This window comes from Candoia aspera, chromosome 5 (assembly GCF_035149785.1).
Source record: "Candoia aspera isolate rCanAsp1 chromosome 5, rCanAsp1.hap2, whole genome shotgun sequence".
NCBI classification, from domain to species: domain Eukaryota; kingdom Metazoa; phylum Chordata; class Lepidosauria; order Squamata; family Boidae; genus Candoia; species Candoia aspera.
The window spans coordinates 26,488,299-26,763,273 of NC_086157.1; the positions used below are offsets into that span (position 1 = coordinate 26,488,299).

The 274,975-nt window shown below is 39.8% G+C and overlaps 2 protein-coding genes across 2 annotated transcripts; both read right to left on the reverse strand.

The window, feature by feature from the left end:
- Nucleotides 1-26,144: 26,144 nt before the first annotated feature.
- Nucleotides 26,145-233,428, reverse strand: CLYBL (citramalyl-CoA lyase). The gene is made up of 8 exons (XM_063304820.1): nucleotides 233,330-233,428; nucleotides 124,943-125,132; nucleotides 55,824-56,012; nucleotides 51,750-51,851; nucleotides 49,878-49,971; nucleotides 48,236-48,403; nucleotides 38,272-38,396; nucleotides 26,145-26,509 (listed from the first exon to the last, which is right to left on the reverse strand). Exons 1-8 carry the CDS (start codon nucleotides 233,398-233,400, stop codon nucleotides 26,414-26,416), a joined length of 1,035 nt encoding a protein of 344 aa, XP_063160890.1. The 5' UTR covers nucleotides 233,401-233,428; the 3' UTR covers nucleotides 26,145-26,413.
- Nucleotides 233,429-237,217: 3,789 nt separating this feature from the next.
- TM9SF2 (transmembrane 9 superfamily member 2) lies at nucleotides 237,218-271,480 on the reverse strand. Its single transcript, XM_063304806.1, has 17 exons — nucleotides 271,285-271,480; nucleotides 268,843-268,910; nucleotides 265,564-265,657; nucleotides 261,378-261,505; nucleotides 259,168-259,297; nucleotides 254,749-254,873; nucleotides 253,617-253,731; nucleotides 251,849-251,928; nucleotides 251,609-251,717; nucleotides 249,635-249,767; nucleotides 248,727-248,846; nucleotides 247,830-247,887; nucleotides 247,094-247,253; nucleotides 246,597-246,748; nucleotides 244,700-244,811; nucleotides 241,100-241,271; nucleotides 237,218-237,846 (listed from the first exon to the last, which is right to left on the reverse strand). Exons 1-17 carry the CDS (start codon nucleotides 271,414-271,416, stop codon nucleotides 237,779-237,781), a joined length of 1,956 nt encoding a protein of 651 aa, XP_063160876.1. The 5' UTR covers nucleotides 271,417-271,480; the 3' UTR covers nucleotides 237,218-237,778.
- Between the last annotated feature and the right edge of the window lie 3,495 nt (nucleotides 271,481-274,975).

Consider the following 274,975-nt stretch of genomic DNA (forward strand, 5'->3'; position numbering starts at 1 on the left):
ACCTTTACCTTTACCTTTACAGCCCCTGAAGACCACTAGAAAAATTCAACCAGTGCAGGCTGCTGCTGCTGCTGCTGCTAGAATTCTGTCTGGGACCAGAACTAGGATCATCTGGTTCCTATCTTGTCTCACTTGCCCGGTTCACTAACCTCTTCCATTCAAGGTGCTGACTTTGAGCTTTAAAGCCTTCAGCTGCTTCCAAGCTGGCTTCTTGAAGGAACATTTCCTTCCTCACACAACTGCCTGTGCCATCTTTTAAGATCAGCTGCTCCAGCTCTCTTGCAGGAGCTATGGACTTCAAAAGCCCAGCTATGGAAACATAGAAAGCTTTCTTAAGAGCAGCTGTGGCTTGGAAGTCACTGTCTGCAGAGGTTAAGCCAGCTTGCTCTTTAGGTGTAGTCTGTTTGCAAGTGAAGAGAACATGTCTTTCTAATTGAGCATTTAATTCTGCTGATACTTAATTCAATGCATTGGTCATTCACGTTGTGACTTCCTTCCTTTTCAAAATTTTGTTGCTGTTTTTAGTGTGTAAATGGGTTTCAGTGATTGGTTGTTGTCTTTATGATTTTCATATCTTACATTAAACACTTTGATAGAGTTCTCTTTTTGAAAAGGAAGGGAAAACAAGGTAAACATTCCTTAAACCAGTGTTTCTCAACCCTGGCAAATTTGAGATCTATGGACTTCAAAGCATGCTGGCTGGGGAATTCTGGGAACTGAAGTCCACAGATCTTAAAGTTGCCAAGGTTGAGAAACACTGCCTTTAACAAAGTTCCAAGAGATTAAGTTTACATTTAAATCTTGCCTATCTAATAATGTCAACTTCCGAGGCCCTTTGGTAAGTGCCCCATACATGTATACTATACCCTTGGAGGTTTGACAAATGGAGACTGGAGATAAGGCCTTTTCAAGCTAAACCTAAAATATATTCCCTGCTATGGCTCACTTGCCACACTCTGTGTTAGGAAGTTTATGGGTTCAAGGCTTTGGGGAACAATATTTTATATGTTTTAACATAAGGTTTTATTTTACATGCTGATTTTGAACTGGTTTTCTGCTGAACTTGTTTTTCAATGTGTGTGCTCTTTCTTTTAATTTGCTTGTTTTGTTTAACTTGAATGGTGGGATAAAAGTACATAAAATTCATGTATACTTAAAAGTGTAGTAATAGCTATTCTTGTCTTCTATTGAATTAATTCATGACTTGCACCTAGGCTCTGGTAGGATGTAGTGTGAAATGTTGGGCAGGGATTTTTCTCATTCTAGGAGCAAGTGAATAAATGTAACTAAATTAATGTCAGATAGGCAAAATTTAAATTTTGTAAATTGCACATGCTACTGTTTATTCACATGTCTTCTATTTGGAGTCTTGGGGAATCTTTATCTTTATGTAAATATTCCATTTACTTCAGGATATGCCAAGGATACCCCCCTCCCCCATCTATGAATGCAATCTTTTCAACAGTATGTTTGTGGATATGCATGTGTACATCAAGGTAGGAATTTTACCTCCATGCAGCAAATGCAATACATGCAAAAAAAAAAAGGAGGGGGCAGAACTTTCACTGCATGGTTATGGTTGCCCTCTTGATTTTTTTTTGACTCATTATATTGAATCCCATTTGCCATTGGTTGCCAATTGACCCAAATTTGGAGAATTTTTTGTGGAAGGTGTTACATTTTTTTCCCATCCAAATAATTGGTTACCTTCTGGTATCATGGACAGTTCATTGTATGTCGACCACTTAGGAACAACTTAAACAACACCAGATCCACTATAGATTTGAAAGCTCCATTTCTAATTCCTCTTTATTGTGAGAACATGCTGTTTACTCCGCCTTTATATAGGCTATTGTATAACAAGTTTCTAATCTGTAAGAAAAGTCTATCCACTTACCCATGATTGAAAGTTTACTCAGGAGCCTTTAGACAGGGGTTTTATTATAAGCTTTCTGAAGGTCCAAAATCTCATGTATACATAACAACCCCCTTTCACATATCTATGACACCCTCACTCATGACTTCCTTTTTCCCAATTCCCTGCTAATTCTTACCCTGTATATGCCTGATCATTTTTATCTCTGATTTCCAGGATGCTTTTCTTGTTTTTTAATTATTGCATTATATCGACTCCCTGTTCTCCCCAGGTCTTTGATGTGGAAGGTGGTTTTAGTGACCTATATGGTTGTAAAAAAGCAGTATCATATTACAGTTCTTTAAGGATCTGATGGTGGAAGCCCTCTGGATCTACTGACACATTAATTTTTAATTTTCAGGAAATCCTAGATGCTTGTATCTTGTCACTTCTCTTTTAATGTTGTTCTTCACAACCACTTCTCCTGAAACTCCTTTGCATCCTTCTTCAAGACTCAGAATTAGTCCAACTGCTGCTCTGTCTGGTTTCGTGACATATTTAAAGAAAACCTTACTCCTGGTCTTAATCTCATTACTGATCCAATCCTCAGGGTTTTTTTCTTTGCTTGCTTTGTTTCAGCATCTTTGTTCTGCTGAAGTTTATTCTTCTTTCTGTTTTCTTTTGGGTCAGACCTCTAAAAATGCCTCTTTGTGCTTTATAGCTTCTTTTACACTACTCATTAATCCAGTGTTTCTCAACCTCGACAACTTTTAGATGTGTGGACTTCTACTCCTAGAATTCCCCAGCCAGCCATGCTGGGGAATTCTAGAAGTCCACACATCTTGAAGTTGTCAAGGTTGAGAAACACTGCATTAATCCATCATCATTTTCTTGGATTGACTAATAACCCTCCCTGATTGATAATTTAGTTTCTGCCTGGAGTTCTATTAACTAGATTTTCAATAACTTCTGAGCATCTGGAATAGGGCTGATTCTTTATATATGTCTAAAGAGGACCATTTATCCCAAAACTGATTGAACAGGAGCACATTATGACTTTAATGTCATCTGAATCATTCATGTGATTGTGCCATTTATATGACAAGTTCAAGCTTGGCAAATTAACACAAATATCACAATAAAATATCACACAAAATTTTACAGTATTTTCATGTCTACTCAGAAGTAAACTCCATTTAATTAATGAGACTTACTTCCAGACAGGGATGTCTGCAGGATGTAGTCAAAACAGTCAAAGATAGTGGCCATGATGGTGTGATCCTTGATGCACATAAAAAACACTGATGGGGCAGGCGTACCCCACAACACACACCCACACGTCTTTCTGGGCAGGAGAAAGGAAAATGAACTATGTGCAAAGGGGTATCAGGACTTGCACATCTGAAAGGCAGTACACGCAGATCTGAATTCAGCAAAGGCATGTATGTGCCACAAAAATCCTCGCTAGATACATGGACCTGCCTTACTCTCCTTCAGAAAATTCAGGTTAAAAAAATGGATCCCCAAAACAATTAGCTTAGATGACTATTTATTTCAGTTCAAACTGGTGTACTTTGAGTTAGATAACAAATATCTCCCTACTGTATACTAGGTTGTACTTTCAGTTACAAAGCTGTATTACATTGATTTTTTAAAAATTGCTTTTATCTTGGCAAGACTTTTTCTTAATAATACCAAGAATGTTTTTTGGGTCTGCTAACTGGCTTTAGGTTCAAATAGAATACAATTTTGAAATATTTCTGTCTTTGGCTGAGAAAATTGGGGCTTAGCAGTTGGCAAATCCTGTCCTACTCCCACTGAATAAATTGGCGCTTGAGGCTGCAACCTGTTGCCTGAGCTATTGAAAAGTGCCTTGGGGTCTTTTGCTGTATACAGGTATTTGGAAGTCTCCCTTCAGTGCACCTGCTGAGTCCACTGCTATTCATTATGTCCAAGATCTAGTGCACTGAAGTATCAATGAATACCTCATACAAAAAACCAAAGGAAATATTAAAACTTCACCAGTGGGTTGCTAAAATACAAAAAGCATGTTTGCAAAAGGAAACAAAGCAGTACCAAGCAAGTTATTTTGCACTGTGGTCCTACAGTTATATTGATAGTTACCCTGTATTGGCCCTTGGCCTGGGTTGCACAAAAGCATTCAGTGGAGACACCGGCACAGACAATCAATCAATCAATAAGCAAGCAAGCTAGTTTGGTGTAGTGGTTTAAGACACTAGGCTAGAAACTGGGAGACTGGGAGTTCTAGTCCTGCCTTAGGCACAAAGCCAGCTGGGTGACCTTGGGCCAGCCAGTCACATTCTCTCTGCCCTAGGAAGGAGGCAAGGGCAAACCACTTCTGAAAAAACCTTGCCAAGAAAACTGCAGGGACTTGTCCAGGCAGCCTCCGAGAATCGGACACAATTGAACGGATTAAACACACACACATACACACACACACAAAGAGCTTGTAAGTACCAAGAATTCACATATTCTGCATAGTCCATATGATTTTATAGTTGGGTATTTAGGTGTCTCAACTGATAAGGGATACAGTTCCGCAGATCTTCTGCGTGAGAATACTGAATGTAAACTTCTCTTAATTAAAACCAGAAGCTAAAATGCATTGGAGAGGTCTTCCAGTTTACAGTCCAACAAACTGCAGAGAAATGCATGCTACTTCAGAGCACTTCATTAAGGTAGTGTTTCTGTTGCAAGAAGGCTGCATTCTCTAAGCACAATAGAAAGACCCTTGGCCAAATGTAGTCTTAATTCCAGGTAGAATTTCAGATGGTGGGAACGTTGTGTGTGGTACATTGCATTTATATCAAGCACCTAATTCCAGAGTCCCTTTAAAACATTATTATATAAAATCTTAGGAATGCATTTTTAAAAAGCAGTACCTATTGTAAGTCAGCATTTTACAGAGAGCACATGAATTATAACAGGGAAAGCCGATTTAAATGCAAAATGAATCTTTAAAAGAAGAGGATGGAAAAGTTAATTTGCTTGGTTGTAAGTTAACTGCAATAGATTTTCTTGGAAATGTTTCTTTATCAGCTTGTGGTTTCTCCTTGGGGTGATAGTAGTCTCTTAAACACCAGAGCCTCCATAATTTTGGTTCACCTTCCTTCACTTTTCCTCTGTTGCCTCAGTAAGGAGGTGAGAAGAATAAGTAGCTGCAGGTCTTGGACATTTCAGTATGGAATCTCACCAGTACTTCATGAAACGATGTGGCCAAACTCTTCCTTCCTCTTTAAGATATTCATAGCAAAGAGGGTTGTGCCCACTTAGAAAGTGATTCAGAGGAAATTCTTTGACCCACAAACCAATCATGGCCTTTGCTATTAAGTAAAATAGATAAACTGTTTTCAGGCTTCATTGAGCCTAGGAAAAAAAAAGATGTGGCTGCTTTAAAAGTCACATCCCTTTTAAAGCAGCAGTCACATCCTTTTTAAAGCAGCAGCAGCTTTTTTTCAGGTTTATGTGGAACCAGAAAAAATGTTGAGCTAGTTCAGTAAATAGAAGTGTAACAACTCTGAGGCACTTCTTCCATCTTGGAAGCATAACAAATCCAAGGAGTTACAGAACAAAATAACGTGGAGAATGTAATAAAAATAAATTGTGAATCTGTAGACTTCCTAAATAAATCAGAAAATACAAAATTTAAGATTTGGCAGTGGGCCAGTTTAGCCTGGGAAACTTACAGTGCAATTTTAGGATTATTTAGGCAATAGTATGTTCCACTGTGTTCAATAGAGCCTACATTTAGATAGGTGTGAATCATTGCTGCTCCATATGCTTTAGTACAAGAGTGGGCAATGCATCAACTTTCAGATATTGTTGAACTTCAACTTCCACCAGCTCCAGCCAGCATGGTGAATTGTTAGGGATCCTGGGAGCTGTAGTTCAACAACATCAAGAAAACCATATGTTGCCTATTCTTATACCACAACGTATGGGGCCAAAATCTGATTCATGCTTAAGTGGGGGTATAATTTGATGTACTCAGTAGGACATACAAATGAATAAATTCACAGAGAACTGCATGGTAAGTGACACTTTGACCAGCTCAGCTGTAGTGTTATGCAACCTAAGTAGATGTTGTCTGCTTGCTTTGAAAGAACACTGTTAATATGTTTTCTACTACAGATTAAGGTTACTATGGTAACTAATCATTTTGGCCTGGTGAAGAGGTTGAATTTAATTGTCCCCTTTTCATGTGTTAATGGTTGCATTGCCTAAGGGAGGAACTTGCCTGAACTTGTTTTAGTTTCAGTTTCCCTTCTGTGTAGGCCTGCAGAGAATATGCAACTGAGAGAAATCTCTCCTCTCAGCAAACAGCCTTTAATATGTTTGCTTTCTGTAAATAAAATTATTTTTATAGAAATGCCTGGTGTGTGACTTTTCTGATCTCTCCTGGGCCAAAGGCTTTCTAGCAATCTACTAACAGGTTATGGGCCCAGTAAGCAGCCCAGTAAGCCCAGTAAAACCCCAGAGAGAAAAGAGAGATCAGCTCCACACCTCATGCACAATTTAAAGGCAGGTAGCAAAGACCTGTGAAGATTTTCTTTGGAGCCACCTGCCGGTCTACAGGACAAAGAAGCCAGCTGAGGTGACTTGCAAAAGAAGGAAGAAGCCATGGCTACCTCCCAGCCCTCAGCGATGCCTCTGGAGCACCTATCAGAGACCAACTATTTGAATTGGGCCCTGAAGATGGAGATGTTTCTTCACAGAGAGAATCTTTGGCTGCCAATTGGTGAGCAAACCCCCCAAAATCCTAGTGCTGAATGGCTGAGACAGGATGAGCGGGCTAGAGCCACCATTATCCTGGGAGTTGAGGACAATCAGCTAGTCCACGTGCGAGGTATGCAGTCTGCAAAGCAACTTTGGGACGCTTTGAGAGACTTGTATGTGAAGGCAACAGCAGGGAGTAAAGTTACCCTGACAAGAAAGCTGTACAAAGCCTACCTTGCAGAAGGAGATAGCCTTCCTGAGCACCTGCATCATATTCAGCAGCTGTTTGTTCAGTTGCAGGAGAGAGGAATGGAATTTACACCTCTCACAAAATCCTATATCCTCCTGTCCTCACTGAATGAAATGTGGGACACGCTGATTTGTACCCTGGAGGCTATGCCTGAAGCAGACCTCACCCCATCATATCTTACACAGTGCTTACTCGCTGAATGGGAGAAGAGAGAGGAAAGATTCCCCCCCCCCATCTCTTCTGGAAAGCTGCAGTACCAGAAAACAAGGGAAAAGAAGGGAAAGGAAGCTGAGGCCACAGCACTAGCCAGCCAGTGATGCTTCACTTGTGGTTCAGCTGGACATTTGCAGAAAGACTGTGCCTTGAGACCCAAGAGTAGAAAGACAGAGAGGTTACCATAGTAACCTTAATCTGTAGTAGAAAACATATTAACACTCCCCTTTTTATACTACAGAATGAGATGCAAACCAATTTGGTTTGACAACTCCAGTCTTTCCATTCACATTATTTTAACATTATCTCCCCTTTGGTTTAACAGAAAGCTACCATCCTTGTTCCTGTGTATTTCCAAACCTAGGTAATTTGTTACAGTTCCAAGGCTTTTTAATGTGAAATGGCTTTTCATGAAGGTTTCAAAATCAAGCCTTTGTTTTTCTGTTGGTGTGAACAGCAGCAAATCATCAACATAAATGCACAGATACATACAGCCTTGTTTGTCTTTCTTCATATATACACATGGATCTGCTTTTCCTTTTTCAAAACCAAAATTCTGCAGTTTTTCATCTAATTTTTGGTTCCAGGATCTAGCAGCTTGTTTTAACCCATAGATTGACTTCTGCAGTTCACAGACTAGATTCTCCCCTTTTTCATAGCCAGGGGGTTGCTGCATGTATAATTTGTGTTCTAAATCACCATAGAGAAATGCAGTTTGAATGTCATAGTGGTGAACTGACATTCCTTTGAGTGCAGCATTTTTTAACAGTAATCTAATTGATTCACCTTTAGTAACTGGTGCAAAAGTCTTGTCAAAGTCTAAATCTTTCCTTTGAGTGAACCCTTTTGCAACTAACCTTGCTTTATATTTTTGGATTTTTCCATCAGCATCCCTTTTCAGTTTGAAAACCCACCTGCAACCCAGACAGCATTCATTGGGAGGTAGATTTACCAGTTTCCATGTTTTATTTTCTTTCAAGGATGCTAACTCCTGTTGCATGGCAGAATGCCAATTTTGTGCAACCTCAGGTGGTAAAGCATTCACTTGTTCTAAAGACTCAGGTTCTGTGAATATGTGAAAAGCCTTTACTGTTTCAGCCTGAAAACGTGATGGAGGAACACCTTTATTACTTCTCTGGGATCTGCGAGGTAATACAGGGCTTAAATTCTGACTCCTATCACTGTCCTGAGAAGCATCTGTCTCATCAGACAGATCTTCAGTTTGCTTTTCTGGTTTAATGTCCTCATCAGGCAAAAGATCACCATCAGCAAGTCCTTGCTGTTCTCTTGTGGTGGTCAGATCAACTGGAGAGCTGGAATTTAATCTCCCCCAGTTTTGTTCAGCAAAAGAAGCGCTTTTGCTAATTATTAATTTCTCTCCCACTATGAACCTGTAGCTCCTCTGGCTTTGTTCATAGCCAACAAAAATGGCTTTCTTTGTTGTGGGGCCTCCTTTCCTTCTCTGTTGTTTTGGAATATGAACCCATGCAGTGCTACCAAACACTCTAAGATGGTTTACCTTTGGTTTCACACCATAAAACAAATGGAATGGAGTGTCCTGAATCACAGAGTTATACAATCTGTTCGGTACATAACAGGCAGTAGATATTGCCTCTCCCCAATACTTAAAAGATAAATGTGAATCTTCAAGCATGCATTCCATCCCATTTTGCAAGGTTCTGCCCTTTCTTTCAGCAACACCATTTTGCTGAGGGGTGTAAGGGTTAGAAAGAATTCGTTCTATCCCCTTTTCTGCTAAGGACCTTTTGAATTTGTGAGAAAGGTACTCTCCTCCTCTATCACATTGGAGTGCAGATACAGGCCTAGGGAATTTTCCATTTGCCCATGTCACAAAACCTTTAAATTTCTCAAATGCCTCATCTTTGTGTTTTAAGATGTAGATAAATATGTATCTTGAGAAATCATCAATGATGGTCATTGCATACCTTGCTTGTCCAAGACTTGGAGCAAAAGGACCAATAATGTCAGAGTGTACAATTTCCAAAGGTCTAGTTGTAACTCTGTCACTGTGCTTACTCACAGGAGCTTTTAGTGTTTTGCATTCTTTGCAAACTACACAGTCTAAGTATTTATCACAGGGTTTTATCTTTAGGTCAGCACACAGCTGTGGCATTTGTGCTATATACTTGAAATTAGCATGACCAAATCTCCTGTGCATCAGGTGTACACATTGGTCATGATATGGCGTGTTGCCAACTGCAGCCTTGCAGCTTGGCTTCCTTGCATTTTGCACAATGTACAAGGAGTCTTTTAACATACCAGTAGCACACAATTTCCCATTTTTTCGTATCTCACAACCATTTTTCTTAAATGTTATGATATACCCTGTTGCAGCCAATTGTGCCACAGATAAAAGGTTTGATTGTAAATTTGGCACATACAACACACCTTTTACAGTTTCTCCCAAGCAGGATAAATACAAGTCACCTTGTCCCATAATTTTGGTCCCAGACCCATCAGCCAAAGATACACTTTGTCTTTCAGTTTTAGACAGTGACACAAAAGAGCTTTTACAATTACATAAATGACAATTGGCCCCAGAATCTAACACCCATACATCAGAATTACCCTTCTCGGCAACCTGTGCAATTTGGCTTGTCTGAAGAGCCTTCTTCTGTGTTGCCCTTGTGTTCTTCTTCTCTGTCTTTCTACTCTTGGGTCTCAAGGCACAGTCTTTCTGCAAATGTCCAGCTGAACCACAAGTGAAGCATCACTGGCTGGCTAGTGCTGTGGCCTCAGCTTCCTTTCCCTTCTTTTCCCTTGTTTTCTGGTACTGCAGCTTTCCAGAAGAGATGGGGGGGGGGGAATCTTTCCTCTCTCTTCTCCCATTCAGCGAGTAAGCGCTGTGTAAGATATGATGGGGTGAGGTCTGCTTCAGGCATAGCCTCCAGGGTACAAATCAGCGTGTCCCACATTTCATTCAGTGAGGACAGGAGGATATAGGATTTTGTGAGAGGTGTAAATTCCATTCCTCTCTCCTGCAACTCAACAAACAGCTGCTGAATATGATGCAGGTGCTCAGGAAGGCTATCTCCTTCTGCAAGGTAGGCTTTGTACAGCTTTCTTGTCAGGGTAACTTTACTCCCTGCTGTTGCCTTCACATACAAGTCTCTCAAAGCGTCCCAAAGTTGCTTTGCAGACTGCATACCTCGCACGTGGACTAGCTGATTGTCCTCAACTCCCAGGATAATGGTGGCTCTAGCCCGCTCATCCTGTCTCAGCCATTCAGCACTGGGATTTTGGGGGGTTTGCTCACCAATTGGCAGCCAAAGATTCTCCCTGTGAAGAAACATCTCCATCTTCAGGGCCCAATTCAAATAGTTGGTCTCTGATAGGTGCTCCAGAGGCATCGCTGAGGGCTGGGAGGTAGCCATGGCTTCTTCCTTCTTTTGCAAGTCACCTCAGCTGGCTTCTTTGTCCTGTAGACCAGCAGTTGCTGGAAAATCTCCAGGTGGCTCCAAAGAAAATCTTCACAGGTCTTTGCTACCTGCCTTTAAATTGTGCATGAGGTGTGGAGCTGATCTCTCTTTTCTCTCTGGGTTTTACTGGGCTGTTTACTGGGCCCATAACCTGTTAGTAGATTGCTAGAAAGCCTTTGGCCCAGGAGAGATCAGAAAAGTCACACACCAGGCATTTCTATAAAAATAATTTTATTTACAGAAAGCAAAACATATTTAAAAGGTTCTGCATTCTTGCAGGCCCTCAGAGCAGCTACATGCCTACACAGAAAGGAAACAGAAACTAGAAAAAGTCCAGGCACATTTTTCGCCCAGGTGCAAAAATCAACATCTGAAAAGGGGACAATTGAATTCAACCTCTGCACCCGGCCAAAATGATTAGTTACCATAGTAACCTTAATCTGTAGTAGAAAACAATATTTTAACAAAGATTGCTTGACTGCATAATAAGGCAATCAACCCTAGTTCTTCTGGATCTCCTAAGATCATGGTATTCTCAGCCATTGCATCCAAACTCCGAGTTCAACCTAGGAGGCTGGTTCCAGCCTTTCCCTCATGGTCTTTCATCCCAGTGGGAACAATTCTCTGTTTTATAAGACTTTTTATTGCTAATGACCATAATGATGCCCAGTTAGAGTTTTTTGCTCTGGTTCTATTTCTGATTATTTTTGTCAGCTTCTGCTCTTTGCTCATTTCTGGGATGATGCTTTCTAGCACCATGCTAGACTCCTTTTCTTAGAAGCAAGTCTCACTGTATCTAAAGGGACTTGTTGCCAAGTGTATGCCTGCAAGATTCCTTATATTTTGTCTTGTGTCTGTGTGGATTTTTATTACCATTCCTTTTTATTAGCTGCCCTGGACATTTTAAGGAAAGTGGAAGTAAATGTGTTTTCTGAGATAAAGAAAATGCAAAATTGGGAAAAATCCCCCTCCAAGGATAGTCATAACATAGATTTGCATTTGGTTATTTCTTGATGTGTTTCACTTAAATTCCTAATAATGAGTTTTGCATTTATTATTTGTATATACAAGTCAAATCTGCCTGTTTGATTAGCTGGGTCAGAAAATGAGCGCAGAAGGAATGGGGAGAGATGGAATGGAACTTCTCTGAGGTTAGCATAGATAGAAACTAAGAGGAAACACCAGGTACCTGCCTGTGGGTATGGCCAGATCTTGTGTGTTTTAGAGCTCAAAAGAAGGAACATTGACTTCGATCAGATGTAATTTGGAATACATATGCACAGGAGTATCCCTGTTTTTGGCCTAAAAATAATTATTTGGGCTACAATGCTCAGCAGTGATGTCTGTAGGGAGGGGATCAAAAAAGGGACCATGGCATTTGCCACCATGCAATTGAAGCCCTGCCCCTTTTAAATGTCATGATTGCCTTTTTTTGATCCCCTCCTTATAGACATCCCTGATTTTAAGCAAATCCTACCCCCCCCCTTTAAAAGTTGCTTAACTTTAAAAGAGACAACAATTTCTTGATATGCTGCATTTTCCTTTTGGTCTCCAAATATGTATGGAAGAAGAGAAGGGACACAGGGCAAAAATGGAAAAATGTACATTAATAAAAAGACTAATGGGAAAAAAACCCCAATCATACCCTTACTTTAAATAATTTTTGTCCTATTAATAGCATCTGGGGCTACCAGATCTGGGCTGCAAAAATCCAGAAGAACACTAGCTGATGGAACAGAATACTCAACAATAGTAATGTGGAGTTTTGCAGCTGAGATGTGATGTCCTTTTGGAATATATTTAATCATATCTGGGTCTTAGTTTTAATCTGGGAAATTGTCTCTTTGGAGTAATTCTTCTTTTAAAAATGGTTGGTAAAATATTTTTTTTCCTTTCTGGAAAGCATGAGCTCACAATGTAGATTTTACAAAACAAATAATGTAGTTTGTATGCTTTTGACAGTAAAGTAGCTTAAGTTTGAGTACTGGCCTTTTTACTAGGTATGTTATATTGTATTTTGTATTATATATTTTATTTCTCTTATGTAATCTGGATCTATGACACATCATAGTATTAAATAATATAATTTATCTAGAAAAGGTGAATGGCAATACATCCAGCAGAAACCCTTGTGATGTAAATTGTTTGGCCCTGATGCCCTTGTGGCCTCTAAAACTCCAGAGGTTTGAGTGTGTTGGAGAAGGTCTTCACTGAATCTAAATTTATTATTACAATAAATAAATTAACAAATAAATAATCAAGACTATATTTGGACAATATACAATACAGGGCCCAAGCAATTGCTTCAGGTTTTAAGGATTGTTAGATACTTTTCTTATGACTTACAAAACATGGTGTAAAAAAAAAAGGGTCTAACTGACCCTATAGAAAATGTTTTTAAAAGGTTGGTTCTCATCCTTTCTGTGCTGGAGATGTATTTAATTAGAAGGAATTATGGTGCATATATTATGTGTGTGTCCTGTTGAAATTCTTTATTGGTTAGACATTATTGCTGTGGTGAGACAGGTTCCAATTTGAGGCAGTCAAGAGTTAAAGATCTTCACAATTTACCCCCCAAATCTGGAATCTTTTCATTCAGCTTTGGATATATCAAGCTTCAGCTGTTGGAACAAAGTTTATAATGTGCTCATGGAAAAAATGCTTGCATTCCAAATTTAAAATGTTGCTTTAAAAAAATGGTCAGTTCTCAGCCTCTGAATCAGCTTTGGGAAACCAAGACCAGACACTATGATTCCGTAAAAACTCAAAATTATTAATTTATTAGGTCTTTAGTATAATAATTATTGAGTAAAGTTGTTAATTTTAGGAGTGGTTTACATATAGTATATGTATGCTGTGCCTGTATTAGAAGCAGCTATCTAAAATATGTATTTCAAATATTTAAATTTATTATAAATATAAATATAAATCTATCTATCTATATATGTATATATGTTGTATATATAATTAGTTTTGGATAGTTGCTTTTTTTAACACCTCCCCCCGTACAATATCCTGTTTTTTTTTCTGTTAACCATATAGCTTTTTTAAAACAATAAGTTAGGTTTTTTATAGTTTTTAAAAATATAACAGTAATATAATTATATAGTCAGACTGCTGTTTAGTAAATATATAATCTTACAAAGTAATTTTTAAAAGAAAAGCTAATTGTATTTTTTTAAAGTTTAATGAAAAAAGAAAAATGGATCATTAAAAAAATTAAATAACTGCTTATGATCATTTTTGCACCTATTCAATTTATGACCATAGACCTAAGTATTCCTTGCTGATGCCTTTCCATCCCTCCTGGAAACATCCATGCAATAAGGCTGCTAACCTGTAACGAAAGGGTGGTATTTCCTTTCTGTTGCATGTTTACAAATGGAATCTGTGTTCATGAATGAGCCGCAGCCAGGGCAGGTGAATAGTCCAAAGCAATGTGGCCGCATGATCTTGTACATGGAGACTGCCATATTGGGGGTAGGGAGGGAGGAAAAGGAAAAAGGGAGGGCTGCTGGACTGCCTGCGGTCTGGAGAACATCTCCTAACCAACCCAAGGGCCCATCACACCACTTTGGGATGGGGGTGGAGAGAGTCACGGGAGAGAGACATTATTGTTGTACTGTAACGAGTCTGATTAACGTGCTCCCAGCCTTCTTTTTAGTTTTCTGGGCTCCTAGCAACAGCATACAAAAGTGGTTGGATTGTTCTTGGGCTCTGCAGGGACAGGGACTGCCTTTGATCTACCACCATTACCCTCAAGACGGAGACAAGCAGATGGATGGAGGCCACTGGCACTTGTGCTATGAAGTCAGCATTGACTGCCCACTGGATGAGCCCTCAGAAGGCACAGCAGCATCATGGACTGGTGAGAAGAGGACAACCCTCTGATCCTTCCATCATGCTGTGTCAATAGGGACACTAACACTTCTCTGCACAATCTTCCTTTTTCTTTTTTGTCATGTCCTTGTGTGTTGCCCTCACCCACCCTTGGTCAAGTCCTTCTTGAAGTGGAAATGAAGTAACAATTATACTATTTATTTATTTAGAAAATGTACAGTACCCCACTTCCCTAATCATTCTGGGCAGCTGACAAGGTCCTGAAGCAAGGTCCTTACTGTACAGAAGTGGAGAGGAAAGAGCCATAAATACAAATTAAAGTACAGAGGTTCCATTTGTGCAAGAAGCAGAAAGGTTGTTCACGTAAGACCATATTTAAAGTAGATTGGCAGGGCTTCTGCCTGGTCTTAGGTGGAGGTTTTCCCCATCACCTGCTACTTGACCCTTTTACCTGGAGACACATAGTCCATCTGAAACCCTAGGACTTCTCTTTCAGCCTTGTGCATTGGGAAGGCTGCCATGACCCAGTTCTTTCCCTGTTGTGAAGCTTCCTTGCTCCTGCTTTTTCAGGTACCATTGTTTTCCACCCTGAAAGTTTCTCAGGTGGCAGAAGGTGTCAATGGGAAGCCATACTAGCAGCAGGCACTGGGCTACTTTTTGGGTTAGTTCTCTGGAGGTTGAAAGACGTAGCTTGGACTCCCTGCTTCATCCTGAATGTAGAAACTTTTTTGGGGAAAAGGGAGACAGAAAGGTATCATGCTGGATGGAGAAAATGGGTATGTCAAGAGGTGGAGCTTTTCTTCCCCTCCGTGATATCCTTCAGCCAAGCAGGGGTTGAATTTAGCTTTCAGACCACATTCAGTCCCTCACGCCTGCCAGACCAGCTATCTGAATGCACGTGAAGTCGACCTAAACTTTGTATTAAAACTAAGCAGATAGAACGTTACCTAGTGTATTTCTGTACCCAGGAAATTGTCTCTTTCAAGGTAAACTAGGATTCTCTTGAATAAAAACATTCACTTTTGAGGAAAGTCTAATAATATACCTAACTCCCAGATAATAACTGCAGAACAGGGAACTACAAGTAACAATCCTACAATTAATTTTGAGTCTAGACTTAAACACTTAGGAAAAGATTCTGAATGTGACTATACTAAATTGCATCCAACTCCAAAACTTGTACCAGGCTGATATTAGCCAAAATAGATTGAAATAATATTAGGAACAGGGTCTTGTGCCCTTCACAACAAGTGTTGGAATATCTTAAATCATACAGCACCTTCTTTTGGAGAGCACCTGAATTTGCATCAGCCCAAAACTTTTGTTACATTTAAAGTACCATCAAGTACAGTATGGTGCAGAATGTCTGAATATGTAGGCATGATAAAGAATTGAAGCTGTGCATTTTGCAATAAGCTTTGGACCACCTCAGATTACACACCCATACTCAGTATCCTTTAAATATGTATATTTCAAATTACTATTTTATAAAGCGCTCTCTACCTGGAAACACCTATAGTTTGCCATATAAACCATTATAACTTATTTTAATTTGCTAACTAAATACTACTCATGTTAGGGGAATTGCAGGTTATTTCCATCTCATTTTGATCAGTGTGATTTTAAATTACTTGGGGAAAAAAACACTGGCACAGTTAAATCCATGTTTAAAAAGCTAATGATCAGAAGGAATCTGATAGCACCTTTTCAATCACCTCTGTTAAGTTAGAAAGGGTGGTACCAAATGCTTTGATTTTCTGGCCACCATAGACTAACCTGGCTCTCCTCCAGCGATGTCTAGGAAAAATTGACATTCCTGTTGAAAAAAGAGGTTATATAAAGAAATACCATGACAAGAATGTTGTCTTCACTAGGACTGTATTTCATCTTTTAACTGCTTTATTGCGAAGTAAAGTCTGCCTTCTCCTTTGAAAAGAATAGGTTAATATTTGTGCTGGGTGTTTTTGTGGAAATCCTGAAACCCTTGAGAGCCAATGATGCTGAGCTTCAACAGTACTGAACTGGAGGCAAGATGGCCTGAGTTAATGCAAGGCAGCTTTTTATGTGCCTGTGACTGGAAAGAATATTAGTTGTATGCCTGAGAGGGCCTGAATTTGACTTTAAGTCAAGTGAACATGACATGTATTACTGGCTTGAGAAAAAGGCAGAGCTGTTCTATCATGATCACTCCTTCAGCTGGAGGTTCTTTCAGGCACCTGCTAGAGGGTCCTGGCACAAAAGGTTGGGTGACCATCCCCTGTCCAAGAGGAGAGGCAGGATCCTCTTCCTGTCTCCTCAAAAATAATCCCACTGGATTCTGTGGGATTCATTCCCTACAAAATTGTAGCCTTTCTGGTCTGAACTTAGTTCTCACTGAAACCGGTGGGGCAAGTGAGTCCTGACTTAAGTCCCACTGCTCTCAGCTCAGTCTGGATGTAACCTTTTCAATCCACCACCATCTAGGATACACCTAACCCAGTTTTACAGGGTTTTTTGGGGGGGAGGATCCAGGTATTAAATCCAAAGGCTAATCTGGTGGTTAATGGCCAGTATAAGTTGTCCCCATTTTTTCCCCTCGATCCGTGATGGCCGCGCAAACCCCCCTTTGCTTTCTTTTCACGGTCACGCGTGAGGTCTAAGGAGGGCTGGGGTGGAACTCAAAGCCTGAACGGAGGACTTCGCCTTGTTTCCACGGGCTCCTCTTTCGGCTTCGGTCCCGACCCCAAGCTCTTTCTTCGTCCTAGCCGCGGGGGCAGCTCAGTTCCCAGCGCAGCCAGCAGATTCGCCTTCCCCGCGCGGCGCGGGCTGGCGGCGCCCAGGCCGGAGAGGCGAGGCGGGCTCGCGAGCTTCGGGGGCTTCGCGAGAGCTTCGACGCCTTCCGCTGAAATCGGGGGACGGGGCTCGGCTTCGCTGGGCCGCGCCATTGCGGTCGAGCCAGAAAAAGAGGAAGGGCGAGCTGAAGGACCTTTCCCCGGGCAGAGACCTACCAATCTCTGGACGTCGCCGTTCAAACCCCGCTTCAGAATAAAGGCTAATTTCACACGTGGCCCCTCGTTCTCCCCGCTCCTCCTGTGGTGAAGGTGAGGCATTTTTCATCAATTTAGAAAACCCGGACCAGAAGGCGGCAATTATAATAAACCTGCCCTTCTGGGCACCCTAAAACTAACGCCGTTAAAACCAATAGGATTCGGTTGCGAAGGAGAAGATGCATTTGGTGTGTTTATTGCGTTTATTTCTTGGCGCCTTTTCTCTACGAAGCCCGAAGCAACATCCGCGGGGTCTCCTCTCCTTTTATCTCCACAGCATCCCTGCGGAGTAGATGGCTCTGAGAGAGGGGGACTCTCCAAGCCAGTGAGATCCGCCGTCGAGCGGAGACTCCAACCAGGGGTTTCCTGGTCCAAGTCAAACACTCAGGCCAGTTGCTCTTCTGGGTGGGAGCGCTGAAGTGACCTCCAGCCCGAGCTCAGGTCTCCGAAAGATGAAAGGGAGGTGGGCACCCCGCGGTACCTTCCTGTGCCCCCATCCCCCAGTTTGTGGGCTTGGTTGGGAACGATGGAAGTTGTAACCCCACCCCTCTGGAGAGCGTCTGCTGCGAGCGAGCTGGAGAACCCGGGGAGAAGGGAAGTGGGGAAACGGGTTGGCAAAATGCCGCCCCCGGAGAAAGCCTCCGTGCGCTCTAGTCAAGCCGGGCGAAGCTGAGGAGTTTCCGGGGTTTAGGGAGGCTGCCCTCCCGGCCTTTTTGTCCGGGAATGGGGGCAGATGGGATCGAGAGGCAGGGGAGGGAGAGGAACCCGCCGAAAGGCCTCGGAGCAGCAGCACCCACGGTCCAGCGGCCCCACCAAGGGCGTCCCGCTTCCGACTGCTTCGGCGCTTGCTTTCCCCCGGGCCGCGCCAGCTCCGGCCGCCCGTCGAGCGGCACCGGGGCCCCTTGCGGCGCCCAGATCCGGCGGTGGCGGGGATGGGAACTAGCAGTCGAGCTGCTGCCGAGCGAAGGGGGACTTTTTCCCCACTTCGGTGGGAGGCGCGGGAGAAGGCGGCGCCCCCTCCCCCCGCCTCTTTGCCGGAGCCTCTCGGGGGCTCCTCTGCGTAGGGAGAGAACCGGGTTTCCCGAAAGCCGAAAATGCTGCTGGCTGAACCCGTTGAAGGGACCTGGAATTGGGCTTACTGCATAATTCGGGTGGTTGAACGATACGAGCGTTTCCAGGGAAAATACAGGCCGTGCGTTGCTACTTTCCAAGCGGCGCCTTTAGGCCATTCCTCCTGCCTCCCGCGCCCTCCTCCCCTTTCATTACCTGCAAGAACTCGCCGCCTTAGCCAGCGAGGGCTAAAGCATTTCGGGAGTCTTCCCTTGAAAGAACTGCCAAGTCAGACCCGGGCGGAGTGCGGGGAGGCGGCCTCGCTGCCCGGTAGGCGAGCGAAAGGGTTCCCCTGTCCACCTCTCCAAGAGGCGGCGCGGAGGACCGAGTCCCTTCCTTCCTGCCTCCCTTCCTCCCAGCTCGGCAAGGGCGAAAGCGCCCTAGATGTTTTTTCCCCCCTCCTGAAGATTTCGGGAGCGGGGAGGGGAAACTTTAAGGGGAATTAAACCAGAGCGCCCGCTCCCCTTTAGGAAGAGATCAACCGCCCCAGGTCATCTTTTAATTTAGTTGACAAGCAACCTGCCCAACATCTTCGTGGAGAATATGTTTAATTTTCATGCGTTTAGAAAGATACGGCAGTCCCATCAGCACAGGTTCAGCGAGACTTGTGCCCGTCTTGCGTCCTCCGGACTTTGCGCCTCGCTAAATACACTCTGCAGTTTAATTCTGCAATCTGTTTCGTTTCATCAACTGGATTCCTTGCATCCTTTTAAAATAACGGGACACTATAAACATATAACCCCACTTGTCTACTCAGACACAAGTCCCATCAGGTTCAGAAGGGGTAACCCCTAGAGAAGAAAAAAATAATAATACTGCAGCCTGAACCCACTTACAGTAACATATGGAAAGGTCTTGTGGGAATGGAAAATATTGGTTAAGGGATAAATCCAAAGAAAGCAAAGAAAGCAGAACAAAATAAAACCTCTTCACTTTTCAACACTTTCTGTTGAAATTGGCTAGAATCGGTAAAGAATTTAGAATCGCAGTCCTATACGTTACTGTTTCAAATATAGTCCCTCTGAGTTCTGGGAATCTTATACCAAGTAAGCTTGTATAAAGTTTGGGACAGATTGGTTTTTTTCTTTTCCATTCCATGTTTCTTATATTTTTCCACTTGGAAATATATATATTCAACACCCCATTTAAAAAATGAGCTTGGTTTTTAAAAAAACTAAGGCCAGTTAGCATTTCAATTGTCACTGAGCCTTTACTTATATTTTAAACCTCCCCCACAAAAAAAGGGGGGGGGAGAAAACCACACCTAGGACTTCTGTCAGTGAAGGTACAGGTCATGGCTGTGGAGGTGAAGACAGAACTGGACAGCCCCAAACTAAGGCTCAAGTCCCCCCTTCCCCAAATTCCACCTGACCACGATTCCAGGGTTGCTCTTTCACCATTCTTTGCTTCAGCAATTAAACAGGGTTATCCTCGGTTGTCATTAAGTTTTCCATAAAACAATGAAGACATTATGCTTGAAAAACCCCTCCAGGCCAAGGATTAAGAGAATACAAGAATCCATGTCCCCAGGGTACAATTAAGGATAATGAAAATAAAAGGGGGGAGGGGAATCGAGAAATCCATTTTAATTTCCCATCCCTGGGGTCTCTTTTCAATAGGAAGGAGAAGAGTGGACTTCCTAGTGCCCTGTCAAACTGATCACTTCCACCTCCTTGGACTAGCCAAGGTTGGGAGCATTGCTTTCCCTTTGAATTTTTTCTCTCCGGGTGGACCTTGTCTGAGCTTGGAAGCTAAGTAGGATCAGGTCTAGATAGCACTTGGATGGGAGACCACTGAAAAATGCCAGAGGAATCAAAAGCTTCCTAGAAAGAGGCAGTGGCAAAGCAGTTCCCTCTCACTGTGAAGAAAACTACATGGGCTGTCTGGGAAGACAGCAGGAGAGAGCTGGAACTGAAGGAGAATTTCAATGCTGGCACCTTCCAAGGAGCCAACCCTGCTTAAGAGGGCACCTTTTACTGTCATGATTGAGGGGAGAAGGAGCAGCAGTGACAGACAATCTAACTAAAATGACCTCCTATCCATTTAAGGACATTCCTGTCCGCAGGCACCTTGATCCAACTTGTGGGTCAGATTGTGTCATCTCCAGGGGCAGTTCTATCAAAGTGGTGGTTTCAGATAGATGGAAAATGACTCCCAACACCACAAGTGAGGCACTGGCTGGAGTGATGGGGCTCCACACACCCTAATCTAAGATCTAATGTAGCAACAGACCTGAACTGTGGTTTGCAGAGGATGCTGAATTGACTGCTTTTTCCATGCAGTAGTTGGCATCTAGCCTAGCCTTTGCTTGGCCTGCTAGCTTCCCATGTGCAGGGCTTTCTTAATATGGAGGTATATTTAGTTATATAACATCCTTCCCCATGCACAGCTGCTCTGTTTGGACATCATGCTAAAACTAGTATTATGAAAACTACAGTATGGTCAGCCAAGATAAACCAATTGCATTATTGCTGGGGGGGCTGGCTTGATAAAGAGCTTATCTGGCTTGACTTCTTAGCCATGGTGATTTGTAAACCATGAATGATGGTTGTGGTAATGGTTAGAAGGTGTTGCTTGGCTCATGCTGTAGCCCAGGCTTTGGAGTCTGGGCTCGACTTTTATTCCTTTCTTCAGGAATAAAAGTATTTGCATAAGCAAACTGGTTTGCTTTTGTTGTCCGCACATAGAGCTGAACAGCTGCCATTTTTAAAAAAAATAGAAGTGAAAAAGAAAACTTTAAAGCAATGGATCAAACCCCTGGGAAAAGCCAAAATCTCTTCTATTTGAAAGTGGGATGCTTGTTTTGTGGATTTTCACATCACTCATGCCTCAATTTATACGCATTTATATAGAAAGAAGCTGAACAAAAATATTAGCTTCTGGCTGCAAAGCTATGTATATGTATATGTATATGTATATGTATATGTATATCTTCACAAGACCCATTGAACTCAGTGGGCTTTATTTCTGAGAAGATACTTCTAACCTTCAGTTTTGCACCTCTCCAAATGCACTGAATTACAGTGACCATCGTCTAGATAGAGTGTGGGCTGGAGATAATGGGAATTGAAGTCCAATACATCTGAAGAAGGGTACCAGTTTTGAGGAAAGTTGGTACGCAGGATTTTCATCTTGAGAAATGCAAAGATGGGTGGCTAAGTCAGCCTGATGAGGAGCTTGAGGGCCAGTTCACACATTTCAGTGCAACAGAAAACTGGATTCACACAGAATGCAACTGGCTACTTTGAGGTGCGGTGTGGGATGAGAACTGCCTTGCGAAGCTGCCCTAATCGAAGGAGACAGAGGGGATTGCAGGGACTTTGGGGTTCTTGTGTTTTCTTTCCCTTTGGTTTATAGAAAACGTCATCCAGAACCAAAAATTACATGAATCATCATCTTGTATGATTTACATCATCAGTCCCCCTCCCATTCTATATTCCTTATATGGCACTGAGTCCCAGTGAATTCAATCAGGTTTACTGTACTTCGTAGGGGGAAACAAAGGCTTGTGCTCTACATCTTCATGCCATCAACAGCTCCTTCTCTACTCCCCCCCCCCCACGCCTCTCTGTTTTGTCACTTTGCTTGCAAGCTCTTCCTGCTGTGTGCGGTCCCTTATTTTCATTGGGAAAGACAAGACTGTTTGAGGAGCTTCCCTCTGCCCAAACCTCAGACTTTAGGTCTGCCCAACTCTGTCCTCTACATTTTAGCCTTGTGTTTCTCTTTCCAAAAACACTAGCCCAAAGGAAGCACAGAATAGTTGTGCAACGCTTTTTGGCAGTGGGGGTGGGGTGGAGGCCATCTAAGACTGCATGCAAGTAACCTCCAGATTTTACAAGTCAGAGTTTATTATCTTGGGGCATTTTTAGGCTCCACCCTCCATCCTAAAAAGTCCCACCCCTTAATTTAAACATCTAGGTGTTGGTTACTCAAAAGATTTCTGCACGTGGCCTTAAATGTTTATTTGCATAGCTCAGGGTTGACCCTTGTCACTGAGATCCACTTCCAGTGCTCAAAAAGAGCTTTCATTTCCATACTACAAGGATCCAAACACTTTTTATTAAGAGGATGGCCTAAATGACTCTCTGTCTCCTCTCACCTCCCACAAGTGTTTTCTATTTACCCGTTTAAGTAAACAGTGCAGCTTTCCCGGGGTGCCCGTCTAAGAGCATCTTGTAGGTCATGAAAAGGTTGAGGCCCGGTTTGCAACTCTGCATTCTGTTAATTTCTTAAGAAACACAAGTTGCGGGGCCCCCGCACAAAAGGCGATGATTTAATGAGGAAGAGAAACAAACTGGCTGATTGTTGGCGCTCACAACTGCCTTGGGAGTCCCTCTGGCAGCCACAAGCTGATCTCTGTGCCTTCAATGCAGTGCGCCTTTGGGAGGAGGGGCCGGTCTGAATAGAGGACAAAGGCAGCTTGTTCTGTTTATTTACCCTGCCTACAAGTTGGGTTAACCTCTCCCAAACAGCCGGGCTAAGCCCGTTAGCTGCCCAGCCCAGATGACCGGCTGCAGCACAGCCGCTGTCATGCAAACGAGTCTCCTCAAGGCCCTGGCTCATGTGTTCCACCAAGGCCACCCTTTCCCATCCCACCAGCTCTGCAAAGGGCAATTCATGCCAAGGGACAGCCTGCGTGCAGCTGGAAGTCAATCTGGTCTCCATCCATTGGGGAAATAAATCCTGCTTTAATAATTTTACTAGACAAGAAATTTGACCAGGTGAGAGTCCCATCATTCAGGTGAAAAAGGAAAAAACAGTGTGCATTGGGACAATTTCAACAGGAACCAAGCCCACCCATTCCAAAAGAGTCCATCAAAAAGGAGGGAGGTTTGATCACCAGAAGCAGAAGAACAGGATTGGTGCTAATTCAGCTGGGCTGGAAAGACGGTGAATAGGAGCATTGAGTAGCATATTCTGGGAACCCATCCAACTGTGATTTCTTCAGTAAATTGTGGCTTAGTGTACGATGTGAACACAGACTATGTATGTAAAGGGAAAATCTGGGGTGCAAAAGTACATGATGCGTGACATGATGCAGCATGCTTTAATTTGAGTCAAGTGATGGGCTTTTCAGAGTCATATTGATCAGGAGATCATACAAAAGATGAGAGGGCATACATTTAATTTCAGTCCTAAGGCTTATCCTTCACGACTTTCTATGCCATGAGGGGCAACAGCAGGATGTGTGTGTGTGTTCAAAAACGTCAAAATGGCTGCGACTGTGTGACTGAAGCCCCACTCCTTTTTATGTGTGTTAGGTAGGACTCCAGTTGTGTGGTCAGAACCATCATATTTACTTTTCCCCCCCTGCCTGTGGATGTCCCTGTATCCTAATCTTATTAACACCTTAGCTGGGTTTGCATGATGCACAGAACCACAACCTGGCTGACCACATGTTAGTCTAGCATGTGGTGGGATCCATGGGTAGTATAAGATTCAGCTTGATACATGAACCACAAAATTATCCCAAGTGAATTAGGCTGGATAAACATGTGTGAAGATGGTTGCTATCTCCAAGACACCTGTCTGTGACTTGGAGATAGTGCAATAAAGGTAGACTCTTTTAGGGAATCATCATCATCATCACCACCACCACCACCACCACCACCATCATCATAGGCTGAAGCTGTAGAGAAGTAGCCACCCAACGTATCTTTTGCAGAATGGCTCCTGGGCGCTATAGGACTTCTTAAAAAAGTGGAATTAGTGGTCTCCACCCAGGGCTTTGTTTGAAAATGCACCTGGGAAATGCCTTGGGAAAAAAGATAAAAAATGGTAAACTATGATGTAGAGAGCCCCTGGTGGGGGCTGGAAAGAGAGATTGGTATGTTAAATCATAAGGCATGGCTGTAAGTGCAGCTTTACTGCAAATAGGTGAGCCAATTTATAAGAGTGCTCACAACATGACCTCACCATTATAAAGATGCCCTCCAGAAAACTGCCTCCCCTGGTTTTAGGGCACCACGGAGTAGATTAAGTAGATTAATGTAAGGGAAGTAGATGAATGAAGGACTTGGTCTCTTCTTTGATACAAATAGAAAGCAAACCCAGTCTCCAACCACCAGGCCATCTCAACAGTACCGTATCTCTGCATACTGGTGAGGCAGTAGCTTTTCCTTGGTTTCACAAGGGGAATTTTCCCAGCCTTGCCCAGGACTGGACCAAAGACTGTTCTTTGCCACTAAGCTAAATCTCTTTCTGTGTTCAGTTCTGTTAGAAGTATTGGTAGCTGATCTGGAATGATCTTTCCTCGAGGGGATGGAGATGGGTTACCAGTGCATGAGGACAATTTGAGGCTGGAAAAATCAGGATCTATTTGGTCTTTGGATTTATAATTCTACCATGGATGCTTCTAAGTACATACGCAAGCTGCTACTTTGGATTAATCACACTGAGGAATTACTATGCAGTTTTCTTCTCATATTAATTTAAAACCAGGGTATTAATGTGGTCATAGAAGACACAGGTAACTACCCATTTCCCTTAAGGTTACGCTGAAGACAGATTGCTGCAGGGCTGAAAATGTTGTAATATGGCTATCTGCAGGGATTCAAGTAGCACTATCATTGGGTGTTGAGAAAAAAAATCAAGCTTTCCAAAAGCAAGGACAAGAAATTTACAACCTCTAATTCCTCTGCTCTCACCCTTTGTGGTGATAGTAAAAGCAGTGCAGAGCACGCTGAAGAAAAACTAGTGGTCTGACTGAACAGTGAGATGCTTTTTAAAAGCAATTTTTATAAAACCCTTCTCCATGGGCACTTATTACAGGGACATACCAAAATGCACATGTTGGGTTTTTGCATTTGAAAAGAACAAGATGTGCCCATTTACATAGGTGGGAAGAGGTACCCATGATAGCTGGAACTGTCTCTGCAGCAGTGAAATGGGAAAAATCTAATTACTTTTCTAAACTTCTGAAAAAAAATACAGGAGAAGGTTTTAATTCTTCTCCTCACTGATGAGTACAAATGTTTAGCTACAAACTTCTTAAGATGTTAACTAATACATATTAAATGGTTTTGAACTTGCCCTTTCTACTGCATGCAGCAAATCCATTGGACCACAGTTTGTATTTTAGATTAATTGTTCTAAAAGCAACGCATTTCAGACTGAAAGAAGCTAAGCTGGAAATCTAGTCAGAGGGGAGGTTCTACCTTTAAAAGTCACACAGAATAATGACAGAAGGTGGCTTTTACCATCCTCAGCAGGAGAAGACACACCTGCTGGAATGTCTGCCTTCAGTATAACTCTTAAAACAGGAACAGAAGTTTTTAAAACTCTTAAAACAGGAACAGAAGTTGAGGAAGGAATGTCTATGGCGGGGTTTCTCAACCTGGGCCACTTTAAGATCTGTGGATGCAACTTCTAGAATTCCCCAGCCAGTGTTGAAGTCTACAGATCTTAAAGTGACCCAGGTTGAGAAACCTTGGCCTATGGATCCCATCATACAATCTCAAGTCTCTACAACTACTGAAAACCTCTCTAATACTTCTGGTTGTGTAGAAAAAGGAATTTTAAGCAAAGAGCAGCTCCTCTTTTGCACAACAAGATATACCTCCCAAGAGCTCCTTTTCTACATACCCATGAAAGATAAGGAACTCTTTCCTCCCTTGGTGACTCTGCTCTCCACAGAAAATTTTCTGAGCCAAACATTAAGTGAAGTCTGTCCGTCCACATCACTGATTGATTTTAATTGGCCAGTTTTCCAAATGAAACAGTTTTGCTTTCAGCTCTGTCACAACTCATTTGTCATAGGAAATAGGCTCCAATCTTACCATTCTGATTGGCATTCAGTAAGAAAAATAGACTGAAGTTGTCAGACATGTAGTCTGAATTCTACTGAAGTATGAAGTGTTACACTGTTCTTTCTCTGAGTATTATATAATCTTTCTTGAAGCGGCTCCTGGAATCACTCTTCGGGAAAAGTTCATTTAGCACATCATTTTTTCTTGATGGCAGTGGCAAGTGTAACAATGTTTTGGGCCTGTTTCAGTAATGGCATGTCTATCATGCTGCCATGGAAAGTGAAGGCGCCCTGCAAGAAAAAGGACAGTATTAACTTCTCAAAAGGGATCTTGGGAAAAGAAAATTTCAGGCTTTAGTTAGTTATAATACTTTGTTATAAGCCAAGAATCATTAGATCCCACATGAATCAAACAGAGAATCTTGTATTGGTGTTAGAAAGAACCCAGGGGCACAATGATAATTAAAAAAAAAAAGAAATGTGAAACACAGATGTAAGAAAAATGAACCAAAAGCTAAAATACATTAGTTGGGGAAGGAGGAGAGTTTTTATTTGTTTTGTCTGCTTCTTAACCCATACCAGAGGACAGTCCTCAGTTGGTAGCAGCATTGGCTACTCTTGGCTGCTCTCACAAAAGCTAAGCAGGATCAGACTGGGTTTGGACTTGAATGGGAACTCAGGAAATTCCAGGACTGTGAAGTAGGAGGTGAACTTGAAAAAAAGCCCTGAAGACAATGGCCAACCTCTTCTATGTGGCTGCCAAAAAAGAATGCCTACATCCTTGTCGAGAGCCAGTTTGGTGTAGTGGTTAAGGCACTGGGCTAGAAACCAGTGGACTGTGAGTTCTAGTCCCACCTTAGGCATGAAGCCAGCTGGGTGACCTTGGGCCAGTCACTTTCTCTCAGCCCTAGGAAGAAGGCAATGGCAAACCACTTCTGAAAAACCTTGCCAAGAAAACTGCAGGGACTTGTCCAGGCAGTCTCTGAGAATTGGACACCATTGAATGGATAAAAAAAAAGTCCTTGTAGTCATCAGGAATCAAGCTCAAACCAAGGGAAATGTTAACTTACCTTTCTCTTAAGGCAAAAAGTTCTTCCTCTCTACTCCTCAGGAAAGACATAGGAAAAAGTGATCTGAGATGAATGAATGTCAGTAGTGGTTTACTATTGAGGAGAATGGGTCCAGCAATTCATTTTGCGCCTATAACAAACTTGGCACTGTCCGGTTGGCAATATAATATTGATATCCACAAGGAATGTTTTCTTTTTGCTGATTAGGAACTCAACAAATCACAGCCTTGAGTAAGCAGTAGTACTATAAAACCTACTAAAATTCAGTCCCAATATTGATGTCAGAGAAATAAAAGGACTTTGTGTTCTGTTCTGGGGGCAGTGCAAAGCAGGATTTGAGGATGTAGGCAGGGCTGTGGGATGGTGGATGGAATTGCCTCTCTCTGGATTCCATTGATGGCCCATCTGCAGAAGAGGAAGAGCGCTGGATTCTGACCGTTGTAAAAATTAGAATATAATCTCATCAATGAGATCCACATATGCACTTTTAACTTTCTGTCACTGGAGAGAAAGACAGCAGTGGTAGATAAACTAGAGAAGTTTGTCACTTATTTCTAAGTTGCACTGGAGAACCTCTGAGGTGGTTTAGAAAACCCTGGGTTAGATTATACAAAGGTTTTAAAGAGTAAAAAAAAAAAGAGCAGTTGCTACTGCAGTAGCAAAATTGAGGCTACTTAGAAATAGAAGAAATAGAAGTAAAAAGTTTTACAAACATGATGAGAAATAGAACTAATGTTTGAATACAGAGAAGTAGTTTATATTATATTGAGCAGGAATAATACAGCAACAAAAATAGCCTAAATTAAAAGGATTATTAATACAAAGAAAACATGCAAAGTGCCTAATTCTCACTTATACAATACTGTCTGTAATGGGGTGAATTTTGCTGAAAAGTCTTACTTCAGTAGCAGAGATGGGGAGAGATTTTACAACCATTTGCTTGCACTAGAGCAATGAAAATTAGATGCACAGTAGTAACAAACTGCCATAAGTGAATTGTACTCTTGGAATTGTACTACTAAAACAATTAGTTGGAAACCTAACGGGGGAAACTGGTGTGTAAAATACCTATAAAATCACAAATAAGGATAAAATATGTAAAATGCTGTATATGTGCCATACCTTAGATTATCTGATAAGTTTAGATACTTTTTCTAAGAAGACTTGAAAATCCTAAGGAACAATATGATGTTCAAACCATTAATCTGTAGTATAATATTGACAAATGTCGATGAAGATTCTCAGTCATCCAGGTGGAATTGTCTGTAGGTTGAGTCATGGCAACTGGATTTCTTTCTTTTGGGCAGACTTTTATCTTTTTGGCAGACTTTTATCTGGGTGGCTATTGCAGCAAATAGCAGCAAATAGCTTTTGACAAATAGTTTCCACAGCTCATGTAAAAATATTTATGTTATTAATGAATTTTGTTTCCACTGCTACTTGAATTAACTTTATTTATAACACAGTCCCCTGCCTAGTTGTCTCAGGTGGCAGCTCCTGGCTGACCTTGATTAGACTTGGAAGCTAAGCAAGGTTGATCTTGATTAGTACTTGGATGGGAGACACCCAGCAATGCTAGGACTGGTGGCTAACATGAGAAACTCCACAAACATATCAAAACAGTTCTATATTGTTTCCATCCAGGAGAAGTACACAAATGTATCCACAAAATTCCCAGGAGTCACAGTCAACTTGTAAGAGGATGTTTCTTTATGCATATTTACTGAGAAATAATCCCATTGCCTCTAAGTGAATCTGTACAGGATTGTAGCTTAGATCTGACTTTTGTTAGTGATCTGAAGATAAATCAATTAGTTTTGTTACTATTGAATCTATATCTTATCCACTGGAGCAGAGGTCCCTAACATCTGGAATTCTGAGAACGTGTCATGAGGATTGTTCCATAATAGCTGCCATGTGAACAGTCACAATATACCCATTTCTTAGAGGGAAAACTGGTTAAGTTCCTCCTGGATACTCTTCTGGCATCCCTTCCCACAGATGCTTTCTGTCTTCCCAGCTTATCAACTTTTTTTAAAGGCAAGGGGTACATTTCCAGATAAAATACTGGACTGTAGCCACCTCCTTTTGATTTCTAAAAATGTATATGGATCCTGTATAAGACCTAGAAGTATTCCTTGAAATAGATATGATACCGAGGCTGGTACTTTGACCTGCAGAATGCTTAGTTTTCCCATTCATTTATTTATTTTTAATTAATCTAAACAATTTTTTTAAAAAAATCAGGTGTAGGCTCATTATGACCAAGAGAAGGTTGGTCATAATTGCTGGCACCATGTTATGGACCCAGGAACATTACTTTTTTTAGATGCTTGTAACATGTACAATCCATAATGGTATAGCCTGTGTGCTAGTTAGAAGCACTCCCACACCTGTATTTACTGTATTCTATCAGGTTTTCCTGATGGTGCTACCCATTCTTTAAAAATCTTGCAATTATTCCATATCTCTTATTTATTTGAAGTATTTTCTAAGAACACCCCTATTTGCATATTTAGAATCACAATTATTTGCTTAAAGTAGCCTAAAACAGAGCCTTGGAAATTCACTGTTTCTTACTCAATTACTCAGTGCATTTCCTCTTCAGCTATATATGTATCTTCTTTCACTGTTACATGATCAGGAACCTTTTTGGAATTGGCATCTTGATCCTACCCATTTATGCTGATGGTCAGTGTTCCATTACTACAGTCCTGTGATGAAAACCTTGATTCAATCATACATTAGACTGGGGCATAGAAGATATGAAAAGCCCACTTCCATATGATTACTTCACTGATTAACATAAATAAACTTCAAGAGTATGAGTCACTTTGGCCACACCTCTGTGGCACCATTGGTGATGTGAGATTTGAAGAAAGCAGTAGTATCTCTGATCCCAAGGTCAATCGTGTTAAATGACAAAATCCCATGGGTTTTACAATGTTGACACTTGTACAAGCAATGGCTTAAGCAGTGGTACATCTGAGGGACTCACATGTATGAAAACTTACATTTTGGATGAAAATCAGTGGGGCAAATGTTACTATTTAAAACATTTTAAATAGTCTTGCATTTATTCCACTGGCATAACAAGAACGGGATGAGAATTACAATGGAAAGATGCTTCCATGGACTCAATATGTGGCAGGTTCTTTCAAATCAAACCTCTAGAACAGGTAACATTTACTCTATGCTATGTATCCTCAAAAGCTGCAGATGGTTACATAGAAAATTAGCAGAATGTCCTGATTACAGCTTGGTATAATTGGGAATTGTATCATACCTAAATCCAGCTGCTATCAGGTAACCCATCTTGATTTTCCTAATTAATAGGAAAGCTTGAGAGTATGAAGATCCTACCAAAAAGATGGATCAGCTTTTCTCCAGTTGGTGCTCATCTGATGCACTGCAATGAGTGACAGAGATTGTAGTATAACACAACTGACAGCAATGGATTGGGGAAGCCGCTGATAGTGTCTCTCGTTTACAGAACTGTATGCATGAGTCATTAAGACTTAAAGTTGGTTATATTTGAAAATATGAGCTTGTTTACTCTTGATTGCCTCCCCAAAGTGGAATTATATGAAAGCTGGATTATTGCTGCCAGACTGTTGTTGTTCTTAGCCTGGAATCGTATGGAAGTTAGGAGCAGGTCTCTTCCATCTTTCATTTAGGTATAAACTACAAATACTGCAAGCAGAGGCAGTTCCTTTTTGAAGAACTGCCAACATAGGTTGTGTACAGAATTTGGCTGGCTAGTTATATTGGGTTCATTCACAAAATACTGTATGTAGAGTGGAGGCCTAAAAACAGGGAAAGCAAACTAACATTTTTATGGAGTTTTCAACTGACCTTCTCCTACTAGAGCAACTGTTGTCTCATATGAACCCCACTCCCTTTATTTTATTAATCTTAGCCAGGCCAGAAGCAAGAAGTTCTAGCTTTCTTCTCCTGTATGAACATCAATCCTTACTCAATTGTCTTGTGTGCAAGCCAAAATAAGGATAGTATCAGAGACAGGTAAATGCAGGAACTCTGTATATGAGGAGAAAGGCTTTAAATATTTTAGACCACAGCAATAATATGGATGGAAGGGATACTACGGACAAAATGAAATATTTCTAAATGAAATATTTAATTTAGCCCTTGCTAAATGAAAAACATTCTTTGTTCCAAGGAAGAAAGAGTCTATCAGTTCTGGGAAATTTAATGGCAGCTCTGTAATATGTGGAAGAATGACAAATCTTCTGATGCCAGTACATGCTGTGGTTAATGATCCAGACAGGTACTCAAAATGTTACATGCAAAATGAATGTGAATGCTAGGCCTCACCCTATGTAACCTGGAGATAAGCACAATTGAAAGAAATTGAAATTACTTCTGAATAAACAAGTTTAAGACTTTTTCAGTCATAGAGGCTTACTGTACTTTCTTAAAGACCATGGCCTTCAGAGTCAAGCCACAGGATAAGGAGGTTCATGGAGATACCCCTGGAGTTGTAAAAAAAGTGAAGCAGACCAGAGGTTGGCTGATCGGCATCAGGATGGGTGTGAAGGAAGTAATACTAAATTGGCAATAAGACAAATGTCTCCCTTGCTTCATGTCTCTTACCAACAGACTGAATAGGAGCAAAATGAATAATTTTCAGCCAATAAAGCTTTAGCGGTAACTGGTTTAATTCTAGCAAAATCCCTGCCAAATACAGTGAAACAAAAATGTGGGACTGCTGCCACTTCAGTGAGTTGAAATGGTATTTAGGCAGTATGGCTTTCCTTTGAATGTTCTCAGTATGCCCTGAGAAGGCCATCTGGCCAGAACATTAGCTCTTTTGCTGTGTCCTGCTTTGGAGAAGAAAGAAGGCAGCTGAGCCCCATTATACCTGGAGCCCCAAGGGGGGGAAAACACCAGGTATTTAAGATTTGGAAGGTATGCCTTTGTGGCTGTCTTGCTGCAAGCCAAATCCATATCCTATCATGCTCTATGGCTGAGTGTGATGCCATGAGTTGGATCTGAAAGACAGTTATTTTTCACCGTTCTGCCCATCCTTTCCTACTTGCAAAATTGGGGGGTGGGCAGGGAAGAGAAACAACATCAGATGTAAAAATATATTTATGTGTTTGTTTGTTTGTTTTCATATGCTTGAGCTGTATATAATCTGGGAAATACTTAATATACTTAAGTACCCAAGAGAAAGGCTTTGATGATTCAGTGGTAGAGCAGATGCTCAGTATGAAGGTGGCCCTAGTTTCAAAGCCAGCCATCTCCAGTGAAAAGATTCAAATGTCAAAGGCCTCTCCCTAGGAAGTTTTCTGCTAATGAGTATACAACTTACGGCCTTTGAGCTAGATGCAGTAGCCATTTCCATTATTCTTAGTGGTGGGAGTGATGGGAATTGTAGTCCACCATTCCTGGAGAGAACTTGAGTTGGGATTGTTGACATAGGTCATCTGGAGTGAGACGGAACCATTTGCCTGAGTCAATACGAGGCAGCTTCATGTTACTCTTTGTGACCAGAGGCTGAATGAACAATTAGGCTAAGTACTCTAGAGAAGAACACCCCAAGCCAATTAGAGGTCTCATTATGGTTTCAGCTCCCTGGTATTTTTTAGTGTGAAAAATGTTCACTTCTTGATCGGTGCTTACCAGATTTTAGTGACAGCTCCATTAGAGGAACCTCAGCAGGTGAAAGCACCTAGTCGACCTTGGCTGATCTCGGCTTCTAAGCGGCCTTGACTCTGGTTAGTACTTGGATGGGAGACCACCAGGGAATTTCAAGACTGTAGGGAAGTTTTTTAAAAGATCCTTTTTTTAAGCAAAGCATTGCAATGAAAATTGCATGGATGGTCACCAGGGATTAAATCCTATCCCTTGAAGGGATTTAAAGAAATGGTTTTTAAAATATGGACAATTTGATAATCTGCACAACACTCAAAGTTTGTATTTTCCAAAACAAGGCCCAAGGCCTAAATATAGTGAAAACTATTTGCACTGAAGTCATTAGTTCAGGCAGTTAGAGCTTACAGGCCAAAGTCTCATCTTGAGTTCTCAGTCCTAATGCCCTATCCTACCATTTTTTTCCTTCGCACTTTTGTTCCTGAAGCCTGTAGTATTTTCCCTTTCCAATGAAAAAAAATAGGCACCCCACTGAGGTTTATCATACCCCCAGCACATTCTTGCGCACACATACTTAAAGGAAGTTTCTTTCTAATTTCATTGGAGTAAATGTTTTAAAATATTCAGTTATTATACAAGAAGTATTTACTTTATTTTGACTATGTTTTCTTTTAATTATTCAAATTCCTATTAGAGCTACTTTGACTCTTCGATGATTCAGGAAACAATGTTGAAATACCTGCGTATAACATATGTTCAAAATGTCTGTTTCTTCTCAGAAAAGCAAAATACACATATGCACACACCCCTTTACATTTTTCCTTTCCCAGGGTTTCAAATAAACACCAGCTCAGCTGTAGAAACAAGAATGCATTTCTTATTTCAGACTGCACGGCAATCCTCTAGGGATATGCATGTGAAAATTTATGTTTTAATTATGCAGTTAAATGAATTTATTTCATTTTTAATAGCTCCAATTTGCTGTTGAAGTAAACAGTTGGGTAGCCTCTGACCCTTTGACAATATTGCAGCGAAATTTATATAGGACCTGCTATGATTATTTTGCATATTAGGTTACTGATCCTGTAGCACTGTGGTGTAGATTATTCCTTAGTATATATTCAGGCTTTAAGATTACAATCACTGGTGGAGATGGGAATGAAATCCATATCTTTCCAATCTTTGATCAACAGTTTATACCCAAAGATCTTTACACTTGCAAGCAAAATTTAAGGCTTATTGTAAGCAGGAAAAATGACTAATAAAAGTAATTTTGAATTATGTATTTTGATTTATTTTACTAATTTGCGGAATTTATTTTGGTCAGTTGCAATTTATTTCCCAGAACAATGAAGCATTACTTGAAACAGTTTGGCTTGGACAATTCTACTAGCCATTGTCCAGATTCAGTATTTTCAAGTAAATCACGAGGACTGGAAAGCTTAAATTTTCAGAAGTCTGACTTCTAAGCATATAGTAATGTGCCCATTATTAAATCAAATATTGTATAATAATAACAATAACAACAACACCCCTTCAGCTTTAAAGATCAGCACCTTCCTACTATTAACAGCAAGGTGAAAATGAGAGATCCAAAGCATGTTTAATCATCTAAACTTAGAAAATTTGTGATAACTGTAGCAAGTTAACAGTGTTCTATAATTTAACATGTGTCTATAAATAAGGTACTAACATACTGTGCAAGAACACCCTCAAACAGCTATCTTAAAAAATGGCCCATTTAGAGAAGTAAAATGATGACAGACTGAAAATTTTCATTTCGGCATTCAGCTGATTTATGCCTGTAGTGGTTCTATAGTGCTTCAAATCACAAAATGATTCTGTACAACACATGAAGGGTCTTACATATACTGTCTTCATCTTAGCCAGTTAACAGGCGATCTCTGTTTTCTGTTTAAATCACTAAAAAATTATACAAAATTAAATGCATTAAAATTTATTTCAAAAGTGGCGCTGACAGTCAATATTCTTCTAAAAGGCTATAAAATGATGGAATTTTACATGCATTAATTACATGCTAGTTTGGGGCAAATTAATCACATTATACTTGTATTTTACTGTGAATTATTCTGAGAATGTTTTAGATTGAAAAGTACGATAAAAACTGTACAAATTTAAGTTTTTAAAATGGTAGTAGATAGATTTGTTACTGTATTATTTTAATCCTGAAAAATTTAGAGTCTAATGAACGTATGCTTTAGAATATGACTTATAAGCATTCTACTTAAATGTTTATTTCTTATTAATGAAAACTTAGCAAAAAAACAAAGAACTGAAGACTATCAGTTAAATATTTATTAGTTCAGCTTTTGATAGGGAGTTGTTTGAAGGAAGGATATATAACATAATATTTAAGGTTTAAATAAAATATGCATTACTTTATAACTCTTTTTTGTATTACACAAAGCTAACAAGAACATTTTGATTTTAGTGGATATCTAAAGTTTCAAAATGATCGTAATGTTAGAATCAGAGTATATTAGTTAAAATATCCTATCATTATTCCAAGTCTTTCGTATGTGTAAAAGCGAGGACTATTGTTCAGATTCCCTCAAAGCAAACTTTTCTGTATTCTCCAGACTATGACAAATTGCAGGAACCATTTGCTCTGGGTAAATGTAAACTATTGTTCACTGATAGCATCAAACTTAGTTTGCTAAGAATTTCCAATTAACAACAAGCTGTAATTTTAGAGGTTGAAGATCAGCAGTATATCTGTGAGCAGACTGGTCACTCTAATTCTTTGTGCTTCATTTTTTTCCAGGCTTTCAGTTTTGATTAACACACACACACACGCACACACACAGACACACTCGCTTGCTCACCCTTCCCTCCTCATGCAAGGCTTAATAGTATCAAACTAAAGTTCTGTTTTTGCTTCACCGAAATTGAAAGCTTTAGCTTAATAAAAGAAATAGAAAGAAATGAAGAAAATGACACTTTAATACTAGTGAAAACAAGAGTAATATATTAATACAGTTGAGGACGGTGCCACAATTTTCATTTCAGTTTAAGATATCTAGTTTCTATGTAAAAATAGAACATTTCAAACTTAGATTCCTTAATTTGTGATGAAAATTGTGATGAAAACATTAGTGCCATCTCGTGAGTGAAAGGTGGTCCTTTTGGGAAATTAAGCAGTCAGATATGAACTGATTTTTCAAATGTCAGATTTTTCAGCCTTGTACTTTCCAATCTTGATAAAGATTTCCAGGAAGCACTGCTTAAACAGCATCTTATTATATCCCACTGAAAGAAGCTAGGCTGTTACTGAAGTCAGGGCTAACCCTCTCACTCACTTTGATGAGGTCAGCATTTAATCCTAGAATGAATATCCAGTGTCATATTTATAAATATTCAGAGTTAATAGCAGGTCACCCAGAAGCTTCAATTTCCATGGCCACATTTTATAGGCAGTTGCAAAACAGCTGAGAGGGACACGAATCTCTGTAAAAGAGTCCTTAATTGCAGGTCATTTATCTCAATTTATTCAAAAATCATCCTAAGTCAGTTGCAGTATCAAATATACCAACAGTCTGAAGGGACCTGTAGCTAAAACATCTTTGGAATTACTTATAATGTTTTATTTATGAGACTGCTAGTTATCCAGCTGCAAAGATAGTGGTTTAAGCCATAGCTCAGGAAGAGTTTGGTATTGAAAGTGTCCATGTTTTGACAATACAAAGCAGTAAATAGAAATATTCTGCCTGCCTCACAAGCCCCAGGCTATCTACCCATGGGGTCTTCAAAACTTCCCAGAATATATTAACTGCCATACATATATCCTACTGGCAGGATACCAAAGCTGATTAAGGTAAAACTAGCTTGCTAACAGGTGTAGAGAAACATGAAAAAAATGCTGTTAGAAGTAGAAAGAAGGATAAAGAAATGAAAACAGAAGAGATGCGTATTGGTAGTTCAGTTATAATAAATCGTAATCTGCAATCCAGTTTTGCTTTCTGCATTTTACCTATGTGGTGTAAGATCACAATAACAACATACTAAAGAAAAGTGGGGCAGAAAATTTATGAATAATAAAAAAAATGCATTGCAACAGTTTCATCAGAAAAGCCAGCTATCACGAAAATCTCATTAATAAAATTTCAATGGCTTGTGAGTTCTAAGCTTTTCTTTAAAACAGAGAACAGAAGACAGTATACGATTCCTATACTGTATATTTTCATAGCGCAGTTTAATGTTAATGGGCTTTATAAGAGACAGCCAGAAGTCCATATGCACTTCTGGGGTTTTCTGTCTGGGTATGTATGTGTGTACTTGGCTTTACTTAAGGGTATTTTATTTTGGCAATTAAATATTGTGTAAATTGCACCAAAAGAATCACACTTTTTCTGCTGCACTTCTGGACAACTTTGCTGGCTTGATAAGCATGACAGTTTTTGGCTCTTACTAGAAGAAGCGCATTTAATTCCAACTCCTCCCCGCAAACCCACCCCCCAAAGTGGTAAACTATATTCTAGCAAATAACCTTTAAGATAATTAGCTGACAATGCTGTAGCTAGAATAAAATTTTCCTTCAGGCGACCCCCAATTTAAGTGTTACTGGCACAAAGTGGAGACAGATTGTGCTTTAGCACCGCAATGTTTACATAGCAGAAGCCCACAGAGCAGGCAACACGAGATTCAGTGATGCACTAAATTAGGAACAATCATGTATGAGTGCTACTACGCTGTCTTTAATATTAATAAAACCTTCAGTCTAAAAATAAGTTTTCATGTATTCCAACTTCATGTTGCAATAAAAAGTGCCCCCACCTTGTTAGGAAGTACAGTATGTGGATTAGGCAAGTGTCTTCAGGTACAGAAAAATAACTGGTACCTGCTATTCGGGCAGAGCAGGCAATAAAAAGAAAACTAAAACAAGTGTGTATAATTAAATAATGTTCTTGAAGTTAGTTGGGTATTTTGTAAGCTGCCATATAAATTTGACTGAAAAGCTGCAGAGAATCCCTCACCATGAAGAAAGAAGCTTTGATTTTCAATTGCCACCTTAACAAATATCTTAGTAAGATAAAACTCACTATGGCTTGAGTGGAGTGAACTGACTGGAGGATAAATATCTAATCTACATTTATTTAAAATATTAGAAATGCAATGATGTCAGCAATAATGTTTTCATTTAAAGTGAAGAAGACATAAATGTTGACATAACAATGCTGTCTCCTAACATCTGAGTCCTGGATAAATATACCACTATCCAGTGTATTCTGTATACATGTAACTGTACCTTTAAACAGGTTAAGCTAAACCCCCCAATGAACACTTGACACTGATTTTCATCTGAATCCACATTCTTGTTCACCCTTAAAACATGAATGAAAGATTTACCTTTCCTACACGCTGATGTTCTTCAAAAGCTGCAATCAGTTCTTGAGCCCACTTTATTTTTTCAAGGCTTGGGGAGAATTGTTCCTGGACAATAGCAACTTGATTAGGGTGGATCACCTGCTTACCTAGAAACAAGATTAATAACCACCAAGACAAGCATTATTAAGCAGATGTTCTAGCAAAATGTAATTGCTACTTTGGCATGCATACTCATGTTTAACATTATTATTACCACCACTAGAACTATCATCATCATCATCATCATCTTAAAATTAGCTCCATTTTGAAACTTAAACTGTTTCAGAAATTCTTATTCAAACCAGAATTTAAATTAATTCTGAAATTCACTTCAACACCAAAATATAAAGCATAGGATAAGCACTTCTGATTCTAAATAAGTACATCGTAGATATTCTTTATGTAGTCAATATCAATACAGGCTTATTGTTACTTATTTTATTTATAGCTAGTTCCATATCAGAATGAAGACTGACTTTCAGAAATGTGAGACAGGATCCATGCAAAATGTTCTCTTTCTTAATGAAATGATACAACATGGCTTGTGTTTTTTCTAATGTGACCACCATTTTGCCCTTGCTTGCCCCGCCAAGAGAAGCTACATAAAATTTAATTGAAAGTCTTAAAAGAATTAACATTTTACATTTTTTTCTTCAATGAGAAGATAATGTTTGCTGATTACAATGTAGTGTGTTGAATTTTATTTTTTAAAAAATATCTTCAGTATACAGTATTTGGAAATACTGAAAAATGACTGAAATATTTTTCCTTGAAGAAGCAAACAATTAAAAATAAACTATTTGAAAATACCAAGTACTTTTAAGAAGTATTTTTTTCCCTATATAAGTGATTCAACTTAGAAGAAATTATACTTCAGGAAGAAATACTTCTTTCATCATTTTAAATTTCAATAGTATAGTGGTGAATTTTATATATGGTATATAGTCATAATTTTATACATAGTGAGAGAATTGTTATTTATTTTAGAAATTCTAAGGGGAAAGAAAAGTTTATTTTTAATGATATGCTTCTACATAAAAAAAGAGAATGTCCTCTTTTTTATATATAAGTAAAAAAGAAATAAATTCCTAAATCTGGAGATGCTTTTCTTCCAAAAATAAATACTTAAATATTCTAAAGATCCTAATTTAAATTGGGATAGTTTAGAATTAATTTCTACACCTTCTTGGTACTCTTTTGAGAGCTGAAATGGAAACCACTATCATGGATTTGTTGCAGTGAAAAATATAAAATGACAGGGTGGATTAAAGTCCTGCTTTTATATGGAAAGAATATTGCAGAAATTTCTTAAAGAAGATTTGTGCTATGGATAAGCATATTGTATGAAAATCATATATTGTTTAGGAAATACATTTTTCCAATATTCTAAAAATTGGAATAATAAAAATAATTTTAAAATGTTTATCTGATATCTTTGCAGAGTTAAGTGGCTTAGTTGCCAGTATGTACAATAATGTAAATAAAAAAACAAAAATAGGAAGTTATTATTATTATTAATAATAATAGTAAGTGAAAACATGTAATCCTAATTTCTATAATTTATTGGAATTAACTCTTCAATTTCTTTAAGAATTTATTAACAAAGAAATCTACTTTAGGCTTTTCAGATACCCTTTAAAAACCATAGTATGCTTCATTTTATCAGATTTTAATTACGTTATCACTTATCATAATTGAAGTATTGGTAATGTGAAATTCAGCTGCTGCTATAACTTTCAGGTAGAATGAATTATTTTCAGTTTTTCAAAGGCTACTTTGTAGAACAAACTATTGCTCTGAAAACATTAGTGTCCTGCTCAGTTTGATTATTCCAAATTATTTGGAGTTACATCACAAGAATGAACAATATACTTATATACTGGATTTGCATTCTATTAGACTTGTAAGCATTAAATTATAACTTCAGAATGATTTTGCACAAATATTTTATTATGAAAACCCCAATAAAATAATTTATTTCAAAAGAAGCATTGTGTTTCAAAACAGGGATCCCTAAATTATTGTTAAATTATTTTTTAAAGTGAGACATGTTTTGTTTTGATGAAAATGTGGATGGATTTTAAACATTATATACATGGCAAAAGGCCTTCAATCTTTTAAGATCAGCAAAAGTCTAAAAAGTCTCTTGACTTATGGCTGTAGTTGCATTTTGTTGGTCCCTATACACCCAAACACCTCTACAGTGGACTTAAATGTCATAGAGAAACAAGGGAAATATTCTGAACAAACAAGTTACAGAATGATTTCAGAACTGCAAGGTTCTTTTTCTAGGACCACTTGATATGATATTGCTTTCAACAATCTCATTTAATCTTCTGTGTGAAACTGTGAAGGGGTCATTTTGGTAGCATGTAAATACTGTTAAAAGAGAGGACTTCAGTACTTCATATTGATATCTACCTTCTCAATATGTTGCACCAGAGTAGCTATAATCAGCTGTTAAAAGTATCATTCCCAGAGCATATCTTTTTTTTGCACCTCAGCATTATTACACTATTTCAAGGACATGGGACTGAAGCTTAGCAGATCCAACAAAATTCATTGGAGGTCAGTCATGACTAACATAGACTTTGTTGATCTTAAACAGCTTCTTAGTATGACTAAGTCTAAATTCAAGCCAGGCTCCTATTATAAATCCCTGGGCTATAAATGATTAACAGTCACTAAGCATGGGCTTAAAAAACTACAATGTATTTTAGAATGTTGATTAAATGCATTGAAACTATGTGCATTGAGGTATTATATCTATGCTCACTGTTACGACAGTACAGGACAAAGAATAACATGGACTTATACTTGAATAAATATGCATATTGTTATACAGTAAAAGATTCAAGGTAAAAGAAGGAATTTAAGAACCATTGCTAGGAACTAGTCAATCATATTTTCTAAAACATTTTTTGGTGTCAAATAAATTAGGATGGGGCATACAAAATGACAAAACAGAGAGGTATCATGAGTCAGTGAGCTGTTGTAGCTTGTATATTTGTATGACATGTCTTTTATGTAATTCAAAATTTTGTTTATTACTGAATGTGAAAAGAAAATTGGAAGACATGTTACATTTCTTTCACCCTAATAGTTCTGAAAAGTCCATTATGAATGTTTTTCACAAAACTATTTTAACTGGAATTGAAGAAATCTAGCTTCTGGGTGAGGACCTATGACAGGTTAGATGTCCCTTCGAGCAGCTCTGTGAGCTGGGAGAGCCACTGCAGCGAAATTGGCAGCCAGGAGCCAGGTTCTGGCTGGCAAAAAATTTTCCAGAGAGAAGGAGAGATTATGGGATCGCCCACTTGCGCTCTGGAAGAGCTGCTCCTTGCGAAGAGACCACAGGAATTGAGTTTCTTGTGGTCGATTGTGAGTTGAGTGGCTTGGGAACCGAGGGATTATCAGTGAGCCCTTAACCACTGTGCAGCCCTTACGGACTATGACTGGCAAAAGTCACTTTCTTAAACACCTTTGGATTTTATTAATTTACAGCCTAAGAGAGAAATTCTGAATGGCAGGGAAAATCAAAGACTCCCAATGAGTTGCCTTCTTTTTGGAATTAATAAGAGGAAAAAAAATGCTATCTTAAAAGAGTTTAATTTAAAATGCAAAAAGCTTAACAAGATTGTGATTCCAGAAAGTTTTAAATGGATAAAGGGGACAGCAATTTTAGCTAAAAGAAGAATTTTTTTTCCTGACAAAAGTGCCTTTGAAAATTGCAAAATTAATTAGACAAACAGACTGGACCTTCATGGGAATGCTGATTGTTTATTATTAAGGGCAATAGATAATTGGTGGTCAGCACTACCCCTATGGAGGAATCGCTGGTGAAGTTGACAGATCTTGCTGATATGGATAAACTGACTTCTTTGATTAGAGAATATCTAAATGTAGACAATATCTACATTTATTGGTGACTGGAAACCCCTTAGACTTTTTGTGTAAAAAAAAAAAGAACTTGTGATTTATGGTTTTGATGATTAGACAGGATAGATTATAGAAAGAAAGTCATGATGTAATATTAGAGAGGGAGGGTAAAATATAATTGTACTTATAACTGCTGTGAAAAATATTGGAAGCCACTTCTTTATGTCTTCATATCTTTCTTTACATCTTGCTCTTCATTTTCTTCTATTTTTGTTTCTTATTGCACTTTTAGCTTTTTATGCTTTCTTTCTTTTTTTACTTTTTCTATTCTATTTTAGTTTGTTGTAGTTCTTATTACTGTTCTTAAAACTTTTAATAACAATTATATGAAAAAGAATTGAAGAAATGTATTAGAAAGTATGGGATCTGAAATTACATTAAATTTCAACTGATTTTTTTAAAAGTGTGTGCATGTGCATACTTTTTATTACATTTGGAACATGTACCCATAACAATTCAGAGCAAAAAAACTTGAGAGATATATTCATGTATTACTTCAATGATACAGATTGCTTTACAGTTTCTTCCAATATTGCTAAAGCAGCAAGGCTAATAATATGGATGCAAGCATCCATGGTGTGTGTGTGTGTGTGTGTGTTAAAAAAGTCAAGATGGTGGCTTCACCCACATGACTGCAACACAAATAAAGGAAGAAGACTTTGATCACACAGTTGCAACTGTCATCTTGACTTTTTTGACACTCCCTCCCCCAGACATGCCTGCATATGGGTCCATCCTATCAAAGTCATTCTTAGCTAACATTACTGATAGCCATGGTAAAAACCATCACGTTTTTCTGATAATATTGCTCCAAGGACAGCTTTAAACATTACAAGTCCTGTCAAATAGATGCTAATATGCAAGTGTGTTGCTTTCTGCTTTTTTGTGCTGTCAGTTTAAAGAGGAAGTTGCAAGAAACAATATTTTAAATTGTATGTTAGATGAGGAAGTCTCACAGAGTGCAAACCATCACACATCTGCTGTGATATTTTCCAGAAATTATCCTGGTGGGACAAAAAATTGAACCACAATATCCTCATGTATCTGCTTCTTAGCGCTTCTGAAAATATCCTGAAATGGTTTTATCAAACAAAGCAACAAATATCGAAAGCGAGGACTTTTTGAGTTTGAAGAAAAATCAGCAGGTCGTATAAGACATGCTTCACAGTGAATTTGGGTTCTATACATTTTACATAAGGGCTCATAACTCAGAGAAACCTCAAGCAGGAAATAGCATGGAGTTAAGAAGTTCTAGATCAGGCTCAATTTAAATCAGAAATCATCTACTGTCTGAGGATCTTATTCTCTGCAGTATACCTAGGGGAATACAAAACACGATTATCTCAAGGTTTCATATTTACCTTGAATGTGTAAAATGTTTAGAAGTCTGGTAAAGCCATTGCGAAAGTGACAAATCTATACCTGTATGTTAATACTTAGCCCAATCCTATTCAGAGCTAGATAAGACTGCTATTATATTTTAAGATATAACCTTTATTTGAGGATAAAATAGAAAACTGATACTCGTTAACAAATACATTTCTTGTGGGTAAGTTATCTGATTTTGATTCTGCAACAAATGGCTGGTTGGTTAATTATTTCTGAACTGACAGTAGTAAACTTGGGGTCCAGTGGCCATCATGAGAATGTATTATAAGGGACTTTTAATATCATCTGTATCTGCCTGCCATTGCTACTTAATTCCCCAGTTAGTTATGTGTCATCAAGTTGAGCTCAATTTCTGGTAACTGTATGGTTGATATCTTGATCTGTCTTTAGTCTCAACTTGTAGTTCTTCCATGGACAGTCTTGTAATTTCTTTGACTCATCCATCTGCATTAATGTTGTCTTCTTCAACTTGCCAGGCAGAGTTGATTTTTCTAGTCCCTCATCTATCAGGTTGAATCACGTGTCCACATTATGTGGATTTCTGCTTGCTGTTCTACTTCAAGGGAGCTGCCAGTCTTCATTTGGTGTGGAATTTTTCCTGCAGTCTATGGTATCCTCAGAAAATGTCTCCATATTCATAATTTGAAAGCATCTTCTTTCTCTCATTCTTTTTTAATGTGCAGCTTTCCTAACCACAGACCATTGGAAAGACCAGCTATGTTCTTTGTTGTCATAGAAATATCCTTATTCTTCATGATTTTCTTTTCCTCCATAAAATTAATTTCTTCTTTATTTTTCCAGCACACGCTCTATATTTACTGGTACCTAAGACAACAAAATTATGTATCTCCTTCACTTCTTTGCTGTTAAGTTCAAGTTAACTTATAGTTAGGTATGCTGGTTGACACTAACTTAGTATTTGCAATATTAAACCTTAAGCCTGATTTTTCACTTTCCCTTTTTACTTTCATAATGAGCTCCTCCAAGTCTTGCTTGCTTTTGGCTTACACAATGGTGTCATCCGCATATCTCTAAATGTTAGTGTTTGGGATTTTAATATGGATTCCATCTTTTCCAAGTGTGCAATTCATATTAGAGTCCCAAATACACATAATCATCACTGTAAATTATCACAATAATCACTGTAAATTAAACAGATTGGGTATAATATCCATTTTTTTTTCACTCTCCTTCAGACTAGGACCTGAAACCACTTTGTTTTTCCAAATTCAGTTCTCCCAGTAATTTCTTAATTCATTGTAAAGTTCCATGGAAGAATAATCTAATGCTCTGGCACACCCAATAGCCTTAATAAGTTCCACATACTGGCTTGATCTACACAATCTAGAACCTTGCATTGTTCAGTGAAGCAAAGGTCCACCTCCTTAGTATTCATTTGCTCTTTCTATCATGTACCTTCTATTCCCTTTCTGATCTTTTGTCTCTCTGCCTTTTCTGAAACTTGATTGTTCATTTGGATTTACTCTGCTTGCCTATTTGGTACTATTCTTTTTTCTAAGATCCTAAACTGGTGTGAAGAATCAGTGCATAAGTCAGTAATTTGTATATTCCTTTTTATTTCTCCCTTCTTCAGTTAGGTGTATCCTACAATTATTTCCAGTCTCTAGGCCAGTCTCTTTTACTATATTTGTTGACAGAGAGACTTTCCCAGCTGATCAATAAAAGTGCTATCTACCTTGAATTAGCATATTTTTGTCATTGTCATTTTGTAATTCCATTTATACAGGGTTTCAGTACAGACTTTCCATCTTTATTTGCCTCTAGTAGATCTCTACTGTAATTACTATTCCTTACCTCAGCTATACATTTTCTTGTGATTTCTCTGATTTTCTTAAAAAATACCTCTCATGTTGCTTTTTCCATCTGCTTGATGATATTCTTAATCAAAGTATCCTTTCTTCTCCTTTCTTACTTGACACTGAAAGCCAGAAGTTGAACATCCTTCTTGTTCTCCAGGTTTCTTCAGCTATAAGGATAGCTTGTTTTGACAGCTATTTGGCTATTTTTCTCTTTAAACTTTTAGGATTTTTTCCCACTTCACTTTTCCTTATCTCTTCCAATAGCTTGCAAAGGTAAATGTACTGAATCTGTTCCTTATGTTCTGGCTGTATGTTCTCCAAGTCAAAGCACCCTGGTACCCCTATTCACTTCAGGTTTCTAAGTTTGGCCATATATTTGACACCAACCATTCATGATTTGTTCCACAGTTTCCACTTGGAACTTGTTTGAACGTTTCAGCCATCTTATAGATAGGCAACATTACAGAAGTGGTTTGCTATTACCTTCTTCTGGGTTTGGAGATCCTTTTGATAGATGGGTTGCAGAACTTTCCTTCTGCCCTCATCTCCATGCTTAACTTCACACTTCCCCATTTGACCATATTGAGATCAACATTCTCTTGAGCTTTGCTGAAGTTTAAAGGTGATGAACTTCTTTCTTTATTGAGAAAATGCTCATGTGATTAAAAAAAAAACATGTTGATAACCTAAGCCACTGTGTCCTTAAATCCGTTATTCATGTACAGGTACCACTGAAATAGGAAGGGAGTGATTAAGTATAAGCAATACCCACTTCTTGTATTCTGCTCATTGTCTCTTGCCGTGGACCAGTCAACACTTACTTACTTATTCTTTAAAAATTCAATCCTGGCTATGTAGCAGAACACTTTGAAGTAGCTGCCAAACTTCAGGGAGTTGCATCTCAAATAAGGATGGGATCTGGGTCCAACCCCTCAGTAAATAATGATAGAGCTAATTTTAATAAAACTGTTTGTCTGGCAGAAGATTTTAATTTGGCCATATGCAAATATGATAAGGAAAGAAATTTGCAGGGTCAAGTTGAAATGCCCTAAACTGCATGGGGAAAGTTCTCTAGCTGCTATGTAATAACATAGCAACAAGCAAAGCAAGTGAGTAATGCTGCTGACCAAATTTAAACCTAATAATTTCAATAGGAAGTATGCATTATGTTTTAAAAATATATACATTTTAATTCAGTAACTGCAAATGCTAATGGTGATAAAAATACAAAATTGAAAAAACAATGTATCATTGTGATGGGCCCCTCCTACAACTCAGGTTAGTTACTTAACCAAGGTGAACAGGAGGGATTTGTTTCTTTTTCCATACAGTTTTTCAAAGAAGGAACAACTATTTGTTAGAGTAGTACATCCTTAGCCAACTGGGACCAATCTTGAAAGTTCAGCAGGACCAGGGCTGATTAGTACCTAGATGGGAGACCATCAGAGACCAGAAAGTTGGACCATATCCTGGAAGGAGGCAATGAGAAACACTTCTATATTGCCAAGAAAACTATATAGACATACAAGTCAAATTCAACTTGAAGGAGATTTTACCTTTTTGCTATTTAAATTATACCAGAAAAAAAATAGAGTCAAGTGAGTGGGCGGCATGCAAGTGTTTTTTTGCAATTAATCAATTCATTGGTTGATATTTTTTTTAGGAAATTCTCATTTAGGAGAATGGAAAACCAAGTTTTGCTTGTGAGTTTGTGTGTGTTTTTTTTAAGATAAGTATAATTCAGCAACTTAGCCATTCAGGCAGTTCTTCCAATTTAATTTCCCGAGAAGCCAGCAAGATATTGTATGTTTGGTATTCAGATTTGGATCCTTTCATTTAAAACTGGCATCTTATTAGGTTAAGAACTCCCTAGTATTAAAACTTGCATATCTTATATCTAAAGCAAATGAAATGCATTGCTGTAATGTTGGTGCTGTTGTTTTTGAAAGCACGTTAAAGGCTGCGTGTGTGAGCTAAGTAGTTGATTTTTATCACGAAGCTGCAATCTTTGTTACGTGTCGCATCTCACAGGGGTGCCTGTATGATCTAGTGTACCAATCATGGGTGAAATGCCTAGGTTGCAGCGGCTGGCTGTAAGAGGCCTGCTTGATCGCGCAGTCTTGCCAATACCCGTAGGTGTCCTCAGGTGAACAGGCAATTACTGGGAAACAAGTCAGAATTCAGGACAGCAACTCACAGGGAAGACTGACAAGAAAATAACTATCAAAGCCTAATTAACATATGGGGTAGGGGGCTGGTTTCTCCTATACTTCATACTAAAATGTAGGCTCTCAAGGTTTTTTTCCATTTATTCAAATGAATCCATAATAGCAATTCGTATATGGGGGAAAGTTTTATTCAAATCAGCTAAAGACTTTTAAAACATCTGACTCCTAAAGTGCAGTGGCAGTAATTTTGAGCATAAATGCGTGCCTGCAGGCTTGCTGAATAGGAAACTGAATGTGCCCAGGTTTTTGGCCAAGATTACGTCTCTGCTGAATGGTTAGGGCAGGAGAATCTTCATATTACTGTATTGTTTATGTTGTACTTACACTAATAAAAGAATAACACACTTGGGTATGATGCATTGAAAGAATTTTAAGGGCCTAATTCTTGCACTTGGAGGCTTTCACCCACTGTTTTACAGGCAAAAATTGTGAAACATTTTATAGTGTTTAGACTTTTTTGACCATCCACTGGTAGGCTTAAGCAAGTGAAGCAGACTCTACGGTATCAAGTATCTGGTCTAGGATTAAGGAGAAGATTAATGTATTTGAAATATTAACTAAAAGGTATACCAGTAAAACCCATTAAGACACCCTCTTTTGACTGCTGACGTAGCCCATCTTCATCCTGGAAGTCTATATAGACAAGGTCTATGGCCTGCAAGCCAAAAGCCTTTGCTGTGACGATAATTTTTTGCCGTGCATAAAGAATGTCATGAGTGTCTTTACTACTTGTTGAACCTGAAACGAAAGATCACATTGTGTATAAAAGTTTAATTCTGCGTTAAAAAAGTTTGCAACAGAGTTTTAGTTAAGAATACATTTGTTTTCAGTTTGCAAAAGAAAGACAGTAAGAGATTGTTATGTGATCGCAATTTTTGTGAAACAGTGGAAAGAATATTATTCAGCTAGCAGACAAAATATTCAGATTCTGCAAAAGTCCTTCCTTTCTTGCTTCCTTTATTTTTAATAATTTTCATTTAGTTTTGCTGACATCTATTTTTATTTGATCAAAAGGTCCATTACAAGGTTATCAATATAATAAAACATGCACACAAACATACACGAACATTAACAAAACATCCTCAAATGATGCTGAACTCATTTAATCCAGAGTATCACCACTAAATGCATCTAAAATTGCTTTTTTGGTAAGGTATATTTTGTTATATACCTTACACTTATGTAAATATACTAATTTCTCTTATAATTTATTTAAATTTAAAATTTTAACTTTGGAATAATGTTTATATTTAATATCTTGAGTGGAATATCTGAGAGATAACCTTTGAGATTTATTTTGAGGCATTCACAAGAAACCTGCTGAAGATCTTATTATTCAGCAATATATATTGAATTCATTTCTTTTGGAAGGGCTGGTTCTAAGCTGCATTGTGCCCAGAGGTTGGATCCACATGTTAGACTTGAATATGAGTGTCTAGTTTGTGGTTTAGTGTGTGTGGAACATACCCAATATGATAAGTTTATGACTCAATACGGGCCTAGGAAATTAAATAAGGAATCCTGTATCATGGGAACATAATCCACGCGTTCTGATTAGGCAACCCAGTTCACACTTATGTGCCTGCCATAAGTGAATAATAAAAAGAAGAGCTGCTGACCTTGTTTACTTTTTGAAAAATGATAAAAAGCTTCTGAAGACACGGAGGCAATAAAAATAAATTATTTGCCTAGGGCAGTTTTTTTTAATCTGGTACCGTCCATATGTCTTGGTCTACAACTCTTTTATCCCCAGGCAGCAAGCACATATGTTAAAACACATGCAGTAAAATAGACTTAGGCATGCAAATAAAGATAAGGTGTTAAAATATTGAGAATAGTTCATAGTTTGTACACCAAAATGCTGTAACACATACACGCTAATATTACTTCAAGGAATATTTATTTAAATATTTATGTACAAACAGAGAGATGGTCTCATATTATTAATTTCCACAATAAAATTTTATATTATTTTTATAAACCAGTAAATAGAATTTTCTATTTTCTTTTTTTTTTTACACAAATTACAGCTTCAACAGGTTTCTTGTACTCTTTAGCCAGATAAAGATAATACAGAGGTTTATAATAAGAATTACAATCAGATACAGTCAAATATACTTACTGTTGGTTTCAGTAGGTTTATGATAAAATTGAATGGAACACATCATCATAACTATTACCACATTAACATATTCTTTAAAAGAGGAAATACCTATACTGGCACGAAAATCCTCGCCTCCAAATACCACTGCATCTAAATGAAGGCCAACATGTGGTCCTGCTCTCAGAGTTTCTTCGCAAACAGCCTTTAAGTGCAACACAAATATTAATACAAGAAGCAGCATTTAAAAAATTATTTTTGTGGTAAAACAGATAATATTTTAATATATTCCTCATCCTAAAATAATAACAAATGATAGCCACACACAAATTTAAAAAAATTCATATTCTGCATGCAAAAATGCAGTATAATTAAAATTAAAATGCAAATATAAATCCTCCTTTCCCTATTGGTTTTTATGACAAAGATTTCTACTGCGGCAACTACTTTTGGACTTGTATAATAATAAAGCAATAAAAAATAAAAATCACTACAGAGTGCATAAAGTATGGGACTTTTTAAAAGATTCCAGAATATTTAGCACTGCAGAGAATCACAACTGACGCATATCTGGTTTAATACATTGCAGATGGAGATTGCAACTACTCACAATTTAATAGGCAGCATATGGTATGTTATCAACAAATGTAGCTTGGATATCTTCAAATTAATATAATTACAGGAGATATAAAATGCAACAAGTAGCCTAGAAAATCATTTGAAAAGCAAATGATACCTTGGGGTTTTCTAAATGCATTAATCCCAATATCGTTGCAAGCTTTCAATAATAAAATATTAATTTATTTATTTGTGTAATTTGATAAACAGCAATACTGCAGTGCTGGCAAGATTCTTCCTGTGAGCAACCAGTGCTACAGTAAGTTCAGTGGTTTGTATTTATTATTATAAGCAATACTGTAAGTAGATGTGTATCCAGGAATCAGTACCTATGATGCTACTGTAATCTCTACCGATCCTAAGCATAGGAATATCATAGTTGATATTTTCAGGGCCAGAATTTTTCAGGGCAGAATTTAATAGTTCTTCTTTGTTTATTTGAGGACAGGGATAATATTAATTAAAAGAGGGGGGGAAGTACATAAACTTTTTGCATTAAGGTGTATAATTAGTAAATCTTTAGCCTACAGTGAAAAAATGCTCTGAAAACCTGAAACTGGGATTTATATTAACACACTGGCCAAAAGGGTCTCCCAGCAGCTCCTTCTAATAACACCAAACTTTTACAAGAAATCTTGGCATGACTGTGGTACACTCCAGCTTCAGTTTCATCGGCATTAATATCTTTCTTCCTCAGAAACCTACAGGCTGGATGCCAAGAATGGGCTATCTGCATGCAGTTGATCGCCATTGAGATGGGGGAGGAGGTAGAAAAGCAGATTTCTGGGGCCAAGACAGAGAAAGTGATTGCACACATGGCCACGTCATGCGGATATTGGATCCTGGAAATTCTCATGTATGTTTTTTACTCTTAGGGCCAGTTGTACACGTACATTTTTTTTTAAATCTTGCAATTTGGAAAAATAACCCTAATCTCCAATATTCTTGTAATTCCATTTAAAAATGCTTTAAAGATATTTAATATGATGCCTAAAATTCAAAAGCAAATGATAGAAAATAATTCACGATAGTTGCTTGATTATTTAGAAACAATCTTAACTATTTGGGGCTATTTTTGAGAGTCATATCTTTTATATACAGTGTATTAACACTGACAAGTCTAAAGGAATTGCAGTAGTAAAGAAGAAAGCAGTTATGTGAGAGGCATCTACATCATGTAAAGCTGAATACTTTGGGCTGTTGAATGGATTTATATAAAATATGAAACCAATATAATTTTTAAAACATTGTAGTTAGCTTCTTCCCCATTCCCAGTTATGAAGGTGTTATTTATTTAATGGAACCTATAATCCCAAAAGCTAGGACTTTATGCAAGGCATGCTGAATTAGACAGATCTTTCTTACCTTAAAATTGAGCAAACCCATTGCAGTTTCCACGAAAGGAATGAAATTGATTGGCTCTATGAGCGTTCGGCCTTGTAAGTGGCTCGCACATTTCTCTATCAACTAAGAACATTACAGAGGGGACAGAGCGTTAGGGCTTGGGCTTCTTAAACCTTTATAAAAATGGTGTATCTTTGCACGAGAGTAAAGTAGAACCAAGCAGAGAACCCAGAGACCAGACTGCTAACCAAACTCTCTGCCCATACGTTTTGAAAGGAGTCTGTTCTTACAGGCCTATCTTGAAGAACGCTGGATTTACTGTATATTTTCAACAATAAAGGTTTAGCTGCAAACATATTTGCCTACCACCTACCACCCTGCCTTCGTTAAATGCAAATCAGCAGGATCTTTAAAACAAGGAAGGATTGATATACCTGATATTCTGTTTTCTTTCATGTCTGACACTGACATGGCTGTATATTTTTTCCAGCCTTCCAAAGTGGCACCCACATTATTCATCACGGCACCGTTACCCTTTGTCCTGGAGGCCTTTTCATAATTTTTAGCTTACCTAGGAAGGGCCTTAAAAAGGAAGTTTAATTCTTTGAAGACCAAAGCTTTCCAATTTTTTCCATGAGAGCAGTTCACAGCTAGCTCTGAGCTGCCGGTGGGGTACCCCTGATTCCCAAATCTATCATCTGGGAACATACAAAAGCTCTTGTACAGATTTCTTTTTTTCCCTTTTTCCCCTTTCAAAAGAGAAGGTGGGGGAGAAACTACCTCAATATATTGTAAATCTATTATGTCTGTCTCGATCTAGCAACGTGTGGGGAGATAAACATATCACAGGTACGCTAAGTAAATTTTAGTCAATAAAGACAGGAGGGAAAAAAAATCTTGCATAATTTTTATATTTAAGGAATATTTAACCATTAATGGATATCAAAGGAAAAGGGAATTTTAATCATCTCTCCATTCAGTCTCAGTTGGGTAAATCATATCTAAGAGATTTGCATAAATATAAACCATCAAAGACTTTTCATCTTCAAAGGGGGTTTCAAGTCCCCATAAGCTTTGTACTGTAATCATCACAGGTCACAACCCTGCAGGAATAAGGCTGCTATGGCAACATAAAAAACTAATGCTTAAGGCTTAGCATAATATTCTGACTAATATAAAAGAAACTCATTTTGAAACCTGGCAGCCTATTTACCAGAAACTGGATTAGAGGTGTTATTTCCCCTTTTAGCTCTTCTCCCCCCACCCAAATTTCACCCCTCCCCAAAAGAAAGGGAAATAGAACCGCAGCATCTTGAAAAGGGTTCCAACCAATTTGCAGTAACTTTACATTAGTTCAAAATAAATCGCCTCTCTCTGCATATTCTCCATCCTTCCCTCTTTTTCATGCACAGTCACTGTGGACACCACCGCCACTGCTTGCCTGACCTTTTCACAAGCTAGTAAACCTCAGAATGTAAGGAATTAAGGGGAGAAGGTCTGCAAATGTTTGGCACTCAAGAAAAGGAACAGGAAGAAAGAGCCTTAGGAAGCTCAACCCTCTCCCTGTCTACTCAGAAGTAAGGGCCAATGGCCGGAATTCCAATTAAATGGACATAGAACTGCAGCCTGACACTAGACTCAATAGGGTAATAATCAAACAAAGCTATTCACTAATAATTCTGCAGGCATGAATTGGTTAATACCCAAAATTTAAATGTTAAATTGGGCCTTCTTTGTAAGCTAAGAGGTTAAAAAAAATGGAACACTCCCCCCGCCTTTATATCTGTCTGCTGAAATCTTTATGTGTTGCATTTTGGAACCATCAGGGAACGTTTGGATCCAATATTGTTCCTTTTCCTACTTTAATTATTTTTCTCTCCCCCTCCCCCCCTTTTTTCTTTTAAGTGCTATTAGCACCAAATACAAAAGGCAACTAGTAGAGAAGTTTCAATTAATTTTTTTCAAAAGGAGACAATTAAATGTTTCCGGCTTGGTAAAGTGTTCATTTCAGTGAGAGGGGCTGGAAAAAAGGAAGGGGGGGGGGGGACAAAACAAAGATTGGGGAGGGGATGAAGGAGCAGGCTTTAGCCATTCTTTCAATTCCAGTGCACACCCGATAGTGTGTTGGGAAGAATGCCCACTGTTCAGGATTTGTGGGGGATTGTCCCGCAACAAAAGAGCGAGAGTTAGGCTTGTTATACTCCAATAAGCCATGCCAGTCAAACAAGTACCCATCTGAAGGACAAAGGGAGAGCAAGAGATTCTCACACAAAAGAGAACAAGTAAGCCCGTCTTTTAGTTGTGCATCAGTCTCCAGGTTTTAGGCTTCGCATAAATCAAAATGAAGGACAAAAATAAACAGCCAAAAGCTTTCCATTGCAATAGCCATCTTAAAAGCAAACCAACGGTAAGAGGAGCCCATCTAAGAAGGTGTTGGGGAAGGAAACATGGAGTCTGCTTCCAGGAAAAATAGAGGCTGAGGAAAACTAGAGCCCAATCCTCTCATACTGAGGGAACATTTATTTAATCGCTCTGAAACCTTGGCTGTAGTGGAAATATGAATATTCATAACCGCTCCCAGATGTGTTGGTCTGCTGCAGCTCTATCAACAAAAGGCCTGTAGATCTTGCTGTGTGTGTGTGTGTATGATTTTTAAAAAAGGAAAATGAAAACCAAACTAATATAAAGTAAGAAGAAAAGAAGAAAGAAATCAAACAGAAAGCTAAAAATGCAAGAAAGGGTAAAAAAGGAAAAGAAAAATAGAAAAGAAAGAAAAAAGATACAAAGAAGTAGCTTCCGATCTGCTCTACAGCAGTTATAAGTACAATTATAAATTTAGATTTTGCTGTCTGAAAGATCCAGTGATCTGATAAAATAATCAAATGATTCTTCGTGAGTATTCTTGAACATAGAGGATGTTTTCTGAACATTGGAAAAAGCATGTTTTCTTTCACTCTTATTTAATTAATGTAAGTGGACCTGATTATTGCCTAATACTTTCATGACTTGCTGATTGGGCAAGAATTATAAAGAACCCTATGGCCATTTAAAAACTAACAGACATAGATTAGGGTTAGATGAGGCTACATGATTGAACTTGAGCGTTTATTTATCCCCCTTTTTTCCTTTATGGATTTTATATTTAATGTGTGCTTTCCTCCCCACCAAAAACTCGGAAAATGAAGTAAAATGAAGCTTGATTAACTTCAGTAATATTTTCAAGAAATAATGTGGTAAAATGAAATGAAAATTCCTCTTCAAGAGTCAGGACAAGTATAATTAGGCCCATTTCAGCGTTTTCTTATGCAATTTGACAGACTAACCATTTACATCTCAGGTTTTTATTGGCTGAAAAGTCAGTCATGAAAAACAAACACACCTGTCAGCAATTTAAAAGGAAGACATAGAGGGCTGGACAGGAAATAATATCTTTCCTAATTAAAAACACTAGTTAAAAGCTTCCTGTTTGTTCTTCTGGCTGCCCTTAGGGGTGACCTTTCCTTCTATCTCTACCATAACTTTTTCATGTGTTGGTAAAATGCTTCCTCCGTCTACCAAGACGTTCTAACATGGAGAGTTAAGTTCTGTATCATGTGACTGTTGGGCTTCAGTATAATGAACAGAAACATCAACTCTGAACAGTTTTTGTTTAACTTTATGTCCAAAATGCAGCATAAGGTATCAATATTGTATTTCTAAAACCGCCTCTCTTTATACACTCATAATGCATCTGCAGTTACAAACTATTCTCCTTGTTGTGTAACTGTTGGACTTGGAAATAAGGTTTTAAACGTACCCATGTGATGTTGTGCTGCCTTATTAAGAAAGTCCACTATGTTCAGTGTCTCAGAACTGCACAGGACAACCAACTCAACTCCAAATCTGCTTTAGTTTTTGCCTAACAAAAGACAGGACGCTTTGAGGCCAAATCACTTTTTGGTATTCTAATTCAAAATGGGTACATTATAGATGAGCTGAACCAGTATTAACAATAGAGGTATTTCACATTTGCTTCATGATATCACTCCAATTCTTCCGTTCTGAAATTGGACGCAGGTCTTTATCTGAGATAATGGCAGCTGTATATTGACTCACCCATTTTATTTCTTCTACACTCTCAACTTTGGGGAGCATCAGGCTGGTAGGAAGAATCTTGGATTTCAAAATGACCTTCATATCTTCTTCTGCAAGACCACTGGACACTGAATTGATCCTAACACACTTCTCCGTCTGACCAAAGTCAAATTTATCAAGGGCTTCCACAGCTTTCATTCTAGCTTCTGCCTAAAGTTTTTTTGGGGAAAAAGAAAAAGAAAAACCAAATGCTTCCTTTTGTTGAGAACCAACATTTTAAAAATCAGTTACTATTTAAGTAAAGAATGGAGAAATTCTCCTGCTAACAAATTGTAATACAGTAAGATTGGGGTAGGTCACATAGCTGCAAGGGTATCCCTGGGGTGTGGCCGAAAAAGTCAAGATGGTGAAACTCTACCTGTTTTTTATGTGCATTGTGTGTGCTACCTTGACCTTTTTGACCATAAACTATAGACACTCCTGCACAGTTGCTATCTTCTTTAAATAAAAGCAATTAAGCCTTTTGTTGTTGTTTATTCATTCAGTCGCTTCCGACTCTTCGTGACTTCATGGACCAGCCCACGCCAGAGCTTCCTGTCGGTCGTCAACACCCCCAGCTCCCCCAGGGACGAGTCCGTCACCTCTAGAATATCATCCATCCACCTTGCCCTTGGTCGGCCCCTCTTCCTTTTGCCCTCCACTCTCCCTAGCATCAGCATCTTCTCCAGGGTGTCCTGTCTTCTCATTATGTGGCCAAAGTATTTCAGTTTTGCCTTTAATATCATTCCCTCCAGTGAGCAGTCTGGCTTTATTTCCTGGAGGATGAACTGGTTTGATCTTCTTGCAGTCCAAGGCACTCTCAGAATTTTCCTCCAACACCACAGTTCAAAAGCATCGATCTTCCTTCTCTCAGCCTTCCTTATGGTCCAGCTCTCGCAGCCATATGTTACTACGGGGAACACCATTGCTTTAACTATGCGGACCTTTGTTGTCAGTGTGATGTCTCTGCTCTTAACTATTTTGTCGAGATTGGTCATTGCTCTTCTCCCAAGGATTAAGCGTCTTCTGATTTCCTGACTGCAGTCAGCATCTGCAGTAATCTTCGCACCTAGAAATACAAAGTCTTTCACTGCTTCTACATTTTCCCCCTCTATTTGCTAGTTATCAATCAAGCTGGTTGCCATAATCTTGGTTTTTTTGAGGTTTAGCTGCAAGTCAGCTTTTGCACTTTCTTCTTTCACCTTCATCATAAGGCTCCTCAGTTCCTCTTCGCTTTCAGCCATCAAAGTGGTATCATCTGCATATCTGAGATTATTAATGTTTCTTCCACATAATGTTGCATGATGTGTTCTGCATACAAGTTGAATAGGTAGGGTGAGAGTATACAGCCCTGCTGTACTCCTTTCCCAATCTTAAACCAGTCCGTTGTTCCGTGGTCTGTTCTTACTGTTGCTGCTTGGTCGTTATACAGATTCTTCAGGAGGCAGACAAGATGACTTGGTATCCCCATACCACTAAGAACTTGCCACAATTTGTTATGGTCCACACAGTCAAAGGCTTTAGAATAGCCTAGCCACAATTTAATATTTAATATTTTTTTTATTTTATTTTTATCCCGCTTTTATTATTTTTATAAATAACTCAAGGTGGGGAACATACCTAATACTCCTTCCTCCTCCTATTTTCCCCACAACAACAACCCTGTGAGGTGAGTTGGGCTGAGAGAGAGTGACTGGCCCAAGGTCACCCAGATGGCTTTCACGCCTAAGGTGGGACTAGAACTCACAGACTCCTGGTTTTTAGCCAGCACCTTAACCACTAGACCAAACTGGTTCTATTTATAAGTCATAGCAGATGACAGAACTTAGAACAACTTATTTTGAAAAAGCTGAACAGGGTTGGATATGATTAGCACTTGGATGGGACAGTCCCATTGTAGAATCCTAAAGCTATACACTAAGGTGGAAAATAACTCCCCCCCTCCAAAAAAATCCTAGAAGGCTAACCATTTCCATAGTGTTGTCATGAAAGTAATACAGATGTGTAGTGACCAGAAGTCAAGCTCATCTTGAAAGAGGATTTCTTTTTTCTAAAGGGATCATGATAATTACTAATCTAATGAAAATTATGGTTGGATCCAGAAGTGGAAAAGCAGTTCTGCTCATACATGATTGATCTTCATTTCTCATTAGCCTTAGCCAAGCACTGTTAGTGCTGATGGCAAGTATAATTCAAAGACAGATGAAATCACTTGGTCCATCATTTAACATATAATCCCAAAAAACTTAATAATGTCAATCATGAAAAGATGAATGATGTTTACAATTATGAGAACATTTCCCACATTATACCATTATATATATATATATATTACATACATACATACGCATACATACATACACACACGAAGTGTGTGTGTGTGTGTGTATGTATGTAATATATTATTATCTGTATGACAGCCAGTTTGGTGTAGTGGTTAAGGCATCTGGCTAGAAACTGGGAGACCGTGAGTTCTAGTCCTGCATTAGCCACAAAGCCAGCTGGGTGACCTTGGGCCAGTTCCTCTCTCAGCCCTAGGAAGGAGGAGGCAAGGGCAAACCACGCATGAAAAACCTTGCCAAGAAAACTGCAGGGCCTTGTCCAGGCAGTCTCTGAGAATCAGACATGATTGAATGGATTAAAAAGAAAAAAGAAAAAAATATCTGTATACATCGTCATAAATTGTTCATTCATGGACTTTTCTGTTTATGTAAATGTTGTATGAAGAGAAGGAAAACTTGTAAGATTTTTGTCAAGAAGAGTATCCAGTAATTGTTTTCAAAATGACTATACTTTGTACCAATAAACAGTTATATTCTAATACAGTACTGAGAAAGCAGTACAGTATAATTATACAGTATATTAAATTCCTTTCAATATATCCATAACACATGTGAACAGTATTTTCCTTCTGAGTAGTTATGTGTTTACTGGGGGGAAAAAACCCCAACACTTTCATTGGGCAAGATATAGAAACATAGATAGACCAAAGAAATAGCATATGGAGTTTTTAGTTTCTGACAATTTCAATTCCAAACCATACATTCCTTCAACTTAGCAACAACCTGTAGCAAATTCTCATTGTTAAAATAAATACTTATCAATAGCACTTTCATTTGTGCAGTTTTTTTAATAGTACTAATAAAACTTTAAAGGTTCTGATTATGTTTTAAAATGGGGGCTAGTGCTTGTCTGGAATGGGTAAGGGGGCTAACAATATGCCCCCATTTGACCCAAGATATTTATTGAAGAAACAGGCTCAATAAATGGACACGTGGTTCATCAGAGTTAGTATCTAGGGCAAAACAAATTAGAAATACAGCACAAAATATTGAGGTTTAAACAAGACAGATTCAACCCAGCCTTGGAAATAGAGGCAGAAAAAGTTTTAAAATGCGTTCTGCATTAAAGAGTCTGAGGAAACAGTAGCTTACAGTTGTTAGGACTGATCAGAATAAAATTCCCAAGACAGGTTTAAAAGAGCTGCTATGATGCACTGATTTATGACTGCAATCATTAGAGTAAATTTAAGTTTAGATAGAAGAAAGCGACCGCCCCTCATCAGTAAGTGTGAAAAAGGAAGAAGGTATGAGTCTAAAAATGATAATCATATGGGACCTACCATCCCTTTGTCCGTGTAACTTTAATATGCCTCAGATGGGGAGATTTCTAGGCATTTTCCTAGTGAATTAGGAGCACTTTTTTGTGGTTTCCTGTGACTGGGAGAGGGTGTCCTTTTCTTTAAATCTTCAACTGGGGTCTCCTTTTAATAGTACCCCCTTCCTCCCAGCACCGTGGGATATGGTACACAATGAATTTTCAGAATGTTATTATGAGATTGTTTTTTTTCCCTTTCTTGCACTGAAAATTTTATTGTATTTTAAGGAACAGTACACTAGACTAGTGTTTCTTAAACTTTTTGCTCTCATGACCCCTTCCCACTTTTAAAAATTATGGAGGATATCCAAAAGAGCTTTTGTTTGTATGGGTTATATTTATCAAGATTTACAGTATTAATTAAAATTGATTCATTTGTAGAGTATTTATTTTTTGAATCATGTAAAAATAATATTAAATCCATTAGATATTAACATAAAATAAAATATTTTTCATGAAAAAAACTATTTTTTAGAAAATAAAAAATAATAATGAGAAGAGTAACATTGTTTTAAATTTTTGCAAATATCTTCAATATCTGGCAAATGATTCTGATTTTGTGCACCTGAGAAAGTCTAGGAGGACCCCAGGGGTCCTCGGACCACACTTTAAGAAACACTGCAAATGACAATTCTGCTGATGCCAGCTAGTGCTAGATTTCAACAGCTTCAAGCAGGCGCTATTCCACTTTGCAACACAAACACAATTGGCCCATGAATGAAATATGAGGTCCCCACGTGAATTCAAATTGCAGGGCTTAACAGACACAGGTAAAAGATTTGCTCCAGGGGCCTCTGCCATTATGAGATGATCTGTTCCCAGAGAAACAATGTACTGCATTCAGTGGACTTCTCCAATGCTCCTAAGCAGGGTTGTCCCCTGCAGGTGGGTCAGAAAAGTCAAGATAGCAAGGGCAATGCCCTAAAAAAAAATGGGGGGGGGAGCTTGACTTGCACATCACAGCTGCCATATTGTCTATTTACCTCACCCTCCCATTCCCACAAATGCCCCAGCTCTGAAAGGACTTTGGGGGAATGTAGAAAGAAGAAAAAGATGGAAGACAGCCTGGGTGAGTAGTTCTCCTTTTTGTATCTGTCTGTCTGTCTTCCTGTCTGCCTGCATCTTTAACCAAGGACAGGTTTTAAGCTTGGAAGTATTTGACTACACAAGCAATTAAATGCTGCTGAATTACCTGTCTTCAATGTAGAAATAATTACTTTTACAGAGAAACGTCAACTAGGCACGAACCCTGTCCAACCCAGTAATCACAAGTGATAAAGCTTGGACACAGATTGACCGCCTCACTGAGAACTTGTCCATCAGTCTGTTGCTGTTGGTAATCTTCAAATATGTCCCTTTTCTGTAACACAGCTCAAAATAACCAACCAGCAATGAAATTACTGTTCTTCTCTGTATTTCAACATAAAAATGTGTTACTGTGAGAGATTTTATGCTCTTGCCATCTGTTGGGTGCAGGATAGATATTTCATAGAACCATTGCATTCTAGCACTGTCCATTTTAAAAGAAATACAATTCTTTAGCAACTCCAAGTCACACTGTTGCTTTATTATATTCTATTATTAGGCTTCAATCAAAAATTGTGAAGGAATGCAAGTTCGGTACTTCTAGAAGCTCTAGTCATTCTCAGCATCCATTTATTCTATTTTATTATTTTTATATTTTCAATCCCAATTTTTCATCATTAAAAGCAATAAGGGCACTGAGTTTTAATAGTCTTCGTAACTTCCTACACAAAATCAGTCTGTACAGGTCATTCAGTGGAACATATATGAAATGAGCTGAAGAAAACCCATTAAACTATATCCTTGTCTTTATTTAACAAATTGTTAACTTCTTTTTAGCTCCAGCTAAAAAAGGAGGAGGAATAAAGAAGCATTCCTACCATTCCTACCAATTCATTATTGGAATGTTTTGGAGCCTTAATTTGAAAATAGGCAACTTCTGTCTTCACATAGCACCCTGTCACTATTTGCCATCCCCCAGAGGCATCACATTCCACCTTCCATCATGCCTAGAATGTATGACAGATGTTGGTCAATGGTGTGGTCCATCAAATACAGGTGGATACCAGCTTAGGAAATGTTGCCTGAGGTAATATAACTGCAGCTATCTATTGAATCAATAGCCTTAAATGTATGCAGAGAACATGACAATCTCCCAGCCTTCAAAAACCCAGAAATCTCTCTATTCTTGTCTCTGTCTCTATACACTTGCATATATACATATGCAGAGGTACAGATCACTGTAACCCCTTCTCAACAAGAATTCGATCCTTTTTGTTTGGAGAAAAGTACAATATACACTCCAAGGACAATCTGTACTCTGATTCAAACTCTTTTTGTAGCTGCATAAGACCAAAGAAGCTTCCTTTCCCATACTCCCAACTCATTTGCATTCAGTGCCATGCTCAAGTGTCTGAAGATGAGTCCCTCACCTTCTTCTAGCCCTGGACAGGAATCCCATTCTAATTCAGTTGTTAATGGCAGAGAAAAAAAAATCCCTTAAAGTGTGAACAAAAAGGATTCTCTGTGTATTTCTTTAGATTTCACAGTATGATTGAAAACAACTTTATTTGAGTCTGAGGAAAAAAATGTGGTACTAAGATGGGCCTTGGCCCAATCCAATAGGGTTATTCTTATGTGTTTCTGAACTCTGGAGAACACTAGTGTCTCCTCTGAGTGTCGCTTGACTCCTCACAACTTCAAGAACACAGCCTCTAGCTAATTTTCTGGCAACAATACCTTGCGTTCTTCTCTTTGGTATTACCTGGAGGAATCCCATCCAAATATTTAATCACGCTTAAACCTGCTTGGTTTCTAGACGACATAAGGCCAGCTGGGTGTTGCCATCTGTGGAGACCACAATGTATTATATCAAAACACACCGTTTTACTGAATCATTGTTTTCTCCTATTTTATTTTTTTTAATCGTATGGCATAGCAGTTCGGTGTTCATGCTGCTTTTTCTTGCTGGGAAATCCTTGTGAGGTCCAGCAGCCAGATGTGTAGACTATTTAGCCATGACAAGTCACGTTGCCCAGGGTGCACCACGAGGAGGCCAGTCTACATTGCACCGAGTTGGGCTGAGAGAGAGAGCGACTGGCCCAAGGTCACCCAGCCAGCTTTCATGCCTAAGGCAGGACTAGAACTCACAGACTCCTGGTTTCTAGCCCAGCACCTTAACCACTAGACCAAACTGGCTCTCGTTTTCTCCTATCATGCACACCAAGATTTATGTTATGTATTTGATTTCTGCCTTCCCTCCAAGAGCTCAGAGTGGCTCACATGAGGATCTATCTTCCTTGTATCCCCCCAGCAATAACCAGTGAGATAGGCAGGACTGAGGGAGTGTGACTGGCCCAAAGTCATCAAGTGAATTTTCTGTGAACTTGGCATCCCACTAGAGCGTATTAGTAAATGCTGAACTATTTACATCCATACAAAAGAACAATATAAATCAATGGACTGAAAATAATTTGGTTGACAATATTGTGTGATGCATTACATCAAAGCATTTCCTCTCATCTCGTCCTCATTCTCCAGTGTTAAGAGTTCAGTCTGTACAAGGTTTCTTAATCTTAGTCACCTCCACCTGTGCTAGGACCATTTTGGAAAGGTAGGTCTCTGTAAGTAAAAGATAGCAAGTCTAAAGAAGCTGTCCTGGCTATTCATGTCTCCCCAAACCCGACAGCAGTAGAACAGTTACCACAAGGGGTTTCTGTGAAAAACATTTCAGAGAGAAGCTGCATATGATGGCTATTAACTCCACATTAAGGCCAAGTGAATAGATCTTTTGCTCATGAAAACCTATTGAAAAACCTATATTCCACGACGAGTGTCTACCCTGAATATGTAATATACTGTAGCTCCTGTCTTTGAAACAAGACAGACCCTGCAGATATGAATGAGTTTTGCTTGCAAATTGATTGTCTGCCGATTTCTGGACTAGGTTGAGTCTAATACAGAAAGAAAGCAAGTCAACACATTTACTTGGAAATGTAAAATCTGTGCAACTTATTTCTTGATCTGGATGTTTAGGATTGGGAGTAATTCCTGGAAAAACTCTGGAGAAATATTTAATGTTCTCTTTCATTCCCAACCACAAGGAGTCCAAGTGACAAAACGTGTATTGCAATATCACAAGCCCTGCCCTTTTTTACTTGCACTGTGACATCACACTCAAGTGCATAAAAGATGGAGTTTGCATTGTAACATTGCAACTCATGTTTTGCTATTTGCTCGCCCCCCTGTGGATGCCTATGAATGCTCTTCAAATTTGCTCCAGAAGAACAGACTTTAGATCTAAGAGACATCCTGTCAGAATGCAAATTAGTTGAAGTCATTATACAGCATGTGAAATACCAATCTAAATAATAAATATAATTAATATAATATATTAATACCAATATAAATAATAGAGGCATTTTTTTCAACTTTACTTTTTTATACTTGGGTAGCTTCACACATGCCCTGGAGAAGATGCTAATGCTAGAGAAAGTGGAAGGCAAAAGGAAGAGGGGCCGACCAAGGACAAGGTGGAGGGATGATATCCTAGAGGTGACAGACTTGACTTTGGGGGAGCTGGGAGTGGCGACGACCGACAGGAAGCTCTGGCGTGGGCTGGTCCATGAAGTCACGAAGAGTCGGAAGCGACTGAACGAATAAACAACAACAAAGCTTCACATCAAGCCTCTTCAAGAAATGATAACTGCAGGATCCTGCACATTGCACTGTAAGCACCTCCCCTCTGGAGTGTGTGTGTGATGTCACAATGCATGTCCAAAAGGGGCAGGGCTTATGTTTCAATGCTGCAATGTTGCTTTTGTCAGTCAGACCCCCTGTTCCTCCGCAGATATCTTGTCTTTAAGATATCTTTTGATATAGTAACTCTTCTAGGGTTTTATTAAATCCATGTATTAGTATTCTTATTATTTCCCATTTACTTTACTTTTTATTCATTAGGTTCTATCCCACCCATTTTTCCTGTAGGCACTAAGGCCAGTATCATCCCAGCACTGGTTAGGCCCAGTCACATGCATGTTAAGCTCATGAGACCATGCTACTGCAATTTGGAATCAGTGATATGCAATGTCATGTAAAGTATATCTACATTTGATTTGGTTTATGTGTACTGTACAAATAATTACAGGTAGTCCTCACTTAACAACCATTCATTTAGTGATGGTTTGGACTTACAACGGTGCTGAAAAAACTGACTTACAACTGGTCCTCATGCTTATGACTGCCGCAGCGTCTCCACAGTCACATGATCATGATGTGGGTGTTTGGCAACCGGTTCTCATTTATGACTGTTGCAGCATCATATGGTCACGGGATTGCCATTTTCAACCTTGCCAGCTGGCTTCTGGCAAACAAATCATTGGGGAACTACATGATTTGCTTAACGACCATGTGGTTCACTTAACGCCTGGGCTGATTCGCTTAACAACCGCTGCAAAAAAGGTTGTAAAATTGGGTTGAATTCACTTAATGACCATTTCGCTTAGCAACCAAAATTCTGGTCCCCATTGTGGTTGTTATGTGAGGACTACCTGTATCCCTCTTTCTCTTTGCAGCTTATGTCAGGATATGGCACACGTAACAATATATTATACGCACTTAATTTTTAGTTCTGAATTAAACTACCCTTTCCCCCCTCTATGCCACAGGAATGTTTTTCTGCTTAGCATGTCTTCATTCTAAAGCTACTTCAATTCCTACTAGTATAATTCATTCTAAATCCAATTCAATTCCTACCACAGTAGTAGAATTCCAATATCTTTTAGAGTTTGAACTGTAACTTGTCTAAGCAATGAATAATCAAAATGCGAACATTAGCATCTAGATTCCATACTGACTGCACACTCAGTAGATGTGGAGATAGATGAAAAAATATGCTCTAAACTCTAATAAAAGTATGGTAAAATGTTGATGAATATAGTGTTTACATGTAATCTGTTGTAAGCATAAATATGTTCAAAGAGATTTTTAAAAATGCAAACTTATGCTAATAATCATATTAATAACTTCCTTTTAGTTTCTAACTCTGACCTAATGATTGCTGTGATGTTTGTCACTAAATGGGGGAAATGTAGCCGTTTTGCCTACGTATGCACTGCTGGTGAATCAAGCATCACCACAATGAACAGAGACTGAAATTAAAGAATAGAATATGCACGCATTTGGCTCAACTGGCATCCATTACTGCTAATAACTAATCATCTTCACAAGTTACTAGCTCCGAATTATCAAATCTGCAAAGAAAACAACATCCGTCCACTTTTACACTCCAGTGGACGAGGTGGGTCCTCGCAGCGGGGCTGCGCAGACTTTGCCATCTGGAGAATAAATCGAGTGTGAAGTACAGTATAGCTCGGGACCGAGCTCTGTGGCAGCAGCTCAGCAGTTAGTTCATTAGTTCCAAACTTTGAGGGATTAGTTGATCTCAGTTCTGCAGATAGGATAAGGCAGACAGAATGCAAGCTGGGGAATAAAAGGACATCAAAGATGAAGCCCCTTAGGCTTATTTGTAAAACTATCAAATATAAACACCCCAAAACAAATGCCTTCACTAATAGCATGACAACACAATGTCTGAATTAGCATCCTAAAAAAGAACTCACACTACTGTAGTTATGCCAGTGTAGACACATCCTCCCCCTTGAAAGCTGAGCAGAGGGCACAGAACTGGAAAATGAAAGCAGAACGCTTGTAAAGATGTCTTTATCGATCATTTTTTTCTAGACGTGGAAAAAAGAAGAGACTAATTTTTCAGCCTTGAGGTAGATTGGCCAAAGACACCAGGTTGCGAGGACAAAACTGCTTTGGTAAATATATTCTTTTCTATTGGACTGGCATTAATAGCGATAGCTCCTCTTTGTTAACTGTAGGACTGGGGGGTTGACCATCCATAGTCCAAGTGCAGGCAGAACCCCCCAAGTCCCTTTTTCTTTCTATTGCCATGGGGGGGCGGGTAGATGAGAAGCTGCCCCACAAAATGGGGGTAAAGGGAGAGGGGGAAAAAAATCATATGACATGCGGCTTTTGCAGAGGTAAATGCCAGTAAATGTCAGAAAGCAATGGACAAATTAATGGTGCTAAATATAACAAAGAGGCACAGATCAGAATCTAGCTTTGTTCGGGTATGTAAGCTTGAATGGCTGTGCAAAGCAGCACCCCAAGAAGACTGTTTAATTACAGTACCTTTCAGTGCATGAAATGTTAAAAAATCTGATCTGGTATACTGGCAAGCAGATTGTAGCTTCTGCCAGATAGTTAAGGGTAACTCCATATATTTCAGATGGCAGTAGAAAATTAATTACTGTAGTCGCAGCTAGAGTTAGCTGTTTTGTGACAGGACTGACATGATAAAACATGCAATTATGATTTAATGTTAGCCCCTGTAGTGGTTTGTTTATTCAGCCTGACACTGCTGAGGCTTTTGTCTCTTGTCTATACCGAGAGCCACCATACTCTAGATTTCAGCTTTTCTTTGTCAAAAGCAACCTACATATTTCTTAAGGAGGCCATTAGTCCTGCAGGATTACTTGGTGCCAAGAGCAGAACTTATTTCACAAGCTGATGCCCCTTCTCCAGAAATGCCAGGTCTAAACAGCCTGGTCATTTTCTTTCCCATTTCCCTGCTGAGAATGCTACTGGGACAAATAATCACATTACTGTTTAAAAAAAAAAAGCAAAGGGATGGGTGGGTGGAGGGAAATAATGAGAACAATTTATCTACCATTTTTGTTCTGAAAAAAAATATCTTGAAACATAGTTTGTAGTGGCTCTTTCCGGTTCTCCAAAGCTGAAAAACATATTAAGAAAACCATCAAAATTGAATCTGGAGACCCTGCCCCAAATAAAATAAATGTATTTATTGCATGAATAACCCCACTTTTCCAGCAAAGCATGGAAAGGCAGGGTTATTCATTCCTTTTGTTAGATTCATCCTCTTTTTTAACAAATGAAAAACATTCATTGACATAAACCCTGCATTTCATTCAGAACCATGTTTGCAACATTTGTAAACATAGAACAATTAAAGAAACCTTCCATATTTCAATTAAATCTCCCATCTTATTTCTCTCATGTTAAAATTATAGTTCTTCAATTATTTTTTTAAAAACTTTTCTGAAGATACATTTTTTTCTTTTAAAATAACCCAACTGGGATTAAGTACTGAGAATAAAAACTGAATGGAAAAGGAACCGTGTCCTTCTCTAAAGTAATGTCACCACAGGGGCATCTGCAGTGGGTTAAAAAGTCAAGATGACAGTCACAGCCATGCATTTGAAGCCCTGCCTCCTTTTTACATGCATTGTGGCCACCATCTTGATTTTTTAAATTCTCCCCCCCCACCCGCCATCCCGGCTTTACCAGGAATGGAAACATCCGGCGAAATAACATTAGGATTTCTTTTCAGAGGCAATTCTGTATTCTTTAAAAGGCAGTGTTTCATTTCAAGACTCTAATTTTGGAAACAGTTAAAGTCACCATCTTTGGACTTTCTAAAAAGAAGAAAAACTCTGGAGATGGGATTGTTCTACCCAATGCCCTGTCTGAAGCTCAGGTGGACACAATATTTATTTACCTATTCTGCCTGCCCACCCCCAGCCAGCACACATTATTTATTTCAAGCTCTAAAAGGATAGATACAGCAGAAAAAGACATTTAATAACCAGGGCTGAAGCATTGTTTGGCCCAGCCCAAGATATATGTCCAAATAATGAAAGGTATAAGACTTTTGCCACTGACATAAGCCTTTTTCTTTTAATATTGTTTGAATCTAGCAAGTTTGGTTGGTTTAATGTATTGTGTGAAACCAGAAAATGGGCTAATTAAGTAACCAGGTTAAACACTTCACATAAATAACTCCAGTTAATATGTTTATACTTTTTTTTTCTCCTGAAGATCCATCTCTGCAATTGGGAATAATTAACATGGCAAAGAAATGTTTGAAGGCCTCCTGAACCTAATTAATTACAGAATAAAGGCTGACTACGGCATCCTGTTGGCTTGTGCTTGTCTGGAGACCCAGAAGCAGGGCTAAAGCATCAACTAGATTCATTACATCTCCCTACTTTTTATTTCTCATCTCTCTCTCCGTGAATGGAAGAAGGCAAACATATAGATTAGGCACCAAATAATATGGCAGTCCCAGGATCACTTTTGCATAGAATTAACTAATCTATCAAAGATTAAAACAAATAGACCCCATACACTTTTTTTACTACTACCAGGCTAAGATACTTGGAAGAACAGGAAAAAAAGAAGGGGAGAGGAGAGAAAGAGGAAGCCAAGATCCTCCTAATTCACCATTTTTAAGCAGAATTCTGTTTTAGGGAGGAGGGAATTCCTTCAAGTTCTCCACTCCTGCAAGCAACTTTGCTTTCTTCCCCTTTCTCTCCATCCCCACTTGCTGATTTAACAAGGCCAGATATGTTCCTACCACCACAAGATACCCAAACATATTTGGTGATATGCCCATGGGTGATCCACTACCACTAGTCCAGTTTCTGGACTCTGCAGCATGCCCCTCCTCTTTCTGCATCTCCTTTGGGGGGATTCTTACAACACCCCTCCATACTCCAAATTTTTGCAATGCATTGATCAGTTTTGCTTTGTTAAGGTGACTCATCTTGTACTGCTGCCAGTGGTACTGGTGGTAGGGTTGGAGCACTTGTGGTGTTTCCAAATGGCAGCAGAACTACAGGGACCAGCTTCTGGACCATCAGGCTCTTCCGAAGAGTTTGATCTTGGTTTTTCCCTCCCATTATCTTCTGCTTGGCCACTGCCCTGAGACAGATTAGCTCCAGCCACTCTGATTAGCTCTGCTGGAGCTCAGCTAGAGAGCTTGCAAGGAGGGGCACATTCACAGCGTTGGTGTAGTGGCCAAAGACAGCAATTGCAGCGTGCCCAGCCCAGCTGGGAACACTTTCTCTGCAAATTGTCCCCTAAGCTTCTCCTGATCCTGCTATCTCACTGCCACAGCCACCACATCAGCCAGCTTGGATTGAGGCAACAACCCAACAGATTGGAACAGTTGGCAGGTTACTGCGGCATGCAGAATCATAGACATTTTAAGTTATGTGGAAAAAAAAATCCAGCTGGGCAGAGCTTTAAGCACTGAAATGGAGGCATCTCTAGGAAAAAGATGGACATATGGTAACCCTAGTAAGTACTTGCTCTCTCTTGACAGCATACAAGCTTATCCTTAAGTATACAAATACTGTTATATTTGGCATCTCCTACGGCCATTTGGATTCTCCTACAGAGATGTCTTTCACTTTCTGCCTATAGTGTATGCTTTTCTGTATACTTAGCTAATTTTGCATGCAAGCAAATCATTGACATAGGCAAAAAAAACCACACAAAATAATTTGAGTACTTCAAAAAGATGAATTTCTTATTTGGTGATTTCTTGATTGCTTCTTCAATGGCCTTAAGAGGCGCTGAGATCAATTTCTGTAGTATTTCAGTGCACTTAGTGGCATAAGTCTCCATCTGTCTCCAGTCTGAAATAGTTGCCGGAAAATGCAAGTAGCCCCAAAACTCCATTGTGGGATTGTAATTGTAGTTCAACTTGTGCGTCAGTGAGATTAAAGGGATTCTCAGATGCTTAGAGATGCTCTTAGTTTTAGCTTACAAAACCCAGGCTGAGACTTACAGAAACCCCAGTTCATACTGAAAAAAAATATTCCTGTAGTCTGCAAATGGGGGTGTTTCTGTGTTTGAATGCTGCTTCATCCAAAGAAAAATATTACCTTCCACAAAGTAAACTAATACAAGAAAAGGGGAAAGTAGGACAAAACTCTTCTGCCTGAAATTTAGTATAGATTGGGTTTTTTCCCCATGTGGAAATAGATATTAATATTTGATCCTTCACCTTCAGTTACAGCAGATGCAATACAGTCTTAAAAGCATTTTCCATAAACTCAGATCAACAGCAGATTGCGTGGATCTGTTGGAGAATATGATCCTGAACGTAAGCAGACAGCTGAAAGAATATTGAGCAAATAAGTAGCAGAATATCCCATTAAAAGTATAGTATAATTGAATGCTGAATATGGGCTTAACCAGCTATCAATGAATGCCAATTCATATTTTGGAGTAAAATAAAATTTTATTAAGAAATCATGGGGATAGAAAAGCCTCTGTTTTACTAAAACTAAGTCTTGAAGAGAAGGAAGCACTAGGGAGAGATCAAGAGAGACAGAGGGCACATCCCCACCTTTGGCTTGGCCTGTCACCAATTCCTGAGTGCAGGAATGGATTACATCATCTTCCTCCCACTCCCAGCCCATTGCAAATGTTTCCAGGGCCCAGATTTGCCAGCTTCAGTTCAGACTTGCTGTTTTTTGACCCGAGTTGTCTTTAGCCCTTCAGAACGGATAGTCTTCAGCACAGCTCCACTCCAGCAGCAGCCCCAGTTCTGGCTGGCTGGAGTGCCTGGAAGGCCCCTCCCCTCCAGCAGCCATTTCATCTTGGACTGCTGTGTTTTCTGCTGGTGTTTTTATCATCCTGCAGTTGATCCACTGATGGTCCATTAAGTCAAGGAACCAACCCCAACTCTAGGAGCGCAAGCTCCTTTTGACCCTTACTTCTCCCTTTTCGTTTCTGCCCAGGCTGGGTGAAGCTTGCTCCCCTTGCTTTCCCACCCCCTGCCTACAGCAGTGCAAACGTTTTCCTTTATTATTATTTTTTAAATGTATGTAAGTTGCCAGGTAGGAGGAACACTGCTACTTTGCTTCTGTAAAAATTAACACTCAGGTCTTCCTTCCTACAGATTGTCCATGGACCCACAGAAGAATGTAGAAACAAAACAGAACAACAAAACAAACCCCAGTTTATCCCCTATTGCTTTGACTGCTGTAAAATTGGGGCTGTAATGATACCATAAGGGAAATAAAATAAAAATAGAAAAGATCTGTGCAGTGTCAAAGGAAATAATGTGAGAAGGGGATGGGTGAGCTGAGGCATCCATGTATGCAAACATCTGCACAGACGGCAAGGGCAGGAAGCAGGCAAAGAACTGATCGGGCCTTGCAGTGGCCACTGTCCGGGCTGCCGGCCCCACTGCCAACCCACTGCAACCTGGACTGAAATTTCTGAAGGTGACTTAAAAACGAACAGGAGCAGCACAGAGACAATGTGGAATTGTTGGGAGAGAGACAGAGACAAATTTCTCCTGTGCCTTGTGTTTAACTAATAGGTGAGAAACAGGCCCAGAGACCGTGTGTGAAGACTTTCCCCGACTCGTGCCCTCATAGTCAAAGAGGTTCATCAATGCAAACAGGCAACCCAAGCTCTAACATTTGTATATGTGCAGAGTCTATGCATGAAAAACCACAGGCCAACCCTATACTTGATTGCCATCTTCAGAGATTCTGTTGAAGTCTGAAACATATTTAGCTTAATTTCATCGGGGTGTTTAGCAAAAGCATGTAGTCCAGTTGTAACCAGTCAGTATTGCTCAGACTGAGTTTATTTTTAAAATTAGTCTTTCTAGACTTACAACGCAATATTTAATTTGCACAGTTTGTAATCAGAAAAAAATATATAGCAATTGTGACTTCTATTCACAAGGCCTCTTCACACCATTAATTATGTCCTTTTTCAAACAAAATTAATCTGTCTCAGCAATGCTTTGTAGCCATTGCAACATGGAAGGAAAGTCTTCCAATATGTTGTATAATAATTGCCACCACTAAAAAAAATCCTTAAGAAAGGAACTTAATTTTTTGTGCTGGTAAGAGGAGAGATTCCAGAGCATTTGACACATAATTTCCTGATTGATTTCTAATAATTCAAAACAAAATTGGATTCCAATTAAATATTAATGAATAGCATTTAGTAGCTTGTACTTCCAACAATTTAAAACATTTATTCTTTAAACTTTAACTAGTGGTGACTGAAGGATAGTAATGATACATAAACTCACGCTCTGCTTGTCCTAAAGTTGCACAAGTATCATGCAGATTGATTCACTGTTTCATCACCATCTTTGAATCTTCCTTCCAGTATTTTGCTTGTGAGCTGCCCAGGGTTATGCTGCATGAGATGGGCAGCTATAGAAACCAAATCAATCAATCAAACACCCTTGTACAGGGCTGCAACTGGGGGGGGGGGGGCAAGCAGGGCATGTGCCCCGGGTGCTGCACTGGGGGGGGGGGCGTGGAATCCATGTTTGCCCCGGGTGACACAGACCCTAGTTGTAACCTCTAGAGACACATTCCACACAATTTAGGCTACGGTTTTGACTCTTACCTGGAAGAGACATGACGGAACAGCACTGCAAGTTTCCAGTGGAGCCTTATCAGGTAAAATTTGAAACTGAGCAAACTTTTCATCTATGTGTATTAATGCTTTTCATTTTCCAACTTTGCTATTCTCAGTCTCATAAAATGATGATTTTAACTTCTAAAAAGTCAGGGTGGCCTCTGACTGAGTTATCCAACTTGTGAGCTTCTCTCATATGGCCCTGCTTGAACTCCCTTTCAGAGGCCTTGATCTATCTATTTCCCACCAAACAGACTGAGATGGGTAGCTATTATTAAAAGGCCTTCTAGTGGCAGGACTCCACTATTATTATTATATTTTTAATTCATCTAATAACAAGAGTTCTCTGGGCAAATTACCTAAAAACTGGGAATATCTTGGATAGGTTCCCAATAAAAGTTTGCCTAATGCTTTTTTCATCTTTTTTTTTAACACTAGTTGACAGTCTTTATATTCACCAGTTGTGTATGTTACGATATGTCTTCTACACTAATCTCCAATGCTGTTTGCCTTTTCATTTTTAGGAAGGACTACATACATGTTCATGTATTTAGTGATGTAAAACTTCTTATACATAATTGCCTTGTAAATGGAAGTTTTCTGGCTGATATCATAAGGTGAGCCAACATGCACACAGTGGTCAAGCTTCTCCTTTAAATTTGCACTATTGATATTTTTTCCCCAGCTCTTCATACAGAAAAAAAAATACTTTGCTCTAAATTTATTTATTTATTTATCAAATTTATTCTCCACCCATCTCACTCAGAGAGCAATTCTGGAAAGTATGTATGTAACCTTTGTCTTCTTCATGACCACTATCCCTTTTCTACTAACTCTTAAAAATCTAGGCTATTTATCCTAAAAATGATCATGAAGTCTATAGAATTTAGTTTCTGTTCTGTAAAGAGTCATCAGCATATAAAAAACGTAATTAACACTCATTCACTGCTAATCTTCTATATTATCATAGTTGTTCATTTTGTAAGCAGTCATATGGACCAGGTTAAATAAGTTTTATTTCAAAAAGCAGCACTGGAACTCTTGACTGAGGGCAGTTTGATCTTCCTGGCTTTTAAGCCCTACTAAGTAATTATTGTTTAAACTGGACATATTGTGTAAACTGGAAAACTGATGTTGGCAAAACGCATCTTATTCGCTGTCTTTCCCAATTCCTTCCTCAAGTCATTAATTTGCAAAGTTATCTGCAAATCTTGGATAACATTGATAATCAGATGGAAAAAGCTGAAGTCTGCTAAAAAGCATTAAAGATTTTGTGTCATGACCCACCCAGGGACATCATTACAGCCACTCCTTATTTAGCAACTACCTCAGTTAGGGGCCATTCGCAAATATGACAGTAATAAAAGGTAATTAAAAAATAATTTTCCAACCAATGCGTGCATTTGCATTTACAACCAAATTTCGCTTGACAACAAAAGCCTTCAGTGTGAAACTGATTAAGGTCTGGTCAGTTTCGGGCAGCAGCATGAGCTGGTGGGAGGGTTCTAATCAACTAATTTATGTCATAGACCTGAGCTTGTTAACTTGTAGTTAGCTCCTTTTAGGGAAGTGCTGCACTGTGGAGAAAAGCAGCTCAGGAAGAGATAGCTTTATTTAAGAAATTTCTCTACCCTGCCAGGGGCAAAACAAGGGGAAAAAAGATGGGTCAGGCACAGGACACTGTACAAGAGAACTTCATCTGAATGAGATGGCAGCAACCAGTGATCTTTGCAGCATCTCTCTCTGTCTCTCTGTCATGTGTTCACTTAGTAACCATTCTGCTTAACAACCATTTGGAACAGAATGTGGTTGCTAAATGAGGAGAGGGTGCATAATTATAATCAGTGATAGCGATTGACCCATATCACACATTAGTTTCAAATTCTGAAGAAATCTGGCTTTCCATGGACAAGCAGATCAGAATCACTACTCAACATAGTTTGATGGTTGGACAACATACCAAGGATCCCAGTTCTGACACATTATTACACAAACCCTGGTAGTGGTTCCCTGGTTTAACTGTTCAAGTAATCAGGCAGCATGTTTTATGCATGTATTTATTTTGTTGTTGTTTATTCGTTTAGTCGCTTCCGACTCTTCGTGACTTCATGGACCAGCCCACGCCAGACCTTCCTGTCGGTTGTCAACACCCCCAGCTCCCCCAGGGATGAGTCCGTCACCTCTACAGTATCATCCATCCATTTTGCCCTTGATCGGCCCCTCTTCCTTTTGCCCTCCACTCTCCCTAGCATCAGCATCTTCTCCAGGGTGTCCTGTCTTCTCATTATGTGGCCAAAGTATTTCAGTTTTGCCTTTAATATCATTCCCTAACTGAGCAGTCTGGCTTTATTTCCTGGAGGATGAACTGGTTTGATCTTCTTGCAGTCCAAGGCACTCTCAGAATTTTCCTCCAGCACCACAGTTCAAAAGCATTGATCTTCCTTCTCTCAGCCTTCCTTATGGTCCAGCTCTCGCAGCCATATGTTACTACGGGGAACACCATTGCTTTAACTATGCGGACCTTTGTTGTCAGTGTGATGTCTCTGCTCTTAACTATTTTATCGAGATTGGTCATTGCTCTTCTCCCAAGGATTAAGCGTCTTCTGATTTCCTGACTGCAGTCAGCATCTGCAGTAATCTTTGCACCTAGAAATACAAAGTCTTTCACTGCTTCTACATTTTCTCCCTCTATTTGCCAGTTATCAATCAAGCTGGTTGCCATAATCTTGGTTTTTTTGAGGTTTAGCTGCAAGCCAGCTTTTGCACTTTCTTTGTTCACCTTCATCATAAGGCTCCTCAGTTCCTCTTCGCTTTCAGCCATCAAACTGGTATCATCTGCATATCTGAGACTGTTAATGTTTCTTCCAGCGATTTTAACTCCAGCCTTGGTTTCCTCAAGCCCAGCATGTTGCATGATGTGTTCTGCGTACAAGTTGAATAGGTAGGGTGAGAGTATACAGCCCTGCCATACTCCTTTCCCAATCTTAAACCAGTCCGTTGTTCCGTGGTCTGTTCTTACTGTTGCTACTTGGTCATTATACAGATTCTTCAAGAGGCACACAAGATGACTTGGTATCCCCCTACCACTAAGAACTTGCCACAATTTGTTATGGTCCACACAGTCAAAGGCTTTAGAATAGTCAATAAAACAGAAATAGATGTTTTTCTGAAACTCCCTGGCTTTTTCCATTATCTAGCAGATATTGGCAATTTGGTCCCTAGTTCCTCTGCCTTTTCTAAACCCAGCTTGTACATCTGGCAATTCTGGCTCCATGAATTGCTGAAGTCTACCTTGCAGGATCTTGAGCATTACCTTACTGGCATGTGAAATGAGTGCCACTGTTCGATAGTTTGAACATTCTTTAGTGTTTCTCTTTTTTGGTATGGGGATATAAGTTGATTTTTTCCAATCTGATGGCCGTTCTTGTGTTTTCCAAATTTGCTGGCATATAGCATGCATTACCTTGACAGCATCATCTTGCAAGATTTTGAACAGTTCAGCTGGGATGCTGTCGTCTCCTGCTGCCTTGTTGTTATTAATGCTTCTTAAGGCCCACTCAACCTCACTCTTCAGGATGTCTGGCTCTAGCTCACTGACCACACCATCAGAGCTATCCCCGATATTGTTATCTTTCCTATACAGGTCTTCCGTATATTCTTGCCACCTTTTCTTGATCTCTTCTTCTTCTGTTAGGTCCTTGCCATCTTTGTTTTTGATCATACCCATTTTGGCCTGGAATTTACCTCCGATGGTTCTAATTTTCTGGAAGAGGTCTCTTGTCCTTCCTATTCTATTGTCTTCTTCCACTTCTGCGCATTGCTTGTTTAAAAATAATTCCTTATCTCTTGTGGCTAACCTCTGGAATTTTGCATTTAATTGGGCATATCTCCCCCTATCACTGTTGCCTTTTGCTTTCCTTCTTTCTTGGGCTACTTCTAGTGTCTCAGCAGACAGCCATTTTACCTTCTTGGTTTTCTCTTTCTTTGGGATGTATTTTGTTGCCGCCTCTTGAACAATGTTGCGGACTTCTGTCCATAGTTCTTCCGGGATCCTATCTACTAAGTCCAGTCCCTTAAATGTATTCTTCACCTCCACTGCATATTCCTTAGGAATATTAGTGAGCTCATATCTAGCTGATCTGTGGGTCTTCCCTAATCTCTTTAGTCTGATCCTAAATTGTGCAATAAGAAGTTCGTGATCGGAACTACAGTCAGCTCCAGGTCTTGTTTTTACCGACTGTATAGATGTCCGCCACCTTTGGCTGCAAAGGATGTAGTCAATCTGATTTCAGTGTTGTCCATCTGGTGAAGTCCATGTATAAAGCCATCTCTTAGGTTGTTGGAAGAGAGTGTTTGTTATGCAGAGTGAATTGTCTTGGCAAAATTCTATCATCCTATGTCCTGCTTCGTTTTGTTCTCCCAGGCCATGCTTACCTGTAATTCGAGGTGTCATTTGACTGCCCACCTTAGCATTCCAGTCTCCCGTGATGAAAATAACATCTCTTTTAGACGTGTTGTCCAGTAGGTGCTGCAGATCCTCATAGAACTGCTCTACTTCAGCTTCTTCAGCATCTGTGGTTGGGGCGTATATTTGGATCACTGTGATGTTAGATGGCTTGCCCTGAATTCGAATTGAGATCATTCTATCGTTTTTTGGATTGTATCCAAGCACTGCTTTAGCCACTTCACTATTAATGAAGAAGGCTACTCCATTTCTTCTGTGGTCCTCTTGTCCACAGTAGTAGATCTGGTGGTCATTTGATGTGAAGTGGCCCATTCCAGTCCGTTTCAGTTCACTGACACCCAAAATGTCTATCTTTAATCTTGACATCTCACCAATAACCACATCCAATTTGCCCTGGCTCATAGATCTTACATTCCAGGTTCCAATGGTGTGTTGATCCTTAGAACATCGGATTCGCCGTTCACCACCAGCACCGTCGGCCGCTAGCCGTCCTTTCGGCTTTGAGCTAGCTGCGTCATCACGTCTGGGGCTAGTTGAACTCATCCTCTGTTCCTCCCCAGTAGCATTTTGACCATCTTCCGACCTGGGGGGTCTCATCTTCCGATGGTATACTGACATATCTCTGGTTGTACCGATCCATTGAGTTTTCACAGCAAGAATACTGGGGTGGGTTGCCACTACCTTCCCCAAGGATCGCATTTAGTCTGACCTCTCTGTCATGACCTTCCCGTCTTGGGTGGCCCTTCACGGTTTAGCTCATGGCATCATTGAGGTGCTCAAGCTCCAGCACCACGACAAGGTAACGATCCTTTGCTGAAGATGTATTTATTTACCACATTATTTATATCACTTTTTCTACCCATGGGGCTCTCACAACGGCTACTAGTATAAATTAAAATTAAAATAAAGCTACTAAAATATTGGCTAGTCCAATTGATGAGGCCAGACTGAAGATGACCTTGTTTACTTATTTCCTGAAAGAGAGGACTGGAGGCTTCAAGGCCACTTTGAGGGAGCTCAGGCCATAGCTCTTGAGCTCAACGAACGGCGTCTTTCAAGAGTCTTCACAGCTGAATTAAAGCCCAGGCAGGTTCAAATTGAGAGAGGCAATTTGTCAGCTAGTCAGCCTTTAAGATGTTTTAGGCTTTGAACATTAAAACCAACACCTTGAATTGTGCTCAGGCATTTATTTAGCGCTACTTTCTGCTTCCCGGAATTAATAATAATAATAATAATAATAATAATAATAATAATAATAATAATAATAATAATAGCCAATACCCATAGCATTTAAGACGTATATTAAATTGTAAGGTTGCAACTCTATCTGCTGTTGCTTAATTGGCTTTTTAGTTTTTATCCTATTGGCTTTTTGTTATTGTTATATTGGTGTATTTTTTCATGTGACTTGCTACTGCAGCAGGACTGGAGCAGCTAAGTCTAACATCTCCAACCACATTTGCTTTGTTAATTTGTGTGCTCCTCTTGCAAGCTGCAAACCAGGCTCAGAATAGTCAAGAGATTTCACTGGGTATTTCTCATTCCCTTTTCATATCCATATTTGCAAGGATAAAAGGCAGAATTTGAAAACCACCACCGCCTTAGATGTCTGGAACACGCATTCGGAACCTACGATAGGTACCTGTATTTGCCCAGTGATCTTAAGGACACAATGCTTATACTTCAGTATTTTAACTCTTTTTTTACGCTCTTTGCAGCATTTTTGTATCAATTTATAAGAGAAGATTGTTGGAAGAGAGAAAACACCATCTATCCCGCAGAGTTGCAATCTATTCTGACTGCGTTTTCCAGGTGACCTAAAAGCTCAGTTTGAGCTCCATCTATTTCATGCTTCCTGGGCTGCTGTTCTCACAGGTTTATAACATTTGCAAGAGCCCACTTTTAATTATGTTCTGGGGAACCAGTTATTACATCAATTTAATTTTCGGTTGCTCATTAAGGTTTGGGCTCCTTGTCAGAACATTTCCTGTTCCTTCTTCGGCAGAGTTGATTAAATGCAGCGCCAGCCCACTGAATGTCTTGCCTACTTCTGTGATCTGGGAAAGCAGGCAGAAGCCCAACACCGCCTCCTTTCAATCCTGCCCTTCTGTCTTTTGTATTCCCCACCAGCTCTCCATCCTATTTTAGCTTCTGCTATTTTGCTTTCGGCAAGGCCAGGCAAACAATTTGTTGAAGTGTTTTTGTTTGTTTTTGCCATTTTCCTCCTTGCCTGCAGTCGGTGTTTGCAAAGCATTTAACACGACACTAGGCGGGTTAATTTACTATACTGGTAAAAAAAAAACAGGCTATTTGGAGTGTCTCGCAACACTGACATGTTTTCAGCTTGAAAATCAGATGTCTCCATCCCAAAGGAAAGAGCCTTTGCCAAAGCTTTGTTTATACTGATGCCAGGTGCAAGCTGGCACAACCGTGATAGTGACACATGAACACTGAACAGTTTGCAAAAAAAAAAAAAAAAGCTTCCAAAATGAAATTCTGCCACTAGAGAACCAGGTTTTAAAATATCCCACTGCACAGAGTGCAGAAGGCCACCTTCCTTGGGACCATTCTTTCAGTGGTCTCCTTTGACTGGCTACCAAGCGCCAACTTCTTCCCTACACAGATATTTCAACAGTTCTTCCTGCTCTGATAAAATAAAGTGGCTTCATTTTGCTCTTCCAATAAGGGCCATACTTTTCTTCACTCAGGGGCTTTCTAAAATGACCTTTGCTGATCTTATGTCTATGGTATCCGCAGATGCAGACCAAGCTGTGACACAAAATGTTGGGTCTTCAGCTTCCTGTGATTCCTCTACCTTGCCCAGATAAGACCCCTTTGTCCTTTCTCCTTCTCTGTCCCCTTACTCCTCTTGCTGTCACACCCCTTGGGAGTTAATGCTGCCTTTCACCTTCCTTCATCAGTGTCAGCGGAGGAAATAAACCAAAAATGCTGGGCTTATTCTATAGTTACCACAAGGAAAATCAAAAAGAATTTTCTTTAAAGTAGCAGGTCAATCTACTTTTAGGTCAATCTTTCTTTTAAGATGTAAGTATGGAAATGGTTTGAAAAGGACTGTCCACTTTTGACTGAATCTCTAGTTCAGTATTTCCCAACCTTGGCAATGTTAAGAAGTGTGGACTTCAACTCCCAGAATTCCCCAGCCAGCATGGCTGGCTGCGGAATTCTGGGAGTTGAAGTCCACACATCCTAACGTTGCCAAGGTTGAGAAACACTGCTCGAGTTCATCTCCTACTGGTGGGACTGCTTCTGTCCCTAATTGCTCTTTGAGAAAAGATTTTGGGAGGGATGCTGGGGCTACAATGGAATTGTGACTTCCCCGTTTAGCCTCTTCAAACTCAAAATAACGTTCAGCATTATTTTTTTTGGACTTAGGAACAATATACATAATTACCTTTTCCTCATTTTTGATGGGAAGTCAACCTAACCACGCCAAATGTGCAGCCATCAGAAGTTAGATGATGGAGCTTTTGGAATTTGTTTGCTCCTTGTCATTTAGAACTCCCTTCTCTAAGAGGTCCACCAGCTTCCTTTATTTTTAGCATTCCCAAACATGTTTGCATATTTATCTAGCATGGCTTTAGTATACATTTGAATGCCGCTGGCATTTTAACAGCAACCTGATATTGGAGCTTGAACCGTGGCTGGGGTTTTTAATCATTTAATACAATCTGTACTTTGCTTTTATTTTATTATGAGCTGCAGGGAGGTATCCTGGCCCACATTCTGTGGAATTTTATCCTAGGATGTTAAACTTCATGGTACTGGCTAATGCCAAAATGATATCAAAACAGAATCACATAATGGAATACGGGTCTGATGGTCTAACCCCAAAAACCTAGTGCAAATTGCTAAAACAAGCAAATACGTCTCCATGTGGCAAAGCCATCTGGATGGTTCAAATGTATCGTCTTCAGTCGCTTCTTTAAATATCTTTCTTTTTCTTGCTTTTTTGTTATTCTCCACTTTTCCTTTTAGCCTTTTATAATTCTTTTTTTCTATTTCTTCTTCTATGTTTCTGTAGTTTTTCAAATCTTTGTAAAATCTTCTTTTAATAAAAATTTTTCATTAAAAATGCATCTTCTTCTCACATCTTCTGACAAAGTCAAATTTATAGACTTTGGACGTGATTGAGATACTTGGGTGATAATTATAAAATGTTTTACCACACTGAAGGCCAGCAAAAATGGCTGGGCAGTATTTATTTTCAGCCATGACACAGTATGACAGCTATACCCCTTCAAAGGTAAATGCCAGGAGAACACAGATCATAGGAAGCAACCCCTGTCAAAGCATGCTCTAAAGTAGGGATTCTCAAACCTTCCATTATCACTTGAGAAAGCTGAAAATCACCTTGCCCCAACATCCACAAAATGGTACCTAAGAAGAGACAATATTCAATGACATATTCTAAAACAGTCAGTGACATATGCTAAAACAGAGGTTACAGGGAATTATAGTTCAGCATAACTGGAGACATTTTCTGTGGCATCATGATCAAGTGCATGGCATATTATAGGGATTCAGACATTCATTCTCAACCTGCATCCAAGGACTGAATAGGCAACAAGGTATATAGTAATGAATATTAAGGCTGAGAGGGCAAAATGGAGATGAAAATTGCTCTGAGAGCCACCTGGAATAAGGCAAGAACCAGGGAGATATCCTGGCCCACATTCTGTGAAATTTTATCCTAGGATGTTAAACTTCATGGTACTGGCTAATGCTGAAATGGTATCAAAACAGAATCACATAATGGAATATGGTTCAAGAGCATCTTTACTTTTGCTCTGCGCTAAGGAATATGATTCTACAGGAGAACCTGTAACTATCCAGATGTTGTGGTATTACCACTCCTGCCCTAGCCAACATGGTAAGATGGTGAGAGCTGTAGCTCAACAGCATTGGGAGAAGGTGCAGATTCCCTCTCCCCCTTCCCTGTTCTATGCTGTGTTCCAGCTTTCAGTTAACAGTAGTTCAGCTTTGTTAGAACATTTTTCAAAATAAGCCTGCACAACAAATCATACACAGTTGTGTGTGCAATTCTCTAAGTTTAACATATTGTAACAATTTTAATTAATATATTTGCATTGCCTTTTGATGAATACACACATCCATAAAATAATCCTGCAAGTAAAGATGTTTGGGTTAGGAGATGGAAACTTACAGAGAAGGTTTTATAGCAAACAGGACTGGAATATCAATTTTCTTATGTAATGAAGCAATGTGACTTATGTAGGTTACATTTTAAAACTGAAAAAATTGAGTGTATTACTTTAAAGCTAACTGTATTGCTTTAACTTTAAAATTTAAAATTTAAAGTTAATGCCTTAACTTTAAAATACTGTATTTAATTGCTGCCACCTAATAAATACTCTTTTTCTAGAAGAAAAACAGTGTTAGTGCCCATGAGAGAGGCAGGGGAATACCGCTATTGCTTAAGTTTACATGATTTTCAAAAATAAGATGTTAATTAAAAGAGTTGTTTTACATAAAAAATTAATAAGGTTTATCTGGTGGAACACCAAGAAGGCTAAAATATATAGTTCTTGCCTTAAACATGGCTAGTTGTAAGAGCAATGAGTCAGTTCCTCATCAAGAGAAACAAAAATGAATAGCAGTTACCATCTCTATCTCAAGCTGTTGCTACTGCTTCTGGTTTTCAGAATTATTCAGATAGCTCAAGAGCTAAGATTGCCTATGGCCAGATCCTGCATAGCCTTTTGTTACCAAGCTCATTGTCTGTCTGAACTATCAAACAGCAAAGCTTTCTGGTCCTCTCACCACCAGTTTTGTTCTTCAGGTCTTCTGGAAACATTTTCTAAGAAGGGAAGACCTGTGCCTTCCTGAGTTTTGTTCCTTCAGTCCTCCTCCAACTGGCAATCAGGTGCCACTAACTGATCTCTCCCCAATAAATTGTTTCAAACTGTCAGCTTTAAGCCTCCCACAACAAGTATCATTAAAACAGCCCCAATTATCATATGCCCCATAGTAGGAACTCAGCTAGGTCTTTGACCCAACCTGTTGGTCTAGAACCTTGTACAGCGGTCACTCACAGCACACATGTACCATAAAATGCAAACAAACGGATAAAAATACAGCATTTCTTCATATTCTCCATCTAAACCCAACACTTGTGCCACAAAGCCATCAAGGCTGTAAACATTCAGCTGACTTACTTCATTATGCATGGACAAACACAAGTGAGGTTATCCTAACAAACTAACAAACAGAAGGTGTGAAATGCTAAGAATATTTAATCAAGCTGAGATAATGAACTAATAATATTTTGAACAATGCAAAATCATAAACTTTTGAAATAATCACAAGAAAATTGAATAAATAACAGTTCAGACTATGAGGTCCAGCATTTAAAAACTGTTGAAAGCACGTCCAAGTCACAGCAGATAAACGAATGAATGTCCTGTTGTGTTCTTGTTCTTTAGGTTTATTTAAAATCATATTATATATTTACATTGTTAAAAAACCATAATGCATTATACATGTTTTTACTTATTTATCTCGGCAGAGAGCAGCACACAGTCAACCTTATTTAGGTTCAGAAATGAAGCAGGTGGACTCCAGTTAGTACTTGGATGAAAATTTTCTTTGGAAAGTCCCAAAGAAACAGGCAGGGCATAATGACTGCCATATAGCTTTTAATAAAACTGAATGGATAAGCCCATATAGAGCCCAGGAGCTGAGCTAAACTTAAGGGCAAATTTACCTTTAGGAAGCCAACATAGTATAGTGGTTAGGATTAGACTTGGGAGACTTAGATTTAAGACCACCTTAAACTGAAGTCAGCAAACTTTCTGAGGCAGTATCTCTCTCTCAGTCTACCCTATCTCACAGGAGTGCTACGTTGGCCACCTTGATTTCCTGGAGGAGGGGAGAAATATAAAGCTAATGAATAAATACATAACGTTATCTGCCCTTTTGCTTCAAATGTCACGTATGCATACTGTAAGCTGCAAAAGGCAAGTGGCTTATGTCACAAGGAGCCCAGGTTCTAGTCCATTGTCCTATATGCTGAGTAATTCCCTTCTGAATTCTCCCTCCTTGTGAACATGCATCATCATTTGAGTGCATTTGAAACTTGAAAATGACAAAAGTGCTCTGGATGGAGATGCCAGATCCACAAAGACAATGAAAGATATAATGATCTAATCCCCATAAATAATGCCATGATAATCCAATTCCTGTAAATCATGCCATCATCCTAGTAGGAGAGGTGAAATTGTTTCAGTAGTCTGTTCCCCAAAGGGATGCACAGTTTGTCAATCCAGCTTTGGCCATAATTGAACATCCTCACTATTACAACCCTAATTTCAGAGTCAGTCAGTAGTGTTTAGCAAATGGACAGGCAGTTGAGAACTCACCACCAGAACATGTGAACAGGCGAATAAACAGGAAATTTTATTAATTTTATTTTTATTAAGAAAATAGCTAGCAAGCAAAGATGGAATTAGGCAGGCATGGACTGTTGAAAATATGTAGATTCCAGGGTGATACAGGATTACCTATAAGGAGTCACCTGTGCAAGGAACACAGTGAAGCAAAGGATCTGTCTACCTGACACACATATCCAGAGAAAGAAGTGGATCTGAAAACACCAGAAAGAAGACCCAAGTTTGGCTAACCATGAGAAGATGTCAGCTAAGTTTAGCAAAAGTCCTTGATTAACTCTTTGGAGAATTTAGTAGCAACTATATTTTAGGATAGGCACATGGTCATATTAGCAAAAACAATACAACTGCAGGCAAGGAGATAATTAATCTTTGAAGAGTAGCACAATTATGCCATAAAACAATTTACTGCATTCCTTCAATGGAAGAAGCCAGGGCTGAAGTTCTGTTTGTATGCACTAGCTGAATGCCACTTGCATAATTATCTGACTGTTGGAGTCAATCTCACAGAGGAACTAATGGCTTTCTATCCTACAAATAAGAGAAAAATGGACCTGGTTCACAAGAAAGTCTTTCCATGCTGTCTTTTGTCTGGTCGGTCTTAAGAACTCACAACACACCCCTTCATAAAGCATTATAATCCTAAACTATATGTAGATGATGTTACAACAAAATGAAAAATTCCTTACACTATTGTCTTGAATCATGCATGGTAAATAATTCTAATAATGTCACTTGCCACCATGATTCCAGTCTTCTAAACAAATTAAATACCTAATTTAATAAGGATAAAAATAAAAATGTGACACTGGCTACAATCCTAAACTAAAACAGAGCACAATAAGGCCTATTTCCAGAGGTGCACTGACTATACATAAACACTTATACCATTCGGTCAAATATATTGGCCTGCAGTTCCCAGAATTCCCAGCCACCCAAACCATCACTGGCTAGAATTCTGGAGTTGCAGCCCCAACTGGCAAATGGAATTACAAAAACTGCAAAGGCTAATGAGCTGCAACAATGATCTTGGCTCTCCTTCCTGTTACAATTTTGTGACTGGTAATGATTCTAGATATTTGCAGAAAGGACTCTGAAGATGGGGCTGGAAGAAAGATTCATTTGGCAGATTTTAGATTTATTTCTTTTTAATGATCAAGACAACAACAAGAATTTTTGGAAGATTATGAGTCTTGAATCAGTGCCTCAACAAAAATCGAAGGACTGCAATTTGCAGATGGCAAGTTGCTTGCTACAATCTGAAAGGGCCTGTGCTATAATGGCAGAAAATGAGAACGACATACACTTCTTCCTCTGTCCATCTGCCACAGTTATGGTCTTCTGTGGGGGTGATGTTATTCTAATTTAGACATTTTGCAGGCAAATTTTGCTGCTTCTCCCAGCATTTCATCACAGGAAAGACCAGAAATACATTTAGTACAAGCAAAGAAGAAATTACTGTTGTCTTGGTGCTACATAATTTTGACAGTAAAGTCAAGATGTAGGATTACTATCTTTCCTCAGAAAATGAACCCCTTCAGTTATGATTGTATGATTTCAGGGGCTGAATGTTTATAGGTGTTGCAGTTGAGATGGATTACTCTGTGGCTGCAGTGCAGTAGAACTACAACAAAGTCAAATCACAGCAAACATTTGTCACTACAAATGGAGTTGAAATGGCTAGGAAGAAACGGTCACGCCCCAAACCATAAACTTAAGTAGCATCTAACGGAGAGTTCACACATTCATCTGGTCAAAGGTCTCCCTGCACACAACAGAACCGAGGAACCAGAATACATTTTCTTCTCACTGACCTCTTTTATCTACGTCTGTCACTGTTCTCTCTATCTGCAAAGAGAAAATGCAATATACGGGGGGAAAGGGGGGTTCCCAAAAATATTGGTGATTAGACAATGCTAAAAAAGGAAAATGAGTATATATGTATGTAGATATACTCTGTGTGTGTGTCTGTGTGTGTATGCCATAAGCAAAGCTATTCCTCATTTCACATGTCAAAAGTGAAAAAACATCCAGATGTGTTGAGTTACTATTAAAACTGCCTTAAAACATACCAAGTATCACACACAAAAATTATGCACATACATGTTTGTGTGTGTGTGTGTTTCTTATAAAGACCACAGAAGAAAACATAGAAGAAAAATGTGATCACTCAAGATGGAATTTACTACATTTTTTCCTGTGCCGATGATCTGGTTCCTATATTCATTTTTCTAGTAGTCCTGTACTACAGTAATGGTTAATATTGCTATTCTAGAACTAGTTTACACATAGATTCATAATCTGAGCATCAGAACATAAAGCGAACCAAATCGGAACTATCGTCACTGTTAAATTGCTTGTCGAATGTCAAACTTAGCACATTTCCCCCCCCCCCACAGACGGAGTGCACGTGGATTCAGTCACTAATCTTCAAGCATCCAAAGCAGGGGATGTTAAACTCTCTTTCCACAAATGAAAGGGCTCCATTTGTGCATGGAACAGCCTTAAGGGGCTTTGATATAAAGAAGACATCTTGCTGGCAGAAGTGGGAAGGACAGTGAACTTCGCTGATTCTCCCTCTAATTTCCATTTCCATTTCCAAAATCATTCCAGAAAGTCCTCCAGCATTTCTACTTGCAAATAGGTAGTGAAGCAATGACTTTTTTTCCTGCAGCAACCCATCTCTTTTCAAAATCTACTTTGAAGATTTGGTGTTCTTCTTCTCAAGGATGCTCCAGATCCAGTCCAATGATGGATCACTACTGATTATGGAATTCACCTGCTCTTCCTACTCTCTTGATTAAATCTTATTGTTGTGGGTTAAATTTTAACATGGTCGCCTCAATATTAAAGACTTATTTAATATATTCTATTATGATGAAAAATCCATCAAGTTGTTTGTTGCTTAGCTTCTGCACTATACTTTCCAAATGGAGCTTGCTTGATTTCACCATATTGGCAAAAAGCATAGCAAGTCTGTTGCTCTCCAACAGTTTTTTTTAATTACACTATTTTATTATGCTGTTTTCTTCTCAGAAGTAACATTAACATTCTGTTGTTCACACCTAATGTCTAATTTCTGTAATTTAAGAAATTTTGAATGTTGTTTTCCTTTTATACATAGATTGTCACCCTTTCAGAAATTTCCAGAGCATACAGGTAATCCTCGACTTATGACAGCATTTGGGACTGGAATTTCTGTCACTAAGTGATGCAGTCGTGAAGTGCAGCCACATTGCTTAGTGATGGCAATCCCTGCAGTTGTTAACTCAATCCCACGGTCGTTAGGTGAGACAACTTCCTTCCAGCTTCCCACAACCAAAGTCAGTGGGGAAGCCGGCAGGAAGTTGCAAGTCCCAGGCTGGCAGGAAGGTATGTGGCTGCTGCCGGGTGGGGGAGGGTGTGCAGGGGTGCGTGAGAGGCATGGCAAGGGTCAGGGAGGGTGCACAAGTGGCCAGCATGATGTGAGCACAGAGGGGCTGGGGGAGAGTGCGTGGGTGGGGAACACTTACTCCAGCGACTTGCGACCTTCCCTGCCAGCTTCCCCATTGACTTTCTGGGGAAGCCAGCAGAGAAGGTTGCAAATGGCGATCATGTGATCGCTGGGTGCTGCAACTAGTTGCATCCAGATTGCGGTCACATGACCAGAACGGTGGGGTAGCCGGAACTCAGAGGGCCGGTCATAACCACCATTTGTTCAGCGCCATCGTAACTTTGAACAGTCACTGAATGAATGGTCATAAGTTGAGGACTACCTGTATCTTGTTTTATATACAGTATGTAAAAAGAATAATCTGGCTTTCTTGATTAAACAGAATACTATCTATGCGAACAAGTTTACACTACTAGATTGTACAGTAGAACTATATTAAGCTACTAAGAATCAGTTTACTAAGAACAAGTGGGAAGAATGCTTCTACCCCCTTCAAAACAAAACGAAAAGACCCGTTCTATACTTGGCTTGTGTCTGCAGCAGATAAAGCACTACTCTAAGCAGCATTGTTCTTAATAAACGTTATTTCTAATGTTGCCCTCACCAGGGTCACTGTAACTCCCTTGGGCTTTTTGCCCTTTGTGTTTCATGCCTTCTTTCTGTTCTGTTGAGAAGCCTGCCAATAAGGGACTTGTTTCCAACACAAGATTTGTGTAGGGCTTCCACCAACCACTAATTTTTGGACAAGATACCATAGCTCAGCCTTGCTACCAGCTTGAACAAGGTTATTGTGTTTGTGTTGCTGCCGAATTAGACAGATAAAAAGATTTGCAGAAGTACTATTCTTTTCCCTCAGGGTGGTGATCTTTCCTTCCCCATCTTAAAAACTTTTTCCTCTCTCTGCATTGTAGTTTAGCTATCAGATTTCCAGTCTGCATTGCCTGAAGAAGCCAACAGTGAACGGCTCCCAATTTTCTACCAGAATATATTGGAACTGAAATGTTACACCTGAAAGATGAAAATTTCCTTATGCTTTATTCAAATTAAAAGTTCAGGTAGCAAGCGATACATTTTTTTTTTTTGCAAACACAAACTTTCAAAAGAAAAAGGAAAGGGTGTTTATTTTTTCACGTAAAACACAGAGTTTCTTAATTTTGGATCCCTTTAAGCACAAATATTTTAGCTATAAAAAGAATGTCCTCAGGGGAATCCTCTAGGTCTAGAAGGTATTTACAGGCAATATTGTCCAATATTGTCTGTGTCTAAAACACACCCCTCAATGTCTTTCACTCTTACTGGCTTCAGGATGTTCAGAGGAAGTGGAAACACAGTCAAAGATGAATGCCTATGGATGGGGAGGGTATGCCATTTAAGACTAGAGAAGGCCTACCAGCCGGAATCGCCATCTCTGTTTCCAGCAGTGGTGTGCCTAGCATATTTGACAGCCTGAGCAGATCATTTTTGAAAACTCCCCTCTTCCACCGCTGCGGTGCCATGCTGCCAACAGCCAAACCTCCATCCTCCGGTCAGTGCATGGGCAGCAGTGACCCGACTCCAGACCTGCTGTCAAACCCTCTGGATAGCCACATCCCAGTTGTCCCCAAGACACCAGACAATGCCCCCCTTTATTGCCTGCACCTGGGGCAGACCACCCTCACTGCCCCACCCTTGGCTTCTAGGGTCTTCTGTGTGAACCACAGTCTATTATAGTAATTTATATATACCAACTGCATGGTTAGCTTATCACCAGAAAAAATGGAAGCATCACAGGTGTGCATGAAAAGCAGAGAGGCAAGTTTAGCCTGAACTAAGGAGATTTAAAGGAATTGGTATTTTGTGCTCAGACTCTACTTCTGCTGTATATTCAACAGCTTTGGCAAGTTGTCTTTTCATTCTACCAAACCAACTTTCTTGGAATGTTCAATCAACTCATTATATCAGCTTCTGCAAAAATCTCTCCAGATAATACATTTTATTTATTTTCTATCCCTTTATTATTTTTATAAATAACTCAAGGTGGGGAACATACCGAATACTCCTTCCTCTTCCTATTTTCCCCACAACAACCACCCTGTGAGGTGGGGTTGGGCTGAGAGAGAGGGACTGGCCCAGGGTCACCCAGCCGGCTTTCAAGCCTAAGGCGGGACTAGACCTCACAGTTTCAGTGTTATTACTGGTAACAGTCATAACAACAGTGAAGTTTGGTTCATTGAAATAACGTCCAGAGTTGAAACAAGTATTACTGTTAACTAATGGAGTGGGCCAGTCTCCCTCTCTCTGACTTTCTCATAGAAAAAAACAATTTAACGCAGAACTGTAATTAATTGTTTATTTAACAATGCTTGCCTCCTCTTGCAGCAGCCTAAATGTAATGAGCAAGGATCCTCAGTGGTAATGCTTTTGGAGGCGCGCGCTCTCTCTCTCCAGGCAGTGGGAGGAATGGTTCATCCACAAAATGATGCATTCATGGTAACGACATGGCCCAAACCTCAAAACCCACCTCCAGGTCTCCAGGGGGGTCAAAAAGAGCTCTCAGTGTACTCATGGCATTGGCAGAAAGAGGCAAGGGTAAGCAGCAGTAGCGGATAAAACAAACCTACCCAATGTTGGGAAAACCAACATATACAATATTTAGAACATCACCTGCTGTTCATATATACTGCCCAGTGATGCGGAAACCCCCCCCCCCACAGTTTGATTTCCATTCCTAGCATCTTGTCTCTGAGCTGGCAGGGCTTGTGAGAAATCTAGACATATCCTATTAAGCCAGTCTTTGGGGGGAGGATTCAAGGGCTTTGTGTCATTCAACAATTCATCCTCCAGCTGATTAGAGAATGGGACTGAAGAGGACTGACAGGCAAATTGTGTGTCCATGTCAAGTCGACTGGAAGGTAGATGGACTTGGCAAAGAGACTTGAGCCCCAGTTTCAAAAAGCCCATCTTTGATGTTCCATTGTCACTCTCGTATCGTTTCGCCACCAAGGGCCAATGGGAACTCCTGCAGGAATCTGAGATGGCAAGACCCATATGGAATTCTTCTCAGAGCCTCATTCACAGTTCTTCCTTACTTTAGACTTGCTTTACACTTTTAACAGGGTGTCAAAATGCAGAAGGGGTCTTAGTAAATGAGAATGCTTGGCACTATATACTAAATCTACTCAACCTCCCTTTCAGCTGAAATGGACTGACTTAGAGAATTGTAGGTACTTATTATTCCTGCAAGCCATAAGAGAAATTAGTGTATCTTTTATGATTCCATGATAGGCTGTGTGCTGGGTTAGTATAATTTTTGTGACCAAAGGCTGCACTGAGTGGAACAATGGTATGCCTCGAAGTACCCAGGGGTCATTCTAATTCAGCAGAAAACCAGGCCACCAGATTGGTTTCTTACATGGTTAGATGATCATCTGTATGACGACTTCCTGCTGGTAATGATGACTGGACAAGTTATTTCTCCAAGATAATCTCCCTTGTCTTTTCTTTATAGTAATCAAACCAAAGATTACTCATCGTGTTGATGCTGGCTGGGGGAATTCTGGGAGCTGAAGTCCACACATCTTAAACCTGCTGAGGTTGAGAAACACTGCTCTATTCTGTTTTCATTTATATTTTTTATTTATATTTTATATATTTTTACTCAGAATCAGTAAAGGTACTGATGTCTTGCTAGTTTGTATATAGCATAAGCAAGGTACTGGGCTGGAGATGGATAAAGTCATTATATAATTGAGTTACAAGGTAGTGCCAGACTTAGTTCTTTTTTTGGTAGAGTTAAAAGTTCCTTATTGCTGTATGACTTGTTTAAGGAAGATAAGTTCTTGTCTAGCATTTTGACCAGCAGGTCCTCTAGGTCTTCTGTGATGTGGTCTCAGAGATCATGAAAGCATGTATGAGTTGGCTATGATTAATCCTGATTTCAATGTTTATAAAGTAAACTTGTGTGGAATCCCACTGCACATTTTCTTTGATGAAAATGTGAAAGAATGAAAGAATATCTGTACGTAGAGCAAGATAAACCAACAAAGCTCAGTTGAGTGAATGACAAGTTCTTTTCAACAAATATCAGATATAAGTTTTGGTAGCTGCTGCAAACTCTCCCACCATTAGCATTAGTACGTTTTAAGCCACCCAGAACACAATAAGCTATGTACTTTTATAAGCTCAAACCAGAAAGCAGTAACACAGCACTACCATAATACATGGAAGGATGGATGAGCCTAAGAAATAGTAAAAAAATAGTGTCCCAATGCAGGAATAGCAAGTATGGGATAGTTTAATCCCATTCATGGTTGTCTGCATTGCTACCTTTAGGTGCATATTTAAGATATGGGCAAACTTTCCTACATTTCCCATGGGGTGGGTTGGCTGTCTGTATTCACTCCCAGTTGGATGCCTTTTAGTGCCCAGTTACAAAACACAGCTGAAACAGCAGATTGATGTTACTGCTTACAGAGCGAGCTTGCCTTGAAAGCTTGCTTCAGCCCAGAAGCCAAATTGTATTTTTAGCACACTGCGGAGTAGTTCATAGGTACACGCAGTGTAGAGTCCTTTTCAGCAGAGACCAAGTTGCTTGGTTTGTGCTGAAGACCTGTGTCCCAGAACATAGTATAAGTTCTTCCCTACAGCTCAAGTCTGCCAATGGACTGCAAAAGATGCTGAGCTAGCATGCAGCAATATTCAAACAACCACCCATCTTTTACTGTGCCCTTTGGGACCGACATGCACACAGAGTGACTTATTGATCGGAAACACCTCTGCCATCAATGGGGCCCGACATTGGCTAGAGTTATATAAATTTTATATTTTTATTAAATGTTTTTAACTTTTAAAATTTTAATTAATATTTCCCCCCTCTCTATTTCCTGTGCTTCTGACATGAAACGAGATGAGTCTCTGCTATAGGCCATCAGAGCTGTAAGTTCAGTCAGAAAGAGAAGGCAAAAAGACTTAAACCATTTCAGCTGGCTTGACTGTTCAACATGAGCAAAATCACCTAGGAACTGACTCAGCTACACTCCAGTTTTCAGCCCTGCTTAATCGCTGGCTAGTCTGCCTACTTCACTTTGCAACGTGAAGGGCAAAATTATGCAAACTGGGGAGGGGGAGACCTTTATCTCATCCTTGACTAATGCTAAAATTTGGGAAACAGTTACACAGGAGATTAAGGGCAGATGAAGAATTTCTTTGTGCCACATGGTTAAACCCTGGCATTCATTCCTACAAGATACAGTTAGTCACCAACTTGATCAGCTTTAAGAGGGTTAGACAAATTCCTGGAGGAATGGCTACTACATCTGCATATTACCTCAGCTATTACCTTAGGAGGAAGGGGATGGAAAACGTTTCAGAAGGGATCCTCCCTAGTTTTTCAGAGAGTAAAGGGAAAGGAGAGGAGAAATACTTCCAGTCTTGCACGATTCTGTTAGTGTAACCTTACAATAAAGATGGAGCCAGTGCTTCTTGTCTGGACTACCTCAGGAGTCCAGGGGGCTAACACACATGGCTCTTTTTATGCTCTTATGCTTTCTGTTCTTGCATGGATGTCACCTGTTTGTCATCAAGCCACCCAACTTGAGACTGTGCTAGTTTATTTTATACGACACAGCTTGCTTGCTTTCCAACTGCTAACACGCTTGATCATATGTGGTCAATACTTCATAAAGAGATTTAATTTTATATACATTTTTGTATACATTTTATATAGCTACAGTGGTCGCCATATTTGTCAGATTTAAAGTGTATTTTTAGCCTGCTACATTCCCTGTTTGTATGTGTGCATGAGGGGAAATGTTCAACACCGAAAAAGGAGGCAGCATTCATTTATAATACTATATTTAGAATCCTTGTAAGATGTTTGCTCCTGAACATTGTGTACGTATAGGAACTGTGTGTACCTTTCTCTCTCTCTCTTCTCTGAGATCTCTAAATGACTATGATTATGTGTCTGTAATGAATCTACTCCTGAAGAATCTCTGGGAATTTCAGGTCATCTGGAATAACCACAATAAGTGTCTTAACTGGATGTGAAAATACATTATAACCCATTTATTTCCAGTCCAAGTAATAAATCATTGTACTTATTTTGATGGATTGGTGCTTTGAGCTGCTCTGATGAGACAGCTTTGTGTTTGTATGTGTGTGTGCATGCACACACCCACTCACACAGTTTTAATTGTGAACAGCTAAAGGAAACAGAAAAATCATTATGCCATCTTGTTTGAAGAACTAAGTAAGGATTTGTACGATTGGAAAAACATGGATTTTATTCTACTTTTTTCACAGAGCTATCTTTGCTATGCTGGAACCAGCTCTTCCATGAGCAGAAGTAGCTTTCCACTCCCAGAAGGAGCAATCTGGGCTGAAAACATTGTTTTTAACTGCAGGCAATTCATATTTTCATCTGGGAGTCATTTGCTGGATACACGGAGGTATGGTAAGATTGGCTCTGATGAAATGTTTTGAGAATTGGAATCCCAAGTCTAGATTGCAGCGCTATTTTGAAAAAAGAAAATGTACCACAATTTATATCCAAGTCTCCAAACCTTCCAAAGTAATTTGGCATGGGGAGAACATATGTAATACGCTTTGCATATCAGACTGCCAGTAAGATCTTATGCTAATACAATCTGTATTTATCTTCCATGAATCCTCGGCTGGACCAATAAATGGTACAACCTGAAAAGCGAACTCTTGCTAAAAGTTTGGATGAGATGCATGGAACTGCCTGCCTTTCGTTATCCAGACCAGCTAACTTTGAATTCAGACTCACAGTGTTTCCAACAAGCTGAAGTCTCTTTTTGTTTCTTCATCTGTGAGAAACCCTAGGAGACTGGAAGTTGGCAGCCTCAAAACCCTAGTCAGAGAGAACAAGCCAAATCCTAACACCCTGACATTCACAAACATTCATCTGCTAACCAATTATATTCAGCAATAAGTAAGAAGCTTCCCCCCACCCCGCCCCGTTTCTTGCATACTCATAATAACCAGAATGGCATAATTCTTATATGCTTTTCTTTTGGGTTGTTCAACCGCTTACAATATGAGCCAAAAAAAATTGAAATAAATCTTCCTCTCCTAGTGAGTTTGATTATTTCAGTCAAGCGTATCTTAATGAAATTAGAGATGCAGAAAATATTTTTTGACAGAATCCCTGAACAAAACAGCCAGAAGTGACTCTAGTTCTGTGAGAAAAGCTCATGCCGAGGGAGTGCGAAGCAGGGGAGGAATGCTGATAATTGGATAGGATGGTTTTGGCAGGAAGAGGCGTGCTTTACTAACCATCTTCACTAAAAACACAACTTTCTAACTATTAACAGTTTTTACTTGCCAAAAGAAAATTATCAGTTCTGATCAAAGTAGAATTTTCCCTCCTGAAAATTAATAGATAAAGTCAAGTCTTACAAATAAATGAGTCTTCCTTTATATCACCACCTCAAAGCACACCACGAATAGCAAGGCCAGAAGAGAGGAAGGGGGGAAGACAAGGAAGATGTCTTCAAAAGAGTCATTGATGTAAACATCTTAGAGATAAAGAAGGGGAAATCTTGTTATCACTGAAGTGTTTTCATACAAGCTTAACATGGCTGTCCACATCATTCATTCAGCTTATAATAAGGCTCACATTTCTGGACCTATTTTTGCCTCTTTAGTCTTTAGTAGTAGATGAATTTCAAGTCCAAAAGTAAGTGGCCTGTTCCTAGCATTGGCCATGTTTCTGGGAAGTGAAAGAAGGGTCAATAGCTTTATTTTACCGTAAGTAACCCAGCAATTAGCATTTTGGGTCATACTACCTCTAATACTGCTGCTAAAGTATCATGACCAGAAGCCTTTTAAGTTGGAGGGTTTCATCCCACTTTCATGGAAGAAAATTCCATAGTTTAAGTACAGATTGTGTGAAGAAGCACTTTTCCTATTCTGAATTTCATATCATTCAGCTGCATCAAATAATTCTGGATTCTAATTGAGGGGGAAAATTTTCTGCATTTCTCCACACTACTCTATCTATCTATCTATCTATCTATCTATCTATCTATCTATCTATCTATCTATCTATCTATCTATCTATCTATTATTCGAATTTTGTTACTGCCCATCTCCCCCAAAAGAGGGACTCTGGGCGGACTATCATTTCCCTCACATCATTTTTCAAATAAAAAAGTTCTACATGTGACTATCTTATAGGAAAGTTGCTCCAATCTTTGCCTTTTTCCTTCTTTTGGTTTTCCTCTCTCTGTGTGTTTGTGTGTGCATGTTTTTAAGGTGCAGGAACCAGAACCTTGTATCATATTCTGGAAATAGTTGCTCCACAAGTAACATAAAGACATGAAGTTGGCAGTTTTATTTTTCAATCAATGACTCAACTGTTTACATGCAGCTTGACCATATTAATACAAACCCAAACCTCATCATGACATAGGTAAAATTAAGATATTTTATCCCCTATGGATTACTTCATGCTTATAGCCAACTGCATCTGCCCTTTTAATATCCATTCATGCAATCTTGTAAGATCTTTCTGGAACTGTGCTCAGACTATTTTGATTTTCCATCCCATCCTGGATAATCTGATTTTATCTATAACCATTGCCAACTTTCTGTTCTCCTTTAAATCCAGATGATTTATTTTAAAAATTGTTCCAATACAAAATATGGATTAATATTCTTTTATCGTGAAAAGCCATTTATTTCTACCGTTCTACCTTCTGTTCTTGAATGAATTGCTCATCCACAAGAGGGCCAATTCTGTTATTACATGACTGTTAAGTTTGTTTTGCAAACTTGGCTAAGACACTTCCAATTTTTGAGAGTATAAAGTACCTAGTGTTAAGTCTATGAATTTGTTAGTATTTTTTAAGAACTAGTTTAATGAAACAGCATGTTAACTTTGCAGAAGCTATTTTCTTTCTTGAAACAAGGAAGGCTTATTTAACATGTATATACATTTATCTTCAATAGTGCTTTCCATAAAATATACTATGTACATTAACTTATTTGGCCCATGATTTTTTAATAAAAACAATGTCACGATGACTATTATCCAAGCTTCAAGTACAGAGGCCAATCATAGGGCATATATCTATCTATGTGGTTGCTAAGTGTTGACACCAACTTGATGGCAGATGATCATCTCTCTCTCATTCTATTTCTGTATGAGAGTTTGAATGAAACAAAGATGAACACACACACACACATGACAGAACATAAGGAAATGTGTTTTTTGTTTTAACTCTTAAGTGGACAGCATCCACTTAATTTTTATTTTGTCATTTTGGTCTAGAATTTCATCTATTGTCAACATTCTTTGCCTCACCTCTGCAGTGAAACTCAAAACCTTCTTTCAGCTGCTCCTCCTGACTAGCTAAGGCTGCCCAGGAGGGGACATGTGATTGGGTTTGGGTGGTGGTTAATACCTCAAGGGGAGAGTCCCACCGGATCTTAAGGAGGTGGTAGTGCATCCCTTCCTCAAGGGGCCATCATGACAGGCCAACTAGTCCGGACAACTTTTATCCAGTTTCCAATCTTCCATTGTTAAGGAAGGTTGTAGAGAAGGTGGTTGCACTGCAGCTTCAGAGGACTCTGGAAGAAATGGTTTATCTGGACCCCTTTCAGCTGGGTTTCAGGCCAGGGTATGGGATTGAGATGGCACGGATTGCACTCTTGGATGACCTCTGGTGGGAGTGGGATGTGGGTAGTGCATCCATCCTGGGTCTTCTTGACCTCTCAGCAGCTTTTGATACCATTCATTCCATCAAAGGTACAGTGATTGATTTTTTTGGACTGGGAGTTGGGGGTGGGCAGCACTCTATTGTGCTGGTTCTCCTCCATTCTCCAGGGCTAGTTCCAGTAGGTGTTGATAGGGTGGAGAGGTCTGGCCCATCATCCCAATATGTGGGATGCTACAGGGCCCAGTTCTCTCTCCCCTTCTGTTTAACATCTACATGATGTCCTGGGTGAGGTCATCTGAAGGACTGGTGTGGGGTATCACCAATATGTTGATGATACTCAGCTTTATATCTCCACCCCATGCCATCTGAGGGATGCTGTGGATGTCCTGTCCCAGTGCCTGAAGGCTTTGGGGGCATGGATGGGGCGCAATAAGCTTCAGCTCAACCAAAGCAAGACTGAATGGCGTTGGGGGTTTGGACCTCCTGGTGCCAGGGACCTTCCATCTTTGGTTCTGGATGAGGTGACACTTTCTCAGACAGGCCTGTATGCAATCTGGGGGTCCTCCTGAACTTGCAGCTCCTGCCTGAAGAGCAGGTGGCAGCTGTGGCTAGGAGGGCCTTTGCACAGCTTTGTGTTAGTGTCAGTTGTGCTGGTTCCTGGACTGAGACCACCTGCTCATGGTCACTCATGCCCTCATGACTTCCTGTCTGGACTGCTGCAACACATTCTACATGGGTCTGCTCTTGAAGAGCATTTGGAAGCTTCAGTTGGTACAGAATGCAATGGCATGGGTAGTTAATGGTGCCAGTTATTCGGTGCATGTAACACCACTATTTTGTGAGCCGCATTGGTTGCCAGTGTGCTTCTGGATGCAATTCAAGGTGCTGGTTGTCACCTTTAAAGCCTTTCATGGCTTGGGGCCAGTTTACTTAAGAGACTGTCTCTTCCCAATTGTTTCAACCCATTCCATCTGGTCTGGTAGGATGGGCATGCTCCGGGTCCCGCCAGTTAAGGAATGCAGGCTGGTGGGGTTCAGAAGATGAGCCTTTTCTGCCATAGCGCCCACCCTTTGGAACATTGTCCCTCCAGAGATTAGGTTGGCCCCAACCCTGCTGGCCTTTCGTAAGGCCCTAAAGACCTGGCTCTGTGCTTGGGGCTTTGAGAATGTGGAGAGACCTGTCTCCGGCTCTGTGGATGATGATTTGTTTTCTTGGCTGCTGCGTATTTTAATTTTTGTATATGTATTTGTTTTATTCTTATTATTTTTTGCTGCCCAGAGTCATCGTCAAGATGTGTGGCTATATAAAGGGAATGAATGAATGAATGAATGAATGAATGAATAATAGCTGTTTGTCCTCCATTAGTGCTTCTATAGCTTCTTTCTGGTCCAACATTTCAACTGCTGCATGAACCAATTTCCTGCTTATACAGTTTGTTGTTTATTCCTTCAGTCGCTTCCAAGCCCACTAAGAAAAGATCCACTGGCACATTGTGCACCCCAGTTTAGAGTATGACTAATCATCTTATTAATGGAAGACATATTCTAACATTTTTTGAAGAAAGTTACTGTATATTATAATTGACTGGAATAGCTTCAGAACAGATAGGTAAACAATCAAAGCATATAACATAGCTTAGTCAGCCTTGAAAAAAATATTTTTTGTAGTGTATGGAGTATAGGTCTGCCAATGATAATTAGGTAAATGAAACTACCAATACTGAATAATAGCGATGGAACATACTGCACATGGTGGGAGAGGGTTGTTGCCCTGATGGCCTGTTTGGAAACTTGATGGCAGCTTTTCAGAAACTTCCTGTAAACTGCTATTTACTGAAGGCAGAATGCTGAATTCTTGGAACCATCAGTTCCATATACATATTTTCCTACACACTGCCTATATGTACTGCTGTACAATGATGCACACCTTTTACTATATAACCTAAGAACTTAGAAACAACCAACAGACTACCTTAGTTTCTCTAGTAAGGAAAAGCTAGGTTGCTTTACAGGGGCCTTCCTCCTCAGCAGGAGCACAAAGCACGTGAGAACCAGAGGTGGAGGGATTGTGGAGAGCTACAGAGCCTTAAAGAGGAATCAGAAGAGTGACCATGATAGGCCCCAGGAAACCTTTTGACATGCAGAGCCTCATAACTTGCCCAAAGAGATTTGCTGTGTGTGTTCTAAGCTAACATTTCACCATTATGGGAAAAAAATCCATTATTTCCAAATGACAGCAATAATAAACTCCACAAGGGACTTCAAGGGACTGCTTTTATTACAGAGTCCCTCAAGCTAAACCACAAGAGCAAGATTTGGGCACAGTCCTAAACAGTAACATGTTCTCTCTGTAGGAAGAATCGATCAGATGCTCAAGTATCTCATAATTTTATGCCTTAAATTATTACACCATTGTAACCTCAGGAAGTTACATACTAATTGCCAAATTAGAGTACAAGCGTACTCTAATTTTTACATACTAATTAGCAGCAGCAGCAGCAGATTTCTTTTGCTTGCATTTCATAAGTTGCGTCTTGCATTTATGAAAACACAGTATCTGCTTGCTGATATTTTTTCTCGGTGCTTAGTAGCTGGATATTTATTTATTTATCTATCATTTACTTGATGACATATCACTTCTGAATAACTTTTGGGAAAAGCAGTCTTATAACCATATTTTTACTGTTCATGTCTTTAAAAAAAGGTCTGTAAATCCATGAAGAATTCGTAATTACTGTTAATTTAGTTGCCAGTTTGATAGAAAGATGTTTTGCAAGAGTTAAAAATATCACTTGTTGGCCACAATACTACAGGCTTCTGCTGTCTGTTCCAAAATCTAAGTCTTGCTGACATTAACTAAATAGTTGAAACACAATTTCTGTCTTAATACAATTTATATCCTGCTACTGTTGTAAATGAATAAGATTCCCTTTGAAGTACAGTAATACATAAATTTCATCAGTAGGAGAAAGGGTATCTCCTGACTAATTTCACCATATCAGTGACTTTGCAAGCATCATTCATATATTGCATGGAGTATGCTTTTATTTTAAAAAAGCAGATTAACTCATGTTTAATTCTTTGCCTTACATCATAAAAGTATAGATCTAAAGAAGCTGCATCACCTGAATGTGACATACTCTACAGCCAAAGAGATGGGCCATGTATGTTTTCTAGTACAACAATCTGCATTCAGTGCAGGTTGAACAATCTGCATTCTACCGAACAAGGCAAACTGCCCTGGCCGTTTTTTAGCTCAGAAATTACATCTGGTTTCCTGAGGAACTGAGTCAGGTGTCTCAACCTACAACATTCTTGAACAAGCACTCCAGAGATTGTGAGCTGGAGAAAATGATGCCCAAGAGGGGGATTGATCTTGCCAGAAGGATTCTATATTAACTGATAAAGTAATCACCATTGCTACCCAAAAAAACTTGCTTCTTGTATAGATCTATCCATCCCATCAGGTCCAGGAGGGAGGATATGTGACAGGTCCCATCTATTAAGGAATGTCATCTGATGGGACCCAGGAGGAGAGCCTTTTGTGCTGCGGCCCCTGCCCTTCGGAACACTATCCCCCCGGAGATGAGGTCATCCCCAGTCCTGCTGGCCTTTTGGAAGACTCCAAAGACATGTTTTTGTCATTGTGCCTGGGGATCTGGTGGAAGTGTGGAGCCTGCGAGTTAGTTATACTGTTAGTAATATACGGATTGCACTCTCCTGCAGATTATGTGTTAAATTAATGTTTTAATTGTTTTTAATGTTTTTTATTCTACTTGTTTATTCGTTATTGTTTATTGTTTTATGTTATTTAATTGTGTAAGCTTCCCAGAGTCACATATATGAGATGGGTGGCTATATAAATGGAATAATATAAATAAATAAATAAATAAATAAATAAATAAATAAATAAATAAATCAAGCAAGCAAGCAAGCAAGCAAGCAAGCAAGCAAGCAAGCAAGCAAGCAGGCAATGTAGCTTAAGATGCCTTCTTATCCAAGGAAGCCATATGTAATTGTTGGCAGCTCTATATGCATAAATGTCTCTGAGTTTGGGGGACATGAGATAATAACCAACCTTCTTGATTATTTAAATATGCGTCATGTTTATTAAACAGAGATTGCAATACTTAAATTTGATCCCATGACAACCTTTGATATTCAAAGATCAGAATTTCAGAAGCCATGGTATTCCCTGTGACACTCTATGGAAGCAAAAGTTCGATTTTGAAGAAGCAGGATAAGAAGACTATTGAAGCTTTTAAACACTGGTGTTGAAGAAGTTTCCTGAGATTACCATGAACAGCCAGGAAAACAAACCAAACAACAAATCAACCCAGAGTCCTCACTCGAGGCACAAATGACCAGGCTCAAATTATCCTATTTTGGACACATTATGCAAAAACTTAGCTTTCTGGAGAAGGTTCTAATGCTGGGAAAGGTGGAAGGAAAGAGAAGAAGACAATAACCAGCAGCAAGGTGGATGGACTCAATTACAGTGGCTATGAGTTTACCGTTAGAAGACCTGAAAGATCACATTAGGGACCAATTGTCATAGAGAAAATCTATCTATGTGGTTGCTAAGAATTGACAATGACTTGATGGCACATAATCAGTCAATCAATCAATCAATCAATTCTGGAGAAACATTACAATGGATTTATTGTGGAATATTAAAGAAATATCCAGAACCAGCCACACCAGCACCAAAATATCTGTTAAAGCAGGAGCTGAGGCTCACAGCTGTTTGATCATCTAAACACTTAGTTGTCCAGAGTTATTCTTGAGTTACTAGGTAGGTAAATATGTATTGTTTTCTTAGATAAGGCCCACATTTGCATACAACAGGAACATTTTTGTTCATGTGAATGGTACTGTTCATGATCTAAAGCATTATATTTATTTGTTAGATTTATGTCTTGCCTTCCCTCCAGGAGTGGCATATGTAGCACTCTTTCCTCCCATTTATTTTCCTACAACAACCTTGTGCAGTAAATGGGATTGAAAGAGTATGACTGGCCTATAGGTACCTAGTGAGCTTCTATGGTTAAGAGTAGATTTGAACCTGGGTCTCCCTACTGTTAGTCCAACACCCTAACCACTGTACTGTACTGGCGTTAGTTCCTTATTTTTTTTCTGCAGGGATGCTGAAAATAAACAACATTAAAGGAATAGCTTGAGGATGATGGTAAGAAATTAAATCAGAACTGCAATGCATTTGTGTGTATCAGAACTTGTTACAGGAATAATAAGGAATAGTAATGATAATGACCATCTATGGAAGCAAATTTGAAGTATTGGTCACTTTTAAGTTTTGCTCCCAGAGAAAGGTGGGAAGAGCGATTTCACGTCTGCAAGATGAAGGTTTAGCAGTGAACCAAATATCCACTGGTTATCTTTCTCCCAAACACAGAGAGCACATTAAAAGCTTTCGAGGCCAAAGGCCACAGGCTAAAGCAGTGTTTCTCAACCTTGGCAACTTGAAGATGTGTGGACTTCAATTCCCAGAATTCCCCAGCCAGCATGGTTGGGAAATGGCTGGCTGGGGAATTCTGGGAATTGAAGTCCACACATCTTCAAGTTGCTAAGGTTGAGAAACACTGGGCTAAAGCTTGGAACAACCATGATGGTGCCTGAGAGTCGCTTCCCAAAGAAACCAACAATTCTAAGATGAAAGAATGGGCGAGAAAGAAAGGGTGCAAAACGAAACAACTGAAGGAAAAACAAAGATTCATAATGAGATCAGCTTGTGGAAAACTAAAGAGAACATGGTCCTCACAATATTGCTACTACTGAGATAGAAGAGGAACTAAGCAGGACAGCGTAAGCCACACCTGTGGTCATAACAGGAGAGAAAGTGGGGTGCCCTCTAACTACCAGTTTGGTGTAGTAGTTAAGGCACCAGGCTAGAAACCAGGAGACTGTGAGTTCTAGTCCTGCCTTAGGCACAAAGCCAGCTGGGTGACCTTCGGCCAGTCCCTCTCTTTCAGCCCTAGGAAGCCGGCAACGGCAAACCACTTCTGAAATCTTGCCAAGAAAACTGCAGGGACTTTTTCTGGCACCCCCCCCAAAAAGGAGAGCCCCCAAAGGAAGTCACTTTGGGTAACCAACATGCCCTGTTATTTCCTGGCACACATCTTCTCCATTCTGCCCTTGGGTCAATATAAGCCAAGTCAAACTGAGAAAGGGAAAACTTTCTTTCCTACAAACCTAACTTTCATGATAGGCTCAATTTACACTAAACAAGTTTGAATCCAAAGACTGTAGTCCTGGCATGTGGAAAATACAAATGTTCATGCTGTACATCCAAAACCATACTTAATCCATTTTACCTTTATTAGTGAAATAATGTAATTTAGGATCAAAATATAAATAAATATGTACTACATGGATATAGCTGCACATACAGTATTTCATTTTATGAGGCTTGCCAATGTTCCCGAAACTGATTCATGACTTTTACAGACGGTTTGCCTGGGATTTCAGAAAGAAGTACCCTTCCACCCACCCCACCCCACTCTCTTTTTAAAATGCTCTCTCCTGGCACAGATTTTTTTCCCCCAAAAAACAGAAACCTTCTTGGAGTAAGAAGGGATGGGTGGTCTATTCTTTTTCAAAATGGCATCACAAAAATAGCATGAATATGCGTTTGCATTAAAAGCAGTGTATTACAATGGGGATCTTGGTTAATTGTATGATGCATTGTACAAATTATGTCCAGCATTCAAAAAGTTGAAATCTGGATCCTAATGCAGTCAAGCCTCTTTAAAGATGCAAATTGGAGTCAAACACCGAAAACAGTAGGGTTCTCTTGATCCTTTCACAAAAGGTGCAAAGGACTAATCAGACTCCATTGCTAGGCTGGCCACGTTGTTTACAATAAACAGGAAGAGAGTTACGCTGTAATTTCCCCACTTAATTCTTGGAGACAAAAGCAATGGTTGGCAGCCTTCACATATTTAGAGTTGCAGCCCATCAAAACATTTCCTGCAAAAAAGTGAAAAAAGGTATTAGAAGATTCTAGGCGTGCTGAGGAACCTTATCTTTGGGCATTCTTATAAAAATAAATCCTGAGAGAAGTAACCTGTAGATCAGGGTTGGGCTACTGACAGATTTTGTATTTCTCCTAATGCTGCAACATACTTCTTAATGTTGTGCATATTTAAACATCCATGTTGAGAGAAATGTATGTTTTGATCTTTATTAAATTTGTATTTAATACATTAAAATACAAGCCCGCAAATGGAATAGAATGGGCTGATGTATAAAAAGATGAAAATCTGAGGGCTACAGTCTCAGATGTTCAGCCTGAACAGACAGTATCATGAAATAGGGAAAATGGGTTGTCTCCCCACATCCCTGACCCTGTCAAGTGGTCTGGCAGTGGGTCTGTGCATGTTGAACAGGATGGGGGTGCTACATATTTAACAGGGAGTAGGTTTGTGAACTCATGGAAATTATAAAAAAGCAAATAACATTCATGCTGTAATCAAATAAGAGGTGTTTGAGATCAGTTTACTGCATGCCCTGAATTCCAGATAGACTCTCTTTCTTGTATACCTTCACCTTATTCCAAAACCTGTTGGCCTGACACATCAAAGAAAGGATCACAGCACTACATACAATAACTATGTATTTCTATCTGCTCCGACAGTCTTATTGTTGTGAAGTAATAAATCACTGCAATGCCTAGGTACCCACTGCTAGACTATAACCAAGTAGACAGGAGTGGCTTTGTCTGATATAACACAAGGAAATGATAGGTGTGGAGCATTGCTATGTAAAATCTTTTTTAAAAAAAACAGCTTTTCTTGCTTTTCAGAGAGCAAATGCATTACTATTGCTCAAAATTGAGGCTTTGGAAATAGCGACTTATGTATTTGCCTCTGCTAATGTAAGTTACTTCACTTTAAAAGGGAGGACAAGATCATGAGGTCACAGAAACAGAAGACATTCCCTTTTTCCAGTCAGACACTTCATCTGCGTCCACGGCCCTGCTGTTAGTCAGTGTGGAGCAGCTGCTGCAAAAAATTAAACAAATAAATTCTTTATGAGACTTATAGGTGGATCGAATGTGTTAGGAGTCTGGGTGTATGATTTTACTTCCTAGAGATGGAGGTGGAGAGCTTAAAGAAAAAATGCTTCTTGATTTTCTGCTTCAGGTGCCAAAATTACTTGAGCAGCATACAATACTAAACAATTTGAGAAGAAGAAACCATAATTTAAACCAGTAACTTAATTAGTTTTGCAGAAAGTTCCACTTGGATGGTTGTGTGTATCATTTCAGGTATGACAAAACTAATATTTCTTCTTCCCCCACTGCTTTGTGACAGGCTTCCTAACTGCTTCTATAGTTCCATAGTTCTGATATGTTGGAGCAAAAAAAGAAAAGAATTGTTTGCCAGCTTTGCTGCTGTTGTTTTTAAAAAAATAAAAACTGTAACTGCAAGTTTTCATTTTAAATTCACAAATCATAGCAGCCTCACAATTACAAGAATAAAATGTTGCTTACCTCAGCTGCCCTAACACAAGACATATTTTCTTGGGAATAAGCATGAGTTTATGGCAGGAAAGAGCAGTAAGATTTTAGGAGTAAAGATAGTCAAAGGTGTATCTGCAAGTATGCAAAAGTTGATTGGCTAATTCCCTCCTCTCCTTGGTAAAATATAGTCTTTGGCTCCAAGACTCAGTTCTACCTGTCCCACAGGCTCTGCTACTCAGTCTCAGCCCAAAACGTCTGTGCTGCTGTCCAGGACCTTCAGACTTCTGCATCCTCTGCTACTCAGTCCTTTTAACTGGAGGGATCAGGAACTGAATTTGGGAGCCAATTTTACAAAGTGCATTCCTTACTACTGTAGTAAGCTGTGATCCCTCTTTTCCTTGCTGAGTCCTGCTGGAAAGCAGAACTTCTAGTCTGTGAAGACCTTCTTGCCCACTCCCTGAACTTCATGGGTGGTTAGTTAGGCTCCAATGAACCCAATGAATCTTACAAGGGGGCTATAACAAACCCTGGGATAGACTGGCCCAGCAACCAGCATTAAAAGTAATGTGAAGGTAGAAACCTCAAGGCCAAGAAACACTGTAATCAATTAATGCCCTGAGGTCTCAAAAGGAACAATTCCTGACCACAATAAGGGAAGCAGTGAAACCCAGGGCCATTGTCTGAAATATAAAATAAGGACAGAGGGGGGAAAACGTAACATCTTAACCCACCAATGTGTTTACTTGCTTGAAGGCTTGAGAAGCCCTCAAGTATCAACATCCAAACCTGGAGCCACTAAGGCTATAATCTTTGATGTACCCTAATAGGAAGGCCTACTGAATTCAATGAAGCTTGTACCTCTACTGGTGAGTTTACCACAGAGGCAGGATGAGAACTGGGAATGCTCTTGGCCATGTAGCTACCTGTGATCTTCTATTTAAATGAGAGCAAGGGCATTCCCCCTAGGCAATACAGACACCTCCGCTCCTTCGCATCAGACTGCAAGGACACACACACAGAGGGAAAGCAGGAGCCATTCCTTGTTATGGCGAACATTTCGTTCACAGCTGACAGGAAGGCAGGCTATCATTTGTCTGCATAGTATTGGGGGAAACTGGCAGCACAGCACAACCATAAAAAGACAAAAGAGCTCTGAAAAACAAACAGGCAAATATTTATAACAGCCAGACTTCCTCCCCAAACTGCTTCTGTGCTACTTGTCTTTACATACAGTAGAAACATTTTTTTTATCATAGTTGCCACCGAGGTGCTCCTCTGAAGCCTTTGAAAAGGACTCGAAGGTAGCAGACTACCCCCAAAATAATATTTTGGGAATGAGAGAACCAGAGTGTCATGCGCTGCCTACCTCTGAATAACGTTCAGACACTGGTTTGCAAAGCAGGCTCTGGTTTATTTCAGGATAGGTACAACGTTGTTAGAAAAAAGCTGAGAGTGACAGGAGCGCGCCGGTGCGGGGTTTAAATACCCCGCGCCGGTCAGCGCCCCCTCGCTCTCGGTCACGTCACCCCCCTTTGTCCCATGCGTTGCCCTGCCATTGGTTGAGGGTTTCCAGGATCGCCCATCCTCAGGTTTTCATTCTTCTGCTGATTGCTTTCAGCTGGGCGATCCCCGTGGTATTGCTGCTGATGGCTTGGGTGGCTCCGTGATCCGGTTATCTATTGTTTGTTAGCCGTTAGTCGTTGTGGGTTGATGGCTACTTAACTTGTACCCCTTCACCTATTTCCTTGTCATTGTCATGAGTGCCATTGCGCTGATTACTTTAGCTCAACGGCACTCATGACATACTGCCCCCTTTCCGAATAGTGTTCTCCCCCGGGTTTCTGGGTTTCCCCCATGGAGCTGTCAAAACGCCATTTTTTTTTTTTTTTTTTTTCAAAGTTCCCGCCGGAGTAGTTGTCGCCCCTCCCTTTGCTCCTCCCTCTACCACGTGCCTTCCCAGGGTGTGTCCATGGTGCGCATGCTCGGGTTCTGACCTGGCGTGCGCATGCTCCAACCACACCCTGTTTGTTTGGCTCAGTTCGGCGAGGCGAGAGGCGTGGCTGGTCGGGTGCTGCTCAGCTCCAGGTAGGGCCCTTTTTTGCTTATTTGGAGTGCGTCGCCTTTGTTGTGTCTCCTGGGCGTTGCCCCCAGGTTGCCCTGTTGACTTGCTTGCCACTCCCCCGCGGCCAGGGGGCGGGGGGAGGGTGCTGGCGATCGTTTGTCACCACCCCGTGGGCCCGGGGCGGGGGGAGTGAGTCCCGGGGGGGGGAAGGTCCACCCAAGTCGCGGGCTTGGGGGGGGCCCCTTCCCTTGGGGCACGGGAGGCGGGGGGAGGCCTGCGGGGGGGGGGGTTGGTTTTGCTGACCTTGATTGCGGTTTGTCGGGGTATGCCCGGTGGAATGCTCTGGTCAGGTCAGGCGCGTTAACGTTGTGCGCCGCCACCCATTCCGGGTGGGGGAAGTGTTTCCACCTGACCAGATAGTGTAGGGTTCCTCGTTGCTTGCGTGAGTCGAGGATGTCCCTTATCTCGAAGTGGTGTTGCCCGTCGATCATAAGCGGTGCGGGCTGAGGCGTGCTTGGGTGCCATCGGGAGGTGGTTGCCGGTTTTAGGAGGCTGGTGTGGAACACCGGGTGGAGCCTCCGGAGGTTGTGTGGCAGGTCCAGGCGTATTGCTACCGGGTTCACTATTTGCGTGACTCGGAACGGCCCGATGTACTTAGGCCCCAGTTTTTTCGAGGGTTGGGTTGACTTTAGGAACTTGGTGGAGAGATAGGCCATGTCCCCCGCCTGGAACGTCGGTTGTTGGCGCCGGTGCTTGTCGGCCTGCTCTTTGTAAGCAGCCTGTGCCTCCTTCAGCGCCGCCGTGATTACTGGCCATGCTTCCGCGATCTTCCGTCCCCAGTCGCTGGCGTCCACTTGGGGTTCCGGGGGTTGAGGTAGCTCCGGTATGGGGACGAAGTCGCGCCCCGAGACTACTTCGAACGGGGTTTTTCCCGTGCTCGTGTGGACGGCGTTGTTGTATGCGACTTCGGCGAACGGGAGCAGTTCAGCCCAGTCGTCCTGGTGGTAGTTCGTATAGGATCGTATAAATTGCTCTAAGGTGGCATTAAGAACCTCAGTGGCTCCGTCCGTCTGCGGATGCCAAGCCGTAGACAGGGCCTGTTGGGTCCCCGTCAGCTTCAAGAAGGCCCGCCAGAATTTGGAGGTGAACTGTGTGCCCCTGTCGGTCACCACGCGTGCGGGACATCCGTGTAGCCTGTACACGTGGATGAGGAAGAGTTTGGCTAGTTGTTGTGAGGATGGGACTGACGTGCAGGGGATGAAGTGGGCCTGCTTTGAGAAGTAGTCCTTCACCACCCAAATGGCCGTTTTCTTCTGGCTGGGTGGGAGGTCCACTATAAAATCCATAGAGATTTCCTCCCATGGGCGGGAGGGTTCTGCCACCCGTTGCAATAGCCCCGCGGGTTTGCCTGGTGCCCGTTTGGCCCTAGCGCACGTTGGGCAGGACGCCACGTAGGTTTTTACGTCTCGCCTGAGCGCGGGCCACCAGAATTGCCGCCGTGTTAGGTGTAGGGTCTTGAGGAACCCAAAGTGTCCCGCTTGCTTGGCGTCGTGTGACCTATGCAAGATCGCCTGGCGTTGCGAGTCCGGGACGTAGATTCTGCCTTCCCCCCATGCTAGGTCTTGCGCCATCGTTACCTTGTCGGGGTTTGCCAGGAACCAGGGGTCGGTTTTGAGGGCGGCGGCGAGGTCCGTGCGCATTCCCCCTGGTAGTTGCGGTCGCCTTCTTTCCGTCGCCGGTTGTCCCGCCGTCGGCTGCGCCGTAGCGTCGAGCTGCCTCCGTGCGCCGCTTCGGGTGGTCACGGCCATCCCCAGTTGCGAGGCGGATAGGACCGTCCCAATGGTGTCTGGGGCGGGCTCTTCGTCTTGGGGCAGCCGGGAGAGGGCGTCGGCCAGGAAGTTCTTCTTGCCCGGCATGAACTTCAACTGGAAATCAAAGCGGCTGAAGAATTGTGCCCATCGGACCTGTTTTGGGCTAAGGCGTCTAGGCGTTCGTAGGGCCTCGAGGTTCCGGTGGTCCGTCCAGACCTCGAATGGTTGGGTGGCTCCCTCGAGTAGGTGACGCCATGTTTCTAGTGCCGATTTCACCGCAAAGGCTTCTTTCTCCCAGACGTGCCATCGCCTCTCTGTCTCGGAGAACTTCCTTGACAGGTAGGCGCATGGTTTCAGGAGCCCCGTGGAGTCTTTTTGTAGGAGGATGGCTCCCAGGGAGAAGTCTGAGGCGTCGGCTTGGACCACGAACGGCCGTTCTGGGTCCGGGTGCGCGAGGATTGGCTCCGTCGTGAACAGCGCTTTCAGCTTGTCGAATGCGGTCTGGCACGCGGGAGTCCAATTCAGCACTGTGCCTGGGTTCTTGGCGCGTCTGGTGTCCCCCACCCCTTTGGTTTTGAGGAGGTCCGTTAAGGGGAGGGCTATCTCAGCGAACCCCCGGGCGAAGGACCTGTAGAAATTCGCGAATCCCAGGAAGCTCTGTAGTTGCCGTCTGTTGCGGGGCCGCTCCCAGTTTAGTACCGCTTCGACTTTTGCGGGGTCCATTTCGATGCCGTCCCCGGAGATTCGATACCCCAAATAGTCTAGGCGGTCTTTGTGAAACTCGCACTTTGTGGGCTTTGCATAGAGCTGCGCCCTTCTGAGCTTGTCGAGGACTTGCCTGACTAAGGTTACGTGTTCCTCGTATGTTTTTGTGTAAATAAGGACGTCGTCGATGTAGACCAGGACCCCTTTAAACAGATGTTCATGCAGTACCTCATTGATGAGCTGCATGAACACCCCAGGGGCCCCCGCGAGTCCGAAGGGCAGTACCTTGTACTGGAAAGCGCCTAGGGGGCAGTTGAACGCCGTCTTCCATTCGTCCCCCTCCCTGATTCGGATGCGATAGTACGCCTCGCGCAGGTCCAATTTGGAAAAGACTTTGCCCGTGGACAGGTGGGCGAGCATGTCCTTCACCAGGGGTAAGGGGTATTTGTTGGACAGGGAAGCCGCGTTTAGGCCCCGGTAGTCGGTACAGAGCCGTAGGGTCCCGTCTTTCTTCTCCCGGAATAGGACGGGGGCTCCGACCGGTGAGCATGCTGGCTCTATAAATCCCCTGTCTAGGTTTTTATCGATGAACTCCCGGAGGGTTGCCATCTCCTTCGGGGTCATCGAATAGATCTTTGGTCTAGGTAGGGGGACGTCGGGCAGTAGGTCGATTCGGCAATCCGTCTTGCGGTGGGGGGGTAGTTGGTCTGCCTCTGCTTCTCCGAAGACCTCGGAGAAGTCGGCGTATTGTTCCGGTAGGTCTGCAGTGGTAGCGGCGTTGTCTTGTGTGGTCGCCTCCGCTCGTCCTACCGTGGGGTTGCTTTTGCCAGCTGGTACTGGTGCTCGATACTCGCCGTCGCCGAATGTGAAGGTGCGGGTCGCCCAGTTGATCCGCGGGTTGTTTTTCGCGAGCCATGGCATCCCCAGGACTGCGATGGGCCGTCCGATGGGCGTGACTACGAACGATGTGCGCTCGGTGTGAGTGCCCATTTGCAGGGTGACCGGCTCGGTTTGTAGCGTGGCTGGTTTCCCCCCCGCTGTGGAGCCGTCCAGCTGGTGGAATGCCAGCGGCGTGGGGAGGGGGAAGCAGCGGAGTTCGAGTTTGGCGACTAGGTCGGGGTGGATAAGGTTTTTTGAGCACCCCGAGTCCACTAGTGCCGCGGCCGTGGTGGCTCCGTTGCCGGCAGAGAGTTGAATTGCTGCCAATATTACGGAGCTTTTGTCGTTTCGTTGAGGTGGTTCGCGTTGCTGTCCCGCCGCCTGCCTCGCCACGCGTTTCAGGGCAAGCGGGGAGCATTTCCCGCCGGCTGGTCGGGGTCGGTATTGTCCTCTTCTCCCCAGTAAGCGTCCCAGCCCTCTTCCGGTGTCGCTGTGGCCACGGTCATTCGGCGGTGAGGGGGCGGCCCCGGGTTGGGTGGTTTGGGGCTAATTTTCGGGGCGGGCTTGGGCGCGCTGGTCGGCGGTCGGTTGGCGAAGCAGTCCGCCGTCTTGTGCCCTAATTTGCCACACCTCCCGCAGGGCTCCCGGTTGAACTTCTTTTTTGGGTATATGGGGCCGGCCATCCCCCCGTGTGGTGCGGGTACCTTTTTCCCGACGTAGTTTGTGTCTTCCGTGGTTGTCATAAGGAAGGTGCGGTGCGCGTGTTCAGCTTTCCCCGCGAGGTGGATCCACCCGTGTAACGTTTCTGGGTCGTCGCGGTAGAGGGCCCATTGGAGAACGTCGCGGTTGAGCCCCTTTTTGAAGATTTCCAGCAGGGTGGTCTCAGACCAGTCGCAGACCTTTCCCGCGAGGGCTTTGAACTCCAGGGCGTAGTCAGGGACCGTGCGTGCGCCCTGTTTAAGTCTCTGGAGTGCGCTTTTCGCCCGTACTTTAGCTAGGGGGTCTTCGAAATAGTTTTTCATCTCGTTGATGAAAGCAGGGAAGGTGGCGAGGGCGGGGGAGCTGGACTCGTACAGTTGGACGTACCAGTCCGCCGCCCTGTCTTGGAGTTTGATCGCCACGGCGGCGATCTTGTCGGCCTCGGAGTCATAGGAGTGTCCGTGCCTCCCCATGAACTCCCTAGCGTTGGTGACGAAAAACGAGAGTTTTGAGGGGGTCCCATCGAAGAAGATGGGGAAGTCCTTTGGGGCCCGGGCGTTTTGCGCGGCCCCGCCTCTCGCTTCCCGGGATGTGGTGTCGGCCGCCTGTGCCGTCTGCTGGCTCTCCGCTGGCTCGTGTGGGTTCGGTGCTTCGCTCGGGGTGTGGGCTTGTGCGGGGACGTCATTGGGTGGCGCGGGGGGCATAAGCGCCTGGAGCATGGTCCGGAGTTCCGTCAGCTGAGCCCGCATGGCCGCGAGTTCAGCTCGTGCCTCCTCGTCCACAGCCCGCACCGCCGCTGGGGCCGGTTCCGTTGGCGCGTCCTCGGGGGTGGGGGGTTCATCGTCCCTCCGCCGCGGGTCCGCTTCCTCCTCCGTCTGATGGGTGTCTCCGTCGTCCTCCTCCGTGTCGAGCACCGTGGGGCTGTCGCTCCACGCCCGTTGCTGGGGTGCGATGTGGGGCGCGGGGTCCTCCGCTGGTTTCGGAAGTCGTGCTGCTCCCTCCCGCGGTCGGGTTGCCTCCGTCGCCATCTCCCCTTGGGGTTGGAGCTGAGGCTCGGGTCGGGTGGGGTGGGCGTCCATGGCTCCGGGAGTCCGCGGTGCCTCTGGCCTCGGTCGGTCCTCCTCTGTCTCTTGCCGCGCGGCTCGCCCTCCTTGCCCGCGCCGTTCCGGCCTCATCTTGCTGGTCTTCTCGCCGTCTACTCCTCCCGCGGCTCGTTGTCGTCCGGTGGGGCTCGGCGAGGCTGAGTTTATGACTCTCAGCTTTATGTCATGCGCTGCCTACCTCTGAATAACGTTCAGACACTGGTTTGCAAAGCAGGCTCTGGTTTATTTCAGGATAGGTACAACGTTGTTAGAAAAAAGCTGAGAGTGACAGGAGCGCGACGGTGCGGGGTTTAAATACCCCGCGCCGGTCAGCGCCCCCTCGCTCTCGGTCACGTCACCCCCCTTTGTCCCATGCGTTGCCCTGCCATTGGTTGAGGGTTTCCAGGATCGCCCATCCTCAGGTTTTCATTCTTCTGCTGATTGCTTTCAGCTGGGCGATCCCCGTGGTATTGCTGCTGATGGCTTGGGTGGCTCCGTGATCCGGTTATCTATTGTTTGTTAGCCGTTAGTCGTTGTGGGTTGATGGCTACTTAACTTGTACCCCTTCACCTATTTCCTTGTCATTGTCATGAGTGCCATTGCGCTGATTACTTTAGCTCAACGGCACTCATGACACAGAGGTTCTACCTTCAAGCCATCAGCATTCGCAGGGTGGGTCAAATCAGGCAAGATAGCAGTTGTGGCATCACAATACAATCCCTTTGCCTTTTGTGTGTCTGTGCATGCACATACAAAAAGGCAGAGATTGCATCACACTGCAATCTGCATTGATGTACTGTATACCCCTGAACACTGATGCTTCAGAGCCAATACAGGTAGTCCTTGACTTATGATATCGCTTAGTGATGGCAATCCCTGCAGTCCCAGTTGCTGTCATTAACTGAATCCCATGGTCATTAGGTGAGGCAACTTCCTGCCAGCTTCCCACAACCAAGGTCAGTGGGGAAGCTGGCAAGAAGTTGCAAGTTCCAGGCTGGAAGGCTGGTATGTGGCTGCTGCTGGGTAGGGGAGGGAATGTGACGCAGGTTGGGAAGGGTGTGCGGAGGTGCGCGACAGGCATCATGCAGATTGGGGAGGGCACGCGGGGCAGCGTGGGTTGGGGTGTGTGTGGGTGTGCAAGAGGTGCTGCGTGGGCCAGGGAGGGTGCATGGGGGGGTGCTGCATGGGTCTGGGAGGGCATGAGGGGTGTGGTGCAGGTCAGGAGGGGTGCAGAAGAGGTGCGTGTGTTGGGAAGGGTACGTGGGGCTGTGTGAATGGCTGGCATGGTGTGAGCCCAGAGGGGCTGGGGAGGGTCTGTGGGTGGGGGAGGCTTACCCCAGCGACTTGTGACCTTCCCTACTGGCTTCCCCATTGACTTTCTGGGGAAGCCGGCAGGGAAAGTTGCAAATGGTGATCACGTGATCAGGAGGTACTTGGCAACTGGTCTTAAGTGCGAATGGGTTGTCAAGTGCCCAGATCACAATCACATGACTGCAGGGGCACTGCAACAGCCGTAACTTTGGGGACCAGTTGTAAGTCCCTTTGTTCAGCACCGTCGTAACTTCAAATGGTCGCTGAACAAATGGTCATAAGTCAAGGACTACCTGTATTCTTCCTCCATCTCTCAGCTTCATGATCTTGTGCAAGATGCCCAGAGACATTTACTATATCGGCATTCATTAACTCATTAAAAGAAACTTACAGTTAAGGGTACACCTTAATCTTTTCTTCTGCTAATTTAATTTCAGTATGATCAGTAATGTAAGTCCCTTTCCATCCCTTTGGGGCTTAAAGAAGCTGGAACATGCTGGCTCAACAAAGTTGCTTTGCTTGGAACCCCCTAAGCCAACTGCTGCCCATCAATCATGTATTGGTGCTTGACAACCATTCTGTTCTGCAGTTCAGCCTGGGGAGGAGTACATAGCATCATATACCCCAGAACGATGAAAACAGGATGTGGTCATAGAGATACAGGAGACAGGCTTGCACTGAGTCAGGCCACACTGACTATACGGAGGTAGGAATCTGTGGCCTTCTGATGAACAATTCTCAGTAGCCACAGCCAACATGGCCAGCTGTGATGGGTGCTGAATGCTGTTGTTCAGCAAGAAGTATGGATACAGCTTCCCCAGCTTTAATCTGAACTGACTGGCAATCACTCTTCAGGGTTTCAGAAAGGTGTTTTTACCAGTTCTACAGTATGCAGGGAAGGCAGAGACTAAGCACAAAGGATGTGCTCTACTGCTAAACTTCACTGGTTCAGATATAATATGTGGCTGATGGCTTGTTTAAGCTTGTATCCTCATGAGTTTCCTATGCTTTTGTTTCAATAAAAAGGTCTAATGTGGCTCTAATACACAATATAACAGAAGAATGCCTTTAAAGAGCTAGTTGTCCTCAAGAACTGCTTGTTAATTTATACTTAAGCATTTCATTCATGATGTTCCAAGTACTCCTTTTGACTGAATCCCCACCAACAGATTTGCAATCACTCTAAGAAGGTCATATTAAACAAAATCTGAACCAATACTCATCCCCCTTAAAAAAAACCCACCCTAGAATTAAGTAGATTATTCTTGAGGTAATTAAGAGTAAAATTCTGACCTTCCCAGAAACTCCATGAATTGTCACATTTATTGTTAGCACTGCCACTCAGAGATGGCAGGACTTCTATAGCCACACATGGATTAATAATGCAAAGGAAACACCAGCCTTTATGAAAACCTGTATACTTCAGCTGTCTCCTGGGGTAAGAAATGCCCTGCAGGGTTGGTACAGATCACCTTGTTTCTACTGTAACAGATTGACGCTTGAATCTGTCAAATCTGACGGAAGACTTTTCCCCAGGCTACAGAATCTTTGAATAATGGTAAGATCCCTGGGAAAGTAGCATTTCCCTTTGCAATGTTCTGTATCATTTGAAGCGATGTGGTTCCACCATAAGTATACATATGATTAATCAGAAGTTATATTTTCCTCAGATAATAAAACAAAGAGAAAACAAATAAAACAAAGGTCTTGTAAAACACTCATCGTTTTGTCTCCTTGCTGAAATTCTCATGATAAGCCAAGAGAAATACCTGATACATTGACAAATCCCAACCATTTGGCTTTGTGATAAATCATCACATAACACAAGAAAATAATTGATTTTGATAGGTGTAGCCCAAGATTTGCAAAGCCCACCACAGCTTTAGCTACTGATCCTATAATCAATATATACATATGTCCCAACTGGCCCAGTTATAATTTCATCTCCTAGGCACAATACGATGGAGACACTGGGAACAGGGATTCTGTTTACCACATATTACTGGCTTTGACTGTAGGACTCAATCAAGACATTTAACAAGGTAAAGGCCTAACCTAAGCAGCCTGCACACCAAAGGTATGCACCCCAATACTTCATGAAATTACACAAATGTTTTATTTCATTCTTTCCAAAAAGCAGCCAATTTTATTCTGATGAAGGCCACGTCATTAAAACAGTTGGCAGATAATTTGTGGACAAATCTGCCATGTCTTGATAGCTCATGGCAATTTGCAACTGGAGAAGGACAATATGTAGTCCTATCTGTAATCATGATTTGCTTCCATCTCTTGACATGACATGTTTCAATTCCAGTGAAGAGCTCAAATGGGCAAGCTGGTACACAAGGACTGTGGAACAGATCCTGGACCTGAGAACACAATTTCTCTGGCATCATTTCGGGGTAAAGGCTGCCATTTTGGAATGACCTGCTGGAGACCATGCCTCCCCCAAAACTAAATTTGATTCTGTTTAATATACAGTTACTTGGCATTACATGTAATTGATTAAACACAGGTAATAGGCTTATCTTGCCTATATTTCATAATTTTTACCTATGCAATTAATAATTGCACTTCACTGGCAAGGACTTGAGAGATTTGGCAGGAACATAAGGCCCTGAGGTCTCAGGTTGCTCACCAAGGTGATTTGAAAGCCCCTAATTATCCTGGGAGACAAGAACTAACTGCAAGGCTTGAACCCAGAATGAACATTTCATGCCCCCATACTGTTCCCTCATAATGGAGGAATAAACCTGTTCACCTGCATGATACACAGGTGTCATGTTCAATCATGTGTTAGGTTTGAGTCTGAACCTGACTCCAAAAATGAAATTTATCAAGGTTTTCAAGGGGAAAACAAAACTTATCAGGAAGAAATTGGAAAAACGGAAACTGGGGATGATTCAGCAGAGCAGGAGAAATCGGAGGCGCTGATTGAACAAACTTTGGAGGGAGGTTTGAATCCTTCAGTCAGTGCTCAAGAGAGAAGAGGAGAGGAGTGCATGAATCAAAAAGCAGTCCGATTGGCTACAAAGGAAAGACAGCACGGAAAGGATCATTTAAAAAGGCAGGTGCACCAAGAGCAAGCTGCCAGGGACAACCGATCCTTCGAGCTCGCAGCAATTGCAGAAGAGTCCTTGACGAAGTCAGGAGCCTTGCCTGTAGCCAGCGTGGAATCAGACCCCGCTCCTCCTACTGTTGCGGACCTGCTTCCTGCACATGCCACTCCAGTTGAGCCTATTCTTGCCGTCCCAGCTGAGCACAGTCTTGTATCCAGTTCCAAGCCTCGTCTTGCTGTTCCAGCACATTTCAGTTTCGCTTCCAGCTTAAAGCCTCATCGTGGCATTCCAGCCAAGCCCAGCCTTGCTCCAGATCTGAGCCTTGCCTTGATGCTCCAGCCAAGCCCAGCCTTGTCTCCAGATCCAAGCCTTGCCTTGACACTCCAGCCAAGCCCAGCCTTGTCTCCAGATCCAAGCCTTGCCTTGACGCTCCAGCCAAGCCCAGCCTTGTCACCAGACCGGAGCCTTGTCTAGATGCTCCAGTCCAGCCTTGTCTAGCCTCTGTGGTCAAGCCTAGTCTAACCTTCGCGTCCGTTCAGAGACTTGTGCCTCAAGCCTCCTCTTTGTCACGCACTCTAGTTTCACTGAGTCTTGCAGCCCCAATAAGAGAATTAGTTGAGTTCTGCCTCACTGTTTTGCCACGATCTGAACCTGCAGCCTTGTCTGCCCATCCTCTACTTCCTGGGTGGGCTTGATTGAATTGCATTGCCTAATCTATTCTAAGGACTTTTACTGTTGTAAATAGTTATTGTAAATAAAGAATTTAATAGTAATTCTGCCTGGCCGTCTCATAGTCTGAACAGGACATCATGTAACAATTTAATTGATGTAATTCTTGTTTCTCTTAAAAAAAAGGGGGGGGGGAGGGAGCATCTGAAATGTGTCCATGAAATCATGGCCAAAAGAAACATCTGTAACTGCCATATATCAGATCAGACTGTCCTAACAGTCAGGAATCACGCTGAGATGAGGAGTAGGTCTCTAGTGTTTATTACTGCTACATAAGACCGAAAATCCTAACAAACTGAAGAAGCGTGGGAAAACCCAGACAGACAAACCCCAAAAGCTAAGGCGGGCCTGATCTGTGTCTCTTTGAATGGCTGCTTAATTCCTCAGTACTACGCATGCGTTTTCCCCCCTGGATAGAGGCCCCCTCCTGCTTGCCATCAGTACTCATGACACAGACAATTGATTCCTCTAGTTTAGTATTATCCAGTGTGGGAGCACAATCATTTTTTTGGCTGAAAGCCACATTTGGGCTTTGAGTCGTACGCTTGGGACTGCAGGAGTGGGACTAGGATACAAACTAGAATTAAATAAAGAACAACTAAAAGTTAGATCCGTTACACATTACCATTTGGGCAGTGCTTTTTGGAGAGGCTTTGAGGTTTATACTCAAAGTTTTAAATGGCTATAGGGCTGCAGGTTATACAATTTGGTCCTCCGGGTTTTAGAAAGGGCACTTCCCTCCCTTTCCTGATGATGCTAAAGATTGGGACCTTCTCCATGTAAAGTGCATGCTACATTACTGAGAGGATGGGTGGAAGAAATCTATCCAAAAGGAAAGGAACGGACAACTATTATTTTACAGTCCTCTGTTACTGATTTATCTTCCAGCCTACCTCTACATTTAACATCATCAGTCTGCAGGGTTTCAGGTCAACATAACAACCATTTCAAAGGCAATTGCTTTTATTAATTGTGAGAACAATTTGCTTGTGGCTTACTGGAGTAATCAGACTCAGGGCCATAATGTCACTGTGCCTATTTTAAACCTTCATGTCATGACCCTGTTGCAAGGCACAAAGAGCCTCACAATGTGGATCATGATCATTAAGAGAGAGAGGAAGGAGATAATTAAATCAGTGCTTAAACCAAGCACCCAAAGCACCCACACCCATGGAATCATATGCAGCTGAATAGAAGGACTTCAGATAAGCAGCGATAAGCCGCACCTGGTGCCCTGGAGGACACACCTGACCCAAGAGGACAAGGACAGCCACCGGGAAAACGCCCACACAGCCATCAAGAAACCCATCAAGGGGGATTGGGGACAATGAAGGGTGGAGGAGCACGGGACCCTGCAAGAGGGTATATACAGGGCACCTCACCACCGCACCCCCGTTCCCATTTTTCTTTCTGTCAGAACCGTTTCAATAAACCGGAAATCCTTAATCCCTATTAAGTGAGTCCATGTCTTATTCGGAGCGAGGCTGACCCTGACATAAAAACGGGAATGCACAAAAAATTTTTTACCTAGCACCCATCCAACCAGCTTGTGAGAGACCCAGCTAGGGATGAAGAGCCACAGAGCACGGCAGCGCAACCACTTGGCACCCGGCGGAGAAGCTCCCCTCCCCTTGGGAGGGATGTGCCTGAGGTCTCGGCGGCGCAACGCCCAGGTAAGTATGGGATCCAGCTCGGAGGGAGTGGGGGGGGGGACACCCAGGCGTCCCGTGGCCAGTGGGCTGCGGCGCGCGAGATGGGGGGATCACCTCTAGGTTCGCCCGAGACCCCGGCGGGACTGAAGGACAGACCATCATCCACGACGGCCGGAGGCGAGAGCGGGCGGAGAGCCGAGCGCACCGGCGGGAGTCTGCAGACGGCGGCGAGGCTGGACGCGCTGGAGGAGGGGGTGCAAGCGATACGGCTGCTGCTCCAGCAGCTGATGGCGGCGCAGGAACCCCGCAGCGGCAGCATTGTGGAGGCGCACCCGGACGAGAGACGGCGGGACGACCTCGCGGGTGGCGGCGGCTACGGCGGGGCCCGGTCCAAGGAGCCCACCCGACGACTGGAGGCGCACCTGGACGAGAGGCGGAGTGGCGACCCAGCGGGTGGCGGCAGCTACAGCGGAGCCCGGTTCAAGAAGCCCACCCGACTGGAGGTGCACCCGGACGAGAGGCGGAGCGGTGACCCAGCGGACGGCGGCGGCTATGGCGGAGACCGGTTCCAAGAGGCCACCAGATGGACAACATCCCACCCTCCCACCCTGTCGATGAGCAGACCTACTTGCGAGGAGACCCAGAGAGAGACAACACCGACACCACCAGACGCCTGGAGCCGATTCGACCCGCACCAGCCCCCACGCAGCACGCTGCACGGCCCAGATGTGACCTGGAGCCAGGCCAGAATGGCAGCCAAGGACTTTGGCATAAAGTTTGACAGGGACCCTCGAAACTCTCCTTTTTCTTAACAAATGCGAGGTACTACCTCGAAGAATGGGGTCCCTATTTCAGGACTGAATGGGGCAAAGTCAATGCCCTCGCCATAAAATTAAAAGGACGGGCCGCTGATTGGTATGTCCAATTGTGCCAATCAGGCGCCCAGGCGCTGCAGGACAGCACAGAATTCCTTCAAGCGCTGGAACTGCACTTCAGGGACCCCCTGGAGCAAGAAAGAGCAAAAAGACTCTGAAAACGCTACGGCAAGGACAGCGCTCCGTGGCAGAGTATGCCATGGAATTCCAAGCCCTAGCCGGAGAAGTGGAAGTATGGTTTCAATCAACCTTGATTGAGAAATTCAAGGAAGGACTTAACTTGAATGTGCTCCGGTGGGTACTCTGCCGCAAAACCCCCAACTCCCTGACCGAGTGGATCCGGCTGGCAGGGGAAGCAGAGGACGCCCACGACACGTTCCGCCAAGCCCAGAGGGAAGCACAGCAGGTGGAGGCAGCGAGACCACCACGGACAGCTGCAAGGCCGGGGAAGGCGAGATCCCAACCGTGGAAGGAGGAACGGGACCGGTGCTTCGCAAAAGGGCAGTGCTTCACGTGCGGCAGGGACAATCATAAGGCGGCAACCTGCCCCAGACAGACACCCAGAGAGAGCATGCGGAGGGCACTAGCCGCACCAACCCCAGCACCAAGAAAGCGACCAGCAGCGAGGGGGGAGTATTGAGGCAGACATTTCCCCTACAGCTCAGAGGAGGAGGGAAGCAATCCCGACGAGCCGACGGGAAACGCCAGCCACCTGGCCTAAGGGGCGCCAAAGGACAGGTGGAGAAGAGCAACAGGCGCACCAACGGAGGGGTGAGTGAAGAGTGCCCCACCCTCTATGTCTGTGTCACCCTCACCCATGGGGAAAAGACTGAAAAGGTCTGGGCACTGATTGACTCTGGCTGCTCAAAAAACCCAATGCACCCAGACCTGGTAGCCGCGCTTAACCTCCACTGCTATCCACTTCAGCACCATTTGGTGTTTACTCAGCTTGATGGAACAGCAGCGGGAGGGGGCCCGGTCACCCAATACACCGACGAAACCGCGCTATGGCTCGGCAGCCACAAGGAAAAATTGGCTTTCATCGTGGCACCGATGGGGCAACCCCTACTGATACTAGGAATCCCATGGCTCATGCAGCAAAACCCAGTCATCAACTGGAAAACCAGAGAGATCAAGTTTGCTGACGGGCGCTACCAAGCACCCACAGGGGACAGGGTCCCCTGGGCAGCAATGGGAAGGGCAACGACGACCTCAGAGCACAGAGCAACGACGTTGCCGGACGGCCTGCCACCAAACTACGCGGACTCTGCAGACGTCTTCTGAGAGAAGGAAGCGGACAGACTCCCCCCTCACAGAAAAACAGACTGCTCCATCGAACTGGTCCCGGGGGTACCTCTACCCAAACCCAAAATATACGCCATGACCCCGAGGGAGCTGGCAGCGTTAAGGGACTTTATAGATAAGAACTTGGCGAGGGGTTTTATCGAGCCTGCAAACTCCCCAGTAGGAGCGCCAGTCCTCTTTCACGAAAAAAAGGACGGGTCACTGCAACTCTGCACAGATTACTGGGGCCTGAACGCAGCATCTGTATCCAATAAAAGCCCCCTGCCCCTAATAAAGGACATATTGTCCCACCTGGCAAAGGGCAAGGTATTCTCTAAACTTGACCTAAGGGAAGCCTATTACCGCATAAGGATACGGGAGGGGGATAAGTGGAAAACGGCCTTCAACTGCCCATTGGGGTCGTTTCAATACAAGGTGCTACCTTTTGGACTGGCAGGGGCACCGGGTGTATTTATGCAATTAATCAACGAGGTGCGTGACCACCTTTTTAAGGGGGTGCTGGTTTACCTCGATGATGTGCTAATATACACTGAAACAGAGCGTGAGCACGAACAGCTGTTAAGGGAAGTGCTCAAGAAACTTCGCAAGGCAGAGCTGTTTGCCAAGCTCTCCAAGTGCGAGTTTCGCAAACAACAAATTGACTATTTAGGGTACAGGATTTTGGAAAAAGGGATTGAAATGGACCCGAGCAAGGTCCAAGCAATACTGGCGTGGGAGCGCCCATGCACGAGGAGGCAACTTCAAAGTTTCCTCGGATTCACGAATTTTTACAGGGGGTTCATCCCGGGGCTGGCAGAGATTGTACTACCCCTGACCAACCTCCTAAAGACCAAGGGTTTGGGGGACACTCACAAATCGAGAAACCCGGGGGCACTGCTAAACTGGACAGCTGACTGTCAAACGGCGTTCGAGAGACTAAAAAACCTGTTTACAGCTGAGCCAGTACTACAACATCCCAACCCCACCAAGCCCTTCATGGTGCAGGTAGATGCCTCTGACTACTCCATCGGAGCTCTCCTGCTACAAAGGGACGCTGACAACCAGCTGAAACCCTGCGCATACCTTTCCCGCAAATTCTCCGAAACGGAGCGGAGATGGCACGTATGGGAAAAGGAGGCGTTCGCATTGAAGGGGCAGCCTGCCCCTTCGAGGTCTGGACAGACCACAAGAACGTTGCAAGGCACAAAGAGCCTCACAACGTGGATCATGATCATTAAGAGAGAGAGGAAGGAGATAATTAAATCAGCGCTTAAACCAAGCACCCAAAGCACCCACACCCATGGAATCATATGCAGCTGAATAGAAGGACTTCAGATAAGCAGCGATAAGCTGCACCTGGTGCCCTGGAGGACACACCTGACCCAAGAGGACAAGGACAGCCACCGGGAAAACGCCCACACAGCCATCAAGAAACCCATCAAGGGGGATTGGGGACAATGAAGGGTGGAGGAGCACGGGACCCCGCAAGAGGGTATATACAGGGCACCTCACCACCGCACCCCCATTCCCGTTTTTCTTTCTGTCAGAACCGTTTCAATAAACCGGAAATCCTTAATCCCTATTAAGTGAGTCCGTGTCTTATTCAGAGCGAGGCTGACCCTGACACTTCATAGATTCACAGCAAGACAATGAGGAATTCACTGGATTCTATAGTAAGGACCCTGACGTAAATTTTTGCTATGTGACCTTATGTAGGATCTGTTAAGTATGATGTCCACTTTTTTAAAGGATCCAAGTATAACAAAAGATATTGTTTAAAAAAGCAAGCATTCTCATAAATGCAATGGTTTGGGTTCCTAAAGGCATGAACAATGAAGTATCTGTTCAGTCCATTCTGGAAGAAGAAAGCAAGTAGAAAGCATTGACAATGATGCACTTGGCAACTGGCAAAGGGTCTCTTTTCATTTAGTATGAGACAAAAGTTTTAAAAAGCCCCCACTGCCCTGCATCTGAATCACTGAGTATTCAAAATTACAATCATATTGGTATTGTGGCTATTTTAACACACACATACCCACACTACACTACATTATTGTAATGGGGAATAAGAACGGAACTTTAGTGCCCTCATGTCTTGCTTTGGAGTTCCCCACAGGCTACAAGCATCTGCTGCAACTGCAGATCACACTGAATGCACTGAGACAACAAACAGTGATACCTAGTAATTTGATTTTACATTTTTACTCATTCAGTAACTGAGTCCAAGTTGCAAGGAACACTAGAAAGAAGAGGAGGTTCTTGGAGAATAATTGTCATGAACTTCACATTTCTGCATGTGAGGGGAAAAAATGGGTACACGCACTATGTGCCTGATCTGTGAAATGTGCACTGATCTGCGCTGGTACTTTCATCCTTCTAGCCGAGCTTACAAAAGAGACTGGCAGAGTATGTACATAGCCTGGTGATCCCAGCGTTGCTTCAATGCATGGTTTTATTACAACAAATTATACTTCACGGTGACATATTCATTTCATCAAACTCAGCAGATAATGTGTTAATTACCTTCCTATTTAGAGCAACACCATCTTCACAATCTAGCACTGCACAATCGACATTGAGAGATGGAATCTTCTGTATCTTTCTTGCATCATCTGCAGGCACGTAGAGAACAGCTCTCCGGGGTACGTAGCTGCGAGGCGGTGTCACATGATAATGAAGCCTGGGAAAAGCTACAGGCAGAAGAGAGGTAGTCCTGTAAAAAAGTGAGTTTCCAGTTATTGATTTATGTGAAATATATCGCTTCTCACCCCACAGAATCCCAAAGCAGTTCAAAATAAGAAGAAATGCTAACAATTATTCAGAATAAAAATAGGGTTCAGAACAATCCTTTGGAAGACAAATGTTGCCAGGGTGGGAGGGACTTTAATGGCAGAGGAAAATCAAAGTTAAAAAAAATGGTGGGGGGGTTAAAGAATGTACCTTTTAAATGCCTCCTTTTCCCATACATGCCAACGTCGCTCAGTCTCGGAGAACTTGCGGGACAAGTAGGCACATGGCTTGAGGCATCCTGTCCCGTCTTGTTGCATCAACAATGCCCCAATGGAATAATCGGAGGCATCTGCCTGCACCACAAAAGGTTTTGAGGGATCAGGATGTTGCAAAATGGGCTCTTTGACAAAAGCTGCTTTAAGCCGCTCAAACGCCGTTTGACAAGCAGGCGTCCAGCGCAACAGCGCCCCTGGATTCTTTACTCTCCGAGTATCTCCCACACCCTTGGTTCGGAGCAGTTCGGTTAGTGGCAAGGCAATTTCAGCGAATCCCCTTATGAATAATCTGTAGTAGTTGCTGAACCCCAGGAAACTTTGAAGTTGCCTGCGGGTGCGGGGGCTTTCCCAGTCCATGATAGCCTGCACCTTGGCAGGGTCCATTTCTATGCCTTTATCTGAAATTCTATACCCCAAATAGTCAATTTGTGTCTGGTGAAATGCACATTTAGACAGTTTGGCATACAATTCTGCTGATCTGAGTTTACTCAGCACTCTTTTTACCAGAGACACATGCTCTTCCATGGTTTCAGTATAAATCAATACATCATCCAAATACACCAATACCCCTTTAAACAGATGTTCATGCAGTACTTCATTGATCAATTGCATAAATACCCCAGGGGCCCCAGCCAAACCAAAAGGTAACACCTTATACTGGAAGGCTCCCAACAGGCAATTGAAGGCAGTTTTCCACTCATCGCCCTCCTTGATTCGTACACGATAGTAGGCTTCTCTTAAATCAAGTTTAGAGAAGATCTTTCCCTTAGCCAGATGTGACAACATGTCCTTGATCAATGGCAAGGGATATTTATTGGAAATTGAGACGGCATTTAATCCGCGGAAATCGGTACAAAGTCTCAATGTCCCATCCTTTTTTGGGCGAAAGAGAACCGGCGCCCCCACCGGTGAATTCGCCGGCTCGATGAATCCGCGCGCCAAATTTTTGTCCACAAAGTCTCTCAACAGAGTCAGTTCCTTTTGTGTCATGGAATAAATCTTTGGCTTGGGCAATTGGGTGTTGGGCACCAGTTCAATGGCACAGTCCATCTTTCTATGGGGGGGCAATTGGTCGGCTTCCTTTTCGCCAAACACATCAGCAAACATCCTGTACTCTGCCGGCAAGCCTTCCAGAGGAGGGGCCGGGCAATGCGGAGTCGCAGCTGCCGCAACCCCCACCATCTCCTCTGGGGCACCCTTCCCCTCAGTCGCTTGGTAGAACCCATCCCTAAACGTGATAGTCCGGTAAACCCAGTTTATTTGGGGATTTTGCTGCACCAACCAGGGCACCCCCAACACCACCAAGGGACCCCCTACTGGAGCCACGACAAAAGACAAACCTTCCTGATGGCTGCCCAGCTGCAAGGCTACCCGCCCTGTGAAATGGGTGACCGGTTTGCCCCCTGCCATGGACCCATCCAGCTGTGTAAAGGCGATGGGTCGCTGTAAAGGGAAAGTAGGTAGCTCCAAAGCCGCTACCACATCGGGGTGCATTAGACACCGGGAACACCCCGAATCAATCATGGCCCATACTTCTACAGTCTTGGACTGGGAGCCCAACTTCAACTTCACCGTGAGAATGCGGTAACTGCCACTCACCGATGAAGGCTCGCGCCCTTCTTCCACCACCTGCCCTGCGGCGCCCTTTAAAGCAGGTGGCTGGCGTTTCCCGCCGGCTGCAGGATTTCGGGCTCACCCTCATCCTCGTAGAACATCGCATCGTCTCCCTCGGTTTCAGCCACCGCGGCTTTCTGCTTCCTCGGCAGGGCAGGGGACTTCGTCAGCGGCTTGCCGAGCCGTTCCTCTCCCTTTGCCTTCGGGCACGCCGCCACTCGATGCCCCTCTTTACCACATCTCAGGCACAGGCCTTTTGCATACCGCTTCTCTCGCTCCTCATCCCAGGGTCGTTGTCCTGGTCTCCCCCCGGTGCTCGATGGGCGGCTGGGCTTCACCTCCCGCCCCGATTTGGCGGTCTTTCGATGGGCGAAGATCTCATGGGCATGTTCAGCCCTCCCCGCCAGCTGGATCCATTCGTACAGCGTATATGGGTCGTCCCTCCCCAAGGACCAGCGCAGCACCTCTGTATTCAGGCCATCCTTGAATAGCTCGATAATGGTGGCTTGGGACCAGTCATCCACCTTCCCAGCAAGCGCTTTAAACTCCAGTGCATAATCAGCCACAGATCTTGACCCCTGCTTAAGTTCCTTCAGAGCTCGCTTTGCCCTCTCTTTCGCCAAGGGATCCTCGAAGTGTTGTCTCAATGCCCAGAGGAACTCATCGAATTTCTCCAGTTCAGGCGCTTCCGACTGGCACATCTGGACATACCAGTCTGCCGCCCTCCCTTTCAGTTTGGTGGCAATGGTGATGATCTTTGCCTTTTCCGATTGAAAAAGCGACCCCCATTCCTCCATGTAGGCTTTAGCATTCGTCAGGAAAAATGAGAGTTTGGTTGGGTCCCCATCAAACTTGACAGGGAAGTCTCTCATCCCGCCCCCCCCGGGCTGCGCCCCGCCACAGGGGCTGCAGGGGTTGGTACCTCCCGGGCTCGCGGCGGCGCGGGGCCCGGGGGCGGCCGCACCGGCGATGCTGCTGTTTCCACCTGGACCGACTGGTCCCCCTCGCGCCTCCGCGCCGGCCGTCGCTGCTCCGGGGACCGCCCATGGGACGAAGGGGTCGAATGCCGCTGGCTTGATCCTTCCCGGGTTTCTCTCAACGAGGTCACATCTAGGCTCAGCTGCTTCAGTATAGTTTCTAACGAGTCCATTTTTGACTCCAGTACTCGGATACGATCCGGGGTGGGGGAGCCCTCCGTTGGCTGCACCTGCACCACGGTGGGGGATAATGGGTATCTCTGCCTCCAGGATGGGCCCCCCGCCACCGTGACATCCCCTTGGGTCTCATCCCAGGTGACCAGCTCGCCCGGAGAATTTACGGTAGTCTCCGGGGCGGTTTTCAGACCCCCAGCTTCACCCTCCGACTCGGAGCTCGCCTCTTCTAGGATGGCTGACAGCTCCCCCCCCTGGGACGGTCGGTCGGGCTGCCTCACGGTCGAGTCCGGTTCCTCTTCCTCCATCATCACGATGTCAGGTTCGGTCATCGCTGGCGCTCTCCCTCACAGGGTTAGACAACTTGTCTTTTCCTGGACAGGGGCCAGCGGAGTTGGGATCTTAGATTCTCAGCTTTATGTAATGATTGCCCTAGCCCAAATACTCAGACTCACAAGAGGCTGCTATATGAAATCTGATTTATTAAGGAACTAAAGGCAAATACAGAGAAAGCTGAGAATGAGCAAAAGCGCGCCAAATACAAACTTAAACCCTTGGTGCAAACGTATCCCGCCTCCCTCGTTACAGCCCCGCCCGGCACAGGTGCTAGCAATCGTCAGAGTTGCTAGCCTGGGAAAGTAACCTTGAGCGCAGTAGATAATGCAAATACATTCCAGAGCAAAGCCAAAAGATAAGTACTCCCATCCTCCCGAGAAAGATGAAACACGCATCCTGCTAATGACATGCGAAACGTTACGATGTATCAAAGACATTGAAACGGTGAACATGACACCATCTAACATCACAGTGATCCAAATATACGCCCAAACCACAGATGCTGAAGAAGCTGAAGTAGAGCAGTTCTATGAGGATCTGCAGCACCTACTGGACAACACGCCTAAAAGAGATGTTATTTTCATCACAGGAGACTGGAATGCTAAGGTGGGCAGTCAAATGACACCTGGAATTACAGGTAAGCATGGCCTGGGAGAACAAAACGAAGCAGGACATAGGCTGATAGAATTTTGCCAAGACAATTCACTCTGCATAACAAACACTCTCTTCCAACAACCTAAGAGACGGCTTTATAAATGGACTTCCCCAGATGGACAACACCGAAATCAGATTGACTACATCCTTTGCAGCTAAAGGTGGCGGACATCTATACAGTCGGTAAAAACAAGACCTGGAGCTGACTGTAGTTCCGATCACGAACTTCTTATTGCACAATTTAGGATCAGACTAAAGAGATTAGGGAAGACCCACAGATCAGCTAGATATGAGCTCACTAATATTCCTAAGGAATATGCAGTGGAGGTGAAGAATAGATTTAAGAGACTGGACTTAGTAGATAGGGTCCTGGAAGAACTATGGACAGAAGTTCGCAACATTGTTCAGGAGGCGGCAACAAAATACATCCCAAAGAAAGAGAAAACCAAGAAGGCAAAATGGCTGTCTGCTAAGACACTAGAAGTAGCCCAAGAAAGAAGGAAAGCAAAAGGCAACAGTGATAGGGGGAGATATGCCCAATTAAATGCAAAATTCCAGAGGTTAGCCAGAAGAGATAAGGAATTATTTTTAAACAAGCAATGCGCAGAAGTGGAAGAAGACAATAGAATAGGAAGGACAAGAGACCTCTTCCAGAAAATTAGAACCATCGGAGGTAAATTCCAGGCCAAAATGGGTATGATCAAAAACAAAGATGGCAAGGACCTAACAGAAGAAGAAGAGATCAAGAAAAGGTGGCAAGAATATACGGAAGACCTGTATAGGAAAGATAACAATATTGGGGATAGCTCTGACAATGTGGTCAGTGAGCTAGAGCCAGACATCCTGAAGAGTGAGGTTCAGTGGGCCTTAAGAAGCATTGCTAATAACAAGGCAGCAGGAGACGACGGCATCCCAGCTGAACTGTTCAAAATCTTGCAAGATGATGCTGTCAAGGTAATGCATGCTATATGCCAGCAAATTTGGAAAACACAAGAATGGCCATCAGACTGGAAAAAATCAACTTATATCCCCATACCAAAAAAGGGAAACACTAAAGAATGTTCAAACTATCGAACAGTGGCACTCATTTCACATGTCAGTAAGGTCATGCTCAAGATCCTGCAAGGTAGACTTCAGCAATTCATGGAGCCAGAATTGCCAGATGTACAAGCTGGGTTTAGAAAAGGCAGAGGAACTAGGGACCAAATTGCCAATATCTGCTGGATAATGGAAAAGCCAGGGAGTTTCAGAAAAACATCTATTTCTGTTTTATTGACTATTCTAAAGCCTTTGACTGTGTAGACCATAACAAATTGTGGCAAGTTCTTAGTGGTAGGGGGATACCCAGTCATCTTGTATGCCTCCTGAAGAATCTGTATAACGACCAAGTAGCAACAGTAAGAACAGACCATGGAACAATGGACTGGTTTAAGATTGGGAAAGGAGTATGGCAGGGCTGTATACTCTCACCCTACCTATTCAACTTGTACGCAGAACACATCATGCAACATGCTGGGCTTGAGGAATCCAAGGCTGGAGTTAAAATCGCTGGAAGAAACATTAACGATCTCAGATATGCAGATGATACCACTTTGATGGCTGAAAGCGAAGAGGAACTGAGGAGCCTTATGATGAAGGTGAACGAAGAAAGTGCAAAAGCTGGTTTGCAGCTAAACCTCAAAAAAACCAAGATTATGGCAACCAGCTTGATTGATAACTGGCAAATAGAGGGAGAAAATGTAGAGGCAGTGAAAGACTTTGTATTTCTGGGTGCTAAGATTACTGCAGATGCTGACTGCAGTCAGGAAATCAGAAGACGCTTAATCCTTGGGAGAAGAGCAATGACCAATCTCGATAAAATAGTTAAGAGCAGAGTTGGAAGCAGCCAGAAGACCGCAAAACAGTGTTTCGCGATTGACTGTTAAGCTAGCAGCTGGGAGGCAGGGATTGCCAATATTTCCTTTTTTTTAAAAAGAATTTTACTGAATTTAAAGCAAAGATAAAAAACTACAAAAAAAAATCTACAAAAAGAAAAAGAAGAAAAACTAAAAAGGTGAGAAACACAAGAAAACAGATTTTTTGAAAATTACATAGAAAGGTGACTTCCGACTTTCAACAGGAAGAACATACAGCAATTTCCATAATCAATCCCTTACTCTATATCAAACCAAGATCACATTATTTCTATAAATCCTTCCATTAACACATATACAAATTACTAATGCAATTGCTCCTTCCCCTTATATAAAGAACATATATATTTATATAAATTTCTAAATCAACTTCCCTGCCCATAAAACATTAATTTAATTATTTCCTTCCCACCACTATTATACATATTTCTGTCCACTATAATAAAAATCAAATTATAAAAACATATAAATTGTCTACTTTTATAATTAGTAACACTATAGCAATCTTAATCCTATTAAACCTAAAAAACCAAGCAGTTATTATTATATGTTATGAATACCTTATAAGTCTTACAAATCAAACAAACCTTAAGAAAAATCGAATAAATCTTAATCCAAATCATTAAAAAGAAACGAAATCATAATAGCCTCATTATCAATCCAATACACATTCTTAATTTTACCCCACCTCAAAGTATACCAATGCATTTACATATCTTCCTATTACACCCAAGGCATTTTTCTTGCAAATACCAAACAGCACAACTGCTCCCCTTAAAAACTCAAACTTCTAAAAAAAAACCCCCTCTTCTCTCATAACAATCTCCCAGAAAGCCATAACAATCCCACATGTAATCTACAACTCTCCATGTAATCTGCAGCCCAGATTGTCGCTTTAACCCCTTCAGTACCAAAATGTAATATTTGCCTGGCATTACTTCAGTCTTACTGTCAGTAAAAAAATCTTCCTCCTTGTCAAAATCTTCATGTTCCTCCAAAACATATTCAGCCAGATGACACAGCTTGGAGACAATTTCTTCCCTGAAGTCCCGAATAGTCTGCAGAATAGGTTGACACCCCTAAAAAAGTCTCCTTGAAGGTCTGCTCAGGCTCATAACATCACTCTGAAAAAGCCTCCTTGAAATCCTTCATTTTCAGGCAGTAAATTATGGTGCCTGCTAGATACTTGACTCATGCAGATAGGAGTTAATGAGTTAATACAAAGCTCCGAATGAAACTGAAACAGGAAAATGTTCGGAATGAAACTGACACAGAGAAAAGTGTGTTAACAAGCAATCCCAGGGAAAGTGAACAGGAAACTGAAGATTCAAAACAACAAATCCAACGTGTAGGGAAATATTCAATCCTTCAAATTCAATACAAAAATAACAACAGGAAGGCAATTCTTTATTCTCAGTCCTCCTTAATCTTGAAATGGGAAAACAAGCCAAAACTTAAAAATTAAATCCAGAAATAATAAGCACCAAGAGAGTCAACTTCTTTCTGTAAAAAGCCTCTCTTGGGGCACAAAAACTTCCAAAAAAAAGCAATAAATTGGGTGTTTAAGAAATGGGGTGGCTGGACTTACTGTCCCTTTAAGGGCTGCAACGTGGCTCAGAAATGATAAAATCCCAGCCTCCTGGCAAAGTCTTACCGGTCGATCATGCACACTGTCCACAATCTCCTGGCTGCAACTTGCCATCTGGAGGACAAATGGGTCGATTTCAAGCATTTTCCTTAATCCAGAAAAATGCTCTGGGCTACAGGAGAAACCAGCCTATGCCCAGAAAAACTGCCATGATGCCAGTTCTGCCTGTGCTCACGGGCAAAGCTGCTCAGTCTGCCACCAGAAGTCCACAGGGATTGCCGTCATTTCCTAAGCCATGTTAAACAGACTCAAAAGCTGCCTATCCCATTTCTAAAACACAATTTTTTTCTTTTTTAATTATTATTAAGGAGAGGCTCTTTGCAATGAAGAAATGCAGAATCTCTTGGTGGTTTTCATTACTTTGGGAAGTCATTAATTCGTTAATTTGGCTTTTTTTCTAAATATATATATATTTCTTTTTTCTTTTTAAATTGTATCATTGGATTTAAAGACTTTCGCCTGTTTACTGTTACTTTTTTCAAAGTTTGAAGGATTACAAAAGAATTACCTACTTCATTGAATTTGCAGAGCCGAGCTTTGATCTATTGCTTTCCTGTGAGAACTGGCTTTGTTTACCTTTATTTTTCCACCCCCGCTGATTAACACTTTCTTTCTGAAAGACAGCCTTTTATCTAATATCCTGAGGCACTAGAGGGCGCCATAACATTCCGTGGAGGGATATGGAAGATTTTAAAGATATTTTTAAGGAGCTGTACCTCAAAGTTACTTATGCTTTGGACCATCTCTTAAAAAGTTATTTGGAGAACAAGGTCCCAGTCTCGAAGAAAAAAATGAGGAGTTACGTCCCAAAGTCAAAAAGTGAAGGGAAGAAGATTCACCTCTGGAATGTTACTTTTGAAGAAGGAAAAGCTTTGGGTGTAAAAGGATTGAAAATAGCTGCATTCTTGGAATATTGAGATCAAAGACAAGATTTAAGCCTCAAGGGATGGAAGGTCCTTGAAAATGAGTTGGACTTTACAAGGTAAGTCGAGGATTGCAAGGAGAAAGTCTTGTGGGTAACAGTGAGATATATAAATGCCTTAGTTTACTTTGAAGTGGGGTAACTGTTTAATTGTGTTTGTTAGGGTGGTCTTTTAAAGGTTTAGACAGATGTTTTTGCTTTTGGGATAATGAATTTATCTTGGGTTAAAGGATATTAATAAGGTTATTGTTTAAATATGTAATGGTGGAGATATGTTTAACTATATAAATGCTTTGGTTAGGAGTAAAATTGTAATGAGGAAGGATAATATTTGATTATCTATTAAGGGGGGAATTTTTTTGTTATTTTTTTAATATCCATTTCAAGGGAAAAATAGTGTTTTAGAGGAAATGTTATATTGAGAATAGAAATGTTTTATAGAAGTAATGCTCATTCCAGTTTGAACTAGAGTAAGAGACTGCTATTGACTTATTTATATCTTTGTTGTAGAAAGTCGGAAGTTAATATGTATGTATTATGTAGTATGAGCTGAGCTGTCGATCGGAAGGTCGGCGGTTCGAAACTGCGCGGCGGGGTGAGCTCCCATTGCTCGTCCCAGCTCCTGCTCACCTAGCAGTTCGAAAACATGCAAATGTGAGTAGATCAATAGGTACCGCTTCGGCGGGAAGGTAACGGCGTTCCGAGTCGTCATGCTGGCCACATGACCCGGAAGTGTCTATGACAACGCCGGCTCCAAGGCTTAGAAACGGAGATGAGCACCGCCCCCTAGAGTCGGATTCGACTGGACTTTACGTCAAGGGAAACCTTTACCTTTATGTAGTATGTAGTAGTCTTTTTTTTTGTATTTTCATGCTTTTTAGTTCCTTTTTTCTCTTGTAGTGTACTTTATTTCATTTCTTGTAGTTTTATGTATTTGTTGAAAAATTTAATAAAGCTTTATTTTTAAAAAGTGTCTTTTCCTCTGGAGAAGTTGGCCAACCTTACTTTACATTTCTTCAATATACAACCAAAATGTCTGATGTAATTGGAACAAATGTTTGAAAATAAAAGGATCTGTGGTAACACTGGCTCAGAGCATTATAATGTGCAATTTGAACAATAGGTTGATCAGAGCTAATTCCTGGTAGCCAAAGAGAAATTACATGGGGAGAGCTGCTATCACTCTCTAGGTCCCTAGTTTTTTTTAATATCAGTTTTATTAAGAATTTTAATTACAATAAAATTGTAATTAAACAAATTACAGTTGTAAAAACTCATAAAAACTAAACTTAGAGAAAGAGAATGAAAAGAATAAAAAGTACAGAAAAGAAAAAAGGAAAAAAGAAAAAAAGAAAGAAGAAAAAGAAGAGAATATAATAAAGAAAAGAAATATATAAAGAAGTGACTTCCAAGCTTCATCACAACAAATATATATATAAATTTAATAACACTTCACCACCTATAAGGTTAAACAGATATCTCTTCATCCCATATCCCATCCCTTATCTATAAGCAAATACATAAAACATCAACTTTTCAATTCTGGGGTCAGCAAGAAGTCCATAAAGGGTTGCCAGAACATTGCAAAATCATCATCATCATCATCATCATCATCATCATCATCATCATCATATTTTAACCTTGATCAAATAAACCAACTTTATATACCTTTCATTCCTAACAGTTTTAATCTTTACTTTAATCAAACATTGTCATAGGATTTGATTTCTCTTCAATTCTTTATTCCACTGCATAGATTTCTTCAAGGCTTTAACAAGCCTCTTTCGTAGATTCAGTAAGAAAACATCTTCCATTTTCCAAACATTCTCTTTGTTTATCACTTGTATTTCCCTTTTAATTTTTGAAATTTCACCCAGTTTCTTTTATATATCCAGTAAAGTGTCCTTTTCCAAATCATTCTCTTGGCCTGTCATTTGTAGTTCCATTTTCAATACTTTCTCTATCTTGTCAGATAAAATCTGTTCCACATCTGTCATTCCTTCATTGGCATCTTTTAGACATAGTCTATCCATAAAAACAGCCATTATTACTGACAGTGTTGATATTGTAGTTACTAACTTCTGGCTCCATTCTTCAAAGATCTCCATTAATATTTCCAATGTTAAAATGTTTTGTATCATTCTGTAAGTCCCAGTATTAACTGACCTCAAGAACAGGCTTGTATTTTTTTGTCTTCTACTTAAAATCTTTAGTCCCCTCCAGTGTCCTAAATCTTTCTAAAATCATCACTTATCTTTTGTTATGACTTGCAATTGCCAGGATAACCAAAAGTCTGTTTCCCACAAGAAGTTGTTAATTTCTTACGTTTAATTCCAAAATCTTACAGTAAAAGTCAATATTCCAGATTTATCTGGACTCTTAATCCATTTTATAACTTTCTTAGATCAAAATCTTATTTAGCTTTTTGCTGTTTATTTCAAATTCTTTACGTTCTTAAGCTTGTAATTAATTTTTCTTTTGTTCAGAGTTGAAGATAAACTCACCCAATGAAAACTTTTCAAACCTGTCATTCTGTAGGTGTCTAATAGGTTTAGAACAGTTAATTGGCAACTTCCAAAAGTGCTTAGAAAGTGAGGTTTGCAAACTTAGTATCCTTTAAAAGGCTCTGCTGTGTTGCAAGCAAGATGGCTGATCCCGTTGTCTCCTGGCACTCAAACCTGCAGAAAATCACTGTCCTGTGATCTCCTTGTGAGGAGCAGCCATCTGGACCACTTGTAGATAATCTCCCATCCTCTCCTTATTTGGAGAGGTTCCAAGGAACTGGTCCACTCACCAGTTCCTTGGTCTTTGCTACGGTTGTCGGCTCCGCTTTCGCAGAGCCGTCTTCAGTTCACCATACCTCCCCTGGAAGTCCCACTCCCTAGGTCCCTAATGGACCTTGGCTGATCTTGAAAGGCTAAATAGGGCTGGGTTAGTACATGGATGGGTGGCCTCGGGAAACAGAAGAGCTGTAGGCTAGATTCAGAAGCTGAAAACAATCCTAGAGGAAGACAATGGCAAACCATTTTTGTATTATGGTGAAGTCACCAGGAGTTGAGCTTGATTAGAAGGACATTATTAAAAAATTACATTTGTTTCTGCATACTGAAATGGATTCTTTTGGGGGCTATGGATTTGATTGTAGCATCAGTGGGGCATGAGACTGCTTAAACTTATCCCTGCAGGCCGTTTTTGCAATAAACTCTGCCCCCTCCCCCACTTCTTGCAGGATAAATATTCTCTCTATATTTTGGTCACCCAGCTGGGAGAGCAGTTGAAGTGGGACAGGATTTTGATAGCAAACATTTCCAGAACAGACATTAAGGCTGTGAAAATACTTCAAAAGAAGTTGCTCATGATTTACCTCTTTTTAATCATTAAAGCAGTCATGTTCTTTTTTCCAGGTTTCTACAGCTTCTTCACAAGCTGCTTCTGGCTAACCAGGCATGTCTTGAACAAAGCACCTGTCTTCAAATCATTAAAACAGCCCAGTCTTTTCCCAGGCTTATATAGCTTCTTTACCAGGTGATCCCACTTACACATGAAGAGACAGCCATACAAAGCAGTTGTGCTTGTCATGCAGTCAATTGAGTTGAAATATTTGATTTCAATTTGGATTGAAATAATTATTTAGTCCTGTTCCAGGTAACTTGGTCTCTAGTTCCAGTATACAGCAAAGGATTTTTTCTGTAAATGTGAGACTGACTCTAACCACAATCTGGTACAGTTTCTAAATTGTTCTGCCATCTTGAAGTCCTCAGGTAATGCAATGTGAAGTTAAAAGGACTATCACTGCATCTACAGTATTTCCCAAATCATTGGGAATAGTTCCTTTTCATGTTTATTCCACACCACCCAACTCTGTCATCTTGGAGGTCCTCAGGAAGACTTATACTTGGACTCTAAAACTCTGGCCTGAGCTGCCTCCTATCCTTCAGTTCTGTGATCAGAGTTGCATCAATGAGGACAACATTCTATACTCTGTGTCAACGAGGACAACATTCTAATATACCAAATACTCTCCAGAATGACTTCTGCAACCTGTAGGAATTGCTCAAATTAAGCATGTTTGCTGATTTTGAATAACGTGTTCTCTTTGTATTAATCATGGGTAAGGTAAGTGCATGGCAGCTGTAGGCTGGGACCATTTTTCCATGCTACCCCTCTCTCTTGCTTGACAGATTTTACCAATAATGATGGTGAAATTTTGAAATGACAAAATGCCATTATTTATCCTTTCTCATGAGAAGAATTACATTATTCTCTATAAACAACTAGAAGCTTGAACAGATACAACTGGCTCCACACACACACACACAAATTTCTCCCAAACTTACTTTTCCTCACTCATTGATACAGCTGCAAAACATGTTGATTGTTCTGCAATCCCAGTTATTGATGTAACATTTTACTTCATTTTGCTTGTTTTTCACAGCATTAGTAGTAATGAATGGCTAAAGTATCCTAGATCATATATGTCTAATTGCATATACATTTGTCTGCATGCACATTTCAATTTACTTCTGGGGATAATGTTTGTTAATTGTACTTCTTTTGTACCCTGGTGGAGGAAAAAAAGCTTCTTACTCATAAAGGGGCTAAGTGTTCTCTTCTTTCCCTTTGTTCACACAAGGAGCTGAAGTCACTTCAAGAGGCACTTAATCCCATCATCCATGGTTACAATTGCCTTATAGCTTTAGTCAAAAAGAACCTGAAGTAAATGCAGCTATATTGTGTAATTAAAAGAAATTCAGGTAGTTATTTGCCTGGGGCACGTTCTTGGTACTAATACATAAAATGGCACTCCAGGGATCCTAAATACTGTAGTGTTTTAAATCTGGTCAGCTACAATATCATATAGATCAAGAGGAGGAAAATGCAAAAAGAGAGAGAGAGAGAGGAAGAAGCGGGGGGGAGTGTCCAAAGGGCCCGTTCTCCTAGTGTGTATTGTAAAGCAAAAGAATAGAGGAGGGTGTTCTACTGTTTGAAGTGACAAGAACCTACAAACATCTATATGAAAGGGAAATAAAAATATCAAGAACAGCAAAGAAGCTGATCTTTTAAAGAAGACCTCAGTGGCTTCCAAACATCAAAAACTGTGTAACATAAAGATGAATAATCTCTAACACTTTTATTTAGAATATGTCTTTTTTATTTTTGGAATGAAGGAGCTATTTTCTTATGAATAACTTAGAAAAGCATCTCTTCTTGTCTGTGTAAATTTACTTAAAACACTAATCTGAAAGAGATTTCCTTGAATATTGTTCCTACTACTTTTAACAACTAATTTCAGGGCCATATATGGTTGGAGTTCAAATTAATGGATTTGACTCTGTATAAAGATTCATTCTAAAAAAGGTGGGGAGAAACCAGGTTGAGTCCACTGTAAGTCAAATCAGCACTAAGGACAGTGTCTCCATTTGAAGCTGTCTTGATTCAAATTACAGGGCTCTTGGAAAAATACTCAGTGTGAAGAGCTCACACTAAGATTGAAAAGAACTAGCAATGCTATTTAAATAATCAACTAAATGACATCAGAACTTGGCTCTTAAAGGAACAGGCATGAGTAGGTTACACAGCTGAGCAACTGCCTGTTAGAAAAGCCAAAAGAGTGGGGGGAGGGGGGAGAGATATCTAAGTGACGGTCTGCAGTCAATTGCTAAGGTGGATTGATGGTATCATACCTGAGAACAGCACTTGATATGTCTGCATTACATATTAATAGATATCTTGGTTTTTCATGGGTACATAACAAAGCAGGAGAATGCTAATACTGAAAAGTACTAGTATTAATTCATCAAAGACTATTTATCCTTCTTAATATTAGGGACTTTTCCATATTTAGTAAATGTAAGTTCTCCTGTTTACTTAAAATAAAAATAGAATATAAACAAACATATTTATCCTTACTAAAACCAGCAAGTTAATATATGGAATATCCTAGAGAGCAAGTTGAGTTAATTGTATTTCCAAGTATGTATAGACTTCTGTCTCATATTTATGAAAGACAACTTTATATAGATTGCTATGAATAAAAAGTTTTTTTTAAATTGATTCATGGCTGGCTAGGGAATTCTGGGAGTTAAAGTCCACACATCTTCAAGCTGCCAATGTTGAGAAACACAGTACTAACTGATTTCTGATAAACTGAAAGAGATGTATTTGTATGTCTGTTGAATTCCTCTTGTGAAAGGGAGGAAATACAGGAGACTTTCAAAAGTTACCCCTATTTCCTGAGACTGAACCAATGATGGCTCTTTATTTAGACCCCACTGGTAAACAGTGAAGACTTATTTAAATGTCATTTTAGCTCTGCTGTTTATAATTGCTTTAAATGGTACTTTAAATGTGTTTTTAAATTGTATTCCTTTAGCGCTGACTTAAGTGGCATTTTTAGTTCTACAATACTGTTTCAAATAATTTTTCTTCTGGTTTATCACTATTTCTATGGCCGGTTCATCACTATTTCTGGTTAACTTTCTATGATTTTATACTACAGTATATTTAGAGTAATTGCTGCTGCAGTGTAATTGTACCATGAATCTTGGAACCTCTCCTTATTATCCCACTAAAGATCCAGAATATAGACAACTGCTTTTTCAAAACAACCAAAAACTGGAATTTTCAGTTTGCTCAACACAAAATCAGCTAAATAGCTAAATCTATGCCCAGCATGGGAAGAAATACTTTATTTTTTAATATTAATTTAAGGTTGATGTACAAATGAAATTACAAAAAGAAAAACATCTTCAGACACTGAAGGTAGAGTAATAACAAAGCATCAAGTGTAAATAATCAGAAGAAATAGGCACTGGTGTGTGGATTAGATCCAAGCTACCTCATGCCTTAATGTGATGTGTGAATTTATGTTCTAAGTTTCACTAAGCCTGGCTCTAGATCAAACAAAAGTCAGCCTATGACTTTTTGTTCACCATCAGAATTGGAAGAAAGTTGATTTTTAGTCTAAAAACTGTTAGCTAAATACCACCAGATGTTGGAATTAATTAGATGCAGTAACCACCTCTGGGTCCTGCCTGTGAGCTTTCAGAAGCACCTGGCTAGTTGCAATGAAAAATACAATTCTGGGCTAGTCGGACCTCATTGGGATCCAGCTAGGCATATAGTTCACACAGTAGCAATAAAGTTGCTGTAATTTATAAAGAGTAATTAGAAAAGACATTTCCTTCAAAATACATATAGCAAAAAAAAAAAAAAGGCTCTGGAACACGTCCAATTTTGTCTAGTAAAACACCCTCCTCCAAACAAATGTGAATTTGTTAAATCAATTCAATAATAATTTTCCATACCCAAGAACTAAAATTATAAATTATAAATCAATATTTACACATACTTAGTGAACTATCATCTTTTTTTAGCATAATATATCTTAAGTACTTTACAACAGTAGCAGATCCCTGAGATTGCTAATTTAACAATTAACATTAATAATAACAAAATCTGGCCCCTTTCTTTCTATTGCAAGAATCGCTCTCTTACTACAATTGATTCCCAGGACTTTTAATTATACAAATGAAAAATCATATGCAAGTAATGTAAACTAGAAAAGGATACCAAAATATCCCATTAGTTTAGTACATATTTCACACTTTACTCTTTACAGAAATCTTTTAATAATAACTGCATATCTAATGATCAAGACAACTAAAGCTTTAGGTCAAAGGACTGAATTTCAGTGGAACTAGTAGAGTAAAAGAACACGGAATAATGGTCTTATATTCTTCTACACTGGATCTTTTCAATCACAGGCTGCATGGACATTTGTTAGGAATGCTTTATTTTGGATTCCTACATCAAACAGGTGTGTGTGTGTGTGTGTGTGTGTGTTTGATGACTTAAATGGATAATTCCAATCTCTTTAGGATTTCTATCCTAGAAAAAAATAACAAAACAAAAAGAATGAAACCCTGAAATATTTGTACTATAATTAACTGCTAAAGGAGAAAACTGTGCAGCATTAAGAACTCTCAATTCCAGTTAGTTTTTGTGGGATAGCAAGTCACAGGAGTAAGTAGTAAGGCCCTGAGAACCTAAGTGGTATCATCATCATCATCATCATCATCATCATCATCATCATCATCATCATCATCATTTTCACTCTGTTAGAAGAACCCTTTAGGTAGATCAACAGATCTTTCTCCACTCAGATGATGCATCTGAGAGAATAAGTTCTTGCAAGCTAAGATAAATTGAGAATGAAGCAGAGCATTCAACATTTACAATTCAGTTACTTAGTGAGTATACTATACTGGCTTAAGGAATGATAACCTTGTAACAGAGCCCAACAGTCTTTTAAAAAGTATTTTCCAAGCTTCCTAGCCTGTAGTTATGTCCTGATGTATGCTATCTGGAACATCAAACTCAAACATAGCTTTAGTCAGCCTAAGAGACAATCATAAAGATAAATGCTGCCTGATTTTTTTTAAAAAAAAATACTCAATCAGCAAATTAAAAATCCTCCCCCATTCTTTTAATCCAGAGTAGATGAATAAATATTGTTCTGTGCACGATTATTTTTAAAATAAGACTAAACAGCTATAAAGGCCAGTCTGCTCCCAGAAGCCATTTTGCGTGTCAACTTACAAAGTACATGTGCCCCTATTATGCACACAGTAGGACTTTCTTATCTATCTTTCACAGGTGCCATTAACTTATATGGCTGTGATTGCTGCAATCCACATCCATTTGGGTAACAGAGCAACACAATAAAACCAATTGAAACTTGCCTAAATATTAAGAAACCAAAGGTGTGCTGTTCTCAGCAGGTCTCGGTTTCCGGGATCTCTCTCTCTCTCTTTAAAAAATCTTTAATCTAGGGGCAGAATTTCAACATCAGCATCTTCCAGCACCATATCTGCACTTTTTATTTATTTTTTTCCTTCCTGACAAGAGAATCTACAAAGCCAACCTTCTCTTCTGCATGACGTTTAGAGGCTGGGAGTGAAGGAGATGGAGAAGAGGATATGACACTGAAGACATGACTAATTGGCCCATGAAAATTGTGAAAAAGGTCAGCTCTTCTCTCCCCAGAGCAGAGGCATTTCACTGTCACTCCCTGCATGGGTGAAGGGTGGCAATGGATAACAAATGGGTAAGAAAAAGGGCATGAAGAACGCAATGCAATTTGTAGCTTTTTAACTACAGTCTTGCTACCAACTTTCTTTCTGTATTTCTGAACTCCTTGGAAACAAAACCTATGACTTCAGCAGGAAGTCCAGCCAAGGAAAATCCAGCGCCACAAACAAACAGACTGGCTTCATGGTGCTTTGGGCTTCTGCTTTGAAACTAGTAGCTCAGGTTTTTGATATTGAAAAGAGCTGCCAAAGAAATTTCTCATAAGGGATGGAGAAGATGGAGCTGCAGGAAGACCAACATACCATTGGGGTTGCCAGACATTTTCACCAAAAATCGAAGAAGCTCCTTTATTCAGATCAATACTGTCTACTCTGATCTAAACTACAGCCTGATCCTTTAAACTAGAGATGACAGGGAAATTCACTGGAACTTCCATCATGGAAAGCATCTGTCCTTATTAGAACCATTTATTTATTTTTATGATATATATTCTTCCTTTTTGTCCTTACACTGTAGGCACTGAACACAGTCTTCCTAATACAATGCTCAATTCTTAGATTGCTGGCCATTGGGATCAGGATCCTAAATTCTTAATTATGTAAAAGCTTAATACTTGAACAACATCTTTCTCCTAGTACACACATTGACCAGTAACATTTCACCATCCTAAGGGATCATAAGACAAGATTGTAATAATAAGAAGTATTTTGGTGATTATATAATTATGACTGAAAGGAAGATAAGAGTCTGGATATTGTAAATGGTAAAAGTATAAACTTGAAGTAGTTACTAGTTAAATGAAAAGAGCAAAATTTTCCAATTGCAGTGTGTGTAGCTGGGATAAAGTGGGAAGATGGATCTCAAGTTAATAATGGATTGAGTTAGAAGAAGGTCATGTCACAACTTTTAGTTAAGATCTTTCAGATAATTTGGCATTACAAAGGCAGAAACTGTTATTGACCCTCCTACCATGCTGATACCTAAATTAGACCCCTATCTATAAGCCAAGCATAATCAGACAGAAGTTCCCACTCCAGTCTCTTCTTTAATTTCTACCTCCAGATTATCTTGAGTGAAGTTATTGTGCAGTGGTATAGCCAAGGAATTGATCAAACATCATGGTTGGTGCCACTAAACCATTCCTTACTTCTTCATTCCTATCTCAGGAACAAGGGTTGAATAAAAAGTAATGCCTCCAATGTGGTAAGTTGCCAACAGATAGCAGTACTGACACTTTAGAAGGTCTGATGTGTTTTTTAGCATTTGTCCTTTCACTTCAGTTGCTGGTGGAAAAGATTGCTATTGTTTGTGAAATGGAAGCCTGCAATGAGTACTTATTAGTACATTTTAAGCAACATGTGGTGATTGAATTTTTGAAGGAGTCCCTCCAATTGAAATTCACTGCTGAATGCAGGTTGTTTATGGTATCTGTGCTGATGTGAATATGTGCATCACTGGGCCAAAAATATAAAGATGGTGGACTGGGAACTGTGTGATCAAGAATAAAGTGTATGACCTGTGGCAGCAACCAACATATTTCACATGAGAAAGGTTGATAAACTGGCTGACAATCCATGGATCTCTCAAAGGGAAACTGCTGTCAAGCTTGGCTTTCACTGAAACATGTTAGTGACATTCCTGACGTTCTTCAATATTAGAAGACTTGTGCAAGATGGGTTCTTCACATTCAAAATGTGTTCTTCACAAGATGACAGATATGAAAGCTTCAACCTTCAATTCACCAGCAATTGTTGTCACACTATGAGAATGAAGTTGAAGAATTTCTTCACAGCATCATGACAGCCAATGAAACATGGGCTCATCTTTATGACCAAGATTGAAGTGTTGATCACTGGAATATCATCATAAAGAGTCACTTGTGGAAAAAATATTAAAAACCTAAGCTTTGGCAGGAAAACCCATGCTTACCATAACAGATAGTAATACTCACATGGATTTCCTTGAACCTGGGAACACCATCGGTTCAGAGTGGTACACTGCAACACTCAAAACTTTGAAACAATGATTAAGCAGAGTTCAAAGGAACTAGAAGGAAATTTTGTTGCAACCTGATAATGCTAGGCCTCATACCACTTGAGCCACTCAAGAGGCAATTGTGAAGTTGGATCTCACCATCTTAGAGTTCAGAGTTGGTGCTATGGGACTTCTAACTTTTCCCAAAATTGAAGGAACACCTTCATGGGCATCTGTTTGACTCAGATAAAGAGATGGAAAAGACTGCCAGAACCTTGTTGAAGAGATGAAGTGTGGAGTTCTTTCATGACAGCTTTATGAAGCTTGTCCATCATTGGCAGAAGTGTGCAGCAAATGGTGGTGATTGTGTAGAAAAGTAAATACAGGTTACAAAATAGCTCATTCAAGGATTATTTTCCTCTTTCATTTATTAAACTATATCCCAATTTGAACTACAGTTATGGAAGTGGAGGCATTACTTTTACGTAATTGAGGTCTCAACTACTTAACTTTAAAGTGAGGAACTAGCTTTGGGATGGACAGTGACCATTAATTATGAGGTATAAAGAAGAGGAAAAGAGGGCAGAGCAGGACAGCTTGCTCTAAACAATTCAATGTGAGAAAAATAAGTAATATGGTCATAAAAATGACAGTCCCCCTCTCTCAGTCCAACTCACTTCACGGAGTTGTTGCTGTGGGGAAAATAAGAGGGGAAAGCAGTATTAGGTATGTTTACCGCCTTGAGTTATTTATAAAAATAATAAAGGTGGGATAGAAAATAAATAAATAAAATAATAAAATAATAAATAAAAAGGAGATTTAGAAAAAAGAAGGAAATATTGATTCCAGGAATCTAACAAAACACAAAATGGTAAGGAATTTTCAATGCTGTGAAAGTACTGCATGGGAAAATATGAGAGATACTGTGAGTTAACTAAATAAATTATAGAGAAAAAAGCATTTCTGGGGAAAAAAGTGGAATAAGCCAGACTGAAGGGTTTCAGAAGAAAAATAAAGTCAAAATTACTCCACCTAGTTTTTCTTCATTGAATATAGCTCACAGAAGCAGGGATTTAACAGTAAATAGTTATAAGAAATTACGTTAATATAGCTAGCTTTTTGCAGGCTGATGTGTTATATGTTCAGTTCCAGGCATGCAACTATCTTGAACTATACTCAGTTCCCAATATCTAGTCATATACAAATGACAGCCAATCAACCAATCAAAATACTGAATTATATAAACTGATAGTGTCATGCACGTTCACTGCAGTTTCTTCATATCATGTACAAGTTGTTGCTCAGTAGAAAGTGTGTGCATGTGTGTGGGTGTGTGAATGTCTGTGTCTCTTGATATTCAATCCTGAATGTAGGAATTAACACTTGAAAACACATGAGGAGGTCCCAAGTAGACAAAGGAGATCCTCTATGTGTTTGGGATTTCTCATACAATTACTTTTTTCATAGTTCCAAATAATATTCATTCTTTTGCAAATACTGAAATAGTAGGGAAATATTTCAGAGTCAAATAGTACGGAAATATTTCAGAGTCATTAGAGATATTTTCACAAGATCTCATAGACATAAGGCTAGGAAATGTCAGAATAATAGTACTCAACTGGATTTCACAGAAAGTTAGACAACACTCCTATCTGAAGAATTGTTCAAAATTCTTATCATGATTCAGGGTTATCAATATTCTTCCAGGAAAGCCTTTTTATCATCAACTGCCCTGACTCATTCACAATATTTTATAGTTGGCCAAGACAACCACGACACACCTGTAACCATTCCAATTTTTCCCACTTTTTTTCTTATATTTTTTCCTACTACAGAACACCAGTGAAGAAAGAAATTGCTTTCTGACTGATAGCATGAACAGCTTGCTATCTACAAGTACTCATGAGTGGAACAGGAGTTATTAGATATTACAGTATGTGTGCTTCCAATCCAATTCAGGATTGACCTTGGGGCAATTGCAACAGAGAACATTCTAATGCTTGACTGAAGGAGAAATAAGTTTGAAAATATAAAATGCAATTGTTATCTAAATCTGCCTTCACTGTTTGGGAAGAGGGACAATTGCTACTGTCTCAGCTACTATTGCGAAAAGATTCAAACATGCATGCACACATGCAGATACATACTTACACACACATCTATAGGCTCTTATTTGTAAGTTGTTCTCCACAAAGGAAGAAACAATTCTCTCAGGAGTTACAATATTCACTTCTCCGTTTCCACTGATGCCACAGTCAGTAATTACACGGTTTTTTCTAGAATCCACAAAAGGATGATCAAACTTGATAAACCAATTTTTGGCACTTTTTGACATGAATGTAAATTGGAATAAGTCTTCCTTAATGATGAGAAACATCTTTTTTTTCTGTTAATGATTGAATGCTGTGTTCCAATTCCTCAGTTGGTATAGATTTTGAACACCAACCATCCAGCATCTCACTGCTGAGGGTTTCCACTAGAGCAACTGCTCCAACTTCATCTTTGATTATGACATTATTTTGCTCATGTGCTGGGACTCAACTTATTGTCAGGAACAGGCAATTATGAAAGCAAACAAACCAGTTGAATGTGGCATCAATAGCTAGCAATCTGGGATCTGCTTGTCCCAAGACCTTTAGATAAAACGGTAGTCAGCATGCACAGTGTTGATGATTAATGGGGGGAAAACATAATTGTACCCTTTACACTGTGAAGATAGTAGAGACTGCAATGACCTTCTCTACGAAAAAAGATGACAAGCAGTAAATACACTTCAAAGCTCAAACATGTAATCTACTATCTGAAAACAGAGGCTCAACTTGGATCCAAGGTGACATAAATCATTGTTATTTAGATTTTAATCTAAAACACACAATGTCCATTTTACCTTATTCTCACTTTTACCCATAGAGTGGATTTACTAACCAGGAACACTTTTTAATACTTCAGTGTTGTTTTGTTAGGCCAGTTAGAGGACTATAGGAATAAACAGGAGTATTACAGTATTTATTTATTTTGAGGCATTTCTATTCTGCTTTCCTAAAACAAAAAGTATAGTTATGTCTTGTCTTCCATGACAAAATAAGAGGAAATAAGAAAACATTATCTACTGTATTTATTACTAATTGTCTACTGTCCATTATTATTACTGTTAATAAAATATTAACTTTTAATCTTCACTACTAAAACAGGTTAATGTACATACATTGATTTTCAAAAATGCAGAAGTGGAATCAAATATCCCATATAATTGGTATATAGAAAGATGAATCCCATCCAAAATAATAACTATTTTTGTGTGGCTGCAATAAATATTAGTATTTGAACAGTCTCCAAGATAATTCAAGGCTGAAACTGACTGCAGCTCTTTTTGAGCCTTTTTTGAATGTGTGAGAGCTTCAGAGCCGGTGGAAGATGCAAGCAGCTTCATCATCCATCAATCTTTAAAACTTCCACACATTCAGCTAGGATGCCTGAAAGAGAGCTGGGCTTGTGCTTGCTTGAACAGGAGCATTATTTTCTGTGATCTGAGACTCTAAGAACACAGAATCCTTGCTGAAAGCATGAAAGTCACCAATGAGATGAGCTATAGTCAGTGTGCACCCCTCATCTTTTATGCATTTTCAAGGTCTCACAAGTTCAGGTGAATATCTGAAGGTTTATAAAACTTTACTTAAATGTCCTGCAAAAGTGGCTATTGTTATTTGCATTTTTGCCATCTTTGCTCAGGCCCAATCACACACACAACTCCCTGCCCAAACATATTTATATTTATATTTATATTTCGATTAAGGGCTCATTCCTTTGAGAGCAACCTGCAGGGGACTGCATGTTTCTGGTAGGCACAATGTAAGCAAGCAATGGGTAGGGTGGAACCAAAAGTAGACATGACCACTTTTTATCTCTTTCCAACACACCTTTTCTCTTCTGATATCTCCATTCCTGATAGCCTTTTTTCACTGCCTGTCCCCCAGAGTTTACACTGATGGCTTGCAGAAGGCTTTTGAAATTAAGTCAAAAGTTCTCAGAAGCAGGCCCAAGGCACTAGGTTGGCTGCTTCTTGCTTTTGCATCTCCAAAGATAGCTGAATATGCAGTGCAATGAAATAAATAAAAAGGCGTACAAATCAGAGAAGCATAGATGATTATATTTGGAAGACAAGAGGCAAAGAAAAGAAATTTTAAAGGGTAAGTCCAAAAAATAAAGGTTATACACAATTAGTCATTTTCAACTTTAGTACATGGATGCAAAATTCTCCATGTGTAGACATGTGTCACCTACCCTCAAGATTGAGGAAGCCTCACAATGTTATCTAAGTACTGTATACCCACTGCTTACATAGCTAATAAATGCAAAATATGAGAATAAACGAAATGCAAATACAAGGTCTATTAACTCCTAAAATGCCTATATTATTTTATGTAAATACAGGTGCAGAAGCTAGCGTCATTTTTCCCAGTGTTTCGTACATTCTTCTTATTTGTTGTATATTACCCTGTTTTGTATTTTTATATTCTGCATTTGGTTTCCACTCTTACATTATTTCAGTTGCTATCTATATCTCCAATGGATATTGTGGTTTCCTACACCCAGATAATTATTTTCAATTGATCCTTTAAAACCCTAGTTTCATTTCTTCAGCCACCCTAAGACTGCTAAGGTAAGGACACAGAACATTTTCAGTCACCATTATCTTGGCTCAGCTGACCCTTGATAGTTTAGCAGTACAGACTAGCAACTGCAGTATTATATACAACTTAACCCAAAGGACTTACTTCTAAATAGATATAGACAGGGTCAAGTGTTTTCTTCTTTAATTAATATTACCCCTGACACATACAATGACTTACTTCTAATAAGTTTTATTTGAGTAAGTTTTTTTTAAAACCAATGAATAATAGTATGTATGTATGTATGTATGTATGTATGTATGTATTTATTTATTTATTTATTTATTTATTTATCAATCAAATTTATCACCGCCCATCTCCCAAAAGGGACTCTGGGCAGTTAAAAGTTTTGTGTTTAGGGATGTCTGGCATAGTTGTATTCCAAATTCCAGATATGATTAAGCCTAAAGGACACACCTAATGAACAAACCACCTGCTTTTCTGAATTCTGATTTTATATACTGTATCATTTAAACCAATAACAGTCACTTTAAAACATAGAATGTTCCAGAGCGCAGGAAATATATAGGTATCTAGATAGGGATCATGCCATTCTGCTTTTGAACAGAAAGGTGGGATGTAAATGACAAATAAATTTTTAAAAAACCCTCTCATTCCAAGTATTTGTAAATATTAGCAATGCTATGGGATTGGTGTGCAAAAAAGTGATCACGGGAGCTGTATAAATTTAGAAATTAATCCTCAAATTCCAAGAATAGGTATGAATTCAATTATCTGGTACCAGCCTGCACCCACTGTGACAAAAAACAGGTCATGTGCATGATAAATAACAACAGTTTAGGAGAAAAGACCCTATTTCAAATGTTTTTGTCATTATTTGCCTGTAACTATAATTTAACTTAAATAGTGGTAGACATTATGGCTGCACATTCTTACTAGCTATAAGTATGGGTTTACTCCTGAGTAGTCATGTATACAATTGGTACTGTAAGGCTCCTATCCAGAGTTCCTATGAAAGAGAAGAGGTATATGAAAAATTTCTTTGAAACGATTGTCTTTCCTGATATGGAATTCCTTCTGTATTTTATAATTTCTTTCTTAAGGAGTCCCAGGAATTGATATACTTATTTGGCCATTGAATGGATTTGGTGATTTGGGACAAGTCACAATCTTTATTTCCCAATAGTAAAAAAAAAGGTAGTTGTCCTAACTCCCAGGAAACACTCTGAGACAAGGATCTGGTCTCTAATGTTTTATTGCTAATACATAACAGTAATCCTAACAAAGTGAACAAGCGTGGGAAAAACCCAGCCATATAAACCCCGCAGGTTAAGGCGGTCCCAATCTGTGCCTCTTGGAATGGCTCACCAATTCCTCAGTGCTACGCATGCGCTTAACAGTCTGGAAGGGAGCCCCCTGCTCGCCATCCTTACTCATGACAGTAGTCTCCCGTAAATCAGGATGATTGTACAGGACCAGGGACATATGCAACCATGTTAAATCTTTGTTTAAGCTGAAGTATTACAGAGCTTGAACTCAGTATACATCTATATTAGCCTACCATGTTGATTATAATTCTATTAATTCTATATTTACAAGGCAGATGTTCTGTTGTTTGAGACTGAACATGTGGGAGTGGAATGTAGAAGATTTTGCATTTTATTTAGAAAGTCTTTCAAACAGCCCCTCCACCATGAATAGAGAAAATAGGAAGTATAAAGATAATTCTGACAGAAAGGTTAACAATCTCTAGATTTTTAACAGTGGATTTCCATCATTCTTAGAGATAGCTTTCCTTTTCCATATAGATTTTTTAAAGAAAAATATTATGCTGATGGATAGGAAGGAAGGCATGAGAATTATTTCTATTCCTATGAGAACCAGTACATTTTTGACATATTCTTCTATGAAAACTATTTTCTGATAATCATATAAAAAAAAAGGTGAAAGGTCCCCTGTGCAAGCACCAAGTCATGTCTGACCCTCTGGGGGACACCACTTTCACGACATTTTCTTGGCAGACTATAGCAGGGTGGTTTGCCATTGCCTTCCCCAGTTGTCACTTTCCCCAGCAATTTTACCGACCTCGGAAGGATGGAAGGCTAAGTCGACCTGAGCCAGCTACCCGAGAATCCAACTTCGCTGGGATTGAACTCAGGTCATGGGGAGAGTTTTGTTAGGCAATTTAATAATAGTTTATTCTCAAGGTTTAACTCTTTAATCCAGCCTGGGTCAAAAATTTTTTAAAAAGACAATTCTGCTGAAAGAAGTCACATTTTACAGTTTATTACCACAGCTAAAGCTATTTATCAGGTTTAATATTTTTGTTTGATCATTTTTTCTCTTTTTATGATTAATATAAGCTGGCTTTGCCAGTTTGATTAAAAAAGTAATTAAAAAAGGACTTCTGTTACAGTTGCTGATAATTTTGGCTTATTTTTGTTTTTAGTTTATATAAAACGGCAGTTGCAGATCCTAATCTAGCAGAGAAAATTTATACTCATTTATCTATGTGAATTAAAAAACAAAATGGAAGAATGTCAGGCTGAGAACTTTACTATATTATTAGTCAGGCTCTATACAGAATTGGCAATAGATTGACACTCTTCGGAAACTCAACCTCGCATTCAGTAGAAGCTTCTCAAATTTGACATGGGTATATAAGTTGCTTTACTGCACACAAGAATACAGTCACCTCTGTGCAGAAAATCTACACACTTCAGAATAGAGAAATCAAACCTAGAGGCTCCACCCCTTTGAAGCATCTGTGTGACACTATAATGCACAGGGACAAGGGGCAGGGCTTGTATTGCAATGCTATGATGCTGCTTTCATCATTCAAATACACACACACCCCTTGCCCACCTTGCAGACACTATATTTAGCCCCAGGATTTAATTCTATTCACTCTTTGAGGTCAACAGAATTTTGGCAATTCTTTTCCCAGACTTGAGTTTCAGAGGCACTTACTAATGTTGACACAATGGTTCTGCCTTGCCTGAACACTGCTAGTTCTTGTGTTGACAGCTTACAGGAATTGCCGGTCATAGTTCTCAAAATATACAGGATAGGTTTAGCCCTACTTGCCTTGGAACTCACATCTTGAGCAAGCTTAACATTTAATCCTACTGTCTTCTTCCCTGAGCATTTGGCCGTGCTCATCTGATTCAAATCTCAGATACCACAATCCTAACCCATTTGAACTATATTTGATTTTGAATAAATCTTACCTAGGATAATCTTACCATGTGGATCATCTTTTAGGCCTCAGTAAATGGCAATAGCTGGCTGATCTTTTGGGGACCAGCAATGAAGTAAGATCGTATCAAGTTAGTAAGTGGATGGAAGATTATCAAGAACCTCAGGACAGAGAATTTTCTGCAAATCCCAAGTCATTTATTTACAGTGTATAAGGTTATTTCGTAAAAGAAAATGCTGCTCTTTTTCAATTGGGAAAGGAGAAGGAATTCTAAGAATGAATTGTTTTTGTGCAAACAAAATTCTTCTTAGTTTTTCCATCTCTTTTTTTCATTTTGGTACATGCAAGCACAGCATCTGGATTAACACAATGGTCCATTGCAGATCTAGGAGCCGTTACGGTATATCAAGTAAGTAAACTGAATACTAGACAGATTTATACAATGACCGTAGTGGTACCCTGGGAGCCGTTACGGTCTATAGGTCAAAAACCCACTTTTCAAAAAGCATCTAAATATGTGTATAGCCACTAGGACTCAGTCTCCAGAGTAACTAATACACTCAGTTTCAAAACAAAAATACGGACTTTGGGGGAAGGGAAGGAAAAAACAAAATCATTCTTAAACAGTTGAACAATGCATTTCTGATTTAAAACCTTGTCAAGTTAAAGAAGTTTTAAAACTCGTAAGAAAACTTTGGGTCCTGTTAAAGGTTTTAGGCATAATAAATCCTTTTTTAAAAAACTGCAATTTAAGTACAGGCATTTTAAAAATAAAAACAAAGTCGATATGTAGGATATATTAAACAACCATGACAGCAGAAATTCAGTATCAGTCTTGGAATCCATTTTAATCCAGATTTCATTTCTCCTTCTAATACTAAAGAAAGGAGTACAAGCATTTTTTTTTCCTTCACTGCTTTTGTTGAATTGCCTGACAAATCTGAGACCCATGCTCCTTGATTAGAAAACGTTTAACTAAAATGCCAGGTGCGACGTTCCAAATGAATGCCTCCCTTAATTATTTTCCTACTTACTGTTTCTTTTAGCTCCCCCTTTTAATGCAGCATTTTTCCCAATGGGCAACCTGTTGAAGAATCCCCTTCTCCCTCTGTATGTCCTGAGATAACTGTGCGGCTTGAAAGAATGGCTTCGCTGGTCCAAGATTACCAAAGGCTGCCTACATTTCACACTTCTCTTTCCTAGAGTTAAAAAGACCTAATAAATGTGAACAGCCAGCATGACACATCAAGAACTTTAAGCCCCCAACTTTCTTTTAAGAAGAAAGTCTCCCAAATTTACCAAAAATATCTGCAACACAATGGAGAAAAGAAGGAATTAATCAAAGTCTCTCTCTTAATGTAATGCTTGATTGAACTATTCCAATCCCTTTCAAATGGGATAACCAAGTGGCAAGTGACCTCAGTGTCACGTCTTAGAGAGGTACACAAGTACCACTTGTTCATTTTTTTCCCTTTTATGACATCATTAAGAAGGATTTTGAAGATCGTTCCTGAATATTAGAACAAAATCTCTGAGCACCACATCACTGGGATCATTACATTTCCTCTCCAGTGCTTGATTTTGAAGAGAGATTTGGAAAGCATGCACACTCCTGGAAAAATAACCTAGGATGAAAAAAATATCCGCTTAACGTTGTTTTCTTTCTCCTCTCTAAATGAAGAGCCTTGTAAAGTCTCCAAGCGGTTTGGTTTTTGCCAAAATCAACTCCTGAGTCCATCATTCTCTATGTTATCCTTCCTGTTAATAGTCCCCATTAATTAGAGCTGGCTGAGTTTTCACTTCCTTATCAGAGACTGCCAAATCAGCTAGTGTGAAAATATTCCACTGCCAGTAAGCTGGGTTGCTGGATTTTTTTCCTTCCCTAAGTGTTTGTTGACTCCATGCTTGGTTTTAATTTGGAAGATTGTATTTTATAACCAGAAACAAACAAACAGATTTATAACCAAAGATGGAAACACGTAACTGAAAAAATCAAGCCAAGCATTGCAACTAAAGGCACCATTTTTATTGACTTCTTAAAAACCAAATAACCCAGCATATTAGTGTGGGCATTCTGCAACAGACATTCAGCCCCATTGTACTACTTAGAAGGGAATAAAAGGAAACCCCACTGTTTGAAATCCAGCGGAACATCCCCACAACAGAGCAGAACTGTTCCCTCATGCATGAATGGGAAAGAGATGAAAGAAAAGATGAACTTCTGAGGTGCAGCAAAACACAAAGACAACAAAAGTGCTGATCATGAGGGAATGACACAACTCATTGCAGCCAAAGGGATGAGAGAAAAGAGCTCAAACAATGGTGTAGACAGCTAAGTGACATGTCGAAGAATGGAAAAATCTACAGAAGGGCCTTTGCTCTCCACACTTGATGGGAAACAATTAAATGTTGGTACATCTGTCATAAAAAGGATAATTGAAACCTGTTACCAGCATTACAGACAGCAATTTAACTACCAAAACTGTAGCTCTCCAATTAAATGTTGCCTCCTCTGTTATCTACACCGCTTGCTAAAAGAAAAAGCTTTTAACTCCTCTCATAATTTGCTATATTAGAATCAGCTGTCAACTATGTATTTCAACCAGCACACGTGAGAAGGTATGCATGTATACACAACCTGGACAGAAGAACAAATGTACGATTCAAGAGGCATGCTCCCAACACACAAGTGGCTTTCTGCAGCATAGCAAAAAATTTTGAGGAACAGGGTAATTGTTGGAAAGCTTAAGAGCTGTTGTTTACCCATCCAGATGTTCCCTTGCCTGCAAATACAATGGTGCTCTAAACTAAACTACTGACAGTTGCTAGTAGCCTGAGAACATGCAGCAGCCAACCGAACTGAAGAGCAGTTATTGACCCTGTCAGGATACCTGATTAATGGATAAACGCGGTAATTGATTAGCAGGGAAGTGTGAATTAAAACTGAGAGTACAGTGTCAATACTGAATTCCTGACAAAAGGTAGCTGACATAAAATGTAAAACCATTGCCTGCAGCTATATCTCATCTAAGAGTTGCTTTTCTTAAAAACAGAAAGAAAAAAAAATTCTAGCCCAGGGTCTTGTCCTCTGAGGACCTCAGTCCTTTCTCTTGGTAATGATGCCATGTATTAAACCACCAGCAAAAAAGTTATGGGAACAACTCATCAATCCACCTTCATCCTTCAAACTATGTGAGGCAGTTAAAGGACTCCATTATCTTTTCACTCCTTTATCCCTTCAAAGGTACCCTAGACTGCCTCCATTGGTTGACTACGAAGGCCCTGCCATTATGCTTGCCAAGAACCATAAATTTTGCTTGCCCCCAGTGCCCCTCTTGACAGGTTGTTTCACCCAATACTGTACAGACCAAGCCTGCACATCTCTAGGAACCCAGAGCTAAAAACAGGCAACAGCAACATAGAGATCAACAGCCTACTTAGATGTCAATAAAACTGCCTGGTTGTGCTACTTGCTGCTGCAGACTATAACAAGGGCAGTGGTTAAGAGGCACACTACCTCCTACAGGAGGTAGGTTCAAGTCACCCCACAGCCACAACAATGTTTCCTGTTATTGTAAACTACTAGTTTTCAGTATATTTTGGAGAGAGAGAGAAGAGACAAAGAAGCACTCTGACCTTCTTAAAAGAAGGGAAACGCACAGTTCCTGAACAAATACATTGGTTGGCAAGTAAACAGTATGCCCAATATCTGGCTGTTAGAAGATATACCAGCTTTATAATTGATATTAAGAAACAATTTTAATTAATAATTTATAGAAGTATAGTAAAACACTTTCCGTCTTCTAAGATAAGAATTAACATATAATCAAGCAAAGCACAAAATCTCTGCAAGTTGGTCTACTTCATTCATACAATAGTTACTTGTACAGATGAGAATTAGATCATATTCTGAAATTCAGTTCTATTGTTTTGATCATTGGCCATCCTAGGTAAGGCAGATGGGAATTACAGTCCAAAGCATCAGTTGTTCTTCAGATTACTCACCCTGGTATAGAAGTTCACCTTGAAATATGCCTAAATATTAGCAAATGCTCTCCTTCCTATCTGCATATAATAAATTAACATATTGAAAAGGTGTCTAGTCTACTCTCTTTGAAAACAATAGAGTCTAGGCAGATCATTCAGAGATGCAAACCCCCACTGGCACAGCACAATTTAACATTAGATGCACCAAAAGATTTTGCTGAACATGCTGCTTAACCCCTGGATATATGGTGCAACAATGATTTTCATGCACATTTATATTGATGCAAATCCCACTGGATTCAATAGAGATTCCCCTCTAAGTACATAGTCCTGGGTTATCAAGCGATTGTTTTTAGACAAAAAGACATGAATGGGATTAGACATTGTTGTTGCTTCCATAGCATGGCCATATAATAATTCTACTCTGCCCCAACGCCCCAAATTTACTTTACAATGGGTTTGTCTCACTTTTTAACCATTTAACAGTAGCAATGCATAAAACATAAAGAGAATGTAAGAAGAGCCCTGCTGGGTCAGGCCAAAGACAATTTTAGTTCAGAATTCTGTTTATCACTGTTTATCACAGTGGTCAACCAGTTTGTTCTTGGTGCTTGCAAGTAGGAGATCAAGACTTTGCCATTATTCTCCTGCACGTGGTATTTGTAGGCATGCTGCCTTGGAGAGCCTGTGTGTGTAGTAGTTACGATGCTGGACCAGTATCAGGAAGACCTAGTTCAAGTCCATCTATAGCCATGGAAACTCATTGGATGACTTTGAGCCATTCATATATGGGTGTCTGCAGGGGTGGGCAAAGGAAGCAAATGACATGTGGTCACCATGACATAGGTACTACAGTAGTGCCAATATTTCCATGGTCATGCCACTGCATGGATGTTGACATACTGGCTTTGCTGTGGTTCTGTAGATGCCAGTCCATTCTTTGGAATCTTCAGCTAGTATAGAAAATAGCTACCTGGTAGATTACAAATCCTGGGCAATCCTAGATTTAGTAGATGCTGGCACTGACTGTTTCTAGGCCAAATGTAAATTGTGGTTACTTTCAAAACCCTAAATGGTTTGGGATCAGTTTTTTTAGTATCTGTATGAACCTGCCTTGGCCATGATCAGGGTGAAGTGTTGCTCATGCCCATAAGTAGCACCTGTGAGGTTGGTGGACAGAAGAAGCACAGTTTTTTCAATGTTGGCTTATTCTCAATTAATGTCCTCTCTCAGAAAGTATCTCTGTTGTTGTTAGTTGCCATCGAGTCGTTTACGACTCAGGGTGACCCCATGTATAACAGAACGAAATGGTGTTTGGTCTTGTGCCATATGCCTGACTGTTCCAATGTTTGCACCCATTGTTGCGGTAATTGTATCAATCCATTGCATTGAAGGTCTTCCTCTTTTCCACTGGCCCTCGACTTTACCAAACATGATGTCCTTTTCAAGCGATCGGTCTTTCCTGATGATGTGCCCAAAGTATGAGAGTCTAAGCCTAGTTATCTTTGCCTCTAGGGAACATTCTGGTTGAATTTCTTCTAAAACTGATTTGTTTGTTCTTCTGGCAGTCCATGGTATTCTCAGTAATCTTCGCCAACACTACAATTCAAATGCATCAATTCTTCTATCTTCCTTTTTTAATGTCCAACTTTCACAGGCATATGTGGCAATTGAGAAGACCATGGCATGAGTCAGACACACCTTTGTTTTTAAACTGACATCTTTACTTCTGAAAACTTTAGATAGGTCTTTGATGGCAGATTTTCCCAGTGCGATACATGGTTTGATTTCTTGATTACTACTTCCCTTGGCATTGATCGTTGATCCGAGTAGACTGAACTTGTTGACAACTTCAATTTCTTCTCCATTTACCGTGACATCGTTTACTGGTCCATTTGTGAGAATCTTCGTCTTCTTCACATTCAGGTGTAGTCCATATTGCTGACTACAATCTTTGATCTTCATCAGCAAGTACTTCAAGTCTTCTTCATTTCCAGCAAGCATGGTTGTATCATCTGCATATCACAGGTTGTTAATGAGTCTTCCACCAATTCTGATACCCCGTTCTTCTTTGTACATTCCTGCTTCTTGACTTATTTGTTCAGCGTACACATTGAACAAGCAGGGTGAAAGTATACAACCTTGCCACACACCTTTTCCAATTTTGAACCACTCGGTATCACTGTTTTCTGTTCTAACGACTGCCTCTTGGTCCGTGTACAGGTTCCGCATGAGTACAATTAAGTGCTCTGGAATTCCCATACTTTGAAATATTAACCATAACTTGTTATGATCCACACAGTCAAACGCCTTTGCGTAATCAATGAAACAGAGGTAAACATCTTTCCAGTATTCTTTACATTCAGCCATGATCTATCTGACATCAGCAATGATATCTCTCGTACTGTGTCCTCTTCTAAATCCAGCATGGACTTCTGGTAGTTCTCTCTCGATGTAAGGCTGCAAACGTTGTTGAATAATTTTCAGCAAAATTTTGCTAGCATGTGAAATTAATGAAATTGTTTGATAATTTCCACATTTTGTTTGATCTCCTTTCTTTGGAATGGGTATGAATACAGATCTCTTCCAGTCAGTTGGCCAGGTCATTGTCATCCAAACTTCTTGACATAAAAGAGTAAGTACTTCCACTGCTGCATCTGATTCTTGAACTATCTCAATTGGTAATCCATCAATTCCTGGAGCCTTGTTTCCTGGAGCTTTTTCAATGTTGGCTTATTCTCAATTAATGTCCTCTCTCAGAAAGCATCTCTCGTTCCTTCCTTTTCAAAAGGCCTTATAGACTGGGGTGCTTCAGCCTAGCCTATGTTTCAGATTTTACATTTTAACTTGATTGCTACTGTTGTTTTCAATTTGCATTGCACTGATATTGTAAGGCTATTTTAATTAATTTTCTACTATATATACATTCTACTATTTTATGCTTTAATGCTTCTTTAAAGGCATCTTAAAATGTTTTAATTATACTAGAAGATCAGTAAAGCAAGTTAGATTTAGGTACACATTTACACCAGGTTGCATATGAATTTCTCCTGGTAGAATGACTTACTTTTCTCCCAACTAACTTTAATCAGTCATACCATATGACATTTATCAAAGATGGGACAATAGCCTGCTGAAACCAAGAGGCACCAATGAAAACCTTAGCCACTCAAGTATAACATTTCTGAATTTCCAGCATTTGTAGAAAGTCAGCTGTTTGACAACACAGCTCCATTCACCTTGACTGCATCATACTGGCATGAGAACTCCCTAACATCTTGCATTTCAGCTGCAAGAGAGAGAAACAGTCCAAAAGTACAACCTGTTAAGGAATATGATCAAGAAGGTGACATATCCTGTGGCTCTTCAAGCCATTCAGCTAAAGAATGAACTTTGCCTTCTGTGATAAGATTTCAAAGAATGGAAGTGGTTTATATGGGGATATTCGAGACTATTAACCAGCTATTCCCTGACATCACTTTCAAAAATACAACACCAGAATTAAAATATGAATGCAGAGAAGATATTAAACCTCATTTAAATGCTATTAAACATACATTAACCACTCAAATTAAAACTTCAATAATTTGCAATTCAATTCTAATTTTTAACACTCAGTATGATATATTGCCTTGCCATTATTACACACCTCTTAAAATTTCCAAAAGCACCATATCGACAAGTCCAATCAACAACATAGCAACAATAAAACCTTGCTTATTTTGAAGTAAAAGATAAGATAAACACACATAACATTATATTTTCAAATATCAGTGCTGCAATAATCTCAAATGATGCAAAAAACAAAAACATGTCTTGAAAAAGTTTGCAAAATGGTAATAAAGGAATACTGTAACATAAAAAGATTTTCTGTTATTAGTGTAAGTAGTGTTTTATAATTATTTCCTAAAACTGAATATGGTCATAGCCTTAGTGATAGTTTCTCCATCATTATATATTCTGTTTCTTGAGATAATGCACATTGCTTGTTGTCATGAACTTCCATCAAAAAAAAAAAGAATGCCTGCAGAATTATAGAGTTGTGGGCATGTGGTTTCTGCATCACTTAATCCAGATCATGGCAATTACCTGTTCTTCAAGCTTTAAGCCTCAAGAGAAAACAAATCAGCCTTCTTAAAAACAGTTTATTAATATATTTTAGAAATGAAACAGCCATTATTTTACAATATAAATTCAGAATCCAGGAACATGTATGGCTACGCTGGCAAGTGAACATTTTATTATTACTGTTTAATTTTGCTCTTTCTCAATAGGTACATGGTGTTTATCTTGCAGTGTTGCAAAAGTCCAGCCTCAAGTGATGAGGCCAGGACGCAAACTGAGATTAAATAATCCTATGCCTCATTGCTTGGTTGCTTCCATATAGACAGACTCCTAGAGCTAGCAAATTACCACCATTTTGCTGTAAACTACAAGCTGAATTTTGTCCAACTTTTCATACTGTTGGAGAATACCAAACATAATCTGTCTGCATGTGACATTCTATACCATCCATATCCTTTCCCTTATCCCTTCTATATTTTAAAGGGTCCTTTGACAACTACATAGCACAATTTTAATTGTCTATTTTTTCAGATGATCTTTTAAAAAGCTCTGAAACTCCAATCCAGCAAAATGCCACACATACTCAGTTATACCGATATAAAGTAAACATATTTCCATTTGCCATAATTTTAGGAAACATAATTATTGATGGTGACCAGAAAAATGGGCTTTTAAATTATTTTTTAAAACTAGCATTTATAGGGATATTGTGTTAAAGCTATGAGTGAGGCAAAGATCTTAACTGTATCCACCAAATCATCTCCAAGGCCAATTCAAGATTCTGGCTATTGTTGGATAACTTTGGTTAAATCAGGCTATAGCTGCTGTGACAAAGTAAAATTCCATGGTGAGGAACTGAAAATAAAATTGGCAGTATTGTAATACCTGTATACAAATCTTTGATGCAACCCCAAACTACTTTAAATCGTTCACCTTGTATTTCAAACACTTCTGCACACAGCAGAACAGCAGTGGGATATGATATCACTTGAAGTTCAGCAGGTCACATTGAACCTATGGCCCACATTACAGTAAACTTATTGCCATCCTATTGTAAAGGAAGGCATATGGATAGTCATCTTTTTGATTTAAAACAAAACCCCAAACAAGTATTTTACCACACTTCTGAAAGACTACTTGTCAGAAGACAGACAAGACCTACTGTGCTGAAGGAACCTGTTGCCTTCAAAAAAGAGGCAGAGCCTCAAGGAGCTCAAAATCCATTTATTCCAAAGGTGAGAGCTCCAGACAGAGGGGCCAAAGCACTCCTAGGGAACTGTTCAGTTACCAGGCACCCAAAAAGAAAATAAATAAAACTGTTCCAAAGTTTATGAGATCACCAAATATTGTGAGATTTTGGTGATCTCACCCTCATTTCACATGACTTCCTATGAAACACTGAAAACTGTTATCTGAAATTTCATGTAAGAACGTTGAAAGCTAATAACGTATTGCATTTTGCATGACTTCGGCCTTTTTTGGAGAGTCACTGATATCATCTGAAGGTGCTTATGATTTATTTGGTGGCCGTGTATACCATAATATTGACTCCATCATAGAAGTTCGTGGATGCAAGTTTAAAGATCCAATGCACATCAGAAAGCCAGGTCTCCTCAAGAGCATGGTCTTGGTCAGAAGTGGAACTCTACTGGTGAGAACTTTCTGAAGAGTTGTTTCCTATTTTTATTTATTTATTTTATTTCTATAGCCGCCCATCTCAGCAAGTGACTCTGGGCGGCTTACAACAATAATAACAACTATTCTGTGGGGCAATCGGGATTATGTATTGAGTGTAATCTATCAACAGTTACTAAATAACAGCAGAATCAGTTTGGCAGGATGCATCATAACAATGATCTTGTCTAATCAGGAGCATCTTGCTTCTCATTTCAATAGGCAAAACATTTGCAAATTGAAAAGAGATGTGGAAGAATCATTGTACATCATCTCTCTTAATCTGGCACTGCTCTTGCAATTTACAGTTTAAAATGTGTGATCAACAATACCTTTCTTCCTTCCCCCTTAGGAAGATTCTTGCAACTTCATGGGAGGGAAGAAAAATTGCACTGGGAATATCCTCACCCTTGCTTGCATTGCCCCTGAAAAAAATTGCTATCAGGGCAGATGCTTTGCATACCCAACAAAAGAATTTGTGAAAGCCACCGTTCGTTTTCCAGTCTTCTTATTCACACACAACAAGGTAGATATTATTTTTCTAAATGGAAGCATAAGCAATCTTAAGCATAAGCAATCTTAACCACATTAGCCATGAACTGTTGCTATACTGTAGAATGATTTAACAGAATTATTAATACATTCCATCAATATTATGCAATCAATTTTCTTCTGTTGTTAAACTACATGAATACTAAATCTTATTTTCTAATGCTGCTAACAACAACATCCACACATCCACCCACACACGTACCTATTGGAATGCAAACACATCTAGCAATAATGGAAAGGAACAGCCACTCATGCAGGGGTCATTCTTTTGTATGCATTCTCCAGACCGTTCTCAGGGTTCAACAACCTCTCAGGTCTAGTTTTCAGCGCTTGGCATATCATAGAAAGAGTGGGTGAGAAAATGCTGTTTTCTAATCATAACCTTGCTTGTAACTCTTAATGGATTAACTGATTGACTGAAGTAATTTTTCTTAATGCAAAGAATCCTTGCTTACAAATCCAACAAAAAGCAGAATTCTAAAAAAAAAATCAATTAAAAGGGAATTGTTAATGGGAGTCAATGATTGGGGAAGGCCAACTAAAAAGGTGAGGCTTTAAAAGATGCCTAAAATATATCACTCTTGAGGCATGGAGACTAAAGAGCACAGATTATTCATGATAGGTGCCACCATGAAGAACACTTTCCTCCCTGTCATCACCAAGTGACAGTCTTTAATGGTGCTATGTCTATGACCCAGGGACTGGTGAGAAGTGAAGCAATGGATCCACAGCTATACGGTATTTCAAGCCCTGACATGTCACAACATCTATACTTTGTTAATTTTGCCACATCAGCTCCAGATTAGTGAAGCTGATGGGTCCATTAGAACATTTTAGATGATCCAGCACTGCCTGCTTCCTGCCTACAAAATAATCCTTCAGTGACTATAAAACATTAGATCAATGCAACTCATTGGCCCCAGAATTCAAACTTAAAACATGCAAAGAAAGACACTGAAGAATATAGAATATAGAATAGAATATATAGAATACTTTATTGGCCAAGTATGATTAGACATGCAAGGAATTTGACTTCGGTGCTAGAGCTCTCAATATATTTACACTCCTTGAAGGGGCAAGGAGTGAGTACTTAGGATGGCTAGTTTTCAGGCAATGGTGGCAAAGTCATTCAAATAATGACAGTTACCATTGTCTTCTGAACAAGAGGGCCTCATTCCAAAGAAACACTGATATGAGGCCACCATCTATTTTTACTTCTAAGAATGTCTTCCTGGACATAAAGCCTGTGTTAGAGCCTAGTGAAACTGAGATGTACAAATCCATTTAAATGGATTTAGACAGTTTAACTGACTAGTAGATTATGATTTAAACTCTACTGAGCTGCACAAATACATAGTTCAAATACCAGGTTTGTCACTCTGATTTCAGCTTTAATGTAGGATTATTAAAATGATATTTAAAAATATCAATATCATAACTTTGCTTCTTAAAAAGCCCCCCAAAGGCATGGAAAACAGTATTGTGAGCTTTATATACAAATAGAATTTATTCTTTCCATGTCCCCAGTCAGAGTATCAGGAGCACTTTTCAGACGGAAACACTAAGTGGAACACCTTAGATTCTGTCCCTATCTAATGAATCCTATTGACTAAAGAATGAAAATGTCTACCTTTCTTCTCTTCTAGAGAAGCAAAAGAGTGTACAGTATCATCAAATATAATGAGTAAAGAGTAGTAAATTCATAGTGCATACTCCCTTGATGTGACTGTTATGCATTACAATATGTAATGACACATGAAAAACTAACTCCATTTTTATACCATATAGTTATAATCTTCATATCTTCTATATCAAACAAGTAATCTGATACACATTCCCCAAGAAAGGTAAATATTCCTTTTGTTATTATTTCTTTTTTTAATGTTGAGTAAAACTTTTTTCCAATTTCCTATTTTTTCCTTGTGTAAACATAATTTAACATTTTACAAGTTGGCATCAATCTCAATTTTTAGAGTATTTAGAAACTGCCAACCTATAGCCACATACTGTCCTCTTCCCAAGTGTTACCTGTACAGGCTACCCATTCAAGATGACCTGCTTTGCATCATAAATTATGTGGGCAAATGTGCAGTCCAGATAAAGCTCCCATTTGGCCCCTTAAACTCCTTTTTGCTATTACATTTGAACCATGTCTACTAGCTAATGTTGCTATGAATGTGGTCTAACCTGTTAAACTTATGAGCAAGGACATAAAATATGACAGCTTGATATAAACTGATTATGGCTGTGCAGTACTTTGGAATTGATCTCCAAAAGTTGTTCTGGAGTACACAGGAGTATGTTAAAACAGACATGCATGAACCTGGAAGAAGACATGCATGAGCCTTGTGCCTTAGATTTGACCTTTTGGAGGTCAAATCCAAAGTTCTGCACAGCTCTCATACTCAATAAGTCTTTCTCCCTTTCTGACATAAAGGTGAAGCTTACAGAACTGTGTGTCATCAAGACTATTTTTTATTTGCATCAGATCCAAGAGCAAGGGTAATTTTATTAGGTGCCTAATTAATGCTGTGAACAGATGAAGACCAGTTAGTTGAAACTAAAACCTAACAAGTTGGAGTTGTTGACAATTACGTAATACATAGGAGCAGCTACTGCTTGTTCTAAATGAGATTATACTCCATCCCGAAAGATCAAGAACAGTTTCTTAATTCACCAAGACAAGTTGGGAATCCTAGAATGCTAGATATAACTGAAGACCAGTAATTCCTCAGCCTTATAATAGGGAATGCTCCATTTTTTTTCATTAATGTATTTGTGCAGCATCCAACCTAGAACAACTTAATTACTTCATATGACACTGAAGAGCCTTACCCATTAGCCACTGCAAAAGATGGATACCTTTCATTTCTCATACCTATTACTCAGAATTTCTTGGCATATAACATTCATTCATTTTATTCTTAAATATTTGAAAGTGTCTGCCATCATAATACTGCATGCATGCATAAGAGTGAATATTTTTTATAAATCCAGATCAGGCTGCAGTAATTAAGTATCATATATGCTTTGCCTCTACAACTTACAGTTGTGAAACACGAAGTCCTGGTGCAGAGGTCAATAATAATCCATCATATCTCAGCCTTTCCTAAATTAACCTGCAATGGATAATAATGGCCTGCCAATGAAAGTGACATAACAATTTATTGACACAACATATCTGAAATACTTTGAGTACCTGGAAGCATAGAATATTTTAAAGTACCTAAGGAGTATATGTATACTCACACACAGACACATGCAGAGATACACAAATGGTGTGCAAAATAACATTTGATGCATAATTCATGTCCTTGATAGCACAACATGCATCTGTGCTGCTTTAATTAAAGGCATATCCTACTCCTACAGAATGCCTGAGTCAGAAGGATTCAGGTTTTCCAAACCATAGCTTCCAAGACCATCAGGGTTATTTTCTGAGTGACACATTTCTAAACATTAAAGCACTGATTTGAATACACATCAACACATTCTGTGGTATACTATAAAATGTGAACCTTGTAGATGGTGAAAAAATAAAGTGCCACACTTGGGGCATAGAGCTTTTAAGAGGATGACACACTGAATATATATAACATATTAAAACATTTATCTTCTGTACAGCAAAGAGTAATTAATCTTTTCAGCCACCCATGCAGTGTTTTAAATGACACTTGCAGAAGGAAACAACAGCTCAAATGCCATTGTATTTGTGGCTTAAGACAATCATTTTCAAATTCTTAAAGTGCAGCACATAATAAATTTTGTAATTAAGATGGAAATGTGAACAAACAATATTTATTTCCTCTTTCCACAGCTAATAAAATTAGTTAACTTTAAACCTGCAACTGAGAAGAAACTAAGAGTTTCTGCAAACCTCAGGGGATTAATTTCTCTTCTGGGAAATGACATTTCATTCCCCAATCATTTAACCTCTGACTTGTCATAACTAGACCACAGCCTGTTGAACTGCAATTTAGCGACATCATTCCAAGATGACAGAGCAGCCTATAATGAATGAGATATCAGCAGCTGATGAACAACTAAAATATCTTGAAAGAAAAATCCTGATATCTATGAAGAGGTTACACTGTAACACTGTAGCATCAGTCTGACTATATAAAAATGATCCAGGATAATCCAAATTCATTATTCAGCACTGCCAACATATTTGCCCAAAACGTGAAAGATAAATCCATCCAATCTGAATAATCCACCTTTTGTTAGTGTTTTTTTCTTGAGCCAAATTAGATACACAATGAGTAAAAGAACCACAATTAAGTAAATAATGTTACCATATGTTCTGCCATCTATGATGACAGCAAAGTCACTGAAGAGCTAGCCAATCATTCTGAGGCTGCCAAAGAATAATAATGACTACCCATGTTAACTAATGGCAAAGAAATGTCCATATTCTATTTTATTTATATGGAAAAAATATATTAACATAAAATTATGAAAACTCAATTCTGAAATATAAAGTAACTATCTACAAAGCATCTGTTGTTACATAAATATGTGTAATAGATGTGCAGTTTTATTGCAAACCCATTTCTAGATGGATGCTAAGCTAAGGAAACATTTTGAAGCATTTGAGCCCTCCGCTGAGATGCTTCCAGCTAAAATGGCATGTTTGTGTATGAGGGTGTGTGCATAATTACCTGCCTCATATGTGGAATTTTAAGAGGAGGCCAGACATCTTTGTTTTCCATTTGTAATCCTGGTGTTTTTTCCTACTATGCCTTTCAGCTTTTTTCCCTGTCAGAATCAATCTGTGAGGAGGAAAGACGGAACGTACAGTGCTTTTTGACTGGTATAGTAGGAGGGATCCATCTGGAAGTATCCGTTATCACTTGGCTGGTTCCAGGGAGAGATTATTACTCTACTCCGGTGTTTCTCAACCCTGGCCATTTTAAGGTGTGTGGACTTCAACTCTCAGAATTCTCCAGCCACCGTGGCTGGCTGAGGAATTCTGGGAGTTGAAGTCCACACATCTTAAAACGGTCAAGGTTGAGAAACACTGCTCTACTCTTTCCAGCATAAATCAATGTGGCTTCCTGCCACCACTTTTCAAAACAGGTCATTACAACAAAAGAAATGGCTTTATTGGCCAAGGCTACAATACATACACTAGTCACCTTTCAAACCGGAATCCTCAAGCTGCATAATTGACATTACACTGAGTGTTGGCTTCTTGGCCAAATAAATGCGTATTTTTTAAAAGAAAGCCAAGGAAGGGAGAGAGAGGTCCAAGGAAATAGCCAACTGATTAGCTTACAGTCTAACCCATATAAAGAAGAGATTTATATGAAAGAGATTTGTTACAGATGCCAAGCATATAGAAGGCGGAGTCTTGCTGAAGTGAAATCAACGCGTTTTCTGTAAAAGTAATTTCTGTCTCACTACATTTGTACAGTTCCTTAAGAGTTTAGCAAGCAAAAGATAGGGATAATTTGATATTCCTGGTTAACTTGTAGCCCCTAATGGCTTTTTACAAATTGCCTCCCCAAAGACTCTTGAGCAAATTCAGCAATTGTGGGAAGAAGGAAATTCTTCTATGAATCAGCATCTGGTTAAAGAAAACAAAATGAAAGACTGGATCATCAGTTCTCATAATGGAAGACCACACACAAAGCAGTCCACCAAATGTTTGTAACATATAGGCTGATGGGGACTGGCTGAGCAGTGGCGGATCAGAAAACCAACCTTGGAGCTCTGGTGGGTAGGCCAGGGAGACTGTTCCAATGTGTGAATAATGATAAATTCCATTTGGATGTCATTAGGAAAAGATCTGAAGATAAAATGGCCAATATTGTATTGCCCTCATAGAAATCTAAAATGCAACCTTATTTGATGGCTGCGTACAGTTCTTTTTGAAGCACCTTAAAAATAGTATTTTAGAGTTGAAAGAGGTAGAGAAACAGGTTTCTTTTTCCTGGCTTTTTGTTCAGAAAAAGGCAAGTAAGGGAGAATACGATGGAGCTGGTACAGCACAGGAGATAAAGGAGACGGACCAGGAACTCCCAGATTTAAATCTCCATTCAATCATGAAGCTTCCTGGGTGACCTTCAGCCAGTCATTCTCTCTCAGCCAGCAGCATCTGCAGGGAAGGGGGTCCAAATGTGCAAGATGGCAGGCCTGGCATCACAACCAAAGCCCCACCCCTTTTGCACATGTAGTGAAGTACAAAAAAAAAAGGGGGGGGGAGATAATCACAATGCTGCCCCTGCTATCTTGAACATTTTGACCTCCTGCCCCACAGATGCCCATGCTTTCAGCCCAACCTACTTCACAGTTGTTATGCGTAAAAATATAGAAGACCGCCCCCCCCCCAAATAAGTTGCCTTGAATCTGAGAGGAAAAGTGGCTTATAAATGTGACAGACAAACAATAATACAAGCACTCGTAACCAGTTATGGGTCTATTTCTTTCTCTTGAAATACATCCATTTTCTTCCTGTGTGCCATTAATTCCTCAGTGTCTGACTTCCTGGCCCATAGCAAGTCCTTCCTTTCCATTTCTATTATGCTTGCTTCATCTTCTTATTTGGCAAACTTCACTCATTTCCTTCTTGTTGTTGTTGTTGTTTCTATTATAGGACTATTAAAAACAGTAAGTGAATCATATTAGTTTATTTCTTTCAAGATTTATAAGGCCGCCCAACTCAGACAGTGTGACTCTGGGCGGCGTCCAACAAAACTACACAATAAATCAAAAAGGAAAAAAGGGAGAAAAAAAGAAACATATGCAGAAGCTATTTTTCTCTTTTGTAACCTGTGCTCCTGTTAACTTAAAGCCTGCATTTGGGGATGGTTGCCGCGTCTCAGAAGTAGTTATTCCTCGCTTCACTGAAGAACAATGCATAAATCAGCTGCTATGCATTTCACATCCTCCATTTCTGCATTCAGCATACCTGAGTTCACTTAATCATGTAAACAAACAGTAACAAATAATGCTTTGCTGGGCTACATCTGCCAAAAAGACATATTTAACTATTAGGCTCTATGTTCTTTCTCATGAACCTGCTCAGTCCCAGAAATAACTTTAATCAGACACACCCATTTCTGATTTGGATCCAGATAAAAATGTAGCCGTTTTATGGAATGCACCCACACACCCTGAACATAAACATAAAATCAAAGAACTCTGCGCAAACCAGTTTAAACAGCCGAAACAGCAATTCCCAGTTGCACCGATTATCATAAAATGTAATAATATTTAGTATGTATGGAGGAGATTAAAAAAAACAACACTTAAAATGTGTTTAATTAAAGGGAGATCCTCACAGCTTGAAATGGGTTGTTCACATGTTTCCTGAAAAGCAATTTTAATTTTATAGCATGCTTTAACTAATTACAACATCAAGCTTGGGAGTTGCAGTTATAAAAGGAATACAGGAGAGATGATTGTGCACAGAAGAGAAATTATGTCTGTACATGGTACTGGAAGAAAAAAAAATTGAGCAAACATAAAAGTGATAAGTGCACACTTCCACGCTGATGCAGTTGGATAGATGGCTGTATGGAGCTCATTGGATGACACCCAGCCCCCTGCTTCATGGCTGAACCATGAAAAAACGATGGCCATCTGTTATATTTGCAGATATTCTCATCTCTATCCGTAGGAAAATAACAACAATGCTCCTATAAAAGCCGCAAGAAACTTGTACAAGAAATTGATTGTTGCATCAGGCGTTTTTCAAGGAAGCTGAACCAAAACAATGGGCACCATGTGCGCCCTCTGCACTTCCCTACCCTTTCTGATTTTAATTCAAAAGTACTGTAGGACAAGAAGGGTGGTGACTAATTCGAGGAGGGAAAAAAGAAAAGAGAAAAGAGAAAAAAACCTGGCATGACAAATGAAGTATCCACAATGTGCAGGAAGGAGTTTAAAATAACTCAATGTAGGGTTTAAATTGTCCCTAAGTTGGGTTTAGCTTCCTTCCATTTTACCTTTTTACTGCATTAACATTTCTTTTGTGACAGCTGCTGCTGGGAACCTATTGTAAATTTGGGCAATTAGGACTTTTGTTCCATCTGTCCCTCCCCTCAGTCAATACTATAGCATCAAAGGAAGCTAATTCACTGTAGGTTGGCTCCAACTTTAAAATCCAAAGGAGAAAGGATGTTAGAACTCACTGCTGTGGCTGAGTAAAATATATTTTAACTGGCTTTAAAAGTGCTGTTTCAAGCTTGTACAGTTCTTAAACTAATAAGTTTTAACACTTCTTCTCAATGTTCACAAGTGAGACCACAGTAATAGATGCCAATGTTAAGTTGGCATGCTCTCCCCGGCCCTAAATCCAAACTAGATATTAAAAACCATTATCTCATTGTGTCAAAGGGCAAGTAGAGCTATAATCAGAAATACGCTGCTTTGGGATTTCTGGAGTTCTGAAAATAATCTTCTTTAACACTGCTGCATTAGTCACGGTATGATCATTCATAATATGTCATAAAAATGTGATAAAAGCAGGAAAGTTGCAAACTTCAGAGCCAGCTACTGTAATACTGAGAAAATTCTCTTAGTATTGTTCCAGGCTGCAAAGAGTTGAATTACTTCCCTGTTGGGAGGGGAGACCCTAGATGTAATTGTGGCATGTTAAAGGAAAAAAAAGAGGCTGAATTGTCATCCCTTCCATGCCATTTGCAATAGGCAGTGTGGAAATTTCAGCTTTAGTTGGCATTTATCAAGTTAATATTAGTATTAGAATTAGGATCTTCTTTTCTCCTCTTGCTTCTCTGAGAGACAGTGCCAGCTGGGCAAGGGTGCTTGGTACTGTACTAGTGCTAATTATGAGAGAGACTGGGCTGAGGGCAGACTGTGCTTGCTAAGCAGTCTTGACCCCATTTTTATATATAAATTTTGAGAATAAAAAAATCCTGCCCATTTTACATAATGGGAACATGTAGAATTGTGTGGAAATTGTTCTTTGGGGAGTCTTAGGAGCCAGTGAATTGGCCAAACTAACTGAAAGAGCCAGTTAAAGTACAGCCCAAAATTTGTGCCACCTATCAATGGGGACTTGATTGAGAGGGAAAATGAAATGTAAGGGGGAAAGAGCAGAGAGAGGAAGCAGACCATCACCAGATGACTTGGAAGGAAGTCAAGAGGAATTAGGGATGATATTGCAGGATCTGGGGATCAGAGGAAGAAGGTGAAGCCATTGTTGGTATCAGGAGAATGCCTTGGTTTTGGAGAGAGATGGACATGCCACAGGGAGCTGGGCTACATAAGACTCCTGAGCAGTCAGCACATTAGAACATCTGTTGGGGCAATCAAGATGTGAGGTTAAATCCCAGGAACTTGCACTTGTATGGCTGTTTTATCAAGAATTCAATATGAATCTGAATTTACTCAGCGGAAGAATATAATCTGAGGAGGGCATTACATGCCAAATGCATATTGAAGGTGCCACCACTCATTTGAGGGAAGGGTGCAATTTTGGAAGAAAACTCCATAAAGCATAGAGGATCTATAGGTAAATAAATACATCTAAAAAAAAAAAAGATTAATATTAAAATATTTTTTCATGATGTAGCTGAGCCCATAAAGAAAAGGGATGGAGATCTTAAATCTCCTCTCCAAAAAGCCTTTATTTATTTATTTTAAAAATAATGACAGAAAAAGGAAAAAAATACACAAAAATACACAAAAAGCCTTCTTAGCTCCACTTAGCTTGGTGTAGCAGCTTCACCATTACTACTGCCACAACTATTTTAGAGGGAGGTATTTCACTGGGCATCCTACCTCTAACCTCATTGTGTAAAAGTGACAGAGATCTCATAGTCTGTGATGCCTTTCTGGCAAATTAAAAGAGAAAAAACAAAGAGAAAAAGGGAAATAAATTCTATGGTGTCACCTTCTGGTCCAACAGTACTGAGGTATGCAGCTAAGGGAATCACCCCTCCCCCTCTTTTGGAGACCAATCAATTTCACATCAGATAAATAATATCAAACTTTATTTAAAAGGGAAAAAGAGAATTTTAAAAATTAACTTTTTAGCTTTAAGTAGTTACATGAAAAACATTCAGTGGCAACGGAGATAAAAATACAGAACTGCTTAAATCCCAGACTGCAACTTAAAAGGATCTCCCATAGAAAATTATAAAGGAAAATGTAAGACTCTGGACAGACAACAGGATAATGCTGGTATGCTCTCAATTTAGATGCAATTCTGCATGAACTGCATGTTTCAGGACCTGCCTCAATATTCTTATGGCTTTTACACCTAGACTTTGACAAAGAAAATTTGTTCTTCACTTGAGCCTTGTTTGGGATCACTATTTTGTTGCATAACCCACTCGTGCTTCAGTTTCAAGGGATGGATGAATGACCTAATGTTCTCATCTAGGCTTCTCTGATATAAGGGAGGATGCCTCCATTAATTATGCCATGTCATCTAGGTCCTGGGGTAGCAAAGCATCCCCAAACCATGACACTACCACCTCCATTCAGTGGAATATGTGCAGCCAAAAAGTCTACTTTTTACTTATCTCATCACAGAATATCCCTCCATGGGTCTGGGTGCTCATCCAGATGATTTTTGACAAAGTTGAGATGAGCATCAGTATCCTTCTCAGTGAGGATTTGCTAATTTCCTATAAATCCAATTTTCAGTCAGTGGGTTTGTTTTTTTTGGTAAAGTCATTACTTTAGCCAATGAAAGAAGGGCCTGCAGAACCCTGGATGCTGTTTCTGGGTTTCTTTAAGTCCTGAACGATTTTATGCTAAGCTCTTGGAGTGATTTTGACAGGATGGCTATCCTTGGGAAATTTGCCATTGCTCCAAATCTCCTCTATACCAAAACTATATCCATGACTATGGATCAGAGCTTTAGAAATAGTTTTGTGACTGTTTCCAGACTGATAGGCATCCCTGATTTTTTTGTGGAATTCTTTTGCAGAGTCACTTTTGATTTATTTTAACACTAGTTTTTTATTTCTTTTGCTATGCCTTATAGAATGCATGTTTTATGGTTGTAAGTTGTCTTCAGGATCAGAATAAACAGAAAGGCAGGATATAAATTATTAAATAAAATTCAATTTATTAAAAGGAATAAATTTATTTGAAGTAACCTTCTATTAATAAACAAAAGTCCTAGACCCTTCCTATATCATGAGCTTTAGCATATCAGAAGGATATCTGAGAGTCAGTTTGGTGCAGTGCTTAAGGTGCTGGGCTAGCAACCATGAGACCATGAGTTCTAGTCCTCTGTTAAGTATGAAAGCCAGCTGGGTGACCTCGGGCCAGTTATTCTCTCAACCCAGCCCAGCTCACAGGGATGGATGTTGTGGAGAAAATAGGTGGTGAGAGCGTTAGGTATGCCACCTGAGGCTGTACAGAAATAAAGGTGGGACATAAATCAAGTAAGTAAATAAATCTGTCAATGCTGAATTTGTGTATTAAAGTAGCCACATACTGGCTTAGTCCACTGCAATTGGGCTATGCCGATGGAAGCTAAGAAGAGATTCAGGAGGATAATAAAACCTGAAGCAATAAATTATTTCCAAATGTTTGGCTTTATTCCCATCATTCTATCCTACTCCTGACACAGAAGGAAACAATCAGAAGCATATGATTTTGTTTTATCAATCCTATTGAAACAAAAAGGAACAACTGCATTCAAGAAATTGAGCTTGGAATTTTACAAGCAAAGTTGATATTGATTCTTTGGAAGCCCTTTGGGCTTATAGTTTCAAAGTTTAAAATACATCCAAGTACGCCCAATAATATCAGCACAAAATTATGAGTTGCTGTTACATAATTTGAACTTCCCAAACCTTTACTGTAAAGGTGCAGCAATAACCCTCCTAGTCTAGAAGGAAATCACTGCCCAATTTTGTCTTGTCCTATAAATTCTGCAAAATTAAATTGAGACTCATTCCCTTTTTTTGGAATTATGAGCTAGCACCAGTACCTTTAAATTTGCCATTTTAATAACATACATGTAACACTTTGAGAAGTACTCACATAGAAAAAATAGGTTTTAAAAAACTACACAGAACAGGAAATGAATTCAAATACTGTAGCAAACAACAGAAAAGATAAAAAAAGATAGAATTGAAATGTTAAGCTTTTTCTTAGAACATGTTTGCTTATTTAACACAAAATATATCTAGAAGCAGACTAAGATTCTTTTAAAAAATAATTATCTACTGAAGGTTTAATGTTCTTAAACTAGACACAGCGATTCCAATAGGATTTTATGGGGAATGTCGTTTTTTAAATTATCCAATTGCTCGAGTTTTATTCTCTTTTATTTTAATGTCTTACAGTTTATGTAATAAATTAGCATTATGCATTATGATTTCAAATATTAGAAATCTGTCATGAGTCATCAGTTTGTTTTCAGGCTAAATACGTTCATCTCATTTAGATTGTTTTACTGAATTCTAATTCTATTCTTTTTTTTAAACAACTTCCAGTACTCTCTTTTCTCCTTAAAATTACCCTAGAGCTGCTTGTATAGAAGACCATAAAGAATTTTTTTCAAGTCAACATTTTCTGCCTTGCATTTCATGCCAGAAGGGGGAAAGTGCAGTGGTCCTAACTGGTGCATTGCAAGGAGAGGACAAGAGAATAGAAAATCCAATTACCTAGCATTTTTTTCTCTGCACTATTCTGCGTGTCTGCTCATAAGTTACTTGGCTTAAGGATTAAGCCTGAAAAGGTTACAGTTTGTTTGGAAAGGCAAGTTACTAGACCAGCAAATAAAGACAGAAAGTACTTGAAACCTTCTTATTGAACCCTCCCCATGACCAATGAAATGGGCAAGGAAATGTTCATATGCTAGAGGGAGGCCTTCAGAAATCATTAGACCTGGAGGACAATTGAGCATTAATCTAATTAAAAGAACTATTGCTTGATTATGGAGACTGTCAAGATTAAAGGAAGGAAAGGTAAAGACTCTTGTGTTTGGCTTCTGCTGACTATGTTGACATACCCTTGAAGTTTTATTGGCAGCACTCTAGAAGTAGTTTACTAACTCTAATTTTTTCAATTTCCCATTCTCTACAGCCCTAGAATTTCATGGTGGTTTCCCATCCAAGGAATAGCCAGATCCACACTGCTTAGCTTCGGGATGGGGGGAGGCATCTGGCCAAGCAACCTAGGTTCTGCTATCTGCTGCAGGTAAGACTGAAAAAGGACACCTACATCCCAACATTTCTCCTTGTAAGCAAAAAAAAAAAAAAAAGAGGTGAGAAAAAGAAAAAGGTTTTCTTGAACACTTACAAATCATTGAATCAGAGTGGAAAGAGATCACAGGGATCATCTACTCCAACTCTCTGCAATTGCCCTCCCTGCTCTACAATTTTGGCAGTCACTGCAATCAAATAGAAGGGGTAATTCTTCCTGTTTTAAGACTGGTGAATGATGGACATGAACGATGGTTCAGGTCCACAACCATCCTCCCCTTTCTTGCCCAGCCTCACCTGCTGCAGTCACACTTTTTAAAATAGTTTTTATTAAAAGGTTTTACATATATAATAAAAATTTCATTTAAAATATAGTAAATGTGAAAAAAGAAAAGAAAGGAAGAGACAAAGGAGACAGAAAAAAGAAAAAGAAAAGATGAAAATAAATAAACATATAAATATATAAAGAAATGGCTTCCAATCTTCCTCTTGGCAGTGTAACATACAATTCTAATCAAACTCTCTAAGATTACATCATAATTCCCTTCTTTCTATAACCTATTCATTCTAATTATCAAAACTCTAAGTCACAACATTATTTTCAGTAACACTGAAGTTACAGTGTTTGTACCCACAAAACCGGCTTTGGGGTCTGCCAGGTTCCTGCCCTGGCATTATCATCTTTGCGACAAGCCTGAGAGCCTCAAAGGAGCCTCAAAAGCCTTCTTAAAGGCTAAAAATGATGCAGGGCTCAGCTTGGAAGTGTGCCTACCTGCCCAGAAAAGAAAGGAAGGAAGGAAGGAAGGAAGGAAGGAAGGAAAGAAGGAAAGAAGGAAAGAAGGAAAGAAGGAAAGAAGGAAAGAAGGAAAGAAGGAAGGAAGGAAAACAAGGGCAGGAGGAGGCCACAAGGGAGCCAAAAAGCATTCCGATAAACTGGTGCTTTGATCTCCCATGGCTGTCATTTTGTGAATGGGAAAGCCTTCTGCAGCAGCCATTTTGTGTGAGTGCCCACATACATTTTCAAAATTCCAAATGTGTCTAAAAAGCTTCATAATCCCTGGTATCAGGGAGGGGAAGCATTATTTCAGACTGGATTTTGCAGCCTATTCAGTCAATGGACAAACTCCTAACAGTCTCTTTGTAAGTTCCACAGCACAATCTTATGCGCATCAATTCAGAAGTAAATTGCATTGTCAATGCCAGTAAATTGAACTGCAATGCTCTACCTACATACCCAGGACATCTATAGCCCTTTCTTTGGGTCAAGTATACCAGTATGGAATTGCAGTCCACTGCCATGTTCCTAATTATTTTAGGATCCATTTTAGGGCACCTTTACATCTTTATAAGCCCTGAAATCTCTTTGTGTTTGCATATTTTAAATCCAAACAGGATAGCAGTACTTGGAAAATATACAATAATGTTTCACAGGATAAGGATGACTTACATTTATCTGCAGTTTAAGAGAATTCCCTCCATAGAAGAATGAGGCAGCCAGGTGAGGCAGCTGATATTGGGCAACATAAACAGAAACGGCATTGTCTGTTATTCATTTCATTTGATCACCATGCATGGGAAATGGCCCTTGGACCTTAATTTCATACATTTTGCCATGGAGTGATCATTGGCTCCTGAGTCTCAGGCAGCCAAATGTCTTAGGCAAGCCGGTCCCTGCTCTCCTGAAATTTACAGTGCATCCCTTGAGTTTTCCACAAACATTTCAAGCTCCTGTGTAGCTTTGTTGGCAGGCCCTCTAGCAGATTACGTGCCTCCTACTCTGTTTCCAAGCCCTAAACTCCAGAGAATTCTGGAAAATAGTTCTGATGTGGTAAATATAGCTTGGCTTACCCTGGAACCAGGTCTTCGAGGGCTCTTCTTCGATCCTCCCATTTGCAGGGGACAATCCCTGAGGATATTTGCTACAACTGACAAATATCCAGTAGAGTTATTCTTCTTCCTCTAATTGAATTGCACATCAGACACTTCTTTTTTGAGGAAAGGGAACACAGTAGCTTAGTAAAATGGGAGGACTCAAAAAATGCTAAAGAAATGTTATTGACTTTTCAACAATTGCATACTTTTCAACCATCTAATAAAGAAGTGCTTGCATAGTAAAAATAAGATGGGGCATATACTCTTTCCATTTGTATACTACAACAACTTTCACACTTGACATTTAGGTCAAAAACAAGTTTAACAATTCCTGAAATTTAGCCTGAGTTGATAGTTATGAAACTCAACTGATTTTCATTCAAATATTCTAGTCTTAATAACATTTTGGCATTGAGTACAAATGAATAAATATGGCTCAGCAGATTATCTCAAATCTATATACTTATTATACCAGCACACATTCAGGAGACAAGATACCAAGAACGAAATTAAAACAAATATAAATCAGAACAGAGAAATCAGCAGGTTTAATTTTAATATTAAAAATATATGACTCTTGCATTCAAAACAAATTAAGGCTCATACAAACAATTAAGAAAATATGACTGCTTTAGACAGATTGACTGCCTTTAACAAATTTCTCTTCTAACTATTCAAATATGCTGTATTTCCTAATTATCACCTTTAAAGGGCCATCTGGGCTCCATTCCTCACCATTAGGGGGCAATTCCAACCGCATTGTTCACAGGCTTAGTAGCCTGGCGGAAAAGTTCATTAGAATTTTGAGGTGATCCATTAAACCGAACATATCTAATACCAAAATGCCCAACAGAGTAATAAGCACTGAATACATATTTTAAAATCAAGTTCTATATTCCCATGAACTGATTCAAGCAGCACTTAGTCAAGGCTCAAGCAAGCGAAATGGGGAAATCTGACTTTACAGTATAGAGCTCTTTCCCGCCTGCCAGTTACAAGGCGTATATTCATCCTCTGTTATCTCTTTAAGTCTCCCTGGAACTAATTTAATCCTTCTCTTTTGCAGTATAGATGTGAATTTTTCTAATGGTCTCTCTAAGTAGCTCTAAAGATGGCAAAGTCACAAAATAGGCATTTTCTATCCATTATTATGATGTTGCATTTAAGATTACGATGGATACTCTGCCTGGGGCAATCAAAATAAGTCTCTGGAATGTGAGAATCTCTGGAGTTCCAAGAGAAGCTTGACACTACACAACGTGTAAGATTTATATTTCATAATTCACTTTCATTTGCATGACAATCAGTGGCAGTTGTGCATGCCAAGTGAATAGCAGCTTATAATATTCAACATTTGTCAGGTTAGTCAAGAAAAGTCCAAGTTTACTCAGCAGAATAGGAAGTAATCCTTATATATATTACATAGCAGGGGATTAACAGTGGATATAAAGAAAGAGAAGGGGAAAAAAAGAGAGATCATCAAGCTTGTAAGCCCGTGTAGGTATCATAGGCGGTTTTTATTAGACCTGATGACTTCTAAATGCAACTGCGTTGGCATAACATTTTGTGGCTTTTTTCTTTTTTTCTTCATTTTTCCCCCTTTTCCCTTTACATGATTCTGTACGTTTATCCTTGGAACAATAACAAATAGTGGTGATATAAATATTAATATCATGTTTAGAGTTTTATAGAGATTTCTAGTTATTTCTTAAGATGACCTAATGAACTTAGTTCTATACATTTAATGAATGAATGAATTTTAAATTTTGTGATAATTGTAAACTCCTAATTTACTGATATTTTATTCTTTACCCACTATGTTCCCTTCTATTTTCTTTTCACCCCCCTCTCATGTAACTATTCTGTTCCATTAAATGTTTTAATAAATTATAACCAAAAAATGTGACTTCCATGGAAATGTTGTTGGATTCATCTCTTAAGCAGGAAAAGCACAATTTCTGATTGGGAGGTTAGGTCTACATGTCAGGTACGCTATGGGCGGGGTGTTGGTGGCAGAGGGAGAGCTTGTAAAGGTAAGGAGCGCAAGCACCAGCAATGTAAGAACAATGTGATGTTTCAGCTCTATCATTCTGTAGGTATGTACAGATGATGTCCTAACAGCCAGGAACCACGCTGAGACAAGGAATAGGTCTCTAGTGTTTTATTACTGCTACATAACAGAGAATCCTAACAAACTGAAGAAGCATTGGAAAAACCCAGACATAGAAACCCCAAAGACTAAGGCGGGCCCGATCTGTGTCTCTTTGAATGGCCACCTAATTCCTCAGTACTACGCATGCGCTTTACAGCCTGGATGGGAGCCCCCTGCTCGCCATCCTCACTCATGACAGATAGTCCTCAATTTATGACCACAATTGGGACTGGAACTTCTGTTGCTAAGCGAGGTGGTCGTTAAGCGAGTCATGCCTGATTTTATGACCGTTTTGCTGCAGTTGTTAAGCGAATCACTGCAGTTAAGTGAATCATGTGGCCGTTAAGTGAATCTGGCTTCCCCCATTGACTTTGTCAGAAGTCAGTTGGGATTATCCTTTAATTATATAAAAGCTGAAAGCTATTATCATACTGAGAAATTTGAAAAATAGCTCATAAACAATACTCAAAACTAGTTCCATAAAGCACCATATATTTAGGATTTACGCACACAGACAAACACACACACACTATATGCAAGTTTACTCAGGAGTTGGTTTCACTATATTTAATGATATGCAAAGGCATGAGATTTAACAGGAAGCCCTCTTTCTATTTTAAAATAAAACTTTATTTAAATAAAGTTTTGGAAATTCTTGTTGTATACACACAGAGAATGATGGACACTGAAGGGGAGCAGGGAAGAAGACTATGTTCCTAAATGTCAGAAAAATGTTGACTATTTCCTGGGAATAGATTTTAATTCACTATTTTTATTTCAATAAAAGGGAAATATTCAAAATCTTTTAATAATATTCATAACTTATTAATATATAATATTAATATCTTAGTAAGTTATCTAATGAAAACAAGAAAGCGTCTGGAACAATTAGAAACTCTAGGAAATACATTGGTTTACAATGGTTTTAAACTGGAAGTTTAAAGAATAACCTATCAAATATGGTCTGCATCCTCTTTTTTGCCCCAGAAAAGAGCCAGTCATTCTAGTTGCTTGTCACCTCCTCCTGATCTTCATTCAGAGGACCACTTGTGGCCCAGTTGTGAGCATGTTCAGTTGTTGCTTATTCCTGTGCGAGTCCTGTTATGGGGTTTCCATATGTGGTTCTAATTGGTTCCCTCAGAACCAATCAGGACCCAGACATTTGTCTGTCATAGGGCAGCCCTTCAAATGTCCACAGCCAATGTATGAGGTTGCTTCTTTTTATTTCAACCACATATGGATTTTTGGAGGCACTAGAAGGAAGCTAGAAGGAGCAGCCATCCCCAAAAAGCAGATTATTTCCTTAACAAATTTATTCCTCAGTTTGTCTTTCCAAAATGGATTAGGGGGGCTTAGAGGAGAACATGAAGGCAGAAATGATCCATTATCCCTTCCTATTTTGTATGCATTAGTCTATTTATTGGTCTTGCTTTGCCTCTTTATGCAGTGGGAAGTAGCTGAAGCTGTAAAATATATGTTCACATGACCACCTTTGTTTCTGTATGTTGGAGATACGCCATCAACAGAAGGATGTTTTTTATAGTCTTGTACAGATTAGATCCTTCCCCTGTTTTCTAATTGGCATCCATTATTTTGAATGTACTTGCCTCTTGAAATTCCTCCCTGTGAACCCTGGTTCCACATATAGTCAGGAAGGAGTACCTGGATGGGGCAGTGGTGTGTATCAAAAAAGAAGGTGGCTTCAACTGCATGGTCTGGGTTTGGACTCCCACCTATCCCATGTATGTACTGTAGATTTCCCTGCACTCAGGTATCTTCACCTCTGCTTCACCAGCTGCCAATTATAAAGAAGATGCTCTATGAGAAGGATGTCACCACATTACGTTTTCTTTGCAGAAACATAATGGACCAATAGTACCTGGAGAAATGTAGGCACTGATGATCTTCAGAAGCAGACAGGTTGCAACTGGGAGAGGCCCTCTTTCAGATATTTCAGTTGCAACAGTGTTCATATCCCCACAATTTCTTTTCTCTGCTATCCTTACTACCTTGCCTTAATCTGATCCTGAAGGTATACCTGACAGAGTTTAAAGTCATCCTTAGCCATTAAAGCATTAATGTAGAATTTTAACTTTAAGCAGGTGACAAGCATAGCAGACTTATCATGGGTGCAACCTGACATGCTTCATCAACCATTCAGTGACCCAATCAGGTGCCCCATTGGGACAGGACTGGCCTGGCATCCACTGACCACTCTGGATGGATGGGCACAACCCTTGCCTCTAGCCTCTATGCAATTGTCTTCTGGGGCTATTCTGTCTTGGGCAGTAGGAGCATCTGGTTCTTCAGACTAGTTTCTCCTCTTGTTCCCACCAAATAATGCTAAGCTGTTGAAATCAAAAGCAGTTTTAACAGCAACTGATCCACAACCCTGGAGGGCTGCACAGTAAAACAGGAAAAAGAGCAGAGTCTCTCTCCTTCTGCTACTTCATAGCACAATCTCCCCACACATTTCCACATTGGTTTTAAAAACAGCTACATTTCTGGAACGGCATTGGACCTGTGTCCAAAGGAGCCCAACAATTCGGTTTTGTTTGGGACAATGTTTTTCTGCCCCCTCATGGACTGACAGTTAGCACTTCAGCTCAGTTGTGAGGAACAGCCCCTGGCAGCAGCACCTTCTGGCATTTCAAAAAGGGATTTTTCCAGCTCTACCTGGAAATGTAGGGACTGGACCTGGGAACTTTGGTAGGCAAAGCTGGGATTCGGCCATGGAACTGATGAATGAACTACACAGATTACTTGGGAATGACTCAGCCTACTTCAATCATAACACAATGAATGGAAAAATAGACTGAAACAAAAGCCTTAGAAGAGACAAGGAACATAGGGGCAAAGCAGAGAACAGCCCTCGATCGTTCCCTATACAGTGTTTTCCGGGCAATGCCATATCTGTTTCAAACTGGCATACTGAGCACAATGCTATCTTCCACTGAAGTTGTGAAGCAGGTTAGGCACAAATACTGAGATGTAAATTAAACTTATCTTTAACATGCTGGCTGAAAAGAATATGTCCCCAATGAAATTCAAGGTTAAAATGCTTCTTGAGTCGGCTTAATAAACCTATCACAGTGTTTCCATTCAACTACAAAAAGTATTTTGGCTGGCTCTGCAATTTAACAGGTACTGGAAATGCAGTACTTGCGCAAATAATAAAAGTCTGTTTGCAGAAAATTATATAAGTTACACATCATGGTCAAACATTACAACACTGTCATTTGAGAAGTTATGGAATGCTTTCAAGTATGTGTGATGCCCGTTGTTGTGCATGGATAACGGACTTTCTTCTTTAAGTGTGAATTTGAGGAAAAATAAGGTATTTGTTAGCAGATGCACTTGGCAAAAATCTTAATTTCAAAAGCTAAATCATCCCTCCTTCCCCACTGCTAACTTTGCCAAATACATAAAGAATTTCATACATTCTGGAGCAATAAATCCTGGGTCTATAATACAATTGGTGGCCCTCAACTGAGTGCGGGAGCCCATTCCTTATGTACAATAAATGGACTTATCTGATACATTTCCTACATTTACTCTATACCTTTTAATGCACCTAAGTTCATCCTAAAATAATTAAAAGTAGAAAGTATAATATGAAGTAATTTCAAAGTAGCAAAAATTCATCTGAAAAATCAGAGAGACATCCAGAATCCAAGTATATAATTTACCCAAGTGTATACTGTATAATTTACCCAAAAAGCAAATAAGTAGACAATAAATGGTGTATGAAATCAAATTACCAAAAAAGGAGTATTGCTATGTTTAAGCATCTTTATCCTATAAGCACTCCACCATATTTATCTTTGTAGCTTTTAAAGGGTTTCTTTTAACAGACTATGTACTATGACAGACCAATCCCATAAACATTTGTCGTTTTTGAGCAGGTTGAAGAAATAACTTCTCCGTTAGACTCTGTTAGTCATAGTCTGTGACTGTGAGCACAGTTGGGGTTTAGCAGGGGGGTAAAGTGTAGCAATGTGAACTATGTTCCTCCCCTCCCTGAAATCCCTTTCCAAATAGAAAGTGGCTCAAACAGAGGAGGAAGGGAGCTCATTCAAGAGAGTTATTGGGATAAAGGCTGAAATCACAATTATTTGTTTACACTTTAATGACTTGGAAGGGTCTCTCACTCTTCACTGCACTATCGAAGTATGAAAGAGTGCTTCAAGGAGTAAAAAGCAACAGAGCAAACTTTGGAGATTATCTTTAGATCAGGAATGGAGAACACATGGCCCTCCAGAGGTTGCTGTGTCACAACTTCCAGCAGCCCTAGCCAATCTGGGAGATGAGGGATGCTGCATGGATTGTAGGTCAGCAACATCTGCAGGGCCACAAGTTCCCCAGAGTTACAAGTTTAAGTGACTTTCTGAAAAGTAGTTTGTAGATCAGGGATGGAAAGGAATATATTTTCATGATAAATTTAGGATGATACAAGAATCAAAACCTACTTAAAATTGTACATCTGCAGCATTCTTCATATATATTACATATAAAACCAACTTGATAACTGGATTTGTGCTCCCAAATTAAAAGGTAATTCCTCCTTGCAAGTCTGACTCTTGAAGTAGGTTTGACATGTCCATGTAATTTTTAAAATAATAATACAGAACTAGTTTGCTACTACCTTCTCCTGGGATGCTTTTTCAACTTCCAGACTAGCCTACAACTCTGGGATCGTCTAGTGGTTTCCCATCCAACCCATTCAAAGTTTTCAAGATCAGCCAAGCTTCCATGGGAACTATTATGATGGCTGAATGAAAAGTAATGCCTCCACCACTATAACTTTAGTTTAAATATGGATATTTTAATATGTAAAAGAAACAAAAATGATCCTTGAAATGAGATTTTTTGTTACCTGCATTTAGTTCTCCACATAGTCATCATCACAAAAGATCTCAACATCTTGTCTCTTCAACTAGGTCCTGACAGTCCTTTCCACCTCTTCATTTGAATCAAACAGATGCCCATGAAGGTATTCCTTCAATTTTGGAAAAAGATAAGTCACATGGCACCAAGTCTAAGCTGTAAGCGAGTAAGATCCAAGTTCACAACTGCCTCTTGAGTGGCTCATGAAGTGTGAGACCTAGCTGTTGTCATGTTGCAGCAAAATTTTCTTTTTGTGCTCCTGCACTCTACTTAATCACTGTTTCAAAGTTTTCAGTGTGGTGCTGAGCTGATAGTGGTGCCAGGGCCATATGAATAGCTGTGTTCCCCAAGAGATTTCCTGCCAAAGATTTTCATTTTTTTTTCCCTGCAAGTGAAGCTTTGTGATAATATTCCATAGACAGATGGTTCCTTTCTGGGTCATAATGATGAGCCCATGTTTCATCAGTTGTTCTAATGATGTGAAGAAATTCTTCACTTTCATTCTGGTAGTGTAACAATTGCTGGCAAATTTTAACCCTTGAAGCTTTCACCTATGCCATCTAATGTGACCCACATATTCCTGTGAAATGCCAACCTTGACAGCAGTTTCCCTTTGAGTGATCTGACTGTCCTTAATTAATTCACCAACATTTCTCATGTGAAACTCATTGGTTGTTGTCACAGATGATCCACTTTGATTTTGATCACACCATCCTGGTTCACCATCTTTACATTTTTTGGCCCAGTAATGCACAGTACTCACATCAACACAGTTCTCTCATAAACAATCTACATTCAGCAGTGGATTTCAACTGGAGGGACTCTCCTGGCAGTCAAAAATTCAATCATGGCATGTTGGTAAAAGTGCACTGATGAGTACTCACTGCAGACTATTTGGAAAGGGGTAGCAGGGAGGGGAGGAGCGTATTCATATTAAGTTACACTTTAGCCCCCTTCTAGACCCCAGCTCACAGTCACAAACAATAGCAATCCAACCTTTTCTCACAGCAACTTCTTTCCAACTGAAGTGAACAAAGAGATGCTAAAGAACATGTTAGAACTTCTAGCATATCAGTATTGCCTTCTGTTGGTGACCTAAAACATTTAGGCATTACTTTTCATTCAGCTTTGACACCTTTTCTATATAGGGATTCCAAAGCAGCAAAAGCTCCCTGTTCTTCCTTTCTCGGTTGCAAAATTGGGTTGTTCCTTTTCTACCATTTTAATAATGGAGAAGTGGGAAGAACCTCAGACAAAAGATAGAGCAGGTCATAAGCCAAGTTGCAGGGTACAAACTCACTGGTGTCCCCAAGGGAATTCCATATGGACAATACTCCTGATTCTAACTATCTACAGCAGTGTTTCTCAACTTTGGCCACTTTAAGACGTGTGGACCTCAACTCCCAGAATTCCCCAGCCAGCAAAGTCCACACGTCTTAAAGTAGCCAAGGTTGAGAAACACTGATCTACAGATTATGTACACAGCATCCCAAGGTTCTTCTCAGACTGTAAAGGAGAAAAATCCGTCCAGAAGCTAGAAAAAACAAACACCTGATTTAGCTGAGAAAGTTAAGCATATGCCAGCACTGTCCCTCTACAGAAAATAATAAAACCAAAGGCTTTTAACTCTTATGTTTCTTCTTTTTCTGGTTATGTATTTTTATCTGATGTACAATATAATATAAATATGGAAGTCTTAAAAATGTACAGATCTTTTTTCCCTCGCTTCTTAGAATTAGCATAAACTCTTTGTTTATTTTACACCTTCTGGTACCTTTGTTCACTGTTTATCGTTAACATCCACACTTTTTACAAATCAGAAAAATATACCAGTCATCTTAATTCACAGCCTTTGTAACTAATTTTCTTTTCACTCATCTTTCATACAGTCTAGACGCTCCTGTCTATAAATCTAATTTTTGGTCTTCTGAAGAGTGTTTTCTTTAAACAAAAGTGTTATTCAATGTCCATAATTAGCAATTCTCAATTATACTTATGTATATGAAATACACGTTATTGATTCTTGCTTCTAATGTTTCTGCACCTTGTGGCATATTGGGTACTTGGTAAATTGAATTCTTTGGCTCCAAGTTACACTTCTGACACATACACCCATCCATACACCCCAAGATTTAAAAATGATCCTTTCTGCAGTGATAAAGCTAGGCTTTCTTGTTGGAAAAAAGGTTGAAGGAGAATGCCGAGGAAGAGATGCACTCTATAGCAAATACCTCTTGAACCTAATTCCTCCATCTGGGATATTTATAGTAGCAGGAAGGGGAGGTGCTGCCCCAATAATTATTAGTATGTAATTACTTGTTTACATCCTAAACAAAATGGAACAAAAGTTGCTTATTTTTTTTCTCACAGGGAAAGTAAAGTGATGCATAATTAACAACTGATTGGTACAACATTCTTTTGCATCTTTTAATTGGTGTGAATTAGTTTAAAATTAAAATGTCTTTTATCTCACCTTTGGGGATGCAATCTAATCTTCTCAGCAATATGTCAAAGTTTCCCCCATAATTAAACTTTTCAAATAAGAATTTCTGACTTTAGAAACCAAAAATATATTACTTCTATGGTGGGTATATCAGGAGAGAAGTGTTTTGTAGATGGCACAATGCCTCGTTAAAATGCAGAGACCAGCATCTTTGCAAAAATCTGGTGACAGAGGAAAAAGGTAAAAGTGCATTAGAAATCTGTATGTAAAGATTTCCTGAAAGTAAACTTTGTAGAGCAGTTTGTACAGGTCCACATTTCTTGTTCAAGTGAGGAAAAAAAACCAAGCTTGGTAATCATTGCTAGCTGTTACCATCCTAATTCCTAGGCACATTTGAAGGATACAATAACCAAAGATGTGACAAATCAACTTGTTTCTATGTCAGACTATAAAGAGTATGAGAAAAATACACCTGCAGTTTAAGACCAACATTAAGGCTATTGTGTTGTCTTAATATCCACAAAGACAAGAAATGGGAAGTTAAGGCTTAGTAGACAGGCTACATTATCAGGGATGTCACACAAAAGGCTCAGCTTTCTAACAGCAAATACAAAAACAAGAACAGACAGTTCTATCTTTTCCATCTTCAAGAAGAAGGCAAAGAATTATTCTTATTAGGTTTCTGGAATGACGGCTTAAGTTTTAGGAGCATTGGGGAGGTTGGGCAAAATAGGGGTCCTAAACTTTGCAGAAGTTTCAGGCATTCATTCAGACCCAATTTGGAGTTTTATTTTTAAGGAGTGCTATAAATGCCCAATATCTTCCCTTTCTTATCTTCTTAGAAATGCTTTGATGCCACTTCAATCATTTTGACAGGCTACAATAGAACAATAACAGCACTTCATATAGTATTAATAAACACAATAATCTTTATATAATAATAGATAATATACAGTAATATAATACATAATCTTTATATCATAATAATCAACATCCAGCTCAGGTACACCACTATTCAGTTCTCAGTCTCCAAATGCTCTTTTAAAAAGCCCCATTTTTAACAGCTTCCCAAATGCCAACTTGGGTGGGTGCAGATCTTTTTTCTGGTGCCAAGGCATTCCATAGGAGAACTCCTGCAGATAATGCCCACTTCTTGAGTACTCCCAGCATATACTTCTACCAGAGTGCCTTGGATGGGCAGATTTGTACAGCATAATTTTGGAGATAACCAGGTCCAAAGTCACACAGGGTTTTCTAAGTTTCCCCCAGTACCTTGCACTGGCCTGTGAAACCAACCAAGTCAACTCTTGCACTACCAGTGTTACATGACAGTAATGAGTTGTTCCTATTACTATGTGAGTCACTGCATTTTGCACTAGCTACAGGTTCCATATGGTCCTCAAAAAGTTTGTATATGAGGTGACCAACATCGGTGTCTCTCATTCTTCTGGTGTACCAGCCAAAGTTGCACAAAAGCTTTCTCTTTAAGATCCCCAAGCCCATAAAATAAGAAATAAACTGAAGATTTCAGCCTTCTGGAAACCACAAATGACCTGAGGTTCCCACTCCAACTTTAACACAACATATAAACTCAGTGTCCTTCCAGATTTATTTTATATGGACATTATGCCATGTATGTCATTCCTTTTCAGAGTATACAACGTTATGTAAAGTGCAGCAGAATTGTAAGAAATAATATGGCAGTGAAATTACAGGTTTGAGATAAGAAAAAGAAACATAGCTAAAAACTAGTATAGACAATCTATTTCTTATCTTAAGCATTCCTGATTTCTCCATCATAAAACAACACCCCACCCCATCCCAGCATCTACTGTAGCAACTTCCCAGGTCTGCACGAAACATCCTGGAGCCTTTTCTTCCAATTTGGGCAGCAATGTGCAGGTTAGCCCTCTTTCACAAAAGAAGTAGGATGCATACTTACAGAATCTCCTACATGGCTACTACAAGACCGAATTCCTCTGAAAACTGGCAGCATTCTGGCTCCAGAATTAAACTGCACACACCTTACATTTGCCAGTAGATGCTGCTGTGGATTGTAACTGGACAGGAAAACTGATAGAAATTTCACCAAACCAATGAAGGATTTCCTTCCTTGATGTATCTGAATAAAAAGACTCTAGTCCAAGAGTTGGGCTGAATCAAGGACCTGGGCTCACATTACCCAATTAGGTTTTTTACTTGCACCCATGGCAATTATTACTGGATTTGTGGGAGGAGGAATACTCTGAATAAAACAGGATGTGCTCAAGGCCAGAACAACCCCTCTTGCACTGAATGCAAGTACACAGAATGCCTTAGTCCTGGCTTGTTCAGTTCAAAGCTTTATAGCAGTCTTCCCTAATTTACTTATTCATTAGATTTATATCCTCTCTCTTATTTCCTCCAGGAAATCAAGGTGGTGTACCTGATACACCTTCCTCTGATTCCCCCCACCTAATAACAGCCCCCTGTAAGGTAGGTTAGTCACATAGCGAACTTCCATGGCACTGAATGTGAGGCTAGACTTGAAAAAGGGATTTGGTTGAAAGCACATGTTCAGTCTCCTTTTTCATAGTGAGTAGACTCTTGTGACCTAATTCCTTCCTTTGTTGATCCTAGCCCAACAACTTAGTCACTACATTACATTCTCCAGATGTGAGTAATAGTAACTAGAATTCCTCAGTTGCTATAGAAGGCACAAAGAATGGCCTTGAGGAGGAAGAGCTGCCACCAAGGCAATGGTCAGATAAGTGGGGCTTGAGCCCATTCCAAGAAAGGAATTTGAGAAAATGTCTCGGGCCCCTCCCTAGTTCACATGAAGATGAAGGGATGAGGGAGGCACATTCAAACTTGCAAGATTCTGTTATCATAGCTGTTACAATAAAAGTAGTCCTGGCCTGTATGGCATTGGTTTCTTAGTCTGGTCTTCCTCGTAGAGCTGACAGTCATCATAGCCATCAGAGAATTCTGAGAGCATTAAGTCCACATGTTTGGAAGACACCCAGGTTAATGGACACTGCCTTATAATCTATACTGAATGACTAAATGTTATAATGTCACTCAGACCACTATATTTTGGTGTATTCTAGTTGGCAGAATTTGTAGCCGCGTGGCCTTGATCAGTGGATACTTTAGGGGTTGTTCTTCATTTTCCAAAGAGTCAGTACCATAGTTCATTGGTCAAAGCTCATAATCAAAGGAACATTCTTGTGTAATGTTGTCTAATGCTAGGCCCATCAGTCTAGGGATTTGGAGTACAAAGCTATAGGTGAGTGTATACAGAATCTATATACTACTAAAAGTCTTGTGTCTGTTTGATACTTTGTAACCTTTAACTAGGCAAACCAGGGCATAATAGGGCAACAATTTTTGAACCAAGGTATCTCAAATGGGCTAACTTAACAGAATGGGTCAAAAATCCAGGACCCATGACTCCTGTGGAATAGAAATTCGGCAAATTTTATAAAATATTTTGTGACATAAAAATTATCATAAAACATTTTATGACATCATAATATAAAATGTCATAAAACATTTCCTGTGGTCAACTCCTGATGTTTGACTGTGCTCTACAGTTCAACATTGGCTACTTTCAAGGCAGATACATCTCTGAATATCTCCCTGAATTTTAAGAACTTTTCCAGTGAAGGCAGTACATTAGAAGCTCTGCCATTGTTGAAAGCATTGAGGAATCTAGTAAGGAAATATCTCTGAAACGATGACCTAATGGGTCACAGGTTGTCTAGTGACAAATAAATCCTGAAATCATGGGGTAGTTAAGGTATTGGATGAGCACTAGGGAGACACAGGTTCAAGTCCACCCTCAAGCACGGAAGCCCACTGGTAACTGCACTGGACACATTCTCTCTTAGCCTACCCTGAGCACCTGCAGGAAAGTCAGGATATCAATCTAGCAAATAAATAAATACATAAATAAAATCAGATGACAGGAATCATGTTTTTTATGATATGGGTGCAGGTTAATTGTCTTTCAACCATGCTGTAAGAAAAAAAAATCCAGGGAGCAATCTCATCCAGCAGTTCTTATACACTGTAATCCATTCCCCGGGGGGCATTTTGTTTTTGTTTTAAAAGGCAGAACATAAATCCAAATAAAGCAAAAACATTGTTAAAAAGTAGCCAGCATAGCATGCCAGATGCTATCAATCTATTTAAATTTATAATAGACAAATAGTGTGAAGTGTAAAACATCTTATGTGAATTAAACCCTCAGTTTCATACCACTTCTCAGAAAGATTATAAACCTTCTAAAGTTACTACTGTGTAGAATAAAACTGAAGATACCTTAAATATTTTTATGGGATGTTGCAGAGATATAAAAAGTTACATAGTTGATAGCCCTTCATCCGTTTTTCTCTCACCCAACTCCCCGGTGGGGGAGCAGTGATTATTGAAACCTGATGGCTATAATAGTAAACAATCATAAGACATTTTATGTAGAAATGAAATAGTGGCCATTAAAATTATGCTCTGATGTTGAAGAAGATATTAGCATGAAAAAGTGATAAACCACTATAAAAGAGATTGTGAATCAATGCCATTACAACAACTAGTCTCCAACAAATGACACGTACTAAAATACAGTCAGTCTTTTTGCAAAATTACATTGGGCAATGTTCCAAGAAAACCCTATATCCTCTCTCCTCAAGGCAGTTTGCCAAAGAAATTGCAAAAACACAAGCTTTAATATCTATAGCCAAAAAACTCTTGGAAACACATTATGGAAAGGTTTAAAGACCAGCTCAGGATAAAATTGTTTTCTTTCAGTGATTATCACAGCATCCTGAAGAGTGAAACATCAGGGAAGGAGATGTGGGTGGCATTAAAGAAAGGAAAAGACAACCACCGCTGGAAAGAAAATAAGAGGAGGTTCCATTTTCTTTATCAAACTTTAGTATAATAACAAAACTATTTCCAGGCTTTCGTAAGAAAATGTAAATTGAAACTGGGAATCTATCTGGCATAGGCACATCGATAAGAAACTCACTGGTATGCAACAATTATCTCTTCCTCCATATTCTTTTCTCTCCTCCATGTTAAAGTTAAGGGTGTTTTTCAGAACAGACTAGTTTTGATTCTTGGCCCACCAGTTGCTAATCATAATTTATGGTATGCATGAAGAACAACACAAATTCCATCAACCCAAGTAGCTTCTTCACTGAAGCAACCATAACATACAGTGCTACTTTCTTCGTGGATCTGTAAAGTCTCCAGTGAAACCTCACACATTACTGCTGAGTTTCCCCGTGCAATACAAAGAGTTCCACAGGATGTCATAAATAGTGCTGGCATCACAAACCATAACATTTATTATAACTTTGGTTGCCACAATACCAACAGTACACATAGTACTTTAAGGCTTTTCCTTCCAGGAACTTGCAATTTAAATTTGAATATTTGGAGAAAACAAAACCATGGATAACATATGGAAGCACAAATAGTGTCAAGCCAGAATATAGTTGATTTTGGTTTGACAAGCCATAACCTGCAACTTGCTATGGTCTCCCATAAGAATCATGCACCACTTTTATTCTTTGCTCTGTCGGGTTGATCTTCTAAGACAGAGGTCAATTTAGCAAGCATTGACTTCACAAGCCACAATGACACTGATTAGAACTCAGTCTGGCACAGAAAACAGCAGATTAAAACGACTGAAATATTTTAGCGGCAACGTAAGTCCAGTCTGCTTCCTCCATTACCTGCTGCTCTCTCTTGTTCCCACAGATGAGACTCTCATTCTACAAAGTCCTTATGACATGCGCTATACTTTCTGGTTCAGCTGAGACCACTATTGTTCTAGTACAGTCTGCAAAGTTGAAACAGCTCTTAAAAAGTGTTATTAGGTGAAGAAGCATTTTTTCCACTGGCTTTGATTCATTTTCCCAACCTTTCTCACATAGCTTCCTTTCTTTGGGGTGCATTTTGGTAAATCATAGTACCAACAGACAGAACTGGATCAGTAATTAATGACTAAGAATTGCTAAACGTGTTTGGGTATACAATCAAAGAAGTAAGGTTGTTAAAAAACAACAGATTTAAGCACCATCTGGGCTTTCTGGTCACAGTGGCACCAATTCCAAAGAAAGGCTTAACAGTGCATGATCTGAGAGTCCCATCTGTTTTATCTAAAAATGAATCAATCAGACACTTTAGCCATTTTATATAACACAGAAGGGGAAAAGTCCATCTCCTCATTGACAAGTTTCCATAAATCCAGTCTGAATTTTTACAAACCATTTTTTATTTTTCTTTCTTTCCACTTTCTTTTGTTTTAACATGATCATCATAATTATTTTAACACTGGGAAAGAAACTAGATGTTATTAGATACCCTAAGCTGCTGCTTATTCAGGTATACTACCTTCCTTCATTCTGGAAAATGCATATTCCTGATCCTTAAAGCATTGTACTTGTTGCCAGTGAACTCCAAAGACCAGTTCAGTGTGCTGACACTAGTCGGTAAAGACCTAAGCACTTAGCATAAGAACATAAGCAGTGCCTTGCCGGATTGGACCCTCAGCCCATCTAATCTAGCAGCCTCTTCTCAAAATGGCCAACCAACAGCACAAGGAAGCCTACTAGTCTCCCAGGCAACAATGTTAATGCCATTAATATTTAAAAAAAAAAACTTCCCCTGGTGGGAGAAGATGGGTGGTGACAAATTTGATAGATAGATAGATAGATAGATAGATAGATAGATAGATAGATAGATAGATAGATAGATAGATAGATAGATAAAACCTGACCACATAGTAACATCTGGCCCATAGCATGATAGCAATTCTATTCTATTCATGATTAGATTATTAGATTAGATTAGATTAGATTAGAACTTTCTTTATGAAGATTCCCAATTATAGAATATACTTCTCATAGCAGTATGGCTAGGCCCCATGTTGTAGATGTAGATTCAAACGATAACTTAAAACAGGCTTGCTCACCCAGGCATTTGCAGACTAACAACAGCCTTAGGGTGATACTTGCTTCAGATGTACTACCCTGTTGACATGTTTTGTTTTAATGAGATGCACATCTATCTCCTATACTTTTTGGTAACAATACAGACTTCGCTGATTTTTTTTTAAGTCAGACCTGGTTAGTATTTGGAGTGGAGACTACTAGGATCACCCAAGGCTTTGCAGCCTGAGATAGATGGGGAAAAAATGGAGTACTAGATGTGTGAAAAATTTGGCATAGGCTCTAGAAAAACAGATCTAAGAGGAGTAAAGAAGATTCATAATGTTGTGTTTTCAGACTGAAGCCAGAACAACAGCTGCCTCAGTTTATGTCCAAATTATAATACAGTTCTACAAAATATTTTTTTTCCAATTATTTCTTGAATTACAGAGGGCGATATGAATACCCCCACCCCCCACAATACGTGGATAAAACTATGTCACCTAAAAGGAATACTGGCAAACTTGCTAAAAATGTCTCAGCTTACAGTACATGTCATTCTTATCTCTCTTGGATGCGGGGAGATATAAATATCCCACAGATAGGGAGAACACTTATAGTTCAGTTCATATTTTAAGGAGAGGCATGTGCCGAGTTTCTAAATCACTGTTAACCAATCTTACAGATGTAGAAGTTGCAGCTCCTACTTATGCAGAACATCATCCAATAACTGTAAGACTGAATAGAGGAGCTTCTAGATCAAAAAGGTGGAGACTTAATGAACTTTTAGTATTACAAGGGAACATTAAACTGACGTGTTATTAGGAACTAAAAAGCTTCTTCCAAATCAGTTTAGCTTCTGATGTTTCTTTATCTACAGTATGGGATGCTAGCAAAACATTTATGAGAGGTTTATTTATTTTTCTGCCATCAAACAGAAAGAAATCCATGCAGAAACAAGAAGATATATTGCTGTCTGATCTGAAACAATTAGAATCAAGGCATAAATTTAAATCCCGTTTCAGATACAGAATAAAAGGTTAGAGTAATATGGAATCAACTAGCTTTATTGGTAGTAAATCAGAGCTACAAGAAACTGAAATTTATTTAACAGAATTGTTGGTTTATCAATTCCATAAGGAACAGGATAAAAGAATTTATACTTCTATTTGGGACACAACAAAATAAGTTTTTACAATGAAAGAGATAATGGAGCCATTTGTAAACTATTATTCTGAATTAAAATAATAATTTAGAGTAATTCTAAATAGCCATCTGTTCCGGAAAAGATTGAAAACTATTTGAAAAATATATTACTCAATTACTAAATTCACAGATCAATAAAAAGAAGTTGTTACCAACCCATAACCAAAGATGAAACTAAAGAGGCAATAAAAAAACTAAAATTAAATAAAGCTCTGAAATTTGACACCATTTCTGTAACATTCCATAAGACTTTCCAAGAAATGCTATTCAAACCTTTAATTCAAGTACTGAATAAGATTTAGGAACACAAATAGAAAGCAGCCTTTCTCATAGAATGCAGCCTTTTTCTCTTTAATTAATAAAGAAGGAATAAATCCAACTCACCCAGAGTCATAAAGGCCATTTTTTAAAACTAAATATAGATTATAAGCTTTTCACAGAAATACACAGAGAAATATTTTTTTTTAATTGAAATGATACATTCTGATTAGATTGGATTTGCTCTGAGGAGATATTTGAGAGACATTAGACATATACTGAATATTGTTCAGGGGAGGTGTGGCAAACTGAAGATGGCTCTACAAAAGCGGAGCCGACGACCATGGCAAAGACCAAGGAAGCAGTGAGTAGACCGGTCCCTTGGAACCTCTCCGGATACAGAGAGGATGGGAGATTGTCCATATGTCCTCCAGATGGCTGCTCCTTGCATGGAGATCACAGGACAGTGGTTTTCCATGGGTTTGAGCTTTTTAAAAGACACTAAGTTTGCAAATCTCACTTTCTAATCACTTTCAGAAATTGCCTATTAACTATCTTAAAGCTATTAGAGACCTTCAGAATGACAAGTTTGAAAAGACTTCATCGGGTGAGTTTACCTTCAACTCTGAACAAAAGAAAAATTAATTACAAGCTTAAGAACTTAAAGAATTTGAAACAAACAGCAAAAAGCTAAATAAGATTTCAATCTAAGAAAGTTATAAATGAATTAAGGGTCCAGATAAATTTGGAATATTGATTTTTTAGTATAAGATTAATATATTAATATATTAATAAAAAGTAAACAACACTGTGGGAAACAGACTTATTTTGGCTATCCTGGTTATTGCAAGTCATAACAAAAGACAAGTTATGATTTTAGAAACTGAACACTAGAGGGGACTAAAGATTTTAAGCAGAAGAAAAAAAATACAAGTCTGCTTTTGATGTCAGTTAATACCGGGATTTACAAAATGACATAAGACATTATAACATTGGGAATATTAAAGGAGATCTTTGAAGAATGGAGCCAGAAATTATCAACACTGTCAGTAATGACAGTAATGCTTCTATGGATAGAGTATGTCTACCTTTATCTATCTTTATGTTAAGGACGGGATGACAGATGTGGAACAAATTTTATCTGATGAGACAGAGAAAGTACAGAATGTGGAACTAGAAATGACAGGCCAAGAGAATGATTTGGAAAAGGACGCTTTACTGGATATACAAAATAAACTGAAGTTTCAAAAATTAAAAGGGAAATACAAATGATACATCAAGAGAATGACCTGGAAAATGTTTTCTTATTGGATCTACAAAAAAGGCCTGTTAAAGCCTTGAAGAAATCTGTGTGATGGCATAAAGAAGAATTGAAGAGAATTCAAATCCTACGACAATATTTGATTGAATTAAAGATTAAGACTGTTAGGAATACAAGGAAGGAATATAAAGTTGGTTTATTTGATCAAGGTTAAAATAAGTTTTTCTTTTTTTCCCCAATGTTCTGGCAACCTTTTATGGACTTCTTGCTGACAAGGGAGGATTGAAAAGTTGATGTTTCATCGATTTGCTTATAGGTAAGGGATGGGACATGGGATGAAAAGATATCTGTTTAACCTTATGGGGGTGAAGAGTTATTGAATTTGTTTATACTTGTGATAAGATTGGAAGTCACTTCTTTATATATTTTGTTTTTTATTATATTCTTCCTTTTCTTTTTCTTCTTTCTCTCTTTTATTGCACTTTTCCCATTCTCTTCTCTTTAAGTTTAGTTTGTATTAGTTTTTACTACTGTAATTAAAATTCTTATTAAAAATTATATTAAAAAAGACATATACTGAACATTATCGATAAGAGAAATCAAAACAACAAAAATGCGGCTAGGATCTTTTTTGATGCAGAAAAAGCCTTTGACAATCTAAAATGTCCTTTCATGCTTGCAGTTTTAAAAAAGATGAATTCTGGCTCAGTTTTTTCCGTAAGCATATAGAGTATTTATAAAGAACAAAAAGCCAAAATAATAGTAAATGCTTTTTATCACAACTATACTGACGGGACAAGACAAGGTTTTCCCCTTTCCCTTTTATTTTTATTTTATTTTTACTGGCATTAGAAACATTGTTAATGAAATTATATCAAGAAAATAAAATTCCAGGAGGTAAACTGGCAACTCAGGGACATAAACTGACATTATATGTTGACGATGTTGTACTCACAGTCAGTCAACCTTAAAGACTCCTTGGTATTGTTAATGGAATGTACACAACAATATGTTTTTCTCCCCAGGTTATTCAAGCAGATGTGTTCACAGTCGGGTAACCTAGGCAGAGGTCACGAAGGACTCTAAAAATGGAGTGCCTTCACTTTTTTTTTTTTACTGAGATCAGAAAGGAAAGAAGATGAAAGGCTGCCTTTTTCAGATGAGTGGTGGTTCAAGAAAAACTTCCAAGTGAATTCTAGCTGGAAGAGGTGGATTAGTTACTCTGCCTGGATTTCAGTCCCTGCTCTGCCCTCTCATTCCATGTGCTGTGGGGGCTTTTGTCTTCTCCTCTGACACTGCCCCTCCTGGCTGGCTGTGGATTCCTGCTGGGCATTGCTCATGGCTCCCAGGTCCAGGCTCCTGATTTCCTCCAGAATACTGCCCACCGTCTAGCCATGATTTGGGTAGTTTTGACTCTGTCTTAAATGGTGATGGCCCAGTTCTTCCAGTGCCTCCAGTATTCTACTGGCCTTAGATAGCAATCGGAGGTACACGCACAGATGAGAACAAGGAGCAGGTCCTAGGAGGCCTGGTTTCTAATTTACATGGTACCATGCTGAGCTGCTTTATTTATTTTGTTATGTGCTAAGATTGGTATCCATGCCATAATCAATTTATCGGGTTTTTGAGCACTAAGAAAAATACAGAGAAACATACAACTCATCGCCATTCTATTATGGTTTGCTGCATACAAATTTCAACATTTTGCCAAAAGAAGTTGCAATTCCCACCAAACAGGCTGTCTGCAATTAATGTCAAGGGCCACCCACAGTCAGTGATCCCAAAATACAGGTTTCATGTTGAAAGCGGCAACCAAAGATTTAAATTATGAAAATCTCCAAGGAAAATCTTCAGAACGAACCTCAGGGTTAATGAACATTTAAAAGCCACCAGCAATATAGCAACTGCATCAACATGCCTGACTAAAGATGGTCCTGGTGCATCATCCTGGGATGCTACACAACTGTCATACAACTGAAAATGTGATCTGCTATGAATAAAGACAGTTTCATTAATCAAGCATTAAAAGAGAAATAGATTTACTTGGTAGGTACAGTGCATAGCAGAAAATGTGAAAACTAAGCCATGCTGCCTACTCGAAGATTAAGCTGGCTAGCAAACCCACATCTTAGGAACTAGGCAATATATAAATATATAACAACAACAAATAAATAAATAAATAGTGTGTGGACTGCTGCGACTCAGAAATAAACTGTTTTATAGCCACGGAGTTATTTTGTGGTGGAATACTTATTTATTTATTAGATTTTATGCAGTCACAAAAAAAAAAAAACTCTCAGAGGTGTACCTATAAAACACCTGCATGATCATATGGACTTCACAACATATGCATTGCTATTCTATATGGCAAATACCTCCAGAAAGGCAGGCAAAAATATTTCTTCGAAAAAATATAAACAGAGCAATGAGTTCATCTACAATAAAACCCGTGTTTTGTGTAGAAATGTCTTTATATTTTAATTCATGGGCTATGCATTTTTAGAGCACATCAGAGCATAAATGTAATGCAAATCTCATCCCTGTGCTCTGGCTTTTAAAAGTTGTTCCTTTTTTTTGCTATGTTTAACTGCATACAAATGTCTCCATTATAAACCAGTCTGAATTTACATGTTAAAAAAACTGAAAAAATTACACTGGGTTGGATCCAGCAGAAGTCACTTACACTTTAGCCTCTTTAAAACATGGGGCAAGTTACTCAATCCCAATTTAATTCCCACTGATTTTAATATGGCTAACTTCTCAGTGCAATGCCTTTATAAGGTATCAATATACACTTGATGCCTTCTACAAATGCATACTGTTAACAAACACTCTGTTTTTAAGGACTTTGTTGAGGGGGGGACTCTTAGTTTACCTTTCTATTCAAAACCACTTAGACATCTAATAAGAAATCACAAAATTATGTTTATAGTCCTCCCTGTGCTTTTAAGCACAAAAAGTCTCGTTGGCCTCTGAGGGCACAACTTTGAAATTAGACATTTCTAGAGCAAAACTTCAAAAGTTGCCGAATAACAAATTGTGTACTAAAAATCACAAAAGTTTCAGCAGCCTCCCAGATAGAAAATGATGATGAAATCCTCTTCTTTGGAGAAGAATTTCCTGACTGCAGGGCCACCCTTCTGAAGAAAAGTCTCTGTAGAAAAGCTTCCGCTGTTGCAAACTTAACCTTTCCACAGAGAGAACAAAGACAATGTCCTCCAACTAAAAATTAAAAAAACTAGGGGGTGAAAGTGGGCTCGTGTGAAAGAAAAGATCCTTAAGAATTTGTGCTCTCAGCCCATTCAGGGCAAACACATACAAGTTTAATTTAGCAAGTTTTATTAACTGCAGTTGCTTCAGAACGAGCCAGATTCCCAGGAGACAATAAAGGTGTAATCATATAAAAGTCTGCAGTATTTCAGAATCACTTCAAATAAAACGCAGAAAAAGAAAACGCAGACCGCATAAAGGTGGCAATGCCGTGTTCAGTTTGTCTCTTTCCTTCTAGCATATCTGTTGTCCAAGGTGTCTAATTAATGTTTCTTTGCATTTTAGAGCTTGATAAGCTGTATTATGGTAACACTATTTTCCTCAGTGCTGTACAACTTTATTGACAACTGAAAAACTGCACAGAATCTTGAATTGAAACTGCTCCAAATTCATTAAAATACATAATTTCACAAGGAATGTTAATTTTTAAGATCAATATAAGGATCTTCAACTCTATGTACAGTGTTTTACAAAATTTAGTGCCTTGATCCAATGATTAATCTGTTTTTGCTAACAAAAACAGAGTAAGATTTTAAACTCTTTCATGTGGATGTGTGGCATTTCCCTGCAATCTCAACAATAAAAGTGGGAAAAAAATTAAAACATACCTAGAGATGCGCGTGCGCACACACACACACATCTTTCCCTTTATTTTGGATTCCAATACAGCTTGAAATGCTGAAACACAAGACAACTTTGGCATAATCTACTGGATGCAGGAAGTTTTTCCCTCTGAAATAAGTGGGGTAGTGCAAAACCAATTCAAAATCAGTGTGTGTTTTAACAACTTGTTAAAGTTGCAGCAAATGGAAAAACCCTTCTTCCAAAACACTTTCTTTCTTTAACCAGTGCTGTTTTTTCCAGCTGAGTTATCAAGATCATATCAGGAGAGCAGACTTTCTAAAATCATGAAGATTAATAGAAATTTAAATTAAAATGCATCTTGAAATAAAGAAAACCTTTTTGTTCCTTCACTGAAAGGACTACAAAAGTAAACTACAACAGAGGAAAAAGCCTTTTAAAACTGACCAAGTGGCAAGGCAGAGGTCAGACAGCCAAGCAGGACAAGAGAGCTGTTCTTCAGAAGGTGGAGGTCATCCTTTTAACTTGGGTGTTGGGATGGGCTCCGTGATCAATTCCACATTAGCTCCGCCCCTCACATGGAGCAAAACACACTTGAATTGCTGGCAGCTTCAACAGGAGTTGAGTTTGCTGATTGGACAAGAAACCAAAGGAGAAACAGCAGGACACAATTTATAAAGGGGCAGCGAAGGCTGACAGTCTATTGTACTCTAGGGGTATCCACAAGCTGTTAATTCCATTTTAACATTGTTAATAAGACTGTTAACACATATGACTTTGTTTAGAGACCTTGAAAACATCAACAATCTACCACAAGACCCTGCAAAAATAAAAATTGTACATGCATTAGCACAAAAGAATCGCCTTTCTGCATTTTTACATCGTAAGCTCGTGAACTCTGTTGTACCTACAAGGTGGGCAGGAGGCATCCCTCCTCTGCCTTTGACCCCCTCAGCCATCTATTTCTGAACTCCTATATCACTTTACAATGCCCAAATAAATGTAAATATGATTGAGGCTGTCTATGCTCCCATACCTCTCTCCTTCCCTTTCACAACTTCTTTCAGACATAGACAAATGTGCAGATTTAATCAGAGGGGAATGCTTTCCATGAATAAATTGGGTCTGACAGATTTATTGCAGTTAATTTTGCAACAGAAAGGGAAAATATTTGGATCTCAGCCTTTTAAGTATTAGGAAAACAATTAATCCATCAAAAAGCGGAAATTCCTGCAATACACTCTCATGTCCAATTAAATAATATCAAGTAATTTCATGCAATAGAAATAAGTTCACTGTGAGGAAAAAAAACCTTACTGTTCCTAAACACAATGTTTTAGTAGTAAATGTTTTAAAAGCTGTGTTAGGATAAAATACAGTCTGTGTGTGTGTGTGTGTGTGTGTCACACTCACACTCACATACACTCAGAGGTTATACTACTAAGTATCAAGTATTTGTTCAGGGTGACTACTCACTCTCAATCATTTAGCCCAAATGAGTAATAACATAGGATCAGTCCCACCAAACTTTAGGCAATCTTTTACTTTATAGCAATGCTACAGTATTTCATTTGGGTTTTTAAAAATGTCAATGTTATAGATGTTGCATGTGCACGGAAGCCTCATTTACATACATACCAACCAAATATAAGTTGAATGACATCTGGAAATTCAAACAGTTGCAAATACATTTCTTATAGATTTGGGCAGTGAATTATTTTTGTCAGAGAACTCTGCTGTTTTCTAAATTTTGAATTAGTATTTTTTAATAAATAATGATGTGAGTGAAAAAGTGCCCCTCAGTCACATGGATTTCAGTGATATTGCCTTTCACATGGCTGAATGTTTAGTAGTAAAATGCAAGCGGTCCTCATAAATCAGATTACATGGAAGAACCATTAAGTAAAGGAACTTACTCTCAAATCATGGTATAAAACATTGGGTAGTAAAAGTTGTGTGGATTTAATTTTATAAAATTATAACCTGAATTTGCTAAGCAAAATCAAGAGGTATCATTCAAACATTGTTGGTACTTTTGACAGTCTAATCTATCTTAATATTTCCATAGTAAACAAAAAGCAGGAATAATAATCCAAGTTACAAGCCTCTGGGATTATACTATCATGCAGACAGCAGGGGGAAAATGCACACGGCCCTGCTTCTGTGAAGTTGGTTTTGTTTTAAGAAAGTTGCTACCGAGCAAACATAGATTATTTTTTTTATTACATGCCATCAAGTCATTGTCAACTCTTAGCGACCACATAGATATATTTTTTCCATGAAAACACAGATTAATGATGCAGTAATTGTAAATGCAAAGACCAAAAGGGGCAGGTTTCCACATTCTAATTTATTTCTTTCACACTAGAATACAGTGACTTTGTACTGGTTTGCTATATTAAAGATGCACACATCCCAGCCTAAGGAGTTCAGTTGCCATAACAACCTTCATAAGTTTTGTTCTCCATTCTTCGTTCATAAAATCATTTTGTACAGCTAGTACACTTTCATAAATAATTTAGTTTTCAGAAGCCTTGTATTCTCAGAATAGAGGAATCACCTCCCACTTCTCATGGAAAACAAGCATATTACATTCAACAGTCTCTTTGCGTTAATTTCAGAGCAGGTTTATAAAGAAGTACATGATTTATGGGAACTTGCTATTCCTCTGTTACTTTTTTTCCCCTACAAAAGATAGAGGGCAGAGGAATAAAACGCTGTTGCATATAAGCTCCCAATTATACTCTCTAGATTTCAACTACTATACATTTGAAGGAGTTGATAGTTCAGTTGTCACGCGATAATAACTGTTTGCTAAGCATTTGTATTCATGCAGGTTGTTGCAATAAAGATTCATAGGCAGACTAGGTATGCTTAAAAAGGGGCCATGTTTCATTCTAAAAAGTGGAAACATCAGCACTCTTCACTTCAAATAAATTAACATTCCTCACCACCAAACAACAAAACAGTGGAGAACAGGATGTGATTAACAAATGCTGGGGAAAGTCAAGCTGTGCTTTTAACATATCCAGTGAAATTGAAGAGTCCTCTTACTTCTTAACATGCCTGTGCATCTCAATGGGTTTTTTTGGGGTGGGGGTGGAGAAGGGGACAGTGGGTTTATTTGAAACATTGCAAAATTCCCACTTCATGGGAAAAGCGAACAGTGATAAACATTTAGTGTGGGATGAGAAAGAAAAGCGACACATATTTTATGAACATTTACTTGGTACTCAGTGCCACTGAACACAGTGGGACTTCTTTCTGAGAAAAAAGGTACAGGATTGGGCTGTAATTCTTGGCAGCTAATTATCCCAGAATGACAACGGGCACAATCCAGTCAAAGCATAACACTGCGAAGTCCCATTGATTTAGCTGCCAGGACTCAACACATACATCATTCCACCCATTGCAGTACGCAGGGCTTTTAAAAGCTTCCGAACTATGGTATGGTCATGCAAAAGTCTGGGTCAATTGTTACAGAAAAATAGATCAAAAGAGTATTGTGAGGAGACAGTATCTATTGTTAAAGGCAAGCAAGATTAGGGGAGAATGTCATTCTCTGGAAAAAAGTAACTGTGCACAAATATTTTCTTTAAAGAAGAAAATGAGGGTGTGTAATCACACACCGCAAAAATATATAAACTTTTTTAAAAATCCACTAAAAATACAGCGAGTAACGTAAATGAAAACAGGCTATCTTTCCCTAAGAACTTTCTTTTGAATTATTTTTTTTTTAACTCTCTTTATCTGCCTCAAAAAATCTTGATGCGAAAAATATGAATCTATGTTTTTCTTCTTAAATATGAATGTTTTTTCCACAGGTGTCCACAGGGCAGAGTCGGAAAAGTCAAGATGGCGGCCATGATGGTGCAATCAAAGCTCTCCCTGTTTTATGTGCAACGCACATTAAAATGGGTGGAACTTTGATCACACCGCCATGGTCACCATCTTGACTTTTTTGACCACACCTTGTAGACACCCCTAATTTTTCCCATTCTTAAATGGAAGCTTCATTTAAGGGTCACTCAGTTACCTGACCCAAAAGAGACCCCCTGCTCTGAAATCCTTGCCTGGTACCACCAAGAGAGGCGGATGCTCGCTGTTCCCAGTAGGGAATGCAAGAGGGCCTGGCTCTGAGCCAGGCTCTGAGTCTTTGGCGACTGACTTTTTTCTCTCTGGCTCATTCATAAACCGCTCCTTGGTCAGTTTCTGTGTCAATACTGCCACCTTCTGGCCCTAATGAGAGATTGCAGCCCACAGGCACTCTTGCTCCAAAAAGACCCTTAAGACTCCTCATCTCGAGGCTTGGGGGGCGGGGAGGCGGTGTCACTTCAGCATTCCTCGGGTTGCCTTAGATCTTTAGGGTTGTTGTTTTTCCCCCTTCCATCGCAGAGGGGTGAGGAGAGAAATAAGCCACTTCAAAGGAGAAACTTTCTGCTTGATGCAAAGACAAACTTGTTGTCCTGCTGCCTCACTTTCTTTATTTACTTATTTGGATTATTATGAATAAAGTCCCCTCTCCCTCTTTTCAGCAGCTTGCTAATGAAGCTGCTGCCATTATTGCTGGAGAAAACTTGGAGGCAGTAGGTGGTGGGAGGAGGGATTCGCATGCTAGCAGCCCCTCTCCCAATTTGTTTTCTTCTGAGAAAATGAAAAATATCTATTGCGCAGAAGATTACCAGCCTTCTGCTGTCTCCCTTTTCATTTCCTACCCTGTGGTTTGTGCACATTATAAAATTCTGGCTGGATTTATTCAATATCAGAATGTTTTCTACGAAGCCAACTCCCATCTGTAGGTCTCTGCATAACATACAAATACACAAACCCACACGCACACACACACATATGCCTGGTGTGAGGAAATATAGGAAGTCTGCAACTCAGTGAGGCCAGTAAAACACAGTCCGCTCTATTTTAAAGATTAATAATTGCGGGAGAATAATAGGGATGACTTCCCAAGGACCACACAAAATATCAAAAGAAAATTAAAAATTAATCCCTTTGAGCACCAGTGGTCTGAAGTAGCTCCAATGAACAAACTGATTTTAGAAATCTATGCTTGTCTTTTTAAAAAGCACAGCTTTAATGTTAGATACAAGAATATGCCTCCTCTCCAGCATGATCATATCTTTTGGTCTTACTTGTTATCTGTAAAAGCAATAGCATACAAATGCAAATTAAAACAGAAAATCAGTAAATCAAACAACTGAACACCTGATTAAAAGGGACCTTCTTTGTACAAAGTGGATCAAGTAATGGGCGTGACAAGTTATGATAGGCCAAAAAAGATAGAATAAAATATTGATTTTCACATAATAAGGATAATTTCTATATCTAAGAAATACAAAAGTATCCTACGTTGTTGGCTCTTTACTGCCTTGTGTCTGAGACTGAATAATGTGTATTGGAAAACTGTCTTACCAGAATGCAGGAGGAAACAGCCCAAGCCATCCAGAGAATCATGCTGCTCGGCCTCAAAGGCAGAAGCAGCAACTATAACCAAAGATGAAATGTGGACATTCATGAAATGCCAACCTTTTTTAAAATAAAAAGTGGTGGTGCCTTCCAGAAACAACATAAATAATGGCATACCAATCCTGTACAAGTGAACAAGCTGTTTGCCCTGAAATACACATACGGCAGATCATACAAAGCTGCTCTGAACCGAGTTTGAGTCATCGATCCATTGAGACCTGACTTATAACTGAATGCACAAGGAACCGCTCCCAGGCTCTACAGCGTGCGAAAAATGTGCTCTGCCACTGAGCTACACCCTGGCCAGATTCCGTCTAAAGCCATACAGGAAAGTACAACTGTCCCCAAAGGGGCAACTGAGAAATAAACCAAAAGCAAACCAAGGAAGATGGAGATGTCTCAAAAGCAGAGACAAGAATTGTATGCATAAGAAAGCACTGCGCCCAGTATACAGGCCTAATGAGATTACAAGGATCTTATGGGGAGATCCTGAAAATCCTCTGAGGATAAAAAAAAACAGTGCTCGATTAGACTCCTCTGCCACAGCTTTCTAATCATGCTTCCATGGCTTCACTCTAATCATTTAGGTAGAGTTAGTTCTACCTACCCACCTAGTTACGAAGTCCCGAAACATCAGCTGAACCCCATGTCAACCAATTCTATGAATTTTAAAATCTACTTTGGGGTGTGGTAGCAAATCCTGGTGTAAATCCAAAGGACCAACACCCCTATTTATAAAGAGTTCTAATATGAGTAGCTTCAAGTGGCACAGCAAAACTTTTGTCTTTTCTTTTAAAAGCTAGGCTTGTTGTTTTGCTACACACAGCTGTGTTTTTACAGATGTATGGTCATGTGTCTCCTGTGAAAAGGACTCTTCCCCTTAGATGTGAAAGAAGATCAAAGGTTTAAACACAGAAATACAAGATCCTTTTTCCCTTTGGAATGAGTGGGTATGTGTGTGTGTGTGACAGAGTGGGAGAGAGAGAACATACACACAATGGCAGAACACCAACATTTCCATCTGTTATCCTTATGCAGTGCACAGGTTAACCTTTGCAGTTGGGCATGGAAGGCTGTTATCACAGCTAAGAAACACAGTGCTGAATTGGGTTCACGTATCTGCCCTGAGTATTTCACAAAAGGAGGAGAGGGAGAGGGAGGGGAAGAAGACCATGCATTATTAATCCGGTTTATTCTCAAAGAACTAGAGGCCAAAATCCCATTCTCAAGCTTCCTTAGTAAAATATGAAACAAAATTACATTTAATTTCCTTATTGGATTTTTCTTACAGCAGGAACTCCAGGAGAAAGTCAGTTCTATTATAGGGTTATGAATATGTTAGTGGGCAGTGGAGAAGTTCAACTCATTTGATACGAATAGAAATGAATTAATTGCAACAGTAGGAAAATTTGCCCCATTGCTTGCAACCTGTACAGAGACAATCTTATTTTAGCATTCGTAAGAGCCAATATGCTATGAAGAATATGGATATCATAAACAGCATCTCCTTTTATGACAAATTAAAGCATGTTTTATTTTGGCACTGCTTTCTCAAATAAACATGATGAAGTAACATGCTGTGAAATCCTATCTGATGTCTGGGTGGTGCTGGTCTAGGAAGAAGCAAATATCTCTAAAATCCTTTGCAGAAACACAATATTCAACAATCACAGAGGGGTTTCCAATTCTTTACATATCTGGACTATCCTTAACCATACAAATACCAGAGAATCTACATAAAAATCCTGTTAGTCAGGAGTCAGTATTAATATTCGTAAGTGTTAACGCCATTTCAGCAGTTAATCAAATATGTACCTGATTGTTAGATTCAGGCATAATAATATCCATTTTACGTTTCATTGCAAAATGCATAAGCATATGTCAAATAATGGAAAGCAAATTTAATCTTCACCGACACCTCTTTATTTGCTTACTTCTAATTTACTGATATCAAAAAAGAGGCAAATGATCCTTTGCCACTATCAATGACTCTATAAATGCATCAACTTCTCTCAAAATATTTACTTTTACTCAAAATAAGTAAAACTAACAATGTGAGAGAATGATGCAAATATGTTTTGTTATTTTTGCATTCAGTTTATTCAAAGGGAAAAAAATAGTTTTTAAAAAAATCAATGTGTAGTTATCATTAAAGATCAAAAGCATCAAAGCTTTCCCAAAGAATTTTTCAGTCTCCAATCCAGCTTTTATGAAAAGGTGTGACTGCCATCTAGTGGATGCCAACAGAATCAGCCATTGATGTCTGTCAATGTTTTAAACCTATTTCTCTCAATAGGCTTCATAAGAGGCTAAGGAAGCAGAATTTTGTTTGTGACACACATTAAAGAGGGAGCAGAATTTGGTCATACGGCTGTGGCCTCCATCTTGATTTTTTCCTCCCCTTCTGTCAGCAGACACCCCTATCTGCCTGCGTTCTCCTACCCTTGTCCCAAACCTGGTCGAGATCATCAACAAACCCTTTGGAACAGATTAGCAAAGAAAAATATATTTCACAGAAATAGATGCTGCCTTGCCAAACAAACGACACCATTCTAACATATCTCTAATTTGCTGCCACCATTTCACAAATGCTTTATTCGTATTTTAAAACAAAACAAAACACTTTTTAAAATTTGCTAGCCAGTTTGGTCTAGTGTTTAAGACAACAAGATAGAAACCAGGAGACTGTGAATTCTAGTCCTGCCTTAGGCATGAAAGCTGGCTGGGTGACTTGGGCCAGTCACTCTCTCTCAGCCCAACTCAACTCACAGGGTTGTTGTTGTAGGGAAAATAGGAGGAGGAAAATGTATTAGGTATTTTCGCCGCCTTGAATTATTTGTAAAAATAATAAAGGTGAGATATAAAATAAAATAAAATAATTTCTGTTCCAATTGATTTGGGTTGTTTTGTTCATTATTTCTAATATTATATGAATCTGTTTGGAAGGCTTCCACCCTTAATGGCAACATAAACATAACTGTAAAAGAAAAAAGAAAAGCTGGAACTTCTTTCAGGTTGAACACGATCATAGTATTAGCTACTTGTTATACAATTCATCTTTACATTAGCCAGTTGTTACATGTTTAAACATTATAATATAATCCCCTTTCATCAAGTCAACAATATTGCATCCTGGCCTCGCATAGCAGCCCTAGTTATTTTTGAAGGATCTACAGAAGTTTATCTTACAGTTTACTCAAAAGACACATTTGTAGAAGTATTAAAGTGAGTCTTCTTCTAGGAGGGGAAAATGACTGTTGCCATCAGAATAGAAGGGTGATACGTTATCTGGCTATGACTGGGGAAACGGGACTAACTCACTGTCTCCCTGTGGATGCAGAACCAATGCCTGGCTGGTGCTCACATCCTTTAGAGTCATCCTCAGCACATGGCTTGGGTAGGCTGATGATACCTCTTCTACTAAGTTTCCTTAAAAGACACTTTGCTGTTTCTCATTTGTCTTCTTTGAATCATAGAAATAACTGAACATTATTTGGCATGCCTGAATGTTGTTTTCTTGAACTAAGGTTGACAAAATCAAATACTCCTGTGTTAGGTTGAGCTTGTGCTGGCTTGGAATTAATTGTGCATTAGACCTAGGCGTTGCATGTGATGAGCCAAAAGCATTTCACCACATATTTGGGGGTTCTTCTTCAGATGTATGAACACTGATCAACTTCTTTCTCTCTTGTAACAAACAGTAATGAAGCTCATTACTATCCATGTGTGATATAGGTCATCAATGTATCTAAAAAGAGCCTGGTAACAGAAGTAACTCATGCTTATCTGACTCATTAGTGATGGGAGTTCCATAACTCAAATGAATTCTGCCTACTGAGGGTTAAACCTGAACCTTTTCCTTACTGACTCCCAAGATTTCAGCATAGCAGTATGTGGAAATCACAGTCTCTGCCTTCCTATATCAGATAAATAAGTGAAAGACCAAGTCAGTTGGAAAATGCTACTTTATTTCTCCCTTACAGTTAAAGCTGAGTATTAATTTAAATTTTTCCTATGACCAATCCCAAAGTTTCAGAACAAGGTAATTCCTTGCTATTCAACCTTTAGGTGACTGAGGAGGTGCAGACAAAGTAGACAGATGCAGGGTGCAGATTTTGCCTTCAAACTGAAAGCCCTCCACAGCCTTATAAACAAATATCACATGGACATGAATATAATATGGGAAAAAGCAAATGCATTAATGGTTTTGTGCATATGTTCTTCTATATTTGGTGAGAGATCGTCAGAGACAGACAATCTAAATGCCGCACCGATGTGAGTCGTAGCATTGCTCCAGAATAAAAATTTACAGGCTTATGAAGGAATGGGAGTGACTTATGGGAATCAAATGTGCACATTTTTGTAAAAACAAAACAGCAAAGGCAACATCACATTCTTGAAAAATGTCCTTTCCCTGATATTTATGCAGATAACATGGAATAGATTCATTTTTCTGAGTACTTCCAACAGTAGAAATTGAAACTGATGCTCTCACTTGGTAAGACAAACCTCTTTATGTTGAAGAGCAACTTACATGTGATCTGTGATCAAATCATCCAGTGAATGTTCTTGCACCTAAAAACAACCACAGGACTGGACCAGCTTAATGCCTGAAACAGCCTCACCGAATGCAATGAAACATATCTTTGAACAGGCAGGTACAGTCTAAGCAACACACAAAAGGCATGACCAATGACTGTATATTCCTAGGTTTCTTGTCAGCATCCCTTTCTGTAGACACACAATGGACTACGTAGTGCATATGGGCAAGTGTTGAAAAATAAATGTTTTTTGCTTATAAGTGACTTTCTTGCACATACAGGTATACTGATGAAAATGTGTATTTTGCAGAAAATGAAAAAACACTAACCATCTAAAACTATGGATATTTTGCTATTTCTGAGCAAATATGTATATGACTGGCTTCCAGCTCATTAAAAGCAGTAGAGTTGGATTTAAGTGCAGCAAGTCCCATTAATACCAATAAACAGGGTCAATTTACACATGCATTTAATTACTCTGGTTTCTGTAGTTTTATGATCTTACTCAGTTGTAGAAACCAGTGCTTTCAAAAAGCATTAGGTTATATGAAAAAGAGTTTGGTTTGCAATGTTCAATCACACATTTAAGTTATATATGTTGTAATGTTACAAATACCAATTAAAGACTATACATCTTTATTTACAACTAATTTGTGCCAGTTTTAAAAAATACAAAAGCCAAATGATTACATACTACATTCATTTTCAAATGCAAAACAGAGTTTAGCTTTATGTCCACCATTAAACAATGCAAACTGTAGGTTGGATTCACTTGTAAGGGATTTACATTTGTCATGATTAACCTGTTCCATTAAGGGAAGACATAATAGCAGCATTACAATCCTTGAAGGGCTGCCACAGAGAAGAGTGTGTGGATTATTCTCCCTAGTGCCCAGTTGTAGGACAAAAACCAATGGGTGGAAGCTTTACATAGAGATCCAAGCTCAAAATGATGAGGCATTTCCTGACCATGAATGGTATTAAGCAGTGGAATAGCCTAGAGTTGTGGCTGATCCATCACCAGAGATTTTCAAGCAAAATTTGGACAGCCATTTATCTGGATTGATCTGAGGTTCATGCTCTGGTCATAGGGTTGGGCTAGAAGACCTCCAAGGTCCCTTCCAACCCTATGATTCTATGATAAAACATGGAACAAAAGGGTCAATAATGTTCATACAATATAGTAAGCCATTATGTGGTTTGCTTACATTTTACTTACCATACTGTACTTGGAACAGGTTGGAACTTTCAGAAATCAAATTACAGTTTAGGATTCTCCCTGTCCTAAGTTTTTCAGTGGAGATGTAATAGAGGAGCATTAACTGAAGACTGCCTGGCTTGCAGAATACAGTACACAGAAAAAGGAATAATGACAAGGTAACACAAGGATGGTGTATGCAAGAAATAGGTTCGGCCACAGATTGACAGTCTGAACCAATTAGTCAGTATGCCTTATGACTCCATTTTCTTCTGTTTTCTGAGGTTTGGAGAATTATCTACACATTCCACCTATAGTTCATTTTTTCCAAAGATTTTTGCTTGCATTTTATGCACATCTTTTTACATTTTACTAGTTTGCCTTCTCCCCAGCTTCCAAGAGGGCACAGAGAGCACAGATTTCCAATTAAATCTGATTTCTATCATAATTTAATTACATACATACCTACTTTGGGGGGGGGCACTGTAACAGTAAATCCAGAGTAGCTTCATATTAAAAAAAAAAAGCACAAAAATGTTTTTTGTTCAGTGTCTTGTAAAAGTTGTTAAATAACATTTTCACAGTCTTGGTTACTTCCAAGCACACCATTGTCTTGTGCTGGTAGTGAACCATCATGAGTGTCTAAATTATGCTTTTAATAGTACAACACACACATCAAAAAATTGAGTTGTATTTTGAAAAAATCCGTATGCTGTGCCCAGAAGGAAGGAGGACAGACTGTGAAGCATCTGTGATATTGGGAGGGGGAATGGAAGGGGGGAAACAGGGAAAGAGTGAGAGAATATGGAACCATTAAATAATTGCATTTTTTAAAATAAATGAAGTATAGTTTAGATGGAAAGAACCAGAAATACTGCTCTCTGACCTGGATACTACATTATATTCTCTGTTGATCTGAAGGCTTCAGTTCAGACCAAAACATTTTTATTTTATAATACATAGTACTACGGCAAAAAATTAAAAATGAAATAAGTTTTGATATATCAATACAGGAAACCTTTAGGAAGTAAAAATACAAAAATGAGGATCAAAAGTTAAACACGAGTCAGCTACCAATTTACAAATCCCTTCTCTCCCCCCTGCCCCCGCCATTCTATGATTTCCTTAAAAACAATTATTAGGGCAGATCTTGAAAGGTATCAGGCTATATCCACCAAAAATATTATGACTTAGGATTGTTGCAAATAATTTCAATAGGTCTGTTCTAAGAAAATTTATGAATGCTTTGCTAATTAATATTTTCTTCCATGTAAGAGAAATAATTTCCCTAGTATTTCTGTTACTTGTTATTTTTCACATACATTTATTTGGCAATTAAGACCAATACATTTCTAGAATGGCACAGAATAGCAAATAAAACATTTTATTATTTAATTTTATTGCAAAAGTATTTCTGCACAGCCTAATTTTGATTAAAAATTCAAATTTCAACAACAATATTAAACATCATGACTATAAACAAATCTTATTAACACCTAGCTCACAAGCCAAATCCTGTTCTGTTTCATGATTGAAAAGGTTAAGCTAGCTTTCTCCAACTAGGGCAATAAAGACATTTTCAGACCATGGGCCAAAGATTGCAAATTCTGGGAGTCATTGGTCCAACACCTCTGGAGAGCACCAGATTTGGAAAGCCCAAGTTTATAAGGGGCCTTCAGCCAAAAACGTCAACAATGTAGGGATATACTGTACACATATTGTGCCTTAGCAGATGGCAGCGCCTACATGACCTTCATTTCTGTATCTCGGAAGCTAAGCAGGGTTGCACCCAGATTAGTACTTAGATGGAAATTACCTGGAAATTCCAGAGCTATGGACTAGTCTGGGAAGTAAAAAAGAAAAAAAATCACCCAGGAAGAAGGCAATGCCAAGAAACCATGGATTCGATCATCAGGAGTTGAGCTCAGCCCAAGGATATCGTACACCTGTTATACTAAACAAACATCACAAATGTTTGAGAAATGCTACCTCCCTTTTGTTTTTTGTTTATCTTTTCAATTAAGTCTGACACAAATTACAATATCAAGCAGATCCAGCAATGGGGAAGAATGCTGGGAGTTGTAGTTTAGGAATATCTAGAGGACCATTGATTCTCCAGCCCTAGGACAATGTATAATCAATGCAATCCAGGATGGCAGCACTAATTTACAGGACAAGTCAGTGGGATGAAGAATTTCCCCTTAGTGCAGTCATCCTCTGTCAGACAGATGTTGTGGATTACAAAGTTTATAATCCCCAGACCTTATGGGAGCTGTATAGTAGTTTAATACATGTAGAGGGTATAAAGTTAGGGAACATTACTTCACTGGTTATTATTATTCTTGACTCAGAACTACTTTAATATTGCTGATTTCTTCATACTTCCCCACCATGATATGATGAAATGTAGGAGAAACTAGTTATCTTTAGTCCTGGATGCAGTTAGAATGAGACAACTGTTGACAATTTTTAAGCTATCTCACCTTCCAAATACAGTCTTACAGTACAAATAACTGGAATTTCCACTTGGAGGAGATGAGGCAGAAGACACTTCAAATATATTTAAGATCAATGGCTCTTCACTTGAGTAGCCACTTCTTAATGGGAAAAAAGGCAATATTTATTACACATGTATAAAGCCCATATAGAGAGAAGCTTTTCATTAAATAAGCACAGCATTAAATATCAGTTTGTAAAACCCACCAAAATCCCAAAATTTAGTCTCAATTTTCATTAACACAGGTCTGTTTCCATAATTTTTGCAATTATTTGCATATATTGAATATATCTATTGAAATATTGTTTCATTCCTCATAAGAATGAAAGGCTAGTTATGTCCTCTGAAATCCTGATCTCATTTGTGTTTGAGAAAGGTCCTTCACTTTATTTTAAAGTTTGCAAAATGCAACCTAGAGTGGAAGTTTGTAAAGCCGCTCCAAAGAAGTCTAAGATGCATGCCTGGGCAGCCTTATAAAGCCTTGAATCTCAAAGACTTGAGCAAAACTGCTTCCGAATCTCTCCCAAGAAATAAAAGCCAGGTGTGAATGAAAGAAGCAAAAGTCAGTGGGCTCATATGAGAAATGACAAGAACTCCCCCAACCTTCAAATATAAAAAGACTGAAATGTATCCAGAAAAGGAGTGTTTTCAACAGTCAATTACTTTTCCATTTTGTCCCAGGACTTTAAAAGTTAAAGGCATACTTCTGCCAATTGTGAGATGCCCCATCCAGCACAGACCACCCACAAGTACTGATTTTCCATCTGGTGAACAAAACAGACATCTCCCTAATTATTTTTTAAAAAGGGGATTTTCCCCCCTCCCTTAACATGCTTCCTTTATTTGTCTGTGACCTGGAACTTAATGGAAAACCTGGTAGATGCCAACCATATTTCTTACGATGTAGCATCCTATTTTTCTCCTCTTAAAATGCTTATTTGAAGCTATTACATATGCTGCTTTCTAACAATCTGAATCATTACACAACTGAAGCCTGAGATTAGCACAGTTTTGCACTTAACACTGAATATTTTAATCGGTACATTAAAGCAGAACAGTACTCGGCTTACAGTCTCTTATGCTGAGCTCCCATATTGCCAGTGTCAAAATTTATGCCTTTTTTCAGTAAGACTGCTTCCATTGCCAGCAATACACACAGAAATGCCAACAGTAATTAAAATCTGGCACCCGGTGCAATTACTAGCAGACTTTCTAAAGGCTTCTTTGAAAAAGTACTTTATTAGTAGTATTTTATTAGTCAAAACTACAAGATCAATTATATATAGATCCAAGAATTGACATAATGGGCAACCTGATCACAATTGCCCAGGAAATCAGCATGGAAAAGTGTCATAAACTATGTTAATTGTGGAGTCTATGTATATGTAAAGAAATCAGACCACATATAGTATCAATAGGCTATTAAGTCTGGATAAAATTTATATGTGCCAATATGAGAACTAGAACAATATAAGCATCTTAGGTAGCCGCTAATCAAGAAGTGACCTTCAAATACGTGGTCTTTTGCTCATGCTGTCTAGGAATTATGGGAACTGAAGTCTACACATCCAAAACGCATCAGGTTGGAAATCTTACTCAAGGATGCTTAAGGGTAGGCATGAAAAAGCAACTTGCCGTTTCTTCGCTCAATCTTGCAAAATCACAACTAGGGCATAGTCATTTGCTATAATCTGGTAGACTTCCACTATTTCATCCTTATTTTTTAAAAACTATATATAGAATTAAAAAATATATTCTTCATTTACTAAATCCCAAACTGATTCTTTTCAAGCTGCTAAAGAACAAAGTGAGGCTTGGAATATAAAAGTAGCTTTTGGAATGCAAAGACTGCGTAGGCACCATGGATACTGATAGGCACACACTACTGGATTTCCATTTCTACCTAACCTCCAAGGAGTGTAATTCTGATATCCTTTTTTTTTTCCATAAATGGATCACATCACCAATATCACCTCCCCCTTCTTTAGCTTAATGCCAAATTAAGTCCTACAGAATTATTTCTTTGTGGTAATCAGTCTCTGGCAACACTCCTTGTATTGCTGTTTTTCTTAGCAGAATATTTCTCAGACACATTTCCTCAGAACTTCAAAAGACAAAATATTCTCAGAGAGCTCAACAACCAGCGTATGCAAGGGTTGGGGGAAGCTTACTGTTCTGTAAGAAAATCAAATAGTGGTTTATGCCTCTCAATATTATGCCTATGTTTTTCCAAAAACAAATAGGAAAAACAAAAGCCACTTAAACATATTGGACTTCTTGCCAATTAGGGGCTGGCATCACATTTTAGACTTCCATGTTTGTTGTGAATGGGGTGGAAGTTGGTATTTCAATTGACTATTAAAATGCACTCCGTATAGCCAAGCTTTGCAATACCAACACTCCATCTAACAGCAAGACTCCCACTGAATTTAAATGGTGCTGGGTTTCAGATGACACAAAGGGTGCGATCAGCGTCCAACTGTCTCAAGCTTTCAGCTTTCGGTGACTGACAGAAAAGGTTGTGCTGTGGATACAACTGCTCCCAACATCACAGTGTAGGCTTGTTTTATTCATACCTGTGGAAAATGACTCTGGCTAGCCAGGGTTCAGATGTTTTGTGCCCATTCTAATGCCACCAACTCTATATCAAAGCCTATTAATGACAGTTGGTAATTGGGCAGCCTTTCCTGCTCCAAAGGGTGATAGTCTCAATCCTATATGGAAAGTTCAGGCCTGTTAGCTTATCATGAAAGAACAGCATCCAGAGACCTCACCAAAGGTAGCAAGTCTATGAAACCTTTACTGTGAGGTAATGGATAATTGGGCGACAGTGCAGCACGCAAACAAGAGAATCGGCAGCTCTTACTTGCTACCTTTAAAAAGTAAGAAAAAAAAATAGAGAAATACTCCTGTGCACTTTAATCTTAAATACCATTATTCAGAAATCCTTTGATTTTGCTACCAGAAACTACATGCATAATACTATGCCAGTCTTCAAATTTGCTGTTCTGAATATAGAAAAGAGCTCAGACAGACTTTGCTTCTTCAGGCTGAACCAAACAGGCACTTGTCTGAAAACGCACTTATGAGCATGCGTGTGTACTCACACACAGAGTGCATCAAAAGACCTCTGATAATTTTCATCATAAAAAAGAGGCTTCTGCCTTGCACCAAAGGCTTACAGAGAGGGGAATATTTTGATCTGCTAGTGTTTTACGTTCCAGATGGAACTGAACTAGAAACAGTACCTTTCAAATGTCTCCCAAGATTAATTTTACTTCTTGCTTTCCTTGTCTGGATGCCTAGGGAATACTACCACTAAACCTCCAATTCAATATAAGAGGACCTGCTGTATAAAATTCAACATCTATGCTGTTGTGCTATTGAGAAATATTAAAACATCTGAAATACAAGCCAAATTCTATGAGCAGGCTTTCTTCATACTTCATAAGAGATTCATGTATTCGGTGCTCTTACACACTTACCAAGAATAAAATATAAAATCAGCTACCTTAATGATGTTTAGAGAATGAGAATAATAAAAACAGCAAAAACAACTGAAGCTGACAGTATGGATGCTACATGCCAAAGCATAAACCATGATTGACACAAGTGGGTCTACAAAACTTTCTAGGCCAGAATCAAACAAATCACATTTTGGCTTACTGCAAAGTGAGAACTTCCTCAAACTTTCCAGGATGTAGAAGGTCAAGTACTTGGGTGAAAGTTGTTGGGGGTTTTTTTTGAAGCATTCTGAAAAATGGCAAAGGAAAAGGAAAAGCCCTCTGCTTTGCTGCCAATAAATTGCCCACCATGTCCCCAGGAGTCAAGTTCAACCTGAAAAGTTCATATTTATTTGAGAGACCAAAGGACAGCTATGGGAAGAAGCTCAGGCCGAAAAGCCTCTATGCATATCCTACTAGAAGAAAAACTTTTCTGTGCTACAACTCCAAGCATCACTTTGCCTCTAAAAGCAAACACAGCCAAACATTTGGAATGATTCAAAGGCTTCGCATGCAGAGCTGGGTGTGGGTGGTGATAGGAGAGTAGAACAAAACTGGAAGTGGGAGGGAATGAGTAATTGATAAACTAATTATAGGTACAGGAAACATGCTTTCCAGTTTGCATTATATTCACCTAAATGACTTCTCACTACAAGTGCTGAACACCAGAAGACACAAAGCTTTTGTAAAACTATCTTTTTGCTGAAGAATGCATATTGATTTTTTAAAGTGCAATACAAATTATTATTATTATTATTATTATTATTATTATTCAGAAAACCAAGCTGTTTTAAGATTTGTTTCTGGATACCTAATAATCATGTTGCTATCCCAACAATGCAGAGGAATATACATATAAATGTACACTGATCAAATTCATATATAATTGCACATGTAAACATTAAGGTGATGGGACGCGGTGGCGCTGCGGGTTAAACCGCTGAGCTGTCGATCGGAAGGTCGGCGGTTCGAAACCGCGCGGCGGGGTGAGCTCCCGTTGTTAATCCCAGCTCCTGCCAACCTAGCAGTTCGAAAACATGCAAATGTGAGTAGATCAATAGGTACCGCTTCGGCGGGAAGGTAACGGTGTTCCGTGAGTCATGCTGGCCACATGACCCGGAAGTGTCTATGACAACGCCGGCTCCAAGGCTTAGAAACGGAGATGAGCACCGCCCCCTAGAGTCGGACTTGACTGGACTTTACGTCAAGGGAAACCTTTACCTTTACCTTAAACATTAAGGAGTTATCAGAGACATTTATAAAAACGTTACAAATTTATTGGGAGAGAGATTTTGGGTGCAGGAAGCCAAAGGAAAGGGAAAGGGAATGAAGCAAATACAGTCTGGAGGATACATTTTGGAAAACACATCAAAATGATGTTTTAAAAATATACCCTGAGCAATAAAGATCTTATGAGGACTTTTAAAATAAGAGGGCAGGGAAGGGAACTGATTTGTAACTTATCAATCATCAATTTATCAATACTAGGCCTCCACTTCTTAAATGACACCCTCAGGCCTACTTTCATCATGAGTCGACCCAACCCACACTCAACTTTTCCTTACAGATGACAATACAGTAGCTCAGCGGTGTTTCTGGATGTTACTTGCAGCATTTACATTGTGGGAGGAAGAGAGTCATAAAGAGCTCAGATTGCCCAAAAGAGTGCTGGAGGTTGAAAACTATTCTTAAACTGCAGGCAAGATTCTGCATCGAGCCTCAAATTATTTGAAACTATCAATAGACCACACTTTGAACTTGTGAAGGAATGCCTGAATGTACTGCTTGTATTCAAAACTGTACCTGATATAGAATAAACGGTATAGCCCTGAAGTCTTTTTAAGGAAAAAGGAAAAAGAGCTAATTAATGTATAATGCAAATGTGAAAGATCAAGATTGGCAGGGGCCTTGAAATTAAGCTGCAACATGCGATTTCTTTCTTATAATTTGCTAAAATAGGTCCATTAGCCACTGCTCACAAGTAAATGCATGGAAATTAATCTTGCATTATTGGCAATTTAAATGGCACATTAGCCATAGGAAGAGCACCAATGTAAGCCTTTTTAAGTGCAGCCATTTGGTTCAAATGCTCTTATTGCAAGTGCTGGAACATATATATGGTGCCCACTCAGGCTGCAGTCTTGAGCAGTGTTGGCATTCTTTTGATCCGAATGCTTCACACATACAGGTTTAGCACATGCAACAGAGTATTTCAGTGAGACAGAACATACCCAGCCTACTCAGATATGTGCAACCCTATGGCCAATGTCACTTTAATTTGTGCCCTGGTCTTGCTTTAGCATCAGTTTTCAAACTACAATCTAGCATTCCTCAGGTAGGAATCCACACACTCTGCCACAAAAGAGAAAATGGGTCTAACAACCTTAAGACTATTGTTGCATGCCGTTCCCTTCTTCCCAGTGGACAGCATGGTCCTTTAGCCAAACTTCTACTTTTTCTGCCAATGAATGGGTAGTAGCTCTTCCCACAAGAGGGAGATGAAGTATATACAGGCTTTACTACACCTTCATGCAACTGTGCTACTGCTGACAGACAAATGGGAATAACTGAATTATCAGTGATTGCCTAGAAAGGCCAGGACTAAACTCAAACTGAACATCTAAGACTGCATCCTGGCTATCTTTCTAATAGTCTTTCAGGACTCTGGAAGTATCTGTCAAGGGACTGAACTACATTTTTTAAAAATTATGGTCATTCACTAGTGATCAATACAGCTTCTGGGTCCAATTCAAGGTGCTGGTTATGACCTTTAAAGCCCTTCATGGCATGGGCCCAGGTTATGTCTCGTCCCAGTCACATTGACCCGTCCCACCCAGCCCAGCAGGAGGGGCATGTTATGGACCACATCGACTAAAGAATTCTGGCTGGCGGGGTCAAGGAGGAGATCCTTTTCTGTCATTGCCCCTGTCCTGTGGCACTTCTTGCCCCCTGAGGTGAGGTTGGCCCCCACTCTTCTGGCCTTCTGGAAGAGCATCAAGACCTGGGTCTGCCACTCTTCTGGCCTTCAGGAAGTATCAGGACCTGGCTCTACCAACTAGCTTGGGGGTCCAAGAGTGGTAGGCGGTCCTGAGGGTGGTTGGAGGTTTGAAGATGCTCTCTCTGCCTTTTAGTTTCTTTCTTTTATCTTCTATTTTTTATATTTTGCATTTTTATAACTTTTATTTGTAAGCTGCCCAGAGTCACTTTTATAGTGAGATGGGCAGTATATAAATTTAATAAACAAACTTCATAAGGTGACAGAAACATACAAGCCATCATTTAGTCAATAAGCTATTTAGTTTACTTGTTGTACATTATTTGGATCCACCCTACTGTGCAAGACTCTGGGGGCTCAAAGTAGTAACAGCATCCTCAAAAAGTAATTATACGATCACACAACCCTCATCTAAATAAAGTCATCGAAGCAGAGCAACCACTTCTGGGCATAAAAACCATAACCATCAGTGGCAGTAGAGAGGCTGGCATTGCTATCACCTGTCCTCTGGAGGCTTGAAAGAGAATGGTCCTTCCCATATTTCCAGAACACAAGTAAGGAGGAAAACTTCTAACTTCAGGAGGAGATGATTCCAAAAGGGCCGAGCAGCCCACAGACCGTTTGCCTCCGGGCTGTCTTTCCCCTGAACCACCGCTCATAAACCCTCTGGATTTGAACGTCCAGGCCAAGAAGATTCTGCTCAGAGCAGTGGTACTATAGAAGCAAAGGGCATAAAGAGCATGAGTCATGGCCACAACTTAAGGAGACCTGGAAACTTACTGGTGGCCAATGCAATTTGCACAAGGGGGGCATAATTCTGTTAAACTGGGACAGGCCAAGCAGGCAGGCAGGCAGCTATTTTTGGAACCAGCTGCAGTTTCTGGGTAATAGTACTATAAAGCACATTACAATAATCCACTGCTATGAATAGCTTTTAAAAAATGCATAAATATCATAAAAAGACCTACTCTGTAGATGGTATGCTAGCATGAAAGCTAAGAAGGTTGTAAATATGCTTCCTATTTAGGTGGTTTGGGGGGGTGTCTGCAAATAGAAGCTTTTATAAACAGTAAGTACAGAAGAAGGACATAATTGGGGCTCTACCCATAGCAGGGCGACAGAGGTTAAAGTCCCTTCTTGCAACATAAGGGTCTCAGTCTCAGCTGAATGAGACTGGGCCTGCAATGTCTTCTCTTCCTTAAACCATTTTGTGTTCATCTTATCTCATGTAGTTTGGTCCCTAAGCCTTACAATGACACTGCAAATCAGAGTAAAGCAGGCTTTCCCAGCTCAGTTCCTTATGACTCCCACCTTCCTTGGGCAGTAGGGATACAGGCTGCAATTCCTGAGGAAGCAATCAGAGTGGTTATTAAGGAGCTGGTGGCATCCAGTCACCATTTCCTTAATGTCAGCTTAACTCAAACACATCTTCTCCTGAGCCCGCTCAGCTATTCTTTTGAGCACAGGAAAAGGTGTGGCTTCATTAAGTCACACCAGCAGGTATAAAAAGGTACCCATTTTGGATTCAAAGTACCCGTTCCCACTTTGGATCCAGATACTGCACATTGCTGCTTAAAAATACACACTTTTATCCAAGAACTGTGAAATGACAATTAGAGTAATGGGATCGAGACTCCTAAACCCACAGGACCCCAGCTCACTGGGCCCTATTTGTGCAACATGTTGAACCCAGGCACCCTAAGCCAATCATTCCTTCCTCTATCATAGTGCCCGCCTTAGGGAACAGCCTCCCCTCAGAGATATGGATGGCCCCAGTCCAGTTGGCCTTCAAGAAAGTGATGAAGACCTGACTTTTCCCCCAGGCACTGGGGACAGGGTGTGGATAGAGCTGGCATGGGGTGGTTGATAGACAAATGCAAGTTTTATTGGGGCTTCAATACTGTTTATTGTTTTAAATTGTCTTGTTAGTGTATTGTGTTTTTATTGTATTCACTGCCTAGAGTTCCTTTTGGTAGATGGCAGCTATATTATTTGGTAGATGGGCGGCTATATAAATTTAATAAATAAAAGGATTCTGCAGCTCACAATCATACCAACAGGGTCAAGAGACACCATGTTGGGGGCAAAGAATACCTTCCACTTCCTCTGGTCCTGCCCAATATTGCATGAGACCTGGAGTACTAACAAGCCTTCATGGCCCCACTAGGCCCTTTCCTACTGGTAAGCAAGCAGCAGTAGATCTGCTGTGAGAACTGGCACCAAGCAAGGCATGGGAGAAAAGTTCTTGCTGCCAGTCCTTGTTAATGCCAGGACTGCAAAAGCTTCCTTTTTCTTGGAGGATTTGTAACCCCTCCCCCCGCCCCCCAGTTGGCTGGCTTTTGGCATTCAGATGACAAGGCTGACCCCAGACTGTTTCAGGTTAAAATTAATCTTCTGCTCCTTTGGTTTTGAGTTCATGCAACACACCAACTTGCATGGTCTTGATTCCATTGTGAACATTCAGCTACTCTTTAAATATTGATTGACTGATGTTCCAACTAGCACCCTCCAGAGATGTTAGGTTACAAATGCCATCATCCCCAATCTCCAGCCATTATGGTCATTTGTGGGGCATTAGATGGAAAATTCTGGATCGGAGAGTTAGACTAAAAAACAAAACAAAAACAAAACCAGAGGAAATTAAGGCTCATTCCCCTCTCATCCATTCATCTAGGTCAGCCTTTCTCAACCTCGGCAACTTTAAGATGGGTGAACTTCAACTCCCAGAATTCCCCAGCCAGCATGATTGATATAAGCTACATAAGTTGGGACCCCTGCAGGGATAGAATTGAAACTTACAAACCTGTTTTGCTTTCTGGTAGGTACTCTCAGGTTGTAAATACCACCTTTTAGCAAAGAATGGAGGATGCCTAGACCCAAATTCTCAGGGTGTCTAAAGGGCTTGTGTAAAAAGAAGTCCACCGTATTTTTAATATCATCCTGGAACAAGCTCCCAGAAGAAGCAATAGGGAACTTCAACTTTGCTCCTTTGAGCTTTCCGGGGATGGGGAATTTTCTTTATTTTATTTTCTATCCCGCCTTTATTATTTTTATACAAAACGCGAGGCAGCGAACATACCTAATACTCCTTCCTCCTCCTATTTTCCCCACAACAACAACCCTGTGAGGTGAGTTGGGCTGAGAAAGAGAGTGACTGACCCAAAGTCACCTGGCTGGCTTTCATGCCTAAGGCGGGACTAGACCTCACCATCTCCTGGTTTCTAGCCCGTTGCCTTAACCATTAGACCAAACTGGCTCTAATTTTCCTATCCATTTCTTGAATTCTCTCAAAATAAAGTCTTGAGCTCCAAAATTGCAGTAGTGGGAACTACACTGGACAACAAAATTATCCAGAAGTGAAAAGAGATAAGGACATGCTATAACTTTCAAGGAGAGAAACCATTAAACTATTCAGCATTAAAAAAAAAGGGGGGGGGTTTCCTTTTCAGGTCTACTTGCCTAAAACTCTGGGGAAACTAACATTTCAACACAAGAGGTACATGCCTTCTCATATGTGCATGATACTCAGAACTTAAAGAACAAATGCATCCATTTTAGGTGTTCTGTACAAGCAGTCCTCAAAACCTTTCTTGTAAGTGAAGAGCTCTTCAGAATAATGTTTTTGTGGACAAAAATCTTTGAGAGCTATAAATATTTCAAATTTAATGACTCATGACATGCCCATGATATTGCTAATGAGCCTTTGTTCTTACTTAAAAACCATCAACTAGAGACCCTCAATTAAAAAGAGAAGCTTGTAAAATGTTTAATATGATTGCTAATTTCATTCATGTATGGCTTCAGCTTGGTTTTGAGTACATACGGGCATCCTTCTCCATCAGGAAATGGGATTAAATGTTTTAAAAATATTTTACTACAAAGCCAGAGTTTTCTTCAATTAGAGAGGAAAGCAAAATCTGGGTGATCTGGGCGCTTCAAATAAATGAGTGCCATGCCTGATCAACACATTTAGACGATGCAATAGAATTAACAGGAAATGTGTGTTCCCCAGTCAGTCTCATTAACTGATTGTACCACACACATCCTAACCAATATGTTTTTAATTTTTTGTATTAAATAAATTACACCCACCAGCAATCAAAACGCATCCACATGAACAGCACAGTAGAGTGCTGGTGCCATAGCATTCTGCCCTAAACAACTCAACACAAAAGTAATGCTAGTAAAGCTGGTGCGCCAGAAATTTGTCACTTGTTTGAACCATTATCCTTACAGAACTATTGCTCATCCAGTTTGAAAACCTTTCTTCATGTAAGCATATGTAATCTTTTAAGGTATATCACAGCTGAATTTACAGGTATGTATCAAAAATACATTTATGTTCTACCTCTCTGTAGGATAGAGCGATCCAAATTATGTTTGTATTGATGGCAGACGCTATTTAAAATGTTTTGAGAGTGAATTCTGAAAGTAATAGAAAGACCACACATCCTACTGCTAATTAAGTCCCATGCAGGGGCATCAAGAGAAATGGACCACACCGTTGAAGCCCCCCTGTTTTTTTTTTTACATGTGCTGCATGCATATTACCCCTGGCCCCAAGTATGTGCAATGTGGTTAATAAAAATGAGCAAGGTTGCCTGCCATGGCCATTTGTATAGCAAAAAGGCAAAAATAAGCAGATGCACTGAAGAGCATCTGGCAAGGAGCAACCTCAACAGTTCGTCATCTGGTAAATGGATGTTTTGTGATTGGCCTTTTCCACAATACAGTAGTATCTGTTTTTTTAAAGAGCATTTGCATCATACTCTCAACGTTCCAGATATGCCCACCAACTCCCAAAGTTACTCATGGTTAGTAACTTGCGTTTTAAATAGTGTCTGCCATCAATACAGAAATAATTTGGATTGCTCTATCCTAGAGAAAGGTAGAAGATAAATGTATTTTTGATACATACCTGTAAATTCAGCTGTCACATTCCTTAAAAGGGTACATATACTTACATTTATGGTTAACTGTGAGGGTTTTTTTAATACTCTTAATCTTACAATAACTACTGTATGAAACTTAAAAACCACCATGTAACATGCTAAGTCATTAACCAAACCATGGTTTACTTACCAATAAACCATTGGCCAGATTTTACACACCCAGATATGGTGGCTTACAGCAAGCTATGTATAGTTTGTAAGCAAGGTGTTGTCAGGGTCAGTCTCGCTTCGCAATAAGACACAGACTCACTTAATGGGTATTAAGGATTTCTGGTTTATTGGAATGATGGCTGACAGAACGAAAAACGGGAACGGGGTGTGTGGTGTGGAGGTGCCCATTTTATACCCTCTTGTATGACCCCGGGCTCCTCCACCCTCTATTGTCCCAATCCCTCTTGATGGGACCCTTGATTGCTGCCTGGGCATTTTCCCGGTGTCTTCTCTTGTCTTCTCGATTCTGGTGTGTCCTCCAGGGCACCAGGTGCGGCTTATCTCTGTTCATCCGATGTCCTTCTTTTCAGCTGCAGATGGGTCCATGGGTGTGGGTGCTTTGGGTGCTTGTTTTAATCCCTGTTCTGATTATCTTCTTCCTCTATTCCTTGATGATCATGATCTACGTTGTGAGGCTCTTTGTGCCTTGCAACGAGGTCATGACAGGTGTTTTGCCTTAATATCTAGGTCTCCAATGTGCACTCAGGAGCACCAATGTACCTGGCAACATCTCCCTGACAGCCCATGAATCCCATGCTCTACCTGATTTTTTAATGATTCTGTTAATACTTATCAAAGAGGAAGCTAGCTTGCTTCAAAGCAAAACTCCAGCAACAACATCATCTTTAATTTCAGTAATGCCTCTGAATCCCAGAGAACTCAGATGCACTTTTTCCAGTATATTTATCTTTTACCTTCATTCTAATAAAAAATATTAAAGCTTTAGGGATTTTTGTTCTCTGAATTAACTGCTTCCACCCCAGATTGCAAGGAGGAAAGTCTAATAATTTGCTATTGACATTAGTTATTGTTGCTAGTTGCAGAAATTTAGTTTATTTATGGTCAATTACCATGTATCATACATAATCTAAATTCTACATCATAGAAGAGATAAATTTAAAATTCAGTCAATACATTCTTCATACATACATACATGCCATGGTTAAGGCAATGGGCTAGAAACCAGAAAACTGAGAGTTCTAGTCCTGCCTTAGGCATGAAAGCCAGTTGGGTGACCTTGGGCCAGTCATTCTCTTTCAGCCCAACTCACCTCACAGGGTTGTGGTTGTGGGAAAAATAGGAGGAAGAAGGAATATTAGGTATATTTGCTGCCTTGACCTAGTTATAAAATAATAAAGGTGGGATAGGAAGGAAGGAAGGAAGGAAGGAAGGAAGGAAGGAAGGAAGGAAGGAAGGAAGGAAGGAAGGAAGGAAGGAAAGAAAGATACACAATGCAATAGCCATATAATTGTGCACCAAATTGCAATGGTAATTGAACAGAATTTTGTAACAAATCTAGACATTCAGAAGATGAATGTCTTGTCAGCTAAAAGAAGAAGAACGAGGACTCCATCTTCTGAATTTCTACAATAGTTGGGGGGGGAGCATGATTCAGTCTTTATACCCAAATGAACAGAAATGACAATGAAGAAGAATATGATAAATGAATTCAACTTTCCCCAATCATCAGAGGTAAAGACATTTCTGTAGAGGAATTCCATTGCACCTCCCTTCTAATAATGTTAGTAACAACATATCATACTTAGCAAGCATAGGATGTTGTGAGATAGGGAGCTGCCAAGCAAGGTCTAGTAAATAATGCAGAGGTAAGATTTGGACCTGGAACTTACAAAGGTTGAATGAAAAGTAATGCCCCCTCTCCATAACTTTAGTTTACACAGGGATATTTTAATAATGAAACAGGAAAATAATCCTTGAAATGAGTTCTTTTGTTATCTGCATTTACTTCTCCACATAATCATCACAATTCATTGTCCCAAAAGAGACATCTTTTCTCTTCAGCCAGGTTCTGACAGTTCTTTCTCCATCTTCACTGGAGTCAAAAAGATGCCTGTGAAGGCATTCCTTCAATTTTGGGAAAAGGTAGAAGTTGTATGGTGCCAAGTATAGTAGATAGAATAAGACAGTGAGATCCAACTTTAGAATGGACTCTTGGGTAGCTCATGAAGAGTGAGGCCTTGTCATATTTCAGGAAAAATTCCTTATTGTCCTTCCAAACTCTGCTTAATCAATGTTTCAAATTTGAGTGTTGCAATCTAGTGCACTAAGCTGATAGTGTGCAATACTAGGCTGTACTAGTACAATTGTCTCAGATAATTCTAATTAATGAATAACAGGGAACATCCCAACTTCTACTTAATCAGTTACACTCAATAAGATGTCCTTTTGAAACAAATGAAGATAATAATAATAATAATAATGATTCACCTATAAAGAGGTGAATCAACAGCTCTGAATTAAACAGGCAGCCAAAGATTGAAAATACTGAACCATGCATACAATTAGCTTCATAGAGAATTTGTATAAAAAGCCAACATTGGAAAGAAATGGATCTGTATCCATAGGGCCCTTCTTCCCTCTATTTTCAGCAAGCTTCACTTAATAGAATTAAGTGTTTTCAACACATCTTTAAACCATGGCCTGTTTTAAACCTAGGAACTACAGTTTCCTATTTGATTTGTAACTGGAAATAAAAGTTAACCAGAAGATTTCTCTGACTGACTGGGGTTAACTGTAAGGAGCAGAATAAGGACAGTATGGGGAAGGAGTACACAGGCAAAAACATTGTGTATATCTCACTTTATTAACCAAAGTAACTGTCCTAACTGCCAGGAAACACGCTGAGACAAGGAACTGGTCTCTAATGTTTTATTGCTTGTACATAACAGGAATCCTAACAAACTGAAGAAGCGTGGGAAAAACCCAGACATATAAACCCCAAAGGTTAAGGCGGTCCCGATCTGTGTCTCTTTGAATGGCTACCTAATTCCTCAGTGCTACGCATGCGCTTAACAGTCCGGATGGGAGCCCCCTGCTCACCATCCTTACTCATGACAGTAACTCTCGGTTTAAGGATGATGAAGCATTTCCCCCTGTAACATTTTGCAAAAGGTCAAAACAGAATGCAATATTCAGGAAACGTTAAGAGTAGCAGATTTAAATATTAGCAGCTGCTCCAAAAGAAGAAACACATATTGGTTATAAATGTACATATAAGAAGATTCACTAGCCACTGAAGCATTCTCTTTCCAGCACTCTGGGTAACAACTGAGTAACCTGAAGAATGTCAGTTTATATTAACATCTTGTTGTGACCTGTGACCATGTGTACTGCAATTTATGCAGCTTTGTAAAATCATATGGAAAGATAGTAAGATTTTCTGTCATAGTAGTATTGGCTCACACTAAGATTTAAGTTCACACATTGCATTTGGTTTATCTGGATTGGCTTAGTGCAATGAGTGAACCCATCTCTGTATTTTACTTGTATGACATCCTGGATATGCTCATCAGCTTAGAGCAGCATTCTTTTCAGTTCCTGTAACTTTATTCAATGCTCTAATAATCCATAAAATCATCTTTTTACATTCACTGTGAATAATGGGAATTAATAACAATACTAATCATGTTATATGCCATTCCTAGGACATGCACTTCCCACCACTCTTTTAAAACTAAATCCATATTAAATGAAATTATTGTACTCTTGAGCAGCAAACCAAGGATAACAACTAGCTCAGCAGCTTGTTAGCATCAACTGTAAAGCCCTCATTTTCAAGTCTTGGAATGACATCTGTCTTGAATTATATCCAGCTGCGATCATGTTTCAGTGACCAACATGGACAGATTACTGGAACTTTAAAACCTTGCCATCATTGTAATTGATGTTTAAACTGTTTGAAGTTTCTCATTAAGTCTGTTTTACAAATTAGGTGCAGATGTATAAAACTAAATGTACAGTACCAGGGGAAATTAGGTCACCTGAAAGCTCAGTATAAAATGTCTCTGTTAAATTTTTAACTACAATTGTTACCCTACATTCTATAAAGCTGGCTTGGCATGTCCCAGGTTCTTCAGAGTCTCTTCACTTCCTTTTTATTGCGTAAGAAACTTCAGACAGACTAGCTACTTTGCCAGGAACCAAAAGACACTTATTTGTATAACAACCAGTTCATATAAAAATGGAAGCAGAAATAAAGACCTCAAAAGTCTTCCCAGGACCATGATAGTAAGATACACAGACTTAAATCAGACCATATGGTATCCTATTTTTATCCAACAAAAACTTCCCTCCCTAGATTCCATTCTCCTACTTCTCAGGGAGAAAGAGACAGCAATCTCAATAGATTCAACAATAAAACTTGCCAAAGAACAGTTTTTCCAGTGCTGAAGATGATGAAAACTGTAATGTACTCTCAACTGAAGAGCACCAGGTTGGAAAAAGTTAATGGGGGGGCGGGGGAGATCCATAGTCAGATTTACTTCCCACCCATGTCAAACTATCTGCTGCAAACTTTGATTATGTCAAAACAATGACCCAGGGACATAGATGTCATATCTGCTCATGTACTTGCATCCCAGTATCTGACACGAGTCACAGTTTTTACTCTCCATGATGTCATGCCTGCATCTCATCACTTGCCTCCAACTACCCCCTCCTTCAACCAACCACTATAGGAATCATTCAAAGAACAAACTCCATAATCAGACTTCATCAGAATCACTTAAAAAGTAGATTATCTGCTTATCAGAATAACTGACAAAAATTCAATTTGCAACAGAAGAACTGTCACTGTCTTGAATCTCACGAAAAGCTTTTCACAACCTAGGAGAAATACCCAACTGATTTTTCTAGTGTTAAAAACATATTGGTTTTCTATCAACCTTCAAATTATCCACCATAAAAATCCTCAGAACTTTATGACGGGGCTAAGAATTCTCTGTTTGTAACTCTTAAATTAGCACATCCAACATTGCAAGCAACAGGAGAATGTGCTTATCCTTGGCCAGGCAAACCAGGAACTAGAGCACCACCCCAAGAATAACTTGTAGCAAGTGTAAGTAAGGATTCCATTTTTCCAATTAAAAGAAAGTTAATTCACAAAAAACAAGAGATTACTCAGTTTTACTTATTAAAAATGTAATTAGCAACATTTTTAAAGATATAATATCATTGGCTGTTTATATTTTACATTTGTTCAAGTTTGTGTTTGCTAAAATGTTGCAAGACAGGAAGATTTTTTTACCCTGATTAACAAGGACATGATATATTTCAGCTTTCATTACATTAGCTCTCTCTAGTGTTCAGTGTATGAAAAAACAGCCCATAGACAGGGAAAGAGTAACAGGTGATCAAAGTAAAAGCTTTTTCTGGGCCAATCCATTGATTAGGGTAAAGAGAGATTCGGCTAAAGTTGAAATCCATGTTTCTTTGCCCCTACCAGTTACTTTTGCTCACAGCACAAATTACAAAAGAGCAGAATGAGGTCTGTCAACTTTCCAACTGCAAAGTAGAGCCTGACGGACACTGTGGGCAGAATGCCTCCTCTGCAAAAAGGCTAATGCCAAGGTATCACACCAGCAAATCTGGGCAAAACAGCTCTGCACCAGCAGATTCCAGATTCCAGATTCCAGCTCTGCTGGCTGGGGAATTCTGGGAGTTGAAGTCCACTCATCTTAAAGTGGCCAACGTTGAGAAACACTGCTCTACTGTAACTCATGCCATACACATCTAAAAACTCATGATATAGAAGATCAACAGCCTCAGTTTAAATGAAGGGCTTCATGGAAGAAAAATTTAATTCTCTCTTCCTCACACAAATGCTAACACCCTGGGAAGGACAGAGGGGTGCAGATGCTGCTGCTTGGTTTGCAGAAACTCCTACCTCCCTATGGAAGCCACTTTGATTTTGCCAGGATCTGCCCTGTCAACAATGCAGTTCTCTGTGCTTCTGATCACTAGACCAAATGCCCTGGCATTTATGCCCAGCTACTTTTTGCTTTTAAATGTTTTTAGCAATTGTACCAATTGATGATTATTCCTCTGAGCTGCATCACAATGTGGAGTTCTGAATTCATGACCTAACTTCTGAGTAAGTAAGCCTGGACAGATTCCAGCTCTTGTCATTCTTGATCCCACCCTACTCAAGCCAAGACCATGCTATCTGGGGATCATGGGGTCTACAATCCCAAGAATGCAGTTTGGTATAGTGGTTAAGGCACCAGGCTAGAAACTGGGAGACTGTGAGCTCTAGTCCTGCCTTACGGGAGACCCAGCCAACTCGGTGACTTTGGGCCAATCTCTCTTTCCCAGGGCTAGGAAGCAGGCAAGGGCAAACCACTTCTGAAATTTTGCCAAGAAAACAGTCACCAGGAGTCAACACTGACTTGAAGGCACAATAAAAAAATTGTTGTTGTTTATTCGTTCAGTCGCTTCCGACTCTTCGTGACTTCATGGACCAGCCCACACCAGAGCTTCCTGTCGGTCGTCAACACCCCCAGCTCCCCCAGGGACGAGTCCGTCACCTCTAGAATACCATCCATCCACCTTGCCCTTGGTCGGCCCCTCTTCCTTTTGCCCTTCACTCTCCCTAGCATCAGCATCTTCTCCAGGGTGTCCTGTCTTCTCATTATGCGGCCAAAGTATTTCAGTTTTGCCTTTAATATTATTCCCTCAAGTGAGCAGTATATTTTTTAAAAATCCCAAGAAAACTAGAGGAACCAATTGACAGTCTTTTAAATAAGAAACCAATATCCACACAATGATGTTAAGATAAAGTCTCCTTCTGGTTTGCTCAGCTCCTGGTGATTTGAGGATATACAACATGAAAAGACTGTCCATCTTGTTTTCCTGGCATCAGCATGGAAGTAGTCCACCACTGTCTTCTTCAGGATGATTTTATTCTACTTCTGAATCTAGTCTACAAGGCCAGACTTCCTGCTAGTCCCCCACACAGGGACAAACCTGGCTCGATCCTGCTTAGCTATTCCAAAATCAGTCAAGGTCGGCTCAGTGCTGGGAGATTACGGTAGTTCAGTTTTTCAACCTCAGCAACTTTAAGCTGGGTGGACTTCGACTCCCAGCATGCCTGCTGGGGAATTCTGGGAGTCGAAGTTCACCCAGTTTAAAGTTCCTGAGGTTGAGAAACACTGCTATAGTTTAAAGGAGTAGCGAAACTACCCCGAGCAGCTCCGCGCTCCACAACACCAGATGCCCTGGAGGCGGCTTTAAGAAGCGACCCCAGAAAGGTGAACTGGTGGGAGGAAGCCCCACATCTCCCGAGCCATTCACGGAACAGCGCACGCGCAATCCCCCCCTCGCGACACTCACACTCGCCGCCTGCTCGCTTTCGAACCGGCCACCAGGAGCCGCCTTAGCCCCATTCCCGCAGACGCCATCATTCCTGTCCTTCGCCTCGCCCTGGTCCCAACCTCGCCATCTCCTATTGGCGGAGAAGTTCTGCCGCCTCCTGTGAGACGCGCACGCGCAGGAGGTCCCGCCCCTTTTGGTTGCCTCCCTCCCCTTCGAGGAGGGAGCGAAGTAGGCGTGGCGCAGAAGCCCAAGCGTGAATTCGTTCAAGTCTGCGCGGGAATCCTGCAAGCCAGAAATCAGAGCAGCAGCCGCAGCTCAGATCCTGAGGCTTGCTGGTGAAGCAGCCATGCTAAACGAAAGGGAATTCGTTTCCTCTGGATAAACTTGTACCAGAGTCCACTGCAGAAGATTCAGAGTTGCGGGCAAGTTTCACTTAATACAAACCCTGGCGTTTAACGAGGCTTATTCCGTGAATGCACGGCAACGCACATTATCTCCCAAGTACTTAAACAAGAAATTGCAAAAAGTGCATTAACGAAAGGCGTAAAAAGTGAGAACTGTGCAACGGGTATTTGCCCGAAGCACTGTCTTTATTCGAAGACTTTCCGTGCATGAAAAGAATGAGAGAAAAACACTTGAGACCTCCGCGCGCGGAGCTCAATTTCTGATAATTACGGTCAATTTAGTTTTCTTTGCAAGGTTACAAAGGGACTGGCCTTCGTCTTCTTCCAGGACGTTGTATTTTTAGCTTCTCCTTTTGGGAGGGTTGTTTTAGCTGAGGCAGTGAGATCAAGAATGATCAGGAAAAACGTTTTTTCTTTCTAATCTCCCTTTTTTGGTTGCATAGTTTGTCCTTTCCTTGATAAGTCCTTAAATCCCACAGGTTGTGTTTGCACAAACCTGGTAATCTATGTTAAGTGAAATATGGTTGACTGAATTAATTCAAGTGCCTGGGTTAACATGCACAGCTGTTGACTGACCACACTGCCATATTCGTCCAATACATTTAGCCCCAATGTAACAGTGTGCAACCCAACAATTAAGGGCAGCAGGCTTATTCCATAGTCATTATTGCAACATTATAGGACCAAATAGTGTGATTACAAAGTCTGCCATTAAATCTTAAATACCTGAGGCAGTGAAAGTAGGACATTCTTGAAAGGCTAACAGATGTTTAAGGACTCTAGTACTAAACTTGATGGTTCAGAAACAGGTATCACTAAATCATGTGGAAAGTTTATGTTGGCTTTTCAGGCCAAACCAGATAGGAAACATGACCAGATGAGCTAATTCTACTTTATTGTAAAGCTACACTGACAAAATCTTGCAAGTCTCAAAGGAAAATTCTCCCACCGTCTCTTTTACAGCCTGAGAAACTAGGATGGGTCTCTTCTGAGCCTCTTGCCCCACCCTCTATCCAGCTGCAGGCTGTGCTGTCTTTTACCATTCCCTTGGCAGTGTGTCTTTGCCCAGTTTCCCAAGGTCACTCCCACATACCTTTATCTATCTAATTTGTCCCCACCCATCTCCTTCATCCCAAACTCCCATTAGTTTATGGCTAAATAAATGTGCATCATTTGCAGTATCTGCACCATTTTAAATTGAATTTTGGCTGGTTCCAGTTGGTGTTCATTGGGAGCAAGAGGTCTCATCCTTGGCCCCACCTAGTGTGTAGGGTGCCACAAGGTTCAGTACACTCTCTGCTCCTGTTTAACATCTACCTGAAGCCTTTTCTGCTGCAGCACCTGCCTTTTGGAACAGCCTCCTGCCCATCCCAGGTTAGATTGGCCCCAACATCGTTGGCTTTCTGGAAGGGCCTGAAGACATGGCTTTGCCATCTGGCCTGGGGATCTGGTGACGGTGCACAGCCTGAAAAGTGGTTGTATTGTTAGGAATGAGGCTGTCCTGCAGATTTTGGTTTTTTATGGTTTTTAATAGTTTTTGTTTTAATGACTCTTAACATCTTTTCTAATATTTTGGGGGTGGTTAACTCTGTATGCTGCCCAGAGTCACAGAAGTGAGATGGGCAGTTATATACATTTAATAAATAAATTTCTAACATGCCTGTCAAAGGTGACAAATGGAAAGGAGAATTTTTTCTTCAGATCTTAAAAATGTACCCTTTTTCATTAAATATTTTTGTTTTCTTCTCTTGAACAGTACAAATTCTTTAAAATGAAATAACTTCCCTTAGAATAAGGTTTTCAGGTATCATTTCCATCTCCCTTGCCAAATAACATAATATTTTAAAGCAGTGTTTCTCAAGGTTTTTTTGCCCATGCCACCCTTCCTTGTTTTTCTCCCGTGGCCCCTCGTCCAGGTCCCATTACCAGATATGGACACAGAACAGTAACTGGTATGTTTTCTGGCATCAACAAGACAGTATTTGCAATATAATATACTTTGCTTTTCTGTGGCCCTCTCGGCCTATGCCGTGGCCCCCGTTACATGTCTTTCACCTGAGGCCCTCTTGAAATATCCTGGGGCACCCAGGGCACCCTATGTTCCCAGTTGAGAACTGCTGCTTTAAAGGATATCCCAACAGCCTTGTTTCAACTTTGGCACACTTTCAGCAGGGCTGGAACAACCTACGTCAAATTCAAGCTGAGGCATTTCATGCTCAATACATATGCTTTGCACATCCCTATTTTTTCCCTATATAGAGTTTTTAATGGAAGCCTCCTTGACGTTTGAATCCAGAAATGTCTTAATGTCCTGCACAAGTAGAAAAGCATCGTCCTTGTTCAAGGCCCTCCAACCATTCTTGCTTCCTGCATCCCCCTTTGCTCCACCCACCGATCCATAGAAAGAAATAGTTTGGGGGTGGGTAAGCCAAATTTGGTGGGGAGCAAAAAACCAAAAAAACAAACAAACCTAAGTTCTGTTCTTCCAGAGGAGGCTTCCATTTATCATTCCCTGACTCCAACCTGAGATATACAAATTTGAATATATAAAAGGAAATGATCCTCTAAGCCAGACACTTTATGCTAGCATTCTCTATCAAGGATGTTGCCTCACTTTTATAGCAGCTAAAACCAACATCCAGCCCTGGTATAACTAGACAAATAATTTCACTAAAAGAGGACACAAAGCTCCAATCATAGTTATTTAGCAAAGAATTGACTGGCTGTCAAAAAAGCTGGCTGGGGAATTCTGGGAGTTGAAGTCCACACATCTTAAAGTTGCCAAAGTTGAGAAACACTGGTCTAAGGAATATTGGCATGATTTTTTATCTTTTGTAAGGTTTTCAGGATTAAATTTTATTGTATAAATGGATATCTACAAGACCAAATTAAAAAATTCAGGTTATTAACAAAAGATACTTTATTGGATTTTAATATTCACACATCCTCAGTTTATACTCTTTAGAAATACTAGAAAAAACGTTTGATCTGTTGAAACATGCAGTTACATGGCAACAGGTGTGCTCTTCCAGAAAACATGAAGAGGTTATTAACAGGTGAACTGCTCAACTCCGACAACACAGTAAACATGTTTCCACTGCAATTTTCAGAGATGAAAGTGGATTGATTTTAATTCATCTAATAAATTTCCTCTTTTAATTGAAGCAAATAGTTCTGTCTGTGTATATCAAAAGAACAAACCCATAGTCCATTCTGCATAATATGTATCATTAAAATCTGCAGTGTACACACTTGGTAACGCAGATTTTTTCCATCAATAATCCAGTCACTTAATTTAATTATGTAGTGGATTAAGACAGACACTACAGTATAGGTATGAAATTTCATTCTTAATAGTTAACAAATATTACATTTATGTAGCATGATTTACTCAAAAAAGAAAAACCAACTAAGAATGCATAACGCAATCTACATATTTAGAACTTATCAATATATTTCTATTTACAACATTTTATGCATTTATTTATAATGTGTAATGATCAACTGAAAATAGCTGATTTATTATGAATTGTATAGGTTGCAGAACTTAGGAGGCGCATAGTCTCAAAGGCCACTACCACTAGAACCAAATGGAATCACAGGACAGAAAAGACAGGGATTTATGGCCCTGGCTTTGTATAAAACAGAAACATTCAAACTAATCGCAATACATGGAGTCAACCTTCAAAAGCATGATAGAAATAAGTTCTTTCCTTTGAAAAAATAATTAACCCCACCCAGCAAACCTAGAAAACCTTATTTACAACTATTCTTTCAGAAGAATTATTAAATCCTGCAAGGCAGCACTTATATAAGCATTCATTAGAATTTAAAAGTTCCAATATAACAATATTTACAAATGCATACAACATTTATATTCAGTCTTCATTAAGAACACCAAGTGAAAACAGATTGCAAAATTACAATACAAACGTTTGAATGAGAAAAAGTGTATATTCTGTATCATTCAGAAAGTACATAAGTCAATACTTTCGATAAAGCTTACATTCTTTTCCAAAAACATGTATTTAAATTAGGTTGATAGTTTCTGCATCGAGTATCTTCAATCAACTTTTACCACACTGTATATCTTGGTCACAAACCAAAAGCAAGCAAAAAATCCAATTGTTCCTACAAATAAAGAAGCACAAGACTGCATCAATATCCATACCTGGACTTCTTACACTAACAGAAAAGTTCTCAAAATATATAGCTTTGCACATTAATATGTCTATGTTAATGCTTTCTGTCTTATAGTATACCATGATTGCTTTTTCAGGAATCTTTTATATTTAGGGTCACAGCACTAAATCAGCACAGTGCCAAAAGGCAGCAGTGGGATAGGGAAGTGCACCCTACTTGCCATACAGGTGCTCTGCTCTATCTGCATTCCCCAGAGAAATTCAAGGAGGAAGCTCTGGCAGACGTCTGTGGACCAAGGCTGGTCTGAAGTGGACCATCTCTCAATGTTAAACCTCTCCCAAAATCTAGAGGAAGTCCACGCAAAGATAGCACAGGGATTTTTGCTCCGTACAAATTAACCATCTGGCTAGGAATCTGCATTAAAGACTTCTTTTCTGTGTGACGCTGATCAACGCTTTCATTTTTCTATACAAATTAGAAAACTGAGTGTGTAACCTCAGCCTTCCATGCATTCTTCAGCTTGGGCATGAACATAATCCTTTTTTCCCCCCCTTTTAAATTTTTTAGCTTTTATTTATTTAACAGAACAGAGGGGGGGGGAAGAAAAATAGTAAAAAGAAAAAAGCTATCTATAGGCAGGTTTTCATATTAATTTTATTTATAGTCTGTAATATTAAATTGCATCTTGAGTTCTGTCAGGAGCACATTTCCTTTTGTAAATATTCTTGTAAGTTGGCAGCTGTATCATCAAGATCTCATTTACCTTTACTAAAGTGGCCTATCTCCATTTTAGTTTTTAAAGTTGAAAAGGGCATGGCTAGTCTCTGGACCGCAGGACAGGTATACGGGTTTTGTGTCTTATTTTGGGCTGGAAGATGCAAATGGCTGAGCAACACTTTTGCTCCTTTTAAAAGCGCTCCTGATATGGTAACCTTTTAAAGGGAAGGTAGTGAAGGTCTGGCGTGGGCTGGTCCATAAAGTCATGAAGAGTCGGAAGCAACTGAATGAATAAACAACAAAGTGAAGGTCTGGGATCTTTTTCTGCAGTTGTTCTGATAACCACACCCCAGAGTGTTTCAGCCTACTTATATTTCTTCAGAATTAAGTTCTCCTAACTTTACAGATGCTTATATCCAAAGTGTGCTTGATTATTTTCTTAAAGTGTCTGCATCCACTGAACTTGGGGAGAAACTGTTTTGCAGTCACATGTTCACAGAATGAAAGAAAATGTATGTTGTTGCAAGATTCAGGAAGATTGGTACTGTAGCACAGAAGAACTAGCCCAAATACTCAAAAGGAGGAACAGCCTGCTTAGAGTCAGCTTGCCTGCAAAAATCTGTTTTATATGGGCTAGGATACAAACATAGTACTACATCATTTCTGGAAGCAGAAACCTGAGTGAATACTAATGAAAACCCTAATGAAGTAAGATCAGCTCTGCAGGGAGAATGAGATGTGGAAAAGATTAGAGGCAAACAGATGCTCTTGGTCTTGGCTTGTACTGATAAATATATGGCTTCTTCTGATATATGCATGGTTTGGTTGCTGACTTCACAATTTTTGGCTGATTTTATGTCTAATATAACGCATATCGCTGACCAGGTTTCCAAAATAGAAAGCTACTGTATTAAAGAGTGAAACGACGTCTGATAGCTGTTCGTGGTTGAAAAAAATAACTAGGTGCTCCTGTAAACTATAAAGGATACACACAACCCTTTGAAAATACAAGCTGCTAAATAGTTAAAAGCTGCCGCTACGTTTCAGACCTTTACAGAATATGTAGAAATCTGAAGTTCCTGCCTGATGTAATGGAGAATGTTTAATGAGTAAATTACTAATTTCAGAATAATATATTAAGGATAAGCACCATTCCCCTTTGTTACTGAAAGACCTCATAAGACGTGCACATTTAATGGGTAGTTTGGGGAAACTAAATTTTCACAATAGTTTATGCATTATAAATATTTCAGCAAAAACTGAATGATATCACGTTGATTTTTTTCATATCAGCTCAACCACTGATGTTTAACAGATTCATTTACTGTGTCAAAGACACAGTTGTGGGCCTGCAGTGAGTTGGATTTGTTGCGTAGCTTCCAGCAACTGGCTCACTGTGTCAGATCAATGACCCAGAATGCCATGTGAGAAGCAAATGCCCCAAGCATGTGTTATACTGCCGTGACAGCAGGGCACCATCAAAATCCTTCTTGAGGCTGACCATTTTAAACAGATGAGTAAGCAGCAATATAATCATTTGGATTCAGCAATTATGAGGTCCTCTGTTTAGCTTTATATCAACTTGACAGGAAGTTAAATGCCTCTAGGACCTAACATCCTAGGATGATTTCATTTTAGCCTAATGAAATGTATGATGTGCCTTTTGATATACAGCCTTTTTTTCCCTTATTAAAAATGCATGTGGGTTGGGGGGGGCAGCAATAATTCCAATATAGTGAATTAGCATGAGAAGATTCAACTTTGCCAAATGTCTTACGGTACAAATACAAAGGGGTGTCCACAGGATGTGATCAAAAAAGGCAAAATGGCTGCCCCATAATGCAATCGAAGCTCTGCCCATTTTTATGTGCATCACCCATAAAAAACAGGCAGAGCTTCAATCACACCATGGCTGCCACCTTTCCAGTTCAAAGTTAAACCTGAAATGGCATTAACTTACCTTCAAGAATTGTCCAGCTAGCTGCCTGCACATAGCAGCTAACAGAGCAGATAAAATACAGAAGCAGTAGAGGTATGAACACAAAAGCATATTGACTAGAATGACAGATCCTAGCACTGTTGCAGGAGCTTTGAGGAACCATTCCCACATAGAAATTATAAAGCTGTTGTGTTTTGGGGTTTTTTTGTGAAATAAAAGTTATATACTTCAAACATTTCATAAGTTTAGACATGACTGCAATTACATACACTGTGCAATGCATCCCAGATTGCAAAATAACAACAAAAATGAAAGGTGGCTATTTGACAGTCAAACTAAAAGGCTTGAGAGCTGAAACTTAGAGCATAAAACTAATTTATCCCTGGCCTAATTTTAAGAAGACTCTTGATCCACAGCACAAGTATGCAGAATTTCTAGACCACACACAGAGCTTTAAACTGAAATAAAAATGTATGACATAAAGTGCATGACTTCATCACAACCTCAACTTTAAAGCAGTTTTCAGTTCAGTGTTTCTGCAGGCAGTTTGCACATAAAACAAGAGTTAATCTCAAACAATATTACCTGTAAAAAGGAAGAAGATCAAGACCATTATCATGGTGTAGCCAAAGTACAAAATGGTGCTTGCTGTACCCGTAATTTGAAGCTTAGAAAAGAAGTAGTGCACTGCATATATTAGGAAATAAACAGCAGTAAAACCACTCGTAAGAAATGAGCGCCACTGCCAGTGGTAATCCTACAGCAAAGAGGGAAACAGATGTAGAAGTTAGAAATGCTTCAAAACATACGGGCTCTCAGCTACAGCTGAATCTATTTCGCACATCATGCTCCAAATCAAGTTATCCTGAACACTCTTTTTAGAACTTTTAAAGAGGATGCCACTTGTAAATATTGTGTTAAATGACACACACTCAGACAAAGCCATTGTCAGGATCTCCATACAAGGAAGACAGCTATTTCTCCACTACTAAGACCAGCAGGGAAGTGGCAGCATTGAGAAAGCTTTCTGGACAGAATGAGGTTCAAGCCTCACCCTGCCCTAGAGTTCCTTAGCAAGATGGTGCTTTCCCGATAATTAATGACAGGAAAATAGGGTCGTTCCACACCACCTCAACAATCAGCTGGAAAGCAGGGAAAAATGGAAGAGGCAAGGATCCACTTGAGGTCTCAACACTGGTTCAGGACAGTGGACACACTAAAGTCTTTTCTTTCAATTGAAATATGGGTTCTATTTCATTTTCCTGAAAAGAAGACCTTGCATTTAATATGAATCTCCCAAACTGAAAGAGTAGGAAAGAGTATTTACTATACAATAAATATAGTAACCAGCCATCACACACCCTTGTTGCACAATTTTCCCCAAAACCTTTATCCATCGTCATCATCCACTATCACCAATCCATGAATTCCCATGTTCGTATGCACCCATAACCACTGATCAATATTTTATGGCAGATATTTCAACCCCTTAAATTGATAATGAAACCTTTGCTTTCACCTCTCTGCATGCATTCATCAACTGCACTACACAAAATCAGACCATCTTCATTAAAATCTATTACATCCTTTCCCTTCATTAGTTTCACAAATAACATACATTATTTTTCTTCCATTTCATTCATTAATCCATGCTGTCTATAATGTTCCAAGTCAGAACTTTCTATATACCATGATTGTCAACAAATGGGTTCACAGATGCTGGTCTCCACTGCCCATCACGGCTTTGATCAACTGAGCCTTTCACATAATGCATTTTAGTAATCTAGAAAGGGTACCAGCCTTAGTCATACCTGTACCTGTACCATGTGTAGCTCTTTCTCCTAATGGTAACAGGGACTAGACAGTTTTGGCACATCTTAGCCACCATACCACAAGTTCAGTCACAGCTCAGTTTAACTATAAGGATGTTTATGCTATTCAGTGCAAGCTAGAATCTCTAATTTAAAAACTACCTTGCAAGTGTGGTATTTGAAGTTTGGAAAGTTATTTGTAAAGGCAGATTTTAGTTTTCTTAGTTAACAATTGATTTTTCTGTTTAAAATCATCTTCCTGTGCTAGCAGTAGAAATGTAACTATGTAAAAGAAAATGAAGAAGCTCTAAGGACCCCAGGTATCTTTTGACATTTTAATTTAGTGTGACCTTGAAGGGACCATAAGCCAAATAATAAAAAAAAAGTAAAAAAAGTCAGGCAAAGGGTACTATAAAGGGGGTCATTTTATAATAGTAAAGGAATGTAAATCGGGTGAAAGCAAGAATGAGCAATTATTGCTGACATATACTTATTCATTTGTCACATTTCTTCACCGCCCATCTTGACAAACGATTCTGGACTTTTCCTACCTATGCATATGTAATTAATTACTCATGATTGAGAATATATCTTCTTCTACATAATCCTTTGCAAATCTGTGTTGGGGGTTCTTGGTCTAATTGTCTGGGAGCCTAGTGATTGTTTTAGGGTACTTCAATAAAGAAACTTTGTTTTGGTTCTCCATTGTTTTGGTTCGTATTATAGTGGATCATTTTTTTCCCATGGCACAAATCAACATATTGTTGCCTGGATTTCACCAACTAGGAACTATATGTAGAGTGGTCATGCACTTCCCCTTCAGTTGGCAGATTTTTGCTGAGGGAGAAAGAGGAAAACAGAAGTTCTCTCCTATGCCATCATTCCATTCCCCAAAAGATTTCCTTTCCTTATGAAGCTTGCAAATATTCTGCCCAGAATCATTGGGAGCTGGGCAACATATAAATTTAATAAATAAATAAATTATTATTATTATTATTACTATTATTTTCATCTCAGCTCCACTTGTAACATTCAATAGCTATTTAATAGTAAATAACATTGTAAAAATAACACTGGCAAGCATTATCATCATTACAATAACAGAAATAGCTACAGTACAGATAATTGTTTATTCTCAAGTTATTAGCCCTGAGTGGCCAGACGTTACTGAATGATAGCAGCTTTCAAAAAATGAGTTAAACTCCTAGCTGCATCTGATGTAATAATATACTACACAGTTAAATCTCATATACACTGAAAACTATTGTTCCTCTAGTGATCTCTATTTATGGGATCTTTGCAGAACTTCAGCAACATGCTCTTTATCTGCATCCTATATATTTTCTATCAGTTTAATAACTATTTGCATAATATTTTGATCTGAAGAAAAAATCACTTTGCTGTCAACAGAAGGGTGCAATATCTATGACTTCCCCCTAAAGGAAGTAGGAATAAAGGAGAGTGGGCACTGGTTCTCAGCCAAAAGATAAGGATTTATCATCAAAGTGCCTTGTTTTTTTTTAAATATCCAATACAAGATTTGACAATTAAAAATATATGGACAAAAGTACTAAAATCATTTTTAAAAATTCTTACAAAAACTTGGTATTCAAAACTAAAGGTTAAAATAGCTAAGATTTGCTATACTACCAAGAAACATCATGGAATTTAAAAAATAAAATATATGGCATTTCACACAGTGAGACTGAATAGCTCTTGTTGTAAAGCAAGGTATCTTCTTTTTTTTCAGTTCAGAATGAAGGAATGTTACCCATACCATTATTCTTTAAACAAAATGCTCCAAAACGTATCTTGGATATTATTTACCAAACAGTTTCCACTTTGACAATTCCTGATTCTCAGTTCTTCTGTTCTTATAAGATCATAAGAGGTCTGGTTCACACACAAATCTAAATCATAATTGTTTCTGATTTGGTGACATGTGAATCCAGTTATGTTCAAACCGGATCGCTATTATTATCTCAACAAACCATGGTGAAAGTCTGGTTTAGGATGTTTGAACACAACCAATGTGGTCCTTAAAACTATTCTTTCATAACTGGAATATAGGATTCAAGTTCAGTGATTAAGCATTTGCTCTGCAGATAGTTTTCCCAGCTGCTAAGAACAAACTTCTTGGTACTTGGGAAGTATTTTTTTCTTCCCCCAAACTCATTAACACTGCTCAACAGAATGCAATATCTTGTTGATTATTTTTTTCTTAGCCCTCCAACATTGCCCCTATGGCAAGACTTTAAATTCTCCCTCTAGAAGACAGTCAGTAGAAAATGCTTCCTCTTTTCTTATCTTGTTACTTTAATTAAACACCAGGAAAACATGGATTACCTTGTGAAAACTTATTTGGGAGGCTTACCTCTGCACATAAATGGAAATAGCAAAGTAGGATAGTAGCCTCAGAACATGTGATAACCAAAATAATGAATACCAGAAACAAGAAGCCGAACATGTAATACATCTGATGAGACCTGGAAAATAGAAATTTAAATTAAATAGAATTCCTACTGTTCCAAGCTCTTGGCCTTCAAGATCTGTTATGAAGTATTTCCTGATGGAAGTGACTGACTACTTTCTGGCCTCTCCTGAGACAATAGGTGTTTTATCCAGGTGATCTGGTATTGTTTAATCTGATACAGCTCTGACTTGGCTTTGTATTTTGCTCCTTAGCTGACTTTGACCTTACAGAATGTCACATCTCTTGTTCCTCAGGGTTTGACTTATGTCTGCTTTCTCTGCTCCTTTGAGGCTATTCTGATTAAGTGTTGTTTCCCTTTATCCCTTGTGGTTAGCAACCCACAAGCCTAACCATTAAGGTATACAGGCCTTATGAACAACACCCAGATGTTCTTTTGGTGAAGGCAGATACCCTGCTTCTGCTTGGGAGCGATGTCACTTTTTCCAGTTTCCATTTGTATGTTCAGCTTGGACTTCTAGCCTTGTCTCATTTTATCAGATCTGCATGCTAAACGATATTCTATCTAGCTAACAGTAATTTTTATGTTTTTCATTTTCATTAATCTTTCCTATACCTTACCACTTTGGAATATACCTGTGCTTCTATGTTTTCTCTTCCTTATGGGTGTGAAAAATTCCAGTATCTACTTTGAGTCAACAAGTTCTGTTTATCAAACTGGAATCCCTATTTCCCTGTATGTTCAAGGTTAATCACATCCATTATTAGCTTTAAACCGACTAGAACATTGTCACATCATGATACTGTGCAACAGAGGGGTGGGGACTGTTATCAGTTATGGCCTTGTAAGTATATATTTTATGGACATGGGCTGTTGGGTGGAAGCGCAGGTTGTTGCTGGATATGTAAGCACTCTTTTGAAACTCACTTGCAGTTTATCTCCCCTGGTTTAGGGATTCTGACTGGAAGAATCTTCCCCATGTTCACTGTCTGTAACTATTTTGTGGTTAAAATGTTGGATTAGAGGCTGGGAGACCATGAGTTTTAGTCCCACCCTAGGCACAAAGCCAGCTAGGTGACTGTGAGCCAGACACTCTCATTCAGCCCTAGGAAGAAGCAGGCAAGGGCAACCCATTTCCAAAAAACATGTCCAGGCAGGTATTAGGATTCAAGAGTGACTCAAAGACACTCTTCAATAAAGCTTTAATAAAGTAACCTGTATTGTTCATTTGTACGTCTGTAGTTGAATATATCAACGTTCAGCAAATGTTGATAGCACTTGGTCCTAAGATTGGGGTTTTGACTAAGACCACCACTGATGGGCAATTAGTAAGAAAAGAAGTTTATAGTAATTCCTATAATGCGGCTATGCTTAAGGTGCTGCAAATGCATTTGTATCACTAGAAACAAGCATCATTTATCGGATTCCAGGAAGATCATCTGCAGCTGCTCTAATTATCTGCCCCCATTAAAATGACACCGAGTAGTAAATTAACTCAGTTATCCATTAATTCTAAAATGCACAAATATAAAAACACTCACATAAGCTAAGGTTTGTATTACATCAGAACATTAGAACCACTGGGAACCAGATGTATTGTAACACTCAGGGTATGCCACAGATAATTTTATATGAATCAGTCCTACAAGCCTATCACTATATAGCTAACAAATCTGTATGAATAACATGTTCACAAAAGTTTTCTGTACCCATCAGACCAGTCAGCCTGTTCTAATGGCATGACAAAAGGACAGAAAAATGCAAGAGAGCAGTGCAAACTTAAAAAAACCAAAGAAAAATTAGCTATACATTACAAAGAATTAAGTATTCAAAACTCACCATATGCTGTTAAGAATGAAAAAAAGCTGTATGAAGATGCATCCAAAGGGCAGAATGCCTCCCATAACAATCCCAGGGAGTGGTTTTGTATAAAATGACTGTTCTGGAATCTGACGAGGAATCTGATTCGTACGGACTGGATGTTCTATGGCCTTTACAGATGTTAAAAAAAGGTGGGGAAGGAAGGGGTCTCAGTAATTTCAGTTTATTTCACACAATCTAAAGCAACAATCTGTTCAAAACTATTTACAATCGTATACATTCAAAGTACAAAAGAAAGTAAATTCAGAACAAGAAATTCCAATGCACTGGAGAAATTTGTGTCATGTTATGTTCAAAATAGGTTTGTCAGCTGAAATTTAGGTATCTGTCACAGAAAGCTGCAATCTGATCATGCTTTATATATTCAATTAAAGCATTTCGTTTAGACACAACACCACTTATTTTGCAGACAAGTCAAAGATACAAAATGTACTCAGGTAAAGCCAATCACTTACATTCTTTGTAAAACCAAAGTAGGCCCCAATGAAAGTCAGTGGTACTGATATACAAAACCAAAGTGCCAGAACAACAAGCAAAGTGCCAAATGGAATGGCTGCTGACGACCCTTCTCCCCAAAGAATGAGATTCATGATGAAGAAATCTGCAAACACAATGCTAAAAGAGAGAAGATTTTAAAGCTGATGAAGTTCTATGTTACTGAAATCATATTACAGTTTGTCTAATGTAATGTTAAGCAATGTTAACAGGCAGAAAAGATCAGGCAAAGAGGTCAAGAAAGTTACTTCTCTTAATAGAATAGGACTGAACTCCAGCAGGAATTGACATTTCAGCTAAATAGCTTCAAATGTCTGTCTGTCATCTCTCACTTCAGGGGACAACTGCTTGCTGTGATTAAGCCAAAAGACTGAATACAGAAGCTGTATAGTATATGACACCCCATAAGTCCAACTATCCTGAGATCTGAAAAGTAGCCTAAGGAGTAAAAGCAAGGGTCAAACAAGAGCAAGACTGGCTCACAAAGTATTTCTCCAGGTTGATATTGTTAATCAACTTTTCCCTGGTATAAGTAAACAAGACTTTTTTTGTAAAAAAAAAAAAAAAAAGCAAAATTATACACAACTTTGATGTATTATGATATGGAAATATATTGTTTATGCTACTGAAGACTTACACATTTAAGCTAAGCTTATTTTGTGTATAATTTGACATTAATCATAGGAATTAGCTTACCCGGGGCAAAGGAAAGCTGTCAGGAGAACATTTGTCTTCCATTTCTCTCCCCCAAATGCTGTACAAAAATTAAACCAACAAAGAGAATACTAATTAAATACAGAGAAGTGGGTTATACTCAAATATATCTGAATATGTTAGCCAGACAGGTAAATTATTATGACTCTAAGGAAAGAATAAGTTTGTTATTCTGTTCTCTAGCTTTAGCAATTCAAAAGACTAACATTTACTTGCCAGAGAAAATTATTGACAATATATTTTAAAGGCCAGCTTATAGCATAGCAAGAAACAGGAAGAAGAAAATCTCCACATTATTTAATATTCCTACTTAAAATGACTCTTGATTTTTCATTTATGGATAGTGAAGTTCAGTCTCAACTGTTTTCAGTGAAATGGCTTACACAAACATACGGACACAATGTACTCTCTCCACAGCAGTGCATACATACTAAAATAAAAATAATCACTGATCAAGAACCTCAACAAAGTGTAATAAAGAATAAAGTGAATGTGATACTCCTCTTCCTTTCAAGTGCCACCATACTAAAGAAAACAGCATAACAATGCAAACTTCACATGTCAAGCATAGTGCAGCTTCATAAGCCACCAACAACCTGATTTTCATACCTGTATGTTGTCATTTTCCACAGCTTTCCCTTCCTTTCAAATAAATCCAAATGAGAACAACTGACATGAGAATTTCTACAGAAGAAAATAGCCAATCTGAAAGTTTGCTAGCACAAGAACAATCTAAACTGGCATGTGGTCTCCAGTTCTAAACATTTCTCCATCTTGCCAGAAGGCAAACAATATTAGAGGAGAAAACATTGCTGCTGTGATGATAATTTACACTAATGAATTTAAATGCTGTCAGATTAAATAAAGTTTTAAACTTACATTTGTAGAACCTGGCAGCAACATAACCTGCTGGGGTTCCAAGAAGCACCCACAAGACCACGGCACAAGTCATTAACGCTCCTCGATTTGCAGGCGATAAAAATCCCAGGCAAGCAAAGACTGTAAAAAGTAGACAGAAGAGTGATTAAAGATGGGAATACTCAGCCCAGTTTCCTGAATCACATCTACTGGGCAGAATGGCTACGAAGAATGGAACCATTCCCAAAGCAGAATTTTTCCAGCTCTATAGATAAAAACCTCCTAGAAAGACCATCAGTCCATAAAACAATGTTTCTTAATCTGGGCAATTCCCAGATATGTGGACTTCAACTCACAGAATACCCCACCCAGCATAGCCATTGCTGAGAATTCTGGGAGTTGAAGTCCACACATCTGGGAGATGCCCAGGTTAAGAAATATTGCCTCATATGACTATATCTTAGAATACGTATCAAAAAGAAAAGATGGAAAGGAAAAGTAAAAAAGTCATAGCATTTGAAGTTAATAAATCCTCATAATGACTACCTGGGTTGAACACAGTTCAGGAATAGGAGACAAAAGAAGCTGGTTTCTAGATATTAGCAAATGCATGGGAACTCCCACAATTCTACCCCTTCTGTTCCAACATCAGCTCTTTCAGGACACAGGGAGTGTTGCTAATAATTATTAGCACCAGAAGAGTTTGCTAGCTTTGCAAACTGGTTGGCAGCAAGTACTTGGAAAAAAATGGTGTGAATGCAATTCTAAGTGTAGTTATTTCTAAAATTGGTGGGGAGGGGGAAAGTGGAAAAAGTCTACTTTCAAGAGGATGGAAGAGCATAAGAACACAGCGTTCTTGAAATCCTGATTAGAGAATTCAGACTTCAAAAATAAATCTGCATTTTTAATTGTATTTATGCTGTACTTACATAATGTAACAAATGTCATAATTAAAATTTGAGTTCCAGAACCTAGAAACACAGAAAGCAGCATTCCTTTTCGTGGGGGTCTAAATATGTCACCATGAACCAATTTCCAGCCAAATTCCTCCTGAGCATCTTCCTGAAAATGAAATAATCAGTTTAGCATATTACACTGATACAGCTGATTCACAGAGTATACTCTTTCTATTAATTTGTCATTTTCAGGTATGCAATACTGTATGAGTGCTATAAATAAAATTGTCCTCATCATTTCACTACATCTTCAGCAATGATGGGAAATACAAGCTTCTCCAAGCATTCAAAAGCATGTATCAGAAACCAGTCATGTATGAATGAGATCTCGGAATGTGAAGATAAAAGTTTTCTACTTGTCGTACAAGCAAGGATGTGAGTTTCTGTAGTAAATCATTAAATCTGGGACAGAAATCACTGTATTTGCCTTGCAAGTAGGAATCTGGGGAAAGTTTTAGCTTCATTTGTCTTCTGTCACTTTCTCCATGGTAGCTGAACCTCAAAATTTCAAAAGGGTCCACCAGCTCCCCCAAATTGTGGATATAACATAACCATAAACTAACTCCCAGATATCATTTAATAACCATAGCAAAAAGGAGGCTGTTCTTGAATTGATTAATTTCATTTTTAAAAATTATGTCTAAGCCAAAAAGTAACCAAAGGGTAGGGGAAAGAAGAGGAGAAAGATGTTGCCTGGTGACACATCCTGCAGTGCTTTTTTCACAGCTGAAGGGGATTTTGGCAATAAATAATATTCTATTCTCTATTAATATCTGCTATTAATAATTATTTCCATGGAAACTGAATCACACCTACAGAAGAGTCTGTATTACTATTTTCCTTTAGAAATTATATGGTATTACACAAAATTCTGTCAGTAAAGTTTACTACTAAACAAGTATATTTATATACAATTTGAGAAGAGCTAATTTACAATCAATGTATTTGCCCCTCTACAACTGAGCCAAAATAAAGTTATTTGGACATAGTACAAATAACAGTTTGGTTGCAAATTTATTTATACAGAACAGGGTATCACTGAGGAAAAAGCACTCATATTATGTTAACACTATTAATTAGGAAGTATTAAATGTGTAACATGAAATTGTATGTCATCTAGTCTATCAGGGCGAGCAACCCTAAAACCCCTTTTTTGCAGCTTTCAGAAAGCAGATCAGTAAATTTCAACAACAAATAACTGAGAGACCATACTGCAATTTCCTGGTGTTTGGGGCAGAAAAAACAAAAACATAATGTGCAAGCATTTGTTTAAGCCTTATACAACAAACCAGAAACCCATCTCTGAATAAACCCAACTTGATTTAATATTAAACTTCATAAACCCTGTAAGAAAACTGGTTGCATCCACTTGGATTACATCATAGGTAAAGGTAAAGGTTTCCCTTGACATTAAGTCCAGTTGTGTCCGACTCTAGGGGGCGGTGCTCATCTCCGTTTCAAGCTGAAGAGCCGGCGTTTGTCCGTAGACCCTTCCATGGTCATGTGGCCGGCATGACTAAACGGAACGCCGTTACCTGCCCGCCAAAGCGGTACCTATTAATCTACTCACATTTGCATGTTTTCGAACTGCTAGGTTGGCAGGAGCTGGGACTAGCAACGGGAGCTCACCCCGTCACGCAGATTCGAACCACCAACCTTCCGATTAGCAAGCTCAGCAGTTTAACCCACAGCGCCACTGTGTCCCATGACATAACGTCCCAATTAACTTTGCCCTTCAGCTGTCAAAATAAATTAAGTATCTAAATATAAAATGTGAGTCCTCGCTGGTTAGATTTCCCATCTATGGATGGATGGATGGATGGATGGATGGATGGATGGATGGATGGAAGGAAGGAAGGAAGGAAGGAAGGAAGGAAGGAAGGAAGGAAGGAAGGAAGGAAGGAAGGAAGGAAGGAAGGAATTCTTCCAGAACAATTGTATACTCACTGTAGAATCCATCTGGTTATATCTTGCAATGTCCTTATGCAGCGTTCTTAGCATGATCATAGCTACCATTCCAGAGAGGAAAAGGACAATCACCAGAGAATTCATTATACTACAAAACAAGGCAATCTGCTATTAGAATTGTTTATTTTTATATCTATCTATCTATCTATCTATCTATCTATCTATCTATCTATCTATAAAATTAATTGTTTTGAATTATAAAATTAAAGTTGGCCTTACCTAAACCATTGTATGTGCGAGTGGGACATCGATTCTAAAATGTAATCCCATCTGGATGCCCACCTGATTTCTTTATTTTCCTGAAAAAGTAAGTTATCACATCTTAAAATATTAAGCATGGTTTTTCCAGCTTTTGTGGGAATAGAAAACACTGGACATGGCAAAAGAGCAAATGAAAATATTTGATTATTTTTTTCAGGATTTCAGAAACTTCACCTCCTAATAGGTTTTATCCTTTGTCACTCTAAAAATTCTGTCTGAATTCATACTGGCCCAAACCATTACGGACACATTTGCATAGCACTGTCTAAACAGACCAGCCCCGTGCCATGAAGGGCTTTATAGATAACATCCAGCATCTTGAATTGTCCCCACAAGTATATTGGAAGCAGCAGAGTTTGCAGAGCAAAGGTGTAACATGGATATACCAAGGTGCACTAACTGAGAACACAATAAAGACAGAAAAATGTTGATGTTGTATTGCCCTTATTATCACAAAGTAGGGCTATGATTCTAATTTATGTTTTATTAGTTTTGCCACTCCCTGCCCTCCAGGTGTCTCTTTTCCCATTTCATCTCCCTCACTTGCACAAATCCATCTTCTGCACTAATCCGGGATCCGGCAGTCCTACGCACAGTCACTCATACCTCGGTCACCCCCCAGCTGGATTACTGTAAAATGCTCTACGTAGGGTAACTCCTGAAGATTATCTGGAAGCTGCAAATGGTCAAGAATGCAGCAGTGCAGCTAGTTAATGGGCACACCAATACTTTGTGAGCTGCACGAGCTCCCAGTAAGCTTCCCATTGTAATTCAAGATGCTGGTTACCACATATAAAGCCCTTCATGGCACAGGGCTGGGCTACTTGTGGAACCACTTATCACCTACCATTTTGCCCATCCCGTGAGATTTGACAGGATGGGCATGCTGTGGGCCCCTTCTATAAAACCATTCATTTGGAGGGACCCAGTTAAGTGTCACAGTGCAGAATAACTCCAGAGATTTGGATGGTCCCAATCATGCTGGCCTTTTATACAGCCTTAAATTCTGGCTTTTCCTCCAACTATTGAGCCAGTGCACTGGGTGAGCCTGTTTGCAATGGTTGAAATGTTCGTGCCTCATTTTCTTCTCTACTGATTTTACGTTGCTGGTTTGTTTTGGTTTTAATCTGACGTTAGCCATCCAGAGTCGAACCTGTGAGTTTGGTGACCACCTAAATCAACTGTATAAATTAGCCAGACAGAAACAGGGTTTGTACAATATTCAAGGATAACATGTAATATAGTGTCTCATAAGTCATAATGAGGCTAGGCTAGTGTACTATCTGAACTAAAACCATAGTTAAATTATGGCTGAGCACTATAACTACAATTTCTTTTCATGAGCCGTTCTAGGGGGTAACTTATATGGACCATGACGTGTAATGTCTAAGAATGAATGGGAGCTAACCTGTACTTCTCTCCTTTTCAGCATCTGAGGCTGTTCCAGCCACAGCAACTCCACTGCCCCAATTTGGGGAAAGTGAAAAGGGGACCCAATTATGACAGGGGAAGGTTCAACTCTACTCTATCGTTATAATTATTAGCATATTGGCTAAATAGAGGATGACCATCAAATAACAGCTGATCAGTTTGCCATGCTGTTTGGTGCCATGGATGATTAAGTGGCTTATCCAGAGTTAACATCTTATTTGGCTTAAATGTGTCGTGAGAACATACTCATAATTTTATTTCCCTGCCAAAAGAGGAAAGCTATACCTATACCAACCTCAAAACTAACTGAATATGTATAAGCAATTTTGATAATTCCATTATCAAATGAGTTGCTTAAATCCATAGGTGGTCCTGAGCAGTCTGGATTGTCAACATTCGTGTGCCTGAAACTAGGAAAAAAAAGAAGAAAATTATAAGTATAATCACAGTATGCACATTTGATCTTAACCATGTTTTTCAATAGCAAAGCTGAAAGGAAAATATTTTGTAGTTCATAACATTAGAAGGCTAACTTAAAAAGAGGCAAGTTTAATTATATCTAAAAAAAAATGGTAAACACAGCAAAAGACAGAAAGCATGACCACATATAAAGTAAGATACCCAGACGATGGGCTTGGTCATGGATTTATTTTCACTTGCACAGGGAAAATGAAACTCCAAGCAGCACGAAATGTTCTCGTTAAATAAAAATAAGAACGGACACACTGGAAACAAAGTCAAACTAACGTCATTCAAGCGAATCACTGTTGTAATGTAAGACTCTACTCAACCCACTATGGCTACTAACACCTAAGAACATTTCTTTAAAAGGCATCATACAATAGCTTAGGGATTTAGGTGAATAAAGACAGTCACAGTGTTCACCTATACATACTATATTTCATCTCCAGTGTAACGCAGTAATCAAGGTGTTAATTTGAAGGGTGGAGACCCAGGTTCAAGTCCCCTGTGGCTAAAGAGCTTTATATTATATTGTTCCTGCTTCTATTCATTTTACTGTGAGTTGCCTAAAGCCGCTCTAGAGTCAGGCAGCACCAAATCTAAACCAACCAACCAACCAACCAACCAACAACTCCCCAAGAGATTCCAGGCCAGTCACTCTCTCACAATCATACCTGTACGTCACAGAGCTGTTGTGATGGGGATCGTATTAGTGGAGGGAGACCCATTAAGCCACTAAGAACTTTCTGAGAAAAGGTTGGGTATAAATGAAAGCAATAAATATTAATCTGAGATTTTTTGTTTATGCACATGCTGTAATACTGTATCTTTGACTTCAGATATCTGGCAAAATTATAAGAAGCTGGCACCTGAAGTTTCCTTAGATTTTCCTGATTGTCAAAAGTCTCATTTGCTTCAAATGTCCCACAAAATCTTGTGTTCTGAACATAAAACCTTATATTCACCTTCTTGGTTCAAGTTTAGCAGCGACAAGTCTCGCCCTTGGTGCTTCATTTTCCACAACATGATAGACTATTTTAATATCCACATGGTTGAATATATAGAACGTATCTGATTCGTGGAATTCTGACTAAAGACAAAAATGAAAAAAGTAAATTAGAACACGAATATTATTTTCAAATTGAACAAACTGGGCCTGTGCCTGACTTTCCATTTAGGGGCGATGGTGGTATCCTGCATGCAAAAAGCTCCATAATGAGCTTCACATCCATTTCCAGTTAAAACATTACCAAGAGCAGGACCTGAAGATCTCTTAAGATGAAAAAGTGATTTACCACCAAATCAGTCTGGGCCTAATTTAGATGTTGGGATTTCTTGCTGAGAATCATTCCTAAGCACTTTTGGCATCTTCCCAATAACCCAATCAGGGGTCATTCCTGAGGACTGCTCAATGGAAAGGAAAGCTGAGAAACTGTCTACCTTCAGAGGAAGAGAAAACACAAGCCCAGTGCTTATCACAACTCATAACACTAAGCTGTAAGTGCTATAAACAGGCTCACTCATAAATTTTCTCTGTTAATAGAGAGACAGGATGCGGGCTTTGTTCACTTCAGTCCCACACGTTAAGTTTGCTAACCAAGCTGCAGATGACTAGTTAGCTATACCTACTCACAGATGGAACAAACAAGTGCACAAAGTCATGATCAGTACTAAGCCTGTGCCTGATGTGTGAACCAACCGTATTGTTTACCATTATAACTGAATAAAGTCAAGTAGTAAGTTGCTCTCAGCTCAAAAGCCATTCAGGTACTGTTTGTCAGCGCTTCTTTTTATGCATAAAATAAACTAGAGCACAAAATATGTAATATATCAATAGGAGAGTCTAGAGCTACATTTTTTTTGCTGTTTTATAAAGAACACAAAAATCAACCCAAATTACATGCAAATTTATTATTATCTGGATCCTTTCCAGCCCAGTCAGGATTCAGACTCGGGTATGGGACGGAAACAGCACTGGTCGCATGTTTGGATGATCTCTGGTGTGGGCAGGATGCGGGTTGTGCATCCATCCTTGCCCTAGTTGACTTCTTGGTAGCTTTCAATACCATCGAGCATGGTATCCTTCTGGATTGGCTCAGAGGATTTGGGGTGGGCAGCAAGGAGTGCTGGTTCACTTCCTTTCTCCAGGGTTGATTCCAGTTGGTGGTGTCCAGCCCTTGGCCCCTACTGTGTGGGGTGCCACAGGGGTCAGTTCTCTCTCCTCTCCTATTCAACATCTACACAAGGCAACTGGATGAGCTCATCCATTGCCATGGGATGCTGATGATACCCAATATACATCTCTGCCTCTGGAGAATTAAGCAATGCTGTGGATGACTTCTTCCAATGCCTGGAGGCTGTGAGGGTCTGGATGGCGAACAGCACGCTTCAGCTGCACCTTGGCAAGACTGAGTGGCTTTAGGTTTTGGGGCCTACTAGTTCTAGGACTATATCATCCTTGGTGTTGGATGGGGTGGCACTGCCCCAGACAGACCCACTGAGCAACCTGGGGGTCCTCCTAGACTCATGACTTCTGCTCAAAGAGCAGGTTGCAGTCGTGGCTAGGAGGGCCTTTGCGCCACTTCATGTTGTGCACCAGTTGCGCCCGTTCCTAGATCAGGAGGCTCTATTCTCAGTCACTCACGCCTTAGTCACCTCCAGATTGGACTACTGTAATGTGCTGTATATGGGGTGCCCTTGAAGAGTATCTGGAAGCTTCAGCTGGTGCAGAATGCAGCAGCACGTGCAGTTGTGTGTGCCTCTAGGATGGCACATGTTGCACCTCTGCTCCGCAAGCTGCATTGGCTGCCGATTTGTTTCCAGGTACAATCCAAAGTGCTGGTTTTGACCGATAAAGCCGTTCATGGCATGGGGCTGGGTTATCTGAGGGACCACCTCTCTCTGATTACATCAGCCCATCCCATTAGACCTGGCACAGAGGGCACACTACAGGTTCCACCTGCAAGGAACCTACATTTGATGGGTCCCAGGAGGCAGGCCTTCTCTGCCTTATGGAGCATTCTCCCCGCCCCCACACCCAAAGTCAGGTTAGCTCCATCCCTGTTGATGTTCAGGAAGTCCCTCAAGAGCTGGTTATGTCACCAGTCTTGGGGTTCCCAGGGAACTGGCAACTTTTTAAGGTGGCTCCCCTATTGTGGTTGATGTGGTTAATATACTTACTCTCTCTGTTTGTGGTTTGTATACTATACTTTCTAAAAATATTTTAATGTTTAATAATGATTGTTCCTATTTTTATAATGATTGTTTTTATAATGACTGTTTTTATATTGTTTTGTTTTATTGCCATACACCGCCCAGAGTCCCTTCTGGTGAGATGGGCAGCCATATAAATTTGATGAATGAATGAATGAAAATAAATTTAGGATACATTTTAAACAAAGTACCCTTACCAAATAAAACCAATTTTAAACATTCAAATTACAGGTAGTCCTCACTTACCGATAGTAATTTGGACTGGGAACTCCATCACTAGGTGGAGTGCAGTTGTAAGGCATCACACTGTGACCACAACAACTTACAACAGCAGAACCAGTAGTCCCAGCTGCCACTGCTAGATGAATCCCACATAGTCGCGTCCCCCGGTCACATGCTTGCCATTTGTGACCTCCTGCCGGCTTCCCCATTGACTTTGTCGGAAGCCAGAAGTGAAGGTCACAAATGGCAAGCACATGACCGGGGACACTGTGACGTTGTAATTGTGAGTCAGTTGTCAAGTGCCCGAATCACAATCATGTGTCTGCAGAGGTACTGCGACGGCCGCAACTATAAGGACTCATCACAAGTTCCCATTATTCAGCACCATTGTAACTTTGAATGGTTGCTGAATGAGTGGACATTACGCGAGGACTACCTGTACAATTAACTTCCAGTATCTAACTGCATTTGTTTTGATATACAATATAACAATTTCTGGGAACGTTTGAGAGGCTAGGTTCTGTAGAACAAGTAAATAATTATGATGCAAAACAAGATTAGCATTTGAAGATGTAAAGATATGTGGAAATGACCTTGGGAGACTGAGCCCAGAGAAGCTGCCTAGGGAACAGTCAGATAAGAGACAGCATAAACCGCAGCTGGATAGCGGGCAGGGCAAGAGGCTCAGAAGAGACTCTCCCTAATTTCTCAGGGGTAAGGGAGATGGCGGGAGAATTGTACTTTCAGTTTTGCAAGATTCTGTTAATGTTGCCTTATAATAAAGTAGAATTAGTTCATCTGGTTGTGTTTCCTGTCTGGTCCACCTGGTAAGGCTGACGAAAAATGAATTCTATGTCATGTTTTAAAAGTAAGTTTTCTTCCTCTGAAAACCTGAATTCTCCAAATCGCTATGCTTATAGATATGCTGTGGATAGGTATAAAGTATGAAAATTAATTCAACAATGTTTAGTTACAATGAGCAATCTTAGTACGCCATAGATAATTATCAGGCTGATTGACATAATACTAAGCAGATTGGCTGGTCTGTTATTAAAACTAGCTTTTGTATACCCACCTCTTTTACTCATCTTTAAGGACTCAGAATTAAAACAAAGTATGCAAGATGCCTTCTTACATAACAAAAACCAAACACTTGAAAGAAAAACCTATATGGCTATCTTACAAGCTGTAACACAAATATTTAAACTTATATCTTTAAAAGATACGCAAACTCCATTTTAGGGTAAATCTTACATTGATAAATCCAATGTCAACAATTTAAACCAAAGAGTAACATATATATAAAGGCCCTGATAAAGTCTTCACTTCATTAGAGACAAAAATAAGCAAGTTAGCCCACAGTCCAAAGATCTGTAATGCTGGAGTTGGCCATCTACTGGAGCACAACTGCACAAGGTGGGAGACAGGGAGCACTACATAGTCTATGGGGGGCTGTCCTTGAAGACCACTCAAAAGATAAAACGCAGTGGCCTGGGTAGTTATGGGCCCACCTAGGTACACTCATGTAACACCACTACTGTGTGAGCTTCTGTAGGCTTCTTATAGGCTTCCAGGTGCAATTCAAGGTTGTCCCCAACCCTGTTAGCCTTCAGAAAGGGAGTAAAAACTTTGCTTTTTCCCAGAATTCTGGGGCTTCCCATCTGGAGAAGGACATGAATGTGATTTTCTGGTTGCCTATTAACATTTTGCACTTTAACTGAGATCATTCATTGTGTTTTGTTCTTATTTATTGTATGCCATCTAGAGTCACAATGTTGGAGATGGGCAGCCATATACATTCTTTAAATACAAATTAATTAAAAGTTCACAGCCTTCCTGCCTGACAACTTAATTGTTCTTTCAAACAGGCACACCAATAAGTTTGCAGATTCTGATATCAAAATGTAGACTGATTGGCTTGGCTAAAGGTGGACTTTCAAGGAACTTACACTTATAACACAGGCACCTCTGGGATGTCTATCTTTTGTAATATAACAACCAATGGGAAATCCAGGATTGCAAAATTTCTGGTTATCTTCAACCTCATAACACCATGTTACAGGCATATTATCTACAATCCTATAAAAGAATAAAATTAATATTTAGTATGGTAAATGCCTCAGGAAACACATTACCTAGCCACTGTTAGATTAAAGCTAAATATCAATATTTAAGGGACGTGGTGGCACTGTAGGTTAAACTGCTGAGCTGCTGAGCTTGCCGATTGGAAGGTCGGCGGTTCGAATCCACGTGACGGGGTGAGCTCCCGTTGCTAGTCCCAGCTCCTGCCAACCTAGCAGTTCGAAAACATGCAAATGTGAGTAGATTAATAGGTACTGCTTCGGCGGGCAGGTAACAGCGTTCCGTTTAGTCATGCCGGCCACATGACCACGGAAGTGTCTACGGACAAACGCCGGCTCTTTGGCTTTGAAACGGAGATGAGCACCGCCCCCTAGAGTTGGACACGACTGGACTTAATGTCAAGGGAAACCTTTACCTTTACCTATCAATATTTAAATATTTAACGGCCCAAGACAAAAGGCTCACACTGAAAATATTACAAAGCAGGCTCCAGACCAATTTCTATAGAGAACCTTCCTAACTAGGAAAGACCAAGCCGGGGGGGAGGGGAGGGGAGGCCTCTCAAAGCACAGCAGTTTGCAGCCTGAGGTGAACAAATAATATAACTATTATTTATTTTTTTACTTGTATTTTGATTGCCAATATATTAAATAGCACATTTCAGATAACTTTTGTGGGATTAACCAGTTTAGTATTTTGCAGCCAAAAAAACAATGAATAGTCTTCTGGCTGTTTAACAAAGAAAAAAATTATGCATGAGTTTCTGATACATTATTATTTAGAGTTCCACAAGATTTGTTTATACAGGTAGTCCTCATCTTACAACAGTAATTGGGACTGGAATTTCCGCTGCTAAGCAATACAGCTGTAAAGGGCAATGTCACATGACTACATTGTTTAGCGATGGCAATCCCAGCAGTCCCCGTTGCTGTTGTGAACTGACTCCCACCTGGTCATTAGGCAAGGACCCACCCTGATCCAAGCCATCTCCGGCTTGGTCCCTCCAGCCCTGAGCCTCAGTAAGGTAAAAGACTGCTTCCTCTTTAACTCCCCCCCTCCACCTATCCCCCCCGCATCTCTGCCCTTTTGGCCACCCTGCACTCTGCTGCCCCATGGTCCGGTGGCCCTGCCAGCAGAGCCCACGGCGGCAGGGTCGGCAGAGGCAGTGGAGTGCAGGGTGGCCAAAAGGGCAGAGATGGTGGGGGGGGATAGGTGGGGGGGAGTTGAAGTGCCCCTGTGATCATAAGTGCAGGCAGGCCACCAAGCACCCAAATTTTGATCACATGACTATGGGGGCATTGCAACAGCCATATCTTCGGGGACAGGAAATAACTGCCATTTGTTCAGCCCCGCTATATGGTAACTTCAAACAGTCGCTGAACGAATGATCGTTAAGTGAGGACTACCTGTACTAAATAATGTTGTAGTAAAAGAACAGAAGGCAACAGGTTCATTAGCAATACTATTAATAATACTAATGGTTTTCATCATGTTTCAAAAAGGGAAAAAAGCATACAGATTAAATTGGACTTGAAAAAAATGACTAAGTAGAATGCATAAAAGTTTTAATTTTTATGCATATGGCTGAACTTGAGAGATATAAGGGCTTTGACTGGCAGATCCCAGGGCTCTCTATTATTATAAAAAATTAGATGACACAGATCTGATACCCTTAGTCTGCTAACCAACAAATGAAGTGTGGGCAGCAAAATTATCCTTTTTAAAAAATTAAATCTACATTCTTGTCATATATACACAAATGACAAAGGAATTGTTACTAACTAATCCAAGACATTTTGCCATTTATATCAGAGTTTGCCAAGAACATCCTGCAGAAAGGTATCTGTCCAGTTTTCAACAATTGTTAGAATACAAACAACTATCCTCCTGTTGACATTACTAGATTTTAAAGGATTTACTTTAGCTAAATAAGGTTTTAACTGTGGATTGACACAATTCTGTGTTTCAGCACTTAACATCAAAAGGCAACTGCTTCTATTTTAACTTCCATTTACCATAAAATGATAATTTTATTTCTGCTAAAATTAAACCACATACATTAAAATTGTACACTTACCAATGATGCTGATAGTTTAACAGCATATTCTTTTTCAGAAAATGCAATTTTTGCCTATATTCTGATTTATTAAGATCATATTCTTTTGTACAAACATGTCTGCATGCTTCTTTTTGGTTAAATATAAACTGTGAAAAATTAAAAAAAAAAATTAAGTTACATGGAATTCCATCTTAAAATCTATAGCAAAGTTAAGATAGAAACTTTAAACAAAGAGATGCTAGATGACAGCTGTGCATTCATACTACTGTATGTAATCAATGCATGTAATCAAGACATCACTTGCTCAAAGCTGCATGCTACCTCTTCTGTATAAACTCATATTTCTAATTAAATTTTTAGTTTAACCAAGTGCTATAAAGCTTTAGTCCAGCTAATTCTATATCAGTTTGTTTCTCTTGAAACAAGTTAAGAATATGAACCAAGGCTTTCTTGAACCTATATGGAAAAAGAAATCAGATTACCAGTTCAGAAGGACTCAGCTTACAGGTTAACAGCTAAATTACACTTTTCTATAGGGCAGATTCTTCCAAGCACATGGAGGTAGAATTGCAAACACGTGACAATAATGAAACTTGAGTGGCATTTTTATAAGTAGGCGTCTCTGTCTTTGAAGGGCCCCAATAAGCACCAAATAGAATAGCTGATATTTAATGAAAGGTGCTGTCCCGTCAAGGCCAAAGTAGAAATCAGTTTAATAAATCAGTGTAAAAAACAGAAGGTAAGTATTAGGAAGGCTGTACAGAGCAATTCTAGCACATCCTTTCCCAACCTTTCAGATGCATTGCATTATGATTCCCATCAGCAGGGCTACCTGAGATGATGGGAATTGTAATTCACTACCTCTAGAGAGCATCAGGTAGGAAAAAATGTACTCAGTGATACACGGTCCGCAAAATAATGGTCTTAGTGGATCACATGAATGTTGTATGATCACCTTTAATGCAATAACACATCTGCCATATTTGCCAATAGCATTTTAATGAGAAAGCTTTGCAAATAGAAACACCATGCCTCAATGGAAAGAAACAGCCATAATATTTTAAGTTATGCTGAAAACTTAATTCCACACTAAGAGAGTTTCTGCAAATGTAAGAGTAGACCCTGGAGTTTCTTACACAGCACCCTCAATTTAAACCTTGGTGGTACTTCATGCTGCAGTCATGGCCTAAGGTTGCACAGGTAATCTAACTTAACCACAATTAATATGACAAATCTGAGGTTTCAAATCCAGCTGTTGGCCCCAGGAAAACAAAATACCAAAATCCACTTTATTGCATGAAACCACCTTAAGCTCTATTCAGATCTGCTTGTGCTGCATGGTCACCTTCTGGCTAATCACAGAAAGCAGTCTGCCCAGATGAATGGTATGTCTTGAAAAACAAAAAACAGACTGTCGATGAAGGTTCTCAGTCATCCAGGTGGAATCGTCTGTAGGTTGAGTCATGGCAACTGGACTTCTTTCTTTTTGGTTGAAATGTTTCGCTGCTTGTCCAAGCAGCTTCTTCAGTCTGGGCAAAGGTTGGTGAGGGGACCCCATATACATCTTCCAGGATGGGTGCATTGTTCCTACACCTGAATGGCTTGTTAATTGTGCCACGGAGGTGTGGATTGTCTTTGGGATGTCTTACTCCTAAATCCCTCGCTCATTCCCAAGTGGATAAAAGTGGCCTTCCTGGTGTAGGGACAATGCAGCCACCCTGGAAGACATATACGGGGTCCCCTTACCAACCTTTGCCCAGACTGAAGAAGCTGTTTGGACAAGCAGCGAAATGTTTCAACCAAAAAGAAAAAGATCCAGTTGCCATGACTCAACCTACAGACAAAAAACAGACTGTCAGGCAACAGACAGTACCAGGGCTTACCAGAGTACATACAGCAGCTCAATATGCTGATAAGACAAGTGATGGCTGTATGAAAACAGACCCACCAGCACAGCTACAGTCATGGGGAAAAGTACACCCCATTGAAATTTTTGAAGTTTCCAACATGTTTCAACATACAGATATTTGATCTTCAATTCAACAATATTGATCGATAAAAGAGATATAACAAATATCATGCACCACTTAAATTTTGTATCATCTACAAGTGGAGAAGATTTCAGACTGCCAACTTGCCTAGGCCAGGCCTTCTCAGCAACTTCAGCCTGAGAGCAGATGCTGAAAGATGTCTCTAAGAACCCCAGAATTTCATGACGTAACCTACAGGTAACTCTCGCCACTGTTGATGTCACACTGCATGAGTCTGCCTTTAGAAAGGAGCTGTACAGATTAGATCTACATGAGAGATGTGTCAGGAGGACACCTCTGCTGTCCAGAAAGAACATCAAGGCAAGACTAAAGTTTGCTCATGAACATCTAGGCAAAATCAGGACTTCTGGAACAATGTGCTCTGGATAAACGAAGTAAAGATAGGGTTATTTGGCCACAGTACCAGAAAACATGTTTGGTGAAATGTTTCACCAGAAAAGCCTGATACCAACTGCAAAGCATGGTGGTGGAAATGTTATGGTTTGGGGCTGCTTTGCTGCATCAGGGACTGGCAGCTCACCATCACAGAATCCACTATGAATTCTTTATTGTACCAGAGGGTGCTCGAGGATAACATGAGACCATCTGTCAGAAGATTGAAGCTCAACTAAAAGTGGACCTTGCAACATGACATGACCCTAAATATACCAGTAAATCCACCAACGAATGACTGGGGAAAAAAAGGAATTGGAAGGTTCTGGAATGGCCAAGTCAAAGCTCAGATCTAAATCCCTGTCATGAGTGCCGTTGAGCTGAAGACATCAGCGCAATGGCACACATGACAATAACAAGGAAACAGGGGAAGGGGCTCAAGATAAGTAGCCATCAACTGAAAAAGACGGAAGGACAAGAAACAATGGCTAAACGGATCGCGAGGCACACCCAAGCTGTTAGCGCTAACGCAACGGAGATCGCCCAGCTGACAGCAATCACCGGAGGAATAGAGAAACCGATGATGGGCGATCCCGGAACGCCAGCGGGGCCTCGCAACCCCTCACCTACCAGCAGGACAACGTGTTGGACAAAGGGGGGTGACGTAACCACGAGTGAGGGGGCGCTGACCGGCGCGGGGTATTTAAACCCCGCACCGGCGCGCTCCTGTCACTCTCAGCTTTTTTCCTATACTGTACCTACACTGCGAATAAATCAGAGCCTGTTCCACAGAATCAGCGTCTGAGTATTATTCAGAGGTAGGCAGCGCATGACAATCCCATTGAGATGCTGTGGGGTGATTTGCAATGGGCTGTTTATGCAAAAAACTTCTCCAGTATCACACAGCTGAAAAAAATCTGCATGGAGGAGGAGGAAAAGATTCCTTCCAGTCAATGTCGGAGACTGGTAGAAAGTTGTAAGAAATGCTTACTTGAGGTTGTTTCTGCCAAAGGGAGGAATACCAGGTAAGTGCACCAAGGGTGTACTTACTTTTTCCATGGAAGGAAATCATGTATCTGTTAATTTTGTGTTGAATAAATCATAGCAAAGAAAATTTTTCATAGTTTTTTTGGTTAAATTATATCACTTTCATCTCTATATACTGTTTGAATGAAGACAAAATATTGATTTCTCCACACATGGACAACATATGTTAAACAACATATTTGTCCATATATGTTAAAAAATAAAAATTTACATGGGGTGTACTTACTTTTTCATATGACTGTACTTTTTTCACTTCTCCACAATGCCATGCCTGATATTCATACATTCAGTATTGGCACTGCAGTCTGAGAAAATCCAATGGCATCAGCAAGTCTGAGTAAATGTCCAGTGAAAGCTGCAGCCAGATTGTCTGCCTACTGTTAGCCAGACAACCAAGCAAATAGATATAAGCAACTATATTCACCAATGCCATTTTAGTTTCCACATAAGTATCTCCACCAGGGAATTGCACTGTGAGAAATGCAAAATGAGGCCATATCAGCAAATTGAATTAGACTGCTGTTATTAATGCTAGCAGCAGCAAGCAAAAAAAATCAGAGCAGGTCCTATCATTTGTGGGCCCCTCCCAAGTTTCTAACATTGGCTCAAGAATGCTACATACTGGCACTTCCCATGCAACAAATCTGCCCAAGTTTAGCTTTCATCATGGTGGGATTCATGCTTTCTATTTTACAAATTCTACATTTGTTCAATTGTTCAAACGAGGATTATACCTTGTAGGGGGATGCCTCAATCCTTTCACCAAACAATACTTGACCAAGATTTTCAGAAGGTCGTTTTCCTCCATCTGCTTGACAAAAATCGAATCTACAGAAGAATACAGATTTATAAAATTCCAACATCCCAATATGAGTTAAAATATTTCATTTGAACATCCATCTGCACATCACTTTTTACCAAAGGTCTAGTTATTTCTTAATTAATTTTAAGTAGCTTATGAGTTTTCAAAAATTAACACTTTCAATCGTATTTTAGAACAGTTTCATTTCAATATATCTCACCAACAAGAACTAGTCAGTAAGTCAAACCTTTATTTTGGTCAGTGGCCCAAATAAAACAGAGGCAGTCATGCAAACAACAAATAACAGAAAATAATACATCAGAGAATATCTCCTTAGGTGACATTCTACACGTCAATATATGATTACTAGAATATATGGCATGGGTCCAGGCTACCTGAGGGACCACCTCGTCCCATTACGTCGACCTGTCCCACCCGATCATGCAGAGAGGGCATGTTGCAGGCCCCGCCTGTAAGAGAATTTCATCTGGCAGGGTCCAGGAAGTGGGCCTTTTCTGCAGCAGCTCCCACCCTCTGGAATATCCTCCCCCCAGAGGTATGGCAGGCCCCATCTCTTGTGGCCTTCCAAAAACAACTGAAGACCTGGTTTTGCCAGCTTGCTTAAGGCAGGAGGGGAAGTAGTCACTCCTGGGGATGGCTGGTGCCCGAAGATGGCATTAGATATACATGAGCAGCATTAAACCCGTCATCGCTATCTGGATTTTATTTTACCTTTTTTACTCTATATTTATATTTATATTTGTATTTGATATTTATTTATGTATGTATTATATTTTAGTGTTTTATTTTTATTGTAAACTGCCCAGAGTCCTCCCTTGGGGGGAGATGGGCAGTGGCAAAATTTGACAAATAAACAAACAAATATTCTAACAAAATAATATTAACACTAAAGCTGTAATCCTAAAGCCAAAATCACATTGTTTAAAACTAAAACTATAACAAAAGCTAAAAATTGGAATCTGGGAAAATATATTAATGTCACTAAACTTCTGAATTTAAAACTATTGCTTATGGTGAAGAGGAAGCATAAATCCCCTTGTTACTATGCATACAGCAATAGAGTCCTTTGCCATCCATTTCTTGACATCTTTCAGTTAATGAGTGACAGCAGTCAAGGGGTGTCAGCTCCTGCTTAATTTTGGAGGGAGTATGACAAAACCTGGCAACATCCAAAGAAACAGAGTGCAACTAGTCAGATGGAAGAAACTGCATGCAGAAGAAATCAGATATTTTTCTATGTGAGGATAGATAAAGCAAATTCCAGACTTTCTATAAATTCCATAATATAATAAGACATGGAAAGTGGATTCTACAGTGCCTGTGCTGCACAGGCACAATTAGGAAATAATAAGGTATTTTCTTACATCTGCCTTCTAATACAGTCAATGGCAGGGCAGTAGACAAAGCTAATGTTAGAGAACTTCTCAGTTTAAAAATTGGGACAAAATTTAAATATCCTCAGGCCCAAACAAGTGGGATCAACTACTTAAAATATCATCATCATCATGTGTATTACAGCCCTAAGGCCAGCCACAATAAAACTATACAATAGTAACAATCTTACATTAATACATATATATAAAAACAAAAGCAATTAATATACTACAATCCAAAATTAAGAATGAAAATACTAAAATGAATTGAAATAAAATACTATGTTAAGAAATTCAAAATCTAAGTGATGGTGCAGCATATTGTGCAGATAGTGGCACAAAACTGAGCAACCTGGGAGGATATTTTTGGGTCCTTGTCCAAAAGAAGTAACATTAGATAGAAGTCACTCTCCCTGTCTGGAAATTTCTTTAATAATAGATATATAAGGATCTGTCTAGAATCTAGAATATGTTTTTGGACAGGTGAGACTGGTCTGATTGTCTTTCCATGCCCAGAAAAAAAATGGCCTTAGAAAATCCATAAAAATGCAATTTCTCTATTAGGTATCTAGACTCTTCCATCTGGCATTGCCATGATCTATTAACATCAGAGGGATCAAGCCTTCAAAACAAGTGGGCTTATAACTAATATTCTCAATGCCCTATATTGAGGACCACTAGTGCAGCACTTCTGGTATTCCCTGTGATGCTCTATGGAAGTGAAAGTTGGATTTTGAAGAAGCAGGAGAGAAAGAGTATTGATGCTTTTGAACCTTGGAGCTGGTGAAGACTCCTGAGAATACCGTGGACAGCCAAAAAACAAACAAATGAATAAATGAATAAATCAACCCAGAGTTTTTACTCAAGGAACAAATGACCAGGCTCACATTATCATATTTCAGACACATTATGTGACAGCCTAGTTCTCTGGAAAAGGTTTTAATTCTGGCAAAGGTGGAAGAGAAAAAGATGATGATCAGTAGCTAGGTGGATGGACTCAGTTACAGTGGTGGTGGGTGCACCATTGGAAGACTTGAAGGACCATGTTAGGGACAGATTGTCATGGAGAAAATCTATCTATGTGGTTGCTAAGCGTCGACACCAACTTGATGACACATAAATAATCAACCAACCAAAGCAGCATCAGCAAGTACCATGGCACCTCGCATAATCCTAAATGACAACCTTTGCTCAGAAAATATTAAAACAAAAATAAAAATGCTTTAAGCTTTTTAAAGTAAAAATACCTAAAAATATTGAGTGTCATATCTTATAAGATCTGCATTCTTGTGTAAGATCTCATAACTGTTCCATCTTTCATTTTTAAAAACTATGCTTGGGGGAAAAAAGGTCAGTTATATTTTCCAAATGAATTGTATTGTGCATCAGGATGTACAGAAAGGCTAATAAGTACTGATATTTAGAATGTAATTAGTTTCTGAATTAGTATGTAGAGCATTTTTAATTACGAGATTCTAAAATACAATAGATCACAACTGAAATAAACTTTATTAGATTTATATTATGATCACAACTATATTATGGAACAAAATGTTGACCTATGTTTGCTTAGAATAGTAGAGCTAAATCATAAAATTAACTTCTACAACTGAGCAAGTGAATACTGTCCTTAGGACAAATGCTTGGAATAGCATTTAGCAAGCCAAATATGGTACCAACCAACTAATCTGAAGGGCAAAAGTATTTTTGCCACTGTAGTGGCATGGGGATAGCCATTCCTTTTTTAGCTTAGCAGAACATTCAGAAAGTAGTTCAGTGTTACAAACCAAGTTATGAATAAGATTTAATGTACTTACGCAGTATATTCATAAGGAAGGACAGATTCCACAGAGTCCAGTCTATTTACAAATAGTTCTATCACAGACTGCAAACAGCAAGGAGACATTATTAGAGATAATTAATTTAACCCATACTAATTACTTTAGCTATAGGAAATGTGATTAAAGAATTTTGAACATTAGTATATTATTTAGAACAACTAAAGTCTCAAACAAATCTGCTTTTATTGAATTCTATTTTCCACCAGCAAATGGACCTAGTTGGCAATAAAATTCCCTCTTTAGGATACCCATATTTCCCAAATATGATGTATGTGGCTGGTGGCAGCTTCTAGAACAGATCAGGGAGCTGGGACAGAGGGTTACATCTTTTTATGCATGTAACCTATAGGAAGAAATACAGTAGGATGCATCGTTTAAGGAACTCAGACCAGAGGATTAGAAAATCTGTATGTAAATACATGCTTCTTATACAGTTTTCAAATAAATAAATAAAGCTTATTATTGAAACAATGTTTTATCAACAAAAATTCAAATTACTAATAGACTTGGAAACGATAAATTGCATAAAATAATGTTCCCAACATGGAAAACAGGTAAGATATAATTATAAAAAATTAAACTAACATGATATACTGTTATAACTCTTCCAATCAGATCAAAGATCCATTAATTTCTTAATTATTAATTATTAATTAATTATTAATTTCCATTAATAAGTTTCTCTTATTCCCTTTCCTCAGCATACTGGGCCTGAACATGAAGATTATAATGGGAGATGGCACCTGACAGACATATACTTCCAGAGTTTTAACTGATCTTTTTTAAACACACAGAAAACTGAGGGCCGTAATCAATTTTTTTAACTGTTAATTTTTATATCAATTATCCACTGCATGACGAAGTTCTTTCATTTATATGCAGTCTGGAAAGGACAATTCATAGACAGATTTAAAACTATTTCTTTAGGACTGTCAACAATGTAACACTGGAACAGAGTAATGTAGGGAAAACACCAGTTTGAGAATGGCATTTCTTATGTACTAACTTACTATGATTAGTTAACCATAATTTATTGAACATGCCATAATAGGTTGGTCACACACATGATTTACCAAGTGCTAAGCAATAAACCATATTTTGCAAAATAAATGTCAGTGGCTGGATTCAAATATTATGCTACGTAAAATATATAAAAGACATCTCTAGGAGCAGAGAGGAAAGCTGGACTAATTAAGATGCTCTTCAAATCATGCACTAATAAATTTTCCATTCATCTAGAAGGCTCCAGCAGGAACTTAAAATTTACTTAACACGTAAATAATGGTTAGGTTTACAGAACTTGCTAAGCCTTGGTTCCTCTAATCATTATTAAACAGTGCACAGCTCGGCTTGCACGTAATTCTAAGCCATAATCAAGGTTTACCAATAGGAATAGCAAAATTTAAGAAAAACATCAAATCATATTTTGGCCATCAAGCTTCAGTACGCATACTGTGGTTCAGAAATAGCTTTTCTGTGGATCAACTCTCAAGATAATGAACAAAAAGTGCGAATTACAGGTGAGATCAAAGATCAAGTGAGCTACAATATATTTGGTTTCAAACACAAACGCCGTACTCCGTATTTTTTTAAAACAAGGCACACCTGCCCATTCAAACTGACAAGGCTGTGGGATGGCTACCCTCTTCTGCTTGCCTTCATGCTGGCAGAATGTGAATTAAACTGGATAATGAACTTTAGAAAAATTCTTAAAAACTTCCTCTTCAACCACTTGGATTCTGGAGAACACTAGACACTCAAGTGGCTTTTAGCAGAAATAAAACTGCAACAATCTGCAGAATCCCTATCAGGCAGTGAATATTATGGCAGCACCTGGTTAATTTTGTCTGTTTTCAAAAACTAAGGTTGGACCTGGTTAATGTCCTGATACAATACTATCAGGAAATACCAGGTCTGTGGCCAAGGTCAGGAAGTTCAAAAACCCAACCAAACTAGAAAAAGAAATGGCAAATCACTTTGGTATTGCTGTCAGAGAAAATGACATGGACCCGTTCACGAAGTCAACGTTCAGTGAAGGGGGTGTTTTAACCTTTGTATTTTGCAGCAGGCAACAGCACCTAGCCGACTTTGGCAGAAAAAGGAGTAGCGGCAGCTAAGTAGGCTCAAACCTGATTAGTACTTAGATGGGAGACCAACAGAAGATCTTTAGAGTACAGCGGGAGAATGAAAAAACATCCCAAAGTGGCAAAGCGCTTCAGGATCCTGGACAAAGAAGCCACCCACTCGCAAAGCCGACTCGACCCGAGACCTTCTATTATCACGAGCAACCCGCCATCGCCCCAGATGCAGAGAATGGCACGCCGGCCAAGTCTTGGGGAGGGACGCCCGCCGCTCCCCCGACCCTCCCAGCCCCGCGCACCGCTCCCCGGCAGGGCGACCCCTCCCTCAGCCACAGACCTTGCAATCGGAGACCTTGTCCGATTTCTCACAGAAGTTAACGGGGGCCAGGCCAGGGAGGTAGAAAGGCGAGGCAAAGGGCGGGAGAACCACCAGGAGCAAGGAAAGCCACAGCATCCACGGGACCGCCATGGCGACACAAGCGAGGACACCCACAACCCCCACGTCCAAGCCTCCCCGACAGCTACTTCCGGCTTCCGCAGACACGTCAACCGGTGCTCGCGGGAAGTGCGTGAGGAGTCACTTCCGCTCGCCGGGTATCTCAGTTGCCATAATTACAGCGGGACTAGGCGGGGTAAGGAAGGCGTGGGTCAGTTAAGGCGCAGTCTCAGGTTCAAAGTCACTGGCCACCAAATTCCTCTGAGTGTTGCTGCTGCGTTTATACCGTCTAAATTAGGCTAGACCGGTGTTTTTCAAATTTGGCAACTTTAAGATGTGTGGACTTCAACTCCCAGAATTCCCTATGCTGGCTGAGGAATTATGGGAGTTGAAATCCACACATCTTAAAGTTGCTAAGTTGAGAAACACTGGTCTAGACTAGTTTAGACGATATAAACGCAGCAGCAATACTCAGAGGGGCTTGGTGGCAAGTGTGTATTCGTCCACTTTAATCCTGGAAGAGCTTCCAGCAGCAAACATAACGGAAAAATAGCCTTCATCTTTATTAAGACAGTAGATAGCTGCAGAATAGCAGCAGCTAAAACTACCTGGAACCAATAAAATAAAACACTGGCAAGGAATAGCCTGGATTCACCTTCCCCAATGTCGTGCCCTCCCTCCAGAGGTGCTAGACTGTCACTCCCCTGGCTGGGGATGATGGATGTGGCACCCAAGACAATGGGAGGACATCTAGTTTTACAGGGCTACCCTCAAAAAAATTTAAATGCTAGAATCAAAATTAAGCAAGCTTTTCTTGGAAAGAGAATGACACATTCACACAGAAGACCCTCTGTCCTACTTCAATGCCTTTAGAAGTGACTTTTCACCAGGATAAACATTTTTAATTCTGCTTACAAACTCCAGAGGGTTTACATTATGCTTGGTTGGACCCCAGCTGCATGGATCTACAAGCTTAATCAGGAAACATGGTTAATAAAGCTGAATTTCATTCCTAAATGGACAATTGTTGCCAAACTATGAGGACTTAATTGAAGAAATGCTAACTCAAATATGCTACGTTGACATGTTGGGTTAATTGTGGTTCATGTTACTGATTCTCATATTGTGCCCTACCAGGAGGGTGCAGCTATTCTGAGGCCAATCACCTAACATGCACTATTGACCTCTGAATGGCTAGTCAATAACTCATGGTTAACAAACTACAGCAGCTATTTAATATTTGGAAAGAAAATCTGTGCAAACACTTAAAAGTTCAGGCTGCTTATACCAAATATAAATACTCTAAATAGCACCAGAGGATAGGATTGATCATGAAGGTGACATATTTCCCTCTTGTCATTACTGAAATTTTTTAAAGAGTAAATGAATTCACTTTATTCATCATGATAAGCCATAAGGTGACTTGATTTTCCTTTAGTGCAATATAAACCCAGCCATTCTGATGTATAAGCCATGGTTTGTGGCTCAGTATGTGTGAATTTTTCCAATTGTGGACTGTGCAACACAAACTTTAGCAAATCATGGCTTAGTTTGATGCACTAAGTTTCATAGGCCTCATTTACACAACCTATTGTGTGATTTGGCTTTGGTTTAAGATTGTTGCATAAACTCAACCACTGTAGTTTGTAAACTGCTTTATAGTACAACATGCTTATTCAATAAATTGTAGTTAAACCACAGCTTAGCATGATGGTGGAAACCCAGTTTCTTTTGTTGAATTCATACTAGGCTAAAATGTGTGTGCAGATATCCTGGTGGTTGAGAAATGCGTGTTGTGTTTACAAAAGCTCATACTCAGGATCATTTAAAAGTTACCACATAATGCAGATTACTATCTGAGCTAAAGTATCCTGTATAGACATTTTATCTTAAGAACAGAAGTTTCATTTTATTTAACATAATCTGTGAAACAGTCAATCTCTACTAGGAACTGGTGATAAAACCCAGCCTACCTAGGAGAGGAAGGGAGGGAGAAGAGAAGAGAGAAAGGAGTTTTGAGTAACAAATGGAAATCATAATGTACATGTACAGTATATAAGCAATTTTATATTCTGAGGTGTTCGTTGCAAGGTTTATTGGAGTGCTTCTGAGTCTTTTAATCCCAAGTCTTCAAGGAAACAGATGCCACAAAAAATACTACAGTTCTGCTTTATTGATGTAGGGTAGGCAGAATCTTGAAACCTTAACTTAAGCAGTTCTAAAATATTTGTTAGGCAGGAGTTGAGTTTATCAATCTGGCTCGACTGATTTGTCTATTGATCAGTTGGGTTGTTGAGCTTGATTCCAAGAGAGGGTCTCTTAAAAGACAGACCACAAAAACAGAACAGAACACCGCAGGTTGCCACCTATAGCTCACAGATCACATGCATTATTAATAAGCTACAGGCCATATTGGACAATGACACTACACTTTCTCAGGCACTGGGTGCCGGCCCATACTTGCATAGTCAACCACTCAACCTGAAGCAGATTCTCACAAGCAACAAGAAACAACAGGACAATGATGCCTACATGGGAACTAGACTCTGCAACAAACTGAGATGTCTGCTTTGACCCTACATCTACACCAAAAGCACCATCACAGGACATAAGTACACACACAAGATTAGAGGTGCCTTCACATTTATCTATTTATCTATTTATCTATTTATCTATTTATCTATTTATCTATTTATCTATTTATCTATTTATCTATTTATCTATTTATCTATTTATCTATCTATCTATCTATCTAATTTGTCCCTGCCCATTTTCTCCCGTCGGGGGACTCTGGGCGGTTTACAACAATCGATTAAAACAATAAAATACACAGAATAAAATACAATAATAAATAATATAAATAAAGGTAAAAATAATAATAATAATAATAATAATAATAATATGCTGTTCCTCTAATGTGATAGATGCCATTATCTGCCAGCAATGCTCCTGTCATGAGCACTGATGGTGAGCAGGAGAGGGCCCCCATCCAGGGTGGAAAACGCATGCATAGTACTGAGGAATTAAGCAGCCATTCAAAGAGACACAGGTCAGACCTGCCTTGACTTTTGGGGTTTATCTGTCTGGGTTTTCTCACGCTTCTTCAGTTTGTTAGGATTTTCTGTCTAATGTAGCAGTAACAAAACACTAGAGACTTATTCCTCGTCTCAGTGTGGTTCCTGACTGTTAGGACAGCTCCTCTGGATTCTACATAGGACAAATGGGACAAAAGAATTAATGTGCAAAAGACTTAATGGACACAAACCTGACACCAGGACTCAAAACAAGAACAACATTAATTAATATCACAGTATTTAAATTTCCCAGGACACTCGATTGCAGATCTCAAAATGACCATTTTGAAGTAACAGGATTTTAACAGTACAATTGAGTGAGAAATTGCTGAACACATATCAAAAGGTTTTAGGCTATCTCAGCCTAAACAAATTTCAACAAATACAGTGAGTTTCAACACATCACAATTTTTAATTGATAAAGTACTTGTAATCTGTTTTACATGTAACCTGCATCTGCATAACCAAGTTGTTTTCCTCTCCCCTCCCTCCCCGCTGCTTCATCCCAATTTAAATCC

Bases quoted from the DNA above. Each gene is read 5' to 3' on its own strand.
- CLYBL (XM_063304820.1), bottom strand. From the start codon at position 233,400: ATGATGGCGTCTGCGGGAATGGGGCTAAGGCGGCTCCTGGTGGCCGGT. The intron at 38,397-48,235 runs GTATACCTTTTA...TCTTGTTTCTAG, and splicing joins TGTCTTAATGGGTTTTACTG to GTAAGCAGGTGATCCACCCT. The intron at 26,510-38,271 runs GTAAATCTTTCA...TTTTTCTTGCAG, and splicing joins AACATCAGCGTGTAGGAAAG to GGCGCCTTCACTTTCCATGG.
- TM9SF2 (XM_063304806.1), bottom strand. From the start codon at position 271,416: ATGGCGGTCCCGTGGATGCTGTGGCTTTCCTTGCTCCTGGTGGTTCTC. The intron at 248,847-249,634 runs GTAAGTACAGCA...TACTTTTTACAG, and splicing joins TATGACATTTGTTACATTAT to TCTTTGCTTGCCTGGGATTT. The intron at 241,272-244,699 runs GTAAGCCTCCCA...TCTTTGCTGTAG, and splicing joins ATTTCCATTTATGTGCAGAG to GATTACCACTGGCAGTGGCG.